At 38.3% G+C, this 264,759-nt stretch overlaps 10 protein-coding genes and 1 non-coding gene across 15 annotated transcripts; 7 read left to right on the plus strand and 4 right to left on the minus strand.

Annotated features, from left to right (window-relative positions):
* Window positions 1-20,702: 20,702 nt before the first annotated feature.
* Window positions 20,703-35,591, plus strand: LOC141398466 (calaxin). Its single transcript, XM_073975751.1, has 6 exons — window positions 20,703-20,749; window positions 21,009-21,040; window positions 30,250-30,556; window positions 32,296-32,416; window positions 32,518-32,877; window positions 32,957-35,591. The coding sequence occupies exons 1-6, from the start codon at window positions 20,703-20,705 to the stop codon at window positions 33,074-33,076; spliced, it is 987 nt and encodes a 328-aa protein (XP_073831852.1). The 3' UTR covers window positions 33,077-35,591.
* A 10,519-nt stretch (window positions 35,592-46,110) lies between these two features.
* On the plus strand, window positions 46,111-63,600 carry LOC141399174 (17-beta-hydroxysteroid dehydrogenase 13-like). Its single transcript, XM_073977358.1, has 5 exons — window positions 46,111-46,972; window positions 62,214-62,507; window positions 62,589-62,766; window positions 62,840-63,022; window positions 63,088-63,600. Exons 1-5 carry the CDS (start codon window positions 46,950-46,952, stop codon window positions 63,346-63,348), a joined length of 939 nt encoding a protein of 312 aa, XP_073833459.1. The 5' UTR covers window positions 46,111-46,949; the 3' UTR covers window positions 63,349-63,600.
* On the minus strand, window positions 53,700-55,437 carry LOC141399176 (mitotic checkpoint serine/threonine-protein kinase BUB1 beta-like). The gene is made up of 3 exons (XM_073977360.1): window positions 55,115-55,437; window positions 54,654-55,040; window positions 53,700-54,594 (listed from the first exon to the last, which is right to left on the minus strand). Exons 1-3 carry the CDS (start codon window positions 55,136-55,138, stop codon window positions 54,325-54,327), a joined length of 681 nt encoding a protein of 226 aa, XP_073833461.1. The 5' UTR covers window positions 55,139-55,437; the 3' UTR covers window positions 53,700-54,324.
* Window positions 63,601-63,610: 10 nt separating the features above from the next.
* Window positions 63,611-66,706, plus strand: Ldsdh1 (Lipid droplet subset dehydrogenase 1). Its single transcript, XM_073977359.1, has 4 exons — window positions 63,611-65,625; window positions 65,703-65,880; window positions 65,946-66,128; window positions 66,194-66,706. The coding sequence occupies exons 1-4, from the start codon at window positions 65,432-65,434 to the stop codon at window positions 66,452-66,454; spliced, it is 816 nt and encodes a 271-aa protein (XP_073833460.1). The 5' UTR covers window positions 63,611-65,431; the 3' UTR covers window positions 66,455-66,706.
* Window positions 66,707-66,711: 5 nt separating this feature from the next.
* Window positions 66,712-102,897, minus strand: snz (sorting nexin snazarus). The gene is made up of 11 exons (XM_073977357.1): window positions 100,428-102,897; window positions 99,759-99,855; window positions 95,589-95,723; window positions 95,349-95,525; window positions 95,026-95,198; window positions 93,803-94,935; window positions 93,581-93,745; window positions 87,994-88,131; window positions 87,524-87,930; window positions 86,748-87,030; window positions 66,712-72,623 (listed from the first exon to the last, which is right to left on the minus strand). Exons 1-11 carry the CDS (start codon window positions 100,735-100,737, stop codon window positions 72,303-72,305), a joined length of 3,339 nt encoding a protein of 1,112 aa, XP_073833458.1. The 5' UTR covers window positions 100,738-102,897; the 3' UTR covers window positions 66,712-72,302.
* Window positions 88,261-88,333, plus strand: TRNAM-CAU (transfer RNA methionine (anticodon CAU)). Its single transcript has one exon. It is a non-coding gene; the product is annotated as a tRNA-Met (tRNA).
* Window positions 102,898-110,457: 7,560 nt separating the features above from the next.
* Window positions 110,458-114,185, plus strand: Swt1 (Swt1 RNA endoribonuclease). The gene is made up of 6 exons (XM_073977322.1): window positions 110,458-110,860; window positions 110,916-112,100; window positions 112,737-112,943; window positions 113,006-113,338; window positions 113,402-113,560; window positions 113,630-114,185. The coding sequence occupies exons 1-6, from the start codon at window positions 110,647-110,649 to the stop codon at window positions 113,851-113,853; spliced, it is 2,322 nt and encodes a 773-aa protein (XP_073833423.1). The 5' UTR covers window positions 110,458-110,646; the 3' UTR covers window positions 113,854-114,185.
* A 922-nt stretch (window positions 114,186-115,107) lies between these two features.
* On the plus strand, window positions 115,108-185,789 carry LOC141399149 (solute carrier family 53 member 1-like). Of its 2 annotated transcripts, none has more exons than XM_073977325.1 (8): window positions 115,108-115,254; window positions 167,408-167,498; window positions 167,568-168,228; window positions 176,590-176,960; window positions 177,027-177,369; window positions 177,437-177,606; window positions 184,110-184,243; window positions 184,313-185,789. In XM_073977325.1, the coding sequence occupies exons 2-8, from the start codon at window positions 167,430-167,432 to the stop codon at window positions 184,590-184,592; spliced, it is 2,028 nt and encodes a 675-aa protein (XP_073833426.1). In that variant the 5' UTR covers window positions 115,108-115,254; window positions 167,408-167,429; the 3' UTR covers window positions 184,593-185,789. The 2 variants fall into 2 exon arrangements, with proteins under 2 accessions (XP_073833426.1, XP_073833424.1); XM_073977323.1 differs by lacking the exon at window positions 115,108-115,254 and adding an exon at window positions 124,796-125,532.
* Ada3 (transcriptional adaptor 3) lies at window positions 115,273-123,506 on the minus strand. Of its 2 annotated transcripts, none has more exons than XM_073977327.1 (2): window positions 123,368-123,506; window positions 115,273-116,879 (listed from the first exon to the last, which is right to left on the minus strand). In XM_073977327.1, the coding sequence occupies exon 2, from the start codon at window positions 116,850-116,852 to the stop codon at window positions 115,449-115,451; it is 1,404 nt and encodes a 467-aa protein (XP_073833428.1). In that variant the 5' UTR covers window positions 116,853-116,879; window positions 123,368-123,506; the 3' UTR covers window positions 115,273-115,448. The 2 variants fall into 2 exon arrangements, with proteins under 2 accessions (XP_073833428.1, XP_073833427.1); XM_073977326.1 differs by lacking the exon at window positions 123,368-123,506 and adding an exon at window positions 117,136-117,286.
* A 9,200-nt stretch (window positions 185,790-194,989) lies between the features above and the next one.
* On the plus strand, window positions 194,990-205,588 carry LOC141399153 (solute carrier family 53 member 1-like). 2 transcript variants are annotated; one of them, XM_073977331.1, is made up of 7 exons: window positions 194,990-195,071; window positions 195,148-195,221; window positions 195,282-195,966; window positions 196,020-196,390; window positions 204,515-204,857; window positions 204,907-205,207; window positions 205,279-205,588. In XM_073977331.1, the coding sequence occupies exons 2-7, from the start codon at window positions 195,153-195,155 to the stop codon at window positions 205,478-205,480; spliced, it is 1,971 nt and encodes a 656-aa protein (XP_073833432.1). In that variant the 5' UTR covers window positions 194,990-195,071; window positions 195,148-195,152; the 3' UTR covers window positions 205,481-205,588. The 2 variants fall into 2 exon arrangements, with proteins under 2 accessions (XP_073833432.1, XP_073833431.1); XM_073977330.1 differs by lacking the exon at window positions 194,990-195,071 and having other exon boundaries at window positions 195,092-195,221.
* Dhc16F (Dynein heavy chain at 16F) lies at window positions 205,440-264,240 on the minus strand. 2 transcript variants are annotated; one of them, XM_073977329.1, is made up of 33 exons: window positions 263,499-264,240; window positions 260,851-260,958; window positions 260,643-260,787; window positions 260,034-260,217; window positions 259,912-259,973; window positions 259,627-259,731; window positions 259,477-259,572; window positions 250,349-250,479; window positions 248,275-248,449; window positions 247,811-248,210; window positions 246,775-247,185; window positions 240,010-240,397; window positions 239,671-239,947; window positions 238,992-239,612; window positions 236,291-236,743; window positions 235,407-236,230; window positions 234,768-235,353; window positions 234,558-234,710; window positions 231,451-231,762; window positions 231,186-231,392; window positions 230,404-231,121; window positions 226,332-226,508; window positions 225,805-226,257; window positions 225,393-225,742; window positions 225,193-225,334; window positions 224,781-225,122; window positions 219,456-220,117; window positions 219,208-219,388; window positions 212,180-212,743; window positions 211,866-212,059; window positions 210,741-211,809; window positions 210,211-210,681; window positions 205,440-205,925 (listed from the first exon to the last, which is right to left on the minus strand). In XM_073977329.1, the coding sequence occupies exons 1-33, from the start codon at window positions 264,163-264,165 to the stop codon at window positions 205,569-205,571; spliced, it is 11,985 nt and encodes a 3,994-aa protein (XP_073833430.1). In that variant the 5' UTR covers window positions 264,166-264,240; the 3' UTR covers window positions 205,440-205,568. The 2 variants fall into 2 exon arrangements, with proteins under 2 accessions (XP_073833430.1, XP_073833429.1); XM_073977328.1 differs by having other exon boundaries at window positions 239,671-239,959.
* Between the last annotated feature and the right edge of the window lie 519 nt (window positions 264,241-264,759).

The following is a 264,759-nucleotide window of genomic DNA, read 5'->3' on the forward strand; positions in this document are numbered from 1 at the left end:
AACAATAGCAAAAGCAACAAATATGTTTTACAACAAAACACAAAACTTTCAGCAAACACACATACATACATACAAGAAACATTTGTAATGTACCACCCTCCCTTCCTTCCTTAAATTTCATTACACGGTGTCAAAGGTAAAGTTATTAAACAATTTCCCATTTGCATAACCTCAAAATGTAAGGTTAGATATGAAATAAGCTTTTATATTTTATGGTGTTAAAATATTATGATAAAAATTCGTTTTATATTTGAAGATTTTAAAGTACAATTTTTTTAAATATTAGAACCCTTTAAAATGTGAGGTTATGTCCAAAAATTTATTGTGGATTAGAAATATCTGTATCACTTTTTTAATGTTAAAAATTTTAAAATTATTATGCTTTTTGTGTAAAATCGAAACGTACATTTGCTTGTCCAGAAAACATTATTAGAACCCCTTATTATTTTTAACCTCAAAAAAGTGAGGCTTGATGAACAGGTTTTCACGACTAAAAACCTCTCACGAGTCAAAATTTTATTTTTAACCTAAAAAAGTGAGACTTGATGAACAGGTTTTTATGAGTAAAAATTATGTTTGAGAAGAAATACACTTGTGCACTAGTGAGTAACTGATCACGGTGCTTACATCTGGGAAGTTTTTGCGGATTCTAAAACTACAATGTTCATAGAAGAGAAAAATCAAAAAACAAAAAAAAAATCGCCGGAGCACTTTTTAAATAAAATGCGAATCAAGTTGACATTTTTAGGGGTGGTTTAGGTTTTTGCGATTTTGCTTGAAAACCACAATCCCTATCAAAATGGGAATAAAGAAAATGTTGTAGCTATAAAAATTCTCTACAAGATTGATCTTAATGATATTTTCGTAGGTTTTACAATTTTTGAGATATAGAAGTCGAAATTGGGACAATGCAATTTCCCAACTTAAACTTATATATCTAAAAAAATGGTACAATCTAGAAAAAATTACATAAACCAGTCTTGTAGAGAATTTTCACAGCTATAAGATTTTCTCAGGTCACATGCCGATAAGACTTGCCGTATTCAAGCAAAATCGCGAAACCCCAACAAAAAAACCTAAAAATGTGAACTGAGCTTCTTTAACTCAAAAATGGGACAGCCTGAGAACAAATCATAAACGTCAATCCTGTAGAGAATTTTCACAGCAACAACATTTTCTTTAGCTCCATTTCGATTGGACTTGCGGTTTCCAAGCAAAATCGTGAAAACCTAAAAAAACACCTAAAAATGTGAATATTGACCGCGATTTATTTAAAAATCCCTACAGCGATTTTTTCTTGTTTTTGGATTTTTCTCAACTATGAACATTGCTGTTTCAGAATTCACAAAAACGTCTCCTGTGTAAGCGGTTTTCATTAAAAGTTAGTTAAGGCGCACTCTTCATGGCATTGTTTTATAAGCGGGCGATACAGTCAGTGCATTGTCCCAATTTGAACTTCAATATGTCAAAAATGGTTACACCTACGAAAATACCGTAATGGTCAATCTTGTAGAGAATTTTCATAGCTACATTTTCTGCAGTCTCATTTTGATAGGACTTGGGGTTTCTAAGCAAAATCGTGAAAACCTAAACAATCCCTAAAAATGTCAACTTGAATCGCGATTTATTTAAAAGGCGCTCCGGCGATTTTTTTGTTTTTTTATTTTTTCATCTATGAACATTGTAGTTTCAGAATCCGCAAAAACTTCCCAGGTATAAGCACCTTCCATTTAAATTTGATTCAAGAGCACCGTGTGATTTGTTTCGAACTTCGCACCTTCCATTATTTTTTTAAACTTAGATCAAGTTTGAAGATGGACGTTATCGGGATACTCTTTCGGTTATCTTCCCCACAAAACTTTAAAATAATACGTTTATTTGCAATTTTTTGCAGCAGGAGGTCGTTACCGCAGATCTTTTTACGACGGCACACATTTTTTGTATAGTCTTTGCCTGTTCTTCCTTTAAAAAAAGGTTGTTACTGATTGGAACGATAGCTTACGAATTGAGTATTCGAAGTGGCCAAAACTATGCAGATCGTAATTTCACTTCCATATGTACATCAAGTTTCAACAAGGTCAATAAGCGACAACTACTTCGGGTTCATCCCTCATGACATTTTTCGCACATGTGCAGTTTAAGGACCTGTCTCGGATTTTTTTGCAACAGGTTGTTCTTACCTTTGGGTCCTTTGAGTTACCATCCTAAAATATATAAAAATTTTGTTCTTAAATATTATTTTAGCCCACTTCTCGTTTCAACATTTTAGGTTGGTAACATGAAAAAAAATATATATAAAAATTATCCACTTCTCGTTTTGAAAATTTTACAACAGGCCTTTGGATCATTTATAGCACCATCCTAAAATATATATATGTAAAAAGTTTGCACTTAAATATAGTTTTAGACCACTTCTCGTTAAAAATATTGTACAACGGGTATTAGGGTGCCTTTCTGGTACCATGAAAAAATATATAAAAATTCCCCACTTAAATCCACTATTCGACAAATTTTCGTTTCAACAATTCTACAACAGGGTTTTGGATACTATTGCCAGGTTTAGTTTTGTTTTTATTTTATTTTATTTTTTTTTTTAATTTTGCGAACAAATTAAGGAATTTTGAAAGGGTTCGATTTTTATTCTTTTTCTGTTATGGGCTAAACAAAATTTCTGTGACTTCTTCAGAAATATTTTTCAAGTAAGACATTTTAAGAAAAAATATTCCTGACTAATGAGAATCCAAGAAAGCAAAATTGCATTAACAATAAATTCGACATAACCTCATTTTTAAATCCACCCTAACCTTATATTTTATAAAATGTATTCTTTTTGTGAAAATTCTGAAATTCTGTCGACTAAACTGACTTTTTCGTTAATGTTTTTTAAGTAAGACATTTAAAAAAAATATTCCTGACTTACCAGAATCCAAGAAAGCAAAATTGCATTCAAAATAAATTCGACATAACCTCATTTTTAACCCGTAACCTTATATTTTACAAAATTTATGATAAATATTCGCAATAGATTATAACGTCTATTTGTATAGAATATGTTATTAAGTCTTAATAACTTTGTCATCTTAATTTTCTTACTTAACCTCTAAAAGTGAGGTTATGACCGAAAAATAGCCAGACGGAGTAATATGTAGTACACAAATGGAAGTGATTCATAATTATCGCATAGATCACTTATACTCGAAGTGAGAATGTAAGCATTCGAACATTTGGTGTTATAATCGCTAAAAGTTAAGGCTAGGTTGTTCTGATTAAAAAGAATCACTAAAATTTAGATCGAAAGATAAACGGACATACTTGGAAATGACTCATAATTATCACAAAGACCACTGTTACACATCGTAAACTTCGAACATTAGGTTTTTACCTTCAACAAAATTGAGGTTATGACCGAAAAATAACCGATCAGAGTAATATTTGGTACATACATGGAAGTGATTCATAATTAACGTAAAGACAGTTTATACACAAAGACAGACACGGTGCTCTTGAAACAATTTTAAATGGAAGGTGCTTACACCTCGGAATTTTTTGCGGATTCTGAAACTACAATGTTTATAGATGAGAACAATCAAAAAACAAACAACAAATCGCCGCAATTCCTATCAAAATGGGAAAACAAATGTTATAGCTATGAAAATTCTCTACAAGATTGACTTTTATGATATTCTCGTCGGTTTTACCGTTTTTGAGATATGACATTTCAAATTCAATTCAATTCTGTATCGCCCCTTATAAAACAATGTCATGACTGCAAATTCCCAACTTAAACTTATATATCTAAAAAAATGTTACAACTTAGGATAAGTTACTTAAGCCAGTCTTGTAGAGAATTTTCACAGCTTTGAGATTTTCTCAGGTCCCATGTCGATAATGCTTACCGTATTCAAGCAAAATCGCGAAACCATAACAAAAAAAAACATAAAAATGTAAACTGAGCTTCTTTATCTCAAAAATGGTACATGCTGGGAACAAACGATAAGCGTCAATCCTCTAGAGAATTTTCACAGCTACAACATTTTCTTTAGCTCCATTTCGATTGGACTTGCGGTTTCCAAGCAAAATCGTGAAAACCTAAAAAACACCCAAAAATGTGAATTTTGACCGCGATTTATTTAAAAAATCCCTACAGCGATTTTTTCTTGTTTTTGGATTTTTCTATGAACACTGCTGCTTCAGAATTCACAAAAACTTTCCCTTTGTAAGTGGTTTTCATCAAAAGCTAGTTAAGGCGCACCCTACATGACATTGTTTTATAAGGGGGCGATACAGTCAGTGCATTGTCCCAATTTGAACTTCTATATCTTAAAAATGGTAAAAACTACGAAAATACCGTAAAGGTCGATCTTGTAGAGAATTTTCATAGCTACAACATTTTCTTTAATCCCGTTTTGATAGGTCTTGCGGTTTCCAACCAAAATCGTGAAAACCTGAACAACCCCTAAAAATGTCAACTTAAATCGCGATTTATTTAAAAAGCGCTCCAGCGATTTTTTCTGTTTTTTGATTTTTCTCATCTACGAACATTGTAGTTTCAGAATCCGCAAAAACTTTCGAGGTGTAAGCACCTTCGATTTAAAATTGTTTCAAGAGCCCCGTGCAGAATATGAGCATTCGAACATTTGGTTTTATAACCTCTAAAAATTGAGGTTAGGATTAGGGGTTAGGGTATCCTGCTGAGGTTATGATCGAAAGATAAACGGATATACTTGGTAGTGATTCATAATTATCACAAATACCACTGTTACACATTGTTAACTTTGAACATTAGGTTTGTCCCTATATAAGGCAATTTTCCTTGCGGCATTTGTCAGTTTGAAGGAGAAAGAGGTAAGGCATATAGTAACCCTTTGTCTCTCAGCACCCTCTCTCATCGACAAACTGGCAATTGCCGCAAGGAAAATTGCCTAGTGTAAATGTGGATATGGACTTTTTTTTAACTTTAAAACATTGAGGTTATGTACGAAATCAGGAGTTGTCGAGCTTTTAAAGTCTAAGAAAATATGTAGTGTAAACTGTATCAGAGCTTATATAGTGTAGGTGAAGAGTACTTGTAGAATTCATCATCTTTTATCACTTTTATCTTCACCATAACCTCACTTTTCAAAGTTTTTCATTAATGTAAACCAACTACAGTTCGGTTGTGTTGCTAATTGATAAATTGGCTAAAATTTGTATCCCAAATGGCATAATTCAACTAACACCGCCGGTAACTACAGCAGTCGAAATGTCCTTTTTTTTGTTAAACGGTCATTCCTGTTTTCCAATCACAATTTCAACGTGGGCAGGATAAGTACAAAAGGGTGCAATGAGAGCAAAAGTAGTCTCCATAGGCTTTAAAACAATAACCATATTATTATTTAAATTACCATTATGATCCCTGTTACACAATGGCAAAATTTAGTTTGGTTTTATAACCTCAAAAAAGGTTAGACACGAACTAAGAAGCTGTCGTGCTTTTAGTCTAGAAACATTATCAGCGCAATCTTGAATATTTCCCTCGTAATTTTCCGCACGGAAAATAATTTTAAAATGTGAAATTCTTTTAAAATCAATATTTTGAACCATTGAAAACTACTGGAATCAATTAATTCTCCCCGAATCGACAAAAATATTCCCTTTTTGGACATAAATATGGAAATAAAAAAATTGGAGAAAGGGTACAAGTTCTGCATGGAATTTTTATTCATGATTGGCCTGAATTAGAATTATTACATAAATCACCACTTGCCTCTTAAAAACGTTACCATAATGTTATTATAACCTCACTTTTTTCAAAGTTTATGTTTAACGTCACTATTTGTAAACCAATTATAGTCTAGTTGCGTTCAATATTAGCAATATTGTGTTGTCGTTCTGGGCAGCATAAAAAGGACAACCTATTATGAACGAAAATTCCCCGTGAGTTGTCTCAATCCCTCCTTAAAAGTAAAGGTATATTTTTTGTGTTTCTTTTTTAGTTTTTGGTTGCTTATTATGAACGTAAATTCTCCGTCTCAATCTCTCCTTAAGCCTATAAAAGTATATTTTTGTGTTTCTTTTTCAGTTTGTGTTTGACCGGACTAAAAATGATCCAACAACGAAAAATGTCTATTCGGTCGTAGTGGCAACTGGCAATGCAACCTATGTTTGGTTCCAATACACAATCGAAGCATAAGAGTTTGCAGATTGTAAGGCCCTAATCTTACTGGCCATATTAACAATTCTCCCATTAGAAGATTGCGATTTTCTGTTTTTCCTCAATCGTCAGCTTCTATAGTGGGATTTTCAAAACATTTTTTGGTTTCCCACAAAAATCGGTTTTAATTCAAATACAGTCGGACCTTGATTATCCGTGATGGTCGGGACCGGAGGCATTACGGATAATCGATTTTCACGGATCAACGCTTTTTATACGGCTTTTGAACACATTTTTTAGTAAAAATTGAATAATATCGTCAACATCTGCTTAATAATATTTAACTGTGCTAGTTTTATTATATTGGTTTAAGGAATGGAATTAAATAAAATTAAGAATTCAAGAATTTACATCTGCATAAAAATCTTTCGGGAGCATAAATCAATTTATGCTTGTCTTGCTTAGTGGTGTTTGTGATCGCATAAATACACAAATTGTGTGAAACAGGGAATTTCTTAATCAAATTAATTGAAAGGTTTGCTTTTACTCCCCGATAATGGAGTTTATAATGGATAATAGAGGCAATCGAAACAACACCAACATTTCTTTTCTATCCCGGATAATGGAGGTTCCCGGATAATCGATTCACGGTTAATCGAGGTTCGACTGTACTTATAATTTCGATAAATGAAGAAATTGATCGTCATGTTAGCAACCAAAACGAAATAGTCGTAAAATTCTACCGAACAGTGTTTTCAACTTTTATTCGTACTTTTCATTAATAATTTTGCGTTTTAATTTTACCGATTTTTGTCTCTAAACTAAAAATAGTTACAGAATTCCACTACTGTTGTCGAAACGTAAAGTTAATATAGCGAGTTATGGACAATCGATTTTTTCGAAATCAGTTACTTTGTAATAGGAAGGAGTTGCCACATAGAGCCATAAAATGTTTTTAACAACTCCCATTGGTATCCAGAAAAGTTTCTCAGTTCCTTGTCCTCGATCATCTGTAATCGTGTGGAATATGTTAACTTTTAAGTGGCTATGCTTATTTTTCAAAAAACACCCCTTGTGACACCGTGTTTATTATAACCAATCCCGATTAACAACAAAATATTTTCTTTTAAAGGTTGTCTTAGTTTTCATTTTTTATTTGTATTCAATTATTTTCAAATTCCCCTATCCTTGTTCTATACGAGTAAATATGTAGCTACATGCTACATTTGTCTTCAAAACTCTCTACAAGTTTTTTTCATATCACATGTTACTAATATCTCATATTTGCAAAATTTATATTTTTTTAATATTTTGTTTTTTTTTATATATACAATTTTATTATACAAATTTTCTTCAACCCACATTTTCTTGTTTTGAAAAAAAAATAATTTGCAATTTTTTAACATATTTTTTTTAATAATATTTAAGTCATTTTTTTTGTTGTTTTATGAAAGAATCCCCCCAAGAAAATCAAACGACAACAAAAAATCTCCATTGTTCTCATAATATACATAACGGTATAAATAATCTATATATACATACATAAATATAAATATTTAAATTGTCTTCACTTTTTTCGTTTTGTTCCAAGGGTTATTTTCTTCTGCTATGGAAATGTTAAATTAAAAAAGAAGATATTTTCCCATTTTAAATTTCTATAGAAGAAGAATCCCAGACCTGACAGCTTTATATAGTCTTCTTCGTCTTCTTCTACTTGTCTCTCGTTTTGTTAGTTTAGAGTTATGTTTTTTTTTTTCTAATTTTTATTAAAGTTTTTTCTTCTAATTTTTAAAAGTGTACTTTAGTATATAACCTAATAACAGTAAAAAAAAAACAAAAAATAATTACGTTTAATAATAATAAATATATATAAACATATTTTGAAATTAAAGTTAAGAGTTAAGTAAAATAATATTAATGAAACAAACTAAAATTAATGAAAAAACACAAAAACAAAGAAAGAAAAACAAAATACATATAAAAATGAAAAAAAAAAAAAACAATGGTGGTTTTATTTCAATTCAAAGAATGGTAATAAAGGGTACTTGGGAATACTTACGTAAGGTTAGGTTTGGGGATGTGTAGTCAATATATATTGACTACGCCACTCGGAGAGTTTTCGGTCCATTGTGATCATCCATAAAAGAGGTTCAGAATTACCTGAAAAGACAAGAGAAGAGAAAAGAGAGAAGAATAAAGAAAAGAGGGTGTTGTTGGGAAAGTAATAATAAATGGATTATTAAAAGATGAAGATATAATAAAGAAAGAGAGGGTGGTTTATTTGGTGATGGTAGAGAACTGTCAGAGAAGTAGTTACGCTTATGGGTCGCGCCGTCCCAGCCAATTTAAATTTTTGATGATGTTGTTTATGATTGTTGGTTCCATGTTTGAGTAGAAGGTTAAGCTTGGAGGAAAGCATATTTCTGTTAAACTATATCGCTTTCGAGTTAACATCGTGCAACGACATAAAATATGCTCAATCGTCTCCGTTTCCTCCTCATCTTCACAGAGCCTGCAATAGTCCACGCCATCATCCTGCCATTTGCCGGTAAAAGCTCGGATGTTACAATGACGGGTAATGACTCCCGTCAATACCCTGATTTCTGACTTATTTAAACTTAAAAGTGAAGTTGTTCTCTTTGTTGATAGAGTCGGCAAATGGCCCTTGACATGTTGCACCTTGGTTCATTATGCCATAGTTCCTTGGCTTGTTCTTCAAAGAACGTCTCCACCTTCCGAAAAACGTGACATATGGGTGGTTTGATAGAATCAGTGATAGCTTGACTTGTTGATTGAGATCCATGTCTTGCCAGTTCATCTGCCTTCTCGTTTCCCACAATGTCACAGTTTCCCGGTACCCAGCAGAGTCGGACAGCGTTAGTGAGGTTCGCCAAAGCAGTTCTACACTCAAGAACGGACTCAGACTTGATATTGGAGGATTTGATGGTTTTAAGAGCCGGCTGACTATCAACGAAGATAGTCACCGGTTCAAAGATTTCAGCATCCAGACTTTTTATCAACTCTGCGGCCATTTTGATCGCGAAGATTTCTGCTTGGAAAACACTAGAGTCGCTGTTCAACCTATAAGAGTATTCGAGGCAAAGCTTTTCGCAGTAGACGCCAGCTCCGGCACCTTCTTCCATCTTGGAACCGTCTGTATAGAAAGCCAGACCGTACAGAGGAGGGTTACTACGGATCCAGTCATCTCTACTGGGGATAACGACCTCAAAATCTTCAAATCTATAAATTGGTGTAAGTAGTCGCTGAATTTCCCCTGCAGATTTAAGCTAAGGTTTGGTCCTAGCTCCCGAAGAATGCATGCATGACCATAGGTGCTGTCACGCCAACGTTTCAATTCATGTAGCCTTAGGGCACTACGTGCTGCTTGACCTTTGATGCTAAGTCTCGTGGGCAAGAGGTTTAGCATCGCATTTAGAGCTGCTTGTGGTGTACTTCTAAAAGCTTCAGTTATTAGGATCGAGGCTGCCCTTTGCACCTTGTCTATGTTGCCGGAGTTCGATTTATGTCGAAGCGCATGCCACCAGACAAGACATCCATAGGATAAGATGGGTCTCACAACAGTATTATACAGCCAGTGTATAATAGCTGGATTTAATCCCCAACTTTTCCCAATCGAATTCTTACATGAATAAAGTGCAATCATACCTCTCTTCGTCCGTTCCTCGACGTTCCTTTTCCATCTCAATTGAGAAGCCAGGATTGTACCTAGGTATTTGGCCTCAGGAGATAGATGTAACTGCACTCCATCCAATGTTGGTGACATGAAGTCGCCGAGCTTACGCTTTCTGGTGAACAATACCAGTTCTGTTTTCGTTGGATTTACACCAAGGCCATTTGTGGTGGCCCAACGGGACAGCTTTGATAAGGCTCCTTGCACAAGCTCCGAAATTGTGGACAAGAATTTGCCAGTTATTAGTAAAACCACATCATCCGCGTATGCGACAACCTTGATGCCCTGATTGTCGAATTCCGCCAAAATATTGTTTATCACAAGTAGCCACAGCAGCGGTGAGAGACACCACCCTGGGGAGTACCTCTTCCTTATTGTCAACTCCCCAATGCTGGAATTAATGATCCTGCTCTCCAGCATTCTATTTATCCAGCAGATCAGGGTTTCCGATGTGTTGACCGCTCTAAGCGAGAGATGAATGGATTCAAGTTTTACGTTGTTAAAGCCTCCTTCTATATCCAGGAAAGCCGCCAGGGTGAAGTTTGAATTCTCCATATTTCTCTCAATGAAACCCACGACCTCATGAAGAGCGGTTTCGACAGAATTACCTTTCATGTAGGCATGCTGCGAGTTGCTCAGCGAGGCAGTGTCTACAAATCTCCTAATCTCCAGATCGATCAGTCGTTCGAGTGTCTTGAGGAGAAAGGAGGATAAGCTCCTCTTTCGGTGCAGAGTGACTGGCTTTCCCCGCTTTGGGGATGTAAGTTACCTTTACCTCTTTCCACAGATCTGGCCCTAAAGATCTCCTCCATAATTAGGTATATCTGAGGTGACTTATAGGGTTTGAATGTACTTACTGCCCACTTTATTTTGTTTCTGCTTACAACCTTATCAATGAGGCACTCGTCCACTGACTCTTGGACTTGGAAGTTGTCACATTCAATGTGAAGGTTACTGGCGTCCGTGCAGTCAGGGAAGTGGGTCTCAGCTAGAAGGTTTAGAGTCTCAAGACCTGAGTCTGTCCACGTGCCGTCCGGTTTTTTGATACTACCAATTGATTTGGGATCCTTGGAGAGTATCTTGTGGAATCTGGCAGCGTCGTTTACTCCTTCTACAGACTCACAGAAACAAACCCATGACTTCTTTTTGGCGCGCTTGATTTCACTCTTGTATTTGTTGAAACTCGCTTTATACGATTCCCAGTCACTGTCAAGATACGTCGCGTGCGCCCTGTTCTACAGCTTTTTGGCAGTTCGCCAAGATCCTTGTTCCACCACACCGGTTGGGATTTCTTCCCAGGATAAGTTAATGGACAGGCATCCTTATGGCAGCGAAGAAGGGTTTCTGTTAGGTTGGACACTTTACTGTTAAGCTCAGCAACTGTTTCTATCCTTCCGGTGAGTGTCAGTTGCTGGTTCGTCAGATCAGTGAACCTGCCCCAGTCCGTCCTTCTCGGGTTCCTATAAGGATTTTGGCGGACTCCGTCGAAAGAGATTTCAAAGTATATCCTCATATGATCCGAAAAGGAGCATTTGTTGGATACCCTCCAGTTCTTGACGACAGAATCATCTAAATTTGACAGAGTTAGATCAATGACCTCCTCCCTGTCTCTAATTTTAAAGGTAGGTTCATTTCCTTTATTACATATTCTTAGATTGTAAGATAACACTATGCAACACTGAAAATGCAAACAACTTCTAGTATGCATTTTTTGAAAGTACATATTCAGACTACAAAAACCCTAGTAGGGTTTTGTCCTGTCAGATCCAGTTCGGATTTTATGGGCCCATCTAAACCGGGCTAAATCTACACTTTTTTGCATTTATCAGGCCTTTATCTCAGAAATGAATAGGAATTTGGCCTTCCTGTCTTTAGCAAAATTGTAGCCCTAAACTAGTAGAACTTATCTTTTAAAAAACCACATAAGAAAAGCTCCATATAGGGCATCAAAAACTATAAAATATAGAAAATTTTACATAGTTGCTGAAATTCTGGTCAGTATCGGCTAAACTATTGGGAGTTGAACCAAGTAACCTTTTGCAAAAATCTTCCAAATAAAGTTCTCAACAATTCTTTAGAACATTCTGAAACTCTAAAATGCTTACTTCATGTTGTTTCAGCGGTATTTTGCATCATATCTTTTACAACACGTATTTCAAACACAGTTCACACCAACAGTTTATTCTCGCATTTCGGATTTCACTACATTATTGACATTTTTATTAAATCGTCGTTGAAAAATGTACCGAAAACAACGGTATAGAGGCATTTTACAACAATGACATGTTCTGACAAGTTGTGTATTACATTCTAGGGAATATTTTTCCAAAAGAAAATATTCAGAAACAATTAACGGTTTTGGAGATACGGTGCGAAATGTATAAAAATTGTGACATTTTTGCATATATTTTAAAATTTGAGGCAATAAGCGTAGTTTTTCGAGTTCATTATTTCTCCAAATATTTTATTCTTGTCCTTATCTACAAATTTGCTTCAGAGGTCAGAAGAAGATTCGCATTGGTTTCAGAGATATAGTCCCAAATTTCTTTAAAAACTCAATATTTAACCATGTTTAGATGGGTCCATAAAATCCGAGCTGGATCTGACACAACAAAACCGAACTAGGGTTTCTTGTCGTTTGGGTCTGTACTTTCAAAAAATCCTCAGTTCGAATTGTTTGCACAAGATCACCTTAAAAATGTTGCACAGTGTAATATAAAATTGAAAATTGACTCACCTCAAGGGTTTGTATCTTTACAGCCCCAGTGGAAATGGTGGGCGTTGGCGTCACATCCAAGGATTACGTTACAAACGCCTAGGTTCTCCTTTAGCAGCCTGTGTACCCCCTGATTTGGTGGGTCCTCATAGGACCTTGTAGATGGTGTGCAGCGCTTTTGTCATGCTGCTTACGGAATCCATGCTGATGATCGGCGACAAGAGTCATTGTTAAGGGCGAAAAAAGCGAAATTGATCTATACGATTCACCTTTACTGGTATTCTTACCTGGCTTCAGTAGCGGAACCACACTGTCCATTTTCCAGACTTCGGGAACGATGTGGGTAGCTAGCGACGGGTTGAGAAATTTGTTGAGATACTCGACTCAAGGCTCATCAAGCTGTTTCAGCAGTACATGGAGATTCCATCTGGGACGAACGCTTTAGATGATTTGGTGTTCCTAATGGCATTTTGCATCCATTGCGAATTGTGGTGTTTCCCCATAAGCAGGAGAAGATCTAATGCAACGTAGTACTCTGTTTTTTGGCCTTGTCACTCCAAGGGTGCTCGACAAGTTGACGATTAAAATAACTCTGCGCACCTCTTCGAATCAGCCAACTTTACATCGTCAAATGTGATTGAGGTCCTACCTTCAGTCTTTCCAGGATTCAAGTGTGACTTAACTGTTGCCAACAATTCACTAATTCAGGCTCCAATATTGCAACTTTTCTAATGATCTAGCCACTTATTCCGTTTATGCTAACCGACCAACCTGTTAACTTCCAATGTCAGCTCTCTGATTCTAAAGTTGCTGGGGTTGGCACGAAGAGGCTCATCACGCTCCTTCGCTGCTCTCGCCACATTTGTAGGAAAGTTTGGTCTAACTGATATTTGAACAGCATGTATATTCGCGCCTGTAGCAGTGATGATGTCCCAGAAAATTGCTTTCTGCTACCCATTAAGCAGTTCTCTGAAGTGGTGATTGGAGAACTTAGTGAAACTTTAACTTTTCAATGATTATTGAAAGTGTGACGTTCAGAAGTGATAAAGTCGGACGGTCTGCTGATGGATACAATTGTAGGGAAATTGTGTGACAAAAGAAAAGACGACGGGTTGCCAGATGACGGATGTTATCATGAATGAAATTTCCCCGAGAGTTTTGTATTTCCGCCGTTGCAACTTAAGGGAGAAAGTGAAAAATTCACGGGGAATTGCTGTTCATGACATCATTTGTCGGACTAGTTGATTCTAATTGTTATGTCTGGCTAACTGTGGCACTCTCTGATAAGTCGGAAAAACCGCCAAGAGGAGGGCTGCCACTAGACCAGGCATCCCTGCTGGGAATTGTCGCTTTTATTTGGTTGAAGTTGAGTGAAGTGGGTATATAATTACTAATGTGATTGAGCCCACTGAACTCAAGTAGTTCTGTAAAAGGAGAGAGGACCTTTGCATGTCCAAATCGTGAACACTGCCACACCCCTGTCTCTCTGAGCCTGAAAGCCGTCCTCGCCGCCTGAAAATGAGTAGTGATATCCAGGGGTTGGAGATCAAGTATCACATTCAAAGTGGCTTGAGGTGTGCTTCTGATAGCACCAGAGATGAGTAGAGATCCAGCTCTTTGAACACTGGATAATTTGGACAGAAGTGTACTATTCCCGGGAGCATGCCACCAGACAAGCCCGCCATAGGTAAGTATGGGAAGAACCACTGTATCATACAGCCAGTGTATGACCTTTGGTCTGAGGCCAACTTTTACCGATGGAGTTCTTGCAGGAGTAGAGTGCCATAAAACCCCTCTTTGCCCTCTCCTCAGTGTTCCTTTTCCAACTTAGGCTTTGGTCCAGGATCACACCGAGGTATTTGGCTTCCGATGAAAGTCTTAAGGCAACACCGTCCAGTTTTGGTAGCAGAAATTCGGGAAGTTTGCGCTTCTTTGTGTAAAGTACGAGTTCCGTCTTTTCTGGATTCAATTCAAATCCATTGGCGCGAGCCCAGCGAGACAGCTGTACTAAAGCACGTTGCATCAGGTCTGGTATGGTAGGCAAGAACTTGCCACTAATGAGGATAACAACATCGTCAGCATAAGCTACCACCTTCGCTGGTTGAATTTCACAAGAATTTCATTTATTACGAGCGAATTATGAATGGATTCAAGTTTCACATTGTTGAAAGCTCCCTCTATATCGAGGAAGGCTGCAAGTGTGAAGCCCGATCCCTCCATATTTCTCTCAATATATCCAACCACCTCGTGTAAGGCGGTATCTACTGACTTGCCTTTAATATAGGCATGCTGCGAGTTGCTTATAATAGTGGGGCCTAGATGAGACCGGATGTCGTAGTCAAGTAGTCTCTCTAGAGCTTTAAGGAGGAAGGAAGAAAGACTAATAGGTCTATAGTCTTTAGGTAGTGTGTGACTTGGCTTCCCAGCTTTGGGAATGTAAGTCACCGTTACCTCCTTACATGAGTTAGGTATGTACGATAGACGCAGGCAGGCCCTATATACAGTGGCGGCCATATAATTAAGAACGACATCGTATTAAAAAGTATTTGACTTGCTACGTTCCAAATATTTGAATATTTATATGGAACAAAATTTGTAAATAAAGTACGCGGTAAGCACTTTTAAATAAAGCCAAAACATGTTTTAATTCTCCCTCGTTTATACGAAAGATACCACGATTTAGTAAAATAGTCATAAATCGACCTGGCCACATAATTAAGAACGATATAAATAAAAGTTACTTTAAGGTAATTTTCATACACAATATGTGAATATATCATTATGTATTTTAGAAATCGGTTATTTTGATTCATTCTTAGTATCAAATGTCCTTCAATGGTACATATTATTGAGTCTAAGTTTGATAATTAGGGCATACCTAAGGTTTTCCAAAATTTGCCCATAATTTGACGAATTTATTTTATTTTTGGGATCTAAAGCCACAGTTTTGGCTTCCTCTCATTCCTTCGACGATGCTCTGAACGATACCTTGTGATTGTCGTTCCATAATCGGCGCTAAATTACCCTTAAATTGGCTTTTATTCCACTTCTTTGAATCCTTTACGAGGGAATTGTCTGGGAAATAGTTTCATAAGAGTCATTTCCACCTTATAAAGCGGTAGGATTTTTGTCTGCAGGTAGAAGACAGGAAATGAAACAATAATATAACGTCTACACAAAACTTGGAAGAATTCCACACCGAATATAACATTTATTAACATAATGTTTTGAAACCTCGAATTCCAAAAAAAAATTGTGTATGTACATCAGACATTAGTTTATACAAACATTGTATTTTCATCCATAAAAAGTATTGATTTGACTAGTTTTGATATTAATATGAGCTTCATTGATTAAAAAGTCTTACATAACTATGCCTACCACACCCACAAAGACTTTGTGCAATGAAGGCTTTCAAAATATTAAACCTTTCATTTTTGTTTGGTGTACCGTTAGCCCAATTTTTTGTACAAAACGAAATTATTTTTTTATTTCCTGTCTACTACCTGCAGACAACAATCCTACCGATTTATAAGGTGGAAATGGCTCATACGAAACTATTTTCCAGACAATTCCCTCGTAAAGGACTCAAAGAAGTGGGTTAAAAGCCAATTTAAGGGTAATTTAGCGCCGATTATAGAACGACAATCACAAGGTATCGTTCAGAGCATCGTCGAAGGAATGAGAGGAAGCCAAAACTGTGGCTTTAGATCCCAAAAATAAAATAAATTCGTCAAATTATGGGCAAATTTTGGAAAACCTTAGGTATGCCCTAATTATCAAACTTAGACTCAATAATATGTACCATTGAAGGACATTTGATACTAAAAATGAATCAAAATAACCGATTTCTAAAATACATAACGATATATTCACATATTGTGTATGAAAATTACCTTAAAGTAACTTTTATTTATATCGTTCTTAATTATGTGGCCAGGTCGATTTATGACTATTTTACTAAATCGTGGTATCTTTCGTATAAACGAGGGAGAATTAAAACATGTTTTGGCTTTATTTAAAAGTGCTTACCGCGTACTTTATTTACAAATTTTGTTCCATATAAATATTCAAATATTTGGAACGTAGCAAGTCAAATACTTTTTAATACGATGTCGTTCTTAATTATATGGCCGCCACTGTATCTCCCTGATGGTTGACAGTACCGAATCAGCCACGTTCTGCAGCATAACTGGTATAATACCGTCCGATCCAGGGGATTTATAGGGCTGGAAACTGCTTATCACCCATTTAAGTCTTGGAATGCTAGTTAATCTATCAATCAGTTGCTCGTCCTGTGCCGTACAGCCCTGATTTTGATTTGTTTGCTGCAAATCACCTTTAAGGTCAGTACAGCCTGGAAGTGCACTTCTGACAACATATTTAGAGTTTCTAGACCAGAATTAGTCCACGTGCCGTTTTCTCGTTTGATGCTACCCATGGGCTTGGGATCGTTGGATAGAATCTTACGAAACCTGGCAGCTTCGTTAAGTCCTTCAGCGAAGCAAGTATAGTTGTATAGTTCATGAACGAACTAGTTCAATTGAACGATTCATTGAATAGAGCGTATGAACTAGATCAGTCGATATAGTTCAATAGTTCACTGAACTATAATCATCGGCCACCGTACGATCAACGAACGAACGATTCACAATCTAGTTCAACATGTCGTTCACATATGCATAAAGTTACGCCGTCGTCAGTGTTAAGTGATGCCTTGGTAATGTTATGAGTTTGTTTACGTTTTGGATCAAGGTACAATGAATAGCTGTTCGAAAGTGAAGATTTCTTCAAAAAAAAAAAAAAAATAAATAAATAAAAAATCCACATATTCCCATATTGAATGTGCCTTGTTCTGGATAGAAAAAAATAAAAAGAAACGCATAAGGCGGCGCTTTATGGCATTGACAGTTTCTACACACACACACACAACATAAGATTTTTGCTATTGTTTGTTTCTATTTGGTGTATGTATGCGTTTGATTGAACGATTATGATGCGAATGAATAAACTGGATAGTGAACTATGAACTAGATTACTGAACTAGTTCAGTTAAAAGAGCTGAACTATTGAACTAGATCTTTCAAATGAACTAGATTGTACAACTCTAGAAGCAAGTCCAAGATCTCTGTTTAGCCTTCGTGATTTCACTCTTGTACTTATTGAAATTAATCCTGTAGGTGTCCTAATCTGTACTGAGAGAAGATTTGCTGGCTTTATTATATGATTTCCTGGCTGCCTTGCGGAGATTAGCCAGGTCTTTACTCCACCATACCGGCTGGGATTTCTTTCCAGGGTAGGAAATTGGACAGAAATCCTCATAGCATCTCAGGAGTGACTTAGAACATTTACAGTTTCCTCGACTTCCTTTGCTGTGGACAACCTTTGGGGATTGCTTAGCACCGAAGTCGTTAGTGAACTGAATTTGTGCCAGTCTGTCCTCCTGGGATTCCTATATGGCTTTTGTTTCTCCGTAGTTATGAGGACTTTGAAGAATATCATCTTGTGATCAAAGAAAGAACACTCTTCAGATACCTTCCAGTCCATAACTTCGGAGTCGTCCATATTAGTTAGGGTGATGTCTATGATTTCCCCCTAACCCTATTTTGGAAAGTAGGTGTGGTACCCCTGTTACAAATTCTTAAATTATTTAATAAAATAAATTTCCCCAATGGAAGTGATGAGCATTTGCATCGCATCCGAGAATGATGTGGCCTGTGCTCCTCATTTCGTCCATCAGAACCTTTACGATGCCACCAGGTGGGTCGGGGTCTTCATAAGGCATGTATACAGAGGCCATTATAATGGGTTTCTTATACCCTCTGTCCATCCTTATGGTAGTGATGTCTCCCCTGCTGAAATTGGAGAGAAGCATTAGTTTTAGGTTCTTTTTTGCAACTACACATGTTCTCACCTTGTTTCCGTTCGAGGCAGAGAGGACAGTGTAGTTGTTATTGCTCAGTCCAGCAACATTATTGTTATATAAGTAAGGCTCCTGAACGAGAGCAATATCAATATTGGAGGTCGAGAGAGTTAGAAGGAGTTCGGCAGCAGCAGCTCTACAATGATGCACATTAATCCGCAAAACACTGAGCTGCTGCTGCCTACCTCCTACTGGTGCTTTGGTGGAATTCGGAAGCATATCCTTCCTAATCCGAAGTTAAACACCCCCTCTCGACTACGAAGTTATGATTCCCCGCTTACAGGAACCAAGAATTCTCCAGTTTTCCATCCGAAGACCGACGTTCTGCTTATCGACTAGCTTTAGTATTTTGTCCAACTCCATGGATGGAGGAGGGACCCATACTGAAGTAATCATCCCACACGGAATCTCAGCAACGCTGAATGCCGCCAGATCGCTCCCCTCCCAAAGAGGATCAAGATTATTAACTGTGGATTTAAGCAAAATCGACAGACTCCTTATTCTCACAGTTGATAACCTTGACCCCCTTGTAGGGGGCCGACTGACCGAGTCTAACTTTGCTGCGATCCACCTCGTCTGAGATGAGGACGTCTCTAAAATGACCCTCGATTTGCAACCAGTGACTTGTGCTGATCCGTCCATTGGGATCAGCCTTGTCATTGATGGCCACTCTCAGGTCATCCGGAACTGTCCGTCGCACAGCATTGTCACCTTGCCTGGATGTGCAGGGTTTGTCTTGGGACTTGCTTGCTGGTCCACAAGGTTTTTGTGAAGCTACAACAACTGTGGAAGTGTTGTTATTCCCTGTGTTGTCCTTTACACTATCCTTGATCACCATTGGCTCACAAGGTTTCTGCAAGGTGGCAGCTGCCGTGGAGTTGTCAGCTTCACAGTTGCTAGCTCCTGCACTAACCTTGGTTGCCGATGTAGCAGAGTTACGTGAGATAGTCGGCCGTGACAGCGTTGATTTCTTCGCTGCTGGTGGTTGCTCCTCAGAAGATCTCATCCTCTTCACCACTACGGGTGCAGTTGAATTGGTCACTGAGGGACCGACAGCCTTTGAGGATGCCGACGCTGTCACAGACCCATAATCTCGTTTTGCGAGCTTCCCCTTGCCCATCAGCTGACCCATCTCCATCACCTTGTTTAGGGGCTTTGAAGGAGGGGCGACGGAAAGGTTTGGGGAGGCAGCTTTGGGAGGTCAACTGCTGGTTGAGCAGGAAGGCATTCTGTCGTCACTTCCATGCGGGTTACGACAGTATTTCCTCTCTCACACGACGTGGGAATTTCATTAACTGGAAAATCCTTAATCGCTAAGTGAGGATATTTTCTTTCGAAACTCCTCGCAAACTTTAGGTTCTTCCGAATTAATTTAAATTCACTTTCGGTGATTATTTTGGAATCTTTACCGACGAATCGCTTGCAATACGATATCGCAAAACGATAGTCCTTTCTGTCCATTGCTTCTTTACTTGCTGCGTTTTTTGAGGTTGAAGGTTTTTGTGACTCAGCCATGCGTCCATGGTTGCGTCACACTCTCCGACAACTTCGTCCACCGCAGTTTGTCTAAGAAGCAATGGTGGTTTTTCTCCACCTGAACATGTTGGAGATGCGACCTTGTCAGACAGCTTGACTGGTGGAGGGAATAATAGTGATGTCCATTATTCCTTCCTCATTGGTTAAGGTTGAGTCGTTCACATCGTCGACCTGTTCGTCCTCCACATTTTTTAGTGGGAGAAAATTTTCCTCAATTTTAGAAAGAAGTACCCTACTATGTCTGTAGATATCGAAAACCGGGCTGTCGTCCACGCCCCTAATTGGCGCACAAAGCGAGGTGGTAGGGGAAATTGAGGAAGAGTTGTCCGTGTCCATGTTCCTAATCGTAAACAAGAGGGAAGTAGTTGCACTTGTAGAAGTGAAGACTGAGGGCGCCAAGGCATCCACACCAACAACAGCAACCTGTTGCACAAGTGCTGTTGTGATTTCTGTGGGGGCGGCTCGTATTCTGCTGACGACGTCTCAGTGGGGGCTGTGTTCACTAGAGTTGGGCAGATCTAGTTCCAAATAATTTCGACACTGATACAAGGTTTGGTTTTCTTTTCCATCTAAATACTTTCGAGACCAATAAATTAAATGAATCTTTTAATTCGCCGTTCTTTTGTCTTTTCACATGTTTTCATAGTCCTAATTTTCGGCAGTTGATACATGAATAATCTCGTTTTTTTGGTGGATGAACTAGATGGCTCCGGGACTACACAACTGTTCACGTAGTCACATTGGTCGACGGTGTCCTGATTCAGGCCCACTTCTGTTATTATTATTATTTTATATAAACTACTGTCTTCAGTGACAATTTGCTCCACTGTCTATTGGAGTACATGCCTTATTGCGTGTCCATTATTTGTTTAAATAGTTGCGCTGTTTAGTCAATAATGTTGATATTGCCTTAGGTAATATTTTCATGTTCATGACGTTTTACCTTACTCAACAACCTACCCAACCCGCCAAGCAACCCTTCAATTCATAATTTTCTCAAATTAAACAGGGCTACGACAAACTTTAATTCTCTAAGACAAGGTAAATTATCATAAATATGTACATATGTATATGAATTTGACGAATACAAACGAAAACGAAGGAAGACATGGAAATTTGTATGAAAACTATCAACTATCAGCCGATAAGGACATGTAATTATGTTGAATCCTTTTTTGAAGTAGTTTTTTTTTGTTACTTTTCTCATGTTTTCATGCCCAAAAATAAAACTTCTTCTGCATAATAAGCAGTCGCTGGTATGAATAAATATGCACGCCAAAGCTGAAAATAGACATAATGACTTATTGCGGAAGAAAACTTTCGTATTGGGATAGCTATTGCTCAACTTTATTATTCATCATCGTCATCATTGCCCTTTTGACATTTTTCGTTAATGTAAGAAAGGCGAAAGTTTTCCTCATTAATCCGCCGTGGTTACATTGTTTCTTTTGGGCGGTGCTTTGCTGTTTCTTTGCCAGACTTAGTTTTTCCTTGGAATCAGTTTTGAGAGTTCAAGTGCCGAGATAAATACCATCCATGGGTAAATATTTGCAAAGAAAATTTGATACAACAATTTCGCGAATTTTATTTTCAACAACTATTTACAATGTTTACAATATAGTAAACGGAGTCACAGAAGACTAAGTGAAATTTGCTGCAGTGAAACGTTAAATGTTGTGAACCAACAATTTCAGTTATAATAAAAATTTAAAATAACAAAGAAGTACATTTGTGTGCGGCTATAAAAAACAAGTTTATCAACTTATAGTATGTTTACGTTAGAGCTTTTTGCCGGGTTAAGTTTACGATGTTTTATTTGAAGTATATGCAATGGAATTGACAATTTAAATCCTACATGATTACTAAATGCATGTTTACATTGCAGCTTTTTAACGGATTAACCATCTTTATGAGGATTTATTTCACGTATACGCAATCCGGTTATATGTAAACTTACTATAACTATCCAAAGAAGTTATTTAAAACGAGTTTTAAAATGTTCCTATGAGACGTTAAACTTCACTTCCTTTATATTTGTAATTTATAAATATGAAATAAATATATACCTATGAGGCGTATGATGTATATTATTGATACGTTTAAATTACTACAACTCATACGTTACATCGTATAACTTATGGACCAGTATGCAAGGAAGCATGGACTTGTCCACTGAAAACATAATACCGTTGTAAGCAGGACAACAACGAACAGCATTTTAAAAGTTAAACTAAATTAGGACAAAATATTAGGAGATCCAAACTTTGGTCCAAATTTGTTCAAGAGATATCGTGCATACCAATTAATACCCTAGACCAGAGCGGGACGCGCTTCTTTGCAAAGACAGTATAATGAGGGCGCTCACTGAGTTGTTTTTGCATTTGCTTCTGTCTCTCACTTACAGTGTACGTGAATAAAAACAAAGAATAAATATCATGTGGTTGTTGTTTTCTTCACCCATACATAAACACATACTAAAACATTGATGGAAATTCTTGGGCGACCTAGTAGTTTTCCTTGTGTCTCAGAGCATGAATATGCCCTCTCCCTCATATGAATATAGGCTCTCTTTTACGGTATTGCCATATTGAAATAACTAAATGCCTTTTAAATTCAGTTTGATTTTGTGCATTAAGAATGTGGATAATGCACGAATTAATTTGAATTAAGGCAGTTAATGCAAATTAACAGGGTATTAGGGTATAAATGACATTTTTTAAATATTCGGGGGAACTACCGGAAGTTGTGGGCCAGTATTGCCTATCTTCGAACTGAAAGTATGACAAAATACCAGGAAGGCCAAATTTTGGATCAAATCGGTTAGTTCGAGAGTTATCGTGCTCTCCAGCCACTACATATGGTGCCATAGGTTTTTTTACAGCTTTCTGGCTGTTTTCTCAAGAAGTATGGACTTGCCCCTGAAAAAACTTTTACCGCCTTAAATGAGGCAGCGAATGCAAGTTGCTTCAAAAAATCAAAGTGATTTGAGAGCAGGTCTTAAAGTGAACTTATCCGTAATTTGGTGTGATAGGTACCCGAAGGAGTGGACAAACATAGTCCATATTCGAACCTGATTTATATCTGTTAGACATATTAGGATATGCAAAGTAGGGACTAAATCGGTCACTCTCTTCAAGAGTTATCGTGCGAGCAATTTTCCTGAACATTTTTGAAGTTTTGTGGGGGAGGTACCTGAAGGAGTGCGTTTGCGCTCCAACCACTACACACGGTGTCATAGTTGTTTTTGCATCTTTCAGACTATTTTCTCAGGAAGTATGGATTTGCCCCTGATGAAACTTGTACCGTCGTATGGAGGGCAGTGAATACAAGTTGCTTAAACAAAAATCAAGGTGATTCGAGAGATGGCGCTAAACTGAACTTATCCGAAATTTTGTGTGGGTGGACTTATTGAGTCCATTTTGGAACCTCATCTAAGTTTAGTAGAAATTTCGCGATGGGCAAAGTATGGATCCAATTGGTTACTTTCTTTAAGAGTTATCGTGCGCACAAATTTTCCGAACATTTTCGAACTTCTGTGGGGGAGGTACCGGAAGGAGTGGACCGATATAGCCCATCTTCGAACTTAAACTAAAGTTTGCATGATGAAACGATTATCGTCTTTTCATGGGGCATACATATCGTCGGTGTCATGCCTAAGTGTTCCATACGCTATTTTACGGCTTTGAGATAATCGCATTTTAAAGTTTGGGTTCACAACTGCGTGGAGCTTACTGAAGAACGCGATGAAGCGATTTGTTTGGGTTATTATCTTAGTATTAGTATTAGTATTAGTATTAGTATTAGTATTAGTATTAGTATTAGTATTAGTATTAGTATTAGTATTAGTATTAGTATTAGTATTAGTATTAGTATTAGTATTAGTATTAGTATTAGTATTAGTATTAGTATTAGTATTAGTATTAGTATTAGTATTAGTATTAGTATTAGTATTAGTATTAGTATTAGTATTAGTATTAGTATTAGTATTAGTATTAGTATTAGTATTAGTATTAGTATTAGTATTAGTATTAGTATTAGTATTAGTATTAGTATTAGTATTAGTATTAGTATTAGTATTAGTATTAGTATTAGTATTAGTATTAGTATTAGTATTAGTATTAGTATTAGTATTAGTATTAGTATTAGTATTAGTATTAGTATTAGTATTAGTATTAGTATTAGTATTAGTATTAGTATTAGTATTAGTATTAGTATTAGTATTAGTATTAGTATTAGTATTAGTATTAGTATTAGTATTAGTATTAGTATTAGTATTAGTATTAGTATTAGTATTAGTATTAGTATTAGTATTAGTATTAGTATTAGTATTAGTATTAGTATTAGTATTAGTATTAGTATTAGTATTAGTATTAGTATTAGTATTAGTATTAGTATTAGTATTAGTATTAGTATTAGTATTAGTATTAGTATTAGTATTAGTATTAGTATTAGTATTAGTATTAGTATTAGTATTAGTATTAGTATTAGTATTAGTATTAGTATTAGTATTAGTATTAGTATTAGTATTAGTATTAGTATTAGTATTAGTATTAGTATTAGTATTAGTATTAGTATTAGTATTAGTATTAGTATTAGTATTAGTATTAGTATTAGTATTAGTATTAGTATTAGTATTAGTATTAGTATTAGTATTAGTATTAGTATTAGTATTAGTATTAGTATTAGTATTAGTATTAGTATTAGTATTAGTATTAGTATTAGTATTAGTATTAGTATTAGTATTAGTATTAGTATTAGTATTAGTATTAGTATTAGTATTAGTATTAGTATTAGTATTAGTATTAGTATTAGTATTAGTATTAGTATTAGTATTAGTATTAGTATTAGTATTAGTATTAGTATTAGTATTAGTATTAGTATTAGTATTAGTATTAGTATTAGTATTAGTATTAGTATTAGTATTAGTATTAGTATTAGTATTAGTATTAGTATTAGTATTAGTATTAGTATTAGTATTAGTATTAGTATTAGTATTAGTATTAGTATTAGTATTAGTATTAGTATTAGTATTAGTATTAGTATTAGTATTAGTATTAGTATTAGTATTAGTATTAGTATTAGTATTAGTATTAGTATTAGTATTAGTATTAGTATTAGTATTAGTATTAGTATTAGTATTAGTATTAGTATTAGTATTAGTATTAGTATTAGTATTAGTATTAGTATTAGTATTAGTATTAGTATTAGTATTAGTATTAGTATTAGTATTAGTATTAGTATTAGTATTAGTATTAGTATTAGTATTAGTATTAGTATTAGTATTAGTATTAGTATTAGTATTAGTATTAGTATTAGTATTAGTATTAGTATTAGTATTAGTATTAGTATTAGTATTAGTATTAGTATTAGTATTAGTATTAGTATTAGTATTAGTATTAGTATTAGTATTAGCACTTTTCACTCGCAAGTAGAATCGAGCAAGTCTGAAATATGCTTCACGAGTGCGAGTAAAATAGAATATACTCGATTTATTTTTTCTACTCGCGCGAATACCGCCGGTAGATCTCGCGCGACTTTCGCGATTAGAATTCGAGCCAGTATTTGGTGACGTAGGGGATGAGACATACCAAGGAACGGTCCTGACCGGCTTTAACATGGCAAAGTCTAGGATTTATCTTGGTCCCTCTCTCATCTCAAGTGGACACTGACCTCCCCGTGGTGTCACCTGGGGAGCTGCCTTTAACACCCGTTAAATGTAGTGAGCTAACATGTGCCGCGCGTTTACCCATAAGAACGTTAAAAACTTGGGTTTGGGCACCGGGTTAGTAACCCTCCCCTAGAAAAAGCAGCCTACTATGAAAAAACAAATGAAAAGAAAAACAAATCCTTCTAAAGTTGACGACCCCCGCAAACGGGTGTGAGCACTTTATAGAGAAGGCGCAGTTTACGCATTGGCAGATGTACTTGAAAAGTACAAGGTCGACATTACTGCCATACAGGAAATACGATGGAACGGGAAAAGCGTCACAACAACACCTAAAGGTGAAGCACTGTATTATAGCTGTCATGACATAAAGCATGAGTTTTGTTGCGGATTTGTAGTTGGTCGGAAGTTAAAACACCTGGTCTCCAGCTTCACACCCGTGAATGAAAGACTTGCTACAATTCGAATAAAAGCAAAATTCTTCAACATCAGCTTTATTTGCGCTCATGCTCCCACTGAAGACAAGGACAGACCATAGATATATTTTATGAGCGCTTAGAAGAAACATATGACCGTTGTCCTGCCCATGACATTAAAATTGTTCTAGGCGATTTTAATGCCAAAATTTGGCCCAACAGTCGGAAAATTCAGTCTCCACAATGAAACATCTGACAATGGCATGAGGCTGATAGACTTCGCAGCGGTAAAGAACATGGTAGTTAGCAGCACCAGATTTAAACATCTCGACATCCATAAGGGCACCTGGCTGTCTCCAGATCAGAAAACAAGAAATCAAATTGATCACATTGTGATAGATGGAAGACATTCATCGAGCGTGTTGGATGTGCGCTCGTTCCGAGGAGCCAACAAACTCGGACCATTACTTAGTTGCAGCATAGGTACGCACCCGGTTAAACGTAGCAAACAAAGTACGAACAGACACAACACGAAAGATAGACATCGGTAAGCTGCAATCGCAACAGATAGCCACATCATATTCCACACAACTAGCCCAATTGCTTAATTAAAGCACTCCTCATCCCGATAACATTTCAGCGCAATGGCAAAGCATTGCCCACTCCATGCAAACAGCCGCATAATCCATACTTGGATACCAGAGACCTCCACCAAGGAATCCATGGTATGATCAGGAGTGTCGTGCTGCTACCGAAGAGAAAAATGCGGCATATAGTGCTACTTTACAATCCGTAGCAACGCGTAGCGCACGAGAGAGATATCGGGAGAAAAGGAGAGAGGAGAAACGTCTTTTCCGCAGGAGATGGAAAAGCGGAAGTGTGAAAAAATCGAGATGTACAGGAGCCAGAATGAAGTCCGAAAATTCTACCAAAGAGTGAAGCATTAAATTGATGGCTTTGGTACAGGCACCAGCAAGGTAATTTGGTAACTGATACAGATAGTGTGCTCAGGATATGGAAAGAGCATTTTTCAAACCTGTTGGTATCCAGCGGAGGCGACGAAGATACCACATATCCAATCCCAGAAGATGGTATTGAATGTATACCGCCAAGCCAAGATCAGGTAAAGACAGCAATAAACCGGCTGAAGAATAATAAGGCAGCAGGAGCCGATGGCTTACCAGCCTAGCTGTTCAAAACCGGAGGCGACACGCTGATAAAGTGTATTCATAAGCTAGTTAGCACCATCTGGCAGGAAGAACGAGTACACGACGATTGGAACCTGAGTATCCTGTGCCCCGTCCATAAGAAAGGAGATAAGACTGTATACTCTAACTATAGGGGCATAAGTCTACTACCAATTGCCTACAAGATCGTGTCAGGAATATTGTGCGAACGACTAAAGCCTATGGTCAACGAGATAATTGGGCCATACCAATGCGGCTTTAGACCTGGCTAGTCCACCATTGACCAGATATTTACCCTGCGTTCAAAGGTATTCCAAGCAATGTCTGAATTTGGTATCCCCGCAAAGCTCATTCGGTTTTGTAAAATGACTTCAACTGACACGAGATTCTCAGTTAAAATAGGAAAGAACCTCTCCGAAGAATTTTGCACCAAAAGAGGTATCAGGCAAGGAGACAGCCTCTCGTGTGATCTCTTCAACATCCTGCTGGAAAAGGTTATTCGAGAGGCAAACATCAAAAGAAGTGGCACAATCCACACCAATAGCCACATGTTACTTGCTTATGCTGATGATATAGACATCATGGGACGATCAGTAAAAGAAGTAACCGATACCTTTATGAATGTCGAAGAAGAACCTGCTAAAGTGGATCTGGCGGTAAACGGCGAGAAGACCAAGCTGATTGAGATCGGACCAACTGTTGTACTTGGTTCCTATAATTTTGAGGTAGTAAAAGACTTCGTATACCTCGGCACCGCCGTAAACACAACAAACGACATCAGTTGTGTAAGTACTTTAAAAACAAAGCCACAACTCGTCAAAAAAAACGCTTTACAAAACACTGACACCACCCCTGCTGATGTATGGTTCCGAAGCCTGGGTACTTGCGCAAGCAGATAAAGCAGTGCTTCGTGTGTTTGAGAGAAAAATTCTTCGAAAGATCTACGGACCAATCTGCGTTGACGGTGAATATCGACATCGCATGAACCACGAGCTGTATCTGCTATACAACGACATCAATATTGTTAAACGTATCGAGATGCAGCGATTGCGTTGGCTGGGCCATATCATGAGAATGACCGATGATGAACCCGCTTAAAAGGCGTATAAATATGAGCCGCTTGGCGATGCACGCAGAATTGGCAGGCCAAAGAATAGATGGCGCAAACAAGTGGATGAAAAGATGACAAGGCGCGGTATTCCAGAAAGAGAAGCAATAGACAGAGAGAAATGGTTCGGCCTATAGAACAAATGTTCTGTAATGGGCCAGCTAAGTAAGTAAGTATTTCGGAGCTCTGTCAATTAGTAAATTATAGTGCTCATCAATTGTTGTTGGTTCCTCTGTATTCAGATGGGCCTGAGCGGGCAAAACATGTCTACTACATAATGGCAGGGATGTTCACGGCGGTAGAACCTAAACAGGTACCGGTAAAATATCGTGGAGTCATGAGATTGCACACCGTTGCTGTCTTTGGGGCGGTATTCTAGCAACGTTTGAATATTCTTCCACAGTGTAGTGCTAAAATGTTCATACCACAGTGGCGCCGCGTAGCCTACCACAGAGGTCAACAAGGTTATATTGTTGTCCGCCGGCCAACGACTGCGGAATTTCAGAAAGGTAAAGGTTAAACAGTTCCGGAGATATCACCCCATTTGCGGGGTGGTATGTCCTCGAACAGCTTGATATGGTTGACGGTATCGGAAGCTTTCGATATATTTCGAGTGGGCCGAACGCTGTGGATGATTTCGCGTCTGCAACATCGCCCATCGTAAATTGTGGTGGTACCTACTCATATGGGAGGGTTCTTCTTATACGGCGTAATACACTCTGCTTCGCTCTATCACTCTCGGGGTGCCGGTTAAAATAACTCGCGAAACTCTTCTGATCTATTACTGACACACCGTTGAAAGTAACAGGCATTCATCCTTCTTTCCCGGATTCGAGAGTGAATAACCCTTGCCCACGATTTACTTAATCCTGTACCAATTTTACATTGCTTCAGGTGGTCTAGCTACTTTTTTCCGCGTGTTCGCCTGGTAGCCTGTTGACTTCAAAAGTAAGTTTTCTAAATTTTGGGTCGAAACTCATCTCCCTTATTTGCTATTCCCGTCATCTCTTTTGGGAAATTTGGTCTGTTTTTGGGTATTCGATATGTAGCGAGCGGCTGCAACAGTGATGATGTCCCGAAAAATTCTCTCAGCTACCCAAGGATCTGAGGGCGGCTCTCTGAAACGGTAAATTGGTAAATTTTTTGAACCCTTGCCAATCACCTTTCCCATGAGTTTATGAAGTCAGGTGATCTGCTTACGGATACGATGATGCGAAGATGGTCTGAGCCAAGAGAAATAACCCGTTGCCTGGACTCATCATTTGTCAGACAGGGTGCCACAATAATGATGTCTGGCGAGCTGTGGTAATCTCCTATTATCCTTGTCTTCATTCATCGTGCAAAATGTGGAATGTGGAAATTTGAACGCACTGGCCTTAAACATTCCCACCTTCTCTACAAACTGTGCTGAGGTACTGCAATTACGACAACCAAACATTGACTACGTTGACATAAAGGATGATATGTTTGTTTACATCAATTGTAAACAAACGCACACGAAAGGACATGTTTGTTTACTGCTGTTGCTATAGGGGTCTACATATTGGGTCTCAGATGATATATGTAGGTTGTCGTTCATGTGTGGGCGTTCCGACGGGGGGAGTAAATTAATTTGCCATAGTTTCGAGACATCAACAACCACTTTCAAACAGACACACAAACAAAACAAAGAAAATTGAAGACATGTTTTGCATGTCGTGCAAATAGTTTTAATAACTTTTTGTTGTTGTTGTTGTTGTTGATTTTCAATATCTACTCTTTATATGACTTTGTTTGTTATTTTGTTGTTGTTATTTTCCTAAAATTCTGTGTTAATTCCATTATTGTGATTGTGTTTTTTTCTCGTATGTGTTCCCAATGTTTCTACACATTAGCAACCAAGACTAGAGCGGGTGTCAGTCCCACACCCCGAGGTGTCAATAACAACGGCAGCAACAACACCGTTAATGCAGTTGGTGTAGGTGTTGGCGGCCCAGAGGATATTGCCAAGAAAAATGCAAACACATCGGCCATATTGAAATCAGTTTCAGCATTTTTGGCAAGCGGTAAACGTCATTCGGAAAATTCCAAACAATCCGAAAAAAGTAGACCGCGTACTCGTCGCAACAAAATGGATGAGTCCAGTTGTAAGATGAATCCCAAGTTACTGGATCAGCTGAGGAAGAAGACACGATTTTCAAAGTGAGTATAAAGAACATATGTAATATAGCCAATCGAAAATGGTTCTATTCAGCCAGGCTGAATAAAAGTTTTCCTATAGAAAACCTTATTCAGCCAGGCTGAATAAAAGTTTTCCTATAGAAAACCTTATTCAGCCAGGCTGAATAAAAGTTTTCCTATAGAAAACCTTATTCAGCCAGGCTGAATAAAAGTTTTCCTATAGAAAACCTTATTCAGCCAGGCTGAATAAAAGTTTTCCTATAGAAAACCTTATTCAGCCAGGCTGAATAAAAGTTTTCCTATAGAAAACCTTATTCAGCCAGGCTGAATAAAAGTTTTCCTATAGAAAACCTTATTCAGCCAGGCTGAATAAAAGTTTTCCTATAGAAAACCTTATTCAGCCAGGCTGAATAAAAGTTTTCCTATAGAAAACCTTATTCAGCCAGGCTGAATAAAAGTTTTCCTATAGAAAACCTTATTCAGCCAGGCTGAATAAAAGTTTTCCTATAGAAAACCTTATTCAGCCAGGCTGAATAAAAGTTTTCCTATAGAAAACCTTATTCAGCCAGGCTGAATAAAAGTTTTCCTATAGAAAACCTTATTCAGCCAGGCTGAATAAAAGTTTTCCTATAGAAAACCTTATTCAGCCAGGCTGAATAAAAGTTTTCCTATAGAAAACCTTATTCAGCCAGGCTGAATAAAAGTTTTCCTATAGAAAACCTTATTCAGCCAGGCTGAATAAAAGTTTTCCTATAGAAAACCTTATTCAGCCAGGCTGAATAAAAGTTTTCCTATAGAAAACCTTATTCAGCCAGGCTGAATAAAAGTTTTCCTATAGAAAACCTTATTCAGCCAGGCTGAATAAAAGTTTTCCTATAGAAAACCTTATTCAGCCAGGCTGAATTGCAGTTATCCTATAGAAAACCTTATTCAGCCAGGCTGAATTAAAGTTTTCCTACGGAAAACCTTATTCAGCCAGGCTGAATTACAGTTTTCCTATAGAAAACCTTATTCAGCCAGGCTGAATTACAGTTTTCCTATAGAAAACCTTATTCAGCCAGGCTGAATTACAGTTTTCCTATAGAAAACCTTATTCAGCCAGGCTGAATTACAGTTTTCCTATAGAAAACCTTATTCAGCCAGGCTGAATTACAGTTTTCCTATAGAAAACCTTATTCAGCCAGGCTGAATTACAGTTTTCCTATAGAAAACCTTATTCAGCCAGTCTGAATTACAGTTTTCCTATAGAAAACCTTATTCAGCCAGGCTGAATTACAGTTTTCCTATAGAAAACCTTATTCAGCCAGGCTGAATTACAGTTTTCCTATAGAAAACCTTATTCAGCCAGGCTGAATTACAGTTTTCCTATAGAAAACCTTATTCAGCCAGGCTGAATTACAGTTTTCCTATAGAAAACCTTATTCAGCCAGGCTGAATTACAGTTTTCCTATAGAAAACCTTATTCAGCCAGGCTGAATTACAGTTCTCCTATAGAAAACCTTATTCAGCCAGGCTGAATTACAGTTTTCCTATAGAAAACCTTATTCAGCCAGGCTGAATTACAGTTTTCCTATAGAAAACCTTATTCAGCCAGGCTGAATTACAGTTTTCCTATAGAAAACCTTATTCAGCCAGGCTGAATTACAGTTTTCCTATAGAAAACCTTATTCAGCCAGGCTGAATTACAGTTTTCCTATAGAAAACCTTATTCAGCCTTTAGGTTGTGTTAATTTTGATAATGTTCCTTGTATTTTATTTAGAGATGAAATTGAATCCCTTCATCGCATTTATCGGAAATTAGTAGCCAATAATCAGTATGCCGCAAAGTCCTTATCATCAGTACCATCGGGAGCAGCCATTGTCAAACCACAAACACAAGAGGTAAGGTACAATTATTCTTCGGCAAACATTTCTGCTCCAAAGTTTCGCATACTCATTTTTTAACTTTTTATTTGTTTTTGTCTATCCCCCCTCCCCCAAAGGGCATTGACCGGATTGTCTTCCGTGAACTATTACACAGTACCTTCGACATTGTTACCGAGGAAATTCTAATGGAACGAATTTTCTGCAGCTGGGATAAGTCGCACGAAGGTTTACCCATACGCCTGGAAGGATGGCTAATTGGACTATCGACATTTTTGCGTGGCAACCCCACAGAGAGGGCGGCATTTTGTTTTCGGGTCTATGATTTAAATGGTGATGGTTTTATAACCAAAGATGAAATGTTCACCCTGCTAAGGAATTGCCTCATCAAGCAGCCACAGGATGAAGACCCGGATGAGGGTGTTAAGGATTTGGTGGAAATTTGTCTGAAAAAATTCGATGTTGATAAGGATGGCAAGGTGAGTTTATGGCAATATGGCAAGCTAATAATTGTTATTATTTACAATGTATATCTTCTCTCCCTTCTCTTTCTTCTAGGTTTCCCTCGAAGACTTTATGACAACAGTAACGACACAGCCATTGCTCATCGAGGCCTTTGGCCAGTGTTTACCCACTGACAGTGCCATTGTTTCGTTTTTCTCCACACTACAAATATAAATGACGAAAGCGATGTTTCCCCCCACTCCCTGCCCCCAAACAACCTTACTTTACCTGGGATCATGAATGATGTCTCACAAGGAAAATGCAAAACGATTTTAAAAATTTATGAAACGTGCAATTTTCAAATAAATTGTTTGATGTCGGCGTTCTCTTTATTGGAAGCATTAAAGATGGCCGGTCGCCTGCCATTAGAGAGGGTGGCTGGCAGACAGGCAACCGTGTTTTGCTGACATGTTATTATTTTTATTAAAACTGTTTGTTTAAATTTGTGTAGTTAGAAATATATGTGAGTATATGGTCGAACGATTTGCTTAAGTGGTCTCAGTGTGACGTCTATATTTCAACTTTCTGCAAGTCATGGTGTCTGGCAATTGTTTGTAGTGAATTTATCCATATGGATCAACCCTTTAACCACTCACACTGGTATTGAAGGTGAATGTTATTATCACTGATGGTTTCACTTAAATAAAAATAAGGTTTTCCATAGGAAAACTGCAATTCAGCCTGGCTGAATAAGGTTTTCCATAGGAAAACTGCAATTCAGCCTGGCTGAATAAGGTTTTCCATAGGAAAACTGCAATTCAGCCTGGCTGAATAAGGTTTTCCATAGGAAAACTGCAATTCAGCCTGGCTGAATAAGGTTTTCCATAGGAAAACTGCAATTCAGCCTGGCTGAATAAGGTTTTCCATAGGAAAACTGCAATTCAGCCTGGCTGAATAAGGTTTTCCATAGGAAAACTGCAATTCAGCCTGGCTGAATAAGGTTTTCCATAGGAAAACTGCAATTCAGCCTGGCTGAATAAGGTTTTCCATAGGAAAACTGCAATTCAGCCTGGCTGAATAAGGTTTTCCATAGGAAAACTGCAATTCAGCCTGGCTGAATAAGGTTTTCCATAGGAAAACTGCAATTCAGCCTGGCTGAATAAGGTTTTCCATAGGAAAACTGCAATTCAGCCTGGCTGAATAAGGTTTTCCATAGGAAAACTGCAATTCAGCCTGGCTGAATAAGGTTTTCCATAGGAAAACTGCAATTCAGCCTGGCTGAATAAGGTTTTCCATAGGAAAACTGCAATTCAGCCTGGCTGAATAAGGTTTTCCATAGGAAAACTGCAATTCAGCCTGGCTGAATAAGGTTTTCCATAGGAAAACTGCAATTCAGCCTGGCTGAATAAGGTTTTCCATAAAAAAACTGCAATTCAGCCTGGCTGAATAAGGTTTTCCATAGGAAAAGTGCAATTCAGCCTGGCTGAATAAGGTTTTCCATAGGAAAAGTGCAATTCAGCCTGGCTGAATAAGGTTTTCCATAGGAAAAGTGCAATTCAGCCTGGCTGAATAAGGTTTTCCATAGGAAAAGTGCAATTCAGCCTGGCTGAATAAGGTTTTCCATAGGAAAAGTGCAATTTAGCCTGGCTGAATAAGGTTTTCCATAGGAAAAGTGCAATTCAGCCTGGCTGAATAAGGTTTTCCATAGGAAAAGTGCAATTCAGCCTGGCTGAATAAGGTTTTCCATAGGAAAAGTGCAATTCAGCCTGGCTGAATAAGGTTTTCCATAGGAAAAGTGCAATTCAGCCTGGCTGAATAAGGTTTTCCATAGGAAAAGTGCAATTCAGCCTGGCTGAATAAGGTTTTCCATAGGAAAAGTGCAATTCAGCCTGGCTGAATAAGATTTTCCATAGGAAAAGTGCAATTCAGCCTGGCTGAATAAGGATTTCCATAGGAAAAGTGCAATTCAGCCTGGCTGAATAAGGTTTCCCATAGGAAAAGTGCAATTCAGCCTGGCTGAATAAGGTTTTCCATAGGAAAAGTGCAATTCAGCCTGGCTGAATAAGGTTTTCCATAGGAAAAGTGCAATTCAGCCTGGCTGAATAAGGTTTTCCATAGGAAAACTGCAATTCAGCCTGGCTGAATAAGGTTTTCCATAGGAAAACTGCAATTCAGCCTGGCTGAATAAGGTTTTCCATAGGAAAACTGCAATTCAGCCTGGCTGAATAAGGTTTTCCATAGGAAAACTGCAATTCAGCCTGGCTGAATAAGGTTTTCCATAGGAAAACTGCAATTCAGCCTGGCTGAATAAGGTTTTCCATAGGAAAACTGCAATCCATAGTTCGACATTTCCACCTGGAATTTCTTCAGCTTGTATTATGGAGTGTTTTTGTTAACTATATTATTATTTTTATTAAAAGAACATTTTCAAGTTCATGAACACACTCATTCTGCCGGAGAACATAGAAATTCATATAAAAAACAGCAGGTGGTTGATAAGAAAGCCACTCATCAATTTTGTTTTTTTTTTCTTTGCTTCAACAATTTTATCTAATCGTGCAAAAAAAGCTTTTTGTTTTATTTTTGATGCCATGCTGCTGCTGTTGCACAGCCAGAGTCAACAACAACTTGAACTTGAATGATAATCCAAATTTGTTATAGTTGTTGTTGTTTTTGTTTGTTGTATTTTGTACTAAAATGATGATTATTACTTAAAGTGGTTAATAAAACAATGTTTATGAACTTTGAATGACTGTTGTTGGTTGTTCCAGTTGTTATTAATTTTAAATTGCATAATCTTTATTGGGATTAGGGGTAGTTATTACTGACATATCAGAGGTGTTCAGAGGTCTTTGCGAACATTTCTAAAGAGTTTTTAGTATCAAAGTTGCTGTATTTTCTAACGTGTTTGATTACACGGGGTGACGTAGGGGATGGAAGATACCAAGCAACGGTCCTGACCGGTTTTAACATGGCAAAGCTAAGGATTTATCTTGGTCCCTCTTTCATCCCAAGTGGACACTGACCTCACCGTGGTGTCACCTGGGGAACTGCCTTTAACACCCGTTAAAGGTAGTGAGCTAACATGTGTCGCGCGTTCACCCATAAGAACGTTTAAAACTTGGGTTTGGGCGTCGGGTTAGTAACCCTCCCCTAGAAAAAACAGTCTACTATGAAAAAAGGAAAGAAAAGAAAAACAAACACCTCTAAAGTTGACGAACCCCGCAAACGTTTTAAGGACCATGATCTGCGAATCTGCACCTGGAATGTTCGCTCGCTTTATAGAGAAGGTGCAGTTTACGCATTGGCAAATGTACTTGAAAAGTACAAGGCCGACATTACTGCCATACAGGAAATACGATGGAATGGGAAAGGGGTCACAACAACACCTAAAGGTGACGCACTGTATTATAGCTGACATGACGTAAAGCTTGAGTTTGGTTGCGGATTTGTAGTTAGTCGGAGACTAAAACATCTGGTATCCAGCTTCACTCCAGCGAATGAAAGACTCGCTGCAATTCGATTAAAAGCAAAATTCTTCAACATCAGCTTTATTTGCGCTCATGCTCCCACTGAAGACAAGGACGAACAAACCAAAGATATTTTTTACGAGCGCTTAGAATAAACTTATGAACGTTGTCCTGCCCATGACATTAAAATTATTCTAGGCGATTTTAATGCCAAAATTGGAAAGGAGAATATCTTTGGCCCAACAGTCGGAAAATTCAGTCTCAACAGTGAAACATAGACTTCGCAGCGGCAAAAAGCATGGTAGTTAGCAGCACCAGATTTCAACATCTCGACATCCATTAGGGCACCTGGCTGTCTCCAGATCAGAAAACAAGAAATCAAATTGATCACGTTGTGATAGATGGAAGACATGCATCGAGCGTGTTGGATGTGTGTTCGTTCCGAAGAGCAAACATAGACTCGGACCACTACCTTGTTGCAGCAAAAGTAAGCACCCGCTTAAACGTAGCAAACAAACTACGAACAGACACAACACGAAAGTTAGACATCGGAAAGCTGCAATCACAACAGATAGCCACAGCATATTCCACTCAACTGGCCCAATTGCTTAATCAAAGCACTCCTCATCCCGATAACATATCAGCGCAATGGCAAAGCATTGCCCATTCCATGCAAACAGCCGCAAAATCCATACTTGGATACCAGAGATCTCCACCAAGGAATCCATGGTATGATCAGGAGTGTCGTGTTGCTACCGAAGAGAAAAATGCGGCATATAGGGCTACTTTACAATCCGTAGCAACGCGTAGCGCACGAGAGAGGTATCGGGAGAAAAGGAGAGAGGAGAAACGTCTTTTCCGCAGGAAAAAGGCAGAGATGGAAAAGCGGGAGTGTGAACAAATCGAGATGTACAGGAGACAGAATGAAGTCCGAAAATTCTACCAAAGAGTGAAACATCAAACTGATGGCTTTGGCACTGGCACTAGCACATCCTCCTGTAGAGACCAGCAAGGTAATTTGGTAACTAATACAGATAGTGTGCTAAGGATATGGAAAGAGCATTTTTCCAAACTGAGGGTATCCAATAGTAGCGAAGTCGACGAAGATACCTCAGATCCAATCGCAGAAGATGGTATTGAATCTATACCACCCGGCCAAGATAAGATAAAGACAGCAATAAACCGGCTGAGCTGTTTAAAACCGGAAGCGACACGCTGATAAGGTGTATGCATCAGCTAGTTAGCTCCATCTGGCAGGAAGAACGCGTACCCGACGATTGAAACCTGAGCATCCTGTGTCCCGTCCATAAGAAAGGAGATAAGACTTTATGCTGCAACTATAGGGGCATAAGTCTTCTCACTATCGCGTACAAGATATTAAAGCCCATGGTCAACGAAATAATTGGACCATACCAATGCGGCTTTAGACCTGGCAAGTCCACCATTGACCAGATATTTACCCTGCGGCAACCAGGATACCACCTTTTTGTCGATTATAAAGCAGCCTTTGAAAGCCCGCTGCGTTCAAAGGTATTCCAAGCCATGTCTGAAGTTGGTATCCCCGCAAAGCTCATCCGGCTTTGTAAAATGACTTTAACTGACACGAGGTCCTCAGTTAAAATAGGAAAGAACTTCTCCGAAGAGTGTGGTACCAAAAGAGGTTTCAGACAAGGAGACAGCCTTTCGTGTGATCTAGAGACAAACGTCAAAAGAAGTGGCACAATCTATACCAATAGTCACATGTTACTTGCTTATGCTGATGATATAGACATCATGGGCCGATCAGTAAAAGAAGTAACCGACACCTTTATGAAGGTCGAAGGAGAATCTGCTAAAGTGGGTCTGGCGGTAAACGGTGAGAAGACAAAGTTGATGGTATCGACGCACAATGCGTCCATTGAGCTCGGACCGACTGTTGAACTTGGTTCCTATAATATTGAGGTAGTAAAAGACTTCGTCTACCTAGGCACATCCGTAAACACAACAAACGACATCAGTTGTGAAATAAAAAGAAGAATTGTATTGGCCAACAGATGCTACTTTGGTTTAAGTAAGCAGTTTAAAAACAAAGCCACATCTCGTCAAACAAAAATAACGCCCTACAAAACACTATTTCTACCCGTGCTGATGTATGGCTCCGAAGCCTGGGTACTTGCGCAAGCAGACATGGCAGTGCTTAGTGCGTTTGAGACAAAAATTCTTCGAAATATATACGGAACAATCTGCGTTGACGGTGAATATCGACGTCGCATGAACCACGAGCTGTATCTGCTATACAACGACATCAATATGCCTATGTAAAATAATTATATTATGTGCAAACTAATATTGTGATATTTATTGTCGAAAACAAAATATATTTACAATATTCTTTTTACATTGCAGTGAGTGCTTACGATTGCTTTTAAAATATAAAAGAAAATTGCGTTCTTATTAATTTTATATTGTTACGGAATTAGATTTAACTAATCTCCGTGTAGACGTTGTTTTATTCCCCAGTACGAGTTGTACCAAATAAAACAGGGTTCGTTTTAGATTACGTTTCTACAATGCTTTATTTACTTTATTAAACTTATTCGGAACTGACTTTAATTACTAAGCACACAGCTTGTCTCTAGTTAGCACGCAGCTATTCTTTAACCGATCTGTTCAGTTCAACGCTTAAAACACAACTAACTCGTCACTGCTAGTTCCAACTGAATTTATATCCCAAAATCTCCCTGTTCGAGAGTCCTCTAGAACACGTCTGGCAACACCTCAAATATGTACAACGGACACACAGACGCACATTCGCACTAAGCGAACAACCAGACTCACGTACATGGGCGAAGATCAATACAAGTGGACAAGCACACTAATGACGTAATTACAACAACAAACAAATGCAAGAAATAAAGAAGTAGCAAATTAAACGATAATTACTTGATTATGGCAAAACAAACCAAAGGCACATTAAAGAAAGGTAAAGTAAGAACTAGAATGATAAAGAGAATTCTACATGGTAGTTGTTGTTGCTTAAATAAAGTAACTGCGTAATAAAAAACTTTACGTTACAATTCAAATTTTTAAATTAACGGAAATTAAACTAAATTAACTTAAACCTATCAGTTACATTCGTACCAATGTTAAAGAAAAATAATTTATAAACATTTTTTCATAGAAAATATTTATTGTGCAATACCGAAAATTTTTAAAAAATTCATAATAATGAACAAAACTGTTGTACATTTAACATGATATTGTATTGCCCTTGTGGATTAGGACTTGTTATAGCCTTCGTGTCATAGAACCGACTAGGTTTCTTAAGGTGTTAGTGGTAATATACTTCCATTTCGCAAATAATGCACATTTCAATTCTTTCAGCGTCGTGCACTGCTTTGACTTCGCGAAAACTTTGGCCCCGAAGATCTTCAATGGGTTTATGACCATGGTCACTCAAATAAAGGTACATTTCGTGCCTTTAAAAACTCCTTTGCATGTCGAACAGGGTGATTCGGGGCATTATCCTGCTGGAAAGTCCAATTATATCCGTACAGTTCTCAAGCAAAATCTATTAAGTTGTTCTCTAACAACTCAACATACATATGTTTCGGCACTCATTTTTGTCGGTACAAAACTTAAATTAGGCATTAGAATTGGCAGTCCAAGGAATAGATGGCGCAAACAAGTGGATGAAGAGATGAAAAGGCGCGGTATTCCGGAGTGCGACGCAACAAATAGGGAGAATTGGAGATCTTTTCTTAGTTCGGCCTATGGAACAAATGTTCTGTAATGGGCCAGCTAAGTGAGTAAGTTAACGCACCTTCAAATTATTATTTTTTCAAAAAGCTGTAGGTGTATATAATTCTTAGGGGTCGATTATGCATTGCCACTGAACTTGAGTTGCGTTGTCAATTGCCTGCGCGACTGATAGATATTTTCAATATTTTATTTCAACAAATCGATAACTATCAGTATTATCGGAAATTTGTAATCGCCATTAATTTGAAAATAAAAATGGCGGAAATGTCTATACTTTTGTTCACATTTTGTACAAGTACTTCACAGAAATAAAAAGGGGAAAAAACAGTTGCTTTTATTTAGCAAAATGACACAAACATACAATTTACTTTTTCGAAATATATGGACATGTGACAACGGACTTACTTTGTCACATCCACACAACGCCGCGTAATTTCTATGCATAAAGAAATTTTGGCAACTGTCAACGCCACCCAACGATAAATGCTATCGATAATCGACCCCTTAAGTAGCATTTCGAACGATCTTTAGCCAATTGGTACTTTGAGTTCTATAAATTGCAATTATGCTGGTGCAATTTCATAAAATTATCACAATATTATTTAAATTTCTCCCTAGAAGTCCAAAGTTATTGATCATATCAAAAGCTATGTTCGAGGTCAGACCTATTGAGAACTTTATTGCTGATAATTTTGACTGCATAACGACTGCTAACTTTTGTATTCTATAAATAATTCATTGCAGCTTTAGATTACAAAAAAATATAATCTAAAAATTCTATGTTGACATAAAATGGCATGTCATTTTTTATACAAATTAAATCTATACAAATGAAAATGAATCATAGGACTGATATGATTTCAATTCCTTAGTCCCAATTTACATTAGGCGAGTTTACTTGCGGCAATTGTCAGTTTGTTGGTGAGGGAGGGTGCTGAGAGGCAAAGGGTTACCATATGCCTCACCTCTCTCTCCTACAAAATGACAATTGCCGCAAGTAAACTCGCCCAATGTAAATTGGGACTTAGAAAGGGAATACGTGTGAATAGGTTTTTCTTTTAAACTAAAGTTAAGGTCACATTAGGCAAATATTTGCTCTAGCGACCGGCTGGCAGTGTGCGCTTACTGAGATCAAGTGAGCGTAAATAATGCATTGAAATTTATGCTCACTTGCTCTCAGTAAGCCCACACTGCTGGTTGCTGGAGCAAATATTTGCTAATGTGACCTTACCTTAACACTGTACTTTGCTCTACGTCTATTATGGGTGAAGGTTGGAAAAGGTGTAAATATTGTATTGGTGATAAATTATGCATCCTTAATAATATCCTCACTTTACAATTTTATTTTTTGAAATACTTATCATTCAGTCCATATTGCAAACTTTTTATCGCTCTATTGTAAAAATCTTTAAATCAAACACAAGCCTAGAACTTGAAAGTTACGAAATTGGGTGAATAATTGCTCTGTTTTTCCTTTATGTTATCGGAAAAAATAGTAAAAATTAGTAGATTCTTTTGTGATCTGTTCCAGAACTGCAAGAATCTACTAATTTTTACTATTTTTTCCGATAACATAAAGGAAAAAATGTTTTAGTAGTAAAAAATAGTAGCTTCTTGCAGGTTCTGGAACAGAGCATTGAAGTACTAGAATAGACCATATACATCTGAATCAGATTTGTTCTGCAGTATACGTGTTAATACCCACATATAATTATTTCATGTATATTTACGACACAAAACATATGTATGTATGTACGGGTATATGTTCTTTAAAAGTATAAATCTGGTCATACACGGAGAAAAAAAATGCAGCAAACAAATAATATGTTTGGGTGCCAAGTAATAATAGCTCTGTTCCCTTACGTTCAAGAATCTTCAAGTTTTACCACGTTTTACTCGAAAAGTTTTTCTTTACTTCAGACACCACACAATTCATATGGAGTAGTTTACAACTTTTGCCGGTTTTACCATTTTTAGAAGTAAAGGAACAGACAAAAAGACATATTATTTGTTTTCTGCATTTTTTTCTCATCTCTGAAGGGACAAAAGAGAATTCTTTCATATTAATAGCTGTGTCTGGTTACCCTAAAATTTGTAACAATTTGTACCAATTGTTGATGGAAGCCGTTTGTTAACACAAAAAACCAGCAAAAGAGAGCGATTCGAGATAGACATTTTGACAGTTCTTTCACTGAGAGCTTGCAAATTCTTGCTGGACAAATTTCTTCTAGCAAGCACTTGCAAGCTCTTCTTCTTCCTGAAAACAATCAATCAGCTGTTTTTAGTTTTTTGTTGATTTATGTTTGACCCGGTCCACACTAGCGTGAATTTGATTAAAAAATTTCATGAAATTAGGCGTTCTTAAATCGAATTCCCCACTACAGCAATTTTATGATTTTACTCTACTATGGAAGTCGATCTAGAGACACATAATTTCATGAAATTTTTTCAATGAAATCACTCTAGTGTGGACCGGGACTTTGTGAACATTAAAAACAATTTTATTGTGGAAATAACATAGTCTAACCCCCTGTTTTTGTAACTATTTTTTGTTCGTTCGTCTATATTCGTAATAATTTGGGCATCGATAGCTCAGCCCCTACATGACATACAGATCTAATTCTTCATAGACACGTTCTGTATATAGTTAAGAATTCCTCATTCAAAAATCAGCGTTCCACATTTGCGCTAAGGCGATTAAATCGATCTACAAAATTTGACAATTCGTGTGAGAACATAAATTTTTTTTACAAAAACAGGGGGTAATTGTATTGTTTTATGGAGAACAAATTTGTAAAGTGGAAAAATACTTTTTTGTTTCATTTTATTTTTAATAAAATACAACGTGTTTTGGCAAGTCAGCTGATTGCTTGCTGGTTTTTGATGGGAAGGTGTCTGTTTACTTTTTAAAATTTTCTAGCAAAAGAGAATAAATACCCCTTACTCTCTGAGAAAGTTCTTGCTGGGAAAGTAACCAGACAGACTTAATGTGTGAACGTCGATTCATATTAGCTCAATGGCATGGAACCAACGTTTCATAGCGGGCTCCAAACCGCATGTCTTCAGACAACACTTGTAGAAAAGTCGAATATGGCTGAAATGCGCAGAAAAAGTTGCCAACTTTACGCTGAGGGGTATTCTTGACAACGTCAAAAATAGAAAAATTGTACCAAGCTGGCAACCAGATTTTAGTCATACATAAGTGATCTATACGTCATTTGTATATTTGTATTTTCAGTCAGCTCTAAATAATTCCGACATCAAGTTTAAAATTGGTCAATGTAAAGCATATAAATGGTGGATATACCCTTAGCATAACAACGAGAATATACTCTTCTCCTTCAGAAGAATCATAAAAACAAACTATGTATGTAAAGGGTGTTTTTTTAAGCCCGATAAAACTTGAAATTGTAAAAAATAACAAAAATTTTTTTTATTCGAAAGATCAATACGTGACATTAACATTTGAAAATGATTTCGGGCATATGGGCACTGCGGCTGTTCTTGACGAAGTGCATTCTGGAGTCCAATTTTTGGCCACTTTTTCGAGCACTGCTGGCCGTATGTCACGAATAACACGAACAATGCTGGCCTCCAAGGTATCAATTGTTGCTGGTTTATCAGCATAAACCAGTGACTTCACGTAGCCCCACAGGAAATAATCGAGAGGTGTCAAATCGCACGACCTTGGAGGCCAATTGACAGGTCCACTTCTCGAAATCAACTTATCGCCAAATTTTGATTTCAATAAGTCGATGGTTGCGTTCGCCGTATGGCACGTAGCGCCATCCTGTTGAAACCACATCTCCTCCGGATCAATGTCATCCATATTTTCAAACAAAAAATCATTGATCATGGTGCGGTAACGATCTCCATTGACCGTAACGCTAGCTCCGGCCTCATTTTTGAAGAAATAAGGTCCGATGGTGCCACCAGCGTGAAAACCGCACCATAAGGTGAATTTTTCTGGATGTAATGGAGTCTGTAGGGTCTCTTGTGGATTGGTCTCACTCCATATGCGGCAATTTTGCTTATTAAGGGGTAGTTTACACTATATGTAAATGTCATATGACATGAACTTTTCCATCGTTATATATTCGCTAATATGTGCAATATTGGGGATTTTCCTTACGCCATTTACTTTGTGCGTCCACACCAGCAAAAATGTAACAAAATTACGTCTCCAAATTGCCTGCGTGGGTAGATATGGAATGTTGTTATTTCGTGTCATATGACATTTACATATAGTGTAAACTACCCCTAACAAACCCGTTAAGCCAAAAATGCGCCTCATCGCTGAACACAATTTTGCGATAAAACAACGGGTCATTTGCCAACTGCTCTAGAGCCCAATCGGCGAAAGTACCGAAGCGTTGTTCAAGCGTGAGTCTATTCGTGATGATTTGTCAGAGTATACTGAAACAAATAAAAAAAAAGTTTCATCAAAATTTAATTTTTTGTGTTACTTTTTACAATTTAAAGTTCTATCTAGCTTAAAAAAACACCCTTTACATATCGTCACCATAAATGCCCGAAGACGTAACCCACAAACCCAAAGCTTTACAGGAGAAGCAAAAAACTTTATAAAATGAAAAACTGTTTTATTGAATATCAATCTTAGCATTCTTCCCGTACTTTTTAATAGTAAAACTCGTAAAAGAGAGAAATAGAGAAAAAATTTTGTAATACAAAAGTTTTTTCAAAAAGTTCGGGAACGCAAAAATGGAAAAAACGTCAAAAAAGCTGGAACAAATGTCAAAGTGGGCATACCAGCCAGACGCCGGCATTCATGTTACTATTTTTTACACGCTCAAATTTGTCGAGTAAAAAGTTTTTAAAGAGAGCGGCATTCAGCGCCATTTTTGTTTAAAGAGAAGTGAACATTTTACAACTTTTCTGTGTACGGGAACGCTTTTTCGAGTAAAATGTGTAAAAGTCGTAAAAATTGTAAAAACTTTTTAGTTCTGGAACACAGCTCTTGTGAGGGCGAGTATTAGGAGTATTATCAACCATGTACGAATGGGAATAAGTAGTGAAACCAAAACCGCTGAAGCGCTTAGTTTTGGGATCCTCCATTACAACAAAATCTGAAATGTTATCCCATTTTCTGAAATGGAATTTCTTGAATAGGATCGTTATTTTTGAACGTTGAAGCTTGAAATTTTGCCATATCATGTATTTTACTAGGCGTTTACACTAGACAGTTTGTCTTCAAATACAACTCTGATTTACTAACACATACATACATTTGTCGTTTGGCTACCAGCTGTCCATCATTCTTTCACAGACAGCCGGGTTAACAAAATTTTGACATTTTTTGTAAAAATGTGTGAGATAATAATTGAAAAGTGTTGAAAACAAAAGAACATGAACAAAAACGAAATATGTGAACGGAAAACAAATGGAATTCGTTGATTTTCATTCATAATTTTACAACTGTTTTTGCAGTTGTCTGGACGCCTACGTCACAAAGGCAAGTTTTGGGATTTTGACAACCAATACATGTACTCAACTGTCCTGTCATTTGTAAACGCAGGGTTAGTAAAAAGTAAGAATACAGCTGATTGTCACTTCTACCTTATATAAATATGTCTTGTGTCGACGATATTAACATCTTGTCGGCCTCTAAATATGTCCGAATCTGTAAACTTCCGTATGGAAAGGTGTATTGTAGTTTTTTTTTAGATTCATCTCTATTAGTAAGTGAATCTAAGTTAGAGCTATTAATTTAAATTAAGATTCTGCATACAAATGCCCTCACCTTTTCCTTCGCTGATCTACTTCTATATTAGGTCTGTACGATAACTCAAAAGTTTGTACAAATTTGTACAAACTTTTACAAAATGCTGTTTGATAACAAACTTGTTCAGTGAAAGAAGACTGGGAGGCGTTGCAAGTACTTGCAAAAACTTTTTACTTGCGAAGTTTTCGAACAGGCCTATTGTATTCAATAAATAAATGGCGCCCGACTGAAGCTTTTCATGCATTTGAAAAATGACAATTCCAACAATACCATTCATGTTCATATATCATCTTTGCCTGAGGCTTACTAGGATCATTTTACAAAGTATCTTTACCAAAAAACGCCTACCTACTTGTTATAGAAACTAAATGATCCGTTAATGAACCAATTCTATATCGAATTGCACAAACACGCACACAGTGTAATTATTTTGAAATTGTTGTTCTGGGTGTTTGTTTTAATCATGACAGCAACAAATACAGCTAGACGAGAGATTAAACAACCGAGAGAATAATTAGTTCAAGATCTCTCAAGAGATAAGAAAAGCTAAGTACTATATTGATCGGTAAAACATAATTTTTCCGAAGTAGATTTGTTGTTTGTTTGGTATTTTTTTTTTTAACCGGCGAACCGCCTGACTATGGGTAACACAATGTGAAATGTGTGTGAGAGAATAAAAGTACTGCTGGCTGATTGTTGAGCAAATCGCAATCGTGAACGTTATCAGTTAGGCAACGATGACAGAACTAGGTTCTGAAGTGGTGATCATTAGAGAATGAAAGTAAAACTGCAAAAAAATGAAAAAAACGCAATGAAAATAAAAACAAAACAATAACAAACTTTTATTAGAATTTGAAATAAAAAAAAGCTTTTGGACGCCCAAACCGAAACAACAATCGCATCTCCCTTCCCTCGTTCTCAACCTCATATTGGTGGTCAGATACACAGACACACACTTGCGACTTTTTATTGCCATTTGGAAGAACACCGAACAGAACCTCCTCATTAAAAACATAGAAACATTTCGTATTCAGTTAGTTTTCATTCTTTTTGTATTGGGAAACGGTAGTTAACGGTTCAAAAAGAAAAATCGTCTAAATTCCTGAAAAGGTCCGCGAACGTGACAAATATAAAATAACAATAAAATACAAACATGGCTGAAACAGCAGGCAACAGGTAATGAATGGTGGATAGTTCTTAATGAAAATGTGCGAATATTTTGTATATTGCGAAAATGGGTGAAACAAATTCGCATTTCGAATCCAACATGTGTTTGTTTTGAAAGAAAAAAAAAACAAAAAACAAAAATTAATTAAATGTGTTTTATATTATGTGAAATGGAGCAGATGTTTGTTTTTGGTTATTATTTATAAAATGCCCATCTTCTTTGGAAAGGATACAATTTTGAGAATGTCGATGTGTTTGACAAACATATGAAGTTTTTAAAACTAATATGTAATCCTATATTGAACAAGAAAAACGTATTACCCCGAGATAATACACTTAATCATCGTATACGTGCATAGTCTAAGCCAAGTGTATCGCTAAATAAAACGTCTAATTTTAGCATGATCCTGATTTCAAACTACTGATTGCCTGGCGCTACAAAGGCAACACACATGAGAGTTCTGTTGTTGTTTAATGCACACAGCAATGCTGCTTTTGCAAAGTCAGACCATCACTGCTTTAAATCCACTGGATTTGCTTAACCCAGTATAATAGTACGTTTATATATAACCGGATTTAACAAACCCACTGGGTTTCAAATGTCAATTCCTTTGCTTTAACCCAGTGGATTTGAGGTTTAAAAGTCAATTTCATAGCTTAAACGTCAAATAAGTCCTCATAAAGAAGGTTAACCCGGCAAAAAGCTCTAGTGCAAACGACGTTTAATGTAAATTACTAGACGTCAATTTATTTCAGATATGTTGTTTCATGTCATTCTGATCACTAATAGGTGTTGTGAATTTGCATATACATACATTTTGTAAAATTCAAAACCCTTTTGGGGTTTTGCTCTTCTGACGTCCATTAACTCCATTCGGAATTTTTCACACCCCAGACAATACCGGTTCTCAAGGTGAACTTGGAAGGTACCGTATGGGGACTTTATCAGAAAAAAGGCCTGGAATTCGCTCTTCTGTCATAATACCTTAACTCCATTTGGAGTTTTTTACACCCCAGGCAAAACCCGTCGGGAACATGGGCTCGGGAGGTACAGTTGTATGGAGACTTCATCAGAAAAAAACACAATGGCCTGATAATTCAAAACCCATTTGGGGTTTTTCACATCCCAGACCATGGTGCAAGAAAGAAGGTGATACAATAGTTGTGTCTTTTTACTTTTTCAGTAATAACTATTCAGTAGCTTCTTTTGAGAGAGTAAGAGAGATTATAATCGTTGATACGAAAATAGAGAAAAAAGTAAAAAGACAGAATTTAGTAAACTTTAGCAAGATAACAGTTGATAACCAAAACAAAAACATGCGCGAAAGAAAAACTAACTCCAAAGCAATGAAAAAGTTCTTCAATTTTAAGCAAAATAAATAAAAAATTATTAATATATTAATAAAATAATCAATAAATATAGCTGAATCGTAATATATATATAGTATTTTTCCACAAATATAAGGTAAACATTGAGCAGCTGACCATTAGCAGATGATTAAAAAACAGCTGATCGAACTAAATGTTGCTGGGAAAATTCTTTCAGCAACTTTTACACTTACTACTTTTAGCAATTTCTCAGCAAACAACTCTCTTTTACTGAACTTTTGTGTAAAAAGACAACATTTAGTAACATTTCGTAATAACAGTTGTGTCTTTTTACTTTTTCAGTAATAATTATTCAGTAAGTCCCGGTCCACACTAGCGTGAATTTCATTAAAAAATTTCATGAAATTAGGAGTTCTTAAATCGAATTCCACACTACAGCAATTTTATGATTTTACTCTACTATGGAAGTCGATCTAGAGACGCATAATTTCATGCAATTTTTTCAATGAAATCACTCTAGTGTGGACCGGGACTAACTTCTTTTCAGAGAGTAATGCTTGGTTTACATTTACGAAATCCACTCGATTTCAACTGTCAAAATCATAGGTTAAACGTCAAATGAAATCCAGATGAGATTTCATTAAAAAAAACATTAGGTCTGTTCGATAACCCAAAAGTTTGTACAAATTTGTACAAACTTTTACAAAATGTTGTTCGATAACAAACTTGCTCAATAAGAGAGTAGTAGCTGCAAGAACTTGCAAATACTTTTTACTTGTGAAGTTATCGAACAGACCTATTGGCGCCAATGTATGAAAGAAAAACTAACTCTAAAGCAAACGTTCTTCAATGTTAAGCAAAATAAATAAAAATAAGTAAAATATTAATAAAATAATCAATAAATATGGCTGAATCGTAATATTTATAGTATTTTTCCACAAAAATCTGATAAACATTAAGCAGCTGGCCATTAACAGATGATTAAAAAACAGCTGATCGAGCTTGCTAAATGTTGCTGGGAAAAATTCTTTCAGCAACTCTTATCAATTTCTCAGCAAACAACTGTCAAAATTGTTCTCTCGATAACCCAAAAGTTTGTACAAATTTGTACAAACTTTTACAAAATGTTGTTCGATAACAAACTTGCTCAATAAGAGAGTAGTAGCTGCAAGAACTTGCAAATACTTTTTACTTGTGAAGTTATCGAACAGACCTATTGGCGCCAATGTATGAAAGAAAAACTAACTCTAAAGCAAACGTTCTTCAATGTTAAGCAAAATAAATAAAAATAAGTAAAATATTAATAAAATAATCAATAAATATGGCTGAATCGTAATATTTATAGTATTTTTCCACAAAAATCTGATAAACATTAAGCAGCTGGCCATTAACAGATGATTAAAAAACAGCTGATCGAGCTTGCTAAATGTTGCTGGGAAAAATTCTTTCAGCAACTCTTATCAATTTCTCAGCAAACAACTGTCAAAATTGTTCTCTCACTTTGCTCTCTTTTACTGAACTTTTGTGTGAAAAGACAGCATTTAGTAACATTTCGTAATAATTATTACAAATTATCACGTAAAAAGACACAGCTAATAATACCAACTCATGTATGCCTTCTGCCCTGTTCCAGAACCTGCAAGAAGCTACTATTTTTTACTAAGATAACTTTTTTTCCTTTATGTTATCGGAAAAAATAATAAAAATTAGTAGATTCTTGCAGTGCTGAAACAAACCATTCATTTGCAGTCAAAACATATTTTTAATCAAAAATATATAACAAATATTTCGCTTCTGTAAAGAATATCTGTGAACAATGTCTTTATTTAATATTTTACCCTTTTCTGCTACCCTTTGTGGATATTCGCATAATCTATGCCTTCGAGTTGCCGTAAGAGACTCCATTTTATGCCTCTTCTCCGAGAGCAGATTTCATTCACTATTTCATCATATACAATTGTGAACAGTAGGGGTAACAGAGGACACGCTTGCTTTACTCCAATGGTGAGCAAAACAGAATTTAAGAGAATATAAGAGAATTTAACATTTGTCGTTTTTCATAGTTTTTCTAAATTGTTTTTTAATTGTGAAAACACAATTTAATCTAAAATCGTGGATGAAATTATTTATTAAATAATAATTACAAAAAATACTTATACGTTTGAGTTTTGTTGAATTAATAAATGTAAGAGTATTTTACAGCAGCCACCAGTGCAGCCATGCACGCGTCTTTACGAAAAATTTAACTACAACTCTCTTTCCCATACAAAAACCCTAAATAGCATTCTCTTCTTGTGCACCATTGCACCAGTGGATGCCCGTGCACACCTATGCTTTACTCTCACGTTGGTGAGAAACTGTTGGCTTATGTTCCCGTTGTGACGAACTGAGAGTTTTGCATTCTCGTACATCACTCTCTCTTTTTGCTTAATACTTCCCATATGTTAGTTCGTCAGATGGTGTCGAAGGCTTTCTTCAAGTCAAGAACAGTAGATACAGGGTGTGCGCCATTCTATAGATTGTTGTGTTATGACTCGTATGGTTTTGGCATGATGCAATTGTAAGGTGGCGTAAACTGCTAAAAAAATTGTAATTGGATAAAGAAAATGAAATGGAATGTATATGAAGTAAATAATCCTAATGCTTGGTTCACATTTAGGAAATCCACTCGAGTGGAATAAGAAGGTGTTACATCAAATCATGTCAAACGTCAAATTTGCCCACAATAATGCATTACTGTGAATTGCTTGTTTACATTTTGTATGTGCTTTTATTCACAATAATGCATTTTGACAACTGGTATGACGATCAGCTGTTTTTGTCGCTGTGCCTGTATTATGAGTCCTGTTCCTTTACGCGCCTGAGGTTACCAGTTTTTACTACTTTTTACCCGCAAAGTGTTCCCTTACTTTAAAAAGCATACAATTTATATGAGAACAGTTTACCACTTTTACCATTTTTTGCCACTGTTACCACTTTTAAGAGTAAAGGAACAGACCAATTGTATGTGTGTTCGTTTACTCAAAATTCGTACAAATTGTTACTGGATGTTGTTCGTTTACTCTACAGTACACTTCAAAAGACCTCGTTTACAAGAAGTTACTGGACTTGTACGAATTTGTACAAATTATTGAGTAAACAAACACACCTATTGTGGATAAAATCGTATACAAATAATGCGAATAAAATCTCATTAATGAGAATGTGAAAAAAAACTGTGAATTCACAGTAACTTATGTTGTGAACAAATTTTTGGTCTGTTCCTTTACTTTTGAAAGTGGTAAAACCGGCAAAAGTAGCAAAAGTTGTAAACTGCTTTTATATGAATTGTATGGTGTCTGAAGTAAAGGAACGCTTTTCGAGTAAAAAGTGGTAAAACTTGAAGATTCTTGCACGTAAAGGAACAGAGCTTTTGTATGTATTTGGCTCATTAGAGTACGTTTACATTTATGAAATCCACACAATTTTAACTGTCAATTCCATGGCTTATTCGCCAAATTGATAGTTGAAATCTACTCGATTTCGTAAATATAAACATACTATTATAATATCTTGAATATTATCAAAGGGTTAAGGTAGAAACACAATGAAATACGCCGCTTTATCACGCTCAGTTTCATGTAAAAGACTAAAGGCAAAGTACTACCTAATTCAAATTAATTAGACAGCATTTGAATTAGGTAGTACTTGACCTTTAATCTTTGACATGAAATTGAGCGTGTTCACACCTTTATAATGCCACTCAGTTAACACCGTATGCACCATATTCAAATTAATATTTTTAATTGCGTCTAGACGTCCGTAACTTAAGGCTAAATACCTTCGTATGTATGTCGATGTGTCTGTCATACATCAATTACAATAATTGTTCCTCATTAATTTATTGGTCTTCCTCCCGACTAGCAAATATTATAACGATGTTGACATTTTCCATTAGATTTTTATTGAAAATAAGGTTAAACCACGTATTAACCTATCTACCGATTTATTTATTAACAATTATCATGCAATATTGCAAAGTTATTACAATAGAAGTGGAGATAAAGAACATATATGGTCTGTTCCTTTACTTCTGAAAATAGTAAAACCGGCAAAAGTAGTAAAAGTTGAAAACTGCTCCCATATGAATTGTATTGTGTCTGAAGTAAAGGAACGCTTTTCGAGTAAAAAGTTGTAAAACTTGAAGATTCTTGAACGTAAAGGAACAGGGCTATAATAGAATAATAAGGTGTTACATAAATAACAATAGCTTTGTTCCCGTACTTGTTAATAGTAAAACTCGAAAAATTGAAAAATTGTTGCCACACAAAAGTTTTTTCAAAAAGTTTTCGGGTAAAATGTGTAAAAGTCGTAAAAATTGTAAAAACTTTTTTGGAACAAAGCTAATGATTGTGTCATTAACCATACCAAACGTCAAAATTTGTTCAACATGATGCAATAAATAAGGTTTCCACCTTAAAGACTTCCAGTAAAAGATCAGGGGCCTAATTACGACATTCGATTCGATCGAGAATTTGCTCGTGAATGAAAAATTCGAACTATGAAAATGTCTTTGTGGCATAAAACCTGTATTCTTTAACTGCAATTTTTTCGAATACAAGTACTAAAACTTCATGATTGTCGCACATTAAAGGGACATAACTAATATTTAAAATAATTGTTACGAACAATTTTAATAATAATCTCATGTGCTAATGCAGGTATACTTTGTAATAATAATTATTACTTACCTATGACCCTTATTAAATGAGGTTTTATTTTTTTTTTTTCAAAATTATTTACTAACGTACTTATTTATTGCTTTTGCAACTTAACACACATTTCAAAATATAAAACATTAAATCTCCATTAAAACAAAAAAACTTAATTTGTTTGATAATAATTTCATGACTAATGTATGTCGTGCCGGATCACTGAAAATTTTTCATTGATAGAGAGAGGGAGTAAAGAACAAACATCAGTATTTTTTTAAATAATAGCCTGATCTCGAATGCTTCGAATAATTTCCATGATACAATGATACAAGGTAATCTCATTTGAAAAAACCGTCCTTGAGCTGCCAAATACAACCATGTATTCGAAACAATATGAAAGTTGTTGTTATTGTATGTCAATGACAACAATAACAAAATATTGTTTGTTTACATTATATTGAAATTTTGTGCATATTAAAGATTTTCTTAATTTTGGGAAAAATTCTAGTCAAAAGCGTAAGCAATGTGAAAAAATAAGAAACGGACATCGCGGTCCATTTGGGTATGTTGAAATTCTGTGGAAATACGCTGAAATAACTACAAAAGTAATGAATAACCTGATAAGAAAAATAACATTTTATTGCCAGCAGTGTGTACCATTCTGAAGTTGTTAACAATATCTGCCAATTAATGCTCCGTAACAATCATGGTGTCAGCGAGCAAGCCTGTAAGTTTTTTTGTTGGAACGAAGATAAATTGGTATATAATTATGTATTGAATGTGTCTGATTATTATAGATAACTAAACCTCTGCTGAATATTGGTCGTGCTGTTGTTTGTATTCCCCATGGATGCAGGTTTGTGTCTTGCTTTCCGTAACATCCCCGGCATTGAAATCATGAATGTTGACGGGTGAACTTGTTGGTTGGATTTTGAACAGCAGAAATGCAAATACAAAAAGTAGTTTTAGACAGGAGGAATCAGAACCTGATAACTGAAATAATATAAGAACGAACCCATATGTTGCAACAATAACAACCGACCTGGTAGTTCAGACTTACCTCTGTAATCTTTTTCGACAAAATGAGAAAAGGCAAATGATATTTATATGCGTTTCTTAATTGGATAGTTGGAAACCTGTTTCTACCCTGAAGAAGTATACTGAAGAAGTGGAAAAATATTAAAAAGATGACATTACTGATTGCATTCTTGTAGAATGCTATTATTAAAAAGTAACAAAGAATGTAGTTTTTTGTTTTTTATTAGAAGCTTTTCTGTAACTATAAAAAACAATAAAAGGTGCAGTAAAGATAAATGTCCTAAGAGCGGATCCCTTAGTTTAAATAAATAACATTTTATACGTTTGTGGGGTAGGTATCATGTGGCCCTTCACATGTGGTTTATTCCAGGATCCAGGTTCTTTGAGATTTTCTTGTTCACGTTTGGCGTCTATTATTGATTGCACAACAGATTTCCCATCATCTTTAGCTGTAGTATTTGCTGCCGCTTCGGTTGCTGGTTTTGTGATTGCCAAATTGGGGGCTGCATTTTCATCCTTGAAAACTTGTACACGTACATTACTGCGATCATGGGATTTTGTGGTCTCGGTCTACAAATGTAGAAATGTTATAAATAATCCATAGCATGACCTTTATAAAAAATACTTACTCTAATAGTTCCTGGTGCATGACTCTTAACAGCCGCTCCAGTGCGTATACTACCAACTATTTGCCTACGACGATGACCTCTCAGGGATGACAGCGCCTGACGACGTTCCTGTATTTGACGATTTGTCTCCTCTTGAACATTATCGTAATCCTTGTACATTAAACGTTGGGCGACAGTAAAATCAAAATGTTGGTGAGCCTGCTGAAGTTCCTCCAGTGGCTGAGCACGACAAGCAATACCACGACGAAATATTTCATCCGCCTTACGGGTATTATTAACCAAATCATAACAATGTGCCCATGCGATATAAAAGTCCGATACCATTGTACCAATACCAGCATTAAATAATTGTTGATAACATTCAGCTGGATCTTTGTGATTATCAATCTGAAAATGTTTTACAAAAACATTATTACACACACATATATATTAAGTCTTGTTCAATGTTAAAATGTACTTACATATTTAATGCACAGTTTTATCATACGACGATCTTGATAGTTTTTTCATCACTTTCAAAACGAGACAGATAATCCATTCAATATAATTGTACCATGCACTAAGCGGATCATCACCTTCGTAATTGTGTATCTCCCTTTCTAGTTCTTTTCGTTGGGCCATCAGTTCTTGGACTGATTCCACTTTAAGGGAAACCTGAAAATCTTTTTCCTCATCGAAGTCCATTTTAATTGCTATTCACAAAGTCTGGGAATGAGTTTAACACCTTAGAACGGGACAAATTGTTGTAGTGCTTCAATATGGGATATGTGAAATTTGCAGTTTGAGCTTGGAATATTGGATAGTTGTTTCACTGAAAGGAGTAACAAGTTAAAAATAGTTAATTCATGGCAAGTAAATCAGGTTCCTTCTACAGTGACAATATATGAAAAGAACAAGGAATTTCTTTCCTTTAGCTACGACACTCTGAAAATATTTTCTAATTGTAAGTCCCTGGCCTTCGGTCGGAGTTTTAAGACTTTCCCCTACGGAAAGCGCCTCCTCTTCGTTTCTTCATTTTGAACTGGTTTTATTTTGGATTTTTGAACGTTTGTGTGGAACAGGTCTCACCAGCATCAAAGAAACACGCAAATCGCCGAATATGGGCTGTGGAAATGACATGTCTTCGAAAATTTAAAATATCAATTTGTATGAAAATTTAAAAAGTTTTAAATTAAATTTAGTTTTGAATTTGAGATGTAAATAAAACTGACATAGGTATGTATGTTTTAACATATACATACAAAGTTTGTCAAAATCGTTTTGACTATGAAGGGACGTCAAAGCTAGTACAACCCTGTGAGCAGTGAGCGTAAGACTACCTTGTATCATTGTATCATGAATAATTTCAAAAAACACACAAATAATAATTGTCATTATGCCATTCATAATCATGGGTAGACACCCAACTGACCTTTGGCACTAGATTCCGTTTGAAAACTGGAGATAAACAAAATGAATTGGCTTCTACGAGTAATTATGATTTTGAGCTTTAGGAAATTAGTGTCATGCTTGACATATACTTATAGTACGTTTAGATTCATAAATCCTCTCGATTTCAAATGTCGATTCCATAGTGTATACGTCAAATAAATTATAGCTTTAAATCCTTTCGATTTGATTTGATTTGATTTGTCATGTACGCTATGGAATTGACATTTGAAATCGAGCGGATTTCGTAAGTCTAAACCTACTATCAGGCGTCATTTAAGTCCCGGTCCACACAAACGAGAATTTCATTAAAAAATTTCATGAAAGCAGGTGTTCTTAGATCGAATTCCCCACTACCCCAATTTCATGATTTTACTCCACAATGGAACTCGATAGTCCCGGTCCACACTAGTGTGATTTCAATGAAATATTTTTATGAAATTCGGCGTTCTTAGGTCGAGTTCCCCATTGTAGCAATTTCATAAAATTACTTTAGTACGGAACTCTAGTGTGGACCGGGACATATAGAAACTCATAACTTCATGAAATGTTTCAATGAAATCACTCTAGTGTTGTCAATTCCATAAAATATTTGACACCCAACTGACCTTTGGCACTGTTTTAAATTCATGTTTACAGTAGAGCTTTGTCGTGGGTTAACCTACTTATTAACGCTTGTGAAATTACTTGACAATTGAAATTTACTGGATTTACTAAGTCCCAGTCCACACTAATGCTATTTTTATGCAATAATTTCATGAAATTAGACGTCCTTAGCTCGAGTCCTCTAATAGAGCTATTTCAAACAGTTACTGTAGTATGGAACTCGATTTAAGAACGCATAATTTCATGAAATTCTGTCAATGAAATCACCCTAGTGTGGACCGGAACTAAGATCAATATAATGTAAACCATGGTGCAAGGTGAAGCCGTGGCACAATTAAGCTGAAAACAGATACAACGTTTGATTAAAGTTTTGCGTTGGGCGTCGAGAAAAAAACAACAACAACAGGGCGACGACGATGCCAAAGTCCAGCGTTTATCTGTTTGTCGGCATACATTTCAAATGAATTTGAATTTTTCGGCATCATGCCCAACAGTGTAAAAACGGCCAAAACGACACAAAACTTTAATCAAACGTTGTATCTGTTTTAAGCTTTACCCAGGTAGTGGTATCACACTAGCTGTTCGGATATGGAAAGTCAAATCCCCTTATAAAAAATTATTATTTTTATTGTAAATTCCCCAACACCATAAAGAACGTTTTGACATAACATATTCGCAATTTTGCGATGCCACTACCTGGGTAATTGTGCCATGGACCAGCTGATTTCACACAATCTGTCAAATTCATCGTTATTGTGAATTAATCGTATAAAAAATAAACAAAAATTATGACAGATTGAAGTATTTTGAATCAAAATAGGCTTGTTGTTGAAGTTTCTGTTTCACCTTATTAATTGCACCGTGATGTAAAGTACTATTACACATGATGTGTTTTTTGCCATGTTTACATTAGAGCTTTTTGCCGGGTTAACCATCTTCATGATGGCGGAATTGACATTCGAAATCCACTGGATTTATTAAATCCGGTTTTCATACAACTAATTTGAATGACCAGTTTTACTAAATTCCGTTTGATGTAAATGTGCTATTAAGTTAATTTTTTAAAATAAAGGATAGTTTGATATTCAAGGTAACTACATTCGAAATTCATGGTGTATCTATAGACCCTTATCGGTGAAATGCTTCAATTCCTCTTAAGACCATCAAGTTTCCTCCCCATTAAAGAAGTTACGAAAACAAAAACTTTCGTTGCTAACTAAAAATCCACTTGAACTTTAGTCCAACAGGCGACTTGGGGGGCACAAAGTTTGCCTCTGTCCATAATTCATTGATTGAATAGATAAGAATACACACCTTGGTAGAACAAAAAATCGTATGTTTTGTTTCTGTTCTTTAAATCCGAAAAAAAAACATTTATGATAAGAAAGCTTTTTTGCTGAACATATTTCTTATTTTTATATTTAAGTAGTCAACAATCGATGATACTTTTGGATCTGGTTTTTGTTGTTGCTAATTTCGCTGGCAAACATATGGCTTCATCAGATTAATAATTACAAGTTGTCGGAAGGCATGACATTTGTTGCATAACGTTGTCTCTCTCGCGTACCGTTCAATATCAATTTATGGATTAATTACCACAATAGTTATTGTTACAGTAGTTTTTTTATAGCTTTACTATAACGTCAAAATGACAGACAGTAATACAAAACAATTAGTTTGTGATTAGTATAAATATTTTATTATGCTTAATCATCTAGAAAGCGCCTGAATATACATACATGAATGCAGTTTTTTGTTCGTTTTGAACTGCTAACGTTTATAAGGGACGTGGGCGAAGTCCAAAAAGTCGAGAACAGAATAGTATGTCAATGTTTAATAACGTGCAGAATGTTAATTAGGTTAATTACTCCAAAATGCAGCCAAAAACACATCCAACGTTCCATTATAGGCCATTTAGATATGACGTCATTAGCCTGATTTAGCGTGTTATCAGGATTTATTTGCTAAATCCGGCCAAAATCTACCAGATTTCCCATATAAAAATAAATGCTCGTATTGGGTGGATTTGTTTTAAATCTGGCATAAATCATCTTATAGTCCAGGTCCACCTAGCGTGAATTTCATTAAAAATTTTATGAAATTAGGTGTTCTTAAATCGAATTCCCCACTACAGCAATTTTATGATTTTACTCTACTATGGACATCGATCTAGAGACGCATAATTTCATATTAAAATTTCAATGAAATTACTGTAGTGTGGCCCGGGAAATACAACTCTGCAAAAAGTTTCAAGCGGGTACAAGAAACAAGGTAGATGCATCGGTGAATTGCTGTAACAAAAATAATTTTAAATGTAAAAATTTGCAAACAAAACGAAAAAATAAAATTGTTTTGATATACAAAGTTGATTTTAATCAACCAAGACTAATTAACGATGTCTAACTAGGCGTTTACACCAGACAGTTTGTTTTCAAATACAACTCTGATTTACTAACACATGCATACATTTGTCGTTTGTCTCTCAGCTGTCCATCAGTTTTTCACAGGCAGCCGGGTTGACAAATTTTTGACATTTTTGTGAAAAAGAAGTGAGATGATAATTCAAATGTGCTGAAAACAAAACAATATGTACAAAACAAAATATGTGAACGGAAAACAAAAAGAAATCGGTGATTTTCATTCATAATTTTACAACTGTTTTCGCAGTTGTCTGGACGCCTACGTCACACAGGCAAGTTGTGGGATTTTGACAATCAATACATGAAGTCAACTGTCCTGTCATTTGTAAACGCAGGGTAAACGATAAAATAGTTCTTTATTTGCTCATTAGTTAGCATTAGTAGCATAATGTGCTAATACTTCCAATATTATACAATAAATTTGTAATTTGGCGTATGTTTCTTGAGATAAATTCAATTTACAACAACTTCTTTTAACGTTTCAAATTCCATCAGATAGGCTGATGCATCTACCTTGATAATTGTGCTATGAACAAAAATCAGCTGACTGTCATTTAAAACCTCCTAAAGTTATATCTAAATGCAATGAGATTTGTACTGAATTTATCATATCCAGTCGACGATTTATGGTTAGTCTAAATGAGCTATTACTCCAAAATAAAGCCGATTCATTGAAGTTTTACTGAAAGCTGTTCGATAACAAAATTGTCCAGTAAAAGAGAGTGAGTTGAGAGAGATTTTTTTGACAGTTCTGTGACTGAGAATTGCAAATTTTTGCAAGTTTGGCCAGCTAATTTTAATCGGCTGTTCTACGTAAACAACTTGAAATGTTAACATTTTTGATAGAGAAAATTTCACAATTGGATAGGGTTATTGCTTTAAATAAGTAAAATACTATTTCAAAATGTATGTTTTTGTTTTATCTGATTTAAATAAACATGAAAATAAATGTATCGCAAAAGAAAATTATTTGTGTGTACGAATGAAAAAAGGTTTATACTAGCTTTGTTCCTTTACTTTTTTAATGGTAAGAGTGGTAAAAGAGAAAAGTGTCAAAATTGTTCAAAATTGCTCTCTCATGAACATTTTTACCAGAAAAGTAAAGGAACGGAAAAATGGTAGATCCGGCAGCAATGTCAGAAAAAAACATAAAAAAATCAATTATCGTCTTTTATTTCACAGTTTTTAATTTAGTGTTGTCAGTGTTCGACTTTTTCTTCGGTCAATCGTCAAACAAAAGTCGAAAAATCAGTTCTGCCATTTTCTACCTGCAGAAATTTTGCTGGTAGCGTGTGGTAGAAGAGAAAGCCATTTTCGATCTCTCTCCCCTCTCACTCTCTTAAAAATTGCTTCCAGTTTTGCCACTTTTCGGGGTTAAGGAACGCTTTGTAGGTTAAAAATGGTAACAAATGGTTAAAATGGTAACCTCAGGTAAGTTAAGGAACACAGCTACTATGTTTACATTTACGAAATCCACTCGACTTCATCTGTCAATTTCTTTGCGTATACGTCAAATAAAAACTCATTTGAAATCGATTGGATTTCATTTGACGTTTGAGCAATGTAATTGACAGTTGAAATCGAGTGGATTTCGTAAATGTAAACATAGTATTAATATGTTTAAATCGCGGTTATGTGTTTTAAACGGGATTTCGGTCATAATGTATTTGGAAATGTGTATGTGAAACTAATTTTCGACGGTTTGCTCTTTTGACACATTTACCATTAAAAAAGTACTGGAACGAAGTTATTTTGAATTTTTGGTCAAAATTGAGTTGTTGTTGTCCTAGTAATATGATGATTAAGTACATTATATCGATTTACTTGACATATACCCCGGTTACACTTAACGGGATTAACCCAGTGGGTTTGGGTTTCAAATGTCAATTCAATAGCGCAAACGTCAAATAAATCCTCATGAAGTTGGTTAACCCGGCAAAAAACTTTAATGTAACCACTGGATTTGCTAAATCAAGCATAGTCTGAGCTTACAGTAATTCACTTTGGCAGCCTGTATGATGACCAGCCGTTTTGCCACACCTTCTTATGCTTGGTTTACATTTACGAAATCCACTCGATTTCAACTGTCAATTCCATAGCTCAAACGTCAAATGAAATCTCATCTGGAGTTCATTTGTCGTTTAACCTATGGATTTGACAGTTGAAATCGAGTGGATTTCGTAAATGTAAACCAAGCATTACCTCACGTTTACATTAGAGCTTCATGTGACAGTTTAAATTACTGAATTTACTGAATCCAGTTTATGTATGGAGATTCTACATTTGATTTGACAGACATTTTAAACTTGCATTTAAAACATATGTTTTGGAAATTTAAGTAATTTATTTGACAAATATTCCATGAAACTGACAACTTAAACGACGCATGTTTTATAAAACATATTAAATGTATAGGCCTGAAGGACTTTTGGTATTGAAAGCGGGCTATGTAGGTCCACGCTTTTGTATAGCCCCCATACAAAATGACGCGTGACGCGTCGTCGCTTTAATGAATTTTTAAGATATTTGTCCCATTTAACCACCGAATTGGTTGTAATTTGGTATTTTGTGCCTCCAGAGACCAAAAAACATTCCTACCAAAGTTGGTTTATATAGGTTCACGTTTTGGTATAGCCCCCATATAACGCCCCATATGAAGTACGCGTCATTTTAATATATGTATTTTGAATGTATTAGTCCCATTTGACAACAGAATCGGTTGTAACTTTGTATTTTGTGTTTCCAGACGCTAAGAAACATTTCTACCATAAAACGTTTATATAGGTCCACATTTTGATATAGCCCCATAGGACGATATCTCCCGATTTTCGGTATTTTGAAGGTTTTGGCCTCATTATCACACCGAGATGGCTGAAATTTGGTATTTAGTGTTCGTTGGGGGTATGAAACTTTCCCCCAGAAATTTGCAGGTATAGGCCCACGCCATGATATAGCCTCCATAGAACGGTACCTTCCGATTTTCGGTATTTTGAAGGTTGTGGCCACATTAATCCACCGAAATGACTGAAAATTGTGGTGGAGGGTATAAAAAGTTCGGCCCGACCGAACTTAACACATTTCTTACTTGTCTATCTTCCACTTGCAGTCCCCAAGATATTGGTGCAATAATTACAATCATCATTGAACACGTCATATTTTTCATTAAATTCTGGTATGCCACCGCTGAAGGTTTCATTCGTGCCTTCATGAAGAAGGAAGAAGTTCCAGTAAGTGGTAAATTTGTATTCATCACCGGCAGTGGTCATGGTATGGGCAAACAAATGGCTATGCAATATGCTGCATTGGGCGCCAAAGTTATCTGCGTTGATGTCAATGAAAAGAACAATACCGAAACCGTTAAGGAAATCAAACAAGCCGGAAATGTTGCCTTCGGTTATACGTAAGTTAGAGGCAATATCGTCACAAAAACCTGCAAAGCTTTACTTACATACATATATGTTTCATTCACCCTAATTTACAGCTGTGATATAACCAACCGCGAAGCCATCTTTGCTCTGTACGAACAAATCAAGAAAGAACATGGTTTTGTTGAAATCCTTGTTAACAATGCCGGTATTATGCCTTGCCGTCCCTTGTTCGAATTGACCGAAAAGGAAATCCGTATGATGTATGAAGTCAATGTTTTGGCTCATTTCTGGGTAGGTTTTGACATGGAAATTTGGATTTCGTAAATATATGTACATATTTTTATTGGAAATCTTTTGCTTGTAGATCCTTCAAGCTTTCTTGCCCGATATGGTTGCCCAAAACAAGGGTCACATTGTTGCCATGTCTTCTTGTGCTGGTTTGTTCGGCTTGCCCAACTTGGTGCCATACTGCGGTACTAAATTCGCTGTACGTGGTTTGATGTTGTCCATGCACGAAGAATTGCGTAAACTCAACAAGGATACTCAGGTATGGTGAATTTACTTTTTAGAAGTAGGGAGGATAACATATTTAATTTATTTCTTCCGTTTTAGATCAAATTCACCACCATCTACCCCTACATGGTTGATACCGGTTTGTGCAAGAACCCACGTTTCCGTTTCTCATGGATGAAATTGGTCGATCCCAAAGAAGCTGCTGCCTCCATCATCGAAGCCCAACGTACCGGTTTGGAAGAAGCTTCCGTTCCTCGCCACTATCTCATCAGTGAAAAGCTTGGTCGTGTTTGGCCCAATAAAGCTGTGCGCTTGGCCCATGATTTCGTTGATACCTATGTAGATGATGATAGAAAATAAGTCTAATTTTTAAGCCCCCAAACAAAAAAACACACACAAACAAATCCTCTACAAAAGAGCTCTCCCCAGGTTATAGGAGAGCACATAGAAGAGAGTGAGGCTGTATCCAAAGAATTTCAATTCGAACATTTTTCATAATAGAAAAGATGAATCGAAATGAAAGAAAAAATTTACTTAACTAATAATAAATGAATTTGTTGTTTTGTATAACTTTTTTTAATAAACAAACTTTTGTATAAAATAATTAAAAAACACAGTTTTTGTTTTCAACGTTTTTGTAGGAAGGTGTACATAAATAGTTTCATTTTATTTAGGTTTTTTTTCTCTTGGTATTTACAAAGTGTTTCTTAGTTTTGATATTAACTAGTGTCCTTTTGTTGTTGCTGTGGTAATTACATTTTGTTTTGGTAGTGTCATGCTATATTATAACTGTGGTTTGTTTAATTTTAGTTCAATTTTATAAAATAATAAAAAATACAAACACATATATAATTCAACCAGCACTCACATCAATTGAACAATAGTTTTTTTTTTTGGTAAACAATAATTGAATCTTGTAGTAATAGTAAGATTACATTTACGAAATCTACTCGATTTCAACTGTCAATTCCATTGATTAAACGTCAAACGAAATCCAATGAATTTCAGATGAGTTTTTATTTGACGTATACTCAAAGGAATTGACAGTTGAAATCGAGTGAGTAAATTTATCCATTTCAAAACAATGAGTTTTTTCACAGTGAAATAAATCAAGGTGACATGATTTACATTGGGACTAATGTAAAGATAGCCTCAAGGCATATTTATATAAGGTAGAAGTGACAATCAGCTGTATTCATTCTTTTTTTTTGTAAATTTAGTTCGAAATTTGTTACCATAAAATACTGCTTTTCATCCTAAACGTGTGATAAAAATTACCTACGAGAGTTCTGAATGCGTTATATTTACATTTTGATTCATATTTGTTCTATTATAGAGGATTTTCAAAATTTATTTATGTTAGTCCCAATTTACATTAGGCGAGTTTACTTGCGGCAATTGTCAGTTTGTAGGTGAGAGAGGGGGCTGAGAGGCAAAGGGTTACCATATGCCTCACCTCTCTCTCCATCAAACTGACAATTGCCGCAAGTAAACTCGCCTAATGTAATTTGGGACTTTCCCTGCCAAAAAATTGGAACGACCCTATTATTCAATATTTTCTTTGACAATTAATTTTCAATAACAACAATGTTGTTTTTGTAAAATAAGGTAGAAGTGACAATCAGCTGTATTTTTACTTTTTTTTTTTGTAAATTTGGTTTTCAAAATGTGATAGGGTCTACTTATGAAATTTTAAACTTTGAAATTTGCTGCCATAATATTCTTCTTTTCATCGTAAACGTGTAATAACAATGACCTACGACAGTTCTGTGTGTTTTATATTTACATGTTGATTCAAATTTGTTCTATTTTAGAGGATTTTCAAAATGTATTTATGTTTTTCTTGAAAAAAATTTTAGAACGACCCCATTATTCAATATTTTCTTTGACATTAAATTTTCAATAACAACAATGTTGTTTTTGTAAAATTGTTAGTTGTTGTAATTCATGTATTTACCTTATATAAATTTGCCTTGCATATACCTTATATAAATTTGCCTTGAGTAGCCTTATAGTAATGCTTGGTTTACATTTACGAAATCCACTCGATTTTAACTGTCAATTCCATAGGTTAAACGTCAAATGAAATCCAGATGAGATTTCATTTGACGTTTGAGCTATGGAATTGACTTGACTTGTGCTAAGTTTACATTTACGAAATCCACTCGATTTAAAACTGTCAATTCCTTTGCGTATACGTCAAATGAAAACTCATCCGAAAACCATTGGATTTCATTTGACGTTTAAATCTCAATTATCCATACGTATCTTTTATTCAAAATAATTTCATTTCACTATTCCAAATAAATATGTAACTTCTTATTTTTTATTTTCCACTTGCAGTCCCCAAGATATTGGTGCAATAATTACAATCATCATTGAACACGTCATATTTTTCATTAAATTCTGGTATGCCACCGCTGAAGGTTTCATTCGTGCCTTTATGAAGAAGGAAGAAGTTCCAGTAAGTGGTAAATTTGTATTCATCACCGGCAGTGGTCATGGTATGGGCAAACAAATGGCTATGCAATATGCTGCATTGGGTGCCAAAGTTATCTGCGTTGATGTCAATGAAAAGAACAATACCGAAACCGTTAAGGAAATCAAACAAGCCGGAAATGTTGCCTTCGGTTATACGTAAGTTAGAGGCAATATCGTTACAAAAACCGGCAAAGTTTTACTTACGTATATGTTTTATGTATTTTAATTTATAGCTGTGATATAACCAACCGCGAAGCCATCTTTGCTCTGTACGAACAAATCAAGAAAGAACATGGTTTTGTTGAAATCCTTGTTAACAATGCCGGTATTATGCCTTGCCGTCCCTTGTTCGAATTGACCGAAAAGGAAATCCGTATGATGTATGAAGTCAATGTTTTGGCTCATTTCTGGGTAGGTTTTGACATAGGAATTGGGATTTCGTAAATATATTTTAATTGGAAATCTTTTGCTTGTAGATCCTTCAAGCTTTCTTGCCCGATATGGTTGCCCAAAACAAGGGTCACATTGTTGCCATGTCTTCTTGTGCTGGTTTGTTCGGCTTGCCCAACTTGGTGCCATACTGCGGTACTAAATTCGCTGTACGTGGTTTGATGTTGTCCATGCACGAAGAATTGCGTAAACTCAACAAGGATACTCAGGTATGGTGAATTTACTTTTTAGAAGTAGGGAGGATAAAATATTTAATTTATTTCTTTCGCTTTAGATTAAATTCACCACCATCTACCCCTACATGGTTGATACCGGTTTGTGCAAGAACCCACGTTTCCGTTTCTCATGGATGAAAATGGTTGATCCCAAGGATGCTGCTGCCTCCATCATCGAAGCCCAACGTACCGGTTTGGAAGAAGCTTCCGTTCCTCGTCACTATCTCATCAGTGAAAAGCTTGGTCGCGTTTGGCCCCGTAAAGCTATGCGCATTGCCAATGATTTCGTTGATACCTATGTAGATGATGATAGAAAATAAGTCTAATTTTTAAGCCCCCAAACAAAAACACACACACAAACAAATCCTCTACAAAAGAGCTCTCCCCAGGTTATAGAGAGCACATGCAAGAGAGTGAGGCTGTATCCAAAGAATTTCGATTCGAACATATTTCATAATAGAAAAGATGAATCGAAATGAAAGAAAAAATTTACTTAACTAATAATAAATTAATTTGTTGTTTTGTATGACTTTTTTTTAATAAACAAACTTTTGTATAAAATAATTAAAAAACACAGTTTTTGTTTTCAACATTTTTGTAGGAAGGTGTACATAAATAGTTTCATTTTATTTAGGTTTTTTCTCTTTTGGTATTTACAAAGTGTTTCTTAGTTTTGATATTAACTAGTGTCCTTTTGTTGTTGTTGTGGTAATTACATTTGTTGGTAGTGTCATGCTGTATTATAACTGTGGTTTGTTTAATTTTAGTTCAATTTTATAAAATAATAACAAATACAAACACATATGTTTATATAATTCAACTAACACTAACATCAATTGAACAATAGTTTTTTTGATAAACAATAATTTAAGATTACATTTACGAAATCTACTCGATTTCAACTGTCAATTCCATTGATTAAACGTCAAACGAAATCCAATGGATTTTAAATGAGTTTTTATTTGACGTATACTCAAAGGAATTGACAGTTGAAATCGAGTGGATTTCGTAAATGTAAACCAAGCATAAATTTACATTTACGAAATCCACTCGATTTCAACTGTCAATTCCATTGCTTGAACGTCAAATGAAATCCAATGGATTTCAGATGAGTTTTTATTTGACGTATACTCAAAGGAACTGACAGTTGAAATCGAGTGAATTTCGTAAATGTAAACCAAGCATTGGTCTTTTTTAAATTTATCCATTTCAAAACAATGCCACTTTTTTCACAGTGAAATAAATCAAGGTGACATGATTGACATTGGGACTAATGTAAAAGTAGCCTCATGGCATATTTATATAAGGTAAAAGGGACACTCAGCTATATTCTTACTTTTTTTGTAGATTTAATTTTCAAAATGTAATAGGTTCTAGGTCATGTTTATATTATAGCCTTTTGCAGGGTTAACCTTATTAATGAGGATTTATTTGACGTATACGCAAAGGAGTTGACATTTGAAACCCAGTGGGTTTGTTAAATCCGGTTATATATAAACGCACTCATGAAATTTGAAACTTCGAAATTTGTTACCATAAAATACTGCTTTTCATCCTAAACGTGTAATAAAAATTACCTACGAGAGTTCAGGGGCTCTATGAAAATTTGAAATGAAAAATATTTTCTTTATAATTTTTTTTCATTTGACAGTTTTCTCCTTTATAAAAGTTTTCATTTCACATTTTCATAGAAACAGAATTGAGCCCCTGAATGCGTTATATTTATTTTTTATTCAAATTTGTTCTATTTTAGAGGTTTTTAAAAATGTATTTATGTTTTCCTGAAAAAAAGTTGGAACGACCCTATTATTCAATATTTTCTTTGACAATTAATTTTCAATAACAACAATGTTGTTTTTGTAAATTTGTTTGTTGTTGGAATTCATACATATACCTTATATAAATGCGTTCATGTATGTCGCAAACTATCGTGCGACTGCCGTTACGTATCCTATGCGAAATACTACTAATTTCAATGTACATTTGTACAAATATGTTCCATAAATGAGAGCCAAATGAGAAATGAAAACAAAATCCACATATACATACAAACATTGGAATATGTGTGATTTGTTTTGTTTGGAAAATAAAAGCCCTGTTCCTTTACGTTCAAGAATCTTCAAGTTTTACCACTTTTCACTCGAAAAGCGTTCCTTTACTTCAGACACCATACAATTCATATGAGAGCAGTTTACAACTTTTCCTACTTTTGCCGGTTTTACCACTTTCTAAAGTAAAGGAACAGGCCGAAAATGTGTCGGTATTTTGAATTATTTTATTTTATTGATTTCTTCGAAACAATGAATGAAACCGTCATTAAAACGTGTCTATAAAATTTTTATTTTGTTTCAAGATTGTGTTGCATAAATTTCTTTTAAGATTTTCGGTGTTATTCGCGAGTTTACGTTCTACTCGGCAGCTACAAAGCAAGTGAGTTATTTTGACATTCTCTTTCTGTAAGAGACAGTCCTTTCGAAATACATAAACCTAAATTTAATGGAAAAGTGTACGTTGTCGCATAGATTTTCGTTTCGAAGGCGTTTACATGAACAGAAAATGATTTTTTCAACTTCCGAAGCGCAAAAAACCTTTCGGTCGACATACATAAACAGGCTGTTAGTCTCCTCCAGTAAATGGTATACAGAAGTTTTGAGTTCTGACAGGTCTGAATACTATTCCAGTAGGTTGCACTTGTATTTGGGGACCACTCTGTCGACGAATTACTCTCCTAATCTATAGAGTTTATAAGAGGTTAAAAATGTTTTTATGCTTGTCTAGGAACTAGGTGCTCAGTTCCCACTTTTCAACTTGTGGAAGATAGCTGTGACACAAGTTACTTGGTGTAGTTAGTGGTAGGGAATGTTCTACACAATGGAGGGTAGAAACACAATGGATTTTTCTTGCTTGCGTGACTTCATTTCGGATAAAAGAATAAACAACGTCCAAGGCTAATTTGAATTAGATTACTTTTTCCATTTATTCCTTTACTGGAGCAAAGCAAACAACAGGCTGATTGTTTTTCTACCTTTACCGCTTCAGCTTATGTATTGCACCATGTCACGGCCACTAGGGGAACTCCCTGTTTCATTGTCCAACGTTCAAAATAACGCATTACTGAGAATTGTTTCTTTGACTTTTTTTATGCGATTTTATTCACAATAATGCATTTTGACAACTTGTATGGTTATCAGCTGTTTTTGGCGTTACACCCACAGTTTATACCAAGGCAAATATAGAAGGTAGCCGATTCGGCGAATTGCTACAACAAAGCAACTTTTGCCGTAACATAATATGTCAAAATTTGTAAAGAGAATCAATTCGCTTTGGCGCTTAAATTTGCAGCGATTTAGCTTCGGCCAATCAGAACAAGTTGTTTGTTTACATTTCACAATTACAACAATTTTATTTGACATTTCATATTCAATCAGCTGATACGAGTCGGCTACCTTCTTTAATGTGCCTTGGTTTATACAGTTGGACATGTTTGTTGTCAAAAACATTATTGTGATTTAAAATACAAAGAAACTCTAATCACAATAATATAAAAGCTCTGTTCCAGAACTAAAAAGTTTTTACAATTTTTACCACTTTTACACATTTTTCGTTCCCGTACCAAGATCTATTTAACAGGTCACGTAAGTAGCACAACAACAACTCTATTTTGGCCGAAAATTCTTCAATATGTCAAAATGTTTGTTTACGTTTTCATACAATTTATTCACAATAACAAAATATTTGACAGATTGAAACCAATCAGCTGGCCGTTTTACGCCACCTTATAATTTCATCATTTTCCCGTACACAAAATTTATATGAAAATCGTTTACGACTTTTACCACTTTATAAAGTACGGGAACAGGCCAAAAATCTATTATGTTTGTTGTTAAAAGTTGTTAACAGAACTCTGAATGGCCGACCTTTTATAGGCCTTGGCATGGTGGAATAAGAAGGTGTTACATCAAATCATACCAAACGTCAAATTTGATCACAATAATGCATTACTGTGAATTGCTTGTTTACATTTTGTATGTGATTTTAATCACAATAACACATTTTGACAACTAGTCTGAAAATCAGCTGTTTTTGGCTCTGTACCTTATTATTGTGCCATGGGCCTTGGTTACACCAAGGTCCCACCATAAGGTGGGACAGTAATCTCTCAAATTGATTGTTATTGTGAATTAATCGTCGGTGCCAAGTATGATGCAAAACATAAGACCCGGTCCACACTGCAGTGATTTCATAGAAGAAATTTCATGAAATAATACTTCCCTACATCGAGTTCCATAGTAGAGTAATATCATGATATTGCTGTAGTGGGGAACTCGATCTAAGTCCCGGGCCACACTATAGTAATTTCATTGAAATTTTGATATGAAATTATGCGTCTCTAGATCGACGTCCATAGTAGAGTAAAATCATAAAATTGCTGTAGTGGGGAATTTGATTTAAGAACACCTAATTTCATGAAATTTTTTAACGAAATTCACGCTAGTGTTGACCGGGACTAAGGTGAAAAGATAAGGCTAGCTGATTTCGCACAATCTGTCAAATTCATTGTTATTGTGAATTAATCGTATAAAAACTTAAACAAAAAGCTATTTTGTTGTTGTAGTTTCTGTTTCCCCCTGTTAATTGCATCATGTTGCATCGGTGAAGGAGTTATCACAACAGTTTGAAAACTTCAAGAACAAACTTGGCATCACTTACAAATTTTTCATGTGGTTGTGATATTCACAGTACGTTAACACAAAAATTTGTACAAATTCGTACAAATTTTTACTGAATGCTATTCGATAACAAAATTGACCAGTAAAAGAGAGCGAGTTGAGAGAGATTTTGTGAAAAACTTAGTGAAACAGGCCCTTAATCAGCTATTCAATGTAAACATCATTTTCGACGAAGTAAATTTCGCAATTTCACATTTTTTAGATTCTAAAGCGTTGTGGATGGGATTATTGCTTTAAATACATAAGTAAAATGTAAATTTAAAATTTATGTTTTTGTTCCATTTGGTTTAAAATTTCAAAAGAAACAAAAACAGTTTTCATACTGATTTTCTTGCAAGTTCTTACAAAATGCTGTTCGATAACTTTCTGCAATTTTTCTTGCTTGAGAGAGTAAAATTCACTGAGAGAAGTTGCTGAGTAATTATTGCTGGGAAAGTTATCGTACAGACCCAGTATTGGATATTTTCGATATATCATTTCAAAAAATCGATATTATCGTTATTTATTAACACACAACTATTTTGTTGTTTTTATGTAATGTTAGTGTTATAAAGAAGTGAAATCAATCCCAGCTAATTTAATTTAAATATTTATCTGATTTAAATAAGATTTATCCACCCATTATAATTTGAAACTTCTTCTAAAGATTAGCACTGTGTAATTCTTGTATATATATATATATATATATATATATATATATATATATATATATATATATCGTGATATCTACAATTTTATTTAGCCGTCTTTTGTAGTAGGACATTCGAGGATATAAAATTCATTTTTTTGTATCATTACAAATAGAGGTACATAGATTAACAACAAATGCATTGCACTAAACATAGAAAACTAATATCATTTTGAAATGGATAAATTTCTAAATTTTCGGAAATAATAAAAACAATATGTTTTCTTTAACAAACTCATCTTTGGAATGTCATCATGGGCTTAAATTATTATAATTTTGTATGGATTTCCATTTTTAATACTGTGTAGTTATATAATGATAATGTCTAGAAAGTTACTACATATATTGTTTTAAAAATGTCCATATTATACTAAAAATAATTGTTTATATAGTATATTTATGTATGTATATTTCTATATAAATATTTTGTTACAAAATAAAGTTTCCATTAAAATAGAACATCACACACACAATAAGACGAAGTTAGATAAAAACCCCAGCTAGTATCAAGTCTGAAATTAAAATTGGAATTTATAAAATCATAGTCAATATATATAAAAAAAAACGATAACGATATCCAAAGCAGTTTGTTGTAAAATGAAAATGGATTCTACAATTTTATAATTTACAATAAATACATCATATGATATATGTATATAACATTAGCACCTAATTATTACGTCTAATTATTTAGCTTTGTGTAGGTTTTTTTCGCTAGCCAAAAGAAGATGATAAAAAACACTTGATTTTTTACTTTCCTGTATGGTGGTGGTGATGATGATTGTTTGAATGTTTATCACTGCTGCTATGGTGGGTTTGATGTTTATCACCATGATGTTGTTGTTGCTGGTGATATTTATCGCTTTGGTTATTATTTTGGGATTTACTTAAGGTACTACTACCGCCAATACCACTGCTGCTACCGGCGCTGACACCACCGCCACTACTACTAACACCACCAGCAGCGCCTGTGGAATGTTGTTGACTTGAGTGTGGAGTTGGTGTGGGCGTGTGTATTTTCAATTGCTTAATTTCGGGAAAGAATTCCATCATTAGAATTTCCAAAAGCTCCTGAAAAAACAACCACAATAAAAATTCAAGATATTAAAAACTTAGAACTGGTCAAGCAAAAATATTCTATTAAAGGAACCCAAATAAATATTTTTTAGAACCTAACTTTTTAAGCGGAACTAAAAACGCATTCTTTCCGAATTTCTCTTAAATTGTTTTACATTTAAAATCACACCATATTAATATCAGTACTGAGATTTATAAAGTAAAATGCTTGCAAGATCAATTACGGTAGCGATTTGTATGTAATAATAGGTCTGTCTGGTTACTTTCCCTGCAAGAACTTTCTCAGAGAGTAAGGAGTTTATATTCTCTTTGGCAAGAAAATTGTAAAAAGTAAAAAGACACATTCCCAGCAAAAACCAGCAAGCAATCGTCTGACTTGCCAAAACAGAGCAATTTGTCCGCCAATAAAAGAACCAAATTAAACAAAAATTTTGTATTTTATTTGAAATAAAAAGGGAAATGACCCAAGAAAGGAATTTTTCCACTTGGCAACTTTGTTCTCCGAAAAAAACAATACAATTACATGGTATAAGTAAAGAGGTAGATTTAAATGAAAAAATCTATAGAACCCTTGTTTTTCTTGAATTCCTAAAACTTCAAAATAAATGCAACAAGTGAGTTTGTTTACAATGCATTTTTTTAGCATTTTATAAAAAACGAGAAAAATGAATGAAAAATTATGTTTTCTCCACATAATCGAATTGTGAATATGATCAACTTATTGTTTCAATGCAAATCTCACCAATCTCTTCCATACAAATGATCTAAAAACAATTTTAAAAATCATTGAATTCGATTGTTTTTAAAGTTGTTTGGCATATTATTCAAACACCACACACACATACACAGTTTGTTTTGAAGTTTTAGGCATACTCGAATGAAAAAATTTAAATTGACATAAAGCTTTGGCTAACCTTTATTATTAAACCATGTACAATTAGGCTTGCTATTTCCCCAATAAAATTGCTTTTAATTTTCACAAACTTAAATCGCCGAATAAACAGCTGATTGATTGTTTTCAGAAGGAAGAGTTTGTAAGTGCTTACTTACTTACCCAATGATTACACATAGAGTTGCGTCGTTCATGAACGAACCGGCTCAAAGGAACGATTCCGTGAAAAGAACGAACGGATCCGTATTCAGCTTATTCTTTTATATCGTTCATTTAGATCCCCGATGGACGAGTCATTGCTGCTTACAAAATTAACAGCATTGGTTTTGCAGCAGCCAAGATCATCCATATACGTTAACGTGACTGCAACAACAACACATGTTCTCTTTATTCTCATCTGTCGTGGTTTAGCAAAGGAAAGACTCGCTCAGAGAGACTAATGCACAAAATATTTTGAGCACCACCGTTTTACAGTCAAACTCTAAACAAACGCTGCGTTAGCGCAAACAGCACAATTTTCCACACAAAACAGAGAGCTACTCTCGCTCAGTAACTCACCTCATTCAGTAGCACATCTCGGTCATATCTTTCTTTTGCATCATTCGTTCATCTGGTTCTTTCATATCAAAACCACCACCACAAAACCACCCCCATTAGCACACAATGTGTCATTCGTGAACGAATATTTTCAAAAGAACGATTCGGTGAAAAGAACGACGGAGTCATATGCAGCAGAGAACGAACGACTTCAAAAGAAAATAATACAGTCAAATGTATTGTTGAACGAAAAAGAGCCAACGAACGAAGTAAACGACCCGGATCTTTTTGGTGAACGGAATGAAAAAGATCGATCCGCTCAATGAACGAGATTGCCCAATACTAATCACACATGCAAGTAACTTGCAGACAGTTGTGTATACATATTATAATCGAAACTTCAATTTTTTCGAACTGACACTTGCATGTGTAAACGTTCGGAAAATTTGAAGTTACTTTCAAAGCACTTACATTGATTGCTGACAGAGAAATTTTGTCGGCAGTGAGGTTGTAAGTTGGTGTGGCATTGAATATTTGTGAGTGTATTGATATTTTTCGAACTGTCACTTGCATGTGTAAACGGGGGGTTAGATGGCCTTTTACAGAACATTTGTAAGTGCTTGCTAGAAGAAATTTGTCCAGCAATAATTTGCAAACTCTGTCATGGCCCAATTACAGGTCCCCCAGCAAAATCAGATGATTTCGATTTGAATTCGCTGTGAGGTATCGAAATGTCAAACTGTACAGAAATAGGTAGATGTATTTGGAAAAATAAATAAACTTAGGCCCGTTCATCTTGTCTTTAAAGTCCATTTTAGTTATACCTTACTTTAAGAAACTTAAAGAATGATTATCCTTAGCCCATATCTATAGGAATCGAAGAAGTTTTTGCATAAGATAGTCCGAATTCTTTCAACATCTTTGAAATATAGTTTTCTTGACACAAATAGAAAACTCCATCTTCGTTACGTGATACTTCAATTCCCAAAAATAATTTGATATCTACTAGTTCAGTTATTTTAAAGTTCTGCTTTATGGTCCTTATAACATTTTAAATTTCCTCGTTACTTTCACTGGCTATAATGATATCGTCTACGTAATTAAGACATAAACAGTTGAATTGTTCTGTTCTTTTACGTAAAGGCACGGGTCAGCTTTTCCTCTTCTGAATCCAGCATTAACTAAAACTTTGTTTATTCGCAGATTCCAACAACGTGCTGATTGTTTTAGACCATAGATGCTTCTTTTTAATTTGCAAACCAAATTTGCCTTGCCCCTTTCAATGAAGACTTCTGGTTGCCGTATATAAATTTCAGAATCGATCTCGCCATTGAAGAATGCTGTCTTAACATCAATGTGTTTCACTCCCATATTTTTATAGCTTGCCACTTGCCAAGGTGCAAACACTTGATCATAGTCTTCTCCGTACTTTTGGGAATATCCCTTTGCTACATATCTGGCCTTGTATTTGGAATTTTCATCAGTAGTTTTCTTCACTTTGAAAACCCACTTACAATCAATCAATTTGCGTCCTTCAGGCATTTCCACAAGATCCCATGTTTGATTGTCATGTAGCGACTTGATTTCCTCATTCATAGCTTTAATCCACTCCTTACTATCGGACCTCGATACAGCATTTTTGTAAGAAACAGGATCATCAGCATGAGAAACTTTACAGGCGGCTCGCTTTTGTTTGCTCTTGTTGATACTCTTCTATCAACATTATGAGTTGACGTAACATTTTCATGAATTTCTTCTCGTTGTGACTCATCAGAAGATGACGTTGAAAGTATTTCATTTGCAGACTCAAAACCATGAAATTCGTCTTCATCTTCCCCACTTGATATGCCTTCATTTTCTATATCATAATTTGAAAATTCTAAGGGTACACAAACCATATTCTCCGGCGTTCTTTCGACTTCATTTGGATCAATACCCTTGTGATGGCAGTCTGGTTCAATAAATTCCACATCTCTACTAATAACAATAGCGTTCGTCTTAGTGTTGAGTAAACGATATGCCTTCGATTCATCACTATAGCCAATCAAATTGCATTTGACCGCAACATTATCCAACTTTTTTATACCCTCCACCATAGGATGGGGGTATATTAAGTTTGTCACTACGTTTGTAACTACTCGAAATAATCATTGTAGTCCCCACAAAGTATATATATTCTTGATCAGCGTGCAATTCTACATCGATATAGCCATGTCCGTCCGTCTGTCCGTCTGTCCGTCTGTGGAAATCACTCTAGCGTCCGAACGGATTGACGTAGGTTGATGAAATTTTGGGAAAATATGTTATATTTACGTAGGACTTTTGGTATTGAAAGCGGGCTATGTAGGTCCACGCTTTCGTATAGCCCCCATACAAAATGACGCGTGACGCGTCGTCGTTTTAAGGAATTTTTAAGATATTTGGCCCATTTTACCACCGAATCGGTTGTAACTTGGTACTTTGTGTCTCCAGAGGCCAAAAAATATTCCTGCCAAAGTTGGGTTATATAGGTCCACGTTTTGGTATAGCCCCCATATAAGGCCCCATATAAAGTACGCGTCATTTTAATATATTTTGAATGTATTAGACCCATTTGACCACAGAATTGGTTGTAATTTGGTATTTTGTGTCTTCAGAGGCCAAACATTCCTATCAAAGTTGGGTTATATAGGTCCACGTTTTGGTATAGCCCCCACATAAGACCCCTTATAAAGTACGCGTCATTTTAATATATTTTGAATGTATTAGATCCATTTGACCAAAGAATCGGTTGTAACTTTGTATTTTGTGTTTCCAGAGGCTAAGAAACATTTCTACCATAAAATGTTTATATAGGTCCACGTTTTGATATAGCCCCTATAAGACGATATCTCCCGATTTTCGGTATATTGTAGGTTTTGGCCTCATTATCACACCGAGATGCCTGAAATTTGGTATTTAGTCTTCGTTGGGGGTATGAAACTTTCCCCCAGAAATTTTTAGGTATAGGTCCACACCATCATATAGCCCCCATAGAACGGTACCTTCCGAATTTCGGTATTTTGAAGGTTGTGGCCTCAATATTCCACCGAAATGGCTGAAATGGCCCCATATTAACTGTTTTGAAGGGAGTATTATCAGTTGAGATATATGTATTACTCCTGCAATAAAAGGAAGAGTTTAATACTTTCATAAACGAAATAAAACTAATTGTTCCTATTCACTTCAATACACTTCGTGGTGGAGGGTATAAAAAGTTCGGCCCGGCCGAACTTAACGCTTTTCTTACTTGTTTCTCTTTTGTTTGTTATTATGTGCGTATGCAACCGATCCAAAAACTCGAATATGACTTAAGCTTGGAGTTTTGTGTTTTGTTGAAAAAGAAGTAACATTTGTAACGGCAGTTTGAATTCTGTTTTGAACATAATTTGCTGTGTTCACTGCTTCCGCCCAAAATTTTACATGAATTTCAGAGTCATTCAACATGCAGCGAGCCATCTCCATCAAGCTTCTATTTTTTCTTTCGGCTACTCCATTTTGTTCAGGAGTGTAGGGAGCAGTTAATTGATGAAGTATCCCTTTTGACTTGAGATATGTTTCCATTTTCTTGTTACAAAATTCACCTCCACGGTCAGATCTTAATATTTTCATTCGCTTACCAAATTTGATTTTCCGTCATTTTAACAAATATTTGGTTTTTTAAAAATAAACATGACAGTTTCGGCAGTAGTCATCTATCATTGTTAAAAAGTTGTATTCTGCATTGGACCACATACATCCGCGTGAATTATATCCAAAATAGTTTCGGTCTTTGTTTCTGACGCCTTTGGAAAAGGTTTTCTTATTAATTTTAATTGTAAACATACCTCACAAGCAGACGAACATGAGCATTTCTTTATATTATTAATCCAGCAGCTAGACCTTCACTAGCACTAGTCTTGATTGCTTGAATATTTCTATGACCCAATCGACGATGCCACATATGAATGCATTCCGCTTTGTAACCACACAATTTATTCGCCATTTGACTACTATTAAGGATATACAAATTATTCCTCAATCTTGACCATGCATCAATATTAAACAGCTATCCGAGTCAAAATGCACCTTGTAACCTTCATTTGTCAATTTCCTTACTGATAATAAACTTCCATCAAGTTGTGTAGCGTACAAAACATCTTGTACACATATTTCTTTGTTTTGACAAGTCAGACGACATTCACCAATGCCACTTGCCTTTAATCCGGTACCATCAGTCAAATATATTGAATCATTTTGTTTCCTGTCAACCTGTAAAATGATATTTAATCACAGCTCATACGACAAGTTGCAGTATAATCTATTAACCAATTATGTTCCTTTCTTTTTGACGTAACTCCGTAGCAATGATTTTTATTTTCTTTATTCTCCGCAATATTTGCGCGATTTCCATTTGGTCTTCTGTTCGGACAATTTTTCTTTATGTGCCCCATCTTACCACATGAAAAACATTTTGGCTTGGATTTCTTTTGAGTTTTAATTACCGTATCAGCCAATGGAGCAACTTCAGATTTCCGTTTAAATTCTTGAAGCAGTTTTTCCTTTACCAAATCCACCGTTAAATCGTTCTCTGGACGCATCTCCAATGATGAAACCAAGGAATAGTATTCCTCCGGCAGCAGAAGTGGAAGCGAGTCGATTTTCGGTCGGCGACTCGCCGCCGCTTCTCTTTTGTTGTGAAAATGCTTTTTTTGAATAAAATCACATACAAAACGTAAACGAGAAATTCACAGTAATGAGTAATTGTTAACAAATTTTGACGTTTAGACTGATTTTGAACGACTGATGTAACACCTTCTTACTCCGCCAATTCAAATGAAAAAACTTGGCATCACTTACACATTTTTCATGCGGTTGTTGTTTTTAACGCATGATGCGACGCACAACGGCCGTATGTGCCGAGGCCTAAAGGGTGTCGTCGATTTGGTCCAATATTTGCATAATGTAATCGTTCTTCCAACGTTACTAACAATTTCACTCCTTTTAAAAATGGTTCCTTTATAAATTTGTAAAAGCAATAAAATGTTTAGATTCTTGGATAGTACAACAACATCAGAGTATTTCCACTCCACGATCTCTAAAAAAACCCACTTTTCTTTACGACAAATTTTGTACTACAAAATATGCCAAAATTAGCCGCCAGTCGGTAATCTAGACGGCGCGCCGCCGCCGATTGGGTGCCATATGAACTGAGCGAGCGAGTCGAAAGACGGGGTCGGCTTCGTTGTCTGTCCGGCAGGCTCCCAAACGATCCACAATATCCATAAATTCTGTTATATGTTCTTCCATCGATTGACCTCCTAGCATTCTCTTTGTTGATAATAGGCGTAAAAGACTTACTTTATTTGTTAAATTTGACTTCTCATGGCGCTTCTTCAAAACATTCCAAAATTCCTTAGCCGTCTTAAGCTTCTTGATATGAACTTTTTGAGATTCTTCCACCTAAATCGATAGTTGCCCTAGCTTTTCCGTCACGAATTAACCATTTCGCATTAGGGGTACTTGGCACTTCTCCAACGACGATATCCCATAGTTCCCGTTCTAGCAACAGCAGCTCCATATTGAATTTCCAATTATGATAGTTGGAATTGGAAAGTTTTGGAAATTGCACATTTGATCCATTCATTTTTGCCCGTAAAACACAAATTACTGATTTAAATTAATTGTCGCAAAGCGAATTTAAATTACCACGTAAGCGCTGGGCCAATAACCTATTGGAAAGTTTGAAACACGCAGTGGTTCTATATTGATAAAGTTTCTTTATTGAAGTTGTAGAATGGAATGGAAAAATTTTGAAAATATTTTTCACATATAACAGGTATACATATCTATGCAGGTATACATATATATACAGTACAATAATTGTATCTACATTGTACACCAACAGCTTCGTGTTAACAGACGACTTCCAGCAACAATTGGTACAAATTGGTACAAGTTTTAGGGTAAACAGACAGACCTAATAGTAGCATGTTGCTTTCGTAGTATTGACAACACTGTTAAGGTGAGAACACAATAAGAAATTCAGGCTTATAGAAGCCTAATTTTTTTGTAAAACAATAAAGAAATTCAAGGTCGCATTTATATTAGGTAGTACCTGGCCTTTGTTCATTTACATGAAATTGAGCGTGAAGCAAGCAACAAAAATCACTGTGTTTCTACCTTTAAACTTCTTTCTGCAGTTGTCAATCGTTGGCTCCGTTTTTTGCATATAGTTTACTAGACGTGAATTGCGTAGAAAATATTTTAAGTGCAAAGTACTTATTTTATAATAATTTACGTTGCAATCAAAGAACAAATGAGCTAAATCGTTTATATGTATAAAGTACGTGAGAGGGAGATATTTGCAAGCAGCTTCATTCAGTTGTCAACTATCCAGCGGGCCATTGCGGTATGGAATTAATGATAGAATTCGTTATTGAATACAAATAACGGATCGAGTCAAAAAAAAAAAAAAAAAAAAGAAATGAGAAATTGTAAGCATAGTCATTTGGTTGGATTCAGAGCTCCGAATACTCTCTCGAATTCCACTCGCGAGTGAAACTCTTCTCGACTTCGAGTAAGTTGAGGGGGAAACTTGCCCCCTCCCCAACACCAAACAAAAACTTATCCCACCCCAAAATAAACTTGCCCCACAACCACCAAAAATATTGTACCCAAAAAAAAAAACACCTCACCCCAAATTTTCACTCGCGAGTGAATCGGAGCTCTGGTTGGATTTATTTCTTAAAGAAGGAGCAGCTCGTAGTTTAACACATTCTACAAACGCCGCCAATATAATCGGGAAAAGGCGAAGGACTTCATATTGCAAACGCTGTCTACGGCGAAACAATACCCTACTCTTCGAAAGATGGAACACCTCGAGCGCATCTACGATGGTCTCCGTCCCTAATATCATCGGCACTATGTTCGTCGATGTGATTTCGAAACCTTGGAAGAGTTAATATCACTCACGAATGTCTTCGAGCTTTTAAAACGAGATGAAATTCGTGCCTCATACCTCTCACATAACAGTGTATAATCAAAGCGAAGGCTATCACCGTTTAACACACTGTTGGCGATGTAAACAGAGGGGACATACCCGGTTCCAATGCTAAAACAGTAGTAAATTGTTTTGTCCATACTGTGGCCGAGAGGGAGTTCTTTCCGAGGAGTGCTAGATGCCCAGAAAATTCGAGATTTGAGTATGATCCCCATGGATGGTATTATATCTGGATTGAAATTAACGGAAGGATCATGTGGGCCCTCGTGGATAACGGGGCATCACCGACATATATCGAAGGCTCCGCAGGCAATACCTGGAAATTAGTGGTGAAGTGCCGATTGCTATGAGTCGGAGGATGCAGCTGGCCGAACAGCAAATGGCCACCTGTGGTAGGGTATAACCCTCGATAATCAGTTTCAATGACAAAGCTACAATCGAGGTGGTATCCAGAAAGGAATTACATCAGCACCGGAACGTGCCGAGCGGTGGTCGGATGCCGACATCATGACGTACCTCAGGTCCATTCGTATAAGTATACCCGGGAGGACACTGAGGTATTTACAGTATTTACAGTGTCTTACTACGACCATGGCATCCAGCGGTCCAAGTCACAAATTCCGGATGGGAAAATTCAAGGCTCCAATGTATGCGAAGGGAGCATTATGTCGTAATGACTGTGACCTGTGATAGGATATACATCGCGAGAATCACTTTCAATGACAAAGCGAACGGCACGGAGGAGATAATGCTACTGACGTTAGCCGAACCCGTGGTGCTTGTGTTGAACTTGCTCTTAACAAGAAGTCTGGATATCATTCTAGATGGGAAGATCGTCCCGAGGGGGCCGTCAGCGACTGGTCGGGTCGCTATAATCTACACAGGTCCTGCTCACTCACCAAGAAAAGTTCAGAGGCCAGTGTACCAGCGCTGAACACAATATCCGGCAATGAAGGCGGTCATCAATGAGGAAGTAGACACCCTATTGGCCAAAGATCGGATAAAAGCGTCCGCAAGTCTCCCGATTGTGCAGGCGCGGAAGAAAACCGGTGGATGGTGAATGTGCATTGACTAAATACAGCTAAGTGTGCCCTGCAAACAACACAAATTTTGAAAACAATTTTCAAAGAATGTCAGAATACAGTTTGGAAAATTATGATATTTGACCCGTATGTCGGATTTTTTCATGTATGGGCATCTACAATTTTATCTAGATCAATTTGCCATCATATGCATGCGTTTTCAGCGCAATTTCAGCTCAAAACGTTGGGTATATTTCCATCGTAGATACATTCCAGCAACCACGGTGATGATCGCATAACTGCAATCGAGGTGGTCCCCAGAAACGAGTTTAGGTTTGCCGGAACCCACGCCGTCGTGGACGTGCCAAGCGGTGAACCAATGGCGACATCATGAGGTACCTCAGATCCATTCGGTTACGTAGACCAAGGAGGACACAAAGACATCTACAGTATGTCTTACGACGACCGGGGCATCCAGCGGTGCAAGTCACCATCTCCGGACGGGAAAAGGCAAGGTTCCGGTGCCTGCGAAGGCGTTGGATGGATACCGACATTATGACATAACTCAGGTCCATTCTGATACCTAGACCAGGGAGGACACAGAGGCATTTGCAGTATATCTAACGATGACCAGGGCGAACGGGAAAAGGCAAGGCTCCCGTGACTGCGAAGGGAGCATTACGTCGTAATGATTGAAATTAATTATTTCGAATTATATATTGGGTTTATGAATATTATATATTATTGTAATTATAAGTTGTGAATTGCATTAAATTGACGACATAGCCATTGGGTTGGCCCAGGCCCCTGAGAAATGACCAATTTTCGGCATACTTTAGATATTTTACTTGCAAAAGTTCAAATTTTTCCGTCGGATCAGCAGTTCCACTGGGTCTTTGGGTCGCCCGTTCCGTAGTTAGAAAACGGTAGCAATAATCGGACTATTCGATTTTGGTCTAAAAATCGTTCAGCAACCAGTGCAGAAGAGAACCCGCTAATTCACCATGAACACCCCAGCTGTCAAACCTCAATCGAGTCGATTTATCCTGATACCCATTGAAAATATTCTTGATCGCATTCCAACATGAGTATATTATGAAGTAGTATTTAAATCAATAAAACCAGATTTAACCCTAGAAAGGGAGAATACTAGTCTCATCATATAGTAAAGTTTTTTTCCTGTTACTCCTCTTTGGAACGTAGGACTTCCACAAATCATCGCCATCTTACACGAATAGTTGCCGTTGTTTTTGCATCTTGCCAGGTAATGTCTTAGTTCTTGTTCACCGCCAGGTGTTTCTTGGTCGACCTCGATCCTTGAGGATTCCATTCAAACGCCATTCTGGTTATGCTATGAAATTTTTTTGTGGTCAATCCATATCAATTTCCTGCGGCTAATCTGCTTTTGTATGGGTTCCTGGTTCGTTAGGTTCCACAGCTCTGTGTTACTTATGGTGATGGGCCAGAATATCCTGCATATGATCTTGAGGCGTTGGTTTATGAATACCTGTAGGTTTTGCGTGATGCCGTCAGACACAAGCAAGGTTTCACTGTTGTATAGCAGAATCGATTTTACACATGCTTCAAATATTTGAAGCCTTGTTTTTCTAGATATACATATATGAGCAGTCGTCCAAATGCTGTTCTCGCTTTAGTTAGCCGATTCGTTAAGTCCGTTTCTGCACCACAACACGTTCTTACGGTGTTTCCTAGATAGCAGATGCTTTCGACGTATTAAATTCCGTGGTCTTGTAGCATGATGTTTTCTGAACTGGTGTTGTTAAATCTCATGGCCTCCTGCGAGCCAGTCTCTCCAGGTTTAATAGTTTTGACTGTATATTGGATATCTTGTGAGAGAGAAGACAAATGTCCGCATAATAATAAGTCTCCGAGTTGTTATGCCTCTTCTCCCAGAGACTCCATGTATGCCTATTGTCTGAGAGCAGACTTTCTTCATTATTTCATCCAATACAATTGTGAATATTAGGGGTGACAGAGGGCATCCGTGCTTTACTTCCACGTAGGTGTGAAACGGCTGGCTTATATTTCCATTTTGAAGAACTAAGAGTTCTGCATTCTCGTACATCACTATTATTATGATTATTTTCTACTCCCTCCCTCCTGCTCAATGCTTCCCATATGCCAGTTCGTCTGATGGTGTCGTAGGCTTTCTTGAGATCGAAGAAGAGTAGATACAGGGTAGTGCGCCGTTTTATATATTGTTCTACTACGGCTTATATTCGGCCTGAAGTCAACTTGTTTATATCTCAGTATGATTTCTACTTTCCTTTGAATTCGTTTTTGTATTATCGCTGCTGTTATCTTGTATGTATATGGTGTAGAGAAGGGTTATTACAATCTTTCATGTCGCCATTTTTAGGCAACTTTAAAACGATGCCTTTCTTCAATGTTGAAGGCAGTCATTCTCCTCGGTGTCATAGTGTTGGGAATACTTGGAATTGTGCTGGCTAATACCTACTCTGAGCTTTCGAGTCGGCTGTTGCACTGGACTTTCGGGTCAGCAGTTCCACAGGGCCTTCGCGTTAGCTGTTCCACTGGGTCTTCGGGTTAGCTGTACATGGTAGAACCGATTATTTACACCCGAATACCGTATACACCGTTTTCACCGATCATCTACCATCGTTGGCCTCACGATCGCCCGCTATACATCACGTCGGTCGACTATCGACAAACCGTCATTTACCCATTAGGTTCCCGATAATCTATAAACCGTCATCAAGATGCCGATTGTCTACAAATTGTTCAGTGACCACTTAACTTCCCGAGCTGTTAGAGCAGGCCTATCTTCTGACGAACGTTCCAGAGAAAAACCCGCTAACGCACCACGAACTCCACCAAACCTCCACGGGTCTGTATAAACTACCTTCACGCCAACGATAATCCTACTATATATGTACACTGAAAATATTCCTTATCGCATTCAAACACGAGTACTTTGTAAAGTCGTGGTGCTTAATGTGAGTACCTACTTTGCGGTCTGCCTCACAGTGCTTTTCACGCCGGGTGAATACAATGCGTCCCATCTACGAAACCCATCTACATTCCTGAATTTCTCTGGGTCAGAACTCAGTTGAAATGCAACTTCACATTCGAGACGAAGTTCTTCTCGTGATTTGGGTCTTAACCATAGCCACCGCGATGCACCCACAACGGGAATCAACACCAACTGCCAGGCTAGATCCAAGAAGCTGGGTTCACACGGACTGGTGACCTCCAACAAATTTGCCAGCAGAACAATAAACAAAACAGGACCACAGACAATGAACATGCTGTCCTCACGGACTGCACAATGGGCCCACGCCTGTTAGAGAAGGCCTAACTTCTGACGGTCCGGAGAAAAACCCGCTAACTCACCACAAACTTCACCAGCTGCCAAACCACTATTGAGTCTGTATAAGCGCATTCAAACACGAGTAGTTTGTAAAGTCGTGGTGCTTAATGCGAGTACCTACTTTGCGGTCTGACACAAAGTGCTTTTAACGTCGGGTGAATACAATGTGTCCCATCTACACTCCTGAATTTCTTTGGGTCAGGACTCAGTTGAAATGCAACTCCACATTCGAAACGAAGTTCTACTCGTGATTTGGGTCTTAACCATAGCCCCCGCGATGCCCACACAAAGGTGGTCAACACCAACTGCCAGGCTAGATCCAAGAATCTGGGTGCACCCGGATTGGTGAACTCCAACAAATTTGCCAGCAGAATAACAAACAATACAGGACCACAAACAATGACCATGCTGTCCTCACGGACTGCACAATGGGTCCACGGTGACCGCGGCAACAGACAACACGGGAAACTTGAACGACATACACAACGAACCCGACACCACCACGTTCCACTGTAGAGATGACTATGTAGAGGGATTACCTCCACTAAGTCTAGTCCTTCTCCTATCAAACACTTGACGTGCAAAGCTACTTAAACAACTAAAGATCCGACTGTCTCCAAGTGCCCTACTGAAATCCCGCCCATCCACACGTGATACCCATTTTGACCAAATCTCTAATGACATCATAGTACCGGTATTCCGTCCGTATATGCCTCCAGCCCCCAGTCATCCCACACGAATCTGTCCCAGACTGACCTCTTGTGTGCAAAAATGCATTTAGAGAGTCATGCCCCGTCAGTAGGTATCCCAGACTCATGCTAAAGCAGATGGCACTGATCGTTTACCTAGTCCTCCACCAATCAACAGCCCGCTCCCGAAGGCTTGCACTGCGCCGCCTAACATACCATCCACCAAATCAGAAGGGCCGAGCCAATCATCCCCAGACAGTTGCAAGCCATGCATCAGCCTGTACAAACTTAATCTCACTTCAAGATCAAAGGGTAGGGCGCCAAGTAACACTTGCATTGCGTCTGTGGACACAGAACGACACACAGTCAAACATGCTAACATGACCACACGTTGACACGACAAGAGCTTTATCCGTGTAACAACAGACTCTGCTGCGACATACCATACAGGTCCACCATATGTTGCACAGACAACAAAAAGCCCTCGATATATGGTACTCACGGAACGCCTGCTCAAACCCCAAGTAGATTGAGGGTTTGGATATGGACTAAGAATAGAGGGCAGCTAATGGTATATTAGTCTTAAGATTAATTTAATTTTAAATTATTAAATCACAAATACTTACATAAAACAATTGTTTATTATACACAGGATTCTGTAGGGCATCAAATACTTTCATGATGCCACGTTTGGCAGCTTGGGCACCAACTAAATTACACAATACTTCGGGGATATTATCCATAAGTAACGCTTTTGCTGCATTTGTTGTCATCTCTTTCATATCATCGGATCTAATGGGATATGCTGAAGCTAATACCCCACCTGGCCAGAATGATTTCAATATCGCTGAGAAATAGTAGTGCAGCATTGATTCTTCAAATAAATATGATACAGATTCACGAATTTGCCTGGGGAATGAAAGACAAGGACATATATTTAAAGCTAAAGCATTACAGGGGGATAAGGGAGACTCTCTTGTCATCCTTGGGATGTTTGTGGAACAATTATTATTATTAAAGCATTAAAGCGGTTACACTCAAAGTATCGCATCATTTTGGAGTTTAATGGGCTCTTTCACTATGACGATTTTAGTGTACACTCTTATGGCCCCGGCACATACGGTCAGTTGTGCGTCGCGTCACACGTTATTAACAACAACCACATGAAAAAAGTGTAAGTAATGCCAAGTTTGTTCTTGAAATTTTCATGTGGTTGTTGTAACGCGACGCTCAACGGACCATATGTGCCGGGGCCTTTAGGCTGATTCATTTTTTTTATTTTCATTTTAACAAAAATTTTCTGCAATAACAAGAACGAATTTGAACTCTAATCGTCTTAGAGAAACTGACCATCAACTTCTCAAAGGTGTTTGGATTTGGATTAAAATCTATATTAGCTCACCTATTAATAGTTCTACCATATGTAATTTGTACAAACGATATAAGACTTTTACGCAGCCACTTGAAAACACCGCCCATATCGAATATTTCACCCATAAGGGCATATAATGGTTCTGCTATTGAATCTTTACTATCTAAATCTGCCAAAAGTTTATTGTCTCCCGCCGGCACACCTTCCAAATACGTCGATATGTCTTCATCATCACGTTGTAAACCCCAAAAGGGATCCGTAGATGATGATTTCGATGAGCTATCGGAACTTTTTACGGTTTCCGTTTTAAATAATGTGGAGAGTGAGAATTTGGATTTCTTTGGTGATGGTAATGACTGCTTTAAATGATCCGAACTTGGGCTGAGGAAAGTGTAAATTGCCTCACTACCATTTAAATGATCATCTTCTAAAATCATCTGGAAGCAAAAGTTGTATGTGTATAAATTCAAAATTTCAATTTGAAAATTACCGTTACTTACATTAATAAACTTTTGTATTTGTTGCTTTGCCTTTTCCAAGGCATGTTTATCATTTTTCAAAAAGAAAAACTTAAAATTTGTTGGTAAATCAAATGATTTGAGATTGGCACTAACATGTCGCAGCTTTCTTTGCAATTCCTAAAAATAGAATAAAAACAAACAACAACAATTAGTAGAACCTTTTTTGCTTGGCTTGTGTGGTTCTGTGTGTGCGTGTGTGGTGTAGGTCATGTTGATGTTTGCTTGTTAGCGACATCAAGCAAACATGCCTCGGTGGCGCAGTAGGCAGCGCGTAAGTCTCATAATCTTAAGGTCGTGAGTTCGAGCCTCACCCGGGGCATTGATTTTTTTTAGTTTTTTTTTCTTTTGAGAACAGAAATTTTAAATTTGTTGGAACAACAAGTAAAAAAGTATCAGTCGGCTTTGCCGACAGAGATATACCCTCAGCCTATGTGAATTGGAACTTTCATCTACGGACAGATCGAATGTATTTAGGGTCAAGGCGAATTTAACAAGGTGATCCAATAGTTGACGTTAGGTTGTAGTCTTCATTTGCTGTCAATTTTTTTTTTTGCGCGAAATATCCACAAAAGTTAGAAGAAAACGTTAAAATATTATTCGCGAAGCTTAAACAAAGATGTTGTACACAGATATTTTTTATAAAAGCGAAATATTTGTTATTTATTTTTGATTAAAAATATGTTTTGACAGCAAATGAAGACATAGGTTGCTATTATTGTATCACCTTCTTTCTTACACCATGTTTAGGGTCTTTTCTGAACATTTGAATTTGCCGACAAAAAAATGTGGATTAGGATTAAAATTCAAAAGTTTTGCGGAGGAGGGAATGGACCGATATAGTGCATTACGGAAGTGGATCTTATTTTGAGAGTCATATCTTTTCGATAGATATCTATTAGGGTAACCCTAGTACTACCACATAAAATGCAACAATCTGGCAGCATTATAGCAGTGTTGCATGCATCAGTAGTTTTAAGTTATTATCTCTCTCTACTCATTGTCAGTACACAGTCAGTTAGTTACTTTGCAACCACCAATTAATAGACATCTCATCTGTACATATTTCGTCATATTTCATTGTTCTTCATAATTAATACTTTATTTCAACTCATAAAACAACTTAAAGTTTTATTCAATAAATGAATTGATTGTTATGTTTAAACATCGTCTTTCATTCAATCGACCACCTCCGTAAGAACATAACAATTTGGCGACGAGGATTTTGGAACAAAGATGAATCATTCTCGCTAACAATTTGGCGACGAGGATTTTGGAACAAATATGTATCATTCTCGCTAACAATTTGGCGACGAGGATTTTGGAACAAATATGTATCATTCTCGCTAACAATTTGGCGACGAGGATTGTGAATTGAAAACAGCACTCAGTAACAAAAGGAATTTCACAATTTCATCAGAACTTTCAACAAGGCTGCGTAATAACATCAAGACATCGCACACAATAAAAGTTGTGGCAGGAAGATTTTCAAGGAAAACATCAAAACGCACAGGCGCAAGTTCATCAGGAATATTCTAACAAGAATTTTCAAGAAATCTTCAGCGATCAACACTCACACAAACAACAGTTTGCAGTCTCACACATACAGAAATTTTTTTCAGCTCAACACACACACCATAGCAACGTGGGAAATTTCATCATTTTTGCAGCGCACACATACAGACATACGACGGCAGCGTCTCTAACAAAATTGTAACGGCTGAAAACACAGACACTAGAAAAATCTAGACATGTCGGAACAAGCGAATATTGTAAAATTACTTGTACAGCAGCAAGAGCAAATAGCAAAGCAGCAGGAACAATTTGCGCAACAACAGGAATTACTAAATAAAATCACACAAATCATCGCTGGACAACAAGGTGCAAACGCAGTTTCATCATCAGTTCCAGGTGGAGAATCATCAGTGGCAAAAGCCCACCTCATGGAATCTTTAGCTAATTCCATGACGGATTTTCACTATGAGCCTGACAGTGGTTTATTATTTGAATCGTGGTACAATCGTTTCAAACACATCTTCGAAAGGGAAGCAAGTGCACTGGACGATGCAGACAAAGTAGGACTTTTGTGGAGAAAAATGTCCAATCACATTCATGAACGATTCAAGAATTTTGTGTTACCAAAACAACCTCAAGAACTTTCATTGGCAGACACAATCAAGCATCTTACAAGACTATTTGGCAGAACAGAAACACAAGTAAGTCTACGATACAAGTGTCTACAAATCACAAAGATGGAAAATGAAGATTTTAAAGAATACGCTAGTCGTGTCAATCTTCAGTGTGAACTTTTTAAACTGGATGACTTAACTACAGACCAGTTCAAGTGTTTAATATTCATACTTGGTCTTAAATCATCACAAGACAGTGACATCAGAATCCGTTTATTAAGGCATCTCAATGAAAGTAAGGAAGTAGTCAACCTAGAAAAGCTAGTTGATGAAACACAAAGCATTTTGGATTTGAAAAGTGACACAGCACTAATTGAGGGAAGCCAAAAACAGTGCAACAAAATTGGTAAGCCTCAACAAAAACAAAAGATACCAAAAACAGCATGTTGGTATTGTGGAGATATGCATTATGCAAAACATTGCCCCTACTCCAAGCACAAGTGTACCAAGTGTCAACAGATTGGTCACAAAGAAGGATTTTGCAACAGCATGCACATGCAGAGCAAATCAAAACACAACAACGACAAACATCAACAAAGCAAAACCAATCATGATCAAAACTCAGAACAGAACAATGTGGGCCATCAGAATTTTAACAACAACAAAACAAAATTCAGCACAAAAACAGTATCTACAACAGATCCAGTCAAAATCAAGCAGGCAAGAAAATATGCTACAGTGAGTATTAATTCAAAGCAAGTGAAACTACAGTTGGACACGGCATCAGACATTACCATAATTTCCAAATCAACGTGGAAAAGAATCGGAAAGCCGGATGCATTTGAAACCACAGACACCGCCGAAGATGCAGGTGGCAATAAACTCACATTTTTTGCAAAACTTTTTCCAATAGAAGTGTCAGTTGCAGGAAAATCAAAAATTGTGGATTGTTACATTTCAAATTTGGAATCATTAAATGTCCTAGGCATAGATTGGATTGAGAAATTTAATCTATGGGATATTCCAATAGCAAAATGGTGTCATCAGATCAAGTTCACAGGAACTAAGTCATTGAACAATGTTTATCAAGTACTCAATGCTCACTTTCATCCCAGCCCAAATAGCCAAGTCAAAAAAGCACTCAAAAAAAGGGAAGAGGAAGGAGCGACCGCAAAAGCATCTTCAAGAAGAAAAACTCACAACGTATTCAACGTTCATAAAAATCTATGTTCATCAGTCATGGACAGAAATCAGAAAAAGGAAAGTCAGTATAATTCCAAACACGGAAGTCGCATCAAGGTACATGCAGATCAACTTCAAACAAAAATAGGCGATACTTCTGCTTCATCAAACAAATTATCACCTTTGGACATATTACTTCGAGAATTCAACATTAAATTGCCGTATACAGATTCTACAGCATATCAACCAGAATCATCCACAGACGACAACCAGTTGAAGTAATATCCAGAACCCAGGTTCAAACTTAAAAGGGGAGATATTAGGGTAACCCTAGTACTACCACATAAAATGCAACAATCTGGCAGCATTATAGCAGTGTTGCATGCATCAGTAGTTTTAAGTTATTATCTCTCTCTACTCATTGTCAGTACACAGTCAGTTAGTTACTTTGCAACCACCAATTAATAGACATCTCATCTGTACATATTTCGTCATATTTCATTGTTCTTCATAATTAATACTTTATTTCAACTCATAAAACAACTTAAAGTTTTATTCAATAAATGAATTGATTGTTATGTTTAAACATCGTCTTTCATTCAATCGACCACCTCCGTAAGAACATAACAATATCGCACCCACTAGTCATTACAGTGGGTTATCGTACACCTGTTGGACCAGTTTGCCAGGAAGCATGTACTTGTCCACGGAAAATATAATTTGGCTCTAAACAGGACCACAAAGAACATCATCGGTATAAATTTCCAAAGGATCTCCGAACAGACCCTAAACTGCACTTGGACACAAATGTTGAACTTTTGTGGGGGAGGTATCTTAAGGAGAGGACCGATATGGGCCATTTTTGAAGTTAAACTAAGTTTGGACAAAATATGACGAAGGCCAAATTATGGACCAAATCGGTTTATCAGCTCGAGAGTTATTGTGCTCTCCCGCTACTACATATCGTGCCATAGGGGTTTTTTACAACTTTCGGGCTGTTTTCCCAAGAAGTATGGACTTGCCACTGAAAAAAACTTTTACGGTCGTAATTGAGACAGCGATTGCAAGTTGCTTCAACAGAAATCAAAGTTAGTCAAGAGCAGGTCTTAAAGTCAACTTAACCGAAATTTTGTGTGGGAGGTACCCAAATGAATGGGCAAATATAGTCCATATTCAAACCTTATCTATATCTGGTAGATATATTAGGATGCGTAAAGTATGGACCAAATCGGTCCTTCCCTTCAAGAGTTATCGTGCGCACAATTTTTCCGAACATTTTTGAACTTTTGTGGTGGAGGTACCTGAAGGAGTGAACCGATATGGCTTATCTTCTAACATAAACTAAGTTTGGACAAAATATAACTAAGGTCAAATTTTGGACCGAATTGGCAGATCCATTAGAGAGTTATCTTGCGCTCCAAACACCTCACAGGGTGTCATAGGTGTTTTTTGAAACTTTCAGGCTATTTTCTCAGGAAGTATGGTTTTGCCCCTGATGAAACTTGTACCGCCGAATGGGGGGCAGTGAATACAAGTTGCTAAAACAAAAATCAAAGTGATTCGAGAGCAGGTCATAAAGTGAAGTAATCCCAAATTTTGTGTGGGAGGTACCCGAAGGAGTGGACCGATTGAGTCCATATTGAAACCTCATCTAAGTCTGGTAGACATTTCACGATTTGCAAAATATGGACCAAATCGGTTGCGTCCTTCAAGAGTTATCGTACGTACAAATTTTCCGAACATTTTCGTACTTTAGTGGGGAAGGTACCTGAAGCAGTGAACCGAAATGGTTTATCTTCGAACTTAAACTAAGTTTAGACAACATATTGAGAAGGCCAAATTTTGGACCAAACTGGCAGATCTGTTAGATAGTTATTTTGCGCTCCAAACATCTCACACGGTGTCATAGGGGTTTTTTGAACTTTTCAGGCTATTTTCTCAGGTAGTATGGTTTTGCCCCTGATGAAACTTGTACCGCCGAATGGGGGCCCGTGAATACAAGTTGTTACAACAGAAATAAAAACGATTCGAGAGCAGGTCCTAAACTGAACTTTTCCGAAATTTTGTGTGAGAGGTATCCGAAGGCGTGGACCGATTGAGTCCATATTGGAACCTCATCTAAAAAGGGAGCAAAGGTGTGTTAGACTTCACTTTTGCCTTTTGAAATTATATCCACTACTTCGGACACCTTTTCTAGTGTACACTCTTAGGCTGAGGGTATTTAGTCGCCTCACAAATTTAATTTTGGACACACTTACATGAACTTGATTCAGTGATCTCATTACCACCCAACCACTTGATATGCTGCCAGGTCGCGCCTCAACTTTCCCCGATGAAGATTGTTTCAGCGAATTGGGAGTATTTATATCCTCATCCACGTGGACCAAAATCATAAATTGCAGCGATTCCTTTTCATCGGAAATCTAAAACGAAACAAATTAGTATTCATTATAACCTAAAAAATTACAACAAATATGTACCTCAACACTTTGCAGTGTGGCTTTCCAACGACCCAAATGTTCCGTCCATGCATCGGTACGTCTCAAATGGGCCTCCGTTTGTCTTTTGATGTTCTTCAACCACTCCATTTCTTTTTCCAAAATTTGCAACACTTTCGAATCTGATTTAACTGAGTATTTTAAAGCATCTAAAGCTTGATTTTTCTTATCTATTCTCTCCTGAATTTGTTCTAATTTCTTGCGGGCATATGATGTGTGGGCTGCCACATCTATGGTACCTGAGTTGCTGGCACCTGAACCATCTAAAGCTGTAGATGCCTCTTCATGATTATCACATAATGCTCCTACTATTAAGGTGGGATCTTTGTAGTCATCTGAGTCTAATGCCTCCTTTAGCAGACGGTATTGATCACTTAATACAAACGGAGGATAATATTTATCTTCCAGTGTTCTGAGTACTTGTTTTTGTAAATCATAGAATATTTCTGGCCCCGAATCACCCAGCAGGAATGTTTCAATTAATTTCCTCTCATGTTTATCAAATTGTAGCTCGGATTTTGGTACTCTTATGTAGGTGTAGAAAATCTCTGTACCCAATTGATGGGCTGAGTTTTTGGGTGCATGTTTCATTTCCTCTACGGCCATATAGAAACCCACCAAAGCGCTAGCTTTAAGAGGTTCCAGGAATATTGTAAAGTAACGCCTACCAATGGCCGTGTTTAATATCTCCAGCAGGGATAAATCCAAATCACTGGAATAGTTGCCATTCCAACCAAATTTCTCCAGGTTCTTTTCACACATATTCTTCGCATAGGTTAGCTGTTGTACATAACGTTTCAAACGCACAGCTGCTGATATTTCCGATTTCGATAGATTATGATCGGGATCATTGTCGGGATCAATACCTTTGGCACGTTGGAGATTTTGTACTGTTGTTGCATGCATTAAATCGTTGACAATACTTTTGCGTATGAGCGAGAGCTCTTCAAGGTTTCCACAATTGTTGATGATTTTGAGGAAATCTTCAAAGCTGGCGGCATATTCATAGGAACGTTTGCTAATGGCTGCGGCGGCCAAACGACCCTCAATGTTTTGTACAATTTTCTGATTGATATAATCCGGTGAGGTTAGCATTTTTATCATGGGAAAGAAAACTGAAAAGGGAGTAAGACATTTGGTAAGGCATTTCGAATGAAAGAAAATGTGGCGGTGAGAAGGGGGGTGAGGAGAGGGGCAATACTTACTTTTGTAGGAAAGTATCTCACTTAGTAGCACTTTCAATGGCGGCAGGGAATAGCCTCTTGGTAGCAAGAGTATAACCATAATTTCACATAGTTTTCTTAAAAATTCCAATTCTTTTTCTTCGGTAACCAAATAAGAGTTGGTAGAGAATACCGGTGCCACATTCATTTCAGCACTGAAAGTAAATAAGACGGTATTGGTTAAAACTAATTTAGGTGACTTTAATTCACCTATGTATCTATTTAAACACACCTCAAAAGAGCCTATCTATTTAAAGTGAAAAATGAATTCAAATATGATTCATTTCAATCTTCAAAAAACTTACGCCCTTGCTTCCGATATTCGTATCTTTTCCAAATGTACTGTAACTCTATTAACCATATCGACGGCAATAATCTTAGGTGCATCTATTTTCTTAGCACGTTCATGCATTTTTTGTATGGCATTCCAAAAATCTTCCCGTACAATATCATTCATCAACTTTGGCTTTGTGACAACATATCTGTGGGAAAAAACGTAGAAAATTAATAAAAGGAATTGCAAGAATAACCATTGCTCTACTCACCCCAGCCATGGTGTCATAAAATCTCTAAGGACATATTCAATAATTTGTTGGATTTGTAAATCCACTGTTTTACCAAAGATAAGAGGTAAATTTGAGGCATTCTTAATTGGTTTCGGTAAGTCAAAGAGACTATTTCTGAAAATAAAGGTAAAAACATAAATCAATTATTATGATTCATATAACTCTCAAGAAATTATTACTGAAGTTATTTTAAAGAGAATATGAATATCTTTATCAAAACTTAAAACACATCTCTATATTAGAACTTAGTGTGTTTAATTTCTTTGTTGTGAAAAGCTCCATCTCCCTCCCTCATTATGATGATTTGCTCCAACATAATGACATGTGTGACATCAAATCACACGCTAATGATTTTGAAATATGATCGGAGGTATGGGATATACATTTCACCTTTAACATGAAAGTGTTATGTATTTAAAAATGTGGTTGGAATAGGAGATATTGTGTCATCTATTGTGATATGGCGTCATGAAGCATTTTACATATGATAGTGATTAATTAATCGTGAAATTCGTTTAGAGTGACAAGCGTACACAAACTGAGGTTTGGAGAATATTTGGAAGGAATATTGCAAATATAATTATGGAGTTTTGATAGTAAGAAGAAAAAAACACTAAAACCATCAAGGAAGACGGGAGGCATATTGGTTTTACTGAAACCAAATTGCTAATAACTGTCAGTAACCGGTGGATTTTTTTGTTTAGAACAATGATTCATCACCGGAGGAATTTTTCTTCTATAGAGAAGTGTTTCCTTAATAAACTGAGGACTTTTTCTTTAGTGAACTGAAGAATTTTTTCCATAGAGCCTGAGGATTTTTCTATAGATAAAGTCTTCTCTGTAGCCGAAAATATTTATATAGAAAAAGTCATCTCAGTAGTCTGAGGATTTTTTTCTATAGAAAAAAAGTCTCCTCAGTGGCCTGAGAAAAATTTTCTACAGAAAAATATTTCTTCAATATTCTGAGGAATCTTATTTTTATAGAAAAAAGTCCCTCAGTAACCTGAGTAATTAGTTTTCCATAACAAATCTCAACAGTAACCTGAGGAATTGTTTCTACAGGAAAAATTTTCCTCAATAAACGGAGCAATTTTTTCCATAGAAAAAATTTCCTCAATAAACGGGCAATTCTATAGAAAGATGTTTCCTCAGCAACATGAGCATTTTTTTCATAGAAAAAATCTTCACACCAAAAATTTTTTCTATAGAAAAATGTCTCCTTAGTAACCTGAGGATTTTTTAATAGAAAAAAGTAACCTCTGTAACCTGAGGGATTTGTAACTACAGAAAAAATCTCCTATGTAACCTGAGGATTTTTTTTGCTAAAGAAAAAAGTCTGTTCAGTAACTTGAGGTATTATTTTCTGTAGGAAAAAATCTTCTCAGTAACCTGAGTAATTTTTTTTCTATACAAAAATGTCACCTCAGTAACATGATGATGTTTTCGGTAGAAAAGTCTCCTCAGTATTCTGAGGAAGTTTTTCTATAGAAAAGCGTCTCCTCAGTAAGCTGAAATTTTTTTCTAAAGAAAAAAAACCTCCAATGTAACCTGCGGAAAAAGTCTCATCCGTAACCAAAGTATCAATATCCTGAGGAATCTTTTTTTTATAGAAAAAGTCCTTCAGTAATTAGTTTTCCATAACAAATCTCCACAGTAAACTGAGAAAGTGTTTCTATAGGAAATATTTTCATCAATAAACGGAGCAATTTTTTCTATAGAAAAATGTTTCCTCAGTAACCTGAGGATTTTTAAATAGAAAAAAATTATCCTCTGTAACCTGAGGGATTTGTTACTACAGAAAAAATCTCCTCTGTAACCGGAGGAATTTTTTTGCTAAGGAAAAAGTCTGTTCAGTAACTTGATGTATTATTTTCTGTAGGAAAAAATCTTCTCAGTAACCTGAGTAATACAAAAATGTCACATCAGTAATGTGAAAAAAATCGCCTCCGTAACCTGAAGATTATTTTCCAGAAAAAGTCACCTCAGTAACATGAGGAAGTTTTTTTCTATAGAAAAAAAGTCACCTCAGTAGCATGAAGTTTTTTCTATAGAAACAAGTAAAAAGTATCAGTCGGCTTTGCCGACAGAGATTACCCTCAGCCTGTGTGGATTGAAATACTTTATCCCCAAAAAACGTATGTATTTAGGGGGGTTTTCAAAATGTTGGGCGTTTGAACCGACAAAAATATGGATAGGATTAAAGAGCAAACATTTGCGGGAATATCGACAGATAGGTCCTTTTTACCATAGTAGCCTACGAAAAACATAATATCGCTATAAACAGGAAAGATCCTCGAACAGACCCTTAACCACACAAAAATGTAGAACAATTGTGTGGGTGGTACCACAAGGATCGGACAGATAGGGCCCAAATTTGAATATAAATTTAGTTTCGACAATATTTAGAGATCCAAAGTTTGGACCAAATCGGTTGCTACGTCTATGAAATATCGCGCGTACCATTTTAGCGAATATTTTCGAACTTTTGTGGGTTAGGTACCGGAAGGAGTGGACCTATAAGCACCACCTTCGAATTTCATCTCAAAGAAATATAACGATATCCAAAGTGTGGACAAACGTAGTATTCTGTTCGAGCTCTCCAGTCACTACATATGGCGCCATAGGGGCTTTTTACAACTTTCGGGCTATTTTCTCAAGAAGTATGGACTTGCCCCTGAAAAAAACTTTTACTGTCGTAATTGAGGCTGCGAATGCAAGTTGCTTCAACAAAAATAAAAGCAATTCGAGAGCAGGTCTTAAAGTGAATTTATCCAAAAATTTGTGTGGGAGGTACCCCAAGGAGTAGGTAAATATAGTCCATATTCGAACCTGACCTATATCTGGTAGATATATTAGGATGTGTAAAGTATGAGCCAAATCGGCCACTCCTTGCAAGTGTTATCGTGCGCACAATTTTTCCGAACATTTTTGAAGGTTTGTGGGGGAGGTACCTAAAGGAGAGGACCGATATAGCCCATCTTCGAATTTAAACTATGTTTTGATAAAATATTACGAACGCCAAATTTTGGACCGAATCGACAGATCCGTTGGAGAGATATCTTGCGCTCCAACCACTACACAAGGTGTCATAGGGGCATTTTGCACCTTTCCGGCCATTTTCTCAGGAAGTATGGACTTCCCCCAGATGAAACTTGTACCGACGTATAGGGGGGCGGTGAATACAAGTTGTTACAACAAAACTCAAAGCAATTCGAGACCAGGTCCTAAACCGAACTTTTCCGAAATTTTGTGTGGGAGGTACCCAAAGGAGTGGAGCGATTGAGTACATATTGGAACCTTATCTAACCCTGGTAGAAAATTTACGATATGCAAAGTATAGACCAAATCGGTTACTCCCTTCAAGTGTTATCGTGCGCACAAGTTTTTACGAACATTTTCGAACTTTTGTGGGGGAGGTACCGGAATGAGTGGACCGATATAACCCATCTTCGAACTTAAACTAAGTTTGGACAAAATATTACGAAAGCCATATTTTGTACCAAATCGGTTCATCCGTTCGAGAGTTATCGTGCGCACCAGCCAGGCAGACGGACGGACGGACATTTCTAAATCAACTCCAAATTGTCTGTAACACATTTCGTCCAAACATACTTAGGGTCTAAAATCATTATTTCGATGAGGCACATTTTGCCCGTATGAAAGTGTATATACCCTCGTTAGCATAAATGCAGAGGGTTAAAAAGTCTCCGCTTCAGTAACCTGAGGAAGTTCTTTCTATAAAGAAATGTTTCCTCATTAACCTGAGGATTTTTTCCTTAACCTGAGGATGTTTTTCTAAAGAAATTTTTCCTCAGTAAACCAAGGATTTTTTCTACGGAAAAAAACTTTTCTCGGTAACCTGAAGATTTTCTTTTTATAAAAAAGACTCTTCAGTAACATTTTTATGCGGATGACTTTGTAAACTTAATCTAATGTGATACTTTCACTGTATTACTCTGAGGAGAATCTGTGAATGTACGTTCTTATAAGGTGATTTTTTCATTCAAATGTAGGAAAATGGACTCTTCCATTGGGTTGTGTACAGGTTGTTTAAGAAAAAATCCAATCCAATCTCTTTTAAAGACCTTAATAAATAATTTTAGCATTAATATCTATTATTCAATACGCTTTTCAATCATTCATACTTACTGGGTGGCATTGTAGAGAACATTTAGAGGTTCACGTTTGGGTTTTGGCGGCTCTTTGGTTGTAAATAAGTAATGAATGTAAACGGTACCGGCCACAGCTGTAACAAAATGATAAAGTAATATGGTAAAAATGTTCAAAAAGAAAATTAAAATCACACTATAATTATTGAGTGATAAGAAATGGGTCACATTGACTATGGTACACTACTACTATGGTGGTGCTCTGCCGCTGCCTTGTTTGTATGGGGGTAATGAAAATCCCTCAAGTAGAGATAAGAATTTAATTTAAATTAACGGAAAATCATGATGATCCATATTTGTGTCACAATACTTTTTTTTTAATAAAAATGAAAAATGCAAATGGCTTGGTTAAACGATATGGCATTGAGACCAAATACTTAGATAAGCTTGACGATATCGATGTTTTAGTTTAATAAAAAATAATAATGAAATTAAATATCTAACACACTTAAGCAGTAGGCAGGCACACTCAAGTAGTCATAGTCCAACCAAACAATAACAAAAAAGGGCGTCGTTTTTCATGAACAAAGGGAAAAATGCAAAATAAAACACTTTCCTAAATCGATGAACTAAACAAAAACATACAGATGTTTACATGATTACATGACTAACGACGATGTGTGGATGGAATGTGACATTCATTACTTACCGGCAACGACCAAAAGCAAAGAATACAACACAAACAGAATGAAGAGAAAGAAAATTGGATAATACCAAATGATGGCCAACAGAGTCACTGCCAAGGATGACAAAAATATTTTCCAATTAAGTTGTATAATGCGCAATATAGAGGACCACAACAATAGTTTCCCCTTAGATGAGGAGGATGTGGTGGCGGCATTTGACTTTTGTTTGTCATGTTCCGACTGTGGATCCAACAGGAATAGAGGCCGATGATTGGGAAAGCTTTGTAAATCATCTATTGAGGGTATATTGGATTGATTAACTTTACTTTTCATTCTGTTAGACTTTGTACTCTTAGTTTCCTTTTTTGTAACTTTCCGATCTAGCTGGCTAGTTGGTGATGATGATTTTGTCGGCTATTAAAATGTTAATCACATTTTATTTTTATACGATAAATGCCCACATTCTATTTCTATACACTTGTTTTGTTTTCTCTCGACTGCTTGGCAAGTAGTGGGTGGGGATTGTGGTGTGGGTACAATATTCTATTGTATTCAATAGTTGCTGTTGTTGTTACTGTGTACAAAATCAATATTGTATTCCTTAAAGACGAATTAACACTTTTTTCACAGATAACTACTGCACGGCAGCAGCAGGCCTCGGAGGACTCAACGTTATTTTCCCGACACAATTTTGTTATCCTTTGGGATTAGGGCAAAAAAGAGGGGGCAACAAGTTGTTATATAAAACGCAGAGATTGATAACGAGGAATATTCCTTTAAATTCCTTCTTACGTCAAGGATTACACTTTTTATTATATACAAACGAATTATTATAACAACAACAAACACACACTGCTCTGTGTTATTATACACTTGTTTTTTCTTATGGAAAATTTTAACAGACAGACAAACACCGCACACTTTCACTGATGATGACGATAGTCGCAGTAATTATTTCCGTTTTTCAAAAACCGCCGTTTATCGGGTGCGTCCATCCGCAGTTCAATGGATTTTGTCAATCTTTTTTGAACAGACACTGTGTTTTTTTGTTTAAAATTGTTATGTTTATTTATCCGTCGGTATGGTATATGATGTTTACACTTTCCTCCTCTGGTGCGTAATTGATTCTCATTCATTCACAGACTATTTTCTTCTCAGTAATAGCATTTTTCTCCCGACTTGGCCATGTCACAGTGTTGAAAAAGATTTGTTTTTATTTAATTTCAATTGATCTGGCAACTCTGTTCGCATTTTTCGCAATTTTCATTTTCTCTTCTATTCTAAACAAAAGAAAGAGTCAAAACAAACAAAATCAGCTGTTCGCTGTTAGAGTATGGAGCCGACAAATGTTAACACAGTCAACTATGTCCCGGTCTACTTACTTACTTACTTAGCTGGCCCATTACAGAACATTTGTTCTATAGGCCGAACTAAGAAGAGATCTCCATTCCTCTCTATTTGTTGCTTTGCACTCTGGAATACCGCGCCTTTTCATCTCATCATCCACTTGTTTGCGCCATCTATTCCTTGGCCTGCCAATTCTGCGTGCACCGCCATGTGGCATGTATTCATACGCCTTTTTAGCGGGTTCATCATCGCTCATTCTTTTGATATGGCCTAGCCAACGCAATCGCTGCTTCTCGATACGTTTAACAATATTGATGTCGTTGTATAGCAGATACAGCTCGTGGTTCATGCGACGTCGATATTCACCGTCAACGCAGATTGGTCCGTAGATCTTTCGAAGAATTTTTCTCTCAAACACACCAAGCACTGCCATGTCTGCTTGCGCAAGTACCCAGGCTTCGGAGCCATACATCAGCACGGGTAGTATCAGTGTTTTGTAGAGCGTTATTTTTGTTTGACGAGATGCGGCTTTGTTTTTAAACTGCTTACTTAATCCAAAGTAGCATCTGTTGGCCAATACAATTCTTCTTTTTATTTCACAACTGATGTCGTTTGTTGTGTTGACGGAGGTGCCGAGGTAGACGAAGTCTTTTACTACCTCAATATTATAGGAACCAACTTCCACAGTCGGTCCGAGCTCAATGGACGCATTGCGCGTCGACACCATCAACTTGGTCTTCTCACCGTTTACCGCCAAACCCACTTTAGCAGATTCTCCTTCGACCTTTATAAAGGTATCAGTTACTTCTTTTACTGATCGACCCATGATGTCTATATCATCAGCATAAGCAAGTAACATGTGACTATTGGTGTATATTGTGCCACTTCTTTTGACGTTTGCCTCTCGTATAACCTTTTCTAGCAGGATGTTGAAGAGGTCACACGAAAGGCTGTCTCCTTGTCTGAAACCTCTTTTGGTACCAAATTCTTCGGAGAGGTTCTTTCCTATTTTAACTGAGGACCTCGTGTCAGTTAAAGTCATTTTACAAAGCCGGATGAGCTTTGCGGGAATACCAAATTCAGACATGGCTTGGAATACCTTTGAGCGCAGCGGACTGTCGAAGGCTTTTTATGATTTTACTCTACTACAGGCCTGCTCAAGGTGCGCACCTGAGCTGTCGGTGTGTGTCAATTTTCTCACACACACAATTTAAAAAGAGAGCTTTTGTTTTTGTTTTGAATATTTTCAAAATTAAAAATCAGTCTCTATTGAACATTCAATGAGGAAGGTTCTGTTTTCGAATTTGTCTATGAATTTATATGCGTACACTGAAAAAATGAATGAAGATACTGAATACGAATTTTTATTTGCCTAAAATTTTTACGGCAAATTAGAGTGTTTGGTTTGTCAACGCACTTTGGTTTGTCACGAACTTGATTTGCAACAAATTATAACATCAACAGTCACATTTGATCAAAATAAAATAATTATTCTACTCTATATTTTGAAATATAAAATAAAAAAAAAACTGTTACGATATTTCTCACAGTATACAGAGAGACAAAGGAAAATTGAAATTTGTGTATTGCAAAACCAACACAATTACAAAATGTGTTTGTATGTGTCTGAGCAGGCCTGCTCTACTATGGAAGTCGATCTAGAGACGCATAATTTCATGCAAATTTTTCAATGAAATCACTCTAGTGTGGACCGGGACTATCGGTATCACCACCAGAGATGGAAACGTTTAATATATTATTATAATACGTTTACAGCGTGTTTTTGTAAAAATGCTTGCCTGTCACACGTACCGTTCGTACTAAAACGTATACGTCCGAAATTTGGTTCTTGTAAAATTTTACGAACCATTCGTTTCTATCAAGATCTTTTTAACAGGTCACGTAAGTAGCACAACAACAACTTCTTTTTGGCTGAAAATTCTTCAATATGTCAAAATGTTTTTTTACGTTTTCATACAATTCATTCACAATAACAAAAAATTTGACAGATTGAAACCAATCAGCTGGTCGTTTTATGCCACCTAATTATTTCTATCTAAAGCTTTCGTCTATTTCATAAAAGCTTTTATATAGGCATCTGCACGCAAAATGTGTTACTTGATGGCAACCCCGATAAACAGATGACAAACAAAAAATAAGAAAAAAATGTAATTAAATTTGTCCAAAAATAATTGTGATAATATGAAGAAACGGATGTACATATACGCGTGTGATTCTATGGAAATAAATAAAATTGCATTCCCTTCCAGTTTTCGGGTGTTTTGTGGCATTTATTAGGCCATGTTTATATTATAGCATTTTATTTAACCTTCTTAATGAGGATTTATTTGACATATACGTAAAGGAATTGACATTTTAAACCCAGTAGGTTTGTTAAATCCGGTTATACGAGGGCGGTTCGGAAACTTCTTAGCCTATCAATGAAAGGGAATAGTTAGTTTTTCAAAATTTTTTTTATTTTTCAATATAATCTCCTGAAACTTCAATACACCTAGTCCAACGCTTTTCTAGCAATTCTATCCCTTGATTAAAATAGTTTTCCTCAAGTTCTTCAAAATAGTGGTTTACAACTGTAATTGCATCTTCATTTGAGGTAAAACGCTTGCCAGCAAGGATTTTTTTTAGATTTGGGAACAAGTAATGCCATGGTAGAATAAGAAAAGGTAGCAGCAATACACAGCTGACTGAACTGGGTTGTAACGTTAGTGCCAAATTTCATATGACATTCTATACGTTTATTTCTATTTCGATGTACATTAGGGACATATATTTTTTGAGAAAAAAATATATCATTCGGAAAAAACCATTTCCCAGAAAGACTTCTTCATATCAATGATATGTAACCTCCTCCAAATTCGAACGATAAGCCGCGCAGTAAATCCCCGCTTGTAGAGGCGATACAACGTTTGTTAATATGTGAGGTATTTTATTAAAATTTAAAAAAAAAATAAAGCCCTAATAAACATGTGCTTCTTTGATTTCTAAAACAAAACATTGAAACAGCTTCTCCTTTTTCTATGAATTTTCAGCGACCCCAAACTTTTCTGCAAGAATTCTACTTTCTGCGAGAATTTATGCATTTTGTGGAATGATGTGGAAACATACAAATTGAAAATGTAACGAATTTTCATTCATGTTTTCCAAAATATTGAACCAAATGTGAAAAATTATTAGTTTTTTAAATTCCAATAATTTATAGACATTTCCTTGTTTTGTTTACAAATACAACTGGCAGTAACGTTACAAACAAAAACAAATTCCTTTGTGGTTGTTGTTCAAGTTGTATTTGTTGTAGTATTAACTTTACCTTGTATTTGTTCTACCATGAAGTAATGCTTAGTTTACATTCGGCGTCGTTTCGTGATTTCGCGCGGAATCAAGCAAAATTTATCATGATTTCGCATACAAAAATGAAATCATCTCATTTCGTGATTTCAGCGAAATCAACATCGAAATCACAGTACACATGATATACAACCCTGTTTTTGCCTAAAAAGTACCAAAAGTTGCAACACTTTTCACGTATCACAATAAACAAGGTAGATAGATGGTCAATTGCTGCAACAAAAAAATTTAGTATCAAAATTTGTAAACAATTGGTCTGTTCCAGAACTGCAAGAATCTACTAATTTTTACCATTTTTTTCCGATAAAATAAAGGAAAAAATTTTATCGTAGTAAAAAATAGTAGCTTCTTGCAAGTTCTGGGACATAGCAAATGTGAAAAAAATATTAAATTACTTTAGCTTCGTTCCCGTACTTTTTAATAGTAAAACTCGTAAAAGAGAGAACTGCAAAAAATTTGTTGTCACACACATGTTTTTTGAAATAGTTCGGGAACGGAAAAATGGAAAATACGTCAAAAAAACTGGAACAAATGTCAAAGTCGGTGTATCAGCCAATCAGCAACCGCCGGCAACCATGTTACTATTTTTCTACTCGCCCAAATTTGTCGTGTAAAAAGTTTTTAAAGAGAGCGTCATTCAGCGCCATTTTTGTTTAAAGAGAAGTGAACATTTTACAACTTTTTAAAATGTGTAAAAGTCGTAAAAATTGTAAAAACTTTTTAGTTCTGGAACACAGCTTTTGATACAATGCTATATTTCATTCTGTTCCCTGGTAATAGGTGTGTTCGTTTACTCAACAATTTGTACAAATTTTGAGTAAACCAACACACATAATGTTATACCCCGGTTACACTATTGAAGGTTAACCCACTGGATTTAATAGATCCAGTGGGTTAATCTTTACTGGTTACACTTAGCTTTTCAAGGATATAAACCGTCAGCTGATGTTTGTTTACGTATATATACAAAATAACTAATAAAGTCGTGTGTTACACTTTTACAATTTCTCGTATGAGATATCGTCCCCTCTTTGCTCATATAGGTATATCTTACACACAGGGATACATTTTTGTATCATGGTATCAATCGTACTTTTTGTTAAAAAAAGTGTCTAATGAAAAAAATAAATAATTTTATGATTTACAAATAACTTTAGATTTATTAACTCCATAAAATCTCATGCGACCAACCGTAAACGTGTAAAACACGACAAACTCAGTTGCAAAAACAGTTGCAACTTTTGGTACTTTTTGAGTAGAGTTGGATTTTTTTGCACAAATACCGAATACAACACTGTATTTTTGGTGGATTTGTGCCGGATTTAAAATAAATCCAGCCATGAGAGGATTTAATTTTTGTATGGCAAATCTGGTCAGATTTGAGCAGATTAAGCAAATAAATCCTCATGAAGTGGGTTAACCCGGCAAACAGCTGTAGTGTAACCGTGCTATTAGAAAAAAGAGCGAGTTGTCAAAAATTCCTTCCCCATACAAATTTCTTAAAAAAATACGGGAACGGAAAAATGACGAAAATTGCAAAAACTCCTGTTTAAATGTCAATATCAGCTATCATATTAGATGCCAATGAACATGCTTGCTGCTAGTTTTTCTACTAGGCCGAAATTGTATGGCAGAAAACAGGAGAAGAGGGTGCTATTCGGCGCTATTTTTGTTTAAAGAGAAGTGCAAGTCTTGCTAGATTTCGGAATACGGGAACGCATTTTTAGCACTAAACGGGAAAACTACTGCAAGTACTAATATTGTGCAGGTTCTTATCAGAACTTTTATCTATCAAAATTTATTATTATGATGTCTCAACGATAAAATCATTTTTTTTTTTATTTTTCATTTGTTAGTACTATACACAATTAATACACAATAATTTTCCAAATAAAGTTGTAAAGTTCTATATTTTTGATGATTAATTCAATTTACAACAACTTGTGAAAATTCATGTTCGATCAGCTGCGCATATGCATCCACCTTGATCATTGTGATATGTTTGAAATCAACAAAAAATAAGTGTAAACACCGGGGTGTATTTCAGGATTTCGTGAAATTCAGTGGATTTTGGAGCGCTAGTGTAAACTTTGCATAAAAGTCACTGGGAGCTAAATCAGGAGAATAAGGCGGGTCAAGCAACTCGTTCTTTAATTCGTTGATTTTAGCCATTGTTAAAACACTCTTGTGCGCTGGTGCGTTGTCTTGATGAAAAATAATTTTTTTGTGTTGTAAGCCAAGACGTTTTTCTCGAATTTGTACATTTAATTGATCCAAAAGGTTGCAATAGTACTCTGAATTTATTGTTTTGTCCTTTTGCAGATAGTCAATCAATAAAATACATTTGAAGTCCCAAAAAACCGTTGCCATAACCTTACCAGCCGATTGAATTGTTTTTGCCTTCTTTGGGGCACTTCCTCCAGCTTCAGTCCATTGTTTGGATTGTTCTTTTGTCTCTGGAGTATAGTGGTGGATCCATGTCTCATCAACAGTTATGAAACGAGGCGTAAAATCCATTTTATTTCGCTTAAAACGATCCAAACAAGCTTGAGAAATGTTCATTCTTATGCGTTTGTGATCTTATGCGTTTTTGTTAACAAATGCGGCACCCATCTTGCAGAAAGCTTTTTCATCTGTAGTTCTTCATGCAAAATTAAATGGACTCGATCATTTGAGATGCCCATGATATTAGCAATTTCACGCACTTTTATTCGTCGATCATTTAATACCATATCATGCACTTTGGCTACAATTGCTGTTGTTGTTGCTGTTTTTGGACGTCCACTACGTGGTTCATCTTCAATGCTTGTACGACCACGTTTAAATTCAGCAACCCAATTTTTTACTGTTGCATATCAAGGAGCACTTTCACCTAATACATTCACTATATTGCTTGGTTTACATTTACGAAATCCACTCGATTTCAACTGTCAATTCCATAGGTTAAACGTCAAATGAAATCCAGATGAGATTTCATTTGACGTTTGAGCTATGGAATTGACAGTTGAAATCGAGTGGATTTCGTAAATGTAAACTAAGTCCCAATTTACATTAGGCGAGTTTACTTGCGGCAATTGTCAGTTTGATGGAGAGAGAGGTGAGGCATATGGTAACCCTTTGCCTCTCAACACCCTCTCTCACCAACAAACTGACAATTGCCGCAAGTAAACTCGCCTAATGTAAATTGGGACTTAGCATATCATTATGAATTTCTTGTCCCGATAAACCTTTTTTATAGCTCTGTTCCTTTACGTGCCTGAGGTTGCCATTTCTTACCATTTTTAACCTGCAAAGTGTTCCTTTACTTTAAAAAGCATACAATTTATATGAGACCAGTTCACCACTTTTACCATTTTTTGCCACTGTTACCATTTTTAAAAGTAAAGGAACAGACCATATGTAAATATTTAATGACAGCACGAATTTCTAATTTTTCCATTGTAGAAAAATTGCGGATTCGTCTTTTTTGAACTACTGTTTCTATATGAAGGAGTTGCCAGATCGAAACAAAATTTAACATGTGTTCATAACACAGATGGAAGTTTCCAAAACACCTAACTTTTTTCTGTTTATACCACGCTTTTTGTGCTAGGCTAAGAAGTTTCCGAACTGCCCTCGTATATAAACGTACTATTACTCAAATTATTTAATTTTCATTCAAAACGTTGGGTCTTTTCCATTCGTTTATTTTTGACGTATTCCTTCGTCTGATTTTGTTACGAAAACCAAAAAAATTACGAAAATAAAAAGCTTTGTTTCCAGATAAGTGTTTGTTATTCTCTTTTAAATTTTCATTGACGTCCACATACATATATGAAATCATATGAAAATTTTGATATTTTCATTGGTTTGAGAGTAACCCTGCGTTTACAAATGACAGGACAGTTGACTTCATGTATTGATTGTCAAAATCCCACACAAGGCACATTAAAGAAGGTAGCCGACTCGTATCAGCTGATTGAACATGAAATGTCAAATAAAATTGTTGTAATTGTGAAATGTAAACAAACATCTTGTTCTGATTGGCCGAAGTTAAATCGCTGCAAATTTAAGCGCCAAGGCGAATTGATTCTCTTTACAAATTTTGACGTATTATGTTACGGCAAAAGTTGCTTTGTTGTAGCAATTCGCCGAATCGGCTACCTTCTATATTTGCCTTGATCCCACAACTTGCCTGTGTGACGTAGGCGTCCCGACAACTGCAAAAACAGTTTTAAAATTTTGAATGAAAATCGTCGATTTCTTTTTGTTTTCCGTTCACATATTTTGTTTATGTCCATGTTCTTTTGTTTTCAACACATTTCAATTATTATTTCACCTATTTTTACAAAAATGCCAAAAATTGGTCTTCCTTACTGTCTGTGAAAAAATGATGGACAGCTGGGGCTGGATTCTTGTTGTATGAAAATTTGAAATGAAAAATATTTCCTTTATAATTTTTTTCATTTGACAGTTTTCTTCTTTATACAAGTTTTTATTTCACCTTTTCATAGAAACAGAATTGAGCCCCTGGGAGACAAACGACAAATGTATGTATGTGTTAGTAAATCAGAGTTGTATTTGAAGACAAACTGTCTGGTGTAAACGCCTAGTTACGAATTTAATCACAAAGAATAATTTCGGGTTACAGAACCTTGTGTACATAGTTTCACCCCCTTCACGTTTCTTAAGCTGAAAAGTCCCAATCCATTAAAAAATTTCATGAAATTAGGCGTTCTTAAATCGAATTCCCCACTACAGCAATTTTTTGATTTTACTCTACTATGAAAGTCGATCTAGAGACGCATAATTTCATAATTTTTTTTTAATGAAATCATTCTAGTGTGGACCGGGACAAACACAACCAACGTTTGGGTAAAGTTTTGTGTCGTTTTGGCCGTTTTTACACTGTTGGGCATGATGCAGAAAAATTCAAATTCTTTTGAATGGTCTGTTCCTTTACTATTGAAAATGGTAAAACCGGCAAAAATAGCAAAAGTTGTAAACTGCCCCATATAAGTTGTATGGTGTCTGAAGTAAAGGAACGCTTTTCGGGTAAAAAGTGGTAAAACTTGAAGATTCCTTCACGTAAAGGAACAGATCAACGCTGGACTTTGGTGTCGGCGTCGCCCTGTTGTTGTTTTTTCTCAACGCCCAACACAAAACTTTACTCAAACGGTGGACGTGTTTTCAGCTTTACCCATAAACTCATTTTAATTTGTTGACACCAACAATGTAATATCGGCCCAAACGTTTATCGTGTTTTATTTTTTTTTTTTTTGACCCAAGAACAATACGAAGCAACACTCGAAAAAGCTCACCGTATTCTCCTCCTGCTATCATTTTCGATTGATTAGCACTGTCATTATTTCCGTGTGATTTGCTTACCCACCTTGTTTATAAACAACATACTGAAATTTCTTGAATTAATTGAAAACACTGTAATAAATTTCACCAAAAGCCCGTTTGATATAGACTTGAAAAATCCATTAAAGCGGATTTGCGATCCGGCCGTTTTGTAATTTACCCATTTACCCACAAATAATAAAAATGGATGAAAAGAAGCCCAAAAAACCAGACGATTGGATAAAGGTTCAAAGTAAAAGTCGACCTGGAAGATATTACATGTTTAATCGTGCCACAGGAGAAACAAAGTGGTTACCAACCGAGAGCAAATCCAATGGCGATTCCAAAGATAAGTCACCCACTAAAAAGAAAAGCATTACAGAAGAGTCACAAGAGTCACCACCACCAAGAATAGCGGGTAAGGTCACACTTGAACATATTTATTATTTGGCTAATAACATTTCTTTTCACAGCTCCCAAACCCTTAAAGACTCCCGCACAGGATCGTCTCAAAAGGTTGCAACATGAAATCAAAATACAACAATCAAAGAAACAGGAGACAACAACGAAGAACAAACGCCGAGGTGCCACCACGGAAACTGAAAGTAAACTAGCGAAGCTAACAGATTCTAAAGCCCAACAAGAGAATCGTCCCCTTAGCGTGGTATCAAAAGAAATTCCTACCTCGTCCCGAAGTAAATCAACAAAATTAGCAGAATCAACAAAAGACAAACAGGAGAAAAGCACAGAAAATGAAATTTCAAAGAAACTATCAACATCACCACAGAAAAGTAAATTACGAAAATCAACAAAAGACTCTGATGAACATGCAGCAATCGCCAAGTTCAAAATTCCAAAGAAAACATCCGCAACAAAAAAAGAGGAAAAACCAACGACTGACTCTCCAGAAAAACCGCCAAGTCTCACAAAAAGATTACATTCTAAGCGTTTTGAGTCAAATGATGCTGAAGACAAAGAAGAAAAAGTATCCAGCAGTGCTAACAAAAGTGCCAGCAAAAGATCGCATTCGGAAATTTATGAATCTACACCTGTTGTTAACAAGAACCCTTCCGATGTTCTGCTAGCAGCTTTTTCGCATTCAGATGTTTCCGAATCAACACCACCTGCTGTTAAAAAATCCCCTTCAGATGTTCTGCTATCAGCATTATCTGCCAAAACATTACCTCCCCTGGAAACCCCTGAAAAATGCAGTTTACCATTAACGCCAGAAACCCGCAATTTATTGGATGAAGATACTGAAATGATACCTTGTGATGCAGTTGAAAACAACACAAAAAATTCTCCTAGCAATAAGTCCTCCACCTTTGACAATATTCGTACGGGTATTGTTAATAAAATTAAAGAAATTTGCAAGCTACCATTTCGTAGTTCCTCAAAGCAGGAAGTTGAACAAAAGAAATCATCTGCTCTAGTAACAAAACCATATTTCAAACCGCCGAAAAAGACTGAAAATAAATTGGAACTTAGTTCATTTCCTGTTCAGCAGGCTTTAAGTGAATTAAGAGAGGCTCAAATGGCAACAAGTAAGGACAACTCACATGATATTAGTGCCACATCATCGACATCGCTGCTTAATTTTACAACACCTCCCAGTACACCAACAAATCTAAACATTCCATCATATACGAAGGGATCAGGTAAGAATGTTTTGAAGAATATTAAATTCTATATGCCAAAAAGATGCACCCTTTCTTACAGAAAGGGTCTATCGAAGAACCCTTTTATACAAAAAGGGTCTAACGAAGAAACCTTTCTTACAGAAAGGGTGTATCGAAGCACCTTTTCTTACAGAAATGGTGTATCGAAGCACCCTTTCTTTCAGAAATGGTGCATCGAAGCACCCTTTCTTACAGAAATGGTGTATCGAAGCACCCTTTCTTTCAGAAATGGTGCATCGAAGCACCCTTTCTTACAGAAATGGTGTATCGAAGCACCCTTTCTTTCAGAAATGGTGCATCGAAGCTCCCTTTCTTACAGAAATGGTGTATCGAAGCACCCTTTCTTACAGAAATAGTGTATCGAAGCACCCATTCTAACAGAAAGGGTATAAAAGCACCCTTTCTTAAAGAAAGGGTCTATAGAAGCACCCTTCCTGACAAAGGGTCTACAAAAGCACCCTTTCTTAAAGAAAGGGTGTATGGAAGCACCCTTTTTTCAAGAAAATGTCCTTAGAAGCACCCTTTCTTGAAGAAAGGATCTTTTTCAGAAAGTGTTCTTTCATACTGTTCTTTTATACCTTTCTAATCATCGTTTTTACGCCTGCTTATTTACAGCAAATTCCCGTTTGGAGCGTTTAAGACAATCCCTGCAAATACAACAACAAACTATGCAATCAAATTCTGCACCACCAGTGTCCAATAAGGATGCCTTTTTCTCATTTTCCAATGCCACTAGTCCATCACCAACGATGAAAATGGATTCCTCATTAAATGAGACAACAAATTCCATATTTCACACTGCCAATAATACCATGGAAGAGGGTAAGTTGGAACATTTTTGAAAACTTATTTTTCAACAACAATCCTTGTTTTAATTATTACAGAATCTGAAGAAATGGATTGGGAACCATTTGTCAAAGAAGATAATAACGACACCATTGAAATATCAAGCATTGAATGCAACTTGTCCCTAGTTGCTACCAAACAAACAAACATTGTAAAAAGTTCATCCACAAAATCTCTGCCTGAGACAATGGGTGATATTTTGGATGCTGTCAATGAAAATCTCTTACGTTTGGCGGCAGAAAGAAGAAGCAATTCTATGGGTGCCAATAACAATAAATGGAGAAAGGATTATTATTATTTTGTGGTGGATACAAATGTGTTGCTAGATCACCTGGCATTTCTGGAGGATTTGACGCAATTGAAACTATGTGGTAAGGGGGAAAATAGAAAACTTTTAAATGGGAAATTATTTTTTAAGACACACTTTCTTCCAGATACCCAAGGCAGTATGTTATACATACCCTATGGAGTGTTGCAGGAATTGGACAAATTGAAAATGCGTTCCGGTTGCAAAGAAGGTGTAAAAACTTTGGCCGTGAGAGCCATTAAATATTTGAATAAAAAACTGGAAAATAAATCGGAAAATGTATTAGGTATGGAGAGATGGAGGGTATATTTAACTTTTAAACGGTTTTTGTGATACTTGACATTTTCTCTTTCAGCCCAAACTGCCTTAGAGGAACGCCATCATCTAATCGATGTCAACTCTGCCGATGACAGCATTATCAATTGTTGTCTACAAGCCAAAGCTCAAATACCCAATATCCTGCTACTAACCGAAGATGTAAATTTACGCAATAAGGCCATGTGCAACAATATTCTGGTGGCAACAAAATCAGATTTGTTATCAAAACGTTATGATGTCCAGACAACATCATCATCTTGACCGAACTGGAATTGGTTTGGAAAACTTGGTTATTCTCTTTATAAGAATATCAAATTTCGTTAATATACTATTTTTGTATATATTTATATTTTACTTTTATTATTTACTTGATGTAAGTAACTTATCGTATTTTAAATTTTTTTTTTCTTGTGAAAATTCTGTAGTAGAGTCTTTAAAATTATCTTTTAGTTTTCCTTGTTAAAAAGAAACAACAACTGTAATATAATAATAATATTCAGGACTAAATAAGGTTATTTTTTATAAAAAAAATTAAAAGACAAAATCTATACATGTAAAAATGGAATACAAATTTGAAATATATTGTTACAAAATGGATTATGATCTTTTTTCTTTACTCTTTGGTAGGATTTGAACAAGGCAAGGCTTGTATTTTTAAACAATATTTTTTCAAGCACCCTCTAACCCAATAGGCGTGGATTTTTAAACAATATTTTTTCAAGCACCCTCTAACCCAATAGGCGTGGATTTTTAAACAATATTTTTTCAAGCACCCTCTAACCCAATAGGCGTGGATTTTTAAACAATATTTTTTCAAGCACCCTCTAACCCAATAGGCGTGGATTTTTAAACAATATTTTTTCAAGCACCCTCTAACCCAATAGGCGTGGATTTTTAAACAATATTTTTTCAAGCACCCTCTAACCCAATAGGCGTGGATTTTTAAACAATATTTTTTCAAGCACCCTCTAACCCAATAGGCGTGGATTTTTAAACAATATTTTTTCAAGCACCCTCTAACCCAATAGGCGTGGATTTTTAAACAATATTTTTTCAAGCAACTCTTGGCCAAATGCTCGAAGAATAAAAAAATAAATTCCTTGAATATAATATTCTTCCAAAATTAATTTTAAAAGTTCAAAATATGTCCCAACATTTTCAAATTCTATGCATAGACAAACTTAAGATGTCTTTTCCAAGAGTAGCAACACACTTGCTGCCTTTCCATTTACTTCCAATTTTTTTTGTGTGTAAATATTTTAAAGATTAGCCCCACAAACATTACTTCCGTTTTCCTTCTTATCAAGGGCAAACATTTTTCTGTTTCCTGGAATATCTTGTACCCCTGAGTTTGTTGTCTATGCAAATATTTACCAAAGATTTCAATATTGCTATTGAATAGCCTAATTAGTTAAGACTTTACAAATTATAGATAAGATTAGAAAAAAAAGGGTTATTTACATTAAAGATCGTGCCTCCGGAAAATATATGCATTGTATAGACATTCAAGCATCTAATCGATTCAGTTCAAAACTTTAAGTGGTGCATTAAAGACGTGACCAAGTGGTTGGTCCATTGGTGGCTTAAAAAAGAACAACAAAACATAAAAATACGTTAACATTTGAATGAAACTCCTTTGCAAAATTTTGGTTATTCCTAAAGGTAAGTTTCTCCATTTAATTAATTTTCAAAATATTCTTTATTAAATAGGCAGTTTATATAGATTTGAAGAAAAAAATATTGATTTTGTATATATAGACCAAAAGTTCAATTTCATTTGAAAATACATCTAATTTGTTAATACCTTCTAAATTTCCTCTGAGACTTTACAATATTCACCAATATTCTATGTGTTACTATTCCATTGGAAACTGCTGAGATTGCATACGTTCCAATTGATCGGAAAGGGTCTTTTGTTCTGCTGTTAAACGATAAATTTCCTGCTGCTCCTCTGGCGAAAGAGGTTTACGTTTTGCCTTTGTCTGTAGTGTCCTTTTGTAGGTTTCCAATATTTCCTGATCAATGGCATCTAGCTTACGTTTAACTTCTAGGCGTTTTATTTCTTCTGTGGCAGCTTCATGTAAGCGTTTCAAGGCATTACTGTTGTACTCGGCTATGGCTGAGAGTTCAGCAACTAAACGTTTTATTTCAGCATGGATTTCATCCTCGTCATTATTGGGAAAATCGGATATATCCAAGATGCCCTGTTCGATCAGCTCCTTCTTGACACGCTTCTCAATGCCAATACAATTGCGCAGCATTGACAAAGAACGGAAACTCATTGCCGCCGAGGAATGGGTATTTTCGCTGCTACTGTTACTATTATCAGCCACCACATCTGCGGGATTTGTAATCAACTGTTCCTCCATCAAAGCAGAAACCAAACGCTGGGTCAACGGCCCTGTCACACATTCATCTACAATGGAATCCGCCTTCTTCAGCATATTGCTAACACCACCATTATTTTGTGGCTTCAAACGATTATTGGTGTTGGGATTTGATCCCTGTTGTATTTCTTTCATATCCTCCGCCGCCCATATGGTAGAATAATGAGGCCCCAGTTCAGGTATAGGGGGCACTAAAGGACCATTATATTGCTCCATTAAATCATCTAACAACCGTAAATCCTCATTTGTCAAGGGCATACAATATGGTTCCACGGAAAGCCAAAATTTATTGGGAGTATCAATTTTGGCAGGTATGGGTTTCTGAACATCTCTACCGGCACCATGTACACCTGGAACACAATCCATGCTATCATCTGTCTGTTGTGCCAATGGACTATTTTTATTGTGTAGATTTTTAGCATGTTTTAGGGTGGTGTGTTTAGGTTTGCGCACCATTGAAGTTTCATCCCGCTTACGTTTTCCACTACTGGTCATGGCCGTTGCTGGTGATGTTGGTTGTTTATCTCCCGCTTGGCCACTCAACAGTTGCAATGAATGTTTACTCTTCTTATCTTTGTTTTTATCATCTTTGTCGAGATTTTCATATTCCAACTTTAGTACACGATAGCGTAGTGCCACACTGGAGAGTAGTTTTTCCAATTCCAATTGTATGTTATCTAAATCTTCAGCAGCTAAATAATCCTCGGCTGGTTTACTTAAGGCCGCAGTATAAATGGGTAGTTGCTTGGGACAATCCTTTGTCTTGATAATGGGTATAACCAAGCCGGTTGGACTTTCTGTGTCCGGGGAAACGGGATTTGCTTGTTGCCCACCCATTGGCGGCATTTTCATACTTTTCATGCTTTTGGCCATAGTTTTCGAGTAGGACTCGAAGAGATGCTGTGGAAACAAAAGAAGACAAAAAGATGAGAATAAAATAAACACAAGTGGATGCATTCTATTTCAAGACACACTTTCATGTCTTGGGAAGTTCAGGTCTAAAGGATTGAAGTAGCTCACATCTCGAGAAAGAATTGATATGTTTTAGTGCTATAAACCTCAATGCGGGTGGAGCTTTTAAACTGCATTCCAGCCGATAATTGTAAGAAAATTATACATTTTTACAAACAAGAGTGGTTTTGAGCTAAATACTTACAAACTTTCCGAACACCCGCTCAAAAATGTATTTTCTTTTGTTTCTTCTTTCTAACAAGTAGCACAAAACAAAAACTGAATCACATCCGCAAATTTTTAATTTTTTTTGTTGTGAATGTAAACAGATAACGAAGTTATTTATTTGACAGCTAGTGCACAAAGCAATTGGTAACAGGGTGCTTCATATAAAATATTCTCTCTCAATATGTGTAATAATGGCCTGCTTACAATGGGTGTTGCAGAACTGATTTTTCGACTTTTGTTTGACGATTATTTCACAATGAAAAAGAAAGTGGACAAAAACAGAAGAAAAAGTCGAACGCTGACAAAACTAAAGCTGGAAACACATACAGTATTTTTTGCTTACCTGCACAATCAAAAATTGCACGACTTCTTGTGCAGCTATCCCCAAAATGCAGGAAGCTTAAATTCGCTTACCTGCCCAACAAGGCCGATATCTTCAATATTACTTACGTGCATATGATGTGCAGCTATAAGCAATATTGAAATAATAAAGTGAGAGACATTTTAAGTTCGGGAGAGAAAACGTTACAATTTTTTACAGTTCATTATCTTTTCTTGTGTTGTATTTGATTTGCACACTTCTGATCAGTACAAAATCAGAGTGGTTGAATTTTACCTTTGTTTTGAGATCGCAAAAAAATTAATTTTTTTTGTGCAGATACAGTCGGACCTCGATTATCCGTGATGGTCGGGACCGGAGGCATTACGGATAATCGATTTTCCCGGATAATGGAGGCAATGCTTTTATGCAGTTTTTGAACATATTTTTAAGTAAAAGTTGCATAACATTGTACAATTATATGAAAATCTGCAGTTTTTTATTAAATTTGTTACTGTAATCCACCAAATTTTAGAAGGATACATAATATCATCATCACCGTGTTCATCGGAATTGCCTTTTCCCATGTTTTTGTGATATTATAAATAAACAATTTGTGTAATACGAAAGAATTTCAAGTTTTCGTTTGTTTATCCATTGTTTGCTTAATCAAATTAATTGGAGAGTGTGTTTTTACTCCCGGGTAATGAAGTTTATAACAAAAAATAGAAGAAATGAAAAAAATCCAACATTTCTTTTCTATCACGGATAATGGAGGTTCCCGGATAATCGATTCACGGATAATCGAGGTTCAACTGTATATGTAAATTTTACAACCAAATTTAAGTAAAATCACCAAAATTTTGATGCAGCTATGCCGAAAATGCAGCTATTGAATGTGCACTAAAACATAATATCTTGAACGGAATCTAGGGAATAGTAGCCTATAAACTGAATTTTGGTCAGGTAACGCCAAAAGGCAGCTATGAATAATGCAGGTAACCAAAAATTACTGTACAACGTTTGGGTAAAGTTTTGTCGTTTTGGCCGTTTTTACACTGTTGGGCATGATGCCGAATAATTCAAATTCATTTGAAATATATGCCGACAAACAGATAAACGCTGGACTTTGGTATCGTCGTCGCCCTGTTGTTGTTGTTTTTTCTCGACGCCCAACGCAAAACTTCAATCAAACGTTGTATCTGTTTTCAGCTTTAAGCTTTGTTCCTTTACTTTTTTAATGGTAAGAGTGGTAAAAGAGAAAGGTGTCAAAATTGCTCTCTCATAAACATTTTTACCAAAAAAGTAAAGGAACGGAAAAATTGTAGATCTGGCAGCAATATCAAAAAGAAACATAAAAAAATCAATTTTCGTCTTTTATTTCACAGTTTTTAATTTAGTTTTGTCAGCGTTCGACTTTTTCTTCTGTTTTTCGTCCATTTTCTCCTCATTGTGATATAATCGTCAAACAAAAGTCGAAAAATCAGTTCTGCATTTTTTACCTGCAGAAATTTTCTGGTAGCCTGTGGTAGAAGTGAAAGCCATTTTCGCTCAGGTAACCTCAGGTAAGTAAAGGAACACAGCTTAAATTAAAAATTGTGAAATAAAACAGGAAAATTGATTTTTTATGTTTCTTTTTGACATTGCTGCCAGATCTAACCATTTTTCCGTTCCTTTACTTTTCTGGTAAAAATGTTCATGATAGAGCAATTTTGAGCAATTTTGACGCTTTTCTCTTTTACCACCCTTACCATTAAAAAAGTAAAGGAACAAAGCTTTAGTTGGCCCATTACAGAACATTTGTTCCATAGACCGAACTAAGAAAAGATCTCCATTCCTCTGTTTTTCGCTTGACTTTTCGGAATACCGCCCCTTTTCATTTCTTCATCAATTTGTATGCTCCATCGAAGCTTAGGCCTGCCGATTCTGCGTGCACCGCCATGTGGCATGTATTCATACGCCATTTTAGCGGGTTCATCATCGCTCATTCTCATGATACGGTCTAGCCCACGCAATCGCTGCATCTCGATACGTTTAACAATATTGATGTCGTTGTATAGCAGATACAGCTCGTAGTTCATGCGACGTCGATATTCACCGTCAACGCAGATTGGTCCGTAGATCTTTCGAAGAATTTTTCTCTCAAACACACCAAGCACTGCCATGTCTGCTTGCGCAAGTGCCCAGGCTTCGGAGCCATACATCAGCACGGGTAGTATCAGTGTTTTGTAGAGCGTTATTTTTGTTTGACGAGATGTGGCTTTGTTTTTAAACTGCTTACTTAAACCAAAGTAGCATCTGTTGGCCAATACAATTCTTCTTTTTATTTCAACTGATGTCGTTTGTTTTGTTTACGGAGGTGCCGAGGTAGACGAAGTTTTTTACTACCTCAATATTATAGGAACCAACTTCCACAGTCGGTCCGAGCTCAATGGACGCATTGCGCGTCGACGCCATCAACTTGGTCTTCTCACCATTTACCGCCAGACCCACTTTAGCAGATTCTCCTTCGACCTTCATAAAGGTATCAGTTACTTCTTTTACTGATCGGCCCATGATGTCTATATCATCAGCATAAGCAAGTAACATGTGACAATTGGTGCAGATTGTGCCACTTCTTTGGGGTTTGCCTCTCGTATAACCTTTTCTAGCAGGATGTTGAAAAGATCACACGAAAGGCTGTCTCGTTGCCTGGAAGCTCTTTCGGTACAAAACTCTTCGGAGAGGTTTTTTCTTATTTTAACTGAAGATCTTGTGTCAGTTAGAGTCATTTAACAAAGCGGAAAAAACTATAAAAAAACTGAAACCCCGCTGCATAAAAAAAATTAACACCACCAACAAAACAACCACCACCCAAGGAGAGGATCTCGATACTACCACCATACAACCACAATTAGTACAAATTCTCCAAATTGACGAAATCGTTTCAGCAGATGATTTGGTGTTAACTAACCAGCTTCTATAATAATAATAACTCAATATTTTCCATTTTCTTTTGAATTGTTCTCATTAGCCCTGTTCCTTTACGTTCAAGAATCTTCAAGTTTTACAACTTTTTACTCGAAAAGCGTTCCTTTACTTCAGAGACAATAAAATTCATATGGGAGCAGTTTTCAACTTTTACTACTTTTGCCGGTTTTACCATTTTCAGAAGTAAAGGAACAGACCAATTGAAAAAATATGTTGATTTTGTAAATTAATGATGACATACAGTTGCGTTCAAAATAATAGGAGCGCCCATACAAAAAAAGAAATATGTAAAAAAATATGGTTAAACTTATCCATTTTGGTTTATTTTGAATTTATTTAACATTGTTGATTCCCAGCAGTTCATTCATCAGCAGAAATGTGACAATCTGCTTTAAATTATTTACTGTTTACACCAACATTATAAATCGTGTTTAAAGTTTTTGTTCAAAAAAATAGGAGTGTGAAAGAAAAAGGACGATAAAAATAGTTTTAGTTGAGTTTAGGATCAAAATTGTCAATATTTTAGTTAACAGTAGTAATTCCAATAGATTTGATGGCTGTTTGAAAACAAAAGTCCTTTGGAGGTAGCCAAAAACAGGCGATTGTCCTTGCAGAAATTTTTTCCATAAATTGAGCACTTAATGGGCAATTCAATGGATTTTGTAGACAAAAGCTTTAACGATTAGATTTGTTTGATGCTATGGATGTTATCTCTAACAATATATAATGATTGGTATCCCATAAATTTGTGTATTTTGATCGTTGATCCTAGTTTAAGACAATTTACATTAGCCCTTAAGTTAAGGATCGGCCAAAAAAAGCGTATCTATAAGGAATTTATTCCCCAACCAAATAATATTTAGAAGTCCTTGGGGGGGCTAACCATGTGTATGCAATCAAATTCGATTCTATTCAAAAAATGTTTAAAACGTGAACGGTTGAAATGTACTTTGAACCATTTAGTGATAAGCAGGCTGGGATTGCACTATGGTTGGTATACGCCGTAATATTTTTTTCAATATAATCTTACGTTTTTCGATCAAAAATACTTCATTTAGGTTAGTTTCATTAGAAAACTGTTTATTATACTATGCAAAACCTAATAAAAATAAACTAATATGCTGTTTATATTAGAGCTTTTTTCAGGGTTAACCTTCTTTATAAGGATTTGTTTGAAATATAAGCAATGGAATTGACATTTAAAACCCAGTCGGTTTGTTAAATCCGGTTATATATAAACGGGGTATTAGGCCAACTTCAAAAGTTTGTCTTTAAAGTTTCCTTCTCAACAAAGCGTTTGTCTCATATGTGCCAATCATCCAATTATTCAAAAATGAACCATATAATCAATTCTGCGTGCAGTTAAGATGCTAAGGCCCTCAAAACATCACTTGATCGAGAAATTAATGCCTTATAGATACGGTTTTTTAACCGATCCTTACGTAAAGAGTTAATGGAATCCGGCTTTAACTTGGCTCAAGGATCAAAATACACGAATTTCCGGGATACCGATCATTATATATTGTTCCAGATAATAGCCAGAGCATCAAAAAACTCTAATCACTAAAGTTCTGACTACAAAATCGATTGAGTTTCCCAATAAGTTTCCTATTTGAACAACAAATTTGAAGGCGATTTATAATGTTGGTGTAAACAGTAAATAATTTAAAACAGATTACCACATTTCTGCTGATGAATTAACTGTTGGGATGTCAACAATTGGTCTGTTCCAGTACTGCAAGAATCTACTAATTTTTACTATTTTTTCCGATAACATAAAGGAAAAAATGTTATCGTAGTAAAAAATAGTAGCTTCGTGCAGGTTCGGAACAGAGCAAATGTTAAATAAATTCAAAATAAACCAAAATGGGTAAGTTAACCATGTGTATTCGATTGTGAATGAGCACTCCTATTATTTTGAACACAGCTGTATGAGTATCTAAAAATTGAATCTAGATCAATTTCCTATCATATTGCTTGTTGCTATTTTTTTAATAATAATAACGAAATATTTTCCATTTTCTTTTGAATTGTTCTCATTGAAAAAATGATAAAATATGTTGATTTTGTAAATTAATGATGACATATATGAGATTGATTTTGTATATGTTGTGCATGCGATCGATCGCGATTTGTATGATCACACGATGTTTTTTTATCTGTTGGTGTGTGTTGGTAGGGGTGGGTGAGATAAGGCTGGGTTTGGGAAAAGTACTAAAATATAGTATGGTAATATGGCAAACGGGAAGAGCTAGAATTCTGAAATTTGGAATGAGAATAAGGTGGGTTTTTGGAAATTCGAAAAAGTATTCAAAATTACCAAATTTAGTACCAATTGTATTGTAATTGGATTTAACAAAGAAACTTGGATTGGGTATGAAAATGAAGGTTGGGAAGTGGTGTTTGGGAAATAGGCTCTATGTGAAAATTTCGAACTAAGTGGTCGATTATGGATAGCAACCCAACTCCAGTTGCGTTGCCGACAACAAATTTAATGAGAGAACTTTCTATTTCTGCTTTGAAATTCAAACTTTTTACAATTAAATTAATACCTTAAGTTTAAAAACACTGATATTGAATGAATTTGACAAATATTTCCGCTTTTTTTTGGCTTATTTTAATTGTATGGTCTTCTCTTCTGGCACCGCAACTGCAGTTGAGTTGCTATCCATAATCGACCCCTAAATTCTGTGATTTAGTATCAAATTTTGATTTAGTTCAAAATTTTCACATAGAGCTGTGAATATAGCATACAGTTTAAAAACGAAATTAAACATCAATTAAAATATATATAAAAAATGCCAGTGGCCACCATTTTCATAATAAATATTGTTTATATTAATATTATTTTGCTAATAGATAATAAAACATTTGTATTTTATCGGTTTTCAGAAGAAAAATATTTCTTGCAGACTCTTACCTAACGCCAGACAGATGATTTGATATATTTTTTTAAGTTTTATTTTTGTTGTTGTGACTTAAAAGAATTTTTTAAATTAAATTTAATTCTTTTTTTTTTAATATCTTTCTACTTGATTTTTTGATAATTTTGTTAATTATGATAATTTGATAATTGTCTTGTGAAAGAAGATGATGACAGACAGATGACAGGTGTGGTGTAGATAAACAAAAACTGCATACCACAATCATACAGGTAGCCGCACAATAATACCCGACTGAAGGATTTCTCCTGGCCGTTGTTACTTAATACATCATATTGTTTCGGAGTAGAAAAAGTTCGCAGAACTGACATTTTCTGTAAAAAAAGTTGGCTGAATGGACTTTTCCTATAGAAAAAGTTGGCATAACTGACTTTTTCTGTAGAAAAAGCTTCCTGAATTGTCTTCTTTAATAGGAATAGTTGGCCGAATTGACTTTTTCTATGGAAAAAGCTTCCTGAATTGTCTTCTTTAATAGGAATAGTTGGCCGAATTAACTGTTTCTATTGAAAAATATGACTGAATCAATTTTTCTATAGAAAAAGTTGGCTGAATTGACTTCTCCAGTAGAAATAATTAGCTGAATTGACTTTTTCTATAGACAAAGTGGGTTGAATTGATTTCTTCAATCGAAATAGTCGGCTGAATTGACTTTTTCTATAGAAAAAGTTGGCTGAATTGACTTTTCCATAGAAAATGTTGAATTTTCAATAGAAAATGAAAAATTACACAAATGAGTTCGTTAACAAAACAAACAAAAATAATAACAGAGATACTCGTGCCTATATATATAATAAACAGCAACAGCTGCGCGATGCTTCTGCGCCCAACGACAGTCATTTTAACGACAGACGAACGGAATAAACAAAAGAAAATTACACTCCCCAAAAATCAGTTTTAATTCTCAGCTCGTGCTCGTCGTGTCGAACGGAAGACAACAAACGGTTAGTTCACACAGCTGTTTCTTTGTTTAGTTAATTTTTTTCATTGAAAAAAATGAATGTTAAATAAAGTTTAATTTCATCATTGTCCATCAATCCAGAAATCATTTCTGCAGTTAAGTCCACTTCACCCATAGAAATTATGGAAAATGTTATTTCAATTCAACCCACTGTTCTAGTACGTTGTCAGTCGTCGAACCGCATGATAACACTTCAAATCTGTCATTAATTATTACAGCTGCGACCAATTAGTATATGATGCATGTTATTTGTGCATCACGCGTGCTCTACTACTATTCACGTACTGAAATTAGAAAATATCAGATAATCTGATGTAATTATTCAAAAAAGAAATTCCCCAAAAATCCCCAAACATTTTTCAGATTTCCTCAACATTTTCCCAATTCCCCAAGTCGAAATTTTTTCCCCATTTCAAATAAAAATTCCCCAATTTGGGGAAAAATCCCCAATACTGACAACGCTGTTCAAAGTGTGTCTCTCAGCTGTTTCTTTGTTTAGTTAATTTTTTTCATTGTCAATTGATGGAACGAGAATTTAATTTTTTGTTTATTTGTGATAGCAACACGGGAATGGAGCAACAATGATGAGAAGAAATCGGGTCGTGAAATTGTCGCGATGAAGAAGTTTATTTTTTCTGTTACATTTTTTGTTAATTATTTGGTCTTACAACAACAACAAATTGATGCGAGCAAAACCCAAGTGATATTTTTATTTTTTGAATAAAGTAAATACTAATAAAAGTTAATTAAGTTGGAAACGAGTTAATGAAAAAATAATAACGAAAGACTGAAATATTATTAAATAACAACAAAAGGATATGTACGAAAAGTAGCAAAAAATAAAAAGTGCATAAAACCCACAACCTTTGCCAGTAAAGAAAGAAAAGAAAACAAAAAAAAAACTAAAACATTGCCTTGCTTGGGTTTGTGGTTTGTTCTTGGGGAATTTCTTTCTTGCTCCATCAACGACGATAATGTCTCAGTGCAAGGCAATAAAATCAATCAATTGCATTTCTCTTCCTTTTGTTTGGTGCTAAATGCGAGCGATAACAACGACTTTGTATGCATCCTCTAAAAAACAAAAAGGGGTTAACAAATACAATTCACTGTGCCTTTCTCAGCAAAGCAAATCTAAAATTAAACACATCATTGTGAACATTGTGGATTCTGAAAGAGGAGGAAAAGGTAATTGATAACGAAAAATATAGTTTTCTTATTGATTTTGTAATTTATTTTGATTTCTCTAGTCTGTAATAAACATTTACCATTTACAAATTATACTTCAACATGCAACTGGCTGGGTTGATTGATGGGTCTTGTGATTTTAATTTTATTTGTTTTTTTTATCATCTCTCGGAACTCGGAGACATTTATTAATTGTAAGGTTTTCTTTGTTGTTGTATTGAAATATTTGAGTCATATAAAACCTTTCCATTGCTTTCTTAAGAAGATGTGGATATGTGGAATGTAGATGATGATGATGTTGTTTGCCGGTCATATTGGTGTTATCAAAATGCAAAGTCTTTTGCATTCTGGAATATCTTTTTGGGGAGTACACAAGTGACTAATAGAGCAAACAACATGGTGGCTTTAGAATATATAATTGAAATTATATTTTCATTCTTTTATTAGGTATTGAAATGTGTATTTCAATGAAATCTAAGTGATGACGTTTCTCCCAACATCATTACTTAATAATTCCCCATTTAATCAGTCGCCACAGATTAAACATTTTGTATTGTTTGTATTTTGTTTCAAATTATCGGCAATAATTTATGACCACAATTGAATGTTGAGTGGTTTTTTGACTTCATCTGTTGGAATTGAAAACATTGCATGTCTGACAACAATTTCCCCCGTTATTCGACGAACGATATTTAATTTAAGTTTTGTTTTATTACCTCCGTTTCGATATTCGCACTCTGGAGTTACCTATACAATTAATGGGAAATGGGGGGTTATTTGCAAAACGGGAATTACTAAATTAGAACTTTTTTATACCCTCAGCATTTATGCTAACGAGGCGAGGGTATATAAATAAATAAAAAATAAACTTTCATGGTCTGAAATCAAAATAAAAGTCTGAGACCACAAGTATGTTTGGACGAAATCCGTTTCAGACAATTTGGAGTCGATTTAGCAATGTCAGTCAATTCGAGGTATAACAGAAACTATTGAAATCAATATTGCCTTGCGTATCCCTTATTCTGGATGATACATGCACATTTTAAGGCATAAAGGATATTGAATTATTAATTATTTCAGGCGAAATAATTTTCGGAAAATTTTGGTTGAATCCTCAAAATACTGAAAATCGGTAGGAACCGTTATATGGGGTCTATACCCAAACGTGGACCCAGGTCAACAATTTTGTAGAACAGTTTTGTGACCACTAGGAACCCTAAATACCAAATTACACCTATTTTAGTATGAAAAATTTTGTTAAACTCCCGAACAGATCAGCCGACTCGGTCAAAATTTGTCCTTCGTAATATTTTGTCTGAACTTCGTTTCATTTCGAAGATGGGTCATATCGGTCGGTCCACTCCTTCGGGTACCCCCCCCCCCCCCCCCCACAGAAGTTCAAAAAAAGTTCAAAACTTGTTCCTCCATGATTTGCACATTGTAAGGCCTGCTCTCGAATCTCTTTGATTTTTGTTATAGCAACTTGTATTCGCTGTCCCCATTACGAAGGTACACGTTTCAGGGGCAAGCACATATTTCCTGAGAAAATGGCCTGAAACCTGGAAACAAATCCTATTGGCACCATGTGTAGTGGCTGTAGTGGCTGGAGCGATAACTCTCGAACAGATGAACCGATTGGGCCCAAAATTCGCCAATCCTAATATTTTGTCCAAACGTAGTTTAATTTCGAAGATAGGTCATATCGGTCCACTACATCAGGTACCTCCCACACAAAAGTTCACAACTTTTTAATAAAATGTTGCGTACGATAACTCTCGGAGGTAGTAACCGATTCAGTATTTTGCACATCGTAAAATTTCTATCAGACATAGATAAGGTTCCAACATGGACTCTATCAGTCCATTTCTTCAGGTACCTCCCACACAAAATTTCGGAGAAGTTCAGTTTAGGAGCAGCTCTCGAATCGCTTTGGTTTTTGTTGTAACATCTTGTATTCACCGCCCCCCATACGACCGTACAACTTTTATCTGGGGCAAGTCCATACTTCCTGAGAAAACAGCCTGAAAGATGCAAAAAGTCCCTATGACACCGTGTGTAGTGGTCTGAGCTCGAGATAACTCTCGAACGGATCTGTCCAAATTTTGGCTTTCGTAATATTTTGTCTAAACTTAGCTTAAGTTCGAAGATGGGAATTATCAATCCACTCCTATTGGTACTTCCCTCACAAAATTTGGGAAAAGTGAAGTTTAAGGCCTGCTCTCAAATCCGTTTGATTTTTGTTGTAACAACTTGTATTCGCTGCCATCATTATGACGACACAAGTTTTTTCAGGGGCAAGTTCATATTTCCTGAGAAAATGGCCCGAGAGCTGTGAAAAGCGCTAGTGTAGTGGCTGAAGCGCACGATAACTCCCAAACGGTTCAACCGATTCGAACCAAATTTTGGGTATCGTAATATTTTGTCCAAAATTAGTTTAAGTTCGAAGATGGGTTATATCAGTCCACTCCTTCCGGTATCTCCCCAACAAAAGTTCGAAAACGTTCGGAAAATTTGTGCGCACGATAACTCTTGAAGGGAGTAACCGATTTGGTCCCATACTTTGCACATCGTGAAATTTCTACCAGACTTAGATGAGGTTTCACTCCACTCCTTCGGGTACCTCCCACACAAAATTTCGGAAAAGTTCAGTTTAGGGCCTGCTCTCGAATCGCTTTGGTTTTTGTTGTAACAAAGTCCATACTTCCTGAGAAAACAGCCTGAAAGGTACAAAAAACCCGTATGACACCGTGTGTAGTGGCTGAAGCTCACGATAACTCCCAAACGGTTCAACCGATCCGATCCTAAATTTGGCCTTCGTAGTATTTTTTCTAAACTTAGGTTAAGTTCGAAGATGGGTATTATCGATCCACTTCTACGGGTATTTTCCCCACAAAAGTTCAAAACTTCCTTTGTGTACCTCCTCCTCAAAGTGCAAATTTCACTAAAACCTTGAAAGGAGCAAACGATTTGGTCTAAACTTTGGATCTCCTAATATTTTGTCCAAGTTTAGTTTAACTTCGATAATGGTCAACATCGGTGTTCTCCTTAGAAAAATTCAACATTTTTGTTTAAATGCAGTTAAGTGTCTGTTTGCAGATCCTCTGGAAATTTATACCTATACTATCCGTTGTGGTTCTGTTTATAGCGATACTATGTCATAGTGCTCCAAAAGATTTAGGTTGTACCGGGATCAACTGAAATGACTGGCGCAATCTATCGAAAAGAAATGACTCCAACAATAAGATCCACTTTCAAATTGGACTATGCCGATGCATTCCTTCAGGTACCTCCTCCGCAACAATATTGAGCATTAATAGAAATATATATTTTTGTCGACCAGTCCATACGTCCAAAAAGGCCACAGCATCTGAAAACCCCCTAATACACATAAGAGTTTGGAGCAAGACGGGATTACGCTCGACCTGCTGATTTGTGTACTGTTAAGGCCCATATCTCGGGAAGTATGGACTTCCCCCTTTGGTGGCTGGTTTCTACCTGGTACTTATCGTGCTGTCAATTCGGGTCCAATATAAATTGAGGCGGCCCTAATGGAAGCCTGTCCAATAGATCGTGGCAGGGATTGCTCAAGGCTGTAAGACCCAAGCATGTACTGCATCGACAACATCTTGTTGTGTTGATGTTTCGGTAAAATCTGCGTCTCCTGAAGAACATGGTTCGCTGGGGTCATGAGAAGGCATGCTTTTGCAATTGTTGTAAGAATATTTGATATGTTTGTATGCTCCTTTTACTGATTAATCTGGCTCTGGATCGATTTCCAGTTCTAGGAATGTGGCTGCTTCGATGGGATGTCACCACAGATCTACTGAAGTTAGTCAAGTAGGTTTGGCAGGGTAGTTGAAAAGGTGCAGTGAGTCGTGCGGGCCTGTGCCGCATGCTGGTCAGATGTTTAGCACGGTGTCATCAATCCTTGCCCTATAGGACTTCAGGAAGCTGCACCATCCCGAGCCTAGTTGAGCCAAAACTACACTGATTTGTTCTTAGGATGGCTTTCTGAAAGGTTTCAATATTTTCCATGGCATTGCACTTATATTCGCGGAACACACGGCTGCCGCATAGCTTACCGCAGACCGACCTATCGCATTATATGTGGTTTCTTTATATGCCCCCCAAGTGCTGACGGCTAGAGACTTGAGGACCTTGTTTACACATCTCAGCTTGACGCAGATAGCTGTGGCATGCGCGAATGACATGACCCCTGGAGTTTTGTGGTAGTTGGCGGTCGGAATTTTGCTATTATCGTCCATGGCACTCAACTCAGTTCTCACCTCTCAAAGTGACCGTAGATTTAGTGGCGGTTATTTGCATATTCCATGCATGGAAATGCATGGAAAATGTGGTAAGATCAATCAAATAGAATTTCAGCCTTTCACAAATGACATCAGGGAATATACCTTATGCCAAGATCTCAATGCCGTCTGGAGGGCGCGGAATTTTGAGAGGTAGAGGTTTAGCAGTTTCGGAGATATCACCAACTTCCCAAAAAGTGCTTGCTCTGGTTGAGTCCTCGACTAATATGTGTGGAGATGGAGTGCAGGGCTGTTATCGTGCCTGCTGCATACGGAACCGATGCTGATGGTCGGTAACTGGATAGCTATTTCTGACGCTAAGGAGGACTAAAGTCTGAAGGGTCTTTGTATTGGACGACAAAAGCGAAATCAGGCTGCAGCATTACCACGGATATTCCATCGGGCCCAACGCTTTGGACGATTTTGCGTTCCTGATGACATTCGCAACATCATCCATTGTAAGTTGTGGTATTTCCTCCTCCGCACGAAGAGATCTAATGCCAAGTAGTACCCTTCCCTTCGCCCTGTCACTCCCTGGGTGCTCGCTGAACTGTTATTAAAATAACTTGACCACATCTTCGGATTTTTTAGCGTAACATAGCCAAACGTGACTGAGGTCCTATGTTCCTTCTTCCCAGGTTTCGAGAGTGACTTAACCTTTGCGCACAATTTCCTTATTCCGGTTCTAATGTTGCAAAGATTTAGCGACTTGTTCCGTTTATGCTCACCGACCAACTTTTTAACTTCCAGTGGAAACTCCCTGAGTCACTGAGGGCCACCGGCTGCAGCTGTGATGACGACGTCCTTTCAGAAGGGTTGGAAAGATCTCTGAAGCGATGATTAGTGAACTCTCTAAAACAAGGACATTTATGGGGAGATGGTCTGATCCAAGTGAAACGACGGGTTGTTGGATTTGTCGGAACAGGTGACACGATGGCTACATCTAGTGAACTGTTACAAACTGCGCTAATTCTGGTAGTGGGTCCTCATTGACAGTGCAAAACGTAGAATTATCTATCTGCTTAGCCAGCACTCGTTTCCGAGGACCGAATACCACAACTCATGATGATCATTAAATTCCCACCAAGACCTTTCGGTTATGACATTCCAAAAGCGCGCTAACGATGGGCCCATAACCTGAAGTGGGGCAATTTATAGTCGGGATGTATACGTTGAACAGGCTGATGCAATAGGAAAGCTAATCCCGCACCACCACTTCTGGTGCGATCCTTCCTCAGTATGTTGTAACTATCACAACGCTGTAAGCTGCATTTAATGTTGTAGCAGCATAGGTTTGATGCCAGGTTAACAGTCGACTAAATTGCAAAAGGATGAATTTTCAGGGATTGGAACAGCAATGGGATTTTCCTCCCTCCCGACACGGACCAAAATAATCCGAAGCAGGCATTTCGGAATATGCTGCTCCCAACACAAGAAAACAATACAATTATGTGTACTACACTGAGGTGGGAGCCGCCGGAACATGGGTGTTGTGTGGTTCTGGATCAATCAGGTATCGAAGAATCCGCTGCCGGGGGATTGCGAATATTTGGATGTTAAAAAAATCTTATCTTACCTTGAGATACACTAAATTGTTTCTGAGGAAAGTCAATACTTTCTGACATATGTATGTGCAACGAAATGTTCCAACATTCTCCCACAAAGTGCAGTTAAGTTCAGATTTTTAGTGCAGGTTCCTTCTTTTGATAATTTTTAAAAAGTAGTACTTACCTGACAAACCTCTTATTATTTACAGGGGCAACTTCTGTAACTTCTTTTGCATAATCCTCCCTGTTGTTTTAACAGTCATGGACTGAGGCTATTTATCGGTCGGCAAAATTTTCTTTCGGTGATTCAGATATCCACTGTTGTTGTTGTAGCAGCATTTAAACGTACGTAGAAGCATAGCTTTAATGCTGGGTTGGCCGAAACAATATGGTTTCGGGTCAATCCGGTACGAAAGAACCCGCTGCCGTGGGATTCTTCAGGTTTTACTTTTGTGATTAGTTGTTTATCTTGTATTTTGTAATTAAAAAAAACACCTTGTATGATATTTTTACAAAAAAACTAATGCCAAGTTATATAGACTGAGGTATGTGTCTGCATCTGTCGGCGATATCCACTGATCTTTTCTTCCCTTTTTTATTTTTCTTGTTAACACCAAATTTAAAAAAAAAAATACTTAATTAATTGCTCTACCATTTAATTACTTTAATAATTAATTACTTTACCACACTTACAGTTTTTGTTAATTAATCTTTATTTTTTATCTCCTTCACAAAGAGAATTTTGCCTGCATCGCATGAAAATGTCATAAGTCTGGAAGAAAGTACATCCTAAAGCTTTCTTTGTTAAATATTTTTTTAAGTGCTAAAAGCTAAAATTATAGAAAATGACGTTGAAAAACATTGAGTATCTCAACTTGACCAGACTCTTGAAAGATGTTTCGAAAAAGTTTGGTTAAGGCATGCTCTCAAATCTCTTTGCTTATTTTTGCAACAACTTGTATTCGATGCCATCATTACCAAGGCAAAAGTTTCAGGGCAAGTCCGTATTTCCCGAGATAATGACCCAAAAGCTGCCCTATGGCACCATGTGTAGTGGCTGGCGCGCATGATAACTGTGGAAAGGGCCAGCCGATTCGGTCAAAATATGTGTTCAACTTAGTTTAAGTTCGAAGATGAGCCATATCGGTGCACTTCTTCAGGTACCTCTCCCTCACAATATTTCGAAAAAATGCAGTTTATGTCCTGCTCTCGAGTCTCTTAGATTCTTTTTGCTACCACTTGTATTCGCTGCCCCCATTACGAAGGTAGACAAGTCCATACTTCCTGAGAAAATAAACCGAAAGCTGTAAAACCCCATATGGCATAATGTGTAGTGGCTGGAGCGATAACTCTCGAACGGATGATCCGTTGGGGCCTAAAATTTGGCCATCCTAATATTTTGTCCAAACGTAGTTTAAGTTCGAAGATAGGTCATATCGGTCCACTCCATCAGGTACCCCCCACAAAAGTTCTATTGGTCCATTTCTTTGGGTACCTCCCACACAAAATTATTTGTGTAGTGTAGTTTAAGACCTACTCTCAAATCGTTTTGATTTGAGGCTCCTACTATGGTACAAGTTTTATGAGTGACAAGTCCATACTTCTTGAGAAAATGACCCGAAAGCTGTAAAAAATCTCTACGGCCATCTAGTATAGTGGCTGGTGCGCACGACAACTCTCCAACCGAATACTGCGTAGGTCCACAATTTGCAAATCGTAATATTTCTTCGAATATTAGATAAAGCTTGAAGATGGTGGTTATCGGTCCACTCCTTCCGGTACCTACTACAGAAAGGTTCAAAAATATTCCCTAAAAAGGTATGCGGAAACAGAGCAAGCGATTTGGTCCAAACTTTGGATCTCGTAATATTTTGTGCCAACTTAATTTATGTTCGAAAATAGGTTACATCGGTCCACATCTAGAGGTATATCCCTCACAAAAGTTCACAGTTTTTCTTTAAGTGTGGTTTAAAATCTGTTCGAGTATTCTTTGAAAATGTTTGCCGAAGCTACTCTTTGTGGTCTTGTTTACAGCGAAACTATGTTTTTCGTGACCAAGTCCATTCTTCCTGACATAATTCTAAAAAAGCTTTAAATTATACTGTGGTCAACTGAAATGGCTGGAGGTCGCGATATCTATCGAAAGGAATGACTCCCAAAACAAGATCCACTTCCAAACTGGACTACGTGGCACTATGTCTCAGGTTCATATAAACGGTGGCCAAAAGTACTTATTGTTTTCTGACAATGTGGAGGGCAAAATTTTGGCATTGAAGGTTCCCAGTGGACAAAAAAACGTTTCTGATTAAAATTTTGGTCATAGGTCCATGTTTTGATACTGCCCTCATAGAACGGTACCGCCCGATTTTCGATAGTTTGAAGGTTTTAGCCACATTATCAAACCAAAGTGGCTAATATTTGGTATTTAGTGTTCGCCAGGGCTGTGAAATATATGTATAGAGTATTGTTGGTATTGGTCCACGTTTTGATATAGCACCCATGGAACGGTATAGCCCGATTTTCGGTATTGGAATCTCCATGGTAATGCTGAAACAGCTGGATGAGCCGGGAGTGGAGTATCTCACTAAAGTTCTCAACTTGTCGCTATCCAGCTTTCGCTTTTGTCGCCCGTAGCAAAGACCCTTGAGGCCTTAGTCCTGTTGCTATTTGTGGACATTGAGCAGACAACCCTCCGGCCAAGTCTGAAACGTTAGATAATCAACTATATGTGTGGTCGCCAGTCGTATGTGGAGTTCAGGAACAAGAAGTCCAAACCCCGTAGAGTGAAACAGGGAGTTCCCCAAGGTGGGGTGATATCTCCGGAACTGTTTAACCTCTACCTCTCCTGTATTCGGCCCCCTCCAGACGGCATAGAGATCGGATGATTGCACGATCCTGGCGTCGGGTACCTATCCTGGTGACATCTGTGAGACAACTATTTAAGCAATCTTACCACCTTTTTCCATTCGAGGAATATGCAGATTTCCGGCACAAACTCTACAGCCACTCTGTTCACCACATGGACAGCGCAGTTTGGAAGAGAATTGAATGTTGTGGTCGAAGGTAGCAGAATTCCGACCACAAACTGCCCCAAAATTTTAGGGGTCACATTTCACACAACTTTCACGTCTTGCGCGCACGCCACAGCTATCTGCGACAAACTGAAAAGTAGGAACAAGTCCTCAAGTCCCTAGCCGGCAGCACTTGGGGTGCAGATAAAGAAACCTTGTTGACCACATATATCGCGATAGGTCGGTCTGTGGTAAGCTATGCGGCGCCAGTGTGGTCCACGAGATTATGTGATACGAATTGGAAAAAGATTCAAACTTTCCAGAATGCCGCCCTGAGAACAGCAACAGGGTGCCTCCTCAAATCTTCAGTGGACCATCTACATGAGGAGGCAAAGATTCTTCCAGTAAAGCAACACAATGAGATGCTTTCGTTGCAGTACCTGCTTGGATGTTACCGTGTGAGCCATCCCAATCCCCATCTTGTGGGTAGGCCCGGCACATACAGACAGATCAGGAAGGATATCCATGCTCTAGAGGGAGAGGTCCAACGATACAGGAGAGAACCCCTAGGTCAACAAGCGTATCGAGCAGGTTTAAATAGTATTCACACGGATGCAGTTGCCAAGGCCTTAAGCAATTATAGTGTGAATAAAGTCCTCGAAATACATCCCCCATCTATTGCAGCTGAGGAGCGTCAGCTGCCACGACAAACTAGAGTAGTTTTATCTCAACTACATATTGCAGTCGCCGTGCAAGACATCTACCCAGTATGTGGTATGGGCCCGCACGACACAAAACACCCTTTCAACTTACTGGAACCTTACCAATGTCTGATAGAAATTTTAGGATGTGCAAAGTATTAAATCGGTTACTGCCTCCGAGAGTGAACTTTTGTGGGGGAGGTAACTGATGGAGTGTACCGATATGGCCTATCTTCGAACTTAAACTACGTTTGGACAAAATATTAGGATGGGCAAATTTTGAGCCCGGTTAATCCGTTCGAGAGTTATCGCTCCAGCCACTATCCATGATGCCATAGGGGGTTTTTACAGCTTTCGGGATATTTTCTCAGGAAGTATGGACTTGTCCCTGAAAAAACTTCTACCTTCGTAATGGGGGCAGCGAATACAAGTGGTAGCAAAAAGGATCTAAGAGATTCGAGAGCAGGCCATAAACTTTTTCGAAATATTGTGAGAGAAGTACCTGAAGGAGTGCACCGATATGGCTTATCTTCAAACTTAATATTTCAAACCGTTTTGCCGTTATTTTCACCATATTTCAACTAAAATGATCAACAAAATTAACGATGCAGAAAATCAATAATTGTTAAGAAAATGTTTGCATAACTTTCTATTTTACTTCTTGTTTCTTCGAAAATGTTTGCTGCAACTCTTAATAAGTGGTTGCTGAAAAATAGCCGTTTCAAGAACTGAGATTCGCAACTTCAGTTGAATGTTGCCATACATAATATAACAGTTTTATAACGACTTTAAATATTCAAATATTTGAAGATAATAAATATTGTTAATTATGGGAAAATATGGAGAAAAATGCTCATTGCCAACAATTATCGGATTTGAAAACTCATATAGACAGAACTACTGACATATCAATATCAAAATTCAAAATCCTTCTAATGGGAATGTTTTCTATGTTGGTATCAGCTCACCAGACATAACGGCTGTTGAACCCACTCAACCACCATAATGTGACCTGGTTTCGCTGTTGGTAGCAGCTCATCAGACATAACGGCTGTTGAGTGGCATCTCTGTCATCGAACTTTTCATTTTTGTTGTGTAGTCGGCATTCGATCTGTCTATGGATTAAAGTTTCAATTCACACAGGCTGAAAGCATATCACTGTCTTTTTTACTTGTGTTCCCTCAAGACAAAAACTATATACATACCCACTCTTTATTATAAATTGACCTATATTAGGGTAGACTACAAAAAAAAGGATACTAAAAATACATTAAGAGGGCCTTTGTATGAAATCAGTTGTGTATGGAAAGATGTTATTTTTGCGAATAACAAAAATTGTTTTAGTATTTTTGGTATTCTTGTTACATAATTTATACTAATGTATACATATTAGTAGCACTACTTTTGTACATGAAAAAAAAAACAAAATTTGATTGATTTGCATTTGTAAGTGTTGATTGACATTTGTTGTGATTCTTTGTTTTAACGTCTTTTTATTTGTTGATTGATATTGGATGAGTCATTTCACAATAAAAATATACAAAAAAAAATTGTAATGTTATAGTGATTCGAAATTTTTAAGACTATCCATGATTACAACACCCCCAATTAACCCATTATTTTAACAAGGACATTCTCCACTCTCCAATTCTCTCTGATTCGTGCGTCGCTTTTTGGAATACCACGCCTTGTCATCTCTTCATCCACTTGTTTGCGCCATCTATTCTTTGGCCTGCCAATTCTGCGTGCCCCGCCATGTGGCCCGTATTTGTACGCTTTTTTTAGCGGGTTCATCATCGCTCATTCTTATGATATGGCCTAGCCAACGCAATCGCTGCATCTCGATACGTTTAACTATATTGATGTCGTTGTATACCAGATACAGCTCATGGTTCATACGACGTCGATATTCACCGTCAACGCAGATTGGTCCGTAGATCTTTCGAAGAATTTTTCTCTCAAAGACGCCAAGCACTGCCTTATTTGCTTTCGCAAGTACCCAGGCTTCGGAAACATACATCAGCACGGGTAGTATCAGTGTTTTGTAAAGCGTTATTTTTGTTTGACGAGTTGTGGCTTTGTTTTTAAAGTGCTTACTTAAGCCAAAGTAGCATCTGTTGGCCAATACAATTCTTCTTTTTATTTCACAATTGATGACGTTTGTTGTGTTTACGGCGGTGCCGAGGTATACGAAGTCTTTTACTACCTCAAAATTATAGGAACCAACTTGAACAATTGGTCCGATCTCAATAGACGCATTGAGCGTCGACACCATTAACTTGGTCTTCTCGCCGTTTACTGCCAGACCCACTTTAGCAGATTCTCATTCGACCATCATAAAGGTATCGGTTACTTCTTTTACTGATCGTCCCATGATGTCTATATCATCAGCATAAGCAAGTAACATATGGCTATTGGTGTAGATTTTGCCACTTCTTTTGACGTTTGCCTCTCGTATAACCTTTTCCAGCAGGATGTTGAAAAGATCACACGAAAGGCTGCCTCGTTGCCTGAAACCTCTTTTGGTACAAAACTCTTCGGAGAGGTTCTTTCCTATTTTAACTGAAGATCTTGTGTCAATTAGAGTCATTTTACAAAGCCGAATGAGTTTGTGGGGATACCAAATTCAGACATGGCTTGGAATACCTTTGAACGTAGCGGGCTGTCGAAGGCTGCTTTATAATCACCAAAACGGTGGTAGGTGTCGATCTGCATCTTTTGGGTCTTCTCCAGGATTTGTCGCAGTGTAAATATCTGGTCAATGGTGGACTTGCCAGGTCTAAAGCCACATTGGTATGGTCCAATTATTTCGTTGACCATGGGCTTTAGTCGTTCGCACAATATCTCTGACACTATCTTGTAGGCGATAGGGAGACGACTTATGCCCCTATATTTGGAGCATAAAGTCTTATATCTCCATTCTTATGCACGGGACACAGGAGGCTCAGGTTCCAATCGTCGGGTACGCGTTCTTCCTGCTTGATGGAACTAACTAGCTGATGCATACATCTTATCAGCGTGTCGCCTCCGGTTCTAAACATCTCGGCTGGTAGGCCATCAACTCCTGCTGCCTTATTATTCTTCTGCCGGTTTATTGCTGTCTTTACCTCATCTTGGCTGGGCGGTATACATTCAATACCATCTTCTGAGATTGGATCTATCTTTGCTGACTCCGCTACTATTGAATACCAACAGTTTGGGAAAATGCTCTTTCCATATCCTTAGCACACTATCTGTACCAGTTACCAGAGTTACCTTGCTGGTATCTACTGGAGGATGTGCCAGTTCCAAAGCCATCAGTTTGGTAAAATTTTCGGACTTCATTCTGTCTCCTGTACATCTCGATTTGTTCACACTCCCGCTTTCCAATCTTTCTCATTTTTCTGCGGAAAAGACGTTTCTCCTCTCTCCTTTTCTCCCGATACCTCTCTCGTGTGCTACTCGTTGCTACTGATTGTAAGTAGCACTATATGCCGCACTTTTCTCTTTGGTAGCATCACGACACTCTTGGTCATACCATGGATTCCTTGGTGGAGGTCTCTGGTGTACAAGTACTGATTTTGCGGCTGTTTGCATGGAGTGGGCAATGTTTTGCCATTGTACTGATATGTTATCGGGACGAGGAGAGCTTTGATTAAGCTGTTGTGCCAATTGAGTGGAATATGCTGTGGCTATCTGTTGTGATTGCAGCTTACCGATGTCCAACTTCCTTGTTGTGTCTGTTCGCACTTTGTTTGCTACGTTTAATCTGGTTCGTACCTTTGCTGCAACAAGGTAGTGGTCCGAGTCTATGTTTGCGCCTCGGAACGATCAACACTCTCGATGAATGTCTTCCATCTATCACAACATGATCAATTTGTTTCTTGTTTTCTGATCTGGAGACAGCTAGGTGCCCTTATGAATATCGAGATGATTAAATCTGCCATGTTTCTTGCAGCTGCTAAGTCTATCAGCCTCATACCATTGTGAGATTTTTCACTGTGGAGACTGAATTTTCCGACTGTTGGGTCAAAGCTATTCTCATTTCCAATTTTGGCATTAAAATCGCCTAGTATAATTTTAATGTCATGGGCAGGGCAACGGTCATAAGTTTCTTCTAAGCGCTCATAAAATATATCTTTGGTCAGTTCTTCCTTGTCTTCAGTGGTAGCATGAGCGCAAATAAAGCTGATGTTGAAGAATTTTCTTTTATTCGAATTGTAGCAAGTCTTTCATTCACTGGGGTGAAGCTGGAGACCAGCTGTTTTAACCTCCGACCAACTACAAATCCGCAACCAAACTCATGCTTTGTGTCATGGCAGCTATAATACAGTGCGTCACCTTTAGGTGTTGTTGTGACGCCTTTCCCATTCCATCGTATTTCCTGTATGGCAGTAATGTCGGCCTTGTACTTTTGAAGTAGATCTGTCAATGCGTAAATTGCACCTTCCCTATAAAGAGTGCGAACATTCCAGGTGCAGATTCGCAGATCATGGTCCTTAAAACGTTTGCGGGAGTCGTCAACTTGTGAGGGTTTTGTTTTTCTTTTCTTTTGTTTTTTCATAGTAGGCTGCTTTTTCTAGGGGAGGGTTACTAATCCAAGCTTTTAACGTTCTTATGGGTGAACGCGCGGCACATTTTAGCTCACTACCTTTAACGGGTGTTAAAGGCAGCTACCCCAGGTGACACCACGGGGAGGTCAGTGTCCACATGAGATGAAAGAGGGGCCAAGATAAATCCTGGACTTTGCCATGTTAAAGCCGGTGAGGACCGTTCCTTGGTATCTTTCATCCCCTACGTCACCCATTTATGCATTTTGCATAATTTTGCATATGTCATATGTTTCGATAGCAATTTAATCAGAAGCCAAAAATATGCCCAGTCCCAAAATTTGACATAAATCGGACCAAAAATTGGGGTTGCATAAAATTCCGCTGTCTAGTAATTATTTTTTGACCACTAAGTGGGTAAATAAGTAGTTACAAATAACTACCTATTTGTTTCAAGCGACTTGCCGTTGTTAAAATAATGGGTTAGCAGGGGGTTTTGTAATGAATATGTGGGACTTGATTTTCGATTTCAAACAAGGCAGACGTGTTTTCAGTCATATAAAATAAAATAAATTTTATTTTTTTTGGAAATTGAAAAATAGAATTTCCTTTGGATTCTGATTTTTGAAATGGATTTGACCTCATTGGGCAAGCTCGCTTGCAATCCTGCGGAGAATATACCCCCAGATAAATCATGTACAATTACGAACTCTGATTCTAAAATCGGAAATCTCTCGCAAAACTCGAAACATCTGGGACAAGAGAATTGGCTTCCAGCAGCTTCATCAAAAGTCAAAGAAGGGAATCTTAAAGCCGTGGTGACAAATGTTGAACAGTTGCCCCCATTGAAACCTATTGAAGATGATAATTCTATTGATATGGAAGAATGTGCTCCCTCAAACGATGAAGTTTTTCAACTTGTAGAAAGAAAACGGAAAATTGCTCATGGTTCAAAAAAAGCTAAGGTAGATATGTCTAATTTTCGTACAAACACGCCTATTAGTCTGGCCGCAACACCGGGTCAATCCCTATCGTCTTGCAACAGATTTGCTTTATTAAGGGATCTAGATGTGAAATCAGATAACGAATATCAGAAAAGAGTTCCTGTAAGGGAAGTTCCAGATGAAGATATTGTTCATGTTAAAAGAAAATCCTTTTGTCCTCCTATTTTTCTCTTTGGGGTTGATATGCAAAGCCTCATTAAAGATCTTAAAGCCAGGAATATTAAATTTAAACTTGTAAACAAAAGCAGACACAAGAGCAAGCTTTACTTAGAGGATGCCAAAATACACTCAGAACTTATGAGCTTATTACGCGAAAAAAAATTAGACTCTTATTCTTACACTCCCAAGGAGTTGAAGCGCCAATCTATTGTTCTTCGTGGTCTTTTACATAACACCGACGTTGACGACATCAAAGCATATCTAGATGCCCTAGTGCCCGATACTGTGTTCAATGTCACAAAATTTACTACTTCCTTCTCGAAGAAAAACAATTTTGATACAGGTCTTTTTCTGGTAACGCTACAATATAGTAAATCGACATCTGAATTGAAAGCAGTAAGATATGTATTGGACCAAAGAGCATTTTGGGAGATTCCTAAGAGAAACTCGGGAAATATTCAATGTTATAGATGCCAGCAATGGGGACATATGTCCCGTAACTGCAATAGAGAATCTGCTTGTGTGAAATGTGATAAAAGCCATGAACCAGGTCAATGCTCTTTCGTTCAAAGTGAGGGAAATCTACCTTTCTGTGTAAACTGTAAAATCCGCGGTCACCCATCTAGCTTTAGAGGATGTCCCGAATATTTAAAATATGTAGAGTTGAAAAAGAAAGCACGATCAGCCGCTACTGAGAGGAAAGAAAAAGCTAACAAAAATGTTTTTAACGCCATTTCATCGTTTTGTCTCCCTAATATATCGTACTCAGATGCCTCACGTGGTGAGCGGTCATCTTCCAACAAACCTAAAATTGTTGAAGAATTTTTAAAATTGGCCAAAGAACTTTGTCCACCAAAAGTAATTTCTCTCGAAGAAAAAATTGCCACATTTATGGGAAACTTAAAATCGCTTTCTAAGGAAGAAGCTGTGCAGCAGTGTATAAGCCTCTTACGTGAAGTTAACGACTTCTATGGTCCGTAATATTCTTAATCTAATCACTTTTAATGTTAGGTCATTAATTGATTGTGGCCGTAGGTACGAGCTTCTCAATATTGTAAACACTTACAATATTGACGTTGCTTTTATTCAAGAAACTCACTTGCGTTCAAGAAGTTCTGCTTTTGGTTTCGATAACTATAATTTTATTAGAGATGATAGTTCTCAGGGTGTTGCTATTTTAATTAGACAAAATTTTAAATGTAAAAAAGAAGTTATTGCAGGTTTCAGTTTGCCAAGTTTATTTATTTCTGTCGAGGTCTACATTAATGGTGTTTGTAGGAAAATTTTGTTAGGTTCAATTTACATTCCCTGTAATTCCGCTAATTCACTGGTGTTAAGCTCCCTTGTAAGTTTGGGCAATTTTTCCAGAGGGTATGATTTCACATTTATTGGTGGTGATTTTAATGCGAGGCATATTTCCTGGGGAGATTCAGTAAATAATTTGAACGGTAATAGTTTTTATGATTTTCTCCAACAGCATCCTTATTATTTTTCCAGAATTTCTTCATCTTGTCCCACTTTTCCGAACGGATCATCATTTTTAGATCACTTCCTTGTTTGTTCTTATGCCACGGATTTATCCACTCCCATTTGTTCAACATCGTGTTTACCCACCTTTTCAGACCATTTTCCTTTAAAATTGAATGTCGTACTTCCTAGTTTTGATATAGTTTTGCAACCTCCATCAAGTTTTGTCAGTTATCGTAACTGCAATTGGGAAAATTTTAAGTATGATGTAACTGAAAATATTCTGAATCACTATCCAAATGCAGATACAAATTTGTCAAACAATGAGATCGATGAATATATTCATAAATTTGTTCGTACCGTTACTTCAGTTTCCGAAATTCATTCAGAAAAAGTCCTGACTGGAAAAAGAAAATTTATTGTTTCTGATAGAATAAAAAATTTGTACAGAATTAAGTATGCTTGGCAGAAACAACTTAAAAGAATTTACCAAACTTCTAGTAACAGACACAGTCCTGAATACAGTTTATTATCTAAACAAATTCAATTATTGGGAATTATTATTAAAAAACAGGTAGAACTTGAACAAATTTCGCATTTTAATGAAAAACTTAAAGGAATTAAACCGGGCCCGAAGGCGCACCGACAAGTTTTCAACATTACTGGTCATCGGAAAACCAAACCCATTGAAAAATTATCTGTCGATGGTACCAATATTTCTAATGATTCTGAGTGTCTTAACCAATTAAATTCGTATTTTTCGAATTTATATAACAATCCTTCTCCTAATTCTTCAGCAAATGAAGAATTAATAGGCAGTTATATTGCTAACGTCCCCCAACACAGTTTTTCATTTTCAAGTGATTCGGATGCAAGGAATCGGGGTAGATGTGAATTCCTTACAACAACAAAAGAAGTTGTAGACATTGTAGGCAATGTAAACAATAAGAAATCATCAGGGATCGATTCGCTTTCCAATTTTATCATTCGCAAACTTCCTATGAAAGCATTCGAATTTTTAGCAATAGTTTTCAATAATTGTATTTCCAATGGATATTTTCCTGATTCTTGGAAAATTTCGAAGATAATTCCTATAAAGAAAAAAACCAATAGTGATGATATTTCAAATTTAAGGCCAATATCTTTATTATCAAATTTAGGCAAACTATTCGAGGTAGTTCTTCGTGTCAAAATGGATATTGGAGTCAACCTGCCGTATGTACCAAATTCTCAGTTCGGTTTCAAAAAGGGACACTCTACTGTCGATGCTATGCTAAAATTTCACAACGACATTGTTTTAAATTTGAGGGAAAAGAATTGTACAGTTGCGGTGCTTCTTGATGTTGAAAAAGCTTTTGATCATGCAAGTCATAATGGAATATTGACCAAAATGATTAGAATCGGAATTAGTCCCTTAATGATTAAATTATTTAAAAGTTTTTTCACAAATAGAAAGTTTTGTGTCCAATTTCAAAATCAGGTATCAAATTTATCAAATGTAAAGTGTGGTGTCCCTCAAGGTTCAGTATTGGCACCCCATTTATACAACATTTTTATGTACGATTTCCCTCACAATTATGAAAATTCATCAGGCATTTTATATGCGGATGATTCTTTATTGTATTCCCACAGCGAATCTCCCGCTAGAGCATTATTAAATATTTCTCAATACCTTGACAATGTGAAACAATTTTATGACACATGGGGCATAAAAATTAATGCTGCAAAGTGCGAAGCCATTTGCATCAGAAATGCTTCGGGTAAATGTAAAAGATTTGTTGTTCCGGAAAGCAAATCTTTACAGCTGTTTTTAAATGGGGTTGAAATACCATTTAAAGATAAGGTCACATATCTTGGTATCGAATTTAATAAACTTTTTAAATTTAATGGGCATGCCAGAAAAGCACGAAATAAAGCTCAAGGCGTTTTTGTATCATTTTTAAAAATTCTCTATAATAAAAATCTACCTGTCCGCACAAAATTGATGCTATATAAGACTTGTATTCGGCCTGTTATTTTGTACGGGGTTCCTATTTGGTTCAATATATCTCCGTCGGTTATGAAAGAACTTGAAATCTTAGAGAGGAAAATTTTGAGACTCTGTATCGGTAAAAATTTTAAGTGCGTCAATAAAAGATATTCTAATAACTACATTTATACAAATTGTAAGATTAAGCGGCTTTCTAGGTACGTCTGTGATATGTTGGAAAAGTTCAACCAGAGATTGGCACTTCATGAAAATCAACACATGTCTGAAGTTGTGAATAGTCAAGTAAACATTAGCTGGTCAAATGTTTATTATTTATCCCCTTTGGGACTTTCATTGGAACACAACGATGGTATTTCTGGGTTTTACGAAAAGGCCCTTGCCGGAACCCACCGAGGGTAGTTACATGTTTACCTTCTTTTGTCTGTTTTTGTTTTTTTTTTTTTTAGTTTTAAGTACACAACCCCTAAAATTAAGAAACCTTTTAATCAGCCCCGGGAGCAAGGGCGTATATACCTTTATAAACACTATCTATGTATATAAGCGACAATCTATGTATAAGCCTGATGCTGTAAACACCATTTAATCATTGCGATAATACATTATAGTCGTAAGTGTTCATTATTATGTAAAAAAAAATCACCTTACTGTTATCCTTTAGTCTCAATAAATTAAAAATTAAAAATTAAAATTGTAATGAATATGTTTGCTAGTGTATATAAATTTTAATACACTTTTAAATTTTCCAATACAAAAATATTATACTTCCTCACAGGAAATATACCAATTATTTTTAGAAAGAATTATAAAGAAGCGAACCATTTTCCCAAAACTTTTGAATAAATGTGTACCATATGAGTACATACATGTCCTTTGGTTGGAAATTCGCAGCCTACTAAACAAATATTTCTCGTTTAAAAAAAAACCTGTATTTATTTCTATTTATTCATGTGCAATTAATCTTGAACAAATCTAAATACTGATAAGAAACCGCAGATATTAGTTTTTTCTGACTATAATTTTTCTTACAAATGTTTGTGTGTAGTTGTTGTTGTCGTTGTTTCTATTACCTATAAATTTTGTTTTTCTTTTTTAAATAACAAACATTCTATTCTAATTACAAGATAACAAAATAAAAAATGTAAATAAAAACTTTGCAATTGTTTTGTAAACAAATATTTATCATCTCGATAAAAATATAAACGATAAATACCTCTTCTCCCACAATTTATTTTCTGTTCAATATTTAAACGGTGAAAAATGCATTCAATAGTTGGGGTTCTGAATGAACTCCATTCACAAAGAATTAATTAATTATGTGAAGTTAATATTGATAAAGGGTAAATGTTTGAATATGAAAATATATATGTATGTATGTAAACTGAACATACATATGTAGATAATGATAATAAAGTAAATATTTAACACAAGAGGACCATCATCACCACAATTAATTTAAATATGAACAGAGGAAGTTTTTTGACCTCATTTTGAAATTTTAAACAATGACGTGACGTATGTAAAATTGTGTTGAATAAACCGGCATTATTAACCAAAATCATGTCGCTAAGATTATGGCCAAAACAATGCTTGTGTTAGACATACAAGAGTCAAATCCAGTGGATTTAAATTGTAAATTCCATTGCATACACATGTATGCATTTCAAACAAATCCTCATAAGGAAGGTTGAACCGGCGAAAGACTGACTGCAATGTAATCAATTTATATGTAAGTGTTGTGTTACTTACTCCCATTTCGACAATTACGGATAGGAAAAAAATAGATTCTCAATAACATGTTAAAAAAGTTTTATGTATTCCAAGATTGTTGATTATGAAGACTTCAAATTAATATTCAATGAAAATGTGCTAATTATTTACCATCAACAAGAGAGAAAACATAGCCATCATCTTTCATGAATCAGCATCTAATTCCAGATAATGGAAACTTGACATCGTCACGTTTTTTGATAAAAAAAAGTTAGGAGAACTACTGGACAAACATAGAGCTCATAAGCAAGAGAAAAATAATCAGACAGTTTTGCCAACAGAAGAATACCCTCAGTCTACATATGACTATACAAAAAACAACTAAAAAAGTATTAGTCGGCTTTGCCGACAGAGATTAACCCCCTGCCTGCCTAAATTGAATCTTGACAACCCAAATAATATCGGGTGTTTTTTTTAGTGGTATAAAACTTCGAATTGAAATAAAACACAAGAAAATCGTTTTAATGTCCATCATTTTGGCTTTATTGGAAGGATAATTTTATGCCATTAATGTTTAAATATGATTTCGGGCATGTGGCCGCCGCGGCTGGCTCCAATAATGCCAATTCTAGAGGTCCAATTTTAACCACTTTTTCGAGCATATGGGGCCGTATGCCGGCAATAACGCCACGAATGTTGGCTTCCAATTCCACTAACGTTTCTGGTTTGTTGGCGTAGACGAGCGACTTCACATATCCCCAAAGAAAATAATCCAATGGTGTCAAATCACACGATCTTGGTGGCCAATTGACAGGTACATTCCGAGAAATTATGCGCTCATCGAATGTTTCCTTCAATAAATCGATTGTGACGTGCGCTGTGTGGCATGTAGCGCCGTCTTGTTGGAACCACAACTCATCCACATTCATGCCAGCCAATTCGGGAACAAAATAGTCGGTTATCATGGCTCTATACCGGTCTCCATTAACGGTAACTGCCTCTCCAATTGCTGTGCACGGTGGCAAATCGATTCATTCGGGTCCTCTTCAACACTTTGCTCTACAGCGGCAATTGTTTCTTCGGTGAGCACTGTTCGACGTCTCTGCGGATGCGTATTATCATATAGAGTTAACGTAGTGCGAAAACGATCCATGGTTAACCGAATTAATTGCTCCGATGGACGATTATGTCGACCATAAAATGGACGGAGCTTGCGGTAAACTTCGCGAACTGAACCATTATTTTCGAAATAAATTTGCACGATTTGCAAGCGTTGTTCTTTTGTCAACCTGTTCATGATGAAATGGCAAACCAAACTGAAGATAAATGACATTAGAGTTGCCAGATTTGACCACAAAATACCAGTTTTATCTCTATTCGAAAAACAAACCTGTAAAAAAACACCCGTTACTATTTTTCCATTTGATCCAAAAACCTTATATATGAAATTTTATTAAAATTAAGGTTAACCCGTGCATATTTGGCCGATTTTGTGTCCTATATAGATATATGAAAATCCGATTCAATTTTCAAATTTTTAGCCAAAACAGGGAACTGATAAAGTTTTTCATCGATTGGGCCATAATTGCGGCCTTTAGGCAATTTTCGTTAAAATGCACCTTAGGGCCTATACCTAGTGCATAACCCTTAAAATACGTAAAATATGGAGATATGGGAAATACGATGGAACGGGAAAGGCTTCACAACAACACCTAAAGGTGACGTACTGTATTATAGCTGTCATGACACAAAGCATGAGTTTGGTTGCGGATTTGTAGTTGGTCGGAGGTTAAAACATCTGGTCTCCAGCTTCACCCCAGTGATTGAAAGACTCGCTGCAATTCGATTAAAAGCAACATTCTTCAACATCAGCTTTATTTGCGCTCATGCTCCCACTGAAGACAAGGACGAACTGACCAAAGATATATTATATGGGCGCTTAGAAGAAACATATGACCGTTGCCCTGCCCATGACATTAAAATCATTCTAGGCGATTTTAATGCCAAAATTGGAAAGGAGAATATCTTTGGCCCAACAGTCGGAAAATTCAGTGTCCGCAGTGAAACATCTGACAATGGTATGAGGCTGATAGACTTTGCAGTTGCAAGAAACATGGTAGTTAGCAGTACCAGATTTAAGCATCTCGATATTCATAAAAGCACCTGGCTGTCGCCAGATCAAAGAACAAGAAATCAAATTGATCACGTTGTGATAGATGGAAGACATGCATCAAGTGTGTTGGATGTACGATCGTTCCGAGGTGCAAACATAGACTCGGACCACTACCTTGTTGCAGCAAAGGTACGTACCCGTCTAAACGTTACAAATAAAGCACGAACAGACACAACAAGGAAGTTGGACATCGGTAAGCTGCAATTACAACAGATAGCCACAGCATATTCCACTCAACTAGCCCAACTGCTTAATCAAAGCACTCCTCGTCCCGATAACATATCAGGACAATGGCAAAACATAGCCCACTCCATGCAAACAGCCGAAAAATCCATACTTGGATACCAGAGACCTTCACCAAGGAATCCATGGTATGACCAGGAGTGTCGTGCCTCAGATCCAATCCCAGAAGATGGTATAGAATGTATACCGCACGGCCAAGATGAGGTAAAAACAGCAATCAACCGGCTGAAGAATAATAAAGCAGCAGGAGCTGATGGCCTACCAGCCGAGATGTTTAAAACCGGAGGCGACACGCTGATAAGGTGTATGCATCAACCAGTTAGCTCCATCTGGCAGGAAGAACGCGTACCCGACGATTGGAACCTGAGCACCCTGTGTCCCGTCCATAAGAAAGGAGATAAGACTTTATGATCCAAATATAGGGGCATAAGTCTACTCCCTATTGCCTACAAGATCGTGTCAGGGATATTGTGCGAACGACTAAAGCCCATGGTCAACGAAATAATTGAACCATACCAATGCGGGGTGCCACCGTGGTGCAACGGTATGCACGCCCGTCTTGCACGCTGAAGGTCGTGTGTTCGATTCCCCGGCCAGTCAACATCAAAATTTTCAACGGTGGCAAAATACCGCTCAGTAATGTTTACATTTCCTGAGTATTTCAGCCATGTAAAACTTCTCTACAAGTGGTGTCTTAAGACACGTCGTTCGGACTCGGCAATAAACTGTAGGTCCCTTATCATTGAGCTAATAGTAATCGGGGTGGACTCATTGGTATGAAAGAAGTCTCCCTTGTCTCGTATGGGATGTTTGCGGAACCATTATTATATTATTATTACCAATGCGGCTTTAGACCTGGTAAGTCCACCATTGACCAGATATTTACCCTGCGGCAAATCCTGGAGAAGACCCAAGAGATGCAGATCGACACCTACCACCTTTTTGTCGATTATAAAGCAGCCTTCGACAGCCCGCTAAGTTCAAAGGTATTCCAAGCCATGTCTGAATTTGATATCCCCGCAAAGCTCAGCCGGCTTTGTAAAATGACTCTAACTGACACAAGTTCTTCAGGTAAAATAGGAAAGAACCTCTCCGAAGAGTTTTGTACCAAAAGAGTTTTCAGGCAATGAGACAGCCTTTCGTGAGATCTTTTCAACATCCTGCTAGAAAAGGTTATACGAGAGGCAAACGTCAAAAGAAGTGGCACAATCTACACCAATAGCCACATGTTACTTGCTTATGCTGATGATATAGACATCATGGGACGATCAGTAAAAGTAGTAACCGATACCTTTACGAAGATCGAAGTAGAATCTGCTAAAGTGGGTCTAGCGGTAAACGGCGAGAAGACCATGTTGATGGTTTCGACGCGCAATGTGTCTATTGAGCTCGGACCAACTGTTGAAGTTTGGTTCCTATAATTTTGAGGTAGCAAAAGACTTCGTATACCTCGGCACCGCCGTAAACACAACAAACGACATCAGTTGTGAAATAAAAATAAGAATTGTATTGCCCAACAGATGCTACTTTGGCTTAAGTAAGCACTTTAAAAACAAAGCCACAACTCGTCAAACAAAAATAACGCTTTAAAAAACACTGGTACTACCCGTGCTGATGTATGGTTCCGAAGCCTGGGTACTTGCGCAAGCAGATAAGGCAGTGCTTGGCGTGTTTGAGAAATAAAAATTTTTCGAAAGATCTACGGACCAATCTGCGTTGACGGTGAATATCGACGTCGTATGAACCACGAGCTGTATCTGCTATACAACGACATCAGTATAGTTAAACGTATCGAGATGCAGCGATTGCGTTGGCTAGGCCATATAATAAGAATGAGTGATGATGAACCTGCTAAAAAGGGGTATAAATACGGGCCACATGGCAGTGCACGCAGAATTGGCAGGCCAAAGAATAGATGGCGCAAACAAGTGGATGAAAAGATGACAAGGCGCGGTATTCCAGAAAGCGAAGCACAATACAGAGAGAATTGGAGATCTTCTCTTAGTTCGGTCTATGGAACAAATGTTCAGTAATGGGCCAGCTAAGTAAGTACCCATTTAAAATCCGAAATACCAAGATACAGCCTTTTCTGAAGAAAATCATTTAAAATACTTCCCATTAGGCGATATCGTTTACCCTCTAATCTGAGAAATTCACTATACAAAATTACAGCAACATCAGTCGGGAGGAACCCTTTAAAGGGTGGAGGGAATGGTGTTGTTGGCTAGCATCTATTGTAGATTTAGTTTACCGTTGGAGTGTTAGGCTTAGATGCAAATGCAAACCCTTTTTTTGTGGTTTTCCAAGATGATCAGCCACACATCTGGCCATCAGAACCGCGCAAGAGGAGAGCTGCTAAGCGAGTAGGTGTTAGCGGGGGGCTTGGTGATTTTAAATGAGCACTCGGATCTGTATAGCTCCCATGGTCCTTCTGGTGTAGGCGACATTGACGTAACGCAAATGAACAGCTTACCAGTTTCGTTGGCAGATTTGTGAAGACTGGAGTATTAGTGCCCATAGTCTCATTGAGATTATGGTCACGTCATGGGGATGGACGCAGGGGACTGAGCGTTTCCGGGGTCGGGTAAACCAGACGTGAACTGGGACCACTGTGCGAACTGCATCAGGGAGGCAGTTATGCAATTAACGGAGTTTAGGGCACTGACGTTAGATGACAAGGTCGGTACGTTGAATAAGAGGATGAGGAGCGTCAACGACATACTCCTTGGCAGACGCCGTCTGGTGAAGCCAAGTAAGGTCAAATGGTGGACCCGTGAGTTGCGCGCCTGAGGAAGCGTTTCCAAATGGCAAGACGAACCAATATTTGAGCGTAAAGCTGAGTTCCTTGCTGCTCTTAGGACGTACAAGGACGAGCTATCTAGGAGTATATAAGACGATTTGAGGAAATTTATACAGGATAACAGGACAAACCTTGGAGAAAAGTATACCGTGCGTGCCGACATGGTGCGTCTAAGCGTCAGGTTGACATACAGGCGTTGTGTATTAGCTCATCTACGACTGCCTCGGGGTGGGCGGGAAACGTAGGGATTTTGCTGGGGACTTTCTTTCCGAGGTTGGCACTCATTCACCTACCCCGCTTGTGTGGGAGTTGGGTGAGCCTCCGGACTTGGAGCATAATTTAGTTGCAGACAATATCTGCCGGATTAGAACTAGAAAATCGACAGGTATCGACGGTATGATTGGTAAGATGTATATGGTCATCTGGAAGGTCATGCCTAAGTATATTGAGTCCGTGCTCGGTGGTTGCATTAGCCAGGGGTACTTCCTTTCGTGGAATAGCGTACTCGCTAAGCTGTCTTAGATAAGGTGTCGGGTGTTTGCTCTCTGGTCGAGATATTTTAGTGGGAAAAGGGCTTGTGTCGTGGGAGCCAATGAGACATTCGCCAGGGGTACTTCCTTTCGTGGGATAGCGTGCTCGCTAAGCTGTCTTAGATTAGGTGTCGGGAGTTTGCTCCCTAGTCGAGTTATTTTAGTCGAAGAAAGGCTTGTGTCGTGGGAGCCAATGAGACAGTCTGGGTAGATGTAGTGCGCGGCTGCCCTCAGTGGTCCATTTATTTGGAACCTCATGATGGATTCTCTGTTGCGGGAGTCAGCGGTCACATTCAGGATCTGTGCGTATGCGGATGACCTGATTATCATGATCGAAGGGTAGACTCGTGTCGAACTGGAACGTCGTGGTGAGCATGCCATGGGCATCGTAGGGGGACTTGAGTGACCGATGACGTTCGATTTGGTGACCATGACATACGATACGTCAGGCAAGACAAGTACCTGGGTATAACGATGACCGAGAGAATGAACTTCCTGCCGCACTTTGATCGCTTGAAGGACAAATTATATGGTGGGCTTTTTGTTGCCTGTGCAACATATGGTGCACCTGTATGGTATGGCGCAGCAGAGTCTGTTGTTGGACGGAGAAAGCTTTTGTCGTGTCAACGTGTCGTCATGTTAGCATATATGCAAGTGTGTCGCACTTTCCACGGTGTTACTTGGCGCCCTGCCCTTTGATCTGGAGGCGCGATGTAGGGCTGCTTTGTGTAAGTAGACGCGTGGCTTGCAACTGTCTGAAGATGATTGGCTCGGGCCTTCTGATTTGGTGAATGGGGGATGTTAAGCGGCACTGTACAATCCTTCGGAAGCATGCTGCTGATAGGTGGAGAAAGTCGGTGTTCTGAAGTCCGGTGAAGCGGCTGCGGTAGTTATGGTATACCGGAAAATTCTCTGAGGTAATGGGCAGTTATCTGAAGTGACAATTGATTAATATTCAAAACCTTTTTCCAATCAGATTTCCCATAATTTAGAAATGTACGACGGTCAGGTGTAAAGAAGGCCGGTGGTCTGTTAATGAAAACGATGATAGGAAGGTGGTCTGTGCCAAGGGAAATAACAGCGTGTGCATGGTGGTTGGGATTATTCGATGATTAATGAAATGAAGTGTAAAGAGAGAGAGAGCCGCAGGATAGCATTCTTCCGTCATAGTATACTTGCCTTCTGATTTCATACTCGAAATTTGAAAAATTCCGGTAGTCGAGAGAACGACATTATTTAGGTGATTTGCAAAGACTTCTATTGAGTGACTTGGATTGGACACATTTTAAGATGTCCCGATAATGATATCACGAAGTCGACACTACAGTGGAATCAAAAGGGTTACAGAAGACCAGGTTGGCCCCAAATGACATGGATTAGATGTGTTAAAAGAGAATACAAAGTCCACAACAAACAAAGTCCACCATAACATGGAGGGTATAATTAAATTTGTCATTCCGTTTCTAACACATTGAAATAGTCATGGGAGACCCTATAAAGTATATATATAATTGATCGGTATAACCATGTCCGTCCGTCCGTCTGTTGAAATCAAGATACAGCCCGAAATTTTTAAGATAGGCCTTTGTAATTTGGTACAGGAGTTTCTATTACTCCTAGGGTATTTGGTATTGCAAATGGGCTATATCGGTCCACGTTTTGATATAGCCTCCATAGAACGGCACCACCCGATTTTCGGTATTTTGAAGGATTCAGTTTCATTATCGCACCAAAATGGCTGAAATTTGGTATTTAGTCTTCGTTAGGGGTATACAAACTTTCTCCCAGAATTCCCCACAGAACGTTATCTCCCGATTTCCGCTATTTTGAAGGTTGTGGTCTCAATATTCCACCGAAATTGTAAAAACTGGTATTTAGTCTTCGTTGGGTGTATATAACCTTCCCCCAGAAATTTGTCGATAAAGGTCCACGCCTTCATAAAGAACGGTACCTTCCGATTTTCGCTATTTTGAAGGTTGTGGCCTCAATATTCCACCGAAGTGGCTGAAATTTGGCAGTTAGTCTTCGTTGGGGAAATTCCACTTTCCCTCTAAATTTGTATGTATAAGTCCACGCTTTCATATTGCCCCCATAGAACAGTACCTCCCGATTTTCGGTATTTTAAGGTTGTGGCCTTCATATTTCTTCGAAATGGCCGAAATTTTGTATTTAGTTTTCGTTGGCGGTATACAACTTTCCCCCAGAAATTTGTCGGTAAAGGTCCACGCCTTCATATAGCCCCCATACAACAGTATCTCCCGATTTCCGGTATTTTGAAGGCACCAAAATGTCTGAAATTTGGTATTTAGTCTTGTTTGGGGGTATGAAAACTTTCTCCCAGAATTTTGTCGGTGTAGGTCCACGCCTTCATATAGCCCCCTTAGAACGGACCTCCCGATTTTCGGTATTTTAAAAGTTGTGGCTTTAATATTCCTCCGAAATGGCTGACATTTGGTATTGAGTCTTCGTTGGGGGTATTCCACTTTCCCCTCTAAATTTGTAAGTATAGGCCCACGCCTTAATATAGCCCCCATAGAACGGTACCTCCCGATTTTCGGTATTTTAAAAGTTGTGGCTTTAATATTCCTCCGAAATGACTCACATTTGGTATTGAGTCTTCGTTGGGGGTATTCCACTTTCCCCTCTAAATTTGTAGGTGTAGGTCCACGCCTTAATATAGCCCCCATAGAACGGTACCTCCCGATTTTCGGTATGTTAAAGGTTGTGGCCACAAAAACCCGCCGAAATGGCTGATATTTGGTATTGAGTCTTCGTTGGGGGTATTCCACTTTCCCCTCTAAATTTGTAGGTATAGGTCCACACCTTAATATAGCCCCCATAGAACGGTACCTCCCGATTTTCGGTATTTTGAAGGTTGTGGCCACAAAAACCCACCGAAATGGCTGAAATTTGGTATTTAGTCTTAGTTTTGGAAATTCCACTTTCCCCTCCAAATTTTTAGGTATAGGTCCACGCTTTCATATTGCTCCCATAGAACGGTACCTCCCGATTTTCGGTATTTCGAAGGTTGTGGCTTCAATATTTCACCGAACTGGCTGAAATTTGGTATTTAGTCTTCGTTGGCTTTCCATATGAAATTTGGCGTGAACCTATGCCTTAATATAGCCTCCATAGAACGTTACCTCCCGATTTTCGATATTTTTGAAGGTTGCAGCCACAACAACCCACCCAAAGGGCTGAAATTTTTTATTTAGTCTACGTTGGAGGTAAAAACCTTTCCGACTGAAATTCGACGGTATAGGTCCACGATTCTATATAGCCCCCATTGAACGGTACCTGCCGATTTTCGTAATACTGAAGATTGTGACGTCAATTTCCCACCGAAATGACTGAAATTTGTTATTTAGTCTTCCATGGGGTTATAAAATATTCCAGAAATGAAAAAATAACTCAATTACTCTTAAAAAATTATGGTTTCCAGACTTGGAAAATATTTACTTTCCCTCAAAAATTAGAAAAAAATATTTGTTCTATTAATCTTTAAAATTGTTTAGATAAATTATGCTAATTGAATATATCCAACAATGTGAGAAAAAGATTTTCAAATGGCCACAACAACAAACATTCATTCACAAGACAAACCCACACATAGAGACACACTGGCAAAAGACCGAAATTCTTTTTTAAAAAGGCCAATTAGTTAATGAATGAATTTTGGGAAAATACATATTCGAAAATTATGATGCATGATTGCGATTGGTGAGTGGTGGCCAGTTTGATTTTCAATGTCAATGACAGTTTGGCAAATGTTGCATGCAAAGGCAAAACAAACGGAAGTGACACATATAAAATGGCAAATTGAGAAAAAATTTAAATTGCAAAAAAAAAGGAAAAAAAATCACAGATAATCGTTAATAAATAACACTGTGCAACACTGGAAATGCAAACAACTTCTAATGGGCATTTTCTGAAAGTACATATTGAGACTACAAAAACCTTAATTGGGTTTTGTGTTCTTAGATCGGGTTTAGATTTTATGGCCTCATCTAAACCGACCTAAAATCAGCCTTTTTTCCAGTGATCCGACCTTTATCTCCGAAACTAATAAGAATTTTGCTTGGCAGTCTTCAGCAATATTGTAGCCCTAAAGTAGTAGAACTTATGTGTCAAGCAGATGGAGTAGGAAAAGCTGCATCTAGCGCATCAAACTCGTTAAAATATAGAAATGTTACATAATTTCTGAAATTCTGGTCAGTAACAACTAAACTGTTGGAAGTTGAAACAAGTAACCATTCTAAAAATGTTCCAAATAATGTCACCATCAATTCTTCAGAACATTCGGAAACTCTAAAATTGTTATTTCACGTTGTTTAAGGGGTATTTCATAACATACCTTTTACAAAACTTATTTCAAACAATGTTCACACAGGCTGTTTATTCTCATGTTGGGGATTTCAATGAATTATTGAAATATTTACCAAATTGTTGTGGAAAAATTTGCTATAAACAAGGCGATAGAGGCATTTTACAACAATATAATGTTCTGAAGAGTTGTGTATTACATTCCAGAGAATATTTCCCCAAAAGGTAACATTAAGAAGAATTTAACATTTTGGGAGATACACTGAGAAATATACACAAATTATAGAATTTTTAGATATATTATAAAATTTGAGGCAATAAATGCAGTTTCTCAAGTTCACTATTCCTCCAAATATTTTCTTATTGCTCTTCTCTACAAGTTTGCTGCAGATGTCAAAACAAGATTCGTATTAGTTTCAGAGATACAGCCCCGATTTGTTTTAAAAATTCGATCTTTAACCATGTTAAGATGAGGCCATAAAAACCGTACCCGATCTAAGAAAGCAAAACCCAAATACGGTTTTTGCCTATTGGTCCTCTACTCTCATAAAATTCTGGACAGAAGTTGTTTGCACGCGATTGACTCAAAAATGTTGCACAGTGTAATTTAAAATATGAAAAACAAATTTCATTCTCGAATGTTTATTATTTTTTCAAGTGGATTATAAAGTGGATTTGTTGTGGACTTAGTGCAAAAATATATTAAATGATAAATTTTGTTTTATTTTATTAAGCGGAACACTTTTTTCGTTAGAAATTTTTCTACAGTGGCTCGAAATAAAAACATTAATATAAGTAAAAATTAATATTTAAATAATTTATTATTTTTTATTTATTTAACTATTTATTACAATTAAAAATTATAATAAACTTATAGCTAAAAGCACTAGCGACTACGGCTATCGGCTTGTATAATTAATAATTAAATAATTTAAGGTTAAACATTTGAACAATTCTCTATTTCTCAGGGTCAACACAACTTTGACTATGGACAGAAGTTAAATGTTTGACTGTGGACAGAAGTTAAATGTTATTCAAATTCCAAAATGCATTTAATTTTTTAATTCCGAAAACCTGTAAAAAACGTCAGAGCCCACGAATATATCTCTAGAAATATTTTATTATTGAATACCCCTTCCGACCACTGTGCTCCACAGTGGCGCCACCACTACCTTATATTTGCATCGAATTTCTTTTTTTTTTCGTACCAATTAACACACTTCATAAATTAACAAGTGTAGCAAATTGGTTAAATAAGTTGTCGGAGCCAATTCCGCCAAACCAGCAGTGGTGCATAAGAGGTGTAATTATCATCAAATTATAGTCCAGATAAGATATTCACTCGTAAACTGTCAAAACAAAAAAAAAACTCCACAAATAGTTGAGAAATTTTGTTAGTACCACGAGGAAACCTCCAAACATCATCAACTAAGTGACGTTCATATAACGCTACGTAAATCCCGATAGCTTATATATGACTTCGTATTAACTGGCGTTTGGTGTTGGTTGTGGTAGGATGGTCGCATGTCAGATATTTTAACACCTCAATGACAAAAATTTGATAAATAAAGACAATGACAACTGTTGATTGATGTCGACAAAAAAGATAACAACAACGAAAAATAGCTCTAACAGTGATTAGATCTTATTTTATTACGGAACCGGGGGAAATAAACAAGGGTTATTGTTGATTGTCTACCGGACTTGTAGAAGTTTGTGTCTAGAGACGTGTAATAAAAATAAACAAGTTGAGTGTCAGACAAAGAAATACTTCTTGAGATATTTTAGAGTTTATGAGTATGAAGCAAATATGCCTGGGATTGAGAAGAAACCGGGCCATGCATATGTTCCGTTTGGCATAGGTGGACTTTCTGCAATTTAATTGCAACGATCTCTACAACAAAGTCATCGAAATCGTAGATATTATGAGTTCGGAGAAACATCAAGGTAGCTGCCATCCAGAATATGTAATACCCTACACCACTGTGAATATGTAAAATATATATGGGTGCTAAATCCAGATCAGGACAATTGGACATATATAGCGTGTTTCGTGCATCAAATACCTCAAATCTGTCAAAAATATATATGGGAGCTATATCCAAATCTGAACCGATTTCGATATGATTTGGCACACTTATTTCTAAACAACCACCGTCACACATTCCAAATTTAATTGAAATCGGACATATATAGCGTGTTTCGTGCATCAAATACCTCAAATCGGGCGAAAATATATATGGGAGCTATATCTAAATCTGAACCGATTTCTATATAATTTGGCACACTTATTTCTAGGTCAAATCCCGTCAAACGTTTCAAATTTATTGTTTCGTTTCGTGCATCAAATACCTAAAATCGGCCGAGACTATATATGGGAGCTATATCCAAATCTGAACCGATTTCGATATAATTTGGCACTCTTATTTCTAGACTAAATTATGTCGCACATTCCGAATTTAATTGAAATCGGACATATATAGCGTGTTTCGTGCACCAAATGCCTTAAATCGGGCGAAAATATATATGGGGGATATATCCAAATCTGAACCGATTTTTACCAAAATAAAGAGCGAATCGGACAATAAATGCGACCAGTACCCCACGGCAGCGGGTTCTTTCGTACCGGATTGACCCGGAACAACACAAAACCAAAGTTCCGGCCAGCGGCTGCCACCTCTGTGTGTACATGTTCGTATTGTTTCGTTTTTCTGTATTGGGAGCAACATATCCCGGAATGCCTGCTCCGAATTCTATTGGTCCGAGCCGGGACGGAGGAAAACCCAGGACCAATATATCTGTGCTCAGTTTGTCACATCCGCATCTTCACCCACATCCAACCTTCGGTGAGATGCAATAGATATCAGGAGTGGGTGCTGCTAAGGGGTTGCTCTGGACTCGTCCACGTGAGGGACTACGACAGGGACTATGTTGCTGCATGCTGTGTGAACACAGTCCCCAGTGAGTTGTCGTCGGATTACGAGACTCCCTCGTCGTCTGATTACGAAACTCCCCCGCAGTCCCCTCGACAACAACCGCACACGCAGCCTTTAACACCAGCCGTTGTTATCACAATCCCCGAAAATGCAGCCTTTTTGCAATTGAATTGCAGTGAGTCCGAAGAACATCAAGGTCGCGGCGGTGCAGGAAACCAAGCTGAACAACAACCACAGCTTAGAGTATTGTGATGGTTACAATGTTCTGAGGAAAGATCGCACCAGAAGTGGAGGTGGGGGATTGGCTTTCCTATTGCACCAGTCTGTTCAATACAGACCTATCTCGCTTGAGCCTGTCTCTAATGACTTGTACATGGAATGTATGGGGGTAGCAGCCAGGTGTGGAGCTGCCGAGATAGAGTTGCTGAATGTATACATCCCGCCGAGAAATAGCTGTATCCCTGATTATAGGCCTGACATTAGCCCGCTCTTGCAAGGTCATAATCGTCTGGTCCTGGGGGATTTTAATGCGCATCATGAGATGTGGCATTCGGCCCTCTGAGATAACCTAGCTACGATAGGTGGGGGTATGGGGGTATGTGCTCCGAGGACCGCATTCAAACTATAGCTGCTTATGGCATCTCCGACTGCATCTGTGTGAATGCTTTTTTGTTGATCTAAGGGTTAACTCTCGTAACGTTGAACCTGTCTTTTTTAGATCATGAAGATTCGCCTTGGGGCCTATCCACCCTATGGTGATTAGAATGGTTCTAACGGTAACACTTGAGCAAGTACTGCAAGGAAAGCATGTCACTTTGTTTTTGTACTTTAAGAATCTTTGTCTTCTAGTCTAGATGGTCAACTGAAGACATTACACGTTTCAATATTTTTCTATCGCATCGCACTTATATTCGTTGATCACACTGGCGCCGCATAGCTTACCACAGACCGACCTATCGTGTTATATGTGGTTAACAATATTACATTGTCTGCACCCCATGTGTTGCCGACTAGGGACTTGAGAACATTTGCCATACATATCATCTTGTCTCAGGTAGTTGTGGCATGTCGTCCGCTCATGCCACAACACAAGTGAACATGCTATCGATTGTTACCCCTAGAATTTTGGAGTAGTTTGTGGTCGGAATTCTGCTACCATCAACCATTACATTCAATTCAGTGCTCACCTTCGCAGTCCATGTGTTGAACAGAGTGTCCGTGGATTTAGTGTCGGATATTTGTGCATTATTCGCTTGGGAGAAAGTGGTAAGATCAGTCAGCCTTACACAAATGATGTCAGGGAAGGTACCTAACGCCAAGATTGTTCAAACATCTACATACGTTGCTATATTAGCGTCGTTTAGAGGGGCGAATAAATACAGGAGAGGTAGAGGTTAAACAGGTCCGTAAATATCACCCCACCCAGAGGAACTTCCTTTTTCACTCTACGAGGCTTGGACTTCTTGTTCCTGAATTCAACATACGACTGGCGTCCACACAATGTCCTCAAACTGCGTGGAGTGCCTGACAGTATCGAAGGGTTTTGAAAAAGTGAAGCGCCACCATCACTGTCCAATCACACGTGTAGAGATGACGTGTAACGCTGTTGTTGTTGTTGTAACAGTGTTTTTTTATTATGTTTGTATGTTCGTTCTCCTGTTCAATCTGGCTCTGGGTTTATCTCCAGTTCCAGGAAAGTGGCTACTTTGATGGGATGTAACCACAGATCCACTGGAGTTAGATGAGTAGGTTTGGCAGGGCAGTTGAATAGGTGCTTAGCATCGTGCGGGCCTATGCAGCATACTGGGCAGATATCTTGCACGGTGCGATCGATTCCCGCCCAATAGGAATTTAGGCGACTGCAATATCCCGAGCGTATTTTAGCCAAAACTACTCTGGTTTGTCGTGGCAGCTGACGCTCTTCAGCTGCGATAGATGGAGGATGTGCTCCGATGACTGCATTCACACAATAATTGCTCATGGTCTTAGCAACTGTGTCCGTGTGAATGCTGTTCAAACCTGCCTGATATGCTTGTTGATCTAGAGGTTCTCTCCTATATTGTTGGACCGCCGCCTCTAGAGCATGAATATCCTTCTTGATATGCCTGGGTGTATCGGTGGCCAGCAGATGGTGATTGGGATGGCTCTCACGGCAGCACCCGAGCAAGTACTGCAACGATAGCATCTCATTATGCTGTTGTACTGGAAGAATCTTTGCCTCCTTATGTAGATGGTCCACTGTAGATTTGAGAAGGCACCCTGTTGCTGTTCTCACGGCGGCGTTCTGACAAATTTGAATCTTATCCCACTGCGTGTCACATAAATTCGGGACCAAACTGGCGCGCATAGCTTACCAAAGACCGACATATCGCTTTATACTTTGTCAACAAGGTTTCTTTATCTGCACCCCAAGTGCTACCGGCTATGGGCTTGAGGACCTTGTTCTTACATTTCAGTTTATCGCAAATAGCTGTGGCATACGAGGACGACGTGAATGTGGTGTCGAATGTGACCCCTAGAATTTTGGGGCAGTTTGTGGTCGGAATTCTGCTACCATCGACCCTCATATTTAACTCTCTTCTATACTGCGCCGTCCATGTGGTGAACATAGTGGCCGTCGCTATGTGGCGGATATCTGCATATTCCTCGCGTGGAAAAAGGTGGTAAGATCGGTTAAATAGGAGTTCAGTCTCTCACAGATGTCATCAGGGCAGGTACCTGACGCCAGGATCGTACAATCATTCGCATACGCTACGATCTCAATGCCGTCTGGAGGGGGCGGAATACAAGAAAGTTAGAGGTTAAACAGTTCCGGAGATATCGAACAGCGTGGAGTGCTTGACAGTATCAAAGGCTTTTGATAAGTCAAGCGCCACCATCACTGTTCTATCACACAGCCGATCTTGGTTGAGTCCTCCACAAATATGTGTAGAGATGGCATGCAGCACTATTGTCGTGCTGTGCTGCTTACGGAATCCATGCTGATGATCGGCCTGTACGATTCACCTTTGCTGGCATCCTCCAACATTGCCCACAATTTCAATGTTGTAACTCTTCAGATGATTTTTAGCTACTTGTTCTGCTTATTCTCACCGACCAACCTGTTAACTTCCAGTGCCAGCCCCTTAACTCTGGGAACGTTCGAAAAAGCTCATTTGCTAATCCCGTCGCCTCTGCTGGCATGTTTGGTCTCATTTTTGATATACCTGCAGGTATATGGCGTGCGGCTGCTGAAGTGCCGTGCGGCGTGCAGAGGTGATGAAATCGGGCGGTCTGCCAATGGAGACAATTATGGGGAGATGATCTGATGAGGTTGCCAGGTAACGTTATTTGCTAGACCAGACGACATGATGGTTATATCTGGCGAACTGTGACACTATCCGCTAATTCTGGCAGGACCTCCCCTCATTGACCGTGCAAAACGTCTGCTCAGTCAGCACTATACCCCTCTGGTCATTGCCGAGGGCTGAAAGTCCTTCAAAACCGGTCGGTTAAGACCTTCCAAAAGCGAGCTAATGCTGGGCCTATAAAATGGAGTACAGAAATTTATCGACGGGATTTATACGTTAACCAACTGTATTTCGGTAGTTCCACACCTGAATGCTACCCCCATACATTCCCGGGTCATTAGAGCCAGACTCAAGCAAGATAGGTCTGTATTAACCAGACTGTTGCAATAGGAAAGCTTATCCCACCTGCACTTCTCCTGCGATCCTTACTTAGTACGTTGTAACCATCACAACGCTGAAAGCTGCAGTTGTTGTTGTAACCCCTACAGGTAGATATTATATCGGGAGAAAAGAAAATTGAAAAGAAAGAGAAGAAATATTGAAATTAATAATTGGACATCTAAGCATCCACATCCAGTTCTGGGAAGCGTGCTGCTTCAACTGGATGTGTCCACAGTGACTCTGGTGTCAGGTCAATCGGATGTGCAGGACACGCGAAAGGTGCCGTGTGATGTGTTGAGATTGGCCACACTTTGGGCATGAGTCTGATATCTCAGGATTCAGGAGGGAGAGGTAACTGTTTAAGTATCTAGAGATGCCAGACCGAAGTTGTGATAGTATTGATCTGGTTTCTCTAGGTAGTACCCTCTCATCCTCGCTTATGGGAGGTGGTCTTCCACCGAGCACAACACTGCTCGTGTATGAGGAGATATGGTTCTCCACGGTCGTCGTTGTGTGAATCTGTTTGAGTGCGCTTTGAATGTCATCGTTTGATGGATTATTGGGGATTCGGGGTATGTTGGGGAGTTCCTTACGAAAGTCGTATCTGATAGGCTCGCGTCTTTCGGATGGGGGTCTGTTGCGGCTCATATTGTTAGGGTGTTCAAGTTTTTGGCATTTAATTGTGTGTTGCCTTGTTAGGAGGGTACTGTGTGGTTTTACCGGTAGAAGCTTGGCTTCATGGTGGAGGTGGTCTTCGGGTGCCTTGGAGTGGCACCCTGTTGCAATGCACAGGGCCGTGTATTGCACCGTTTGAAGGTTCCTCCACTGCGTATCGCTGATTCCTGGTGTCCATATAGAGGCTGCGTAATCAAGGAGGGGCGCCCTATGGCTTTATACGTGGTTAGTATGGTCTCCTTGTCTTTCCCCCACGTGCTGCGCGAGAGAGCTTTAAGGATTTTATTCCTTTTCCCCACGTTCCCAGTCACGATCTCAGCATGATTATGGAAGAGGAACATGTTATCAAAGGTTACACCCAGTATTTTGGGATTCTTTATTGTTGGGATGACTTGCCCGCGGATGTGTTTGTCAAATTTAGTGTTGACCTCTTTTGTCCACGATGTCAAGATGGTGGCTGAGGATTTGGGGGCGGATAGCTGCAGGTGCCACCGTTGTGCAATGGTATGCACACCCTCCTTGCACACATAAGGTCGTGGGTTCGATTCCTCGGACTGGCAACATCAAAACTCTTTTCAGCGGTGGCAAAATACCCCTCAGTAATGTTGGCGACATTTCCTGAGTATTTCAGCCATGTAAAACTTCTCTACAAAAGTGGTGTCTTAGACACGCCGTTCGGACTCGGCGATAAACTGTAGGTCCCATATCCTTGAGCTAATATGAATCGGGGTGCACTCATTGATATTAGAGAAGTCTCCCTTGTCTCTCATGGGATGTTTGTGGAACAATTATATTATATTATAGCTGCAGGTCACGGTCTTCGAAGAAGTCCTTTAGGGTTGGGAGATAGTTGTTTATGTGAGCCTCTGTGTCTTTAACATTCCTGCCAGAGGACACTACCGTGCAGTCATCTGCATACGATAATTAAGTGGACATTTTCGGGTGGGTTAGGGGCCTTTGAGACGTAGAAATTAAAGAGTAGCGGGGATAGTACGCCCCCTTGAGGTATGTCCACGGAATTCCACGTAGGATTGTCTGCCAGCCATCTCTTGAGGTAGTTTGGGAGCGATGTTTCCATCACATCTCTCAAGAGGATGGCATGATTAACTGTGTCGAAGGCTTTAGACAGGTCGAGGGCTACGAGTATTGTTCGTTTATGGGGTCTCTTGCTGTTCAGTCCTTCAGTTATCCTTGTCGTGACTTTACTGAGGCCCGTTGTGGTACTTGGATTCAAGTGTCTTCACAACAGGGGATAGGAGTGTTATCGGACGGTAGGAGTTTCCCATATGGGCCGGTTTGCCTGGATTAGGGACCGGAATAATTTTCCCGAGCTTCCACATGTCTGGGACCTCGAAGGTGCTGAGACATAGGTTAAAGGTGCAGGCGAGGTAGTGTGCACCATGATGTCCTATGTGTTTCAGCATCTTCGTAGCCAAGCCATCCGGACCAATAGCTGTGGAGCTCTTGGCGGCTTTGATACTACTTAGCACATTATCCGTTGTGATGGCGGCTGGTCTGAGGGCACGGGAAGCTCGCCGAATTTTCCTTCTGTCGCGGTTTTGTGTCACCGGGAGTTCTACGAAGTGTCTACAGAAGGCCGCCGCTGTCTTTGCTGGGGTTTTAGGATTGTTTTCCCCAAATGTTATTCTGATGCTGTCGGTACGTCTTGGGTTTGACAGGTTGCGTATTGTGTTCCACAGTCGTTTTGTGCCAGGGTCTGACTCCTCAAGGTGTTTGCGCTATATTTCCTTTTTATTGTTGGATACCAATTTGTTTATTTCCTTATTAAGGGTCTGAACTCTGGTGTCTGATGGATTTGTTTTCCTTATGGAATCTCTGAGGTCGGCAAGCTTCGCAGCTTCCGTCGGAAAGTTTGGTCTAATGTCTTTAATTCGCCCAGTCGGAATGCATCTTTTGCATGCTTGCAGCAGGGTCATTCTGAAGAATTTTTCGCCTGCTGGTGCCGAGGTTGGAATGGGGGCTTGAGAGAAATTAGCTTCTGTTAACCGATTGAACATATCCCAGTCAGCTTTGTTAAAGTTAACAAAGGTTCTTTCTTCTGACAGGGTTGTTGTATCTGCCATATTGAGCTTTACTGTGATGGGAAGATGGTCAGAGTTCAGAGCGATATCAACATGCCAGGTGACATTTGCGATAAGGCTTGCGCTGACTAGTGTGACGTCAGGGGAGCTGCGGCAGGATGCGGTGATTCGGGTTGGGTGCTCCTCATTTATGGGGCAGAAGTTCGAATCATCTACCTGTTCCGTTATGTGGTTCCCTCTGGCACAACACCCTAGTTCAGAGTGCCAGCTGTCATGGTGAGCATTAATGTCCCCCAGGAGAATTGTATTTTCATCCTGGAGGAATGTACTTATGGATGGCTTATATCCTGGGGTGGTTGGGGGGTTGATGACATAGAAGCTTGGTTGACACGTGGTGGGCACCAGTATGAGCTGGTGTAGTCACGGGCCCTCCTGAGTCCTGAGCATTTAAGGTGTGTCCATTCTTTACACTGGTTGCACATCACTGAGCAACCCCGAGGGACTTGCCGTGAACAGACTGGACACACGTATTGCCCTGGACCTGGGTTGCTTTCGATGTCACCGGCGCAGAGGAGAAGGAGGCTGAGCAGACAGGCCGGTGTTGTCTGCTCAGGTAGAGGAAAAAATGATAGGGATAGGTGTAGGAGAAAGGGTGAAAGTGAAAGGGGATAGCGATACGTACTTTGGTTCCTGTACTGGGGAGGTAGCAGTCCTTGGGCAAGGGGTTCCTTGCGTCGGTCCCTGGTGATACCAGGGGGGCTTCTGCACGTGGTTGTGATACGCGTGGGGTGGTCTTCATTGATGACACAGTAATTTGAGTCGTCAATCTGTTCGATTGAATGCAAAAATTGCCAACTAAGTTAGTTTTGGATATTGTTTTGAATTAAAGGTCACTATGGGTGATGCAAGTTTTGAGGTGTTGTTTGAAATTATATTCTCGAGTATATTTCTCAAGTAGTTCTGTAACAATGTTCTAATTATATTTTTTCACGTAGTTGGCTCTTTTTATATGGCGGAACAATTTCTGAATCTTGACTTTGTGCTTTTGCTACCAAGAACACATTGTTTTGGGATCATTCTATGGGAGATTTTTTGATCCATTATGTTTTGCAAAAAAGTTACAATTCCAGTTATCTCCGTTATAAAATTGAAGGTTTGTATTGTGTGGCCACCCCTCGGATCGAGTTTAAAATTTTACCATAGATAGTACTTGTTATGCTGATCACATTTCGTGATATAGGTATTGGCACTTTCAATTGGATCCGACAAAGAATTCCTTGTTTTTTGTTTTTGCTTTTAAGTGTATATCTTGTTTATTACCATATCTTAAGGGTGACTTTAAAGTCCCCTCAAATATCTGTACATTTTGAATTTCAAACCAAAAATAAATATTTTCAATTAGTTTACGTTTTTCTTTAAATATAAAGAAACTATTCACTTCCAATTAGAAGTGTTTTGTAATCAATTAAAACATCCAAACAAAATTGACTAAAGATGGAGAGGACAAGTATCTGAGATTATATTAGAGGCTACCCTATATTTTTCCACTATTGGAGTATACAAAACATTTGATTGTTATTTATAATATATATTCAAAGATGGAGGGTTGGCCGAGCAATTAATCAAGTGCCACACACTTTATAATTGATTCCCCTAATAAATATTAACAAATTATTAAACTCATTCATTATTATTTTGGGGTGAAAAGTGAAACAAATTGGTCACAGCAAAATGATTGATGAGTGCCGCTGTTTTGCCTATGGAAACACCTAGAGAGAGCGAAGGTGCTTGGTGGGTCAGTAACATTTGCGCCATATACGTCAACAAATGGAATGGCGACAAACCCTGCAATTGATATTATGTCGTCATGTACAACAGGTTCCTCTAATCAGTAAATTATCTCTTACCCAAACACATATACTCTCGCACTATCTCTCCCCAGTCAGCCAGCCTTTCTTTCGATTAGCTTCTAATTTTATTTGTTTCATTTAATAATCTCCAACTAATAAAAATGTTGTTACGCTACTAATTGGTTGCCATTTTTTGTGTTTTGATTTCAGATTTCATCCTTAATCGAACGCCATGAAGTTTGCCGAACATTTAACGGCCCACATAACGCCGGAATGGCGCAAACAATACATAAACTATGAGGTAAGTTTTATAACAAACTCAAAAATGTCCACAAGTTTTAATTTTTGTTTTTCTCTTCCCTTCCTTTAGGAAATGAAGGCCATGTTATACATGGCCGTCGAAGAAGCCCCATCCGTTGACAGTGTTGAGGATGAAGTACTTAAACGCCACTTTGCCAATTTCGATGAGAATTTCTTCCACTATTGTGATAAAGAGTTGAAAAAGATCAACACATTCTATTCGGAAAAGTTGGCCGAGGCAACACGTAAATTTGCCACCCTTAAAGCTGAACTTAAAACCTGTATCGATGAGTCTGAACGTTCGGCCAAAAAGTCGAAATCATTAAAAAAGACTGCCGGTTTACCGCATCGTAAAGCCCAAGAGCTAAAGTTAGCCTTCAGTGAATATTATTTGAGTTTAATTCTACTGCAAAATTATCAAAATCTAAATCACACCGGTTTCCGTAAGATACTCAAGAAGCATGATAAACTATTGCGTGTGGATAGCGGAGCTAAATGGCGTCAAGATCATGTTGAAGCTTCACACTTTTTCACCAACAAAGATATTGATAATATCATCAATGAGACGGAATCAATGGTCACCAATGAGTTGGAGGGTGGTGATCGTCAAAAGGCCATGAAACGTTTGCGTGTTCCGCCCCTTGGGGAGCAACAGAGTCCGTGGACAACGTTTAAAGTTGGTCTATTTTCCGGTTCTTTCATTGTGCTGGGCATTGTGGTGGTATTGTCGGGTAAGTTTGGGAAAAAAATTAACTACTTTTTGCAGAAATAAGTTACCCAGAAAAATTGGTAATTTATCATTCAAATTGTTGGATTATCATAATTGCCCAGAATGGTAAATAACACTGAGAACCGAAATTTAGGGCCTTGAGGTCCATTGTGATCATCCTGGGTATCGAATAGTATTAATCGATTGGTAGCTTAATGGTTATAGGTGAAGTGAATAGGAGCAGCTCCGGATGTGGTGATGATATATATTGGTGATGGAATGAAAAGACGGTTATAGATGAGATGTCTATGGCGAGTGTGGCTCTGGATGTGGTGATGATGTTGTTGTTGTTGTAACAGTGTTTTTGTTATGTTTATTTGTTCGTTCCTCTGTTCAATCTGGCACTGGCTCTATCTCCAGTTCCAGAAAAGTGGCTGCTTCGATGGGATGTAGCCACAGATCCACTGGAGTTAGATGGGTAGGTTTGGCGGGGAAGTTAAAAAGGTGTTGTGTGTCGTGCGGGCCCATGCCGCATACTGGGCATATGTCTTGCACGGCGCGATCGATTTCCGCCCAATACGAATTTAGGCGACTGCAATATCCCGAGCGTAGTTGAGCCAAAACTACTCTGGTTTGTCGTGGCAGCTGACGCTCCTCAGCTGCGATAGATGGAGGTTGTACTCCGAGTACTTTATTCACACTATAATTGCTTAAGGACTTGGCAACTGCGTCCGTGTGAATGCTATTCAATCCTGCTTGATATGCTTGTTGATCTAGATGTTCTCTCGTGTATCGTTGGACCTCTCCCTCTAGAGCATGGATATCCTTCCTGATCTCCCTGAATGGGCCGGGCCTACCCACAAGATGGTGATTGAGATGGCTCACACGATAACATCCAAGTAGGTACTGCAACGAAAGCATCTCATTGTGTTGCTTTACAGGAAGAATTTTTGCCTCCTCATGTAGATGGTCCACTGAAGATTTGAGGAGGCACCCTGTCACTGTTCTCAGGGCGGCATTCTGGCAAGTTTGAATCTTTTTCCAGTTCGAATCACACAATCTCGGGGACCAGACTAGAGCCGCATATCTTACCACAGACCGACCTATCGCGTTATACGTGGCCAACAAGGTTTCTTTATCTGCACCCCAAGTGCTGCCGGCCAGGGACTTGAGGACCTTGTTCCTACTTTTCAACTTTTCGCAGATAGCTTTGTCGTGTGCGCACGACGTGAATGTAGTGTCGAATGTGACCCCTAAAATTTCAGGGCAGTTTGTGGTCGGAATTCTGCTACCATCGACCACGACATTCAACTCACGTCCAAACTGCGCTGTCCATGTGGTGAACAGAGTGGCTGTAGATTTTGTGGGGGAAATCTGCATATTCCTCGAATGGAAAAAGGTGGTAAGATCGATTAAATAGTTGTTCAGTCTCTCACAGATGTCATCAGGATAGGTACCCGACGCCAGGATCGTGCAATCATCCGCATACGTCACGATCTCAATGCCGTCTGGAGGGGGTGGAATACAGGAGAGGTAGATGTTAAACAGTTCCGGAGATATCACCCCACCTTGGGGAACTCCCTGTTTCACTCTACGGGGTTTGGACTTCTTATTCCTGAATTCCACGTACGACAGGCGTCCACACATATAGTTGACTATCCAACGTTTCAAGCTTGGCCGGAGGGTTGTCTGCTCAATGTCCTCAAACAGCGTGGAGTGCCTGACTGTATCAAAGGCTTTTGATAAGTCAAGCGCCACCGTCACTGTTCTATCGCACGGACGTCTCTGGTTGAGTCCTTTACAGATATATGTGGTAATGGCGTGCAGCGCTGTTGTTGTGCTGTGCTGCTTACGGAATCCATGTTGATGATCGGCAACTTGATAGCTATTTCTGATACTGGGGAGGAGCAAGGCCTCAAGTGTCTTTGCTACGGGCGACAAAAGCGAAATCGGTCTGTACGATTCACTTTTGCTGGCATCCTTGCCTGGCTTCCGTAGTGGGACCACCCTGCCCATTTTCCAGACTTCGGGAACAACGAGGGTGGCTAGCGACAAGTTGAAGATTTTGTTGAGATACTCGACTCCCGGCTCATCCAGCTGCTTCAACATTACCGTGGAGATTCCATCAGGGCCCAACGCTTTGGATGATTTAGCGTTCCTGATGGCATTGGCAACATCATCCATTGTAAATTGTGGTGGTTCATCCTCGGCAGGAAGAGATCTGATGCGACGTAATACTCTTCTCTTCGCCCTGTCACTCTCGGGATGCTCGACAAACTGTCGATTGAAATTACTTGCGCACCTCTTCGGGTCAGTCAACGTAACGTCGCCAAACGTGACTGAGGTCCTATCTTCCCTTTTTCCAGGGTTCGAGAGTGACTTAACCGTTGTCCACAATTCACCTATACCGGCTCCAATGTTGCAGCTCTTCAGATGATTTAACCATTTGTTCCGCTTATGCTCGCCGACCAGCCTGTTAACTTCCAGTGTCAGCTCTCTGACTCTGGGGTCATTGGGGTTGATACGACGAAGCTCATCACGCTCATTTGCTAATCCCGTCGCCTCTGCTGGGAAATTTGGTCTTACTTCGGGTATTCGACCAGCAGGGATATGGCGATCGGCTGCAGCAGTGATGATGTCCCGGAACGTCCTTTCCGCTACCCGAACATCAGAAGGATTGGGCAATTCTCTGAAGCGGTGATTGGTGAACTCTCTGAAACTCGGCCAATCAGCTTTTTTATGATTGACGAACGTGCGACGTTCAGATGTGATGAAGTCGGGTGGTCTGCTAATGGAGACAATTATGGCGAGATGGTCTGATCCAAGGGAAATGACGGGTTGCCAGGTAACGCCATTTGTCAGACCAGGTGACACGATGGTTATGTCAGGCGAACTGCGACACTCTCCTCTAATTCTGGTAGGGGCGTCCTCATTGACCGTGCAAAACGTAGAGCTATCAATCTGCTCAGCCAGCGCTGTACCTCTCTGGTCGTTTCCGAGGGCCGAATGCCACATCTCATGATGCGCATTAAAATCCCCCAGGACCAGACGATTATGACCTTGCAAGAGCGGGCTAATGTCAGGCCTATAATCAGGGATACAGCTATTTCTCGGCGGGATGTATACATTAAGCAACTCTATCTCGGCAGCTCCACACCTGACTGCTACCCCCATACATTCCATGTACGGGTCATTAGAGACAGGCTCAAGCGAGATAGGTCTGTATTGGACAGACTGGTGCAATAGGAAAGCCAATACCCCACCTCCACATCTGGTGCGATCTTTCCTCAGAACATTGTAACCATCACAATGCTCTAAGCTGTGGTTGTTGTTCAGCTTGGTTTCCTGCACCGCCGCGACCTTGATGTTCTTCCGACTCATGAAATCTACTATCTCCTCGATCTTACCTCAGAGTCCATTGCAATTCAATTGCAAAAAGGCTGCATTTTCGGGGATTGGGACAACAACGGCTGGTGTTAAAGGCTGCGTGTGCGGTCGTTGTCGAGGGGACTGCGGGGGAGTTTCGTAATCAGACGACGAGGGAGTCTCGTAATCCGACGACGACTCACTGGAGACTGTATTCACACAGCATGCAGCAACATAGTCCCTGTCGTAGTCCCTCACGTGGTTGAGTCCAGAGCAACCCCTTAGATGCACCCACTCTTGACATCTATTGCATCTCACCGAAGGTTGGATGTGGGTGAAGATGCGGATGTGACAAACTGAGCACAGATATATTGGTCCTGGGTTTTCCTTCGTCCCGGCTCGGACCAATAGAATTCGGAGCAGGCATTCCGGGATATGCTGCTCCCAATACAGAAAAACGAAACAAATACGAACATGTACACACTGAGGTGGCAGCCGCTGGCCGGAACATTGGTTTTGCGTTGTTCCGGGTCAATCCGGTACGAAAGAACCCTCTGCCGTGGGATTGATGATGTTGATTGTTTCGTCTTGCTGCCGCTAAGGAGATAGTAGATTAGGTTTGGATAGGAGAAAAGAGATGGAAACTGAAGAGACTGGGGAGCAGAAGAAAGTCATGTGAACGCCAAAAAGCCTATGTCTTTTGGCCATCAGTCTGGGACACAGACAGAGAAGATGCCCAAATTTTCTCCGTCTCCTCCATGTCCTCGCACAGCCTACAGTATTCACTGCTGTTGTTATCCCATTTGCAACTCATAGATCTAATGTTGCAGTGGCCAGTAATTATCCCTACAACAACTCTGATCTTCGACTTCCACAACGAGAGAAGGGAAGCAGTTCTACGCATCGAGATTTCCGGCCAGATTGATCTTTTGGTAGAAAGTGGTAAGTTTGTCTATGAAGTGGCAAAGCGGAGGTTTCACACCTACCTTCACTTGCATGTTGGTTGATTGTGATCCCCGCCTCGCCAGTTCATCCACAACCTCATTTCCCTCTACACCACAGTGACCAGGTGCCCAACAAAGTCTTAATGACATACCACATTTTTTTCCGGATAGACCTACATTCTCGAACGATCCTAGACTTTATAGTGAAAGAATCTAATGCTTTTAGCGCAGCCTGGCTGTCTACATATATAGTAACTGCCCTGTTTGCTAAGTCCGTCCTTCCCACTAGTGCCTCTAGGGCCTTCAATATTGCAAAGACCCCTGCCTGGAAAACACTACAGTTGTCATTAAGTTTAAACGAGTACCTAATGTTCAGTTCATCAGAGTACACACCAGCACCCGTGCAGGTTTAGAGTCTCCAGAGCTGAGTTAGTTAGTCCAGGTGCCCTCATTCCGCTTGATGCTCCCAATGGTTTTCGGGTCCTTTGATATCACCTTGCGGAATCTTGCCGCTGCGCTAACTTCCTCTATATTCTCACTAAAGCTTATCCAGGAATCCCTCTTGGCCTTCCTAACCTCACTCTTATACTTATTAAAAGTATCTCTATAGAGATCCCAATCAGTATCTAGTTTGGTCCTACTAGCTTTGTTGTATGCCCGCCTACTGGTTTTCCTTAGATCGGCTAGATCCTTATTACACCAGACTGGCTGAGCTCTCCTACCAGGGTACGTTAATGGGCAGGTCTTCTCATAGCATTCTTGAAGAACCTTTGTGAGACCTTCTACCTGAGTGTCAATTTCCCCCATTGTGCGAGGTTCAGAAATTTCACACAACCTGGAAGTGACAAGAGAGTTGAAAGATTCCCAGTTGGTCCTTCTTGAATTCCTATGAGGCGGTTGCCGCTTACTTTTGTAAGAGACATGAAAGTATATCGCTCTGTGGTCCAAAAAGGAGCACTCCTCCGATACTCTCCAGTCTGTTACAGAAGTATCTTCCATATTTGTAAGGGTTAGGTCTATCACCTCCTCCCTTACCCTATTACGGAAAGTGCCAGTATTACCCCTATTACATACTCGTAGATTATTAGCTAAAATAAAATCGAATACGGACTCACCCCTTGCATTAGTGGCACTGCTTCCTCAGTGAAAGTGATGAGCATTAGCGTCACAGCCCATTATCAAGTTTGCACTGCTCATCGTCTCCTCCACTAGCTTCCGCAGTAGTCTGCCGAGGCTAGCACCAAGGCTCTTCCAGAACCTACTTCTAGCCTCACTACTGTCGTATCTTCATCACTGTAATTGTAGAGTTGAATAAGGTTTAAACTTTTCTTGGCTACAATACAGGTACGGAGAATATAGAATAACGCCCATCGTTTAGCCCAGAAACCCTATTTTTATAAAGATAGGGCTCCTGGACCAAAGCGATGTCTACTTCGGTTTTTGTGAGGGATATGAGAAGTTCAGCAGCCGCAGCCCTGCAGTGGTGCAGATTTATCTGCATCACACGGAGCCCTTGCTGCCGAGACTCTCTACTGTGACACTTTTGTTGTCCATGGCGAATTTCATCACCGTACCTACTCTTTCCTTCAAAGAGTAAACTAGTCTCCAGCTAGCAGTTCTATAAAATCCTAAAGGATTTTAAATAGAGATAATATCTCCTAAGGAGGTCATCGAGGATATTCGATCTTTGAAGAGTTTTTCTATAGGCTGAAGACTTCTTAAAATGGTATTCTATGGTTAGAATACTTCCTAAGCATATCTACATAAATATATGAACTTTCAAAGATATTATCGGTAGGTAGAAGTGATCCTAATCGAAATGGATTCTAAATGTTCTCTAACAGGAATTTTTACAGACGGAAGACACCATCATGGGGTTTTATATAGATAAATGATATCATTGGGAAGAAGGTCTGTTAAGGGGTCCTTCTATATATTGACGAACTACTACATGTATCTTCTATAGATAAGAGAACTCGAGAGGAGAAAAATACCTCCTAAAATACTGTTATATATAGACGTCCTGCAAAAGGGTATCCTATAGAGATTTTCTATGTATAGAGATTCTACTAAACAGATCTTAAGTTTATATTTGTTCACGCTGCTCTCAGACTTCTACAAAGATAGAAGACCTCATATGTCGTATAAAGGTAAATGTGTTCTCTATAGCCAGAATAGCTCTTCTATAGGTGTCTTTTAAAAGGCTATTCTATAGATAAAATAACTCCCAAGGGGGATCTTCTACAGATGAAAGATCTGTTAGCTGGAGTTTTTATAGATAGATGAACTCTCAAAGAGATCTTCGGTAGATAGAAGTCATCTTACATGGGTCATTTGTAGATAAAGGTTCTTTAACATAATCTTCTATAAGCGTAAGACATCATCAGGGGGTTTTCTAGTCATTTTCGGTAAACAGAAGTCAATCCAAGTATGTCCTTTGTATATGAAGATTCCCTAACAGGATATTTAACAGCTGGAAAACATCATTACGGTGGCTTCTATATGTAATCACCCTTCAAAAGGCATCTTCCAAAGATAGAAACGTCCTTACATCAATAAATATAATGTTTTCTAAGGGGTTAATTAGTGGATAGAAGCCGTTCTAAAGTGGTTTTCCATAGGTAGACCAAGTAAAACCTCTCAAAAAGACGTTCTCTAGATGAATGTTTCCTAAGGGAAAATTCCATAGATCCTAAACAGGTCGAATATATAGGGAAATTTCGTTGAAGCTAAAATACCTAATAAAAGGAACTTCAATAAATGAAAGACATTACGGGGCTTCCTTTTATAAACAAAACGTCCTAAAATATTCAATTAGAAGGTCATCGTTTAAAGAAGACCTATAAAAGAAATCCTCCTACTGGAAACTTGTAAAGATGTTCTATAGTCAATGGCCAACCATAGTCAATGATCTTTGACAATCATAGTCAATAGTCATTAAAAACCATAATCAATGGTTTGACTAACATAATCAGTGGGCATTGATTACCATCGTTATTGAATATCATAGTTCATGATTATTGACTACCATAGTCCATGGTTATTAACATCCATAGTCCAATGTTTTTGACTACGATAGTCCATGGTTATTGACTACCACATTCAATGGTTATGGACACCATAATCAATAGTCATTGACTACCATAGTACAAAAACCATAGACAATGATCATTGAAAACCTTAGTCAATAGTGGTTGACTGACTACCATAGTCAATAGCGGTTGACTACCATAGTAAATTGTCAAGGTCTACCATAGTCAATATTGACTACGATAGTCAATGTTCAATGACTACCGTAATCAATGGCCACCGTCAATTGATACTGACTAACATAGCTAACGGTCATTGAGTACCATAGGTAATGGTCATTTACTACCATAGCCAATAGTCATTGAGTACCATAGCTAACCCCAAAGTGATTTTTGGTATAAATAGGCAATTCTAAATATGTCTTTTGTAGGTGAAGGTTCCGCTAACAGGATATTCTAAAACCGGAAGAAATTATTACAGTTTCTTCTATACGCATTAACCTGCCAAATCTTTCATTTCAGGTCGGATGTAGAAAGAAATTCTTTCTTAACAAATTGTTCAATTTATTTTCACTAGTACCTGATCATTAACCCTGAGAATTTCTTGCCACTCTTCCCACAAAAATATTTTCTTCAAGGCGGGATTTTTTGAATGTTTGTTTTGATTCATTTTTTCATAAATCATTATTAAAATCTTTAACATATCAAAATTACTTAAAATATTTTTATTTTAAACAATGTAGACCGACAGACATGAACGTATCTTTATCTGCAGAAGCCTATGCTAGAAGTCACAATATATTACCAGTTAAATATTCATTTTGTCATTGTCTGTTAATGTCACCAAAAAAGCAACAAAATCTCGCTATCTTTTTGTCATTTTGGCGTAGTTGTTGGAATGATAAAACTGACCTGGGGAAGGGAAATGGGATTTTCTAGACAATGATAAATATTTCATTAATGTATTTTAATAATATTAATGTAATGTTATAAAGTTATTTTAATTGAATACACATCAATTTCTTTTTCTCATTTCTTTTCCAGCCATTTTCCACGACATAACTGGTGAAAATCTCAAAGTCACCTTCCGTTTGTATCGTGGTCCCCTACTCATTATCGAATTCATATTTCTAATTGGTGTCAACATCTATGGTTGGCGTTCGTCGGGTGTTAATCATGTACTTATTTTCGAATTGGATCCTCGAAATCATTTGTCCGAACAACATTTAATGGAATTGGCATCCATATTCGGGGTAATATGGACGTTAAGTATGTTAAGTTATTTATACTCGGCCAGTTTAAGTATACCGGCATTTATAAATCCGCTAACGTTGACCATAATTATGGTGGCATTTTTAATAAATCCCTTCCATGTGTTTCATCATGACGCGCGGTTTTGGTTGTTGAGGATATCGGTAAGTTTTCAAAATTTCTATATCTAATCTTTAAACGTGATGTATTTTCTTTTCTTTTTCTCTCAGGGTCGCATGTTTGCTGCTCCCTTCTTCCATGTGGGCTTTGCTGATTTCTGGCTCGGTGATCAATTGAATTCTTTGGCCACCGCCTTGTTGGATTTTGAATATCTGGTGTGTTTCTATTTCACAAACGGCAATTGGTTTGAGGCCAGAGATGCTTCGATTTGCATGGAAAAAGATTTTATTATACGACCCATATTCAATTGTATACCGGCCTGGGTACGTTTTGCCCAGTGTTTGAGACGTTATCGTGATACCCGTGAAGCTTTTCCACATTTAGTCAATGCTGGCAAATATTCCACAACATTTATGGTGGTCATATTTGCAACGCTAAAGAGTTTCAATAGTCGTAAGTTTTAAAGTCATCACTTTTTCTTTGAGGCGGGATTTGAAAATATATTGTGGTTTCGTTTCAGGTTATTACAGCAGCACCTTTGAAAATCCCTACACATGGTTATGGATTGCCGCATCGGTTATTTCATCACTCTATGCCTACACATGGGACATAAAGATGGATTGGGGCTTATTCGATAAAAATGCCGGAGAAAATACATTCCTCAGGGAAGAAATTGTCTATTCATCAACAGTAAGTATTGGGATTGGCGAAAGATTAATTTGATTGGTCACAAATATTTGTAAAAAGGTTTCAATGGCGACTTACATTGATAGGAAACTCGTAATGAGGTCTCCTTGGAGAAAACTTCCTAAAGGAGAATTCCTTAAAGTGGGATTCTGTTAACAAAATAACTTCAGATGTGCTATTCAACAGGTAAAAGTTCTTCCAAACGGATCATCCTTCTAAAAAGGTCCCTATAAATATTTTCTGATGGGTGGTTCTATTGATGAATATCTCCTAATATCTCACCACTGTTGTGGAAAAATAAGCCCTTCAGCCTTGCACACTGAATGCCCGGTATCGCTTAATCGTAATGTAGGCGACATTTCTTGAGTAGTCTAGCCATGTAAAACTTCTCAACATTTTGTGTCGTTAAACACACCGTTCAAACTCAGAGTATATCCCATATTAATAGCTTCATATCGAATCGGGGTGCATTCATTGATATGTTGGCAGTCTCCCAAATTCCTTCGGAGATGTTCGTGAGAGATATTGTATGGATTAAGATCGTTTTACATGGATTTTATCGAAGTCATAAGGGAAACCTCCAAAAATAGATGACATCGTTAATATGTCAGCTACAGATGAATGGAGCCTTTACAGGCCGGAGAGCTCATATATAGGGCTTCTCATCAGTCCTCAATATTTTCTAAGGGGGTAATGAAGGATAGAAAAATATTTTCTATAGGTGGACGACCTTTGAAATAGGTCTTCTATAGATAGAATAACTCCCAAGAGGATCTACTACAAATAGAAAACCTTTTAAGGGACGAGATAGATAAGACTAAGACCTACTAAGTGGAGTTTTTAAAGATAGATTAATTCCCACAGAGATTTTCGGTAGATAGAAGTCATCTTACATGGGTCTTTTGTAGATACAGGTTCTTTAACAGAATCTTCTACAGGCGTAAAAAATCATCAGGGGGTTTTCTAAATACAGATGAGCTCCCAAAGTGATTTTCCGTAAATAGAAGTCAATCCAAGTATATCATTTGAATATGAAGATTCCCTAACAGCATATTTAACAGCTGGAAACCGTCATTACGGTACCTTTTATATGTAATCACCCTTCAAAAGGCATCTTCCAAAGATAGAAACCTGCTTACATCAATAAATATAAGGTTTTCTAAGGGGTTAATTAGTAGATAGAAGCCGTTCTAAAGAGGTCTTCTATAGGTAGACGAAGTAAAATCTCTCAAAAAGACCTTCTCTAGATTAATTTTTCCTAATGGAAATTCCATAGATCGGTGGTAATCTGTAAAAGGGTCTCCTAAAGGTATTTTCTATTGATAGAGGACCACATAAACAGGAAAACTTCGTTGGGGCTAAAATATCTAATAAAAGGAACTTCAATAAATGAAAGACATTACGGGACTTCCTTTTATAAAAAAAAACCCTCCTAAAAGTTTCCATTAGAAGGTCATCGTTTAAAGATGACCTATAAAAGAAATACTCCTACTGGAATACTTGCAAGGATATTGATCATTGAAAACCATAGTCAAAGTGGTTGACTACGACAGTCAATGGTAATTGACTATCATGATTTACTACCATAGTCAATAGTTATTGACTATATAGTGAATAGTCAAGGTCTACGATATTCAATGGCCATTGACTACCATAGTCAATGCTTATTGACCCATTGCGATTGAATACCATAGTTAATGGTAATTGACTTCAATAATTATCATAGTGATTGACTACCATAGTCATTGACTACTATTGTCAATGATTCTTTACCACCATAGTCAATGGTTATATACTAGCATAGTCTATGGTTATATACTAGCATAGTCAATGTTTATTGACTACCATAGTCAATGGTAATTGACTACCATAGTCAATGGTAATTGACTACCATAGTCAATGGTAATTGACTACCATAGTCAATGGTAATTGACTACCATAGTCAATGGTTATTGATTACCATAGTCAATGGTTATTGACTACCATAGTTCTTCATTGCCATTGATTACCATAGTACTGACTATAGTCAAAAATTATCGACTGCCATCGTCATTGATTACTATAGCTAAGGACCATCATAGTCAATAGTTTTTGACTGCCATAGTCAATGGTCGTTGACTATTATAGTCAATAATTATTGACTATTATAGTCAGTGGTCATGACTACTACAGTCATTGATCATTGACTCCCAAAGTCAAAGGTCATTGACTACCAAAGTCAATGGCCATTGACTACGGTTGTCTATCGCAGCTGAGGAGCGTCAGCTGCCACGACAAACCAGAGTAGTTTTGGCTCAACTACGCTCAGGATTTTGCTGTCGCCTAAATTCTTATTGGGCGGAAATCGATCCCGCAGTGCAAGACATCTGCCCAGTATGCGGCATGGACCCGCACGACACAGAACACATTTTCAACTGCCCCGCAAACCTACCCATCTACCTCTAGTAGATATGCGGCTACATCCCACCGAAGCAGCCATTTTTCTCGAACTGGAGATAGACCCAGAGCCAGATTGAACAGAGGAACGAACATACAAACATAATAATAATACACTGTTACGACAACAACAACGGAGGGGTACAGCGCTGGCAGAGCAAATCGATAGCTCCACGTTTTTCGCGGTGAATGAAGACGCTCCTACGAGGATTAGAGGAAACTGTCACAGCTCGCCAGATATCGCTCGCTACATACCTGCTGGTCGAATACCCGAAATAAGACCAAATTTCCCGGCAGAGGCGACGGGACTAGCAAATGAACGTGATGAGCTTCGTCGTACGAACCCCGAAGACCCAAGAGTTAGAGAACTTACTCTTGAAGTCCAGGCTAGTGAGCGAACATAAGCGGAAAAAGTGGCTAGACCATCTGAAGCAATGCAACATTGGTGCAGGAATAAGTAAATTGTGGGCAACGGTTAAATCACTCTCGAGTCCGGAAAAGAAGGATGACAAAACGGCTGTTACTTCCAACGGCGTGACAGTAACTGACCCAATCAGGTGCGCGTGTTATTTTAACCCGCAGTTCATAGAGCACCCCGAGAGTGATAGGGCGAAGAGAAGTGTGCTACGCCGTATAAGAAGAGCTCTTCCAGCCGAGGAGGTACCACCACAATTTACGATGAGCGATTTTGCAGATGCCATCCGAAACGCTAAATCATCCAAAGCGTTGGGCCCGCACCGAATATCGATGGTAATGCTTAAGCAGCTGGATGAACCTGGAGTTGAGTATTTAACAAGTGTTCTCAACCTATCGTTAGCCACCCATGTTGTACCGGATGCCTGGAAAGTTGGCAGGGTGCTCCCGCTACTGAAGCCTGGCAAGGATGCCAGCAGATGTGAATCGTACAGGCCGATTTCACTCCTGTCGCCAGTAGCAAAGATCCTAGAGGCGCTACTCCTCCCCACGATGAGAAGGTGTTTTCCAGTTGCCCAACATCAACATGGATTTCGGAAAATGCATAGTACTACAACAGCATTAGACGACATATCCGCACATATCAGTAGAGTACTGAACCAGAAAAGGCCGTGCGACCGAACAATCATGGTGGCTCTTGACCTATCGAAGGCCTTCGATACCGTCAACCATGCCAAGCTGTTCGAGGATATAGAGAAAACTAATCTCCAGCCATGTTTGAAACGTTGGGTAATCAACTATATGTGTGGACGCCAGTCGTTTGTAGAATTCAGAAACAAGAAGTCCAAAACCCGTAGAGTGAAACAGGGAGTTCCCCAAGGAGGGGTGATATATGCGGAACTGTGCATAGAGATCGTGATGTAAGCGGATGATTGTACTATCTTGGCGTCGGGTCCTATCGTCGATGACATATGTGATAGGTTAAATGCCTACATAGCTGACCTAGTGCAGTTCCGCCATCTGAGGAATATGAAAATATCCGCCGCTAAATCCACAGCCACGCTGTTCACCACGTGGACGGCTGAGATGAGGCTTCCACTGAACATATTAGTCAATGGTGCACTGATTCCGACCACTAACTACCCTAAAATACTGGGTGTAACGTTCGATAGCATGTTCAAGTCGTCCGCGCATGCCACAGCTATTTGCAATAAGATCAGAAGTAGGAACAAGGTTCTCAAGTCGCTGGCCGGCAGCACTTGGGGTGCTGATAAAGAAACCTTGTTGACCACCTACAATGCAATAGGCCGGTCTGTGGTAAGCTATGCGGCGCCAGCGTGGTCCGCAAAGGTTAGCGCATCGCAGTGGAAGAAGATTCAAACCTGCCAGAATGCCGCCCTGAGGACTGCAACAGGGTGCCTACTCATGACACCAGTGGACCATCTTCATGAGATGGCGAAGGTTTTACCGGTGTGTCAGCACAATAAGATGTTGTCGATGCAGTACCTGCTTGGGTGTTACCGTAGTGAGCATCCCTGTCACGATTTAATGGACAGGCTCGTCAGGAGAGACCTTCCTGATCTAGAAAGAGAGAGGTACAAAGGAATAAAAGAGAACCGCTAGATCAACGAGCCTATCAGGCAGGCTTAAATCGCATTCACACCAACATGGTTGCGCAAGCAGTACGAAGATACAGTGTGAATGCCGTACTTGGAAACCATCCCCCATCCATCGCAGCAGAAGAACGCCAGCTGCCAAGGCAAACACGAGTGGTTTTAGCTCAGTTAAGATCCGGACGATACAGCCGCCTCAATTCGTATTGGGCCAGAATTGACGCCACGATACCCAACATATGCCCACCATGTGGATTGGGACCACACGATACTCTGCATTTATTCAACTGCCCAGCTAACCCCACTCACCTGTCTCCTCATTCTTTATGGACGCAACCAGTCCAGGTTGCAGAATTCTTGAGTCTGGATACAGAGGAACTTGATAACTGAAATAATACACGAACGAACATATATGCGTTGCTACAACAACAACAAGGGTTGTCAATGTGCCTTATATAGATTAAATGTCTTCTGTTGACAGACAAATCTTAAGATGTTTTCTATATATGCCCTCGTCAGGGGTCTTCAATTTATAGAAGTATAGGTAGGGGTCTTCCAAAGCGAGGACCTCTAATGACCTTCCAAAGACCCCTAGAAAATTATCGTTCTATGTGAGACCTCTAAGTAGGTGGTCTTCTTTGGATAGATGACCTCCTACAGAGGTCTGCTGTGGTTATAAGACGTCTCAAAGGGGGTACTCTAGCCCTAAGGTGGTCTTCCAGGTTAGAAGACTTGCTATAGGGACATTCTGTAGATAGATGGCCTCTTATAGAGGACTTATGTAAACAGATGACGTCATAACTGGGTCTTCTGTGGATAGATGACCTCCTGAAGAAGTCTGATATAGTTAGAAGAAGTCTCAAGGGGTCTACAAATATGAGACACTCCTAAGAAGTCTTCTAATGTAGAGAACATCATTAAGCAGTCTCCAATAGTTCGAAAACTGTCGAAAGAAGATTTCTATAGACCTCCGAAAGGGGCTATTGCACATTGACTATCTCTTAAATAGATGGAAGAGGTTCCGAAGGGGTCTTCTGTAAATAGAAGTCTTCCTAAAGAATAATAATAAAAGGATTTTCTGTAGTTAGAAGACCTTACCAGGGTCTATAGAGGACTTCTGTAGAGAGATGACGAAATAACGGGGTCTTTTATGAATAGATAACGTCCTGAAGAGTTCAGCTGTTGTTAGAAGACGTCTCATAGGGTTCTTCTATATATGTACATTAGACAATTTTAAGAAGTCTTCTAAGATAGAAGGATTCTTCCTTAGATATGAGGCATTCATAAAAAGTCTTCTAAGATAAAGGTCATTCTAATGGGGTATTCAATAATTCGAAAACAGCCGAAAGATGTTTTCTATATTTTGAATGCTTTCAAAAGGGGTATATTACAAGGTTCTTCTATAGGTAAAAGAGGTCCTGAAAGAGTCTTCTATCAATAAAAGTCTTACTAAAGAGGTCTTCTGTAGATAAATTACCTCTACGAGGTTCTTCTATATATAAAAAAGAAGTCCTGAGGGAGTCTTCTATAAATAAAGAGGACTTTTGGAGGTAAATTATCTCTTAAATAGGTACTCTAGTTTTAGAAATCTTTCCAAAGGGAATAAATAAGACAACAGATAAGCATTCTATATGTAGAAGATGTTCTAAAGAGGCCTTCTGTGGCTACAAAACTTTCCAACAGAGTTTTCTATAGTTAAAAAACTTCTCTTCGTTGATTGTTTCATTGGGCTGTCCATGAAAATCCTAAAAATATCGCTTTGCGTTGAATTAAAATTAAAAAAATAATCCTCTACCTTCCAACAGTGTCTTCTTTTGTTAGAAAATCGCCACGTCGTTGATTGTTCTCTTTAGATGCTCCTGGCAATTTTAAAAAGGTGTTTCTGTAGCTATTCCTGATGTCTAAATCTCTGGGGTAAATAGAAAAGAATTTTTTGGCTGCTCCTGACATTCTAAAAATCGTCCATTGGGCCATATTCAAAAGAAAAATTGCTGTTCTACCAACTGTAAAATCTTTAAAAATAATTTCGTCTATTCTTTCCAGGGTTTCTACTACTTTGCCATTATTGAAGATTTAGTGCTACGTTTCAGTTGGGCCGTATCATTCTATATTACGGAAATGAAGTACTTAAGTGGTGATATTATGACTTCTATTACTGGTATATTGGAAGTATTTAGGTAAGTCAAACTACTTGACTAGAATAAAACTCAATTCGAAACTAATTCTATCCATTCATTTCGCCATAGACGTTTCGTTTGGAATTTCTTCCGTTTGGAGAACGAACACTTGAACAATTGCGGTAAATTCCGTGCTGTGCGCGATATATCCATTGCTCCCATAGATTCTTCGGATCAAACATTGATCTTACGTATGATGGATGAACCGGATGGTGTGGTGAATCGTTATACCAAGACTAATCGTCCAAAGCCGAAAAAGACAAAAGATCCTGAAAAGAGAAGTCTGCTGCCACCACGTGGTTCATTGCAGGATCTTACCATAGACATTGATGGTACTAAGAAATTATAGGAAAAAAAGTAAACTAATTACAGTAACTTAAATGCAATGTCAGTGAAAACCATAAGGGTTTTCGGAATTACAAAAAAACATATATTTTAATTAGTTTAGTTAAGCAAAAAAGAGTTCAGTTTTTAGTTTAATATTTTTGTTTAATTATGTTTATTTAGAACAATTTTTTTCTGTGTGCGTGTGTGTTAAATTTTGTTACCCACCAATTACTTCTTGTTATCACACATTCCCCGCTATGTTTTGTTTTGTGTTAAAAAATGTAAAATGTACACGAAAGGCAATCACAATATAACTGCCCTGCCTGATTCCTCAGGAACAGTTAAGGATGCATATAAAGGGTAATGCTGCAGAGTATAATGTGATTGTATTTGGCAATTTTGTTTTTAATTATCTTTTCATTATTGTCCCCCTAATGTTAAGTACTTAAAAGTAATTCCTTCCTAGCCAAAAAAGACTTCCAAACAAATTTCAGTGTGTCCCTCCTCTCCCCGCTCCTCCACCCTTTTATTATCCATTTAGCTAGATCTTCTTGTTCAAAGCGGCAGTATTACTTATAATTTATTTGTGACTATTTTTTTTAAATAACCGCTTAAAATTTGTTTTCAAAACCAAAACTTAATCTTATAACACGATATAACATTCCCATTGGATTATAAGTCAATTACACATATCTTTGTATATTTACTTTTGTGTCATCCTTATACATTTTGTATCAACCAAAAATTAGGCCAAATTTTTCATAGTTTTCATTTATAAATTATTTTCGATTTGTCCAAAAAACCCCGTTTTGTTTTCATATGTCTCAAATTTCTTCTTGATAACGTAGAGAGTGCTACACTTAAACGAATTCAAAATTAAAAAACAATAATAACTCATTCTACTGTAGAATATAAAAAAAAAAACAAACTGCAACAACAACAAACCGAGTTTTGTTACAAAACTTGGCTCATTTTATTGATGAGCCCTAAACCACACATTTTTTGTACTTTAAATTCACACTAAATGTAAGTCACAAAATTTATAAGAAACAAAAAAATCGAAAAATATACAAAAAATTAAACGAAATTTCTATCATAAGATTAACCAACCATACACATACATGCATATTTTTCTAATACTAATTACATGTGTAATACAATAATAATATAATTAATAATAAAAACGATACTTAAGTGATAAAATATTTTAAAAGCAAAAGTTTGTGGTTTTTTTTTGTTGTATATGACTTAGTTAGGGCGTTCCTTTGGTGGGTGACCCCTAGTAGAATTTCCTGATGAAGATTTTTTGCCTTGCCTCCAATCTGCTAAAGTGATGTTTTGTGGAAGAAATTTGCACAATTTAAAATAGCTTGGAATTTTTTTTTTTTACAAAACGTTAAAAATATACAAATCCAATTTCTTTGTCTTTATTTTTTGATTAATATCATAGATACAGATGTCTTTTGTTTGGCGACCCATAGTGGAATTTAGTGGAGAATTTTTCTTCCATTGACACCAACTCTCTAAGACAAAGTATTGGGTGGAATTCGGACTCAATTAAAAAGCTTAGAGTTTTTTCACAAACAATTATATACCTATTTTGTTTCATTTTTTTGTGTATATCTTCTTGATAAATATCATAGATACAGATGTCTTTTGTTTGGCGACCCATAGTGGAATGTAGTGGAGAATTTTTCTTCCATTGACACCAACTCTCTAAGACAAAGTATTGGGTGGAATTCGGACTCAATTAAAAAGCTTAGAGTTTTTTCACAAAAAATTATATACATATTTTGTGGCATTTTTTTGTGTATATCTTCTTGATAAATATCATAGATACAGATGTCTTTTGTTTGGCGACCCATAGTGGAATGTAGTGGAGAATTTTTCATCCATTGACACCAACTCTCTAAGACAAAGTATTGGGTGGAATTCGGACTCAATTAAAAAGCTTAGAGTTTTTTTTTTCACAAAAAATTATATACCTATTTTGTGGCATTTTTTTTGTGTACATCTTCTTGATAAATATCATAGATACAGATGTCTTTTGTTTGGCGACCCATAGTGGAATGTAGTGGAGAATTTTTCTTCCATTGACACCAACTCTCTAAGACAAAGTATTGGGTGGAATTCGGACTCAATTAAAAAGCTTAGAGTTTTTTCACAAAAAATTATATACCTATTTTGTTGCATTTTTTGTGTATATCTTCTTGATAAATATCATAGATACAGATGTCTTTTGTTTGGCGACCCATAGTGGAATGTAGTGGAGAATTTTTGACACCAACTCTCTAAGACAAAGTATTGGGGGGATTCGAACTCAATTAAAAAGCTTAGAGTTTTTTCACAAAAAATTATATACCTATTTTGTTGCATTTTTTGTGTATATCTTCTTGATAAATATCATAGATACAGATATCTTTTGTTTGGCGACCCATAGTGGAATTTAGTGGAGAATTTTTCTTCCATTGACACCAACTCTCTAAGACAAAGTATTGGGTGGAATTCGGACTCAATTAAAAAGCTTAGAGTTTTTTTCACAAAAAATTATATACCTATTTTGTTGCATTTTTGTGTGTATATCTTCTTGATAAATATTATAGATACAGATGTCTTTTGTTTGACGACCCATAGTGGAATGTAGTGGAGAATTTTTCTTCCATTGACACCAACTCTCTAAGACAAAGTATTGGGTGGAATTCGGACTCAATTAAAAAGCTTAGAGTTTTTTCACAAAAAATTATATACCTATTTTGTTGCATTTTTTTGTGTATATCTTCTTGATAAATATCATAGATACAGATGTCTTTTGTTCGGTGACCCATAGTGGAATATTGTGGGGATTATTTCTTCAATTGACACCTCCTCTCTAAGAAGAAGTGTTGGGTGGAATTCGTACAGATAAAAGAATTCTGGTTGCAGTTTCTATAGATACAAGTCATTTTAAAGGTGTCTTAGATGAAAAAGACGTCCTAAGTAGTCCTCCATATTTAGAGTTCCTCCTAAAGCAGTCCTATTTAATCAGACGGCCTTCTAAAAGAGTTATTCAATAAATAAATGTCTTCCGAAAGGAGGTCTCCTGAAAAAAATTCGTGTATGGAAGGAAAACATCTAAAAGGAGATTGCTGTATAGCTAAGACGTCCTTAAGAGGTCTTCAATAAATAAACGTCGGCCTAAAGAGGTTATCTTTAACTGAAGTCCTACTGAAAGAAGACAATACCTCTAAATGGTTTTATATGGATAAAATACCTTCAAAAGGTGTATTGTATTCAAGTTAAACCTTCTAAAGGAGACTTGTAAGGAGATAATAGTCTGTTTATATTTTAGCTTTTTGCGGGTTACCCTTCATTATGAGGATTTATTTGACGTATACGTGATGGAATTGACATTTGAAACCCAGTGGGTTTAATAAATCCGGTCAATCCCACGGCAGCGGGTTCTTTAGTACCGGATTGACCCGGAACCACACAACCTCAGCGTTCCGGCCAGCAACTGTATTTGTTTCGTTTTTATACCCTACACCACTATGTGGTAAGGGGTATTATGTCTTTGTGCATTTGTATGTAACGTGCAAAAGGAAGCAAGATAGACATATAGTTCCTTTGAGGGATATACATAGAATCACTTTCTGAGTCGATTTATGCATGTCCGTCCGTCTGTCCATGTATTTTTGTTCGCAGCCTAGAGGTCGCATTTTATGTCCGATTCAGCTTAAAATTGGGGACTACAATTTTTTTAGCAATAGGAAGAACGCTATTGCTGTTGGTGAAAATCAGTTCAGATTTGGATACAGCTCTTATATATATTTTCGCCCGATTTGGCGTATTTGATGCACCAAACACGCTATATACGTCCAATTTTGATCAAATTTTGCTTGTGTGACTGAATTCGGTTTACAAATAAGTGTGCCAAATTATATCAAAATCGGTTCAGATTTGGATATAGCTCCTATATATGTTTTCGGCCGATTTCACGTATCTTTTGTACCACATACGCTATATATGTCCGATTTCGATGAAATTTTGAATGTGTGACTGAATTTTGTCTACAAATAAGTGTGCAAAATTATATTGAAATCGGTCCGGATTTGGATATAGCTCCCATATATATTTTCGGCCGATTTCACGTATTTGCTGCACCAAACACGCTATTTACGTCCGATTTTGATGAAATTTGGAATCTTTGACTGAATTCGGTCTAGAAATAAATGTGCCAACTTATATCGAAATCGGTTCTGATTTGGATATAGCTCCTATATATATTTTCGCCCGATTTCACGTATTTCCTGCACCAAACACGCTATATACGTCCGATTTTGATGAAATTTGGAATGTGTGACCGAATTCAGTCTAGAAATAAATGTGCCAAATTATATAGAAATCGGTTCAGATTTGGATATAGCTCCCATATATATTTTCGGCCGATTTCACGTATTTTCTGTACCAAGCACGCTATATATTTCAGATTTCGATGCAATTTGTAATGTGTGACTGAATTCAGTCTAGATATAAATGTGCCATATTATATCGAAATCGGTTCAGATTTGATGTAGCGTATCATATAGTCGGCTCCGCTCGACTTTCATCCTTTCTTTACTGGTTTTAAAGGTGTCTTAGATGAGATAAGATATCCAAAGTAGATCTCCATATTTAGTGTTCCTCCTAAAGAAGTTCTATTTAATCAGACGTTCTTCTATAAGAGTTATTCAATAAATAAATGTCTTCCGGAAGGAGGTCTCCTGAAAAAATTGTCGCGTATGGAAGGAAAATATCTAAAATGAGACGACTATAGAGATAAGACTTTTTATATCCTCAGCCTTTAGGCTAAAGAGGGTATTTACACTTTGATACGACCAAAAATGTGCCTCATCGAAATAATGGTTTTAGACCCCAAGTATGTTTGTACGATATCCGTTTCAGACAATTTTGAGTAGATCTAGCAATGTCCGTCCGTCTGTCTGTCTGGCAGGCTGGTGCGCACGATAACTCTCGAACGGATCAATCGATTCGGTTCACATTTTGGGTATCGAAATATTTTGTCCAGATTCGATTTAAGTTCGAAGATGGGCCATATAGGTCCACTCCTTCAGGTGCCTCCCCCACAAATGTTCAAAAATTGTCGCAAAACTTGTGCGCACGGTAACTCTTGTAGGGAATAACCGATTTGGTCCGATTTGCACATCATGAAATTTCTACCAGACTTAGATGAGGTTCCAATATGGACTCAATCGGTAAACCCTTCGAGTACCTCCCACACAAAATTTCGGAAAAGTTCAGTTTAGGACCTGGTCTCGAATCGCTTTGGTTTTTATTGAAACATGTTGTATTCACTGTCCCCTATACGAAGGTACAAGTTTCCTCAGGGGTGGACTTGCCCCTAAAAAAAAGGCCTGAAAGTTGAAAAACAAAACATGTTTATGGGTGGAAGCGCAAGATAATTCTCGAACGGAAATGCCGATTGCGGCCAACATTTGACCTTCGTAATATTGTTTCCAAACTTAGTTTAAGTTCCTAGATAAGCCATATCGGTCCACTCCTTCAGGTACCTAATCCACAAAGTTCAAAAATATTCGGAAAAATTGTACGCACGATAACTCTTGATGGGAGTGACCGATTTGGTCCATACTTTACACATCCTAATATGTCTACCAGATATAGATCATGTTCGAATATGGACTATATTTGTCCTCCCCATCCCGTACCTCCCACACAAAATTTTGGATAAGTTCACTTTAAGACCTGCTATTGAATCACTTTGATTTTTGTTGAAGCAACATACATTCGCTGCCTCAATTACGATGGTAAAAGTTGTTTCAGGGGCAAGTCCATACTTCTTGAAAAAACAGCCCGAGGGTGTAAAAACCACCTATGGCACCTCCATGGTCTATGTCGGTCCATTCCTTTAAGTACGTTTTCCGAAAAAAATTTTGAACTTTAATCCTAATCAACATTTTTGTCCGTTTATACGACCAAAATTTTTAAACCCCCTAAATACATAAGTTTTTTGTGAAAAAAGTGTTTCAATTTGCACAGGCTGAGGGTATATCTCTGTCGGCAAAGCCGACTGATACTTTTTTACTTGTTTAAGAGGTCTTTTATAAAAAAACCTCGGCCTAAAGGGGGTATCTTTAACAGAAGTCCTATTGAAAGAAGAGAAGACCTCAATCCCACGCAGCGGGTTCTTTAGTACCGAATTGACCCGGAACCACACAACATCAGCGTTCCGGCCAGCAACTGCCACCTCAGTGTACATATGTTTGTATTTGTTTCGTTTTTCTCTGTTGGGAGCAGCACATCCCGGAATGCCTGCTCCGAATTCTTTTGGTCCGTGCATAGACTGAGGAAAACCCAGGACCAATATATTTGTGCTCGGTTTGTCACATCAGCATCTTCACCCATATCCAAACTTCGGTGAGATGCAATAGATGTTAGGAGTGGGTGCATCTATGGGGTTGCTCTGGACTTGTCCACGTGAGGGACTACGACAGGGACTATATTGCTGCATGCTTGGTGAATACAGTCCCCAGTGAGTCGTCTTCAGATTACGAAACTCCCTCGTCGTCAGATAACGAAACTCCCCTGCAGTCTCCTCGACAGCAACCGCACTCGCAACACTTAACACGAGCCGTTGTTGTCCGAATCTCAGAAAATGCATCCTTTTTGTAATTTAATTGCAATGGACCCCGAGGTAAGATCGAGGAAATAGTGGACATCATGAGTCGCAAGAATATCAAGGTCGCGGCGGTGCAAGAAACCAAGCTCAACAACAACTGTAGCTTACAACGTTGTGATGGTTACAACGAGCCTGTCTCTAATGACCCATACATGGATTGTATGGCGGTAGCAGTCAGGTGTGGAACTGCCGAGATAGAGTTGCTGAACGTATACATCCCGCCGAGAAATAGATAGATAGATAGATAGATAACAAGCCTGACATTAGCCCGGTTTTGGAAGGTCACAGTCGTCTGGTCCTGGGGGACTTTAATGCGCATCATGAGATGTGGCATTCGACCTACGGAAATGACCAGAGGGGTACAGTGGTGGCTGAGCAGATTGATAGCTCTACGTTTTGCACGGTCAATGAGGACGCCTCTACCAGAATTAGAGGAGAGTGTCATAGTTCGCCAGACATAATCATCGTGTCACCTGGTCTGACAAATGACGTTACCTGGCAACCCGCCATTTCCCTTGGGTCTGACCATTTCCCCATAATTGTCTCCATTAGCAGACCACCCGATTTCATTACCTGTGAACGCCGCACATTTGTCAATCATAGGAAAGCTAATTGGCCGAGTTTCAGAGAGTTCACCAATTACCGCTTCAGAGAACTGTCCAATCCTTCTGATGTTCGGGTAGCGGAAAGGACGTTACGAGACATCATCACTGCTGCAGCCGCTAGTCATATCCCTGCTGGTCGAATACCCGAAGTAAGACTAAACTTCCCAGCAGAGGCGACGGGATTAGCAAATGAACGTGATGAGCTTCGTCGAGCCAACCCCAATGACCCCAGAGTCAGGGATCTGATACTGGAAGTTAACAGGCTGGTCGGTGAACATAAGCGGAACAAGTGGTTAAATCATTTGAAGTAAATATAATAAGTAAATTGTGAGCAACGGTTAAGTCACTCTCGAACCCTGGAAGGAGGGATGATTGGACCTCAGTCACGTTTGGCGACGTTACGGTGACTGACCCAAAGAGGTGCGCAAGTTATTTCAATCGACAGTTTGTCGAGCACCCTGAGAGTGACAGGGCGAAGAGAAGAGTACTACGTCGCATCAGATCTCTTCCTGCCCAGGAAGAACCACCACAATTTACAATGATGATGTTGCGAATGTAATCAGGAATGCTAAATCTTCCAAAGCGTTGGGCCCTGATGGAATCTGTATGGTAATGCTGAAGAAGTTGGATGAGCCGGGAGTGGAGTATCGCACTTAAGTTCCCAACTTGTCGCTAGCCACCCTCATTTTTCCCGAAGTCTGTAAAATGGGCAGGTTGGTCCCACTACGGAAGCCAGGCAAGGATGCCAGCAAATGTGAATCGTACAGGCCGATTTTGCTTTTGTCGCCCGTAGCAAAAACCCTTGAGGCCTTACTCCTCCCCAGTATCAGGAATAGCTATCAAGTTTCGGCATCCTCATTGTTCCCAAAGTCTGGAAAATGGGCAGGGTGGTTCCGCTTCTGAAGCCAGGCAAGGATGCCAGCAAAAGTGAATCGTACAGGCCGATTGCGCTTTTGTCGTCCGTTGCAAAGACCCTTGAGGCCTTAGTCCTCCCCAGTAATCAGATATAGCTATCAAGTTGCCGATCATCAGCATGGATTCCGTAAGCAGCACAGCACGACAACTGCGCTGCACGCCATTACCACATATATTTGTCAAGGACTCAACCTGAGACGGCCGTACGATAGGACAGTGATGGTGGCGCTTGACTTATCAAAAGCACTCCACGCTGTCCGAGGACATCGAGCAGACAATGCTCGGGCCAAGTCTGAAACGTTGGATAATCAACTATATGTGTGGACGCCAGTCGTACGTGGAATTCGGGAACAAGAAGTCCAAACCCCGTAGAGTGAAACAGGGAGTTCCCCAAGGTGGGGTGATATCTCCGAAATTGTTAAACCTCTACCTCTCCTGTATTCCGCCCCCTCCAGATGGCATTGAGATCGTAACGTATGCAGATGATTGTACGATCCTGGCGTCAAGTACCTACCCTGATGACATCTGTGAGAGACTGAACTCCTATTTAACCGATCTTACCACATTTTCCACGCGAGGAATATGCAGATATCCGCCACTAAATCGACGGCCACTCTTTTCACCACATGGACGGCGCAGTATAGAAGAGAGTTGAATATCAGGGTCGATGGTAGCAGAATTCCGACCATAAACTGCCCCAAAATTCTAGGGGTTACATTCGACACCACTTTCACGTCGTCCTCGCATGCCACGGCTATCTGCGATAAACTGAAATGTAGGAACGAGGAACTCAAGTCCCTAGCCGGCAGCACTTGGGGTGCAGTTAAAGAAACCTTGTTGACCACGTATAAAGCGATAGGTCGGTCTGTGGTAAGCTATGCGGCGCCAGTTTGGTCCCCGAATTTATGTGACACGCAGTGGGATAAGATTCAAATTTATCAGAACGCCGCCCTGAGAACAGCAACAGGGTGCCTTCTCAAATCTACAGTGGATCATCTACATGATGAGGCGAAGATTCTTCCAGTACGACAACATAATGAGATGCTATCGTTGCAGTACTTGCTCGGGTCTTACCGTGAGAGCCATCCCAATCACCATCTGCTGGCCACCGATACACCCAGGCATATCAAGAAGGATATTCATGCTCTAGAGACGGAGGTCCAGCAATATAGGAGAGAACCTCTAGATCAACAGGCATATCAGGCAGGTTTGAACAGCATTTACACGGACACAGTTGCTAAGGCCATAAGCAATTATTGTGTGAATGCAGTCATCGGAGCACATCCCCCATCTATTGCAGCTGAAGAGCGTCAGCTGCCACGACAAACCAGAGTAGTTTTGTCTCAATTACGCTCGCCTAAATTCCTATTGGGCGGAAATCGATCGCACCGTGCAAGACATCTGCCAAGTATGCCGCAATGGCCCGCACGATACTAAGCACCTATTCAACTGCCCCGCCGAACCTACTCATCTAACTCCAGTGGGTCTGTGGTTACATCCCATCGAAGTAGCCACTTTCCTGGTACTAGAGATAGACCCAGAGCCAGATTGAAGAGGAGAACGAACATGCAAACATAATAATAAAACACTGTTACAACAACAACCATCCCCCATCCATCGTAGCAGAAGAACACAGCCGAGTCGTTTTAGGCCAGTTAAGATCCGAACGATGCAGCCGCCTCAATTAATATTGGGCCCGAATTGATGCCACGATACACAACACTTGCCCGGCATGTGAATTGCGACCACACGACACGCTGCATTTGGTGAGCTGCTAACCCCACTCACCTTTCTCCTCATTCTTTATTGACGCATCCAGTCCAGGTTGCAGAATTTTTTAATCTGGATACAGAGGAACTAGTACCAGTTAACTGAAAAATATATACAATGGAACATATTTGTCTTCCTACAAAAACAACAACGACTTTTATGGGCAGAATATCTACTAAGGGGTCCACACTGGCGCCCAAACATATACTTGACATGGCCGGTGAGAAGTCTTCTCTATGTTCTCGGCGGTTTGGCATGGTTGCCGGTATCGAGTGCCATACGATAGGTCAATAGCCATCATGACAGTTTGGTCGCGCTGCTTTTTCTGGTTCAGTCCACTACTAATGTGTGCGGATATGGCGAGTAATTTTGTTTTGGTACCATATTTACCGGAATCCATGCTGATGTTGGACAACTTAGTAGATATTCTGATCATGGGAAGTAGTAGTGCCGGTAGTATCTTGGCTATTGGTGACAGAACGGACCATTTGTTCTGGTTTCAGTAGCGGGACCATCCTGCCAACATTCCTGATTTCTGGTAAATAAAAGACCCTGAGTTTTTAATTAAAGAAAATTTGTCATTCTTCCCAAAAAAATATTCTTTACAAAACAAGCGAAAATGAAATTCTCGGAGAAATTAGGAGCCCATTTAACACCTGAATGGCGTCAGCAGTATATTTCCTATGTGGTAAGGCTGTTGATTCCCACTAAAACAATCCAAAAAACCAACAATTTCACCACATTCTAGGATCTGAAAAATATGATTTTGAATGTCATTGAAAATTCTCCCATTTCTCAAATGGTCTCAGGCCGGGTCCTTGAGGTGTATTACAAGAATTTCGAAGAAGAATTCTTTTTTGAGTGTGAAAAGGAGTTGCGTAAAATCAACACCTTCTATGCGGAGAAATTGGCTGAGGCCACTAGACGCAGTGAAGCTTTGGCCACATCTTTGGATGTTATTGGGGCAGAATTTCGTTTGAAGAAACGCACACAGTCCCGTTATAGCCTGCATGCCAATACGACGGGTAAACTCTCAAAGAAATTGAAGAAGGCCAAATTAGATGAATTACGGAATGCCTATAGCGAATTGTATTTGAGTCTGGTCCTCTTGCAGAATTATAAGGTGTTGAATCACACCGGATTTCGTAAGATTTTAAAGAAGCATGATAAGCTTTTGAACAGTGATCAGGGTGGCAAATGGTTCTCAAGGCATGTTGATACAGCTTACTTTTATAAAAATGCCGATTTGGATAGGTTGATTGAGGAGGCAGAGTACAATGTCACCGAATATTTGGAAAATGGAGATCGTGCCCAGGCCATGAAACGTCTGAGGGTTCCCCCGCTAGAGGAGACTCAAGATATGGGGACGGTGTATCGGGTGGGATTTTTCATGGGAGCCTTTACTGTCTTATTGGCAGCGGTGTTTTTGACGGGTGAGGGGAATTTATATTTATTTTTTAAATTAAAAAAGTTAAATTGTTTGCAGATTCTGTCCAATCTCTTAGTACCATGGATAAACAATATGGTTTGCTACTATTCCGAGGTCCCTTCTATGTCATCATGTATCTGTTCCTCTTGGGAGCCAATGTATTGGCCTGGCGTCAATATGGTGTGAATCATATTTTGATTTTTGAAATCAATCCCCGCAAACGTTTGACTTCTTCACATCTACTGGAACTGCATGGGGTCTTTGGTGTGCTATGGGCCCTTTGTGTATTGGGTTTTATTTATGGACCGCAGATCCATTTGCCTCGTTATTGGTTTCCTTTAGTGTTCCTGGTGTTGATGATGGGATTTTTGTTGCTACCCTTGCCGATATTTCATTTAAGCGGTCGTTTGTGGTTAATGAAACTGATGGTGAGTCAGAATAGTCATTGTCCCATTGACTGGAAAGCCTAAAAGAATACCTATTCAACCTCTTATTGACTCTAGGAGTCAATGTCCATTGACTCTAGTAGTCAATGTCCATTGACTCGAGCAGTCAATGACTATTGACTCGAGAAGACAATGACCATTGAATTTAGTAGTCAATGACATCATTGACTCGAGTAATCAATGACCAGTGACTCTAGTAGTCTGTAGTCATTGATTCTAGTAGTCAATTACCATTGATTGACTCCAGTAGTCAATGACCATTGACTCTAGCAGTCAATGACCATTGACTCTAGTAGCCAATGACCATTGACTCTAGTAGTCAATGACCATTGACTCTAGTAGTCAATGACACCATTGACTCGAGTAGTCAATGGCCATTGACTATAGTAGTCAATGAACATTGACTTTAGGAGTCGATGAACATTGACTTTAGGAGTCAATGAACATTGACTTTAGGAGTCAGTGACCATTGATTCTTGTAATCAATTATCATTGACTCTTCTTGTCAATGACAATTGACTTTAGTTTGACCATTGACACTAGTTGTCAATGACCATTGACTCTTCTTGTCAATGACCATTGACTCTTCTTGTCAATGACCATTGACTCTTCTTGTCAATGACCATTGACTCTAGTAGTCAATGACCATTGACACTAGTTGTCAATGACCATTGACACTAGTTGTCAATGACCATTGACTCTAGTAGTCAATGACCATTGACTCTAGTAGTCAATGACCATTGACTCTAGTAGTCAATGACCATTGACTATAGTAGTCTATACATACATTGACCATAGTAGCCAATAAACATTGACTCTAATAAATTTCTATACGAAAAAAAACCGCCTCAGTAAACTGAGGAATTTTTTTCTATACGAAAAAAAAACCGCCTCAGTAAACTGAGGAATTTTTTTCTATACGAAAAAAAACCGCTGCAGTAAACTGAGGAATTTTTTTCTATACGAAAAAAACCGCCTCAGTAACCTGAGGATTTTTTTCTATACGAAAAAAACCGCCTCAGTAAACTGAGGAATTATTTTCTATACAAAAAAAACCGCCTCAGTAAACTAAGGGAATTTTTTCTATACGAAAAAAACCGCCTCAGTAAACTGAGGATTTTTCTATACGAAAAAAACCGCCTCAGTAAACTAAGGGAATTTTTTCTATACGAAAAAAACCGCCTCAGTAAACTGAGGATTTTTTTTCTATACGAAAAAAACCGCCTCAGTAAACTGAGGATTTTTTCTATTTTTTCCAAATCGGTCACTCCCATCAAGAGTTATCGTGCGCACAATTTTTTCGAATATTTTTGAACTTTTGTGGGGTAGGAACCTGAAGGAGTGGACCGATATGGCTTATCTACGAACTTAAACTAATTTTGGAAACAATCTTACGAAGGCCAAATGTTGGCCGGAATCGGCATATCCGTTCGAGAATTATCTTACGCTTCCACTCATAAACATGGTGTCATATGGTTTGTTTTTCAACTTTCAGGCTATGTTTTCAGGAAGTATGGACTTGCCCCTGAGGAAACTTGTACCTTCGTATAGGGGACAGTGAATACAAGATGTTACAACAAAAACCAAAACCGCCTCAGTAAACTGAGGATTTTTTTCTATACGAAAAAAACCGCCTCAGTAAACTAAGGGAATTTTTTTCTATACGAAAAAAACCGCCTCAGTAAACTAAGGGAATTTTTTCTATACGAAAAAAACCGCCTCAGTAAACTAAGGGAATTTTTTCTATACGAAAAAAACCGCCTCAGTAAACTAAGGGAATTTTTTTCTATACGAAAAAACCGCCTCAGTAAACTAAGGGAATTTTTTTCTATACGAAAAAAACCGCCTCAGTAAACTAAGGGAATTTTTTCTATACGAAAAAAAACCGCCTCAGTAAACTGGGGAATTTTTTTTCTATACGAAAAAAAAACGCCTCAGTAAACTGAGGAATTTTTTTCTATACGAAAAAAAAACGCCTCAGTAAACTGAGGAATTTTTTTCTATACGAAAAAAAACGCCTCAGTAAACTGAGGAATTTTTTTCTATACGAAAAAAACCGCCTCAGTAAACTGAGGCATTTTTTGCTATACGAAAAAAACCGCCTCAGTAAACTGAGGAATTTTTTTCTATACGAAAAAACCGCCTCAGTAAACTGAGAAATTTTTTTCTATACGAAAAAACCGCCACAGTAAACTGAGGAATTTTTTCTATACGAAAAAACCGCCACAGTAAACTGAGGAATTTTTTTCTATACGAAAAAACCGCCACAGTAAACTGAGGAATTTTTTTCTATACGAAAAAAACCGCCTCAGTAAACTGAGGAATTTTTTTCTATACGAAAAAAACCGCCTCAGTAAACTGAGGATTTTTTTCTATACGAAAAAAACCGCCTCAGTAAACTGAGGAATTTTTTTCTATACGAAAAAAACCGCCTCAGTAAACTGAGGAATTTTTTTCTATACGAAAAAAAACGCCTCAGTAAACTGAGGAATTTTTTTCTATACGAAAAAAACCGCCTCAGTAAACTGAGGAGTTTTTTTCTATACGAAAAAAACCGCCTCAGTAAACTGAGGAATTTTTTTCTATACGAAAAAAACCGCCTCAGTAAACTGAGGAATTTTTTTCTATACGAAAAAAACCGCCTCAGTAAACTGAGGAATTTTTTTCTATACGAAAAAAACCGCCTCAGTAAACTGAGGAATTTTTTTCTATACGAAAAAAACCGCCTCAGTAAACTGAGGAATTTTTTTCTATACGAAAAAAACCGCCTCAGTAAACTGAGGAATTTTTTTCTATACGAAAAAAACCGCCTCAGTAAACTGAGGAATTTTTTTCTATACGAAAAAACCGCCTCAGTAAACTGAGAAATTTTTTTCTATACGAAAAAACCGCCACAGTAAACTGAGGAATTTTTTCTATACGAAAAAACCGCCACAGTAAACTGAGGAATTTTTTTCTATACGAAAAAACCGCCACAGTAAACTGAGGAATTTTTTTCTATACGAAAAAAACCGCCTCAGTAAACTGAGGAATTTTTTTCTATACGAAAAAAACCGCCTCAGTAAACTGAGGATTTTTTTCTATACGAAAAAAACCGCCTCAGTAAACTGAGGAATTTTTTTCTATACGAAAAAAACCGCCTCAGTAAACTGAGGAATTTTTTTCTATACGAAAAAAACCGCCTCAGTAAACTGAGGAATTTTTTTCTATACGAAAAAAACCGCCTCAGTAAACTGAGGAATTTTTTTCTATACGAAAAAAACCGCCTCAGTAAACTGAGGAATTTTTTTCTATACGAAAAAAACCGCCTCAGTAAACTGAGGAATTTTTTTCTATACGAAAAAAACCGCCTCAGTAAACTGAGGAATTTTTTTCTATACGAAAAAAACCGCCTCAGTAAACTGAGGAATTTTTTTCTATACGAAAAAAACCGCCTCAGTAAACTGAGGAATTTTTTTCTATACGAAAAAAACCGCCTCAGTAAACTGAGGAATTTTTTTCTATACGAAAAAAACCGCCTCAGTAAACTGAGGAATTTTTTTCTATACGAAAAAAACCGCCTCAGTAAACTGAGGAATTTTTTTCTATACGAAAAAAACCGCCTCAGTAAACTGAGGAATTTTTTTCTATACGAAAAAACCGCCTCAGTAAACTGAGGAATTTTTTTCTATACGAAAAAAACCGCCTCAGTAAACTGAGGAATTTTTTCTATACGAAAAAAACCGCCTCAGTAAACTGAGGAATTTTTTTCTATACGAAAAAAACCGCCTCAGTAAACTGAGGAATTTTTTTCTATACGAAAAAAACCGCCTCAGTAAACTGAGGAATTTTTTTCTATACGAAAAAAACCGCCTCAGTAAACTGAGGAATTTTTTTCTATACGAAAAAAACCGCCTCAGTAAACTGAGGAATTTTTTTCTATACGAAAAAAACCGCCTCAGTAAACTGAGGAATTTTTTTCTATACGAAAAAAACCGCCTCAGTAAACTGAGGAATTTTTTTCTATACGAAAAAAACCGCCTCAGTAAACTGAGGAATTTTTTTCTATACGAAAAAAACCGCCTCAGTAAACTGAGGAATTTTTTTCTATACGAAAAAAACCGCCTCAGTAAACTGAGGAATTTTTTTTCTATACGAAAAAAACCGCCTCAGTAAACTGAGGAATTTTTATACCCTCAGCCTTTAGGCTAAAGAGGGTATTTACACTTTGATACGACCAAAAATGTGCCTCATCGAAATAATGGTTTTAGACCCCAAGTATGTTTGTACGATATCCGTTTCAGACAATTTTGAGTAGATCTAGCAATGTCCGTCCGTCTGTCTGTCTGTCCGTCTGTCTGTCTGTCTGGCTGGCTGGTGCGCACGATAACTCTCGAACGGAACAATCGATTCGGTTCAAATTTTGGGTATCGAAATATTTTCTCCAGATTCGATTTAAGTTCGAAGATGGGCCATATAGGTCCACTCCTTCAGGTACCTCCCCCACAAATGTTCAAAAATTGCCGCAAAACTTGTGCGCACGATAACTCTTGTAGGGAATAACCGATTTGGTCCATACTTTGCACATCGTATAATTTCTTCTAAACTTAGATGAGGTTCCAATATGGACTCAATCGGTCCACTCCTTCGGGTACCTCCCACACAAAATTTCGGAAAAGTTCAGTTTAGGACCTGGTCTCGAATCGCTTTGATTTTTGTTTACACAAGTTGTATTCGCTGTCCTCTATACGACGCTATAAGTTTCATTAGGGGCAAGTCCATAATTCCTGAGAAAATAGCCTGAAAGTTGCAAAAAACCCTATGACACCGTGTGTAGTGGTTAGAGCGCAAGATAACTCTCGAACGGATCTGCCGATTCGGTCCAAAATTTGGCTTTCGTAATATTTTGTCCACACTTAGTTCAAGTTCAAAGATGGATTATATCGGTCCACTCCTTCCGGTACCTCCCCCACAAAAGTTCGAAAATGTTCGGAAAATTTGTGCGTACGATAACTCTTGAATGGAGTAACCGATTTGGTTCATACTTTGCACATTATGAAATTTCTACCAGACTTAGATTAGGTTCCAATATGGACTCATTCGGTAAACTCCTTCGAGTACCCCCAACACAAAATTTCGGAAAAGTTCAGTTTAGGACCTGCTATCGCATCGCCTTGGGTTTTGTTGTAACATCTTGAATTCAATGTCCACTATACGAAGGTACAAGTTTCCTCAGGGGCAAGTCCATACTTCCTGAAAAAATAGCCTGAAAGTTGAAAAACAAACCCTATGACACCATGTTTATGGGTGGAAGCGCAAGATAACTCTCGAACGGAATTGCCGATTCCGGCCAAAATTTGGCCTTCGTAAAAGTTTTTCCAAACTTACTTTAAGTTCGTAGATAAGCCGATTGACCGATTTGGTCCATACTTTACACATTCTCATAATATCTACCAGATATAGATCAGGTTCGAATATGGACTATATTTGTCCACTCCATCCCGTACCTCCCACACAAAATTTTGGATAAGTTCACTTTAAGACCTGCTATTGAATCACTTTGATTTTCGTTGAAGCAACTTACATTCGCTGCCTCAATTACGATGGTAAAAGTTGTTTCAGGGGCAAGTCCATACTTCTTGAGAAAACAGCCCGAAGGGTGTAAAAACCCCCAATGGCACCCCCATGGTCTATGTCGGTCCATTCCTTTAAGTACCTTTTCCGCAAAATTTTTGAACTTTAATCCTAATCAACATTTTTGTCGTTTCATACGACCCCCTAAATGCATACGATTTTTGTGAAAAAAGTGTTTCAATTTGCACAGGCTGAGGGTATATCTCTGTCGGCAAAGCCGACTGATACTTTTTTACTTGTTTTCTATACGAAAAAAACCGCCTCAGTAAACTGTGGAATTTTTTTCTATACGAAAAAAACCGCCTCAGTAAACTGAGGAATTTTTTTCTATACGAAAAAAAACCGCCTCAGTAAACTGAGGAATTTTTTTCTATACGAAAAAAACCGCCTCAGTAAACTGAGGAATTTTTTTCTATACGAAAAAAACCGCCTCAGTAAACTGAGGAATTTTTTTCTATACGAAAAAAAACCGCCTCAGTAAACTGAGGAATTTTTTTCTATACGAAAAAAAACCGCCTCAGTAAACTGAGGAATTTTTTTCTATACGAAAAAAACCGCCTCAGTAAACTGAGGAATTTTTTTCTATACGAAAAAAACCGCCTCATTAAAGTGAGGAATTTTTTTCTATACGAAAAAAACCGCCTCATTAAACTGAGGAATTTTTTTCTATACGAAAAAAACCGCTTCATTAAACTGAGGAATTTTTTTCTATACGAAAAAAACCGCCTCATTAAACTGAGGAATTTTTTTCTATACGAAAAAAACCGCCTCATTAAACTGAGGAATTTTTTTCTATACGAAAAAAACCGCCTCATTAAACTGAGGAATTTTTTTCTATACGAAAAAAACCGCCTCAGTAAACTGAGGATTTTTTTCTATACGAAAAAAAACCGCCTCAGTAAACTGAGGATTTTTTTCTATACGAAAAAAAACCGCCTCAGTAAACTGAGGATTTTTTTTCTATACGAAAAAAAAACCGCCTCAGTAAACTGAGGATTTTTTTTCTATACGAAAAAAACCGCCTCAGTAAACTGAGGATTTTTTTTCTATACGAAAAAAACCGCCTCAGTAAACTGAGGAATTTTTTTCTATACGAAAAAAACCGCCTCAGTAAACTGAGGAATTTTTTTTCTATACGAAAAAACCGCCTCAGTAAACTGAGGAATTTTTTTCTATACGAAAAAAACCGCCTCAGTAAACTGAGGAATTTCTTTCTATACGAAAAAACCGCCTCAGTAAACGAAAAAAACCGCCTCAGTAAACTGAGGAATTTTTTCTATACGAAAAAAACTGCCTCAGTAAACTGAGGAATTTTTTTCTATACGAAAAAAACTGCCTCAGTAAACTGAGGAATTTTTTTCTATACGAAAAAAACTGCCTCAGTAAACTGAGGAATTTTTTTCTATACGAAAAAAACTGCCTCAGTAAACTGAGGAATTTTTTTCTATACGAAAAAAACTGCCTCAGTAAACTGAGGAATTTTTTTCTATACGAAAAAAACTGCCTCAGTAAACTGAGGAATTTTTTTCTATACGAAAAAAACTGCCTCAGTAAACTGAGGAATTTTTTTCTATACGAAAAAGCGCCTCAGTAAACTGAGAAATTTTATTCTATACGAAAAGACAAACTAGAGTAGTCAATGACCATTGACTCGAGCAGTCAATGACCATTGACTCGAGCAGTCAATGACCATTGAATTTAGTAGACAATGACCATTGAATTTAGTAGACAATGACCATTGAATTTAGTAGACAATGACCATTGACTCTAGTAGTCAATGACCACTGACTCTAATATTCAATGACCATTGACTCTAGTAGTCAATGACCATTGACTCGAGCAGTCAATGACCATTGACTCGAGCAGTCAATGACCATTGAATCGAGTAGACAATGACCATTGACTCTAGTAGTCAATGACCATTGACTCTAGTAGTCAATGACCATTGACTCTAGTAGTCAATGACCATTGACTCTAGTAGTCAATGACCACTGACTCTAATATTCAATGACCATTGACTCTAGTAGTCAATGACCATTGACTCGAGCAGTCAATGACCATTGAATCGAGTAGACAATGACCATTGACTCTAGTAGTCAATGACCATTGACTCTAGTAGTCAATGACCATTGACTCTAGTAGTCAATGACCATTGACTCTAGTAGTCAATGACCATTGACTCGAGTAGTCAATGACCATTAACTCGAGTAGTCAATGACTATTGACTCTAGTAGTCAATGACCATTGACTCGAGTAGTCAATGACCATTGACTCGAGTAGTCAACGACCATTGACTTTCGCAGTCAATGACCATTGATTCTAGTAACTACTGGAGTCGACCATGAACTCGACTAGTCAATGACCATTGACTCTAGTAGTCAATGACCTTTGACTCGAGTAGTCAATGACCAATGAGGAGTCAATGAGGAAAAACCCGGATCGACAAGAGTAGTCAATGCCCCAAGTCCCAAGTCTTCGCATTTGTTCCTTTAGGGTCGTGTCTGTGCTGCCCCCTTTTATCCGGTTGGCTTTGCTGATTTCTGGTTCGGAGATCAATTGAATTCTTTGGTATGCTGCCTGCTGGACCTGAAATATATGGTCTGTTTCTATTCATACACATCCAAATGGGCTGATGGCTTTGAACCTAGTCAATGTTTAGAAGAGGATTTTATTGGTAGTGCCATTATACGCTGCCTACCAGCATGGTTTCGTTTTGCCCAGTCGGTGAGAAGATATCGGGATACGGGGCTGGTACATCCTTTTCTCGTGAATGCTGGGAAATATTTTGCCACATTTCCCATGGTCATATTTGCAACACTGATGGGAATTTATAAAGGTAACGAAGTACGATTTTTCCTTTGCTATTCTAAGGTCCCTCCTTCCAGCTGACTATCCCTACTTCTTTGATAATCCATTCGTTTGGTGTTACATTGTTGCTGCCATTGTCCAGACCCTGTATTGCTATAGCTGGGATATTTTGAGGGATTTCAGCTTATTTGAAAACTTCTCAGGGAAGCATATTTTCTTGCGTGATCAAATTATATATCCGGCAAAATTTTACTATTTTGTGATAGTAGAGAATTTGTTTCTCCGGTTCTTTTGGGCTGTTTCCATGTTTATGACCATAAATAGGGGTATTGAGGGATATGTTATGGACACAATTGCAGGATGTTTGGAGATTTTTAGGTAAGTTCAAGTACCAAGGACAACTGATTTCCTCAGAGAAATTTTTTAAAATATTTTTGGAATATTTTCAGGCGTTATCTCTGGAACTATATACGCCTAGAGAACGAACATCTCTTCAACGTTGGGCAATTCCGAGCTGTACGCGATATTTTCATTGCCCCCATTGAAGATGACAAAAGTTCCATAAATCTCGAACGCATGATGGACGAAGAAGATGGTGTACAGAATCGCAAGCGGAAAATACAATTTCAGGATGAAGATAAAGAAGATTGAAAGGAAACCGACTTCAATGGTTCAGATTTTATATCTATTTATTGTTCTTTATAAAAAAACATTTAAAAATAAAAAATAAAAATCATTTTTATGAAATATTATCCGCCACACCAGACACCAAGGCTGTGCCTCGTAATATCCAAAAATCTGCAGGTAAAGAACTTTCCAGCAATATGGAAAGTATAAAGTTGGTTGAATGGCCTGTGGTAGATAAAACACCGGATCTTGCCTGGGTCTTATAGAGAGGAGCTTCATAACGTTCACCACGCTCCAGTTGCAGGCAGGGTATAAAACGTATTGTGGGCATTCGAGAATAGAGTTCGCCAATGTTGGCATCACACAGACCACCCTTCTTACGATTCCATTGGGCAGCTTCTACAAATATGCCATGGACATTAACACCAGCCTCAGAGGATTCGGGTAAGTCGCCATATAAATCGTCGACCTGGAAGAGAGGGAATATTTAGGTTTGATTTTCGACTACGGTATCTATTGACATAAGTAACCTGAGGATTTTTTTTATACGAAAAAATCTCCTCATTAACCTGAGGATTTTTTCTATACGAAAAGACCTCCTCAGTAACCTCAGGATTTTTTCAATACGAAAAGACCTCCTCAATAACCTGAGGATTTTTTCTATACGAAAAGACTCCTCAGTAACCTCAGGATTTTTTTCTGTACGAAAAAACGTCCTCAATAACCTGAAGAATTTTTATCTATACGACAAAACCCCCTCAGTAACCTGAGGACTTTTCTATACGAAAAAACCTGCTCAATAACCTGAGAATTTTTTTCTATACCAAAAAGACCTCCTCAGTAACCTGAGGAATTTTTTCTATACGAAAAGACCTCTTCGGTAACCATTGTCTATGGTAGTCAATGACCATTGACTATGGCAGTCAATGACCATTGACTATGGTAGTCAATGACCATTGAATATAATGGTCAATGACCATTGACTATGGTAGACAATGACCAATGACTAGTAGTCAATGACCATAGACTCTATAATGGCCAATGACCATTGACTATGGTAGTCAATGACCATTGACTATGGTAGACAATGACCATTGACTATGGTAGTCAATAACCAATGACTATGGTAGTCAATAACCAATGACTATGGTAGTCAATGACCATTGACTATGGTAGTCCATGACCATTGACAATGGTAGTCAATGACCATTGACTGGGTTGTCAATGACCATTGACTATGGTAGACAATGACCATTGACTATGGTAGACAATGACCATTGACTATGGTAGACAATGACCATTGACTATGGTAGACAATGACCATTGACTATGGTAGACAATGACCATTGCCTATGGTAGTCAATAACCAATGACTGCGGTAGTCAATGACCATTGACTATGGTAGTCAATGACCATTGACTATGGTAGTCAATGACCATTGACTATGGTAGTCAATGACCATTGACTATGGTAGTCAATGACCATTGACTATGGTAGTCAATGACCATTGACTATGGTAGACAATGACCATTGACTATGGTAGTCAATAACCAATGACTATGGTAGTCAATAACCAATGACTATGGTAGTCAATGAACATTGACTATGGTAGTCCATGACCATTGACTATGGTAGTCAGGATTTTTTCTTTACGAAAAGACCTCCTCAGTAACCTCAGGATTTTTTCTATACGAAAAGGCCTCCTCAATAACCTGAGGATTTTTTCTATACGAAAAGACCTCCTCAGTAACCTCAGGATTTTTTTTTTGTACGAAAAAACGTCCTCAATGACCTGAAGAATTTTTATCTATACGACAAAACCCCCTCAGTAACCTGAGGACTTTTTCTATACGAAAAAACCTCCTCAATAACCTGAGAATTTTTTTCTATACCAAAAAGACCTCCTCAGTAACCTGAGGATTTTTTTCTATACGAAAAGACCTCTTCGGTAACCATTGTCTATGGTAGTCAATGACCATTGACTATGGCAGTCAATGACCATTGAATATGGTAGTCAATGAACATAGACTCTATAATGGCCAATGACCATTGACTATGGTAGTCAATGACCATTGACTATGGTAGTCAATGACCATTGACTATGGTAGTCAATGACCATTGACTATGGTAGTCAATGACCATTGACTATGGTAGACAAGGACCATTGACTATGGTAGTCAATAACCAATGACTATGGTAGTCAATAACCAATGACTATGGTAGTCAATGACCATTGACTATGGTAGTCCATGACCATTGACAATGGTTGTCAATGACCATTGACTATGGTAGACAATGACCATTGACTATGGTAGACAATGACCATTGAATATGGTAGACAATGTCCATTGACTATGGTAGACAATGACCATTGACTATGGTAGTCAATGACCATTGAATATGGTAGTCAATGACCATTGACTATGGTAGTCCATGACCATTGACTATGGTAGTCAATGACCATTGACTATGGTAGCCAATGACCATTGACTATGGTAGTCAATGTCCATTGACTATGGTAGTCAATGACCATTGACTGTGGGTTGTCAATGACTATTGACTATGGTAGTCAATGACCATTGAATATAATGGTCAATGACCATTGACTATGGTAGTCAATGACCATTGAATATGGTAGTCAATGACCATTGACTATGGTAGTCAATGACCATTGACTATGGTAGTCAATGACCATTGACTATGGTAGTCAATGACCATTGACTATGGTAGTCTATGACCATTGACTATGGTAGTCAATGACTATTGACTACGGTAGTCAATGACTATTGACTATGGTAGTCAATGACCATTGACTATGGTAGTCAATGACCATTGACTATGGTATTCAATGACCATTGACTATGGTAGTCAATGACCATTGACTATGATAGTCAATGGCCATTTACTATAGTAGTCAATGATCATTGACTATGGTAGTGAATGACCATTGACTATGGTAGTCAATGACCATTGACTATGGTAGTCAATGACCATTGACTATGGTAGTCAATGACCATTGACTATGGTAGTCAATGACCATTGACTATGGTAGTCAATGACCATTGACTATGGTAGTCAATGACCATTGACTATGGTAGTCAATGACCATTGACTATGGTAGTCAATGACCATTGACTATTGTAGTCAATGACTATTGACTATGGTAGTCAATGACTATTGACTATGGTAGTCAATGACCATTGACTATGGTAGTCAATGACCATTGACTATGGTATTCAATGACCATTGACTATGGTAGTCAATGACCATTGACTATGGTAGTCAATGACCATTGACTATGGTAGTCTATGACCATTGACTATGGTAGTCAATGACTATTGACTACGGTAGTCAATGACTATTGACAATGGTAGTCAATGACCATTGACTACGGTAGTCAATGACTATTGACAATGGTAGTCAATGACCATTGACTATGGTAGTCAATGACCATTGACTATGGTATTCAATGACCATTGACTATGGTAGTCAATGACCATTGACTATGATAGTCAATGGCCATTTACTATAGTAGTCAATGATCATTGACTATGGTAGTGAATGACCATTGACTATGGTAGTCAATGACCATTGACTATGGTAGTCAATGACCATTGACTATGGTAGTCAATGACCATTGACTATGGTAGTCAATGACCATTGACTATGGTAGTCAATGACCATTGACTATGGTAGTCAATGATCATTGACTATGGTAGTGAATGACCATTGACTATGGTAGTCAATGACCATTGACTATGGTAGTCAATGACTATTGACTACGGTAGTCAATGACTATTGACTATGGTAGTCAATGACCATTGACTATGGTAGTCAATGACCATTGACTATGGTAGTCAATGACCATTGACTACGGTAGTCAATGACCATTGACTATGGTAGTCAATGACCATTGACTATGGTATTCAATGACCATTGACTATGGTAGTCAATGACCATTGACTATGATAGTCAATGGCCATTTACTATAGTAGTCAATGATCATTGACTATGGTAGTGAATGACCATTGACTATGGTAGTCAATGGTCATTGACTATGGTAGTCAATGACCATTGACTATGGTAGTCAATGACCATTGACTATGGTAGTCAATGACCATTGACTATGGTAGTCAATGACCATTGACTATGGTAGTCAATGACCATTGACTATGGTAGTCAATGACCATTGACTATGGTAGTCAATGACCATTGACTATGGTATTCAATGACCATTGACTACGGTAGTCAATGACTATTGACTATGGTAGTCAATGACCATTGACTATGGTAGTCAATGACCATTTCCTAAAATAGTCAATGACCATTGCCTATGGTAGTCAATGACCATTGACTATGATAGTCAATGGCCATTTACTATAGTAGTCAATGATCATTGACTATGGTAGTGAATGACCATTGACTATGGTAGTCAATGACCATTGACTATGGTAGTCAATGACCATTGACTATGGTAGTCAATGACCATTGACTATGGTAGTCAATGACCATTGACTATGGTAGTCAGTGACCATTGACTATGGTAGTCAATGACCATTGACTATGGTAGTCAATGACCATTGACTATGGTAGTCAATGACCATTGACTATGGTATTCAATGACCATTGACTATGGTAGTCAATGACCATTGACTATGGTAGCCAATGACTATTGACTGTGGACTACGATTGTCAATGTCAAGGACCATTGACTAGTTACCCGCCAATTGCTGGTTCTTTTTTGCAATACTCACTTCCATCCCGTTTGTTCTCCGCTCAAAGAATTCCTGTTGCACCAAAACCCGATCTATAACCTGAAAATCAATTTTCAAAGCATCTATGGGCAATATCCGTTTGCGGGCATGAGTCTGCAATACCCCCGTGAGGAATGACTGGGGAAAATAGAAACCACTTATCCAAAATGATTTGGGATTTCCAGCATCGGCCCAATTTTGTATGAAATCTATGCGTCGTTGAAAGTCGGCAATATAACTGGGTAAGGGTTTAATGGATAAGAAACTTTTCTTTTCCCATAGCTTGGGAACCATATTGGCCAAGAGGGATTTGAACACCTCCTCCAACTCCTCGGACATTACAACCAAACCCTTAATGGCTTTGGCTAAATTCACCAGGCTATCGTGTATCAAACGCAACGAGATATTGTAACGATCAATTTCCTGCACCAAAACTGTGGTCAGGGATGGCAGCTGGCCTTTGTTGTCGATCTGCATTAGGAGTGAGGTTAGAATAATTCATTGAGGTTATGATGATTACCAATATTTACCGTTAATAGGGAAGGGTGCAGAGATTCCTTGTTAATTTTCGGTGCCAAAACCTCTTGGATTTTCCTAATAATTTCCAAGCAGAGATCATTTTCTTGAGCCTGACCCTCCTCCGCCGCCGAGCGCGGTTGCCCCTCCAATAGGGTATTTATAAAGAAATTTGTTTCTTTGGTTTGAAACACCAAATTGGCATTTTCATTCATGCCAAATATCTCCGGATCCTCCAGGGTTGGGAAATTTTGGACATAATCCTTGTACTCTTGAATCGTGGCCTTGCGTGGATCACAATAATATGGATCACCACGACAATATTTGTAATCCTTTTGTAAAATTTTCTCAAATGTAAAAATCTTTAAAATAGTTCTCAGACAACGTTGATCCCAGGCATCGGTGACCCGACCACCCCAGGTTATTTCACCATTTATATAATATATGGCCTCCCAAGGAATTTTCTCCACCACTTCACGACTTATAAAGAAATCCAAGGTCTTGAGGCCACATTCCCGATCACTTTCATTAAATTCATAGGTTATGTTCCAACCCAAGGGGCCGAATTTACGGCGCTCTAGTAGGACAGCATGAAAGACGCACAGGCCAAAAACAATGGCGCGCCATTTCTTTTGGAGAATGTGGTGCTCAAAGAAGTCGGGATTTATGTCGGCTAAGGCACCCAAAACATTGGCTTTAATGCCTTTGGGAGGTTCATTGGTAACCTTAACGGAATTTTGTAGCACACTTATGGGGAAACTTTTTTGCGGCATTGAGGATAAAAATAGACGAAAGTCGGGATGTGCCACAGTCTCACCTAAAGTTATGTTGCGTACAATTGTCTCCATTTGACCCATCCAAGAGGTGGCCAGATGGCAATTTTGCAGGAATACCCAGTGGCCTAGACGCAAGCTTTTCTCTATTAGACTCTCAGCAATCGGACCCTGGCCTTGGCCCAAGGATATTGAATAGAATTTGTCCATATATTTCATTTCTTCAGCAAATCGTAGGAAATTGGCCATGGGATCGGAACCGCTGGACAGCACAAAGACCAAGGGTGTGACATTGGAGGTGTCCAGGAAGCTGTAAGTAAAATGAAAATATAAATTGTGTTCCGGGCAAGGTTATTTGTCACTTACACCACTTTAAGTTGACTTCCTTCGGCCGAAACTTCGGTAAAATGGCGCCCAATTGTCACCCTCAAATAGACCACAACATTCAGGAGGAACCTTTCTTTGCGAAAGACCCTAATGAACATTAGTTTTTGGAAATCAGTTAGGCGAAGATTCCAATAATCGCTCAGGGGACCCTTGGAACCGGAAAAATTGAAGACCTAGAAAGAGAGGGAAGGGAATGATGGATAAAGGGAGGATTTATGTCACCCGTTTTGACATAAATTCTTCCTTTAGCGAAGAGAATGCATAGCCTATCTTCTTCAAGTTAGGTTACTTACCTCTCGATTATCATCGATTTGCAAAAAGAACGGCTGCTCCAAGCGTTCCGTAAAGCCTTCAAAAGCCACGAAATTCTCCTCCAAATACAAACATGCCTCCCACTCAAATTGACTTAACTTCAAATGCGCCGGTTTCGGCTTCTCTCTCACATTTCCTCTTCCCACAACACCACGTGTTAGAAAATTAAATTCCAATGCACTAACCCTACCCTCTTGTCTTTCGATGGCTTGTGACAAGAGGAAGCTATAAATTAATTTATGATTTTCAAATAGACCTCGAGACACATTATCATAGAGTGCCTTCAGTTCATCCAATTTCAGCTGGGCAATACGATCTTCGGTATTCATTTTGGGGTGGTCTTGACGTATCACCGAGCAAAAGACCTGAGAGAAATATTTCAAGCTATACTGATACATGGGATCAATGTCTGCGAGGCTTGCTATAACAAAGTAAAGGATGGCACCACGTGAAGCCAGGCTGCGATATTTTTCACGGGTGGCTGTTATGACCTTTTCTGTTTCTTCCGTGTCCACGAGGCGGGTGGCAATGATTAGGGAGGTTTCCTGAAAAAGAAAAGCAAATGAAGGATTTATAAAGGATATTGTCAGCAATCGACATCAAAATTTAGACTTAAGCCCCTTAGGCATTCTATATACTTTCGGGATTTAGAGTAAGAGCCTGAAGGTACCTCATCTGAATAGTGAAAGAAATCCGATTCAGTCAAATTGGTGTCGACGGACAGGGCATCAGTCTGACTGGTTGGCTAGTGCGCACGATAACCCACGAACGGATCAATTGATTTGGTCCAAACTTAGATCAAGTTCGGTCGACTCCTTCGGATACCTGCACCACAAAAGTAAATTTTTACTATAATGCTGCGCACGATAACTCTCCTTGTTGTTGTTGTAACAGCAATCTGGCTCTGGGTCTATCTCCAGTTCTAGAAATGTGAGTGTTTCGATGGGTTGTGGCCACAAAGCTACTGGAGTTAGTTGAGTAGGTTTGGCAGGGAAATTGGAAAGATGCGGTGGGTCGTGCGGGCATGTATCGCATGCTGGGCAGATATTTTGCACGGTGTCATCGATCCTTGCCCTTTAGGAATGTAGACGGCTGCAACATCCCGATCGTAGTTGAGCCAAAACTCTTCTGGTTTGTCGTGGCAGCTGAGGCTCCTCAGCTCCGAGGACTGCATTCACACAATAGTCGCTTATAGCATCTGTGACTGCATCCGTGTTATTACTATTAAAACCCGCTTGATAGGCTTGTCGATGTAGGGGTTCTCTCTTGTAACGCTGGACCTCTCCTTCTAGATCATGAAGATCCATCCATCCATTAGGATGGCTCTCACAGTAACATCAGTACTGCAACGAAAGCATGCCATTGTGTAGTACCTCAACACAATGAAGAAGAAGACAAAGTTCTCCGCATGTAGATGGTCCACTGAAGACATGAGGAGACACCCTGTTCCAGTTCTCAGGGCGACATTCTGGCAGGTTTCAATATTTTTCCATCGCGGCGTTAAATATATATTCACGGACAACACGGGGCCGCATAACTTACCACAAGACCGATATATTGCATTATATGTGGTGAACCAGGTTTCTTTATCTGCGCCCCAAGGGCGGCCGACATGGGTCTTGAGGAGACCTTGTTCCTACATCTGAGCTTGTCCCAGATAGTTGTGGCATATGCGGACGACTTGGAAATGCTGTTAAATCCAGAATCTTGGGATATTTGGTTGTCGGAATTATGCCACAATGGTCCATGACATTCAAGTGCCACCATCACTGTTGTGTCACACGGCTTGATCTGGTTGTGTCCTCGACTAACATGTGTGGAGATGCTGCTTACGGAGCCCATGATGATTATCGGCAGCTCTTCGGACGCTGAGGAAGAGTAAAGTCTCAAGAATCTTTGCTACGGACGACAAAAGCACCACACTGGCATCCTTGACTGGCTTTAGTAGCAGGACCATTTTGCCCATTTACCAAACATGAGGAAAGAAGTGGGTGCCTAGCAAGAGCTTGAGAACATTAGTGAGATACTCGACTCCCACCTCATACAGCTGATTCAGCATAAGCATGAAAATGCCTGCAGGGTCCATCGCTTTGGATGATATAGCAGATGATATAGATGGCATTCGCAACATCATCCATTGTAAATTATGGTGGTTCATCTTCGGCAGTAAGTGATCCCACTTCGCCCTCTCACTTCCGGGGTGCTCGACAAATTATCGATTGAAATAACTTGCTTACCTCTTCGTATCAGTCAGGGTAATGTCGCCAAACGTAATTGAGGTCTTCCTTCTTTCAATGGTTCGCGAGTGACTTAACCGCTGCCCACAATTCACTTATTTCGGTTCCAATGTTGTAACTCTTAAGATGATTTAGCCACTTGCTCCGCTTATGCTCGCCGACCAACCTGTTAACTTCCTGTGTCAGCTCCCCGACTCTGGGGCCATTGGGGTTGGCTCGGCGAAGCTCATCACACTCATTTGCTAGTCACTTTGCGTATTGGGCCTGCAGATATATGGCATGCGGCTGCAGCAGTGATGATGTCTCAGAACGTCCTCTCTGCTACCCGAACATCAGATGGATCGGCCATATATCTGAAGCCGTGATTAGTGAGCTCTCTGAAACTATGCCAATTAACGTTCCCATGATTGACGAAAGTGCGGCTTTCAGAGGTGATGAAATCGGGTGGTCTGCTGATGGAGACATTTATGTGGAGAGAACCCAAGAGAAACAACGCGTTGCCAGGTGACGTCATTTGTCAGAACTTTAAATCTGCTCAGTCAGCACTATACCCCTCTCATCATGACACTATGGTTATATTAGGAAACTGTGACACTCTCCGCTAATTCTGATACGGACGTCCTCATTGATCGTGCAAAAAGTAATGCTATCAGTCTGCTCAGCCAGCGCTATATCCGTCTGGTCATTACCCAGGACCGAATGCCACAACTCATGATGAGTATTAAAGTCCTCCAAGACCAGTCGGTTATGAACATCCAAAACCGGGCTAATATTGGTCGAGCCTATAACCTAATGTGTAGTGTAATATCGTGGGGTAGATTGTACAGGAAAAACAAAAGGGTGGACTACCGGATGGACAAATTGTGTCATTGTGATCTTATCTGGTAGTTACTTAACGTGTTAGAATGGAGATCACTCCTTGTGATCTAATCTGATGTTTGTGTGAGCGATTTTATTGATTTTTCTTCGGTTTAAGTATTGGTTATGAGAAGCGACTAATACGTCTAGTATAGAGTTATATATTTTAGTAGTAATGGACAATAATGAGTTGTTTCCAACCCCACTGCCCCATGTACGCTGCCGTGTCTTGAAGCCAATTGGACGATTTACAGCCCCACTTGACTCTGACGACAACACATCTAGAAGACCGAGATTACTTTCTGCTCAACCGAGGGTATGTTTCTCAACCCAACTCGGCAGAAACTACACCAAATCTACTTCCATTCAAGCCAAGGGCACGTTTTTCAACGCCACTTGTTTCAACAAACCTCCGCAGAAGACTGTACCGATTATCTCTACAGCAACTCCTTTTATAGCAGCTGGTGGCTGAACGTCGTTTGATTCAATTTCCATCGGCATTATAAATATTAATAGAGCTTTTTGATGCTATGGGTTCCCATAACTGTATCTGTATATAGTTTCCTGTCTTACCAATAGAGGGCATCTTGCCCGTTAAAGGGAGTTAGAGCAATGAGGGGTGATGCTAACCGGTCCAAAGGCAGATGAAAAACCTTCAAATACCTCCACTGTTTCCTTCCATCGCACTTCTTAATCCGATGACACAGACGACTGACTCGATTTAAACGTCCACAGGTCAGGTCCACAGCATCTTGTATAACTTGGAACTCTCGACTTTTCAAATCAATGTTATCCTTGAGAAGAAAAACAAACCCTCTAAAGTTGACGAACCCCGCAAACGTTTAAGGACCATGATCTGCGAATCGGCACATGGAATGTCAGGCGGATGTACTTGGTAAGTACAGGAAGAGCGATGAAACCGGGCATACGTAAAAATAACAAACGATTACGCACTGTATTATAGCTGCCATAAAACGAAACATGAGCTGGATTTGGTAAATCGAAGGCTTAAAAATCTCGTCCCCAGCTTCACTCCGGCTGATGAGAGAATTGCCACAATCCGTATAAAAACAAAGTTTTTTAACATCAGTCTCATCTGCGCCCATGCCCCGACCGAAGAAAATGATGAACAGACCAAGGATATATTCTACGAGCGCCTAGAGAGAGCATATGACCGCTGCCCTGGCCATGACATTAAGATTGTTCTAGGAGATTTTAATGCTATAATTGGGAGGGAAAATATCTTTGGTCCCACGGTCGGAAAGTTCAGCCTTCATGAGGTAACATCCGACAACGGAATGAGGCTGATCGATTTTGCAGCGGCAAAAAAACATGGTAGTGAGCAGTACCTGGTTTCAACACCTCGACATACACAAGGCCACGAGGATATGGGAAAACAAGAAACCAGATTGATCATGTTGTGATAGACGGAAGACACTCGTCCAGTGTGTTAGATGTCCGATGGATTCGAGGAGCGAACATCGATTTGGACCATTTCCTTGTAGTAGCAAAGGTACGCACTCGTCTTAATGTTGCGGCAAAAGTGCGATCTAACACAGGACGGAAGCTGGATGTCGAGAAGCTGCAAACACAACAGATAGCACAAGCCTATTCCGCTCAACTGACTCACATGCTGGAAGACGGCACTGCATGTCCCGATAATGTGGAAGCGCAGTGGCAAAGAATAGCCCACTCTCTTCAAACTGCCGCAAAATCTGTGCTTGGGTACCAAAAACCACCACCTTAAAATCTATGGTACGATCAGGAGTGTCGTAAGGCTACTGACCAAAAGAACGCGGCATACAGAGCAACCCTGCATTCAGTAGCAACACGAAGCGCGAAAGAAAAATATCGGGAGAAGAGGAGAAAGGATAAGCGTATTTTCAGAAGAAAAAATAGAGAGCAAGAAAAAAGTGAGCGTGAGAAAATCGAGATGTTCAGGAGTCAGAATGAAGTCCGCAAATTTTACCAGAGTGTAAAACACCAGATTGAAGTGTGTGGTGCAGACACATTCCCCTGCAATGATCATGAAGGGAATCTGGTAACTGATACATATAGCGGACTAAGGATCCGGATTTCATGAAGCTCTTAGTATCGAATATGGGCGGCGATGAAGATACACCAGAACCAATCGCAAACGACGACGTTGACGACGTTCGTGAACAGAAGAACGAACATACAAACATAATAACAAACACTGTTACAACAACAACAACAACGACGTTGAATGTCTTCCACCTAGCCAAAGCATAACCAACGATTGGAACCTCAGCCTCCTATGTCCGGTACACAAGAAACGAGACAAAACGATGTGTACAAACTACAGAGGCATAAGTCTGCTACCAATCGCATACAAAGTGCTGTCGAGCGTACTGTGTGAACGTTTAAAACCCATGGTAAATAACATAATCGGGTCATACCAACGCGGTCATACCAACCTGGTAAATCGACAATTGATCAAATCTTTACACTGCGCCAAATACTGGAGAAGACCCACGAAAGACAGATCGACACATACCACCTGTTTTGTCGACTATAAGGCCCCCTTCGACAGCTCAATTCGATCAAAGGTGTTCCAAGCCATGTCTGAGTTTGGTATCCCTGCAAAACTTATACGATTATGCAGAATGACATTGGCTAATACAAGATCAGCTGTTAAAGTAGGAAAGAACCCCTCGAAACCTCTTGAAACAGAACGAGGTTTCAGGCAAGGTGACAGCCTATCGTGTGACCTATTTAACATTCTATTGGAAAAGGTCATACGAGAAGCGAATGTATATACTGATAGATATAAAAATAGCACTATAAACAATAAGGATATAATAGGTCGATCAACTCGATCCGTAACAGCCACCTTTGCGAAAATTGAAAAAGAGTCTGCCAAAGTGGGTCTGGCTGTCAACGGCGATAAGACCAAATTTACGATATCAACACGCAACATGTCCGGTAGACTCGGACCAACTGTTGATGTTCAGAATTACAATTTTGAGGTAGTAAATGACTTTATCTACCACGTCACCGCTATAAATAAAGCTAACAACATCAGTTATGAAATCTATGCTATTTTGTTCTAAGTAAACAGTTCAAAAGCAAAACCACCTCTCGTTAGACCAAACCTACATTGTACCAGACGTTGATACTACCCGTACTTATGCATGGATCTGAAGCATGGGTACTTTCGAAAATAGATGAGGCAGAACTTGGTGTGTTGGAGAGAAAAATTCTTCGAAAGATTTATGAACCAATATGCGATGAATACCGGCGTGTGCGTTTGGAAATCAATTCTTAGTTCGGCTTATGGAACAAGACGTTCTGTTTAGTATAATAGCCATCTAAGTAAGTAAGTCAATAAGTTATCCTTGAGATTTGGGATTTTACCCTCTTCTGTAAACATTCCTGTTATTTGGCCTTTGAGACTGTCATAACTTCTTTGAGTTCACTTTCCGCCTAATCCTTGCGATGTATTTTCGCGTCTCATAGACTTTGGCAAATTTATCCAAGACAAAGACTTACGAGAGTGTTTTAACCGTTGCCCATAATGTTCCAATATTCATATGCTGCAGGTGAGGGACAGGGCAGCTCTCTAAAGCGGTGATTGTTAAATTCTTTTAACCCTTGTCAATCAGGTTTCCTGTGGTCAAACGTTATGATGTCGGTGGAGATTTGGATGACATGGATATGGTCTTCTGAGTCAAGCAAAATGTCAGAACACGCCATTTATTAAACCGGGTGTCACAATGCTAATGTCTCCCGAGCTGCGGCAATCACCTCTTATCCGTGCAAAAATTGAAGCCATCAATTTGCTCAGCCAGCGCTGTACCCATGAGGTCATTACATTTGCTCATGATGAAGCCACCAAATAGTCCTCATAACATAATAATCATCAAAGGCAATCATTCGGTCCCAAAACTTACCTTGGCATCATTTAAAGTCTCGACCAGTTCTTCGTCGTCTAAAATATTACCCTTTGAATGGAATAAGAGCTTCAGGACTTTATCTTCCAAAGCCAATAACTGCTGCTTGTCAGCATTGATTTTTACAATCAAATCGTTTCGTTGAATTTCCAGGGCAGGAAGTTCGATGGCTACAATGTCGCTGAAACGAAACGGGCAAATAAAATTAAAAATCCAATATCCACAAAAAGAAAATCGATTCAACTTACGCCAGTAGCTGATCTTCCAAACCGGTTTCGGTAACCAAAAAATTCACCAGCGTAACATTGATACAAATCTCAGGCAAATAATGCGGATTTGCCAGCTTTGTAGTCATGTAAAGCCTAAAACGTTCATCATAATCGATAATAACATCGCCCAACTTCAGGTAGGTTCTCCCCTCAAAAACATAAGTTTCCCTCTGCAACACCGGTCGAATGGAGGGGTCAATAGTTTCACTTATATCTTCCAATAATATCGGATAACCCTGACGTATACAATTCTCCATAACCCTAAGAAGATTACCATCATTCATTTTGAGAATATGCAGATTATTGCTCTTTTCCATGTTGCGTATCCAACGATTTGCCTGTTCCTGTGGATCTATCATAAGAGGCCATCGTAGGGCTCGTGTGGCATATAGGCCATTTTCAATGGATATATCATCTTTGGGTAGACCATCCATGGTCCATTGTCGTATCTCATAGGGATCTCCGAGTACTTTGAGTAAATGAAATTCAGCACTGGAGGGAATTTTTTGTTCACGACATTTCGCAACCCATTGGGTGCACAGTTCATTGCGATATTCTGTCGAGAAGGCTCCAAGGTAGGCGACGCAGGCGGCGGAGACCAATACATCTCCGGGTACATAGGCCAACTCTTGGGTAAGTATCTGAAATATGAAGGCAAGTGGAGGTTGTGATTAGTTTTCGGTAGGACTCCTTACAAACTTTCAGAAGTCTGTTGACCGAGAGTTTTGAAGGGGAATTTCAATATCACCTATAGGGGTAAGATGGCGCCCAATATGATTTCTATAGAAACTTGGTCTTCAAAACATTCTCCATAGAAAGACGATCTTAGGCTCGTCTATAAATACAACATTATGCTCGTCTATAAAGACGATAATAGGCTCGTCTGAAAACACGACCTCAGGATCGTTTAAAAACACCACCTCAGGCTCGTCTATAAAGACGACAATAGGCTCGTCTAAAACGACGACAATAGGCTCGTCTAAAGCCACGACCTCAGGATCGTCTAAAAACACGACCTCAAGCTCGTCTATAAAGACGACCTTAGGCTAGTCTATAAAGACGACCTTAGGCTCGTCTATAAAGACGAGCTTAGGCTCGTCTATAAAGACGAGCTTAGGCTCGTCTATAAAGACGAGCTTAGGCTCGTCTATAAAGACGAACTTAGGCTCGTCTATAAAGACGACCTTAGGCTCATCTATAAAGACGACCGTAGGCTCGTCTATAAAGACGACCGTAGGCTCGTCTATAAAGACGACCGTAGGCTCGTCTATAAAGACGACCGTAGGCTCGTCTATAAAGACGACACGACCTTAGGCTCGTCTATAAAGACGACCGTAGGCTCGTCTATAAAGACGACACGACCTTAGGCTCGTCTATAAAGACGACACGACCTTAGGCTCGTCTATAAAGACGACCGTAGGCTCGTCTATAAAGACGACACGACCTTAGGCTCGTCTATAAAGACGACCGTAGGCTCGTCTATAAAGACGACACGACCTTACGCTCGTCTATAAAGACGACACGACATTAGGCTCGTCTATAAAGACGACACGACCTGAAGCTCGTCTTTAAAGACGACCATAGGCTCATTTAGGCTCGTCCATATAGACAACCATAGGCTCATTTAGGCTCGTCCATATTGGCTCGTCCATTTAGGCTCGTCCATTAGGCTCTTCTATAAAAACAACCTCATGCTCGTCTATAAAGACAACCTCAAGCTCGTCTATAAAGACGACCTCAAGCTCGTCTATAAAGACGACCTCAAGCTCGTCTATAAAGACGACCTCAAGCTCGTCTATAAAGACGACCTCAAGCTCGTCTATAAATACGACCTTAGGCTCGTCTATAAAGACTATAAAGTCTATATATACGACCTTAGGCTCGTCTATAAAGACGACCTTAGGCTCGTCTATAAAGACTATAAAGTCTATAAATACGACCTCAAGCTCGTCTATAAAGACGACCTCAAGCTCGTCTATAAATACGACCTCAAGCTCGTCTATAAAGACGACCTCAAGCTCGTCTATAAAGACGACCTCAAGCTCGTCTATAAAGACGACCTCAAGCTCGTCTATAAAGACGACCTCAAGCTCGTCTATAAAGACGACCTCAAGCTCGTCTATAAAGACGACCTCAAGCTCGTCTATAAAGACGACCTCAAGCTCGTCTATAAAGACGACCTCAAGCTCGTCTATAAAGACGACCTCAAGCTCGTCTATAAAGACGACCTCAAGCTCGTCTATAAAGACGACCTCAAGCTCGTCTATAAAGACGACCTCAAGCTCGTCTATAAAGACGACCTCAAGCTCGTCTATAAAGACGACCTCAAGCTCGTCTATAAAGACGACCTCAAGCTCGTCTATAAAGACGACCTAAAGCTCGTCTATAAAGACGACCTGAAGCTCGTCTATAAAGACGACCTGAAGCTCGTCTATAAAGACGACCTGAAGCTCGTCTATAAAGACGACCTTAGGCTCATTTAGGCTCGTCCATATAGACAACCATAGGCTTATTTAGGCTCGTCCATATAGACAACCATAGGCTCATTTAGCCTCGTCCATATAGACAACCATAGGCTCATTTAGGCTCGTCCATATAGACAACCTTAGGCTCTTCTATAAAAACAACCTCATGCTCCTCTATAAAGACGACCTCAAGCTCGTCTATAAAGACGACCTCAAGCTCGTCTATAAAGACGACCTCAAGCTCGTCTATAAAGACGACCTCAAGCTCGTCTATAAAGACGACCTCAAGCTCGTCTATAAAGACGACCTCAAGCTCGTCTATAAAGACGACCTCAAGCTCGTCTATAAAGACGACCTCAAGCTCGTCTATAAAGACGACCTCAAGCTCGTCTATAAAGACGACCTCAAGCTCGTCTATAAAGACGACCTCAAGCTCGTCTATAAAGACGACCTCAAGCTCGTCTATAAAGACGATCTTAGGCTCGTTTATAAAGACGATCTTAGGCTCGTTTATAAAGACGACCTTAGGCTCGTCTATAAAGACGACCTCAGGCTCGTCTATAAAGACGACCTCAGGCTCGTCTATAAAGACGACCTCAGGCTCGTCTATAAAGACGACCTTAGGCTAGTCTATAAATACGACCTTAGGCTCGTCTATAAAGACCACCTTAGGCTCGTCTATAAAGACGACCTTAGGCTAGTCTATAAAGACGATATTAGGCTAGTCTATAAAGACGACATTAGGCTAGTCTATAAAGACGACCTCGGGCTCATCTATAAAGCCAACCTCAAGCTCGTCTATAAATACGACCTGAAGCTCGTCTATAAAGACAACCTCATGCTCGTCTATAAAGACGACCTTAGGCTAGTCTATAAAGACTACATTAGGCTAGTCTATAAGACGACCTCGGGCTCCTCTAGAAAGACGATCGTCGAAAACCACGATCTCCGGCTCGTCTATAAATACCACCTTAGATTCTCCTATAAAGACGAACTTAGGCTCGTCTATAAAGACGACCTCAGGCTCGCCTATAAAGACGACCCCAGGCTCAGGCTCGTCTATAAAGACGACCTCAGGCTCGTCTATAAAGACGACCTCAGGCTCGTCTATAAAGACGACCTCAGGCTCGTCTATAAAGACGACCTCAGGCTCGTCTATAAAGACGACCTCAGGCTAGTCTATAAAGACGACCTTAGGCTCATCTATAAATATGACCTTAGGCTTATCTATAAAGATGACCTTAAGTTTATCTATAAAGATGACCTCAGGCTCATCTATACAGACGATCTTAGGCTCGTCTATACAGACGATCTTAGGCTCGTCTATACAGACGATCTTAGGCTCGTCTATAAAGACGACCTTAGGCTCGTCTATAAAGACAACCTCAAGTTCGTCTATAAAGACGACCTTAGGCTCGTTTATAAAGACGACCTCAGGCACGTCGATACAGACGACCTCAGGCTCGACGATACAGACGACCTCAGGTTCGTCTATAAAGACGACCTCAGGCTCGTCTATAAAGACGACCTTAGGCTAGTCTATAAAGACGACCTTAGGCTCGTCTATAAAGACCACCTTAGGCTCGTCTATAAAGACGACCTTAGGCTCGTCTATAAAGAAGACCTTAGGCTCGTCTATAAAGACAACCTCAAGCTCGTCTATAAAGACAACCTCAAGCTCGTCTATAAAGACGACCTCAGGCTCGTCTATAAAGACGACCTTAGGCTCGTTTATAAAGACGACCTCAGGCTCGTCGATACAGACGACCTCAAGTTCGTCTATAAAGACGACCTCAGGCTCGTCTATAAAGACGACATCAAGCTCGTCTATAAAGACGACCTGAAGCTCGTCTATAAAGACGACCTGAAGCTCGTCTATAAAGACAACCTCAAGCTCGTCTATAAAGACGACCTTAGGCTAGTCTACAAAGACGATATTAGGCTAGTCTATAAAGACGACATTAGGCTAGTCTATAAAGAAGACCTCGGGCTCCTCTGTAAAGACAACCTCAAGCTCGTCTATAAAGACAACCTCATGCTCGTCTATAAAGACGACCTTAGGCTAGTCTATAAAGACGACATTAGGCTAGTCTATAAAGATGACCTCGGGCTCCTCTAGAAAGACGATCGTCTAAAACCACGACCTCCGGCTCGTCTATAAATACCACCTTAGGTTCTCCTATAAAGACGAACTTAGGCTCGTCTATAAAGACGACCCAGGTCGTCTATAAAGATGACTTCAGGCTCGTCTATAAAGACGACCTCAGGCTCGTCTATAAAGACGACCTCAGGCTCGTCTATAAAGACGACCTCAGGCTCGTCTATAAAGACGACCTCAGGCTCGTCTATAAACACGACCTCAGGCTCGTCTATAAACACGACCTCAGGCTCGTCTATAAAGACGATCTCAGGCTCGTCTATAAAACGACCTCAGGCTCGTCTATAAAGACGACTTCAGGCTAATACATAAAGACGACTTCAGGCTAATACATAAAGACGACCTTAGGCTTGTCTATAAAGATGACCTCAGGCTCGTCTAAAAAGACGACCTCAGACTCGTCTTAAATGACGATCTCAGGTCCATCTATAAAGACGGCCTCAGGCTCGTCAATAATGACGGTCTCAGGCTCGTCTATAAAGACGACCTCAGGCTCGTCTATAAAGACGACCTCAGGTTCGTCCATAAAGTTAACCTCCGGCTCGTCTATAAAGACGACCTTAGGCTCGTCTATAAAGTCGACCTTAGGCTCGTCTATAAAGACGACCCTAGGCACGTCGTTAAAGACGACCTTAGGCTCGTCTGTAAAGGACGTTATCACAACAAAAATCCTTCAATTACCTCAACTGTTTCCTTCCATCGCACTTCTTCATCCGATAGGGCTGATGTCAAACGCCCGGCTCGATTCAGACGGCCATAGGTCAGGTCCACCGCATCTTGTATAACTTGGAACTCTCGACTTTTTTGATCGATATTATCTTTGAGTGCCTGGATTTTAGCCTCCACTGCGGCCAATTCCTGTTGTTTCGCTCTTAAGACTGCCATAACTTCTTTGAGTTCGCTTTCTGCCTGTTCCTTGCGTCGTATTTTCGGTTCCACCACCTTATAGACTTTGGCAAATTTATCCATTGCAATTACCCAAAGGCTAACAGATTTGGCGACCTTGGATACCTTTTCAAATTTCTGTAAAGAAATTTAAAAAGAAAAATAAATTTTAGAGTATTCGTAAATCTTTTTAATTTGATTGACCTACCGCGGGAACAAAATCTTTGTGGTCAATATATTTCTTGACCTTTTTCAGGGTTTCCTCCTTAATGTGTTCCTTGTCAAATTCGAAGAGGCGTTTTATGAAGTTGACATCGGCCATAATGGTTTTGGCTGAGGCCCAGGTGGGTCTGTAAAGGAGAGAGGAAATGAAAAAGAAAATCGTGGCAAAAGAAATTCCTGGCTTACTTGGCGCCCAACAGTATACAAACCGCCTCCATAACAAACTGCACCAAGGCTGGTGGTGTGGTAAACGATTTCAATTCATTAATATCGGCCTTGGTGAGGCCCTTTAAGGCCTCCTCGGATTCCTTAAGGGCCGGCATTGCAATTTCCAAATCTTTATTGGCATCATCAGACATGGCCTGGCAAACAGCAGCCTTCTCCTTTGCACTGGCCTCATCGCGCACCACACTTTCCTTTACCATATCAGCTTGTTTGGTATCTACGGCCAAACGTTCCAGCAAGGTTTTCATGTTGGCCGATTTTTCATCCAGCTGGGGGACCATAACCTCCAATTCTTTTTGCATGACAGCAATCTACAAGTGTGAACACCCTTAATGAAAATCTCCGCTTTCAAAATGATGATTCATATACTCACAATTTCATTTGTTTCCAAGATTTTATTCAAACCATTTGCAATCCGCTTCCTCTTGTTGGTCAAATCAAGGGTCTTATCCTTCAGCAGGCTTTGATAAAGCTTCAGTAGTTCCAAATAACTACTGGGAGTGGTATAGTAATGCCTTTTCATTTCCTTGTAAAACCTTATGGATGCATCTTCCACAGTCTTATGCATAAACACTGTGGTGGTGGCCAAGGCCCGACATTCCTCAGGCGTTTTAGTATTTTTCGCCAGTAGGCCCAGGGCCACGGAGTATAAGGCTTCCGTTGGCCAATTCGAAAACCAATCAATTGTTGTACAATTTACCAGCGAAGGGAACATGCGACAACGTCGGCGAAAAGCATCACCCACTGGAGACATGGAGAGGACCACATGTAAATTGTTCCGCACCCGATTGATAAAGAATTTATAGATAGTATCTCGAGAACAGCCCTGTAAGGGAAGATGGTTAATATAGCTCAAGGAAATTCTGTATGATTTAAGGAAAGAGTTTTGTATGGGTTTACCTCTTTATTGGCAGCATTGCATTGATCTCGGGCATCCAAAATGATCTTTTCATAATCATCTCCCTCGAAGAGATTTGGTACCTCTCCGGAATTTAAAATATTGTTGATGTCCTCTAGAAATTCTTCCTCAACAATTTGGGTGTCAATCATCAAAAAGACCACAGGTTTGTTGTCAATCTGTAAGAGGCAGTAGGTACGTCTCTAAATAGGACCTCACACATCAATAAAGACGACCTTGAGCTCGTCTACAAATATGACTTTGAGCTCGTCTACAAAGACGACCTTGAGCTCGTCTACAAAGACGACCATGAGCTCGTCTACAAAAACGACCTTGAGCTCGTCTACAGATACGACCTTGAGCTCGTCTACAGATACGACCTTGAGCTCGTCTACAGAGACGACCTTGAGCTCGTCTACAGAGACGACCTTGAGCTCGTCTACAGAGACGACCTTGAGCTCGTCTACAGAGACGACCTTGAGCTCGTCTACAGAGACGACCTTGAGCTCGTCTACAGAGACGACCTTGAGCTCGTCTACAGAGACGACCTTGAGCTCGTCTACAGAGACGACCTTGAGCTCGTCTACAGAGACGACCTTGAGCTCGTCTACAGAGACGACCTTGAGCTCGTCTACAGAGACGACCTTGAGCTCGTCTACAAAGACGACCTTGAGCTCGTCTACAAAGACGACCTTGAGCTCGTCTACAAAGACGACCTTGAGCTTGTCTACAAAAACGACCTTGAGCTCGTCTACAAAGACGACCTTTAGCTCGTCTATAAACACGACCTTCAACTCGTCTATAAACACGACCTTGAGCTCGTCTATAAACACGACCTTGAGCTCGTCTATAAAGACGACCTTCAGCTCGTCTATAAACACGACCTTCAGCTCGTCTATAAAGATGACCTTCAGCTCGTCTATAAAGACGGCCTTCAGCTCGTCTATAAAGACGGCCTTCAGCTCGTCTATAAAGACGGCCTTCAGCTCGTCTATAAAGACGGCCTTCAGCTCGTCTATAAAGACGGCCTTCAGCTCGTCTATAAAGACGGCCTTCAGCTCGTCTATAAAGACGGCCTTCAGCTCGTCTATAAAGACGGCCTTCAGCTCGTCTATAAAGACGGCCTTCAGCTCGTCTATAAAGACGACCTTCAGCTCGTCTATAAAGACGACCTTCAGCCCGTCTATAAAGACGACCTTCAGCTCGTCTATAAAGACGACCTTCAGCCCGTCTATAAAGACGACCTTCAGCCCGTCTATAAAGACGACCTTCAGCTCGTCTATAAAGACGACCTTCAGCTCGTCTATAAAGACGACCTTCAGCTCGTCTATAAAGACGACCTTCAGCTAGTCTATAAAGACGACCTTCAGCTCGTCTATAAAGACGACCTTCAGCTAGTCTATAAAGACGACCTTCAGCTCGTCTATAAAGACGACCTTCAGCTAGTCTATAAAGACGACCTTCAGCTCGTCTATAAAGACGACCTTCAGCTAGTCTATAAAGACGACCTTAAGCTAGTCTATAGAGACGACCTTGAGCTCGTCTATAGAGACGACCTTGAGCTCGTCTATAGAGACGACCTTGAGCTCGTCTATAGAGACGACCTTGAGCTCGTCTATAGAGACGACCTTGAGCTCGTCTATAGAGACGACCTTGAGCTCGTCTATAGAGACGACCTTGAGCTCGTCTATAGAGACGACCTTGAGCTCGTCTTTATAGACGACCATCTGCTCGTCTATAAAGACGACCTTCAGCTAGTCTATAAAGACGACCTTAAGCTAGTCTATAGAGACGACCTTAAGCTAGTCTATAGAGACGACCTTCAGCTCGTCTATAAAGACGACCTTGAGCTCGTCTATAGAGACGACCTTGAGCTCGTCTATAGAGACGACCTTGAGCTCGTCTATAGAGACGACCTTGAGCTCGTCTATAGAGACGACCTTGAGCTCGTCTATAGAGACGACCTTGAGCTCGTCTATAGAGACGACCTTGAGCTCGTCTATAGAGACGACCTTGAGCTCGTCTATAGAGACGACCTTGAGCTCGTCTATAGAGACGACCTTGAGCTCGTCTATAGAGACGACCTTGAGCTCGTCTATAGAGACGACCTTGAGCTCGTCTATAGAGACGACCTTGAGCTCGTCTATAGAGACGACCTTGAGCTCGTCTATAGAGACGACCTTGAGCTCGTCTATAGAGACGACCTTGAGCTCGTCTATAGAGACGACCTTGAGCTCGTCTATAGAGACGACCTTGAGCTCGTCTATAGAGACGACCTTGAGCTCGTCTATAGAGACGACCTTGAGCTCGTCTATAGAGACGACCTTGAGCTCGTCTATAGAGACGACCTTGAGCTCGTCTTTATAGACGACCATCTGCTAGTCTATAAAGACGACCTTCAGCTCGTCTATAAAGACGACCTTCAGCTCGTCTATAAAGACGACCTTCGGCTCGTCTATAAAGACGACCTTCCGCTCGTCTATAAAGACGACCTTCGGCTCGTCTATAAAGACGACCTTCGGCTCGTCTATAAAGACTACCTTCGGCTCGTCTATAAAGACGACCTTCGGCTCGTCTATAAAGACGACCTTCGGCTCGTCTATAAAGACGACCTTCGGCTCGTCTATAAAACGACCTTGAGCTCGTCTATAAAGACGACTCCCAGCTCGTCTATAAAAACGACCTTGAGCTCGTCTATAAAGACGACTCTCAGCTCGTCAATAAAGACGACCTTGAGCTCGTCAATAAAGACGACCTTGAGCTCGTCAATAAAGACGACCTTGAGCTCGTCTATAAAGACGACCTTGAGCTCGTCTATAAAGACGACCTTGAGCTCGTCTATAAAGACGACTCTCAGCTCGTCTATAAAGACGACCTTCAGCTCGTCTATAAAGACGACCTTCAGCTCGTCTATAAAGACGACCTTCAGCTCGTCTATAAAGACGACCTTCAGCTCGTCTATAAAGACGACCTTCAGCTCGTCTATAAAGACGACCTTGAGCTCGTCTATAAAGACGACTCTCAGCTCGTCTATAAAGATGACTCTCAGCTCGTCTATAAAGACGAACTTGAGCTCGTCTATAAAGACGACCTTGAGCTCGTCTATAAAGACGACCTTGAGCTCGTCTATAAAGACGACCTTGAGCTCGTCTATAAAGACGACCTTGAGCTCGTCTGTAAAGACGACCTTGAGCTCGTCTATAAAGACGACCTTGAGCTCGTCTATAAAGACAACCTTGAGCTCGTCTATAAAGACGACCTTGAGCTCGTCTATAAAGACGACCTTGAGCTCGTCTATAAAGACGACCTTCAGGTTCATCTATAAAAACGACCTTCAGGCTCGTCTATAAAGACGGACAACCTTCAGGCTCGTCTATAAAGACGGACAACCTTCAGGCTCGTCTATGAAGACGGACGACCTTCAGGCTCGTCTATGAAGACGACCTTCAGGCTCGTCTATGAAGACGACCTGCAGGCTCGTCTATAAAGACGACCTTCAGGTTCATCTATAAAAACGACCTTCAGGCTCGTCTATAAAGACGACCTTCAGGCTCGTCTATAAAGACGACCTTCAGGCTCGTCTATAAAGACGACCTTCAGGCTCGTCTATAAAGACGACCTTCAGCTCGTCTATAAAGACGACCTTGAACTCGTCTATAAAGACGACCTTGAGCTTGTCTATAAAGACGACCTTGAGCTCGTCTATAAAGACGACCTTCAGCTCGTCTATAAAGACGACCTTCAGCTCGTCTATAAAGACGACCTTCAGCTCGTCTATAAAGACGACCTTCAGCTCGTCTATAAAGACGACCTTCAGCTCGTCTATAAAGACGACCTTCAACTAGTCTATAAAGACGACCTTGAGCTCGTCTATAAAGACGACCTTCAACTAGTCTATAAAGACGACCTTGAGCTCGTCTATAAAGACGACCTTGAGCTATTCTATAAAGACGACCTTGAGCTGGTCTATAAAGACTACCTTCGGTTCGTCTATAAATACTACCTTCGGCTCGTGTATAAAGACGACCTTGAGCTCGTCTATACAGACGGCCTTGAAAAATTGTTGTTACTTACCCCCGCTTGCCTATAAATAACCTTTAAATCTTCATGGAAGCCATTGATGTCATAGTTCCGCTTAAGTTCAATCTGCATGCATTTATATTCGTTGACATGGGCAGCCAATTTGGTCAACGATTGCTTACCCATACCAGCTACACCCACCAGCAGACCATTTCCACGATCACTTCTCAGCAGACGAGCCAATCTCACCGTATGTTCCAAGGCATCTTGAAACAATATCAAATGCATACGCTTTCCCGTCATCGTATTATAATCTTCCACATAATCCATAAGAATACTTTCCAATTTGCCATGATCTTTAATCTCTTCATAGATACGATCGGCTCGGGCCTTACCAAAAACCATAAAATCACCAAATAATATCGGGGGCTCTTCCTCACGATAGACCTCTTTGTTGAAGTGTTTCAAACAAACTTCGTGCATTATTTTCTTGAAGAGCTTCCTATCCTCATCATTGATTAAGCGATCGTGAAAGACTCGTGTCGTTTCGTGGTAGAACAAACGTAAAATTTGCATTTCCATGTTGTAGTGAAGGTTACTGGCCTGCAGTATACCCTGAATGCATTTTGAGAGATCGCGCAAATTAAAAATGTAGTGGGACTTATCCGGTGTGGGCAACATTTCTTGGGCTATGCGCATATAAACATCAACACAAGCATTTACAACGGGTTCCGACAGGGGGCGTATGGTGGAGGAGAAGCTGCTGAGGAACCTAAAGAAACCAAGGGAGATTTCATATTAAAAATTTATTTTGGTTTAAAATTCGGCATTATTACCCTGTCAAAATACCATAGAAAATGGTGGTCAATGTCTCATCATTTGGTTTGGGCAGGGCAAACAATGCAAAATGCCTCACGAAACGCGGAGTCAAAGGATTGCGCCCTCCACCAGGTGGAGCACAGGCACATCCCAGCACCACATCCACAATTTCCTTCCAGAAGAGTTTTTCGCGATCATAGAATCCTTGGAAGTCCAGGAATTGCCTAACAGAACACATCATTTTGTAGATTCTTAGCTACCCTTCACTTAAGTATACCTTACCTCAATAACTCAATAGCCGGTTGACTACCATAGGTATCCAATTTTGGCATATTAACATCATCGATGAAAACAATTACCGATTTTCCAATGGGTGCTCCCAGCTGGGTACGTTTGCGTTTTTCCAGCGGACCTTCTATCATTTCCTGTGTCCTTATGCTGCTTGTCTGGGCCGAGAAATTGATTTGCACGGGTACTATATTACCTTGTGATAACTTTTTTAAGGTCGAGACAGCTAAAACGGTTTTACCCACACCTGTCTCACCCGTGAACATGACAGGGTACTTGCGTTGGAATAATAAATCGGAAATATAACTGAAAAGATGTTTTTTTTTAAATTAACATTGATGAAAAAATATTTTCAAAAAATTCACGTTGATGAAAAAAATATAAAAAAATCCACGTTGTTGAAATAAATATAAAAAAATCCACGTTGTTGAAATAAATATTTAAAAAAATCCACGTTGATGAAAAAATATTTAAAAAAATCCACGTTGATGAAAAAATATTTAAAAAATCCACGTTGTTGAAATAAATATTTAAAAAAATCCACGTTGTTGAAATAAATATTTAAAAAAATCCACGTTGTTGAAATAAATATTTAAAAAAATCCACGTTGTTGAAATAAATATTTAAAAAAATCCACGTTGATGAAAAAATATTTAAAAAATCCACGTTGTTGAAATAAATATTTAAAAAAATCCACGTTGTTGAAATAAATATTTAAAAAAATCCACGTTGTTGAAATAAATATTAAAAAAAATCCACATTGTTGAAATAAATATTAAAAAAAATCCACGTTGTTGAAATAAATATTTAAAAAATCCACGTTGTTGAAAAAATATTTAAAAAATCCACGTTGTTGAAAAAATGTTTAAAAAATCCACGTTGTTGAAATAAATATTAAAAAAATCCACGTTGTTGAAATAAATATTAAAAAAAATCCACGTTGTTGAAAAAATATTTAAAAAAATCCACGTTGTTGAAATAAATATTAAAAAAAATCCACGTTGTTGAAATAAATATTTTTAAAAAATCCACGTTGTTGAAAAATTATTTAAAAAATCCACGTTGTTGAAAAAATATTTTTAAAAAATCCACGTTGTTGAAAAAATATTTTTAAAAAATCCACGTTGTTGAAATAAATATTTAAAAAAATCCACGTTGTTGAAATAAGTATTTAAAAAAATCCACGTTGTTGAAATAAATATTTAAAAAAATCCACGTTGTTGAAATAAATATTTAAAAAAATCCACGTTGTTGAAATAAATATTTAAAAAAATCCACGTTGTTGAAATAAATATTTAAAAAAATCCACGTTGTTGAAATAAATATTTAAAAAAATCCACGTTGTTGAAATAAATATTTAAAAAAATCCACGTTGTTGAAATAAATATTTAAAAAAATCCACGTTGTTGAAATAAATATTTAAAAAAATCCACGTTGTTGAAATAAATATTTAAAAAATCCACGTTGTTGAAATAAATATTTAAAAAATCCACGTTGTTGAAATAAATATTTAAAAAAATCCACGTTGTTGAAATAAATATTTAAAAAAATCCACGTTGTTGAAATAAATATTTAAAAAAATCCACGTTGTTGAAAAAATATTTAAAAAATCCACGTTGTTGAAAAAATGTTTAAAAAATCCACGTTGTTGAACAAATATTTAAAAAATCCACGTTGTTGAAAAAATATTTAAAAAATCCACGTTGTTGAAAAAATATTTAAAAAATCCACGTTGTTGAAAAAATGTTTAAAAAATCCACGTTGTTGAAAAAATATTTAAAAAATCCACGTTGTTGAAAAAATGTTTAAAAAATCCACTTTGTTGAAAAAATGTTTAAAAAATCCACGTTGTTGAAAAAATATTTAAAAAATACACGTTGTTGAAAAAAAAAAATAAAAAATCCACGTTGTTGAAAAAAAATAAAAAATCCACGTTGTTGAAAAAAAAATTTTTAAAAAATCCACATTGTTGAAAAAATATTTAAAAAATCCACGTTGTTGAAAAAAATATTTTTAAAAAATCCACGTTGTTGAAAAAAATATTTTTAATAAATCCACGTTGTAGAAAAATATTTTTAATAAATCCACGTTGTAGAAAAATATTTTTAAAAATCCAAGGTATTGAAAAAAAACTTTTAAAAAATCCACGTTGTTGAAAAAATATTTAAAAAATCCACGTTGTTGAAAAAAATATTTTAAAAAAATCCACGTTGTTGAAAAAAATATTTTAAAAAAAATCCACGTTTTTGAAAAAAGTATTTTTAAAAAATCCACGTTGTTGAAAAAAATATTTTTAAAAAATCCACGTTGTTGAAAAAAATATTTTTAAAAAATCCACGTTGTTGAAAAAAATATTTTTTAAAAATCCACGTTGTTCAAAAAAATATTTTTAAAAAATCCACGTTGTGGAAAAAATATTTTTAAAAAATCCACGTTTTTGAAAAAAGTATTTTTAAAAAATCCACGTTGTTGAAAAAAATATTTTTAAAAAATCCACGTTGTTGAAATAAATATTTTTAAAAAATCCACGTTGTTGAAATAAATATTTTTAAAAAATCCACGTTGTTGAAAAAAATATTTTTTAAAAATCCACGTTGTTCAAAAAAATATTTTTAAAAAATCCACGTTGTGGAAAAAATATTTTTAAAAAATCCACGTTGTTGAAAAAAATATTTATAAAAAATCCACGTTGTTGAAAAAAATATTTTTAAAAAATCCACGTTGTTGAAAAAATATTTTTAAAAAATCCACGTTGTTAAAAAAAAATTTTAAAAATCCACGTTGTTGAAAAAATATTTAAAAAATCCACGTTGTTGAAAAAATATGTAAAAAATCCACGTTGTTGAAAAAATATTTAAAAAATCCACGTTGTTGAAAAAATATTTAAAAAATCCACGTTGTTGAAAAACTATTTAAAAAATCCACGTTGTTGAAAAAATATTTAAAAAATCCACGTTGTTGAAAAAAATATTTTAAAAAATCCACGTTGTTGAAAAAAATATTTTAAATAATCCACGTTGATAAAAAATATTTTTAAAAAAAATCGAGGCCACATTCGAATGTCATTTTCCCTTCAAGATGCTACTCAATTCCATACTCACCCATATTTGGTGGTATCCACTGTAGGGACTTGCATATCGAAATATTTATCCTCCGGATTAAAAACGAACTCATCAATAATACTGGACCAAGGTTCCCAGTTGCGAGTGGACATATTTATGCGATAGTCCCACAAGGAAGCTTCTTCAGGTAGCCTACAGACAAATCAGACCATAAAAATTATACAATTATGAAAGTACCCAACAACTTACCCCATGGAACCCATAGTCTCCTTAATCAACTTTTCAAAAATTCTCTTTTCATTATCCTTAAAATTGGAACCCTGAGACCATAGAACGCACCACACAAACATTTTCAGCAATAGTGCCTTATAATCCTTTTCCTCCACATCATGCCAACGCATCATTTCGATTAATGAGGCTAATAATTCTAGGCACAAGCGAACCTTGGAACTTGTTACTTGATGTATCACAAAGGACCCGTGTTTTTTGGCCAAGTCCAAGAGAACTGAGAAATTTGTGGTAAACAGTTGATAAAGGTAATCCAGCTGTTGAGGTTGTAGACGCTTTTGTATATCGCCTGACTTCCAGGAATCCAGCAGTGGCTGCCAACCTAAATCTTCGGGGTCAACATAGACCATGCCACAACGTGACACTGTGGCCGGCGAAGCCTGGACCAAGTCTTGTACCTCAAAAACCATGTGGACCCAGGCGGTAAGTTTGATGCGCTCTGAATTAGCCAGGCACAGCATTTTATTGTCATCCAAGACGGTGTTGAGATTTTCAATCCAAACGGCATCCACGGGACCATCGTTGACAATCCATTGATGGATTTCCTCTGGAGAAAACAGATTTTTAAGATAGCTTTATAATAATAAATATCTACCTTACCTTCCACATTGACTGCCGTACGCACAGCCAAACCCAACAGACCATCCTGCCATTCCAAGGTCTTGGGATCCACATAGCCATACAGCTCATTCATGGAAACTGCCTTGGGATTCATGCACTGAATATTTACCGGTCTAAAGTTAGGCCCAGCCACCCCATTTTCATATAAATGACCCAAAGCCACCTCCATGGCATGTAGAACTGTGGATTTTCCACCACCAGTTGGGCCCACCAGCATTACACCCCAACGAACACACATGGTTTCATAGAGCTGTATACATTTCCTCAGGGTGGCATGAACCGCCTGTAAATTCTTTTCTTGCAGGGCAAATATCAAACTTTCCTCCAGCTGAGGATGTGAGGAGTCGGGTAATTCAACTCCAGGAAATAAATCACTTAGTATGCCCAAGAAAAGCACTGCATCATCGGCCAAGAATTTGGGTATGTTGGAATCTCTTAAGGCAGCAATCAGGGTAATATCCTCCCGTTGATCAGGTGCCGCCCGCTTTAACGAACCCGCCATTACCAAAACCGATTTCACAGCTCTCATACCAAAGTCGTAATGGTTCTGTTGACTTAGCTGCTCAGAGCATAGCTTGTACATTTGTACCATTTTATGGGCCAAACTTTTGGGATCTTCAAAGCCCTCGGAATAGAGAATAACCTCTGCAATCAGGGCGTAGTCTGGAACCATCATGGAAATTGGGCGGAAAAGGGCCTTTAGATTGTCAGGGAGTTCAGTGCGTCCAGCATAGCCGGGATTCATGGTTATGAAGACGGCACAGGACTTACTTAACTTGATTTCACGACCCTCAAAGATGAATCTAGAATTAAGAAACGGAAATACATTCATCCTCTGCTTTAAACCTCCTCACAAAACCTACCTCTTGGCATTTATCACCTTGGCATTACGTATTGTTATTAGCTGCTGGGCTATGACCGACAGCACCTCAATATCAATGCGATTGAATTCATCAAAACAACACCAGGCACCACACTGAGCTAGGCCTGAGAAAAATCTTCCCATCATTTTATAATCCAGGCCATCGGAACAATTGAAGACGACACATTGTTTCGCCACCGACTTGGCCAAATCTTTGGTGGTCTCCGTTTTTCCTGTACCCGCTGGGCCGGCTGGTGCACCGCCCAAATCCATTTGTATGGCACCCATCAGACATAAATAACAACGATCCGTCAAAGGTGTCAGGACCAATACACCTCCAGCACCCAAGTACTCATAATAATAGGGTATATTGGCAGAGGCCATGCGGGAATAAATCGTTTCCGTTTCAATGGACCAATAGAAGCGTAACATTTTCAACCAATCAAAATCGGAACTGAAAAAAGTAGTAAGAAATTATCGGGTATTATCCGCGACCTTTAAAATAAAAAAATATGTGACGGTGTTTTTAAAAAATAATAAAAAATATTTTTAAAAAATCCACGTTGATGAAAAAATATTTTTAAAAAATTCACGTTGATGGAAAATTATTTTTAAAAAATCCACGTTGATGAAAAAATATTTTTAAAAAATCCACGTTGATGAAAAAATATTTTTAAAAAATCCACGTTGATGAAAAAATATTTTTAAAAAATCCACGTTGATGGAAAAATATTTTTAAAAAATCCACGTTGATGAAAAAATTATTTTTAAAAAATCCACGTTGATGAAAGAATATTTTTAAAAAATCCACGTTAATGAAAAAATATTTTTAAGAACTCCACGTTGATGAAAAAATATTTTTAAAAAATCCACGTTGATGAAAACAATATTTTTAAAAAATCCACGTTGATGAAAAAATATTTTTAAAAAATTTACGTTGATGAAAAAATATTTTTAAAAAATCCAAGTTGATGAAAAACTATTTTTAAAAAATCCACGTTGATGAAAAAATATTTTTAAAAAATCCACGTTGATGAAAAAATATTTTTAAAAAATCCACGTTGATGAAAAAATATTTTTAAAAAATCCACGTTGATGAAAAAATTTTTTTAAAAAATCCACGTTGATAAAAAATATTTTTAAAAAATCCACGTTGATGAAAAAATATTTTTAAAAAATCCACGTTGATGAAAAAATATTTTTAAAAAATCCACGTTGATGAAAAAATATTTTTAAAAAATCCACGTTGATGAAAAAATATTTTTAAAAAATCCACGTTGATGAAAAAATATTTTTAAAAAATCCACGTTGATGAAAAAATATTTTTAAAAAATCCACGTTGATGAACAAATATTTTTAAAAAATCCACGTTGATGAAAAAATATTTTTAAAAAATCCACGGTGATGAAAAAATATTTTTAAAAAATCCACGTTGATGAAAAAATATTTTTAAAAAATCCACGTTGATGGAAAAATGTTTTAAAAAAATCCACGTTGATGAAAAAATATTTTTAAAAAATCCACGTTGATGAAAAAATATTTTTAAAAAATCCACGTTGATGAAAAAATATTTTTAAAAAATCCACGTTGATGAAAAAATATTTTTAAAAAATCCACGTTGATGAAAAAATATTTTTAAAAAATCCACGTTGATGCAAAAATATTTTTAAAAAATCCACGTTGATGCAAAAATATTTTTAAAAAATTCAAGTTGATGAAAAAATATTTTTAAAAAATCCACGTTGATGAAAAATATTTTAAAAAAACTCACGTTGATGAAAAAATATTTTTAAAAAATCCAAGTTGATGAAAAGGTATTTTTAATAAATCAACGTTGATGAAAAAATATTTTTAAAAAATCCACGGTGATGAAAAAATATTTTTAAAAAATCCACGTTGATGAAAAAATATTTTTAAAAAATCCACGTTGATGGAAAAATGTTTTAAAAAAATCCACGTTGATGAAAAAATATTTTTAAAAAATCCACGTTGATGAAAAAATATTTTTAAAAAATCCACGTTGATGAAAAAATATTTTTAAAAAATCCACGTTGATGCAAAAATATTTTTAAAAAATCCACGTTGATGCAAAAATATTTTTAAAAAATTCAAGTTGATGAAAAAATATTTTTAAAAAATCCACGTTGATGAAAAATATTTTAAAAAAACTCACGTTGATGAAAAAATATTTTTAAAAAATCCAAGTTGATGAAAAGGTATTTTTAATAAATCAACGTTGATGAAAAAATATTTTTAAAAAATACACGTTGATGAAAAAATATTTTTATAAAATCCACGTTGTTGAAAATATATTTTTAAAAGATTCAAAAATATTTTTAAAAAATTGTTTGAATTTTACCCGAGTTACTAATTATGGGACACTTCCCATACACTTATTCACAACTTATACTACACTTATTCACAACTGACTGTAATTACAAAGCACATAACTTTCCTTCTCTATTAAGCACACAGCTTTCCTTTACTTATTTAACCGACTGTTCAGTTTGACGTCTCAAACTTAACCAACTCACTGCCTGAAAATTCCTTTGTATTTTTAGCCCATCCCTTCTTGTTCGAGACTTCTCCAGAAGATCTGGTAACGCCTCGAAAACATCTGTGCAACAAACACACAGACGCACACTCGTGTAGAATTAATCTACACGAAGACATAAAATAAGTGTTATGAACGTCTTACTTACGATTTAACCACTTGTTTCTCAATCAGCAACGACACCGAATCCTTAGCATGCACATCTATGGTGATGAGGGCCGTCAACACCTTCCTTACCAAACTGCTAATATTTTGTCGAGTCAATGCCGCCAAAGCTGCTAAATTCTTTAAACATTTCTTTTCAAACAATTTCATTTCCTGCATTATTTTCTCCTCCGACCATTTTGGATTATCCAAAATATAATGGATGTCAGCAGCCCATTGTTGTTGGGAAATTGTGAGAGCCACCTGATTGGGATGATCTTGAAACCATTCATCACGTTGCTTGTGCGGGTAGCATTGATAACCAAAACGCATTGCCCGCTTGACGGAGGCAAACATGCCCTCCTCAACTTTACTCAACCATTCCTCAACAGCTCCACGAGCTTTGAGGCCTTTTTGAAAAAGTAACTTTTCACCTTCCGGTGATATGAAGGCCAAAATGTCATTTGTGGCCACCGTACGACCTGAACCGTCGCCCACATCTTTTTGTCCAAACTCGAGGCGGTGTATGGCATCGAAACATTTACGCAAGTGGGGTTGCACAGTTTGGGGTATGCGCGTTTGGGCCAGAATTTCCAGAAGTTCGTCATTGGAGAGGAAGTAGAATCTGAGAAGGTAAACTTTTTTTATTTTAAATTTGTGTTGAAGATGGATTTCGGACTTACCTTGGAAAAACAACCCTTTTAACTTCCAAATAGGCCTCCAGGCCCCGGGTAATCAAATCCAAAATTCGATTATTTTCCATCAGTACATCATAATTATCTTTGGAGGACATAACCGGCAGGGCCAATGAAACTTTTTTGGCTGTGCGCACCATTTCCTTGAAACTTTTGTCGACGGCAAAAAACATTTTCGCTTCTTGGGGTAGCTGGCGCTGAATATCCGGAGAGGCAAATATGGCCTCCAAGTAAATCCATGATGTTTGGCAATCCATCCAGACCTCTGCAAAATGAACTATAAGTTTGTTTATTTCCTTGAATTACGGAGATAATCCAGCAACTTACCCAATGTCTTTCCAAATTGTTCCAGTGCCCCAATCCATTCGTCAACTTTATTTTTAATAGGAGTAACATATTTCGAGGCAGCTATGGTATTTATATTGACATTAGAATCATCTAGAACGGCTTGTAATTCTTCGGTGCCCGCCAATATGAAAACATCTTTCTGATCGTGATGACATACGACGGAGAGTTCTTGTTCCTTCCACACGGCTTCCAGAGATTTTAACATATTTTCAAGCTGGGCCTCTCCCGTTGCTTGTGAAGAAATTTCCATTAAAGAGTTGGCAATTTCCTCATCGAAAGCATGCGACTCTTCATAGGTGGAGAGCAGTATACCCTCTTCTTGAAAGAATTTACGACCCAAAATTGTTTCAACTTCATTCCAGTGGCGCTGAAAGTAAAAAAAGGAATTATAAGTTAATGAAAATTCAATGGACTAACGATCGGAAACTTCTGGTTGAATGTACTCCATGATCACCAAACGGCATGGATAACAATATTGGAAACGACACCTACTGGCTGAAATATCAACACTACAGTTAGCAAAGACACCCACCCACATCTTGATAAAATGTTGGAAGCCTTTGTACAGTACAAAACTGAGAAAGTGGATAATCCGGTCACTTAAGTGGCACCACTGAAAACCGATTGGATGTTATCTGAATGCGAAACAAACTAGGGAGGAAATTTAACCGACGGAAGTGGTTGACCTATAGAGTGTCAAACGGACAATAAGGTCAAGCATAATGAAAGGATCATTCATCGACTACTTCTGGCAAACTTCAGGAATTATTTTTGACAACCTAGAATTTTATCAATTCTGCCAAAGCCGGTCCTAAGCCTGGTTAAAAAGGAAGGAGGGTTTGTCGCAAGCCAATGAGATTAATTTATTTCACAATGCATATCTAGGACGAGCGATATAAAGGATCAGATAGCGATATCCTAGCCTAAGTGAGATTTCCTAACAAAGTCAATGCTGCTACCAGCAGCTCAAATTCTGGTATTGCAGAGAAACGGAATGTAACTAAGGGCGGGGATGACACTCCGGACGTGGACCATATAAACGTCAGTCAAAAAATGCAGAGCGTGGTACTACTTAACCTACTTGAGGAAAGTATCCCCTAAGCTCTCAAGTAGGACGGATACACTGATATCGCAAACATCCGAGCGACAAAAATCTAAGGATAAACAAGCATAGCGAAGGGCAATCAATTGCTCCAATAAAGATGCAAGCACCATCAGCGTAAGGGAATTTCAACTGATAGCATTTAACCTCAAGTTTGTGAGGAAGTTCGAACTATTCTCAAGCAACAAAGATGGAACTGCATGTCGAGATCTCTAAGGAGGTGTAACTGTTCGAAAAAGAATAATCCTTCGTCCAAAGCGACAAGGTAACAGCCTTCAAAGAAGACTGAGAAGAGGCCAGAAAAGGAAAAAAGATGGTCAAGTGTTTTGGTAAGTTTTCTACTGATTTCTCAGCTGCCTCAACTCCAAAAGCCTGCAAAAGGGTGATGGAAGTAAGTCCGGTAATGAGCAAAGAACAATAATGAGTCTGTGACAGCGTCAGCTGCTTCAAAGGTTGCCGGTCCTCATTTCTGAAATTGTCACAGTCGGTTCATTCGCCTACATGCTATGCTAAGGTTAGTGAGAAGATCACTACTAATCACTTCAATAAGTGAATCTTCTTCGTCTACGTAGGCGAGAAAGAATAACGCGATGCACATCTCTTTGAGGAATCCGCTCTCATTTAACCAGAAGCATGTCGACAATAGCGCTAGACGGATCTAACACTATCAGCGTAAAGGAATTTCAGCTCAAGTTCGACCTATCTTCAAGCAAATAAGAAGGAATTTGCATGTCGAGACCCCTAAGGATGTGGCGACGCAAGAAACCTCTTGTTCGAAAAAGGATACACCTTCGTCCAAAGCGGTAAGTTGCAGCCTTCAAAGAAGTTAGAGAAGACGTCAAAAGGAAAAGAAGGCGTTCAATTCCTTTGGTAAGGTTTCAATGGATTCTTCCGCTGCCTCAACTCCGAAACCCCGCAAAAGGGTGATGGAAGTAAGTCAGCTAATGAGCACAGATAAACCATCTGACTCAGGTGCGAATGTGAGCAGGCGGAGCAATGATGGCTTCTGATATTGTCACAACCCATCCATTTGCCTGCTTCGGTGATGTGGAAGGTTAGTGAGAAGATCAAGCTTCAAAGAAGGCTGAGAAGAAGCCAGTAAAGGAAAATATGGTCAAGTCTTTTGGTAAGTTTTCAACTGATTCCTCAGCTGCCTCAAATCTAAAACTCCACAAAAGGGTGATAGAAGTAAGTCAGATAATGAGCAAAGAGAAACCATCCGACCAAAAACTCTTTAATAAATTAATCTTCTTTGCCAGCGAAGGCGAGAAAGGATAACGCTCAGCTCAGCTCTCTGCAGAATCCGTGCTCATCTAACCTGAAGCATGTTGACAATAGTATTCGACGGACACAAGCACCATGAGCGTAAGGGAATTTCAGCTGAAAAGATCTAAGCTCAAGTTTGTTAGGAAGTTCGAACAATCCTCAAGCAATAAAGAAGGAATTGCATGTCGAGACCTCTAAAGAGGTGTCGACGGGAGAAACATCTTGTTCGAAGAAAAAGTAAAAAAATTAAAATAAGGACTTGAACCTCTGGTAAGGTTTCAATTGATTCCTCAACTCCGAAACCCCGCAAAAGGGTGTTGGAATAAGTCAGCTGATGAGCAAAGATAAACCAGCTGACTCAGGAGTGAACATGATCAGACGGAGCAATGATGGGTCCGTGGCAACGTCAACTGCTTCAATTGTTGCAAGTCCTCAGTTGACCAATTTAAAATCGCAACCAGTGGTTGTGAAGAATGTGCGGTTGTCCGAGAAACAGTCAGCTTCCCGTGGGGAAAATCTGATACTGTCACAGCTGGTCCATTTACCAGCCTCGTATGCTTCGGTGACTAGGAAGGTAAGTGAGAAGATCACTACTGGGAAGAACAAAATATATTCAATAAGTAAATCTTATGGGAAGGCGAGAAAGTATAACGCGAAGCTCAGCTTTCTGCAGAAACCGTGTTCAGCTAACGTCAGATTGTCGTAGATGATATTCGGCTAGCAATCATCGACAAAGTTGATCCCAATGGGCGCATCAGCGATTGTCATTGGTTGCTGGTGGAACCTGCGAGAATAAGGAATCGTTAGATTTTCTTATTCAAGCAGTTAAGAACATTGGCTCGCTTGGTAAGGCAGCAAACTGGCAGTCGTACCTCTCAATCAGATACCATGTGGGATTGTGACTTCAGTTAGGGTCCCTCCTCCTTCGATGGAACTGGGGTGAATATTGAAGTTAGTCGAGAAGCATGTCGGTCTTCAGATTCGAAAGTGGAGGATTCTTAGCTGCTTTCAGAAAAATTACGGACTTGTTATCAAATTCTTCACCGAAAAAACTGGAGAAACCTACTAAAGAAGTCTAGGTTGGCGCTGATCTATGCTTCCGAATCCCTCTAAAGGTGCAATAAGTTCGAACTATTCTCAATCAAGAAGGAACATGTCGGAGAAATTCCCACCCGGGAGAAACCCCGAAAAATAATACTCCTTCGTCCAAAGCGACAAAGAAGCCAAACAAGGAAAAGAAGGTGTTCAAGAGCTCTGGTACGGTTTCAATTGATTCCTCACCTACCTCAACTCCTAAACCCCGCAAAACTACTGGATAGACCAAAATTTGTTCAATAAGTGAATCTTTTTCGAAACCTTGTACGTCTACAAAGGCTAGATAGGATAACGCGATTCAGATTTTTGCAGAATCCGTGCTTATCTAAACCGAAGCATGTAGACAATACTGCTTGACAATATGTCGGCTAGCAAACATCGACATAGTTGATCCCAATGACACGAAACTCGCGGTTGAATCTCTTCCCTACTCTCCAAAGCTCATAGATAACAATATCAATAACGCCACCTACTGGGTGAAATATCAACACTCCAAAAGCAAAGACACCCACCATTGGATAAAATGTTGGTAGCGTTTGTACAGTACAAACCTGAGCAAGGGGATAACTGTATGCAAAGTAAGCTAGCGAGGGCATTTAACCAATGGAAAGCTGTCCAAACTTTGACGAGTGTCAAACGGAGCAACCAATAATTTCAAGCATAGTGAAAATATCATTCATATACTACTTCTTCAGGAATTATTCTTGACAACCTAGGATTGACAACCTAGGAGGGATTGCCGGTAGCGAATGGGGTGAATTGCTTATTCCACAATGTATCTCTGGGATGATCGATATCATAATTAAAATACAGTTGGTATGCCACTGCCAACCATGAAAAACCCCGATAGGCACGTTGTCGCTTAACACCCCTTTGTTAGGGATTCTCATTTAGGGTATGAGCATAATTATCAAGTAGTTATCTCTTACCCTAAATGAGAATCCCTAACAAAGGGGTGTTAAGCGACAACGTGCCTATCGGGGTTTTTCATGGTTGGCAGTGGCATACCAACTGTATTTTAACGGACTCTGGTTGAACCCCAACTTCAAAACCCCGCAAAAGGGTGATGGGAGTACGTCAGCTGATGAGCATAGATAAACCATTCGATTCAGGTGCGAACGTGATGGATCTGTGGCTGCGTCAACTGCTCTAAATGTTGCCGGTCCTCAGTAAACCAATCCAAAATCTTAAACTCGTTGCGAAAAAGCTGACACTGTCAAAGCTGGTCCATTCACCTGCACCGTATGCTTTGGTGACGAGGAAGGTCAGTGAGAAGATCGAGTAAGGATAACGCGAAGCTCAGCTCTTTGCAGAGTCCGTGTCCGTCTAACCCGAAGCATGTTGACAATACTGATCGACGGATTGTCCCAGATGACATTCGGCTAGCAAACACCGAAAATGGGCGCATCAGCGATTATCAGAGCAATGCAGGGCTCGGCCAGGTAGCTCTATAAAAAGAGTAAAGGTATTTACCTGAGAGAATAAGGAATCGTTAGATTTGCTTATTCAGACAGTTAAGGACATTGGCTGGCTTTGGCAAGGCAGCATACTGCCAGTCGTACCTCTCAATCAGATAACATGTGGGATGGTGACTTCAGCATGGCTGCCTCCTCCCTCGTTCGAGTTGGGATGAATATTGAAGTTAGTCGAGAAGCAGAACGTCGGTCTTCAGATGGAAATTTGGAGAACTCTTAACTCCTTTTAGAAAAACGGCGGGCTGGCCATAACATTTGCCAGCGAAAAGTCTGGAGAAGACCACTAAAGAAATCGATGGGGGCGCTTAACTATGCTTCCGAATCCCTCCAAAGCACCAATAGGTAAGGAAGCAGCAAAAGTTTAGCTTTGTGCAGATAAGTCTGCATCATTGTAAATCGATGAAGCTGGGACAAATATTAAAATTAGTCGAGAATCAGAACGTCGGACTTCTGATGGGAAAGTGAAGGATTCTTAACTCCTTGGACAAAAATAACGGACTTGTCATCAAATGTGTAACCGAAGAAAGTCTATAGAATTGTGCTTCCGAATCCCTTCAAAGCACCAGTAGATAGGAAGCAGCAAAAGCTTAGCTTTGTGCAGATAAATCTGCATCATTGCAAAGCTGCTGTTGCTGAACTCCTAAAAACCCTCTCGAACTTTGTGATATTGTTATCGCCCTAGTCCAGAAACCTTATTTGTACAAAAGTAAAGTGGACCGACTAAGCAAAACCTATACTGTGTTCTCCGCCTCGAATGGGAACAAGCTGAGAGTATGTTTAGTAGCTAAAAAGAACATTACACTACGGTATGAGTGGGAGAAGATCGGAGGCCTTTGACACTGTCTTCGATAAACATGCCTTATGAGGACTCCGAACCACCATCAATACTGGATAAATGGGGTCATTTTGAGACGGATGGTTCAAGCTTTATTTTCTTGAAACTTCGTGCACAAGGCGTGTTCAACCCATCATAAGTGAAATCTGACTGAATGTGATCTGAATGCCAAGGGACAAAATTTAACCGAAATAGGTGGCCGGTCTTTATAAAATTTCCCCGATAGCTGCCTAAACCTTGACGAAAGTGCGACGGATGAAACAACTAGGACAAACATAATGGGATGATCATTCATTGACTACTTTTTGGGAAGACAAAAAATATTCTTTACAAACCTAGGATTGTTAACAACTCGTGAATATGCAAACAACATATGACGGTTTGAGATGTAACTGGCTTTGGTGGAACACAATTCCTGCAACTATAGCGGAGGTGGATAACGATTCGACTGTTTTATAGGCAAGTGTATGCGGAGTAAAACACCTTTCCTGTTGTCGCAAATACAGTTCTGTCTTCAGAAGAATTATAGGCGGAAATGTCCCGACACAAACCGAACACCAAGAGATTTATCGCTGAACAAAAAATACGGCACAACATACTCCGATAATGTGCAGAGCTCGACAGTGACTCTATCCTCAAAGCGTATATCACAATTTCAGTACTATGATCAAGGAATTGTTTATACTCCACGAATGGAATCGCTTCAAATCGTATCGGAAAAATTTTCAAGTGAATTATAAACTAATGGAAAATTGAGCCTGCATTTGCGGGCAACGGATTTAGGAGATTATATTTCCACAGGACGATGATCCTAAAAAGACATCCAATAATAAGGGATTGGCAATTCCATGATTTCAATCCTATAGAGATTTTGTGGACTATACTGAATAAAGCTTACAACATATCTGAGAGCTCCAGAGAGCCCAGAAAACTCCTTTGTCTTTAATAAAATCAAATATGTATGTACATACCGCTCTAAAGTTGGGATTCCTCAAATAACCAATAACTGGCAGCTTGACTTTGAAATTCTCCGCAGCTTGTTTCAATTCCGGAACAATATTATTCTCAGGCAGATATTTCTCATATTGCATGCAATTTTTAATTGTTTTTATGGTCAAATCGACCAACTCCGTAACGACAAGTTGATTGAATTCAACAGATATCCACCTTATATAGGCATCTTCCCATTCTGCCACAGAGCTATGAAGACTTTGGCGTAGTTTAATTTCTGTAAATGCCATATCCATTTCCGTATACATGGTAATATCAATTTTAAATTCTTTTTGATAGCGTATATATTCGGTTGCATGTTCATGCAGACGCTCCAAACGTTCGAGGAGATTTTTCAGTTGAGATTTTACGGCGGAACGATCGGAATTTTTCTGAAAAAAAGAGAGAAGAAATATATGGGTTATTTTTGGATTAAATAGAAAACTTTTGTGAGTACTTAGGGAGATAAAAAAGGCTGGAATAGACCTCTGAAAAATCAAGAAAGAATAATATATATGCAATTTTCTGATTAAATAGAGAACTTGGGAGAAATCTTAAGGATAATTTTATAATAAAGATAGTGAATGTCTTCGTAAGGGTTGCTTTTGTAGAGATGATATTTTAGTGAACCAGGGATCTATATTTATAAAATACAGCCCACTCATTAATACACTTCATATTTGTATAAAAAATTTCTAGACCTTGTTTCGGTATGTAGATGTATTTTTAATTATTTTAATATTCCGCCTTAAAGTATGTCCACTAATTTGTCGCAAAAGTAAACAGTGTAATATCATAACGCCATCTACATTTCAAATTAAACTTTCTTTATTTTTGAGCGAGTTCAATGAGTTTTGTTTCTTAAGTAAGTGAGCATACTTTAAGGCGGAATATTTAAATAATAAAAGTTCGAACGACATACTGACGCAAGGTCCACAGATTTCGATTCATTTGCAATGTCCTACCTTTTCGAGTATTGTCACTCACTATATAATAATACCTTCCAGTCCTACTTACATCAATTAAAAATGGATCCTGCACCTCCACGAAGATTTCATGGGTCTCCTCAAATATCAACTGGATATCTTCGTTCATTTTCTCTTCTAGTTGTTTAACAAATTCCGGCCGTTTTGCTTGAATCTCCTTCAGCTTATCACTGGTACGATTTACCAAATCTTCACAATCCATATAATCTTCCTTGCGTTCATCATCGATGGGTATGGCAAAATCTTTGATAATCATAAAAACATCGTGGGCATAATCGACGTCGGCAAAAAGTTGTTGCATCTCCTCGTCGACCACATCCAAAAATCGAATGTGGGACACAATTTCCAAGGTGGTTACCGGTTCTGCAGTTATGCGGCCCGACAAATCATTGGTGGCCTCATTAATGCGCTCAACTTCCTCGGTGGCCAATCTAGGGGAAGAAGTCGTTTTAATTTCAACAAAAATTGTACGGTCTACGGTCTTTTGTGACTTACTTGGGCAGATAGTTCGCCAGCACATTTTGTAGTTTTATACAAACCGGAGTCACGGTATCTTTGAAACTACCTTGACTTAACTTCAGTAGACCCAGGTGGACAACTGAGAGTATGCCATCCAAAGCCTTGACATTGTTGCAATATCTCTCACAATAGGAACGGAGTTTTCCCAGATCTGTAATTTATTTAATTTAATTTTTATACCCTACACCACTATGTGGTAAGGGGTATTATGTGTTAGTGCATTTGTATGTAACATACAAAAGGAAGCGAGATAGACCCATAGTTCCTTCTAGGGATATACATAGAATCACTTTCTGAGTCGATTTATGCATGTCCGTCCGTCCGTCCGTCCGTCCGTCCGTCCGTCCGTTCGCAACATACAGGTCGCATTTGTTGACCGATTTCGCTGAAAATTGGGGAATACCATTTTTTTAGCCGTCGGAAGATCAAGTTCGAAGATGGGATATATCGGTCCACGTTTTGGTATAGCCCCCATATAACGGTACCCCCCGATTTACGGTATTTTGACGTTTTCAGCTACATTTTCAGACCGATTTGGCTATAATTTGACATTTAGGGTTCTTAAGTGTCAATAAACATATATAACAAAAGTTGTGGACATAGGTCCCCGTTTTGGTATAGCCCCCATATAACGGTGCCGCCCGATTTACGGTGTTTTGATGTTTTTAGCTACATTTTCAGACCGATATAGCTATAATTTGACATTTAGGATTCTTAAGTGCCAATAAACTTATATAACAAAAGTTGTGGACATAGGTCCACGTTTTGGTATAGCCCCCATATAACGGTACCCTCCGATTTGCGGTATTTTGACGTTTTTAGCTACATTTTCAGACCGATGTAGCTATAATTTGACATTTAGGGTTCTTAAATGTCAATAAACTTATATAACAAAAGTTGTGGACATAGGTCCCCGTTTTGGTATAGCCCCCATATAACGGTGCCGCCCGATTTACGGTGTTTTGATGTTTTTAGCTACATTTTCAGACCGATATAGCTATAATTTGACATTTAGGATTCTTAAGTGCCAATAAACTTATATAACAAAAGTTGTGGACATAGGTCCACGTTTTGGTATAGCCCCCATATAACGGTACCCTCCGATTTGCGGTATTTTGACGTTTTTAGCTACATTTTCAGACCGATGTAGCTATAATTTGACATTTAGGGTTCTTAAATGTCAATAAACTTATATAACAAAAGTTGTGGACATAGGTCCACGTTTCGGTATAGCCCCCATATAACGGTACCTCCCGATTTACGGTATTTTGACAGTTTTAGCTACATTTTCAAACCGATATAGCTATATTTTGACACTTAGGGTTCTTAAGTGTCAATAAACTTATATAACCAAACTTGTGGACATAGGTCCACGTTTTGGTATAGCCCCCATATAACGGTACCCCCGATTTGCGGTGTTTTGACGTTTGTAGCTACATTTTCAGACCGATGTAGCTATAATTTGACATTTAAATTTATTAGGTCTATAAATAAATGTACCAAATTATATCGAAATCGGTTCAGATTTGGATATAGCTCCCATATATCTTTCCGCCGATTTGGCGTATTTGCTGCACCAAACACGCTATATACGTCCGATTTTGATGAAATTTTGATTGCATAACTGAATTCGGTCTCAAAATAAATGTCCCAAACTACAACGAAATCGGTTCATATTTGGATATAGCTCCCAAATATATTTTCGGCCGATTTGACGTTTTTGCTGAAAACACGCTATTTACGTGCAATTTTGATGAAATTTGGAATGTGTGACTGAATTTAGTCTAGAAATAAGTGTAACAACTTATATCGAAATCGGTTCAGATTTGGATATAGCTCCTATGTATATTTTCGCCCGCTCTGTCTAATTTTGATGAAATTTGGGATGTGTATATATATGTATATAAATCAGTTCAAATTGATACATATCTCCTATATTTTACATATTCACAGTGGTGTAGGGTATCATATAGTCGGCCCCGCCCGACTATGATCCTTTCCTTACTGGTTTTGGTGTATTTTTATGTTTTGTTCCAATGTGACTACTTACCTCTTTCCGTCTTCAAAATATTCGGATCTGTCTGGGTATCTATCTCATAATTATTGCGTATGGTTTCAAAGCGCAATGTGTAAATTTCCGCTTTCTCATAGGCCATGCGGATGTAGGAGAAAATTATCTTTCTAAAAGAAAAATAAAAACAATTTGGAAGGATAAAAAAAGTTAAATAGTGGGTGACGTAGGGGATGGAAGGTACCAAGGAACGGTCCTGACCGGCTTTAACATGGCAAAGCCCAGGATTTATCTCAAGTGGACACTGACCTCCCCGTGGTGTCACCTGGGGAACTGCCTTTAACACCCGTTGAAGGTAGTGAGCTAACATGGGTTTGGGCGTCGGGTTAGTAACCCTCCCCTAGAAAAAACAGCCTACTATGAAAAAACGAAAGAAAAGAAAAACAATCCGCTTTAAAGTTGACGAACGTTTTAAGGACCATTATCTGAGAATCTGCACCTGGAATGTTCGCACTCTTTATAGAGTAGGTGCAGGTTACACATTGGCAGATGTACTTGAAAAGTACAAGGCCGACATTACTGCCATACAGGAAATACGATGGAACAGGAAAGGCGCCACAACAGCATCTAAAGGTGACACACTGTATTATAGCTGCCATGACACAAAGCATGAGTTTGGTTGCGGATTTGTAGTTGGTCGGAGGTAAAAACATCTGGTTTCCAGCTCCACCTCAGTGAATGAAAGACTCGCTGCAATTCGATTAAAAGCAAAATTCTTCAACATCAGCTTTATTTGCGTTCATCCTCCCACTGAAGACAAGGACGATCAAACCAAAGATATATGTTACGAGCGCTTAGAAGAAACTTAATACCGTTGCCCTGCACATGACATTAAAATTTTTCTAGGCGATTTTTATGCCAAAATTGGAAAGGAGTATATCTTTGGCCCAACAGTCGGGAAATTCAGTCTCCACAGTGAAACATCTGACAATGGTATGAGGCTGATAGACTTTGCAGATGCAACAAACATGGTAGTTAGCACTACCAGATTTAAGCATCTCGATATTCATAAGGGCACCTGGCTGTCGCCAGATCAAAGAATAAGAAATCAAATTGATCACGTTGTGATAGATGCAAGACATGCATCAAGCGTGTTGGATGTACGATCGTTCCGAGGTGCAAACATAGACTCGGACCACTACCTTGTTGCAGCAAAGGTACGAACCCGTCTAAACGTTGCAAATAAATCACGAACAGGTACAACGCGGAAGTTGGACATCGGTAAGCTGCAATCACAACAGATATCCACAGCATATTCCACTCAACTGGCCCAACTGCTTAATTAAACATATCAGCACAATGGCAAAACATTGCCCACTCCATGCAAACAGCCGCAAAATCAGTACTTGGATACCAAAGACCTCCACCAAGGAATCCATGGTATGACCAGGAGTGTAGTGCTGCTACCGAAGAGAAAAATGCGGCATATAGGGCTACTTTACAATCAATAGCAACGCGTGGCGCACGAGAGAATTGTCGGGTGAAAAGGAGAGAGGAGAAAGTCTTTTCCGCAGGAAAAAGAGAGAAATGGAAAAGCGGGAGAGTGTGCAAATCGAGATGTACAGGAGACGGAATGAAGTCCGAAAATTCTACCAAAGAGTGAAACATCAAACTGATGGCTTTGGAACTTTGAACATCCTTCTGTAGAGACCAGCAATGTTAATCTGTTAACTTATACAGATAGTGTGCTCAGGATATGGAAAGAGCATTTTTGCAAACTGTTGGTAGCCAATAGTAGTGAAGTCGACGAAGATACCACAGATCCAATCTCAAAAGATGTTATTGAATGTATACCACCCGGCCAAGATGAGGTAAAGACAGCAATAAACCGGCTGAAGAATAATAAGGCAGCAGGAGCTGATGGCCTACCAGCCGAGCTGTTTAAAACCGGAGGCGACACGCTGATAAGGTGTATGTATCAGCTACTTAGCTCCATCTGGCAGGAAGAACGCGTACACGACGATTGGAACCTGAACATCCTGTGTCCCGTCCATAAGAAAGGAGATAAGACTTTATGCTCCAACTATAGGGGCATAAGTCTTCTCCCTATCGCATACAAGATAGTGTCAGGGATATTTTGCGAACGACTAAAGTCCATGGTCAACGAAATAATTGGACCATACCAATGCGGCTTTAGACCTGGCAAGTCCACCAAATACTGGAGAAGACCCAAGAGATGCAGATCGACACCTGCAACCTTTTTGTCGATTGTAAAGCAGCCTTCGACAGCCCGCTACGTTCACAGGTATTCCAAGCCATGTCTGAATTTGGTATCCCCCAAAGCTCATTCGGCGTTGTAAAATGACTCTAACTGACACAGGATCTTTAGTTAAAATAGGAAAGAACCTCTCCGAAGAGTTTTGTAACAAAAGAGGTTTCAGGCAAGGATACAGCCTTCGTGTGATCTTTTCAACATCCTGCTAGAAAAGGTTATACGAGAGGCATACGCAAAAGAAGTGGCACAATCTACACCAATAGCAACATGTTACTTGCTTGTGCTGATGATATAGACATCATGGGACGATCAGTAAAAGAAGTAACCGATACCTTTATGAAGGTCGAAGGAGAATCTGCTAAAGTGGGTCTGGCGGTAAACGGAGAGAAGACCAAGCTGATGGTGTCGACACGTAATGCGTCCATTGAGATCGGACCAACTGTTGAAGTTAGTTCCTATAATTTTGAGGTAGTAAAAGACTTCGTATACCTCGGCACCGCCGTAAACACAACAAACGACATCAGTTGTGAAATAAAAAGAATAATTGTATTGGCCAACAGATGCTACTTTGGCTTAAGTAAGCACTTCAAAAACAAAGCCACAACTCGTCAAACAAAAATAACGCTTTACATAACACTGATATTACCCGTGCTGATGTATGGTTCCGAAGCCTGGGTACTTGCGCAAGCAGATAAAGCAGTGCTTTGCGTGTTTGAGAGAAAAATTTTTCGAAAGATCTACGCACCGATCTGCGTTGACGGCGAATATCGACGTCGTATGAACCACGAGCTGTATCTGCTATACAACGACATCAATATAGTTAAACGTATCGAGATGCAGCGATTGCGTTGGCTAGGTCATATAATAAGAATGAGCGATGATGAACCCGCTAAAAAGGCGTATAAATTCGAGCCACATGGCGGTGCACCCAGAATTGACAGGCCAAAGAATAAATGGCGCAAACAAGTGGATGAAGATGACAAGGCGCGGTATTCCAGAAAGCGAACCATCAAAGAGAGAGAATTGGACATCTTTTCTTAGTTCGGTCTATGGAACAAATGTTCTGGAATGGGCCAGCTAAGTAACTAAGTACGTATGTTCGTTTTTCTGCTGAATCTGGATCTTGTCTACCTCCAGTTCTACAGGAGTGTTGCTGTTTCGATGGGATATAATTACAGATCTACTGGAGTTAGTTGAGGCAGTTCAAAAGGTTCAGTGTGTGGGCCTGTACCGTATGCTAGGAAGTGTGTAATTGATCCATGTCCTATAGGAATATAGACGGCTGCACCATTCCGAGCTTAGTTGAGCCCAAACGACTCTGGTTTACCGTGGAAGCTGTGATATATGGGCAATGTGCAACTGTGATATATGGGGGATGTTCTCCGAGGACGGCATTCACATGATATTTTTTCATGGCGACTGCATCCGTGTGAATGCTATTTACATCTACTTGATAGGCTTGTTGATCTATGGTTATTTCTTGTAACGTTGGACTTTTCTTTCTATATCATGAAGATATCTTCTGAAATGCCTGGGTAGAGGTGGATAGGACCCACCATATGGTGATTAGGATAGCTCTCACGGTAACACCCGACAGATGATCGGCAACTGGGTACCTATTTCTGTTGCTGGGGTGGGGTAAAGCTCCAAGAGTCTTTGCTATGACCGAAATCGGCCCATACGAACTGTGGAGATGGCATGCAGCGCTGTTGTAGTGCTGTACTGCTTACGGAATCCATGCTGATGATCGGCAACTTGATAGCTATTTCTGATACTGGGGAGGACTAAGGCCTCAAGGGTCTTTGCTATGGGCGACAAAAGCGAAATCGGGCTGTACGATTCACTTTTGCTGACATCCATGCCTGGCTTCAGTAGCGTGACCAGCCTGCCCATTTTGCGCACTTCGGGATGAATGAGGGTGGCTAGCGACAAGTTGAGAACTTTAGTGAGATACTCCACTCCCGGCTCATCTAGCTGCTTCAGCAACGCTTTGGATGATTTAGAGTTCCTGATGGCATTCGCAACGTCATCCATTGTAATCAGTCGGCAGGAAGATATCTGATGCGACGTAATACTCTTCCCTTCGACCTGTAACTCTCGGCGTGCTTGACAAACTGTCGATTGAAATAAATTGCGCAACTCTTCGGGTCAGACAGCATAACGTCGGCAAACTTGATTGATTGAGCTATTTTACATCTTTCCAGGTCTCGGGAGTAACTTAACCTTGCCCACAATGTACTTATACCGGCTCCAATGTCGCAACTCTTCAAATGATTTAGCCACTTGTTCCCCGTTTATGCTCACTGATCAAAATGTTAACTTCCAGTATCAGCTCTCCGAATCTGGGGTAACTGGGCTATGTTCGACAAAGCTCATTACGCTCATTTGTTGATACCGTCGCTTCTGCTGTGAAATTTGGTCTCACTTCGGTTATTCGGCCAGCAGGTATGTATATCGAGCGGCTGCAGCAGTGATAATGTCTGGTAACGTCCTCTATGTTACCCATACATCAGAAGAGTTGGGCAGATCTCTGAAGGGGCGATTAGCGAACTGTCTGAAACGTGGCCAATTAGCTTTCTCCTGATTGATGAAAGTGCGGCGTTTGGAAGTGATGAAATCTGATCATTAGAGCTATTTCCTCGATCTTACCTCGGAATTCATTGAAATTACATTGCAAAAATTGGAACAACAACGGCTGGTGTAAGATGCTGCATATGCTCCTGCTTTAGCGGGGACTGCGGCAGAGTCGATAATTCTGATGACGACGCACGGGGGGCTGTGTTCACGCAGCAACATAGTCACTGTTGTAGTTCCTCGTATAGACGAGTCCAGAACATCCCTTTATATGCAATCACTGGCGACCTCTATTGCATATCATGGAAGTTTGAGTGTGGTGAATGCGGATGTGACAAACAGAGGACAAATAAATTGGTCCTGGGATTTCCTCCGTCCAGGCACAGGCCAAAGCAATCCGATGTAAGCATACATACATACGATACAAATACAAACATGTGTAAGCTGGCCGGGATACGGGTGTTGTGTGGTTCCGGGTCAATTCCGAATCGAAGAACCCGTCGCCGTGAGATTGATCTTCGAACCCATGATACTCCCCGGTGGTATTGTTCGAGAAGAAACACGAAAACATTCGATTCTGGGTGGACTAAAGGAAGCTAAATGATAACACCATGAAACACAAACCTTAGACACATTAGGTCTGTACTATAACTTTTCCAGCAAAAACTACTCAGCAAGTTCTAGCAACTTCTCTCAGTGAATTTTACTCTCTCAAGCAAGAAAACTTGCAGAAAGATATCGAACAACATTTTGCAAAAACTTGCAAGAAAGTCCGCTGTTTCCGAAAATGTATGAAAATTGGTTTTGTTTCTTTTGATATTTTAAAGCAAATGGAACAAAAACATAAATTTTAATTTCAGTAAAAATTTGTACGAATTTCTACAAATTTTTGGGTTATCGTACAGACCTATTAGCTCTTAGGTCAAAGAGAAGGCGATATTTTACAGGGGTCTTTGCCAATACAACGTCATGTAAGTCGGACTCCTCTGCAATGCTCCTGCAACTTTTGACAGACTGATGAGTTAAGTGTCATTTACTTACTTACTTAGCTGGCCCATTACAAAACATTTGTTCCATAGAAAAGAAAAGATCTCCAATTATCTCTGATTCGTGCTTCGCTTTTTGGAATACCGCGCCTTGTCATCTCTTCATCCACTTGTTTGCGCCATATATTCTTTGGCCTGCCAAATCTGCGTGCACCGATATGTGGTTCGAACTTATAACGTCGATCGGTCCGTAGATCTTTCGAAGAATTTTTCTCTCAAACACGCCAAGCACTGCTTTATCTGCTTGCGCATCTCGATACGTTTAACTATATTGATGTCGTTGTATAGCAGATACAGCTCGTCATACGACGTAGATATTCACCGTCAACGCAGATCGGTTCGTAGATCTTTCGAAGAATTTTTCTCTCAAACACGCCAAGCACTGACTTATCTGCTTGCGTAAGTACCGAGGCTTCGGAACCATACATCAGCACGGGTAGTATCAGTGTTTCGTAAAGCGTTATTTTTGTTTGACGAGTTGTGGCTTTGTTTTTAAAGTGCTTACTTAAGCCAAAGTAGCATCTGTTGGCCAATACAATTATTCTTTTTATTTCACAACTGATGTCGTTTGTTGTGTTTACGGCGATGCCGAGGTATACGAAGCGTTTTACTACCTCAAAATTATAGGAACCAACTTCATCAGTTGGTCCGATCTCAATGGACGCATTGCGCGTCGACACCATCAGCTTGGTCTTCTCGCCGTTTACCGCCAGACCCACTTTAGCAGATTCTCCTTCGACCTTCATAAAGGTATCGGTTACTTCTTTTACTGTTGGTCCCATGATGTATATAACATCAGCATAAGCAAGTAACATGTGGTTATTGGTGTAGATTGTGCCACTTCTTTTGACGTTTGCCACTCGTATAACCTTTTCTAGCAGGATGTTGAAAAGATCACACGAAAGGCTGTCTACTTGCCTGAAACCTCTTTTGGTACAAAACTTCTTCGGAGAGATCCTTTTCTATTTTTACTGAAGATCTTGTGCCAATTAGAGTCATTTTACAAAGCCGACTGAGCTTAGCGGGGATACCAAATTCAGACATGGCTTGGAATACCTTTGAACGTAGCGGGCTATCGAAGGCTGCTTTATAATCGATAAAAAGGTGGTAGTTGTCGATCTGCATCTCTTGGGTCTTCTCCAGGATTTGCCGCAGGGTAAATATCTGGTCGATGGTGGACTTGCAAGGTCTATAGCCGCATTGGTAAGGTCCAATTATTTCGTTGATCATGGGCTTTGGTCGATCGCACAATATCCCTGACACTATCTTGTAGGCGATATGGAGAAGACTTATGCCCCTATAGTTGGAGCATAAAGTCTTATCTCCTTTCTTATGGACGAGACACAGCATGCGTCGGGTACGCGTTCTTCCTGCCAGCTGGAGCTACCTAGCTGATGCATACACCTTATCAGCGTGTCGCCTCCGGTTTTAAACAGCTCGGCTGGTAGGCCATCAGCTCCTGCTGCCTTATTATCCTTCAGCCAGTTTATTGCTGTATTTCTTGCTGTCATTACCTCATCTTGGCCGGGTTGTATATATTCAATACCATCTTCTGGGATTGGATCTGTGGTATCTTCGTCGACTTCGTTACTATTCGATACCAACAGTTTGGAAAAATGCTCTTTCCATATCCTTAGCACACTATATGTATCAGTTACCAGATTACCTTGCTGGTCTCTACATGAGGATGTGCCAGTTCCAAAGCCATCAATTTGATGTTTCATTCTTTGGTAGAATTTTCGGACTTCATTTTGTCTCCTGTACATCTCGATATGTTCACACTCCCGCTTTTCCATCTCTTTTTTTAGCGGAAAAGACGTTTCTCCTCTCTCCTTTTCTCCCGATACCTCTCTCGAGCGCTACGCGTTGCTACTGATTGTAAAGTAGCCCTATATGCCGCATTTTTTCCTCGGTAGCAGCACGACTCTCCTGGTCATACCATGGATTCCTTGGTGGAGGTCTCTGGTATCCAAGTACTGATTTTGCGGCTGTTTGCATGGAGTGGACAATGTTTTGCCATTGTCCTGATATGTTATCGGGACGAGGAGTGCTTTGATTAAGCAGTTGGGCCAGTTGAGTGGAATATGCTGTGGCTATCTATTGTGATTGCAGCTTACCGATGTCCAACTTCCGTGTTGTGTCTGTTCGCACTTTGTTTGCTACGTTTAATCTGGTACGTACGTATACTGCAACAAGGTAGTGATCCGTGCCTATGTTTGCACCTCGGAACGATCGTATATCCAACACGCTTGGTGCATGTCATCCATCTATCACAACGTGATCAATTTGATTTCTTGTTCTTTGATCTGGCGATAGCCAGGTGCCCTTATGAATATCGAGATGATTAAATCTGGTACTGCTAACTACCATGTTTTTTGCAGCTGCAAAGTCTATCAGCCTCATACCATTGTCAGATGTTTCACTGTGGAGACTGAATGTCCCGACTGTTGGGCCAAAGATATTCTCCTTTCCAATTTTGGCATTAAAATTGTCTTTTATATTTTAAATGTCATGGGCAGGGCAACGGCGGTATTAAGTTTCTTCTAAGCGCTCGTAAAATATATCTTTGGTCTGTTCGTACTTGTCTTCAGTAAGAGCATTAGCGCAAATAAAGCTGATGTTGAAGAATTTTGCTTTTAATCGAATTGCAGCGAGTCTTTCATTCACTGGGGTGAAGCTGGAGACCAGATATTTAACCTCCGACCAACTACCAATCCGCAACCAAACTCATGCTTTGTGTCATGGCAGCTATAACACAGTGCGTCACCTTTAGGTGTTGTTGTGACGCCTTTCCCGTTACATCGTATTTCCTGTATTGCGGTAATGTCGGCCTTGTACTTTTCAAGTACATCTGCCAATGCGTAAACCTCACTTTCTCTATAAAGAGTGCGAACATTCCAGGTGAGATTTGCAGATCATTGTCCTCAAAACGTTAGCGGGGGTCGTCAACTTTTGAGGGATTTGTTTTTCTTTTCCTTCGCTTTTTCACAGTCTTGGGGAGGGTTACTAACCCTACGCCTCAATGTCCACTTTAGATGAAAGAGGGGCCAAGATAAATCTTGGGTTTTGCCATGTTAAAGCCTGTCAGGACCGTTCCTTGGTATCTTCCATCCCCTACGTCACCCGAGTTGAGTGTTATAGGTGCCGAAATATTGCTTAATCTACTTGGAGGATATCAGACTCAAACCATAGAGAGATTAGTGTTTCTTTCATCAGAAATGTACTCATTTTGTCATATATTGATGTTTTGTCATATAGTGTAAAAGTCTTACCGATTAATTTGAAATTCTTCATCTGTTCTTAACAAAAAATTCAGATCTGGTGCTACACCCGATAATCTTTCTTCTTGACGTCCCATTATTGAGGGTCTACAAATAAAAAAATTATTATTAATGAAAGAAGCGAAGATAAGAGTTACGAACTCTGTAAATTGGATATAGGTTTTGTCATCAGTGAAATTCTCAATTTCCATGACAGTTTCCAAGATCAGGGTTGATATTCGGGTGAAAATGTGTTTCATCACTTCTCTAAAAACGAAAAAAAAAGGAAAAACTGGTTTAAAGTATGTAAAAAATTGGTGGTAGGTCCGTCATAGACCGGTTCGTTAAAATATCAAGAATGAAAAAATATTTTTCAAAAAAGTTCAGGATTATATCTCTGTGGGCACTTCAAAAATATTCCTAAACTTAATGAAGTTGTTTACTTACTCAGATGGTTCAATTTCAATCCGATCCGGCAGCAAATGTAAATTGGTTACAAAGAAGGGTTTCTAAAAAGAAATTAACTTTAATATCTTGAACAAAATCGAATATATAGCATTTTAAAATACCTGAGGCGCATTTATTGGCCTTTCTGCTTCCAATTGCTCATGCAGCGTTAAGTTTTCCTGTATCAGTTCCTTTGCAGGGCCCATAGCGTCATGGATTTGCAAGGCATTAACCAAATCACGAAAACTATTCACCGTAACTTTGTGCAGCATGTTGTACATCATGTGGTCGCAGTAGCTTAGGAAGCTGACGAGGAAAAATAATATAATTAATTTAATCGAAAATTAATAAAATTTATACAGTCGAACTTCTCTATAAGTAATATACAAATAACGAATCATTTTATGAAACAAAAATATGATTTTTTTACAAATTAGAATTTTCTCTATGACGTAGTAATTCTTCGTCCCTGGTATCTCTATAAGTTCGACTGTAATTAATTTTATTAAAATACAGTGAAACCTCATTCATTTGAACAATTTCAAAGGGATACTCTCTCTCCGTGGGGGATTGTTTGGAATGATCAGGGCTTTCTAAACAACCCTTCAAAGAAGTTATAATCTAATTATTTTTGAAGGCAATCATCTGAACCTACCCCCTGTTCCTCCTAAAACACATATCCTCCGACTTTCCTTATCGAAGAGAGGTTTCATTTTAAATTCAATACTTACTTGGAAAGTATTTTACAAAAATTCCTTTTCTTCGCACGATCCATAAAACTCATTGCATCACGCATTTTCTTTATCGACGGATAATGATTGACTTCATCATCGGGAAAGAAGCCGTGGGCTATTATGGCATTCAGGCAGGCATCATCTGCAGAAATCAATGAAGGGTTAATTTAACACAAATTATTAAAACTCTATTTATGAAACATACACAAGGCCTTTCTGGTTCGTTCCCGAAAATCTCGAAATGTTAATTTTAGCCTTTCATAGATTTTCATTTGTATCTCCAGGAAATAGAAGGGATGCCAATCTTCGATGACTAGGGAAAGAGAGAAATACCACAAAAGATGCTTATAATTAAAAAGAGTCTAGTACAGATCCAATGCAAGTTTAAAGGGTCCTTCTTTATAACCCAGCTGAAGCAATTCTTTATAATCAAGCAATAGTCTTTATAGTCAAGCTGAAGCAAATCCTTATAGTCGAGCTGAAGCAAGTCCTTATAGTCGAGCTGAAGCAAGCCTTAATAATCGAGCTGCGGCAAATTTTATAGACGAACTATATGAAGCCTTTGTAGCTGAGCAGAAATAGTATTTATAGTCGAGCTGCAGCAAGTCTTTATAGCCGAGCTGCAGCAAATATTTTTAGTCGAGCTGCAGCAAGTCTTTATAGGCGAGCTGCAGCAAATATTTTTAGTCGAGCTGCAGCAAATCTTTATAGTCGAATTGCAACGTTTATTTATAGTCGAGCTGCAGCAAATATTTTTAGTCGAGCTGCAGCAAATCTTTATAGTCGAGTTGCAGCAAGTCTTTATAGTCGAGCTGCAGCAAGTCTTTATAGTCGAGCTGCAGCAAGTCTTTATAGTCGAGCAGAAGCAAGCGTTTATGGTCAAGCTGCAGTAAGTCTTTATAGTCGAGTTGCAGCAATTCTTTATGGTTGAGCTACAGCAAATCTTTGAAGAAAGTCTTTATAGTCGAGCCGCAGCAAGTCAACTCGACTTGACAGCTCGACTCGACTATAAAGAGTTGTAACGGGTTTTTACATTCGAGCAACAACAAGTCTTTTTAGCCAAGCTGCGCAAGTCTTTACAGTCAGGCTGCAGCAAGTGTTTGTAGTCAGGCTGAGGCAAGTCATTGTAGTCGAGATGAATAAAATCTTTATAGTCGAGCTGCAGCAAATGTTTGTAGTCAGGCTGAAGCTAGTCTATATAGTCGAGCTGCAGCAAGTTTTTATGGTTCAGCTGCAGGCAATCTTTATAGCTGAGCCGAAGTAAGACTAAATAGCCGAGCTGAAGGAGGTGTTTATATTCGAGCTGAATCATTTTTTTTAATCCACATTCGTGAAAAAATATTTTTAAAAAATCCACGTTGATGAAAAAATATTTTTAAAAAATCCACGATGATGAAAAAATATTTTTAAAAAATCCACGTTGATGAAAAAATATTTTTAAAAAATCCACGATGATGAAAAAATATTTTTAAAAAATCCACGTTGATGAAAAAATATTTTTAAAAAATCCACGTTGATGAAAAAATATTTAAAAAAACACGTTGATGAAAAAATATTTTTAAAAAATCCACGTTGATGAAAAAATATTTTTAAAAAATCCACGTTGATGAAAAAATATTTTTAAAAAATCCACGTTGATGAAAAAATATTTTTAAAAAATCCACGTTGATGAAAAAATATTTAAAAAAACACGTTGATGAAAAAATATTTTTAAAAAATCCACGTTGATGAAAAAATATTTTTAAAAAATCCACGTTGATGAAAAAATATTTTTAAAAAATCCACGTTGATGAAAAAATATTTTTAAAAAATCCACGTTGATGAAAAAATATTTTTTAAAAAATCCACGTTGATGAAAAAATGTTTTTAAAAAATCCACGTTGATTACAAATATTTTTAAAAAACTCACGTTATGAAAAAATGTTTTTTTTAATCCACGTTGATGAAAAAATGTTTTTAAAAAATCCACGTTGATAAAAAAATATTTTTAAAAAATCCACGTTGATAAAAAAATATTTTTAAAAAATCCACGTTGATGAAAAAATATTTTTAAAAAATCCACGTTGATAAAAAAATATTTTTAAAAAATCCACGTTGATGAAAAAATATTTTTAAAAAATCCACGTTGATGAAAAAATATTTTTAAAAAGTCCACGTTGATGAAAATTTTTTTTTAAAACATCCACGTTGATGAAATTTTTTTTTTAAAAATCCACGTTGTTTAAAAAATATTTTTAAAAAATCCACGTTGATGAAAAAATATTTTTAAAAAATCCACGTTGATGAAAAAATATTTTTAAAATATCCACGTTGATGAAAAAATATTTTTAAAAAATCCACTTTGATGAAAAAATATTTTTTCAAAAATCCAGGTTGATGAAAACATATTTTTAAAAATCCACGTTGATAAAAAAATATTTTTAAAAAATCCACGTTGAAGAAAAAATACTTTTAAAAAATCCACGTTGATGAAAAAATATTTTTAAAAAATCCACGTTGATGAAAAAATATTTTTTAAAAATCCACGTTAATGAAAACATATTTTAAAAAAATCCACTTTGATGAAAAAATAATTGTAAAAAATCCACGTTGATGTAAAATTATTTTTAAAAAATCCACGTTGATGGAAAAATAGTTGTAAAACATCCACGTTGATGAAAAATTTTTTAAACAAATTCAGTCTCGTCTTAAAGTCCTTGCAGCCGAGGTTCTAGTCAAGCTGCAGCAAGTATTTATAGTCGAACTGAATGAAGTCTTTGCATTCGAGCCGAAACAATTCCCTAGAGTTGAGCTGAAGGTGGAATTCATTTCCACCTTCGGACAATTTAGAATACATTTCTGCCTACTTCTTACCTGAAACATTCACAAAATTACTTCTCTCCAACATGACAATCTCTTCCCTTAACTGAAGTATCGCCTTGGCCAAATGTGGTATGGCTATAAAAAGATGTTCCTGCAAATGCATGCGTGCCTCCGACTGTTTCTTCCATTTCACCGTTTTCTCCCACACCTTAAAACCCTTCCATAGACGAAAGACAGCAAATGTACGTATCTTAATTATACTCAAAAACTGTTGAAATTCCTGTTGCCATTGCAGGAGGGGAGTAAAGAAATTCTCCGACAAATGCCAATAGGTTACACCATGACGACTCATTGTAAAGTATAGCTGCTTATTTGGCAATTCTGCCCACGAATATTCTTTCAGGCTATAGGGTGTAAAATATTCACTTGTCTTCGGTAGCATATAAGTCAAATAAATGAAGCTATCATCTTTTTGGGAACGCATACGTTCCACTAGGATGTTCAAATCGGGTATTAAAGATGCTCCGGTTTTAATGCCTTCATCACTGTTATTATTCTTCTGTTCGTCAAGTTTAGGTTTTTTATCTTGGCTTCCGCGACTTTCTCTTTTAAACGACACAGAGGGACGTTTGGCGCTTAGGCGACCACTTGGGTGCATGATATCCAGCTGTTTGATCTTGGAACTCAATTTTTCATTACTAAACTTGTAAGAAGACATTTTTTGGTATTTTTATTTGTTTCTTGTTAATTAATTTTTGTTCTTCAAAGAATTGTCTTGTTTGTATTTGAAATTGTTTTGAAAAATATTGACAAACAAATTGACGTTCTATCCTAGCAACGACTTCGTTGCCAACCTTTTGTTTACAGTTGAATTTTCAAATTTATCGGTTACTAAAACAACCGGTTTTAACAGGCACTTTTGCTCTGTTCCAGAACCTGCAAGAATCTACTAATTTTGACTAATTTTCCGATAACATAAAGGAAAAAATCGTATCGTAGTAAAAAATAGTAGCTTCTGGCAGGTTTGGATGTATGTATGAAGGGAGTTTTTGTAGACCTCTTCATAAACAAGAAATGAGAGACTTTATAGACGAGCAGAAGGGAGTCTTTATAGCTGAAGGAGTCATTATAGACGAACTAATGACGCTTAAAGAAGACCCGGAAAGTGGACTTAAATTAGATTTAAGCGCCAAAGCGTTGAGTTTTTGTGGTGAAGGTATTTGACGGAATAAATCGAAATAATCCATTTTGGAGCTTGGTCAACGTTTGGGAGTCACAACATATGACACTCAATTCGTAAGTCACGGTACAC

Source organism: Musca autumnalis, unplaced genomic scaffold (genome assembly GCF_047663935.1).
Source record: "Musca autumnalis isolate F117 unplaced genomic scaffold, ASM4766393v1 scaffold_3, whole genome shotgun sequence".
NCBI lineage: Eukaryota > Metazoa > Arthropoda > Insecta > Diptera > Muscidae > Musca > Musca autumnalis.

What these genes read in the sequence shown, in the direction of transcription:
- snz (XM_073977357.1), bottom strand. Translation starts at nt 100,737, where the DNA reads ATGAAAAGTAAAGTTAATCAATCCAATATACCCTCAATAGATGATTTA. An exon ending in TTTGCTTTTGGTCGTTGCCG is followed by an intron (nt 99,856 to 100,427) that starts GTAAGTAATGAA and finishes ATTTTGTTACAG; the next exon opens with CTGTGGCCGGTACCGTTTAC. An exon ending in TGAGATACTTTCCTACAAAA is followed by an intron (nt 94,936 to 95,025) that starts GTAAGTATTGCC and finishes CTCCCTTTTCAG; the next exon opens with TTTTCTTTCCCATGATAAAA.
- LOC141399153 (XM_073977331.1), top strand. Translation starts at nt 195,153, where the DNA reads ATGAAATTCTCGGAGAAATTAGGAGCCCATTTAACACCTGAATGGCGT. An exon ending in AGCAGTATATTTCCTATGTG is followed by an intron (nt 195,222 to 195,281) that starts GTAAGGCTGTTG and finishes ACCACATTCTAG; the next exon opens with GATCTGAAAAATATGATTTT. An exon ending in GGATGTTTGGAGATTTTTAG is followed by an intron (nt 205,208 to 205,278) that starts GTAAGTTCAAGT and finishes GAATATTTTCAG; the next exon opens with GCGTTATCTCTGGAACTATA.
- LOC141399176 (XM_073977360.1), bottom strand. Translation starts at nt 55,138, where the DNA reads ATGATAAAACTGTGCATTAAATAT. An exon ending in TAAAACTGTGCATTAAATAT is followed by an intron (nt 55,041 to 55,114) that starts GTAAGTACATTT and finishes AAACATTTTCAG; the next exon opens with ATTGATAATCACAAAGATCC. An exon ending in ATGCACCAGGAACTATTAGA is followed by an intron (nt 54,595 to 54,653) that starts GTAAGTATTTTT and finishes CTACATTTGTAG; the next exon opens with ACCGAGACCACAAAATCCCA.
- Ldsdh1 (XM_073977359.1), top strand. Translation starts at nt 65,432, where the DNA reads ATGAAGAAGGAAGAAGTTCCAGTAAGTGGTAAATTTGTATTCATCACC. An exon ending in ATGTTTTGGCTCATTTCTGG is followed by an intron (nt 65,881 to 65,945) that starts GTAGGTTTTGAC and finishes TTTTGCTTGTAG; the next exon opens with ATCCTTCAAGCTTTCTTGCC. An exon ending in AACTCAACAAGGATACTCAG is followed by an intron (nt 66,129 to 66,193) that starts GTATGGTGAATT and finishes CTTTCGCTTTAG; the next exon opens with ATTAAATTCACCACCATCTA.
- Swt1 (XM_073977322.1), top strand. Translation starts at nt 110,647, where the DNA reads ATGGATGAAAAGAAGCCCAAAAAACCAGACGATTGGATAAAGGTTCAA. An exon ending in CAATAATACCATGGAAGAGG is followed by an intron (nt 112,944 to 113,005) that starts GTAAGTTGGAAC and finishes TAATTATTACAG; the next exon opens with AATCTGAAGAAATGGATTGG. An exon ending in TAAATCGGAAAATGTATTAG is followed by an intron (nt 113,561 to 113,629) that starts GTATGGAGAGAT and finishes TTTCTCTTTCAG; the next exon opens with CCCAAACTGCCTTAGAGGAA.
- LOC141399174 (XM_073977358.1), top strand. Translation starts at nt 46,950, where the DNA reads ATGGCTGAAACAGCAGGCAACAG. An exon ending in ATGTTTTGGCTCATTTCTGG is followed by an intron (nt 62,767 to 62,839) that starts GTAGGTTTTGAC and finishes TTTTGCTTGTAG; the next exon opens with ATCCTTCAAGCTTTCTTGCC. An exon ending in AACTCAACAAGGATACTCAG is followed by an intron (nt 63,023 to 63,087) that starts GTATGGTGAATT and finishes CTTCCGTTTTAG; the next exon opens with ATCAAATTCACCACCATCTA.
- LOC141398466 (XM_073975751.1), top strand. Translation starts at nt 20,703, where the DNA reads ATGGCTCCGGGACTACACAACTGTTCACGTAGTCACATTGGTCGACG. An exon ending in CGTAGTCACATTGGTCGACG is followed by an intron (nt 20,750 to 21,008) that starts GTGTCCTGATTC and finishes CAAATTAAACAG; the next exon opens with GGCTACGACAAACTTTAATT. An exon ending in AAGAAGACACGATTTTCAAA is followed by an intron (nt 30,557 to 32,295) that starts GTGAGTATAAAG and finishes TATTTTATTTAG; the next exon opens with AGATGAAATTGAATCCCTTC.
- LOC141399149 (XM_073977325.1), top strand. Translation starts at nt 167,430, where the DNA reads ATGAAGTTTGCCGAACATTTAACGGCCCACATAACGCCGGAATGGCGC. An exon ending in TTTGGTTGTTGAGGATATCG is followed by an intron (nt 176,961 to 177,026) that starts GTAAGTTTTCAA and finishes TTTTTCTCTCAG; the next exon opens with GGTCGCATGTTTGCTGCTCC. An exon ending in GCTAAAGAGTTTCAATAGTC is followed by an intron (nt 177,370 to 177,436) that starts GTAAGTTTTAAA and finishes GTTTCGTTTCAG; the next exon opens with GTTATTACAGCAGCACCTTT.
- Ada3 (XM_073977327.1), bottom strand. Translation starts at nt 116,852, where the DNA reads ATGGCCAAAAGCATGAAAAGTATGAAAATGCCGCCAATGGGTGGGCAA.
- Dhc16F (XM_073977328.1), bottom strand. Translation starts at nt 264,165, where the DNA reads ATGTCTTCTTACAAGTTTAGTAATGAAAAATTGAGTTCCAAGATCAAA. An exon ending in ACAATTTGGAAAGACATTGG is followed by an intron (nt 239,960 to 240,009) that starts GTAAGTTGCTGG and finishes ACAAACTTATAG; the next exon opens with TTCATTTTGCAGAGGTCTGG. An exon ending in TCTTGGAAACAAATGAAATT is followed by an intron (nt 225,743 to 225,804) that starts GTGAGTATATGA and finishes TCACACTTGTAG; the next exon opens with ATTGCTGTCATGCAAAAAGA.